We start from the raw sequence: 288,358 nt of genomic DNA on the forward strand, positions 1-288,358 counted from the left end.
CTGCGACGGCCTCCGCCTCTGAAGGCAAAGGGCCTCGACCATCGGAAGTACTGCCGGTTCCATCGGAGCCACGGCCACGATACCGAGCGGTGCATCCAAGTTGAAGGATGAGATCGAAAATCTCATCCGCCGGGGGTATCTCGGCAAATTCCGGAAGGGTCCGCCGACCCAACCGATTGCCGAACGACGCCCCCAGCCGACTGAAGAGGCGCCGACTAACCAGCCGACGGCCGGAGTCATCAACATGATCTCCAAGCGGCTGGGACGGGGACGTCTACAGGAGGGGAGCCGACGAAAAAGCCGCGCCGGACAACGTAATCACCTTCACAGAAGACGACGTTCGGGACATCCAGACTCCCCACGACGACGCTGTTGTTGTGTCGGCGACAATAGCCAATTATGATGTAAAACGAATTTTTGTTGATAATGGAAGTTCGACAAATGTTTTGTTTTACTCGACCTTCTCCCGAATGCGACTGTCAACTGACCGACTTAGGAGGATCCCTGTGCCCCTGATCGGCTTTGCCGGAGACACCGTCACGACAGAGGGAGAAATTACCCTGCCGTGACGGTCGGCACCGAACCACGGCAAAGCCGGTCTCCCTCACTTTCGCGGTCGCCAAGTTCCTTCGGCCTACAACGCCATACTCGGACGACCGGACTGAACGCCCTCAAGGCGATCGTCTCGACGTACCATCTCCTTGTTCGATTCCCGACCAAAAATGGAGTCGGGGAGATGCGCGGAGATCAACAGCTCGCTCGACGATGCTTCCAAATCTCCGCTCAAAGCGACGGACGAAGGATCCTCTGACAATCGACAACTGGACCAAAGGGAGGAGGAAGAACGGGGTTTGCCCGCCGAGCAGCTCGAGGCAATCCGATTGGAGAAAATCCCGACAGGAAAGTTTGGGTCGGGTCTCAATTGCCCGACACCGAACGACGCCGACTGGCGGAGCTGCTGATGGCCAACGCCGACATATTTGCTTGGTCGGCAGCGGATATGTCGGGCATCCCTCCAGAAACAATTACTCACCGACTCAACATCGACCCGACGAGGAAGCCGGTGAGGCAGAAGAAAAGGTCCTTCGCCCCAGAGAGGCAGAGGGCCATCGACGAAGAAGTGGACAAGCTACTCGAAGCAGGCTTCATTCGGAAATCACGTATCCCGACTGGCTCGCCAATGTCGTCATGGTCAAGAAAGCCAACGGGAAGTGGAGGATCTGCATCGACTATACCGACCTCAACGAGCCTGCCCGAAGGATAGCTTCCCACTTCCGAAGATCGACCAGCTGGTGGATGCGACGTCCGAATTTCGACTGCTCAGCTTCATGGACGCCTTTGTCGGGTACAACCAGATCCGGATGGTACCTGAAGACGAGGAGCACACCGCGTTCGTAACTCCCAAGGGCCTCTACTGTTATCGGGTGATGCCCTTCGGATTGAAGAACGCCGGCGCCACCTACCAGCGACTCGTCAATAAGGTCTTCAAAGACCAGATCGGGCGTAACATGGAGGTGTACGTGGACGACATGCTGGTAAAGAGCGCGCAGATCCCGGACCATGTTCAGGATCTCGAGGAGACCTTCCGCACCCTTCGACGACACCGAATGAAGCTCAACCCGACCAAATGTGCTTTCGGGGTGACCTCAGGGAAGTTCCTCGGATTCCTCATTTCTCAGAGAGGGATCGAGGCCAACCCTGAGAAGATAAAGGCAATCCTCGACTTGCGTCATCCGAACACCAAGAAGGAGGTCCAACAGCTGAACGGAAGAATCGTCGCTCTTAGCCGATTCATTTCCCGGTCGGCTGAAAGGTGCCTCCCATTCTTCAAGACTCTGCGTCAGGCGAACGGCTTCTCTTGGTCGGATGAGTGCGAACAGGCCTTCGAAGACCTGAAGAGGTACTTGGCTTCCCCGTCGCTGCTCGTAAAGCCGCAAGTCGGGGAGACCTTGTATCTCTACTTGGCCACATCTTCCGAGGCGATCAGTTCGGTGCTTGTTCGGGAAAACGAGTGCCGAACTCATCAGTCCATCTACTACACCAGCAAAGTGCTCCACGGTGCCGAAGCCAGATACTCGGAGACTGAAAAGATGATTTTCGCCCTGACCGTCTCCGCGCAACGGCTTCGACCATACTTCAGGCCCACGCCATCGTGGTACTCACCAACCAGCCCCTGAGGGCCATACTGCGCCGACCCGACACATCCGGATGACTCGCTAAGTGGGCGATGAAGCTTAGCGAGTTCGACATTCAGTACCGACCAAGGCCTGCCTTGAAGGCCCAGGTCTTGGCCGACTTCATCGCCGAATGCCCGACGACCGACCAAGGGTCGGGAGCTGAAGGCCGGGATGAGATTCGGTCTCTGAGCCAGACCCGATCTCCACCTGGGTACTCCACATCGACGGAGCCTCCAACGCTCAGGGAAGCGGGGCCGGACTCCTGCTTACGAATTCGGATGGGGTAGTCACCGAATACGCCCTCCGGTTCGATTTCAAGGCCTCCAACAATCAAGCCGAATACGAGGAACTCCTCACGGGCTTGAGGATGGCGAAGGAGCTGGGCATCGACGGCCTCCGGGCATTCTCCGACTCTCAGCTGATCGTGGGGCAGGTCAAGGGCGACTTCGAGGTGCGAGATCCGACCATGGTCAAGTACCTTCAGAAAGTGAAGGACCTCGTGGCGCACCTCGAGTATTTCGAGATCTCCCACATCCCCAGGTCGGAGAACGCCCGTGCCGACGCACTCTCCAGATTGGCGACGTCGGCCTACGACTCTTTGGGTCAGACGTTCGTCGAAAATCTCCAGCAGCCGAGCATCGATCGGGTCGAAGAAGTGCAGCCGCTAACGTCCGAACCAAGTTGGATGGACCCGATCGTCCAGTACCTGACCGACGGGACCAGTCCCGAAGATCCCGCGGAAGCCAAGCGACTCCGATGGGCAGCGTCGCAGTATGTGATCATGGACGGCCGACTCTACAAGAGGTCGTTCTCCCTCCCTCTGCTCAGGTGCTTGGGGCCGACCGACGCCGACTACGCTCTCCGAGAGATTCACGAAGAAATTTGTGGGAACCACTTGGGGGGCAAGTCCTTAGCCTTCAAGGTCTTGCGACAAGGCTACTACTGGCCGACCATGAAGAGGGATGCGGCAGAGTTGGTCCGGAGGTGCGAGCCATGCCAAAAGTATGCCAATATTCAGCACCAACCGACCAGCCAAATCGCTCCCATTATCGCTCCGTGGCCCTTCGCTCAGTGGGGAGTCGATATTCTCGGCCCATTCCCACCGGCGTCGGGCCAGAGGAAGTTTATCATTGTCGCCATCGACTACTTCATGAAGTGGGTCGAGGCCGAACCCTTGGCGCAGATCACCGAGCGGAAGATGGAGGACTTCATCCAAAAGTCCATCATCTTCAGGTTCGGATTGCCGCACACCATCATCACCGACAACGGACGGCAATTCGACAACCAAGACTTCAAAGACTTCTGCGTCAGGTTCCACATCCGTCATCGACTAACTTCAGTCGGGCACCCACAGTCCAACGGTGAGGTTGAGGTGACTAAACGAACCTTGCTCCATGGACTCAAGACCTGACTGAACGAAGCCAAAGGTCTCTGGATCGACGAGCTGGGCTCCGTTCTGTGGGCTTACCGAACGACCCCCGCGTCCCGACCGGGGAGTCGCCGTTCAGTTTGGCCTACGGGACAGAAGCTATGATCCCGCTCGAGATCGGCCTGCCATCTTCAAGGGTCGAACAGTACCAGGAGCCGGACAACTCCGAGGGTCGGAGGGCCGACCTGGACCTTCTCCCCGAACTGCGAGATGAGGCTCAAATCCGAATGGCTTCATACCGATAGAGGGTCGCCCGGTACTACAACGCCAAGGTCAGACCAAAGCTCTTCAGGCCTGACGACCTAGTCTTGCGGAAGGCAGAAGTGTCGAAGCCCTTGGACCAAGGGAAGCTGGCTCCCAACTGGGAAGGACCCTACAAGGTTGCTGACACCTTCGGGCCAAGAGCCTATCGGCTGGAGACCCTTGAGGGAAAACCCATTCCCCGAACTTGGAACGCCGACAACTTGAAGCTGTACTACCAGTGAATTTTGTAATTCCATAATCGGAATACAAGTTCAGTTTGAAAAATCGGAGTTCTAACTCTTCGACTAGCAATCGACGCTCAGCCCCGACGTATCGACGTGGGCCTGTCACCGACGACACATCAGGCCCTTACACGGACCGATGCATCTACAATGACGGGAGTCGACACTCCTTCGATGACTCGTCGGACCTTCACAAGGGCCGACGGACTTACAAACGGGAGTCGACACTCCTTCGACGACTCGTCGGACCTTCACAAGGGCCGACGGACTCTTATGAACGGGAGTTACACTCCTTCGACTTTCGGCAACACATCCGCCCAAAGGCCGATGCAGCTGTTGCGACGGGAGTTCATACTCCTTCTACGGTCGAATTTTCGGGCAAAATCCATCGGCCGACAGGCCGATCGGTCCCCGACCGAAGAAAGGCTAAAAGCCCACGCGACTATTGTCGCGACTTCCGACCAGGCTACGGCCGGTCGAGGGATATTCGGCTTACCATCGTCTATCACACGACGCGACCTTAGTCGCACCCACGACTCGCCGACCGACCTACGGCCGGCTGAACGACATTCGGCTTGCCACCGTCTGTCAAAAGATATGGAACCCGACGCAAGAGCATGGGGACCCGACTTACTATCGTGCCCCCGACACTGCGCCGGACGACGATCGACTAAGTGCATCTACGGAAGTCTGGCTACCGAACCTTTGCCAGGTTCGGTCGACTCCCGACTCAATAGATGCACCCGACTGACGGCTTCGACTATTGGAAGCCGACCTAAAGTCAGGACCCATTCCACTTTCAGGGCTGCGCAAGTTGCCGGAGTCCTACCGACTCATGTGAGTTAGTGGCTTACTTAAGTTAGCGACTAAAGTTCGACATCACAGTTATAGTCGGCATTACAAACAAGAAGAGAAAGAAAGAAGTTTCATTCGTTGATAAAGAGAAATTACAGAGTCGGGTCGAAGCCCGATTACATGTATTTTCAAAAAGACAAAAAGTAAAGATGGTCGGCAGGGCCGATCATCCGTCCTAGTCGATCTCTTCGACCGACGGAGGATCGGGGATGATCGGCGTCTCGGCCATAAGCGGCGCTGGGTCGGCCGTCGAGGGGTGGGCTTCGGTCGGCAAAGGAACTTCGGTCGGCACCTGCTCCGGGACGGTCTCCTCCACCACGATGACGCCTCCCGACGGCTGGTCGGCCATCTCCTCCGTTCCTTCTCCTTCGGCTCCTTCCTCCTCGGCTAGCGGCGGGACGACGCGGCTGACATCCAACTCCGGGTACAAGGCGTGGACGGCATCCCGACCGTCCTCGAACCCGACCCGGTATGAGGCGAAGCCCGATTCGAGCATCTCCTCCCGGTATCGGTCGGAGGACCGGAAGTCCTCCACCGCCCGATCGGCCGACTCCCTCGCCGACATTGCCTCGTCCTCAACTCGGGCGAGCTCCTGCCTCGCCGACTCCGCCTCGACCTTCGCCATTTCGGCGTCGACCTGGGCGATGGACAGCTCCTCTTCGGCTTCCGTGAGCTTCTCCAGGCTGACCCGAAGTTGCTCGCGTTCCCCTTGAAGTTCGGCAGTTGCGCCATCCCGTTCGCGTCGAAGACGACGCACGGCCCGACCTTTGTGCCTGGCCTCCTTCTTGGCCGACTGTAGTTCGGACCCAAGCCGGGAGACCTCGTCGACTAACTTGGCCTCTCGGTCGGCCGACTGCAGGAGTTGTTCGACCAACATCGCCCTTTCAGCTTCGACCGCCGCCGACTTCTCCTTGAAGGCTGCCCGAACATTGCCGAACCTTCGGTACCCGGCCTCAAGTTCGGACATTGTGAAGATCAGCTGCCGATCAAAAGGCCTCATCAGAATCGCATGACAAGAAAAATTTCTAAGTCAAAAGAAGGGTGACGCGAAGCTTACCTCAACCATCATCGGGTAGAACCGCGACAGCATCTCGGCCACCTGCCGAGACCGCAGCGATTCTACGTCGGCTGGGAGGAGGATCCCTTGGCACAACCTCCTTGCAAGGTTGTGGTCGGCCAACGCCGACGCACCCTCGGGGTAGTATGCGCTGGGAGGCATAGAACGACTCCCCGACCTATCCTCCTCCGCGGGCTCCATCGGGGCTTTCCCCCGATCAGCTGCCCCGACCGACGGGACTGGCAGCGACGGCACGCTGGAGTTCGACCCGGCGCCCCCCGTTGCGCCAACGGACGCCGCCGGATGATGTTCGGTTTCCCGAACGTCATCCGGCTCCACCCGCACCGACGAAACCGCCGATATTTCTTCGGCCGCCTCCTCAGTCGGCCTCTCCTCAGCTGGGACCATCGGAGCCACGAGGGCTATGACCGGCTCCGACTGATCGGTCGCCGACGCCTCGACGGTTGGCGGAGCTGGGGTTGGTTTCTTTGCAGAGCGCGAAGGGCCGGCCCCCGACGCTGGCCTCTTCCTCGTGGCGAACTGCCGAATTTCGGCATCAGTCGGCCTCATCCTCGGTGGTGTCCCTGCAATACCGACAAGAGAGTTAGAGGCTGGGCCAAAAGCCGACCAAAAGATGAACAAAAAGAAAAGCCGGAGGATCGGGCGATACCTATTCGGGGGACCAGACTCAAGCCGGCGTCATAGAGAGCTTGCTCGGTAACAAGCTCCCTCTGCTTCGGTATCGACATGTCCTTCAGTCGGTGGAAGTCCTCCCGGTCGTCCGCATCCACCCGACTGTTGTCATTGGCCTCGGTTCGGGGTATACCCCAACGAGAAGGAAAGCCCCAAGAAGAAGAGGAGGAAACAAAGAAAAACTGGTTCTTCCATCCATGAATGGACGACGGAAGACCAGTTATGAAAGCGAGACCCTTCCGGGGGTTGAAGAGCCACCACCCTCGGGCTTTAGGGTGGGGTCGGAGCACAAAGAAGGCCCGGAAGAGTGAAACGCGGGGGTTGGTCGGCAAGAGCTGACACAACAGCGCGAAAGAAATGATTAACCGAACAGAGTTCGGCGCCAGTTGCGCCGGACAGAGTCCGTAGTAATCAAGTAGATTCCGGACGAACTCCGGAATCGAAAGTCGAAGACCCGCGCGAAGGTCTTCAACGTACAGCGCCAGATCGCCAGGCGGAGGGTTGTTGACCCGACCGTCGGCCCCTGGAGCGGAGAGCCGAAACTGCTCCGGGATGCGATAGTGCTCCCGAAGCCGATCGACATTCGGCCCCGAAAGCGAGGAGGCCTCATCTTCCGGAGCCGATCGGGAGTCGTCGGTCGGGTTCCCCGACCGAGCCCCCTGAGTCGGTTTCCTGGTCATTATGCAGGGACCGAAAGAGAAGAAAGGAAGGAAGGAGGAGAAGGGGGGGACCACGAACCGGATGGACCCTCCGCAAGCGAAGAAGAGCTCTGCCCGCGACGACTGAAAAATCGCCCGGACAGAGTTTCCCCAGCGAAATGTTGCAAATGTGGGTCAGGGTCCGGGAGGTCCTATATATATAGGGTCGACCGACGGCCGAGATCCTTCCGCGCCGACCGAAGACCTGCAGATGCGCGACGCGTGGCGCCCACCGATTGGCGGAGGATTCGGCGCGCCCCGCCCCGGGACGGCAACACCGCCCGCATTAAATGCCGGAGGGGGCGCCGGCCAACCACCTTGACACGCGGCACGCGGGGCGCGGACCTGCATTCACGCGCCCGCGCCGGTTCGCGTTCCTGATGGGACGCCTGACAGCGGCCCTCTCTCCCGCGATCGGCGCCGAATATCCGATCGACTGACGCCGTATCGTCCGGCGCCCGATCTTTTGACACCGACGTAACGACTGACGACGACAAGACAGGGCATCTGACACCTGACGCCGACGTGACTTCTGACATCGACTGGACGTCCGGATCGCTGGGCATTCATGAGGCGTCTGACATCGGATCATCCGGCAGTACGGTCGGATCTACACGTGCGACAAATCCACTCCCAGTCGTCCGGGATTGCTGCCCGAATGGAAGCATCGGCCTGCTCACCACCCGACTTGGGAGTGGAGGGGGGCAACTGTTGGGGGATACCCGCCGACCGACTACCGGAGGGCCCGACCGACCGATGGCCCGACCGACTACCGGGGGGGGGCCGACCGATCGGAGGGCCCGACCGACTGCCGGAGGGCCCGACCGCCGGCCGTCCAACGGCCCATCGCCGACCGATCGGAGGGCCCGACCGACTGCCTGAGGGCCCGATCGCCCGCCCGCCCGACTGTCGGAGGGCCCGACCGCCCGACCGACTGACGGATGCCATCAGCGGCTAACCGCCGTCCGTCCAACGGCCCATCGCCGACTGGGGGTATATCGGGCGTATCCATCCCGACCGACTGAACCCCGAGGTTCTATGGCCGACTTACATGATGCTCGCCGACCGATGGAGGAGCCCGACACCACTTAGCTGGCTACCGACTTTGGGTCGGTCGGCTCCTCCAACCACCGTACAGCCGCCAGACGTTGTCAGCTCTGACACGGACATGCGGCACAGTTACCTAGGGGCATTGTCCCGTCGAGAGCCGGGTCAACCCTGGTGATTAGACGGCCACACGGCGACATGACGTTTTCACGGCGGCTCTGACAGCCTACGGTGAGTTGACAGTTCCTCACTTGTCCGCGCCATTAATGACGGCGCCATACCTAGCTCCACTATATATACCGGGGAAGGCAACAGTGCAAAGGGGGGATCCGCCCGTCTCTCCCATATACGCAGGCTCGCTCCTCTCCCTCTCTCTCTCTCTCTTTCTCAGAGCTCTCCGTCTGCATTTCACTGTTGCCCAGTCACCTCTCTGACTTGACCGTCGGAGGGTCCCTGCCGGAGCCGCCTCCGGTCAGTGCGGACTTCCTTTTGCAGGTGCACGCTTCCCGGCGATCGGGCGACGAGACGATTGGCCGCAACAATAGATTATAAGAATGCATCGACACAAAGTAAGATCAATCATTTTTTATTATTTTTCATATATATTTTTAGTCCATACAAATCCAAGAAAGCAACCTTTTTTTCATTTCCTTTTCTTTAGGGAAATGGGCAAGGCCCAAATTCAAAAATAACTGTAACCATGTTTAACTGTAATGTAAAACTAACAATAATGAAGGGGTTCGTGCCGGACATCACCTCTCACGTCCTTCTTCCTCTCATGGATTCGACGTGAATTCTGGTGCTCGGGTCTCGACGGGCATCATGGACAATCTGTAAACGTCACCAATTGTTCGATGCCACGTAAGCCATGTGAACTGGTCGGAAACCCCCGGTCGAAAACCCTTGACCGAAATCTTACCTTAAATAAATCTTGATTTTTTACCGAAAAAAAAAAAAAAAAACTTGGTTAGACCGGATCCAGCTGCCCGCGTTATCGTGAAACACATCTAAGTCAACACCGCCCTTCATCGCTGTCCAAGCAGCGGCAAGCTGATCTTTTTACAGTTTTAACAGTCCGGGCGACCAATGCATCACCGTATCCGCAATTTGGCTCGCAATTCGAGACAGGCCAGACATAATCCGATCGGCCGACACGTGTACCCAAAATGGCTAAGTCCGAGAACCGGTCGCCAATTTTTTTTTTTTTTTGGGCACATCGTCGCTCCTCTTGTTCTGCGTCTCGGCTCCAGAACAAAAGACGCGGCCCCACGCGGAGGAGGATACCTTCCACCGCTGGCTTCTTCTTCTTCTTCCTCCGATTCCAAGCCTTGCGTCGCACGAAATCCGACCGCGCTCCCATCCTTTCCCATAAAGCTCTCCCTTTGGAACGAAATCGAGAAGCAGCCGAATCTCTCTGACCTCGGTGTTCTCGAGGTAAGCATGCTGATCCCGTTCTTGACTTCGATATTTCTCTTATAATCCTCGATTTTGGTCTGACATCTCTTGATTGTTGGGGTTTATTGGGGAGTTTTTTCTCTGTTTCGTGGGGTTTTTAGCTGGTTATTATAGAGAATAATTAGTGGTCACCGTGCCGATTTTGGGTGTTCGCATGGTTTTTTGTTACTCTTTACAATCATGATGATATTGTTTTAAGTCATGATTATTTGGTGATGTTTTTTGCTGGTTATTCTCTGTTTTTTGACCGCAAGATAGCTGCTTTTTTAATAATAGGTTATAGATTCGGAAGGGGAATCCCGACCTTACACATATGAATGATCCTGTAATTAACTTAGAAAAGGATGATCTTTAAATATCCCAAACTTTTTGGGGATTATCAGATCTTGAGCTACTTTCAATTGTGAAAGCATGCAAATGGCTTGCCACAAGACTAGTGGGGCATCAGAGATAGGGAACAACATGGTTCTAGAGGATGCAAGTATTAGATTAATAACTGCAGCAATATTATTTATGCGGTGATAGCACTTTGATGTCATTTCCAGATGAAAGATTTGACCTAGATTCTGTTCAGGAGCGTATGTTGTTTATCTTCTCGGCATCCTAATTTGAATTCTTTCATTTATATATGCATTCCATGGGTGATTTTTTACTTGATATATGTAGTCTCTATAGTCAATACCCAACTAATCCACTAGTAAGATGCTTGGCACTGAAGGTGTACTTAGTAGTCAGGATCTTCTACCTAGGGTAAGGCATCTACGTTGGAGTCCCCCCGCAATCTTGAACCCACACCTGCTTCTTAAAAATTTTCTTAAGTGCTTCTAAAAATATCGAGTTCGCTGCACCGGCTCCTGGTTTTGGCAACTAAGGAGGTAAGTGCGTTTAATTGAAATCTCTGATCCCTTGCAAGGATAGGGGTTTGGGCTCCATGCTTCATGCTTGCCACTTTGGAAAAAAGGTGAAAGCTGGAACTGTCTTGTCAAACGAAATCAGCAAATTGGTAAAAAATATGTCCCACATCTGGGAAACTAGAAATGTTTAGAAATGGAATTAGGTAACTTGTGTGAAATGTATGAAAGCTATGCGGAAATCACTATGTACTTGGCTATCAACTAGTCCACTGCGAGTTCATCTTATATACCCAATCAGGAGTGGCCATTCGAAGATCTTGGATCTCCCAGAAACAAATCAGGGTGAGGATGTAGTTAAGAAACAATATGCTGGAGTGACAATCTGAAGTGGTGTGACACAGTAGGTATATAGCTCCAGGAAATATGAATTTTGCATATGTGACAAATGTTTCCTTATGGTTTTATGGCCCTTTACATATGTTTTGTATTATTGGGGAGAGCAACTTGAGTTTGTTTCCCGAATGATATACTCAATAATCGTTTGATTCTTGGATACCATACTTCCCACTTGCTCTGGCATAGTGAAAACAAAGTTTGGTCTAGTATATAGATGCTTGTTATTTCTGACATGGTCTTCTGTCATAGTCCTGTATTAGCTGCAGTTCCTTCTCATTATAAATCCTTTCATGTATCTTGTCACATTTCAAGTTACATATGCCAATATGTGAACCTTGTTTCTACTTTGGGCATTTATGAAGTCCATTGTATCAAAGTTAGAGTACTCCAGAAATTGAAGAAATGAAATATGAATATGATCGTGCTATTAATCTAGTGTTTATTGACGATCTGAATAAGGAGCATGGAAGTTATACTATGGTTTATATGAGGACTTGTGTGGGTGTGTATTTAGTCCCACAGCAATTGTGTGCTTAGGAGATATTGGGTACTAATGCATTTTTTGTTGATGAATCGCATCTATCTCCTTCATTTGTTCTCTCCTCAAACAGAAAGTCCAGAACGTCTTTCTTTGTTTAGTTCAAAAAGGAGTGGAATTGCAATCACAACTTTTGGCTCGTCTTTTTTAGCTGAGCTTGTGGGTTGTTGCAAATGATATTAGAGCAGATCTCATGGCCCATGTGGACTAGGGGGCACTGCTGCATGGGCTTTTTTGAGGCAAACCACAAGCCAGTTGTGGTGTTTGTGGTTGTTTTTGAGATTGGGTTCTTAGCCCTGTGAGAAGACCAAGGTTTTAGCGATGAGAGTATGTGATGACCTGTGTAGGTGTATGCTAAGTCTTTGATTGATTATGCACTGCAAAGATAGTGGGTACTTATGTAGTGCCAAGGAACCCAAACTACAACTTTTGGCTGGTCTTTTTTAGGGTGAGGTCTTGGGTCATTACAATTTTGCTTTTCTGTTGAAGATATAGTGAAGACCATTACGAAGTAAATTGTACACCATTTTCTAATATCATTCATCTATCATTTTGATGCAGTGATGGTAGTATGATTGTCATATGCTCATGATGATTAATATAAACATGATGGATGTTTCATTTTTGCATTTTGATTGGGAGTGAGGGATCTTCTTATTTTGTTCCATGCATCAGATTTATTAGTTTTAGATTGTACTTCGAAGTTATGCCACCAAGGAAGTTAAAATCAAGGAGACTGGTAATGTATTAGCAATCACAGTGTTGATATAATCATTTCAAATTGTAGTTATACAACTCTACAGTTAACCCATTCATATATTCTGACACTTCCAGTCAATCTCAAATGAATTTTTTGTATGGTGGCAAGCATTGCCACATAATGCCATGCAAGGGGCATGCAGCCTTATCAACTTAGATATTGCTTGGAAAATCCAAAGTTTACAAATTTGTAGGTCCTTTTCAGTTAAAAAGTTGTATATTTAATCCCCATGCTTGCTCTTCTAAACAAATCCTATATCCTAAATAACTTTCGAATTGTTATAAATTGAAAGTTAATGCATCATTTGAATTCAAGAAGGGTGTAACAATTGCATACCTGAACCTGACAACGGATAGAAACCAGGCTCCACTTTGAATTCACATAGATAGATGCATCCTTGTAACTTAACCATCTTACCTTGTCTACTACATTGGTTTCTTGGGGTAAATTCTTTATTTTATCTATTTGGTGTAAGGGTAGCAATCCACTTTTGGAGGCTACGTAACCATAGAAGTTGCAAGTTTTCTAAGCAAATCTTTTCAGGTATAAATTGAAACTTTGATGTCTCCATAGAACTTGTTTAAGAGTTGTGAACCAAGACATGATGGAAGCAAGGTTGCAGAACATTTGTTTGTGCTGATTTAACAAGAAAGAAAATGTTAATATCAAAGCATTGTGCACTCTTGTTCATGCAAGTTAAGGCAGCAATTTTTGAATTATAATTGGCTCTCCCTATTTGTGCTTGGGTGTACTTTGGTTAATAATATAGGTACAGAGTAATGATTTGCGAAACCATCCTGAACTAGACGGTTCCAAGCATTCCGAGCGGTATCAGCCACAAATCAGGATGGTTCGGCCTTCGAATCAGAACACCGGATGAAGAAGACAGAAAGAAAGGAAGAGAGAGGAGGGGAGGAAAAGAGGGAATGACACCATCGGAGAGCTGGTGGTGGCTTGTCAAGGTCGCCAAAGGGCTGTAGAGGCCTCCGCGGCTCTGTGTCGTCCGATAGGATGTTTAATCGAGAAAGACAGAGAGAGGGGGGAAGCGTGGGTACCGAAAGAAGGTGCAACCGGTGGAGAGGTCGTCATATGGCTGCCGTGGTTACTAGATGGCGGAAAAAGTATGGGCGGAGTCGCGATTGTGGAATAGGAGCGACCACTCCTATTCATCACATTTTTTTTAAAACAAAGATGAATAGTGAAGCTAGCAAATTCATTTCCGGCTTCATTGTGGTCGGACTTTTCTAAAAAACATCGGTGAAATAGGGGCGATCGCTCCCGTTTCACATCCGTGGAGCCGTAGGTTGCTATTTTGTCGTCCGACGGCCATGACGGCCAGTCGGAGGCCCTCCAATGGTCTCTCTGTCGGTTTCTCCTTCCTCCTTTTTTTTCCCTCGCCCCTCTTTCTATATCTCTTTCACTCTTTCTTGGCTACGATTTAGCAAAGAAAACAAAGACCTTGATGGCCGTCCGAGTGCACTCGTTGCCTGTTTGTGACCACCACCGGCGTCTCCTTAGGCCACTCTCTCCCTCCCTCCTCTTTTTCCCTTCCCCTCCCTCCTCTCCTCTTTCTCTCATTCCTCAGTTCCTTTATTCACTTTTGTGTCGTCTCGCACTAGTTTGATCCGGTACGGATCCGCATTGACTCGTACTGCCGGCCGGCTGGCACGGGTCTAGTATCGGCTCCGTGGATCTTGGTACAGATAGCTGGCAAAGCCCCTTGCATCAGTTGGTAACAAAATAGAAGCAAAAATATTGGCACAAATTATTGCTCAAAGAAATATTGGAGAAAATTTTGGCTTATAGATATGAGGTTAGATCAATTTACATCTGGTTCTAGATTGCACCCCATCCTGCATCACTCGTCATGTTTGATGTTGAGGTCAGTTCCTAAGTTTGTATTTTGTTTATCAAGTTTAAGGACCTTTTTGGTTGCTGGTTATATGAAAACTAATTTTGTGAAATCTGATTTTGATAAGAGCAGGTTCTTAAATAGTGATAGTAGCATGGTTAAATTATTTAGTATATTGTTGGGTGGTAGAAGGGTTTAGGTGGTGTCAAAAAATATAGATAATAATGGAGTTTATTATTTTGATGCAGGAAGTGCAAAAAGGATGGGCATAGAATAGGGCTATTTGGGGAGAGAAGAGGAGGTATGGAGATTGAAAAGATGGGCAGAGTATAGGATGAGGGTAGTTTGGATGAAGGAGATGATAAGAAGAAAGGTGAAACATAAAGAAGAAGTGGAAATTGTGATGGATGCTGGAGGAAGGGAGGGAAGGAAGATGAGAGTAGGGTGATGGAAGAGGGGAAGAAGGGAGTTCCCATGATAAGAGGATATGGTTGGGTATCATGGTTCGTTCATTAGGAAGGTGGGATTTCAGATCATATATGAGCAAGTTCTGCAAAAAATCATGGGCTACTACATATCCCATAAAACCTAATGTTTTGGGGTTTTGTGAGATGTACATATATGTATGTATGTATGTATGCATGCATCTGTGTGTGTCTGTGTGTGTGTGTCTTGCATTATAGCTCACATTTTTGTTCTTTTGTATATAATTGTTCTCTGCTCTTCTGTTAGCTGTCAAGGGGATAATCAGAAGTTAAAATCAGATTATTCGATATATCTTATAATATTGTAATACACTTTGTCTATTAACAAGGAAAAATCATGAATTATAACACGTTCATCTAAAATACGTCCAAATGATTGTTGAGTCTGTTTATAAGGTTTTAAGGTTTTCTGATCTTAGAATGCTCACTTCTAGAATCGAGCTCTTTTTGATCGTATCCCACAGTTAGAATACGTCCAAATGATTATTGAGCCTTTTTATAAGGTTATAAAGTTTTCTGATCTTAGGATGCATGCTTTAGAATTGAGCTTTTTTTTTGTTTTAATCACATTCCACAATTTTAAGCTAGAACTTTGTGGTTCTTAGTTTGTTATCTTTACCCTTTAAAACTAATTCAAGCTTTGTTCTTTTTTGCTGGTAGCTCCAATGCACTTATACGGTACAACTTGACATTGCTTCATAAATATTTTCTTTAGTTTATTAGAACATTGAATCAAACTAAAGTGTGAAATCAGATAAATTATTAAACTTGCCTAAAAAGGGCAACCAAATATATTAGTTTCTGCAATTTCATAAAAAATCATGTTGAATTCAATAATTCAATGTTGTACTTATAACCTATGACCTTCATTTCTATATCTATGTCCTCATAACTTATAAAATGCATATCTAAATGCTAATACCAACAAAAACCAAAAGAATTAACATGTTGTAGCTATCTGAAACTCCCATGTGCCTTCACCTGAAAGCGATCTCTTGCCATTAGCAATTAATTAACCCAGCGGTGCTTTTTATTGTTGATAATTGTGTTTGGTCTAGTGATTTGGAAGTCTGACAAGGTCTATACACATGGTAGATGTCATGTATTACTTGTGTCTGAAAGTTTGACTAAAATGATGCAGGATATAGTCAAATAACCTTGTGGCTTATGTACCTCAATCAATTTGTCAGAAGCTCTCTTTCAATAAAACAATCACATCCTTAACTCAAATTCATTGTCAAATCTGTCCTATTCTTACCATTGGCCCATCTTGGTCACATTTTCTTTGCCATGTTCATCTTCCACGATATATTATGTAATGCCAAGTATAACCAATCTAGGTTGTCAGCTTTTAAGGGTACTTCTGCTTGCATTTAGACTTGTGCATCATCTGGTGCAGGATTAAGCAAGGGATCAAGGGTCCACGTCCTAAGCCCTCTCTGGCTGAAATTCGGGCCTAAAATATTCAGCCTGAGCCCAGCCCAGCCATTGAGACTTGGCCTAGCCAATCTAGCCTGATCCAATCACCTAGGGCATGAATCACGATTAAGAAAGAGGAGAGTGGAACAGAACAGTGCAGTCATGGTGGTAGCGGCAAGGGGTGTTTCGGTCTTGTTTTTGCTTTAAGTGCAGATTCACTTGTAATTACAGTTGATAGATTCTTCAGAGGCTGCAAAACAAACTTCTTTCTGTTTAGACATAAGAATTAGTGTTGCTAGTTTCTAACTAGTATTAAAATGTCATAGCTTAGGAAACTCTGGTTAGAAGTAATCCTGATTTAGATATTGCTAACCTGTATAACGAGTTGTGGTAAGTTTCCGCTGCAACCTTGGCCTCACAAACTGCAAATAATTTTCAATTAGTGAAACTCATGTAGGCAGTTTTGCTTGAGCTTAACACTTCACCTTTGCTTCTGTAATGGTGGGCATCTTTTTCTGTTTCAATGAAGCTCAAGAAAGCCATAGATTTATAATGCTAGGCTGGCCATGTGGAATATTTGTGCTAATTGAATTGACCATTTCATTCTGTTGCTTCAAATAGTTGTGATTGGTTTTTTTCCGTCAGAGAGGGCATTGATGTGATTCTATCTAATCTTAACATATCATGGTTATCAACTTAACATATTTTGGTGTCTTCAAAGGCACTGCTACACTGATATGGCATTTTTCTCCTGATGAATTTTGTTGAAAAGAACCATTGCGAGCATTTGATAATGGTAATGCAGGTTTCTTTCTTGAAGGTACTATAGTTTAACACTACAATGGCAGCTTTACCGTTGGCCACTGCTGAGGTTTGTGATGCAAACGCACACCTAATCCAAAATGGTGAGCTTCGAGCACTTCAACCGATCTTCCAGATCTATGGCCGGCGGCAGGTTTTTGCTGGTCCCATTGTCACTCTCAAGGTTTTTGAGGACAACGTTCTTGTGAGGGAATTCCTTGAGGAGAAAGGTAATGGTAGAGTTTTGGTTGTGGACGGTGGCGGAAGCATGCGCTGTGCTATATTGGGTGGCAACCCTGTTCAACAAGCTCAGAACAATGGATGGGCTGGTATAGTGGTCAATGGCTGCATAAGGGATGTTGATGAGATCAATGGTTGCGATATTGGGGTAAGAGCTTTAGCTTCGCATCCGATGAAAGCCAACAAGAAGGGATTCGGAGAAAAGCATGTGCCGGTGAATATTGCTGGAACGAGGATATGTGATGGTGAGTGGCTTTATGCAGATAGTGATGGAATTCTTGTTTCTAGGATGGAGTTGACTGTTTAAACTTCCAAGTATAACAATGTGTCATGTCTCTGTATCAGCTTTTGTTGCCTTCTACCAATTCTGCCCCATATATCTACCACTTGCTGCATATCTGAACTTTATTTCATATTTATATCGAAATGCAAAGACCTTCTATTGATAATAATTGATGAGTGTATCACTGGGAGTGTGTTTTTTCTCAGATGTAATATGAAAAACCTGTCACAGAAAACACTGAGTGCTTAGGTTTTTCTTCCTGGGGGTCTAGTGATGATGTAGATCTATTTTAGCTGGAGATCCTATATGATCTGTTACCTTTGTTTTTTTTTTTGGGGGGGGGTGTGGGGGGGGTGTGGCGGGGGGGCGGGGAGGGATAGAAAAGTTCCTACTGGGGCCTGGAAAGCATGTTGAATGATAGTTTGGTATCTTGTTTGCAGAATTTAGTAAGTTTTAGTTTGATTTGAATCACCAAAAATAGTTGATAATTACATAAGACTATTGCAGACCATAAGAAATGCACTCAGATTTGGAGTCCATCATTTTTGTGGATTGGGCTTTTGTAAAAACGTGACCATGGCCAGTTGAGGCAAGCAACTGGCCTTAGTATGTAAAGAAAACGTAATTTGTTCATTTAAGATGTGGTCAATCAATCGCCTATAACTGTGCGGCAGCGAAGGCCCTTCAGCGGCCAGCTGTATGTTGCTCTCTGGACGATATTCCAGCTGATGTGGGTTTGATGTTTTGTATAGGCAGATATGATGTACCTTATCTCAGACTCTAACACTCGCCCCTTGGCCACTGACTTTGTACACACGCAAAAAGAAAAGAAAAAGAAAAGAAAAGGAACGACACCTATCATACGATAATGTTATAGATTACCATTGAGCCAACAGAGCGTGGATCCTCTATGGTTCATCATATGGTACGGTGGATCGCATATGATCATATGTGGATGCAAATTATATGATGCACGTTGCGTGTGGCCGTATGTAATCATCTATTATGTGATGGATGGTGCGTGTGATGCAATGTATTGTGTGATGCATTACGAGTATTACCAGGGATTTGTATCTTGAACTTTAACTTGGTGCTGGCACGATAAGTTATAGGCTATCGTTGAAGCACAGCCAGTGTTCCCCGTCGAAAGCACTTGATGCTTAATGATCTCTCTCTCTCTCTCCCCCCCCCCCCCCCCCCCCCAGCACACGTGTTCTAGGGTTGTGGCTAACACGAGTAGAGAAGGATGGGCAAGAAATAGTTGGATCCAATTAAAAGTTAAATACTTCCACATGATCGAGTTGATCCCAATGCTCACACCTTTCTCGGTCTTTTTCTTCTTTTTCCCTCTTAGGTTGCATTTAGTAGCTACAATTTATTCAAATTGCTAGAAATTTAAAGTGGGCATACCAGATTACTATATTTGATATGCTTTTTGGATGACAATCCAGATTAAATCCAGATTACCTTGATAATCTAGATTATTTCTCAAGAGATAATCTGAATTGCTTTGAGGAGAAGTAGCTATCCAGATTATCACTTGTTTGGCAATGTTGTAAAAATTTTTTTGGATCAAATTATATCTCAAAAAAAAATTACACAAAATTCATCCCGCTACCCCTCTTCCCCCGACGACTCTCACCTTCCCCTTATTATATATAATAATATAATATAATATACTATTATAATAATATTATTATATTTTTATAGTAATTAGATTATATTACAATAATATATAATATATATAATATAAATCCTATTATATATAACAATAAATTATATTATATTATTATTATAATATATTATAATAATATCTTTTATATAACATAGTATATAATATAATATTATTATATATAATAATATATTATATTATAATATAATAATTTATTATTATATTATCATATAATATTATATATTATATTAATATATTGTAATATATATTATACAAATATTATTTTATATAACAATATATTAATTATATTGTTATACTATTATATTATAATAATATCTTTTATTAATATAATATAATATATAATATAATATTATATGATAATATAGTATAATATTAAAATATATTATATTATATTCTAATAATTACATAAATATCATAATTTATAATATAATGTAATATATTATTATTATTATAAGGTTAAGGGGGTATTTTAGGAATTTGATTTCATATTATCGATAATCTGATTATCATACCATACATTCCAAATTAAGATTTTTAGTAAATTTACTGCAATATTACCTATATATACCAAACATAATAATTAATATTACTGATAATTTAATGATAGCAATCTATCTTAAAGATAATTCAGATTATTTTTTAAAATTATCTGACGGTGCACCAAATGCAACCATAATCTCTCTTACTCTCTCATCACCAAAAAGAAGAAGAAGAAGAAGGAGGAAGGAAGGCTAGTCTAGTTCAATTATGCCTTGGTGTGATTCGGTCATGGTTTGGTGCAGATATTGTCATGGTTGACTATATTTTACCTCTGGTTCGTTATATGAAAACTGAAGTATATATTAAGGCCGGCCTTGGATTTGTTTAATTACTTGGAGAGATATTAAAACGTGAAACCAAGATAAGAGATTGCATGGCACTTTCGTAAGCAGAAAGAACGCCTTTCGAAGTTGTTTCCTTTAGTTTTCAGCCTATTCTGGGGCATGTGCATTGCAGAGGACTAATCCAAGGACCAGCTAAATTAATCAAGTCAACCATGGAGACAAAAAGGATTTGGAACATTTACCAAAAGAAAAAAAAGATTTGGAATGACGCATTGTGTTCAGTTGACTGGTCAAGTTGCAGGCAGATCCAGTTAGCCTGCCATGCAAAAAATAATATAATAATAAAAAGAAAAACTTGGCTGAAAAAGGTGACAGGGCGCCCATGTTACATAGCGTGGTTCGCTATTCTATTTTCCAAGTCAAAACCCAGATAGTGGAATGTAGCCCTCATCAGCTTACAAAGTCAACAAGGAAACTTCCCATGACAGTGATCCTTGGCCAAATGAAGCTTACAAATGTGCTCTATCCGAAATCTTAGTGGGTTTTGTAAATAAATACATTATTAAATACAAAGAAAAGTTTGAATTGCTCTTGTTATTTATATATAATAAGCTGACCCATAGCAAGTCTTTCTCCATTGGATTAGCTCTGCTGAATTGGAAGGTATGAAGGCATGGAACATGCCTCCTGCAAATTAAAGGTCAACTAGTTCAAGTGGTGGATCCAATCCAGCATTTGGCCATCTCACAGCCTGACATATATGTGCACTCATACCATGATAATCAAATAATAACCCTAGATTAGGGTCTTTTTTATTTTTTATTTTAAGTCCTATTGCTTCTTTACAGCAGGCACTCCATTTCGACATCCGAGACTCAAACCTGAAACCTGCTAATCTAAACTTTGATTTTATTTCAAAAAATGTAACATATGGAACTGTCACCACAGAGGTTGTTGGTATTATTTTCTTTAGTTTTTAATGAAATTCTAGCAATGACGTGGCTCGATGAAATCCCCTATTTAGGTAGTCACTTTCTAAGTTTGAAAATTAGAACATCTCACATATATAAAAAGAGAGAAATGCCAAACGGGATGAGATAATATAGTTGACCTCGTTCATTGGGATAACAAATGAAATGCTTACTGTAATTTGCTAACAAGCATAAAAAACCTTTTAATAATTGGCCTGCACCACACGCTGACGACTAATGTGTGTCCCAGCTCAACTGGATCCATTTGTCATTGATCATATTTGGTAGATGGGACGATCACAAGTCATGTTTGGTAGATGGGACCATCAGCTACGCCAAGTTCTTTTTTTTTTTTTCGTTTTTTCAATCTAGCTCGGGGACAAGTGATCAGGTGTGGGTTATATATATCCAGGATAGTCTTAGGATCCATTATCGTTTTTAAATAACTTGCATAAATAATACGTTATAGATTGCGATTGCCAAACGTCTTGCATAGTTGCTATGTGCTGCAACACAGGAAAAATTAAGTACGAGGATCTTACACTGTGAGCACTTTAGATCCAGATATATCATGCATGGGTGGTGGCATAACATGAACTGCCACGTCTCGCATTCTCCCCTACCATAAGGTTGGAGATGAGCACAAGGATGTGATACCACGACCTCAGAGACCGGAAATATATATGCTTGTCAACCACCATAGGTTTTAAAAAGTGTCCACAAAAGCACTAGGAGTCGTCCAAGGGGACTCAGAGATCCAGGGTGATGATTAAGTTGATGAAATGGCAGACATACCTATGAGTGATATTCCATAATATACACACTATTAAGTTCGCTTAATAGTTTACAGCTCCACTTAATGACAGTTTGATACGCCATCTATAAAGGTTTTAGAGGAATCCTTGTCACTAAAAGTTGTCATTGTGAGGCACTGCTGATAGATGCACGACTTTATTAAATCAAAGCCACTTCATCTTTATTTCTAGGAGGGCATTAGCTTCCCACTCACATAAAAATTAGGAAGATGGGGTGTAGCCTTTTATTTGTGTCCCTACCAAGTGGATGCCACCACCCACCTCCCTCTCTCTCTCGAACAATTTTTTTGGTTCGCTAATGGCTGCGTTGACATGCTTTTGATCCACTTCCACCCACTAAATTCCTCCCACTGGAATAAACAAAGGCATAATCCCACCACCACCACCAATCCGGCCATGCGTAGCCATTGATCTCAGCTCCGGTAGGACGCAGTAAGTTGGCCAACTCCAATAAGATTTGTTAATCATATCACCTTTTTTTTGTGCCAATTCACATCTCACCTTTCGGCACCCGTCACTATGGATCCACAAACAAACTACAATAAATTGAAGCATCTATCGGTAACCTAGCAATGAAAAAGAAGCTTTGATCCTTAATAATTAGGCTTTCTAATGCATTTGACGTAGTCTAGTTTAGATGATCATTGATCGATCAAAGGGTATGGCTCTCCGTGTTTGTGTGAAGCCAACTAGTTGATTAATTGAACGACCAACCATTGCCAATTAATTAACTAAGAGTGGAGAACAACTTTCTTTTTTTTTAAAAAAGAAATATATCTTTAGGAAAAACTATTGAAATAATGTAAATAATTGAACACTTAATGATGTCATGATATGGTGTCCTATATTGGCAAGAGAGAGAGGAAAAAAAAAGGAGAAGTATTGTATGACTAGGTTTGATGATACACTCCATCCGATCAAATTAGATGGTTAATTTGCATCATTCACAAGTTATATATGAGTATCCATGAGAATATGTGATAAATCTCATATTGGCTATGCACTATATAGATTTTGAATACTTATAAAAAAATAAAGAATCCAAATAATATGTTTTGACTAATTTTTTTGAATGAAATTTTGAGTTATTACAAATGATATAAACACAGATCTGACTCAGAGCCTATATTGGACTAGGGGATATTATAGTATAAATCCATTGAGGTTGATTATGAGTCAATCATGATGCATATAGTTTGATTTGAATAGATTTAATCTTTAGTCTGGTGAGGATGTGAGGACTTAAACGAAAAGAATATGTGATGATTCATATGAACATATATTTAGTCTTACGCCAGCAATGCACTAGGTTGATCATGGTTACATATACCATTGTAGGTTGTTGATTATGGATTCTAGTCCAATACTCATGGACATAAGGATAAGAAATGAGATGAGCTCAGGATTTCTTATACTTGAATTTAAGTTCAGAGTTGTTACCTTATCGACAAAACAAAAGAAAGTGAGAGACCCGGAGTTGTTAGATTTGTGCAAGTCCATGCTAAATGCACAATCGTAGGCATCTTGGTCAAGGATTCTTGGGCCGCTTGAATTGGTCTAAATATATTTTTTTGTGCGTGCTAGAGAATTGGTCTAAAAATGGACGAAGACTAGGTGAAACCACAACGAAGCCGTGAGTCCAAAGTCTAGGTATAGATGACGCCTAGCATGAAGTCCCCCTCCCCCCCCCCACAAACTTACCGTTGCTTATCGTATGTATAGATCTCGTATAGAAGTGATGGGAGACGTTTTGTTACAAATGGACGCATCTTTTCCAGGCCAAAAGGAAAACGAAAAGAAAGAAAAAGCTACTGCTACTTAATTGGACCTCCTCCCAAAAAAACGATTTTTTGAGAGTATGGTTAAAATTTTTCAAATGTGGAATTGCTGGACCTGGGAATGGTTACGTTTTTTTTTATAAATGGGGATAACTTGTTATATTATATTAAATTGATAAAAAAAAATTGAGATAAACAAAATTATTACATTCAACTATCTTTCCTGTGATCTCACTTACATCCTTGTCATAGGCAGGTTGAAATTGAATGCCCTTAATGTTCAGCGGTGTCCAATTTGGTGAAGCCGAGCAATGTTTAGCAATGACCTGATCGTTGGCAAGATCATGTCATTTTCATCTGCTCTTTTTTCTAATTCACGTCAGCCCAGTTCACCCGTGGTTCTAGCATAAGAGAAATTCTTTGTGTATCATAGATGGTAAAAAAAATTCGATATAGAGTACACCATCTTATTTGATTGATCCATATAGTTACTGTTTTCCAACGTGCATTTAACGTCTGCAAGTCGGTCTTTTCGTTTAAAAATTTTGTACGATGAAAATACTTCCATCTTTTAGAAAAAATTATGATATTCTGTGGCATAATATAGCTTAAAATGTCATAATATGGTCTAAAATATCATAATAATATTACATATTTTTGTCCAACCACTTTTCAATACACATCTAATGTCTGCGGTTTTATTTTTTTGTTTGAAAATTTTGAATGATGAAAATAACTCTATTCTTTGAAAAAAATTACGATATTCTGTGCATGTTATGACATTCTACATTATATTATGATATTCTATGACCAAAAATTTTAATTTTTTGAATGCATGATATTATATTTTTTTTAAAAAAAATATTTTTATTATTTAAAATTTTTAAATAAATAAAAAATTAATTTATAAATATTAAATATATATTAAAAAATAAAAATTATATGAATTAATCAAATAAAATGTGCTTATATTTTTTTTGCCGTCTGCGATCCACAAAGAATTTCGCTCTAGCACAACACGGAGAGAGTAAGCTCTACCTATAAGGTGTAATCAATATTTTTTTAAAAAAATTAAAATTTGGAAGTAGACAGAGGCCTCCCATCATAGCAATTTTATTAAAAAATAAAAAAATAGTACAGAATCTGTGCACAGTCCATATTAATGGCTGCTTCTGCCACAGATATACCATGGAGTTAAATACCCATTGTTTTACCTTTTCTCTTTTTTTTTTTTTTACAAACACACACGTGCACCCACGCACGTGCGTGCATATATGTATGTATTTGTTTGAAGAGCAAGATATTCTAACAAAATCTTGTCACATTGTTGGTGTATAATTATCTGAATACTTCTATTTCTATATACTTTAAGAAGTTAGACAAACATGATGTAATAAAAAAAAACCTATATACGAGCTATGTAATTTTTATATGTGAGATTTTGATATAATTTATCATAATTCAAGATCTCATCTAAAAAACTCGTCAAAATATATTATTTAAATTATCTTATCCTATATTGATATCAAGATCTATCCAATGCATAATCTATATTAAATTTAATGATTCTCGCATGAATCTTCACTTAGTTTCTCTATTTAAAATTTGGGCAATCTAAATAAACTTATACTATAATATCCCTTGATTCACATGAGCTATAGTTCAGGTCCACTTTAATATTATTTGTAACAACTCAATATTTCATTCCAAAAAAATTAACTATAAAATATTATTTAAATTTTTTTATACTGTATAAATATTCAAAATCTATCTAATATATAATCAATATCGGATAAAATATATACTCGTATGGATCCTCATATAATTTCTATGCTAGCCAGCATTATTGTTCATTTACATGATCACAGTATCAATATTAACCCACACAAGATTAGGATATCAAATATGAAATGTGAATATGATGTTGAATATTAGCTCAAATTTGTGGGATCCTAAGTGGGTCTATTTCAGAGTTTTCCCAAAGACAAGCTTATGAAAGTGACAACCCTTTTGCTGAAGTGTCCCTAATCCAATCTCGACACCTGAACCACTGTATTATTTGGCAAGTATCACCTCCCAATCGGCCTCATCACATGCCAATAACAACCGCTTGTTCTTATGATAGTGCATTAAGATAAATGCCTCGTGAATAGAACTTATAGAAACAAGCAACCATAATTAGCGATATATATGGCCATATGGTGTATGCCACATAGAATATGATTTCTCCCTCCCTCACTCCTGTAAGCTTTAATATTCATCAATTAAACACTCATCTTGGTATACCACTATAGAAACAAGTGGCTATGATTAATGGTGTGTATAGCTATGTTGTACATGTCACATAGGATATAATTTCTTTTCATCGCAGGATTATACTTTTCTATTCTGCTATTGTTATCAATCATTCATGATATATGGGAATACATTGAACAACAACTTAATGATGATTTTCATCAAAAAAAAAAAAAAACTTATTGATGGCGGACCCTTAATTCCTCTATCAGCATAAGATTATGATGATAAGTATAGTCTATGATGTCCTACTTCCGGCATCGAGGCAAAATTCAAAGTCCATTGGGTTGCCGCCTTTCTGCTTAGGAGAAAATTTTCCACCAGCAGGGATGCATCGCAAGTTGAAGGTGCCTTTGATCCCAAGAAAGAGGCACTATCTCATGTAATCAAACATTTTCCCTACAGGCATAAGCTATACACCTTCCGGTATTACACAAATATCTCCACTGATGGAGAGGGCTTGAAGGTACTCCAAAGTTTGTAGCCTTCATAGTTTTAATGTTCCCCAAAATCTAAAAAAGAAAAGAGAGTCTGCCCATGTTTTTCATGCACATCTCTCTTTCAAGAAGAAAAAAAAAGCCAGGTCTCCTTCATGCATTTATAATCCCTAGAAAAACGAAAGCATTGCATGTGTTAGAGATGCACATAAAAATGAAAAATTATTGTGCGTATAATTTAAAAAAAAAAAAGGAACTTAGGGAAGGTTAATCTTTGACTAAAAGCCAACCTTTAATACACACAAAGGCTCGTAATTATGGTGGTGTAACTTCAAGTTTAAGCTTAATAACAGGTGACAAATACTAATTAAGTAATGCAATCTCTGTAAAGTAAACTTCCCCTGATGTTCTGGCTTTTTAAATGATACGCATCTCAATTGGATACTTGGATGAGATCCATGTTCACTTAACCTATGAAGTAGGAATCATGTCATGGGTCTCACAAGACTTCGGATCAATCATAGCGTATATAATATGTGAATGGAGTTGTTGGCTGAATATGAAATAAAGTCAAAGATAGGGGACTACGAAAATGAATGTTTACTCAAATCCTTCTTGCTAATCCAGTTTCCCCCTGCATAAGAGCTTGGGATTATCTACATAAGAAGACATACTTGGCATACTTTATACCAGAAGACCAGCAACTAACTAATGTACTCTAGATCAGTGGATCTTGTACTCTGGCTCTAACTAATACTTCTTATTTTATAGATAAAAATAAAAATAGTGGACTGTTAATAGTTCTAACTGAAAAAAAAAAAAATATAAACTACCTTAACAACACCATCCCAACGTCTCCCTATCTTCTACGCAAAAGATTCAAAGCTTGTGACTTCTGGTATCGTTTCCATAAATGTGATGGAAGGAAGAGATCTATCCTTTTCTGTAAGGGTACTATTGCTCGAAAAGGCAAATGCCAAGACGACACAAATTTAATACAGCAACTGCCTGTAACTCCCTCATTGCTCCCGGCAGCCTGTGTTGTGTAACATGGTAGTTGTTGGTGTACATTGGGTAAACATGACAACCGATCGGATATGAGATGAATAAGCTATCATCCGCATCAGTCCCATATTTATCTCGAGACATGATCGAATGCACAAATGGGTTGAGTTGAATGGATCGGATCTAATAATATTATAAAAATCATTTTTTTACATATAAATATATTTTTAATTTTAGAAAGAGAATTTGTGAAAAATTATATATCTGTACTAAATTCGAGATAGATTTTACCACTAACTCTATCTATCTCAAATTTGGTATGGATCATATAAAATCCATCCTATTAGGATCGGATCAGCTTCGATATCCGAGCAGCGGAGTAACTTATCAACCTAACTAGCATCCAATGAGGCAATCATCCATCACTTGTGTTACAAATTCGTGTTACCATAACACTGCTCTATGATAAAATGGTTCCGCAAAAGGAGAGCCACCAGCTTCTGTCCAAAGCTGCGATCCATTTCAAAATTTGTAGGCAAAGTTTCTTGTGAAAGCTACAACTTAAAGTCCCCAGGCACAGCCTTTTGACTAGAACACAACCGTTTTTAAGGGTCACACGAGGAAAAGGGGTGGCTTTTGCTCAATTTGGGAGGTACCTCATCCTTTTGGTCTAATTTTGAGCTCGGACTGAAAAGCTGTAATAACAGTTGATCAACGCCGTGTTTGCAAGTGAAAAACTCTTTTGACATGAAGGCACCGTGTTGCCCACGATACATAGGATATGCCTTCTTTTTGGAAAAAAAATTCCTTTTTTATTTATAAATCCTTGACAAATTAGGCATCAAAAGTTTTGGTTGAACTCGGTGGTTGGAAAACATTGATACAGAAGCATCATTTCCTGGAACATAGAGTTCAGAAGGGAAACTATGGTGCTCGAATTTGAAGCCGCCTACATGGGAAGTAGGGTTGACCAACTTAGCTTATGCTCTATTGGCAAAAGTTTGTGTGAAACTAGCAGGGTTTTCCTATTTCCACAAAACACATGCATCAAGAAAACGTATTACATATATGATGAAGTTTGGCTAAATTCTATGTGTTGGTTTAAATATACAATCTAACATTATCTATGATTTTTTTATTTATTGGTCAAATATACTTTGGATTATTCTTAGATAAGCAAAGATTTAATGTCATATTCCATGCTTGAAAAATTTTATGAATAATAACAAAAAAGTGATGGTGGTATTTGCTTCATTCAATGTTTATAAATAAAATTTTCTTCAACTAATAGGGAGTTTGAATATATAAAAATAAAAATATATTTCAACAATATAATTTTCACAGCTCTCATATGTAGATAAAAATAAAATGACGAGCAAATCACATGCTACCTCTCTCAAGTCTTGACCAATAGGTTACAATTTTGTCCAGTTAGCAAGTATAGATAAAATGTGCATATCTATCTACATCCAACATTATGTAAGGCCTTCAAAATGATTATAAAAATCATTATAAAAGTCATTATTTCAAAGTTTGCTCTTTTTTTTTTTTCCTTTTAGGTTACATCAAAGTTTGCTTTTTTGACCAGTGATGCATCACTTGGTCATTTGATGCAGGCTAGCATCAAAGAAGAACGGCGTATGTACATAAAAACAACAAAAATCACAGTAAGAACAACCGTTTGTAGCTGACCGCTACAAGATGATACGTTGCTTTCATCTGCATGAATTTATTCACCCTGTCCGTGAAGTCATCTTCACCAAACGCGGAGAAAAATCCAACAAACCCGCTGCCCTCGTCGGCGCGCCGTCTCTCTGTTATTAAAGTACCGTTCCCATTTCTTCTCCCCTACCCTTAAGCTACGCTCTCTCTCTCTCTCCAAAACTTTGACCTTCTCCCAGTCGCCATCGACGCCCACCGTACCCCTCCCACCGCTTATCGCCGGTCAACCCAACGGCCATCTGGCCCTCCTCCTCTGACCTTCGAGCCCCTAAAAACTTTCACCCTATTACCCTCAAATCAAAAAAGTCCAATATAAAACGTCATTAACCGGTTAATTAATCAAATAATAAATCCCATCATTAATTAAATACCAGCAACGCAACGAGAAGGATCGCCAAAGGAAAGCAGAGAGAGGAGTCAAAACCAATCTCTCTCTCTCTCTTTCTCGCCGTCTGGTCTTTTTCACCTTTGATAGTTCTGTGCTGTATTTCTCTTCTTCTTCTTCTCTTACACCACGGACTCCTCTTTTCCTTTATATCTGCTCTTCACATGCTCTGCTTTGATGGTAGAATCCCAAAACTCCAAAAGTGGTAAGAATCTCCCAAAAATCTCTAATGGATTTTCCCAGTTATAGATTTTAACCCGGAAAAGACCCTCCTTGGCCCCGTTCATCCCCTCCACTGGCTCCGGGCACTGGCTGAAATGGGAAACAGGGGAGGCTACTCGGCGCCGCTGTTGATGTCGACATGGTGGTCCTGCTGTTTGGTCTTCTTGTTCCAAGCTCTACTCGGTTATTCTCAGAACCAGAGCTGCCAGATTAAGGATTTGAATGCCTTGCGGGGCTTCTTAAAGGGCTTGGATTTTGGTATCCCGGGGTGGAGCCTCAATGAGTCTTCTTCCAATTGCTGCAATTGGTCTGGCGTCCGCTGTGATTCGAGTAGCAGCGGGAGAGTGATCGGGTTGGATCTTCATAACAGGAGCTTGAAAGGTTCCATCTCCGATTCTTTGGCCGGCTTGGATCGGCTGAAAAGTTTGAATCTTTCGAGCAATCTGCTGCAAGGATCGGTTCCTCAGAATTTGTTCCAGCTTCCTCTTTTGGAGTCTCTTGATCTCAGCTTGAACAACCTCTCCGGATCGATTCTTTCTAATTTGAGCCTCCCATCGATTCGGGTTTTCAACATTTCCGGCAATTCCTTCAAAGACAGCCACCCGATCCTGGCCGGGTCGAGAAATCTCATCAAGTTTGACGTCAGCACGAATGATTTCTCCGGTGCCATCAATCCAGGTATCTGTAATTACTCAGCCCGAGTTCAAGTCCTTTGCTTTTCAATGAATAAGTTCTCCGGCGACTTCCCGGTGGGCTTCGGCAATTGCCGCTCTCTTGTCGAGCTTTCGCTTGCTATGAATTGGATCACCGGAACTTTGCCTGATGATTTGTTCACACTGTCATCTTTGACCCAATTATACCTTCAAGAGAACTTGTTATCCGGCCCTGTGGGCTCGAAGCTTGGTAATCTTAGCAACCTTGTTCGGTTGGATCTTTCATCGAACAGCTTTTTGGGGAGCATTCCTGATATCTTTGATAGGCTTACAAAACTGGAGTGTTTTTCTGGTTCTAGCAACAATTTTTCTGGTAGATTACCAGCTTCCTTGTCTAATTCTTCAGTGCTTAGGGTGCTTAATTTGAGGAACAACTCTCTCACTGGAGAGATCCATCTCAATTTCACTTCATTGGTTAGGCTCAACGCTCTTGATCTCGGTTCCAATTTGTTTTCTGGCCGTATCCCTTATGATCTCCCTCAGTGTGTTGAATTGAAAACCATAAACCTTGCAAGAAACCATCTTATTGGTGAAATCCCCCACAGCTTCCAGAACTTTGTTGCACTATCTTATCTCTCACTCACTGGAAATCACTTCTCTAATATATCGTCAGCACTGCAAATCCTACAGAGTTGCCCCAACCTCACTAGTTTGGTCCTTACCAAGAATTTCCAAGATGGTGAAATGATGCCTTCTGCTGGGATTGAAGGATTTGAGAAGATGGAGGTTCTTGTGATTGCAAATTGTCTTCTCTCCGGTTCGATTCCACCCTGGTTGGCAAATTTGACCAGGTTGAATGTCTTGGACATATCATGGAACCACTTGAGTGGGAACATCCCTTCATGGTTAGGAAATCTGGAGTATCTTTTTTACTTGGATATTTCAAATAACTCACTCACTGGACAGATTCCTGATAGCTTGACAAAAATGAAGAGCCTTACATCTAGCAACATAACGCAGCAAGGGCCCTCGATGCAGGATTTTCCATTCTACATCAAACGGAATTCGACAGGAAAGGGATTGCAGTATAATCAGGTCAGCAGCTTTCCACCATCATTGATTCTGTGTCATAACAAGCTTGTTGGACCAATCTTGCCAGGCTTTGGGGACCTTGTGAAGCTGCATGCGTTGGACCTAGGCTGGAACAATCTCTCAGGAACCATACCTGAGGAGTTGTCAGGCATGTTGAGCTTAGAGTTCTTAGATTTGTCACATAATAATCTCAGTGGAAGCATACCGTCCTCTTTGGCCAAGCTGAGTTTTCTGTCGAGTTTCAACGTAGCTTACAATGATTTGGTTGGACAGATCCCGACAGGAGGCCAGTTCTTGACCTTCTCGAGTGATGATTTCATAGGGAACCCAGGTCTCTGTGGCATTCACTCATCCCCTTGCTCTACCGGCACTCCTTCAGAATCTGTGAGCAGACGAAGGAAGAATAAAGGTGTCGTTGTAAGCATGGCACTTGGAATTGGATTAGGGACTGTTTTTATTCTCGCTTTTATCTACTTTGCTGTGTCAAGGACTAATTCTAGAAGACAAGAGGACAATGCCAAGGTGGTGGCAGATGCCGACGAAAACTTAGAATCTGCTGGGTCTAGTTTGGTGCTTCTGTTTCAAAACAAGGACAACAAGGGGCTTAGCATCAATGATATCATAAAAGCTACCAACAACTTTGATCAGACATATATTATAGGATGTGGAGGATTTGGTCTAGTCTACAAGGCAACTCTACCCAATGGGAGGAAGGTTGCTATCAAACGGCTTTCCGGTGACTATTTTCAGATGGAGAGAGAATTTCAAGCTGAGGTGCAAGCCCTGTCTAAAGCTCAACATAGGAATCTTGTTTTGCTTCAAGGATACTGCAAGATTGGCAGTGATAGACTCTTGATCTACTCTTACATGGAGAATGGGAGCTTAGACTATTGGCTCCATGAGAAGTCTGATGGGGGTGCTATGCTGGATTGGAAAACAAGACTCCGTATAGCTCAAGGAGCAGCAAGGGGATTGGCGTACTTGCACCAATCATGTGATCCCCATATACTGCACCGTGATATCAAGTCAAGCAATATCCTTCTAGATGAAAATTTTGACGCTCATTTGGCGGATTTTGGCCTTGCGAGGCTTGTTCTGCCTTCTGACACCCATGTGACGACAGATCTTGTCGGGACTTTGGGCTACATTCCTCCTGAATATGGACAGTCTTCTGTTGCCACTTTTAAAGGTGATGTGTATAGTTTCGGAGTTGTTCTGCTGGAGCTACTTACGGGTAGGAGGCCTGTGGACATGTGCAAACCAAAAGGCAGCAGGGATGTTGTGTCGTGGGCGCTTCAGATGAAGAAGGAGAAGAGGGAAGCTGAGGTGTTTGATCCACACATACATGATAAGGAGCATAACAGCCAGTTAATTAAGATGCTTGAGATTGCAAGCCTTTGTGTAAGCGAGTCTCCTAAACTGAGGCCTCTAACACAACAATTAGTTGCATGGCTTGATAACATTGGCATCGATGGCCAACTGACAAAATGAGGTGCAAACTTGCAGTGTTGAGTAGCTTTACATGTCCTGCCTCCATTCATCTTTAGCAGTTCAACAGAAATGAAGTTGAGACCTTTGGCGACTCATATGTTTCTCGGTCATGTGCTTGACCTGGCATCATGAAAGCTGGATGTATATAATATTTGCACATCCTTGATTCTGAGGTTTTCTTTCTTTTATTTTCTCTTTCTCCAAGCAATTTCTTATATTTCTATAGTGGAGCTGAGATCACCACAGACAACAATACACACATGTAGAGCTGTAAGTTAACTTTCCATAAACAAAACTTAGTTTTACTCCAAACTTGGAAAGATATGTATATTTTCTTTTCATTATAAGAGCATTTTGGATGCATATTTTTTTTCTCACAGTTAAATGCAATTACTATGTCATTACACATAATTTCTGAAAATTTATCTTCATTTATTTATTCAATAGAGAATATGTGCTTGCAGAATTGAGGTTCATTCTCACATGTCATAACATAACCCATAGCTTGTAAATCATCAAATTTTTCACATGATTTACTTCGTGTCCTTCCATTTTTAATTCATCTTGTTCAAAATGTAGAAGGCTGTTAAGATTTTTAAATGATTTCTGCAAATGCTTTGACTGTTAAAATTGCATATAATTAGGCAAGAAGGAAACTATGCATTTGGTAAGCTGAAGGAAGTTTGTTTACCTGACTTACGTATTGATGAGAGTTATATGCAAATCAATATATACTTGTCAACTTTGAAGGGATAGTGAGCAAGACCGAATCAGTTGACCTCACATGCCCTTCAATTTCTACTCTCTTTATCCTTTATTATTTTTTGGAAAAAGTTGGGGAGACCCTAACACTTTAATTAGAATAATAAAGGTTTCATTTAGATGATGAATTTTTCTAGTCCATAGTTCCATATATATTTGTTCTCACAAAATTATTAGTTAGTAATGAGTGCAGTCATATATAAATTTTATGAGTGCCATGAAAAGTCTCTGTCGCTCTCTCTGTCTCTCTCTCTCACACACAATGACAGTCTCTGTCGAGAATTAAGTTCATCCATTTTGTACACACACTATAACAGTCTCTGAATAGAATTAACTTCATCCATTTGGTGTGATATGCAATTTCAGTTAACAGGAATTGCATACCGCACATGATGAAGTATAGCTTTATATAATCATTGATACTTCATTGCATCAGCTAACCTCTTTGACTCCAGCATGAGAATCTATAGTTTGTTAATGTGGAGGAAAGGAAAAATTGGAAAACTTGATTGACAATCCACCATGGAAAGGTAAACTTCTTCCCATTCTATTAGAATGACCTTGTATGTTTAGAAAATATAGGTTAGTGTCAAAGACCATGCCATTATTGACCAAGTGTGAAATACTGAGGACTACCTCTCAGAGACTAAATAATCAGAGAGAACCACTCAGCTTTTCAGTTGAAGATGATACTTAAAAGGATGCCTTGAAAACTGAATTCAGTCCTTGAAGAAATACAGAGACATTGCATCTTAGAAGGGGTCTTAGAAATTTCATTTCCATGATCAATTCCCCTGAAGCTTGGTTACTCGTTGCAAGGAAGAAGATGCTATTGCAGTTTATCTTTTGCTTATGTATCGAATCAAGCTTTTACCCTGCCTGTCAGGGCAGGAAGGAAAAGGAAGGGTAAGGATGAGCTAGCAATTCATATGCACCACATAAGTTATGAAGTCAGCTGTGTGTCAGTGAGAAGAATGATTTGTACCTTTTTCCATCTACTGAATAGTATTTGGCCTTATCTTCTATATTGTAAGTCATATTTTTATGCAGCTTTGTTTTCATCATTTTATTTGGAAGTCTGAAGGATATTATGTGTTATGTGACACCAGCTCGGCATTATCTTTTTGGTTTTCTGATTGCTAGAATTCATACTTAGTTTAATCATACTAACACAAAAATGAGTTCCTCTAAAATGAATTTTTTTACTTTTGAGTTCCATGCAAAGGCTATCTCCTCAGAGCTGATTTGCTTCTCTTTTTATTCCTCTTCCTATTTAAGACTTCATCTCTTTCAGTGCATTAGTATTAGTTAAACTTTCTATTCAGTGCATAAGTTTTTCTTTTGTATCAAATGCCAGCCGCTCATATTGTATTGGTGCAAAATCTTCCTTGGATGTTTGAAAATGCTGGCAAAGAGATTGTGAGGGCTGAAAGTCCCTAGAGAGATGGTTTCAGCATGTCCTTTTTATTTGATGAATTGTCCTACCCAGTTAATTGTGTTTGTATCCCCAGATGGATGCTGTTATCAAACTCAACATCTTCCTGTTGTCAAATAGTTTTTTTTCTTTTCTTTCTTTCTTTCTTTCTTTCTTTCTTTTTTTTTTGTTGTGGGGTTTTGGGGGGGGCGCGAGGCGGTAAACACAAGGAACAACCTGTATGGCCATGGCAGCATAATGGATGAGATGGTTTGGAAAGTAGATATCAACTAACATAATCAGCAACTATCACTTGGAAAGAAAATTGAAACCAACATTTCTCTGATTCTTGTGGTACACAAGGAACAACCTGAATGGCCAGCTTGAGAGATGGTAAACACAAGGAACAACTTTACCCTTGTGGTTTGCAAAGGCTATCTGTGCAGCTTGAGAGATGGTAAACACAAGGAACAACCTGAATGGCCATGGCAGCATAATGGATGACCTGAATGGCCATGGCAGCATAATGGATGAGATGGTTTAGAAAGTTGATATCAACTAACATAATCAGCTACTATCACTTGGAAAGAAAATTGAAACCAACATTTCTCTGATTCTTGTGGTACATTCTGAGAACTAATATGTTCCTACATGAAATGAGTACTCAATGCTATTTCTTATGTCATACCTGAAACTCTATATATAAATTAAATATTTGGGCTTCTCCCCACAAACTGATTTCCTGTATCATTTCCTTTCAAGAGTTGCATCTTTAACAAAAATGTGAAAGTTTGGATTTTAACATCTTGTGGCCTGATACGCCTTCAGACAGAATTGAAAGCTAGCATAGGTGAAACAGTTGAGTCAACGTCCGTGTCAGGCAACATGTGGTACTGACCTAAACAATATCTGTGGTTAAAACTGCAAAGGGAAAACTTTCTTGTCATTCCCTATTGAAGCACGAGAAGCCCATTAAAACCCCGACTAGATTTTTTAGCATTACAATTATGAATCTATTTTTGGATTCGGTCCATTTCCTCCTTTAAAAAAAAAATAAAAGAAGAAGAAGAAGAAGAAGGAGAATAGCATTATTAAGTTCGACGTCTGACATTGGTAACATCTGGTGTTTGGTATTCATAATAAGAATAGATCTTCACTGATAAGCACCAATATTAGCAAGTCAGCAGTCATCTTGCTTGGAAGCAACCTCATTTTCACATTCTGAAATTCTGCAGTCCAGCAGGAGAAATCCGAAATTGCCAGAATATCCCTTGAAAACTGCAAAAACCTGATAAGGTGGATACTGAGATAAAGGCAGCCAGAAAAGCTTGGCAGTCCATGGTAGTAACTGTTTCCCTGAGGTTGGATAATAGCAGCCTTTACTGAGAAGTAAGAGCAACAGAAATCTTCCAGGGCGGTAAACCATACGGGGCATGTGGAATGAACAATATCAGTAGAATTTTATGACAATCTGCTCCTCAACTAGGAATTTGATTCTGAACAATCCCCTGTTAATCAATATATGACCTACTGAGTTAAAGGTAATTACATTTTGAGAGAACAGCAAGTCATATATAATTGAATTAGAAGTTCTGTATCTATCAATCAGCAGTTTAAGCATCATAAGTGTCAAACAGTGCATATTGGTGTTTAAGCAATCATGTGGTAAACGCCAACAAGACCTGGTTCCACAACTTCCCTGGAGAACCTGATACCACAAGTCAAGCATAGTCTAAACCAATCTGCAAAGAACAAGCTCACATGAACAACTGCAACTGGATTCAAAGTAATGCATAAGAGAAGAATAATTCATGGCACACAAAAGACTAGGAGTTGCGGAGATGCCTCACTCCCCAGCAATTACCCTGTACTATGTCATGGAGCTGTGGTTGGTAATTGATTATGAGAATATAAATCAAAGTCCCCATCCATAGCAATCCCTGCCACACAGTCAGCAGCCCAGATATCTTCACGAGATGTATAAACAATAGTGCAATTTTGAGAGCCTTTTAACCATTGTTGAAGCTCACTTAATATAGGAAACTGCTTAGGTTGCCTACCGTTCACTGAGTTCACCCAATTTACAATTGTATTAGAATCACCTTGTAGATGTATGTTCTGTATCTGAAATTCAAAGTGAGCAATATTGACATCGAGCCATGCTGCAATTAGTTCAGCATATGGCATAGTAAGAAGGGGTAAGAGCTTACCACCTGCTTGAGTAAAGAACCAGCTGCTGCCTTCGATTTTTCAACTGAAGAATCAAAGTTTGCTAAGATATCTCCAATGGGAGGGGGTTGCCAAGAAACCATAGGATAATTGTCAAATGAAAGAGGATAAAGATAGTCACCCCAGTGTCATAATGGAGCTATATTGGATGTAATCGAAGACAATAACACAGTATCGAAGATCACCTTTCTTACCAATTGCTGAGGAGTACATTGAGCCTTTGTATGGGGAAAAACGCTTTTCCACTAGGTAGCAGTCCAATCATTAGTTAATTAACATATTCAACATTTTACATTTCAATAATTATACTAGTTTAAAAAATGATATTTTAGGCTTTAACGGTGGCATTATAACATACATGTGTTAGTTTCCGAGTGGTCAATAGTAGTTTTATAGCAACCGCAGTTTTATTCCCTGGAGCAAAGTTGAATTGGCAAGGTCCTATTTCCTTTCTATGGAGAATTAGGCAAAAAGCAGTATTGGATGGGGAGTGGAGACATGGTCACTACTAAAAATTGGAACATTGGTATCATCAACAAGATTGAACACAGGCCACTTATGTAGTTACAAGGCTTGTCATTCTAGCAATTGTCCCTAAAAAATGTAACAGCTTAAGACTCAATCATTACGATAGATTGGACAAAGATGGTTGAGAGTTGATATGAGAATCTGTATGGCCGTATATTTAGTCTCACATTGATTATTCACAGAGAAAATTTTAGATATTTATACAGGACCAAGAAACCTAAATAATACCTTTTGACTAGTCTTTTTGGATGAAATCTTATGTTGTTACTAATGTTATCAGAGCCAACTCAACCCATAGCCTATGTAGACTAAGAGATACTGCGGTACGAATTCATTGGCTCGATCACGATCAATCGTAATATTTATGAATGGATGTATGGATCTAAGCCCTTAGCTTGATGAGTATGAACATGTATGTAGTTCCATATCGGTTATCATACACAAGCGATGCATTAGAACTAGTAATATTCCATGTACACTGCACCAATGCACTCCAACTCCTATCTTAATATGGTCCATCTAATTAATATGGCTTCAAAAGCTGACATTGTGTTCTACCCAGAGCATGACACCCTCTCCCGAGTTTATTGTTGTCTGAGGTAAAACAGTTGCCTTTTCGGCCTTTATTCAAAAATAAACAAAATAAAAAATAAAAAAGAAAAGAAAAAAACATACCAACATTCTTATGAAACTTGCTTACACATATATATTCATGTTTTACCCAATCAATTGCAGTAAACTACAAACCTTAAAAGCACGGAAAAAAACACACGAGTTGAATCTTATGAAACATACCTACATATATATTTGTGGATTAATTTCACAATTTAGTAGATGTGTCAGTGGTAAGGTTGCCCATCCATGCTGGCGGCACCATTCCAGTCTGTTCCTGCACTGTCTTGAACAATGGTGGTAGCATACGATACACCCCTGCCACCTCCTTCATCGCCCCTCCATCAGATGCCTCTTTATCGTTTGTCCATATACTGATCTTTGGCTGCAGACCACGCACAGCATCAGCATTGGTTTTGGCAATTTCCTGGTACATTCCACCATTGATCATCAGATAGTCCCTTAAAGCAGCATAATTCCCTCCCAAGGCGTCTAACAATGTGCGCAGGTAAATGCCCTGGGCTTCTGCGAGTGTGATCAAGCCTTCGGCCTCCTTTTTCTTTGCATAGAGCTCCCCCTCAGCCTCCTGCCGGCGAGCAAAAAATGCAGCTTCTGCTGCGGCCTTACGAGCTTCAGCTGCCCTCTCTTGCTCATACAACTGGGCTTCAGCTTCTTTCTGTTTCTTATAGAGCTCCCAGTTTGCCTCTTGGACCTGTAATAAATGTCCATCAACTATTTAATGTACTTGGTTTTTATTTATAGTAGAGACATCCTTGAATGCAAATTATGTCATAGTAGAGACACAGAAAGATGATATGATGCAATAATTCATGAAAAGAGACTTTGTTCCAAGTGTTTTTTTTTTTTTGGTTCCAAGTGCTAATTCAACCCAGCTATAACTTATGCCCAGACCATTATAGCAATTTTATGTCGCTAAAATTTTGTCTAATTCTTAGTTAGGCGAAACTTTCAGTGCTTATATTTTAACAAGGTTTGCTTCATGAAAATTTTGATGATGATGACTATGAGAACCAACAAAATTAGTGCTTCTTATAATCTTTGTCATCTTACCTTCATCTCGTAATCAACTACGGCATGGCTGAGTTTCTCTGCCTTGAGCTTTTCGGTCTCCCGCATCGCGTTCCTCCGTTCCACCTCCATCTGCAGCTCCGCCTCTCGTATCGCCACCGCCTTCTCCGCCTCCACCTCCGCCACCCGCGCTCCCCTCGCCCACTCTGCCTTCCTCTTGGCCAACTCCGCATCCGCCTCCGCCACCTCGGCCTCCCTATTGTTTTCAAAAATCTTCACCTCCGTCCGCACCCGCACCTCCTCCTTCCTTCCCTCCCCCTCCCTCTGCTTCGAATACACCCTCGTCTCCGCATCGATCTTCGCCGCGTTCTGCAGCGTCCTCCCCTCCCTCTGCTTCGCTCCGATCTCCCCCTTCATCCTCGCCTCCGCCACGTCCACCTTCGCCTGGTTCGCCGCCTCCTGCTGCGTCTTCTGCCCGAGGTAGCTAAAATACTCGTGGCCTCTCACGTCCACCAATTGCTTGACGTTGGCATTATAGATCAAGAGCCCAAACTGGTTGAGCTCCAGCTGGACTTTCTCGAACACTTCTTGCTTGAAGGACTTGGTGCCTCTGAAGATCTCCTCCATGGTCATGGAGGCAGCGAGGACTCGTGTCTCCCCCTCGATGACGCCCTGAACGAGCTCCTTGACGTGGTTGGAGAGCTTGTCGTGGGGGGAGATGAGCTTGGCGTACTTCATGAGGCTGTCGGGGTCATCGACACGAGGGCCGATGGTGAAGACGGCAGGGAGGACGAAGGGGAGCTTCTCGGCGCTCATCGCCTGTACCTCGAAGGTGTAGTTGACGGGGGAGACGTCGAAGACGGTGCATGACTGGCCTGGCATGATCCATCCCTTCTTGGCGAGCTTCACGTCTTGGATGCCATAGCCCGTGATGGCCAAGTACTCGGAGGCATTGGCCACCTTGTAGGAGAAACCCATTTTTCTGGAGGTGGTATGAGGCTAGGAGAAAGAATTAGAGGTATGGAGCTTAGGATTTGTGGTTAGGTGGGGAGGAAACGATCTGGGCTGGGTGGTATACATAGTGGAAATGGTGACTCCAGACGCTGGTTGGAATGTTGGAGACGACTCGGTAGAAACAGAATTCTCAAGCAGTTTGATTGGATCAACATTGGAATGTTGCCGAGCAATTTCATGAATATATGGCCCATGCCCATAAAAAAGGAAATTGTAATTCCTTAAAATTTCTTTCAAACAAAAATGTAGTCAGTCTTTGATACGCAATTGTTTGACTTTGGGAAGGTCGGATTGCACAGCCGTGATTTTTGATATTTGTGTTTTATCCCTCCTTGTACGGCTCCTTTGGAAAATTTAAAATGAATAGATTTTATGGAAATGATAGTGCGGTTACATTTTAGTAAATTTTTTTTTTATAAAAAAGTAAATCGATGAATTTGGAAAATGGGCATTGTTAAAAACTAACCTTCTTTGTTCTTTTTCCCCCTTTTTTTTTTTTTTTTCTTTTTTTTTGTGTAGAGCATGATTTAAGAAGTGGATTTCATTAAGAAACCTTGTAGATAAACAGTAGCTTTAAAAAATACCTAAAATAGCTGTATTTGTTAAGTTTGAAGGAGTAGTTGGTGCCGGTAAATTGGGTTGCATCCTCGCACGAAGGAATGATTATTATTTTTTTTTTTTTACATAACCATCATACCTATATAGATCTTAAAATGCTTCAAACTCTCTGTTTTATTTATTTGCAAAGGTCAAGCGGTTCTCTGTCAGTTAATTTCTATTGGATAAATCTTATTTCAATACGAATATAAAAAATATAAATCATTCCTTCCCACAAAACCAACAACCCAGATCTGATAAAATTTGCATTATGTTTGAATACAAAAGTATAAAAAGATTGGATTCTTGAATGCGTCATCCTTTACTTTAAATTTTTCTTTTTAAATAAAAAATTTTGCTAAAGATCTAAAGATTTTATCCAAAATAATATCTAAGATGTTACCAAAAGAAACCAGCCACTATTCAAGTATTCAAGATTTATCCAGTATCCTCGTGCGTTCTACTTAGGGTAATCGATTTAGTTCCCCATCCAAAACAACCCGATGCGTCCGAATCTTTCTTATCACTTGCCGGGAATTCTAGCGGGTCCTGTTCAACTTATATCCACCAAAAATTGCCGTCGGAAATTCTGAATACCATTTTGACGAAGTAGGAAGCATTGTCCATATAAATAAATGTGATGTGTCATGAAATATCTGGATAAGTTTGAAATGATTAAAAAAATGACAAACTTGCCTTCTTGTTGGCTCGTATGATAGCCTCTAAGTCATCCATTTGGAGGATTGGAAGAAGCCACGGCAGGTCCATTTCTTGGGCATTGATCAATTTACCCAGCTGGGCACCCACACCCCAAAATAATGTGAGATAATAAAATCTTGGAGCAATCATATGGCCCATGCAAACACTAGGGTGGTGACAGTAAATCTTCATTTTTGGGTCTACGTCATCTAAAGACAACCATATTATTTTAAGCATTCTTGTTCGGCAAATTTGGATGTTTTCACTAACGATATAAATTTGAAAATAAATATCTTCCATTAGAAACAAGTGATATGTTTTTAAATAGTAAGATCAACGTAGGTAGCAAGCTGGTTTATGCTTGGACTTTTCAAGACTCTCTTGCTTGGCTAAACAAGGGCAAAATATTTTAGATATTTCTATTTGTTTTAATCTCTTGAATAAGCTCAAGCTCTTCTCTTAACTGGTGCTATTATTATTGACCTACCGTGCTTATGCAAACACCAGAACCATAAAAAAAAAAAAAAAAAAACTAAGGCCCTATAAGATAATATAGAATTCGGCGCGGAAGACATGTTCGATTTTCTATTTCTTTTTCTTCTTTTGTTTCTTTTTTTCAGCCAATTGTATTATTCTAAGCATTCTTGTTCAACAAAATTGGATGTTTTCACTAAAAATATAAATTTAAAATAGATACCTTCTATTAAGAGCAAATGGTGTATTTTTAAATAGTATGATTAATGTAGTCAGCAAGCTACTTTATGCTGGGTCTTTTTCAAGCCTATCTTGCTTGGCTAATCAAGGGCAAAATATTCTGAATTTTTCCATTTGTTTTGATCTCTTGAACAGGCTCAAGCTCTTGTCCTAATTGATGCTATTGTTATTGACCTAGCATGCTCATGCAAACACGGGCATCAAAAAAAACTAAAGCCTTTTATTTAAAGAAAAAAAAAAATAGAACCCGATGCAGAAGACATGTTTGGTTATTCTATTTCTTTTTGTTATTCTATTTCTTTGTCTTCAGCTAACTATATTATTCTAAGCATTCTTGTTAAACAAAACTGGATGTTTCACTAAAAATATAATTTAAAAATAATTATCTTCTATTAGGAACAAATGATATGTTTTTAAACAGTAAGATCAATGTTGTTAGCAAGCTAATTTATGTTAGGTCTTCTTCGAAGTTATCTTGCTAGGCTAATCAAGTGGTAGAATGGTTTAAAATTTTTTATTTGTTTTCATCTGTCAAACGGCTCAATCTCTTGTCCTAACTCTTTAACTGGTGTTATTGCTGACCTACCATATTAATGAAAATACTTAGATATTTTTTCCAATGCAAAAAATATGTTTGATTATCTTTTTTTTTTTAAAATAACTTTCATTATTTCTAGAAGTAAAAAATTTTTACTTTCATTTTTCTTGAAAGTAGATTTTTACTCCTCTGTCATCCTCTCGGTCCAACCCCTCAATCTCGACACAGCCCTTCCACCTTATATAATATAATATATATGATATAATAAATTATAATAAATATTATATAATATGTAGTTAAAAGTCAATTACTTAGTTGCCACATGGATGCTAGTGTCTTTTGGATTGGTCAAATATGAGAGGAACAACATCGCTTCTTGCAGAGGGCCTCTGCAATACCCCCAACTTACATGATATATAATAACTATATATTATATTATATTATTACTATTATAATAATTATATAATAATATAAGTAATTTTATAATAATATGTAATATAATATAATACAGCAATAATATAATTATTATATGATAATAATAAATTAAAATATCGAATAAAATAATTATATAATATATAATTGTAATAATTAATGTTAATATTAAATTTTATTATTATATGTAATATTATACCTTATTAAAATAATAATAATCATATAACAGTAATTATAATAATATTTAAAAAACCTTAATGAAATATTTTCTTTATTCAAATTATAATATATAATTATTATAATAATTTTAGATAGATTTTTCTAGCTATATAATATATAATATCATATAGTAATATAATAATTATAACAATATTTACCACCAAGGTGTAGACCCTTATTATTAAAAAAAAAAGAGAGGAAAGAAAACATATTTTCTATTGTAGGAAATCTGAAAAAATAAAAACAAATTTTCTAGTTCTATTTTTTTTAAAAAATAGAAATGATACCAAATGTAGCCTAAATCTTTTTTTTCCTGTCCAGATCATCTTAAGCCAGCTTTATTTTCCAAACATTTTTTAACAAAATTGACTGTTTTCATTAAATATTTAATTTAAAAATAAATACTTTTCTATTGAAAGCAAATGATATATTTTCGTATAATCAAATCAACGTACTTAATAAGCTAGTTTTTTGTTGGATCTTCTTCAAACTTATCTTGTTGGGCTAATTAATCAAGGGGCAGAAAAAATTAGACTTTCTATTTGTTTGATCACTTGATGGGCCCAAGCTGTTATCCTAATTGGTGCTGTTGTTATCGGCTTATCATTTGCGTAGCCTATTTTCATGCTAAACAGGTTCAATGATTAAAAATAAATAAATAACCATTATGCTAGATCCCCTTGAAACTGTTATTAGCTATTATAACCGTTATAATAGTTAATAACAGTTATAACAGCCATTATTTATCTCAAACAAGCAATTTTTAAATTTTAATATTCAAATAATCATCATAATAATGGCTATTATAACAGTTTTTTTTCACTTTTTATTAGATAAAAATAATATCTCTATTGACCTTGCGGTCGATCACGGAGAAAATCTTCTTAGCAAAAAAATAAATTATGAAAATATTTTATTTAAAAAATGTACTGGTAAAAAAACATAATTGCTGTATATGTGAAGGAAAAAAAAAAACTATTTATCATGTGATGATTACTTTAACATAATGGTTATTACACAAATTTTTTTATTATTTATTTATCTAAGTCAATATTTTTCAAATTCACATATCATATGCTATGTGTGTATTTGTTTGTAAAGAGTAAAGAAAGATGATGGGAGGGAAAGAAGCCGTGAGAATATCTTGTATCTTATACTTCTTATTTTTATAGACTACATAAACCTCAATGGATGGGGTCCATGCCCATTCACCACCTATTTTTATAGACTTTATTCTGACATGCATTTTCACTATTTTTTTTAAATAAATACATCTCTTCACATATACTCTATTAAATAGAAATGCCACATTAAATTAGGAACATATTTATCAAATGTATTTCTTGTAAAGTGATAAAATGCATGCACTGCACTTATCAACCACCGGTCTATATTTAATAATAAAAACCAAGCATAAAATGGACGCATGCCCCTAAGTTTGCACCGCCTCTACCTTTGAGCATGATCAATTTCGCTGTTTAACAAGATGTTGTTCCTTACCAAAGAACCACTTGGATCATTGATCGTCCAAGCCACCTCTTAGATGTACAATTTTTTTATTAGTTAATCTTCAAAAAAATCAAGACTCTATATTGGAGCATTTGTTAAGGTTTCAATCTTTTTTTATTTTCCAACTAACAACCATGTGCATTATATATACCATATAGTACCATATAAAACAAATATTTAAAAATTGGCTAGTCATTCGCCTATATAATTCTTACATAACAACTATGAAAAATGAAATCGGAGTTTAGATACATAATTACATCTACGGAATATGCAGTGATGGCATATGTGGAACATATGGTGGCGGCGTATATCTCATATCTGGCGCATCGGCTGCTCCATACCAAGGCGCACAGCTATATGGATCAACATCAATTGCCATCAATATTTCGAAACTTATTCTCTCTATCTCATGCAGTATCCGAATCCGTTCGTCCTCATCAGTCGTAGATAAAACATGACGAGCATCCAACACAAAATCCGACATAGAATCAGTCTACAAAATAAAAATAAAACAGTCAATATACTATAAAATATAAAATAAAAATATAACACAAACAACATAAACTAATTTTCGTAGTCTTACCAAAAGACGCACAGCAGAACTCTCGCCGTCGTATCCGAAAATTGCATACCGAGGCTGTCCAATGACTCGCACTGTAATGCTAAAAAATCAAGCCATGTAGTCATCAATATATGAACGGCCTCTCAAAATGAGATCACTAAGAACAATGTGATCTCGACGTGCATCTCAAATATCGATGTATTTTGCATGTCTGATATACCAGTCAATACGAGCTCTCCCTCGTCGATCAATACGATGAAGTCCTTGGCTGGTATCAAACTATTTTGAGATGCCCTAAATCTGACCAAACTGCCGCAGGACACGATCGGAAAGATGCCACTCTACTATATCAAAACAAATAAGTGGTACCCTAGCAGTCCATATGTCATATCCAACTGTACACATCTGCGGCAATATAGCCAATATCTCATCTGTATATGGCTCCCACAAAAACTGATAGAGTTAAAATAAAAAAAATTAGTAAGCTAAAATTTTAATAGATTATGAATACTGTAAAATAATATTTATAAAAAATTTAAAATTTATCCGTCTATATGTATCAACTAATGTATCCAACTGGCACCTATAAATCCATGCCACTCTCGTCGATACGTGATGAATGTTGAATGCAACGTTCCATTTGTTTCACAATCTACTCATATTAAATAACGTGTGAACATAGATATTTGTACATGTTCCACTTTTCACAAGAATATTTTCTTTCGGCTAAAGTAACAGTATGAAAATTTTCTCCACCTCATAACCCTGTGCTTGCTCTCCTCATAAGCACTTCATATATACCTCTTAGAATATTGAATACTGTTACTCGGTGCTGGTTAGCTTTAACTTGATCTTCAGCAATCTTAATTGCAATATGAGAAGTAAAAAGATTATTTGAATTCTCCTCTACATATCTTAAGACTTGGGCATGCCTCATATTGAAGTATTTCACAAGACGATAAAATGTCATTTGAACACAAGCTATAATTGGCACATTTCTAACTCCTCGTAAAATACTGTTAAAAATCTTCAACAAATTTATAGTTAAGACACCATAGCGCAGGCCATCATCATGTACCAACGTCCACTTCTCCTTTTCTATCTCGGACAACCAGCTTCAAGCTTCTTCATTCACTGTTCTGATCCTACCCATAATAAAGTTGAACTTGAGAACTTGATGATTGCTTCCTGCTTGCCATACTATTTTTTTCAGTTGCATATTTTTAAAATGAGTGTTGAAATTACTGCAGATATGTCTTAAGCAGTATCGATAATAGGCACATGGTGGACTCCATCCAATAGACTCATCTGCGATGATATTTAATAAACCTAGTGTGCCAATCATCCTTTCACTGACATATTTGTGGTCTTAACACAACCCCGTAAACAAACAAGTGTGAAGACCCTCATATTTTATGATTTAAAAATATCTATATTTTTTCAATAATATAGCACGAAACTTTCATTTACAATTTTGAACATTATCTGATGATGCGCATCGTACGGACCATAATTTCGAATGCGACTGAACTACATTGTATGTCCGATGCTTTATAATGTGATAAAGATCAACAGCTCTCCTTACATAATTTTTACTCTCAAACATTAGACCTTTAGAAAATTCAGTCATCAAGGAATCCCAAAACTGATAGTCAGAATTCAATCTTCGACCAGCACTAATACAACCACCATCATCTAAATTTATATCGTTAAAAAGTTATGGGGGTTCGTGCAAATGAGATTGAGGTTCTCCCACATTAATATTAGCCTGAACATCTTCATCAGTATTCTCATCTTCACCATCATCATCATTACTGCTACTGTCCTCATCCATCCAATAGTCTTCATCTCCGCTTTCATCTGACTCAAAACCTAGATTATCAGAATGTATTCCACCGACTACTCAGTCATCATTCCCTATATGAGTGTCGTCTCCCGCACTTACCACTACTTCTAGCAAAGGAGAAGTCACCATAGCAGAAGACATAGGAGAAGTCACCATAGGATTCTGAATAATTGGACAACTAGGGCCAGTAGTAGTGAAATGTTGTTCTGCAAATACGACCTCAACACTATCGATTTGCACCATAGGAGTTACGAAAGGTGAGGAAGGTCGAACATATAGTATCCAAAGCTTGGTACATTTTTTTTTTCAATATATAATTCTAAAAATCGATATTCTGAATATTTCAAAGGAAATGTCAGTATTTCTTCGACATCTTCATCATCATCAATTAGAACTAAGATATAATTACTCTGCATTAACTGTCCCGACAGATTAGGAGATTTTCATTTCAATTTCATTTCATATTTTTTTTTATCTACAGAAATACTGCTGTATAAATGGTCCAATAATTCTTGACATGATAATGATGAAGATACTCTAATCATCTGATTTGCAGGATGACATACTGCATACCAGTTTCATCATTCTGTATCATATCATCATAATACAATAGTACACGAACTTGAGTACTGATCATTTTCTCAGAGAAACCTATGACAAAATCAAAATCAAAATATTTAGTATTACTAATTATTTTATCGTTTCAAAAATTTTACATGATAAATGCATCATATCATCAACAAATAGGTACAGATAGATCCTATCCCATTCGAGAATTACATTAATTCTATAAGTTAATTATATTAATCAAACGATATGCAAAAGGCCGAAAAAAATTTCGACAGTATTTTCTCTTAATTCTCCCCACACGATTGAAAATGTGTGAAGAGAACTAAAGAAAAATACTATCCGAAATTTTTTCTGAACTCTTCGCATATCATTCGAATAATGTAATTACCTATACAATTAAATACAATTCCCAAACTGTCCAAACTGGACAATCAATTGACCAATGTATATATTTTACGGTATCCGTATAAAAATATATAATCAAATATATATTTTATATGGATATCGTAGAATATCCTACATTGATCAACTGACAGGTCTACGTTTTCATGAAATATAATATATTTTTAAAATTTTAAATTAGGATCAAATCGAATTTTAAAATAAATCTGAATCTAATGAGATAAAAATAAAAAATAAAAAATAATAAGATAAAAATAAAAAATAAAAAGATCGAAATAGAAGGATGCCGCAGGGCCGCACGGGACCACCATCGGAGGGCCGTCGCTGAGGACCTGCCGCTGGGGGGCCACTGCGGGGATCGCCGCCGGGGGCCCGTCATGGGGCCGCCGTCGGGTCACCGCGGGGCCATCGTCGGGGCCCGCCGCCGTCCGTCGCAGGGATCCGAAATCTTTATTCAAATTAAAGTTAATTTTTTTTTAAAATTTATAATTATAATTTTTATTTTTTTATCATTTTTTTTCCTTTTATTCACTTCTTTTATAGCATTTTTTTTATTTTTTGGAATTAAAATTTTTATAATTTAAAATTATAATTTTAATTTTCTCTCATTTTTATCCTTTTTGACATTTTTTTAGGTATTTTTTTCCTTTGTTTGAAATATTTTTTAAAAAATTAAATTTAAATTAATTTAGTAATTTGAAATGATTTTTTTTATTTGAATTATAATTATAATTTTTATTTTTTTAAATTCAAAATTATAATTTTTATTTTTGAATTAGAATTAGAATTTTTATTTTTTTTAATTCAATTTTTTCCCCTTTTTTCTTTTTTTATGGTGTTTTTTATTTTTTTACATCAATTTTTTCTTTTTTTCAGATATTTTTTTAAAAAAATAATTTAAAATGGTTAAAGTAATTTGAAATGATATTTTTTATTTGAATTAAAGTTAAAATTTTTATTTTTTTTATAATTTTAATTTACAAAATTTATTTTTTTCATATTTTTTCCTTTTTTTCACTTTTTTATGGCATTTTTTTCTTTTATTTTTTTTGAATTCAAATTAAATTTTTAATTTTTTATAATTTAAAATTATTATTTTAAATTTTTCTCATTTTTACCATTTTTTTCTGTTTTTATGAAAATTCTTTTATGTATTTTTTTCATTTGTTTAGAATTTTTTTAAATAAATTAATTTGAAATGTAAAAAATAATTTGAAATGATGTTTTTTATTTTAATTAAAATTAAAAATTTTATTTTTTTTAAAATTAAAATTTATAATTTTTATTTTTTTTCATTTCTTTCTCATTTCTTTCTTTTATATGTTAATTTTTATTTTTTAAATTTTTAAATATTTTTTTAAAAAATTAATTTTAGATGGAGAAAATAATTTAAAATTATTTTTATTATTTGAATTAAAATTAAAATTTTTTTAAATTCATTCAAAATTATAATTTTTCTTTTTTTTTCTTTTTTTATGATATTTTTTTAAAAAAATTAATTTGAAAAGTAGATTGTAATTTGAAATAATAATTTTTATTTGAATTAAAATTAAAATTTTTATTTTTTTAAAATTTAAAATTATAATTTCTATTTCTTTTCAATTTTTTTATGGTATTTTTAATTTTTTTTACACCAATTTTTTTTAAATATTTTTTAAAAAAAATAATTTGAAATAGAGATACTAATTTTAAATGATAATTTTTATTTTTATCAAAATTAAAATTTTTATTTTTTTATAAATTTAAAATTTTTATTTTTATTTTTTATTATTTTTAAAAAAATTAAAATTACTAAATAATATGGTATTTTTAAAAACATCATTTAGAATGACGTTTTTAAAACGTCATTTCAAATGATATTTTTAAAAATATCTTATTATTTGATGATTTTATTTTATTTTATTTTTTTGACATTGTTTAGATGGAAAATGGAGGTCACGTAAAGATGATAAAATATCATTCAAAGTAATTTTTTATTATTTTTATATTAATCTGATAAATAAATTAAAAATTAAATTATTTATGTAAATAATTTTTTTTTTATATTAATTAGGAAAGAGCTCTGGATTTTATGGTACAGCGGTGACCTCTAATCTCTCAAACCGTCGGGAAGACGACGGAATGTGAGTTGGGCTCTCGAGACAATCATTATTTTGACGAAGTTGGATTTTTTTTTTTTTTTTGGCGTCTTCACCCTTCGCCGGAATCATTTCTGGGATAATAATCCTTCGTTGTCACATGCAATGCACGCGCCAACATCAAGTCGGCGCTCCTGCAACCTTAGTTACACCCATTGCCATCGCAACAATCCCGTTCCTCTTAGCGGCCGCGTGGAGACTCCACCGCGTGGGCTGATCTGGTCCGCTCACGTATCTTTTCAACCAAATCCATCCGTTCTAGGTAGGATCGACAGGCTGGTTTGGTTCGTCGTTTGGGCCGCGTAGTGTTTTCCGTTCTTGCTATCGAAAGCAATCTATTCCCCCTTCCCCCTTTCTTCCTCTTTTTTTTTTTTGATTTTTTTATTTTTTAGCCCTCTTGAGTTCACGAATCTCCGGCGCCTGCGATCGCCGAGATCATTCTCCGGTCACCGGAAAGTTTGAAAATTCCGGGGAGGCATTCCATGGGGAGCGCGATGGACTCGTCGGTTCCTGCGTACGCGCTGAAGAACGCGTGGGATTGGTGGGACGAGGTGAATAACTCGACCTTGTGGCAGGATCGGATCTTCCAAACCCTCGCTGGGCTATTCGGATTCGTTTCAGCCGTCGCTCTCGTAATCTCTCTCTCCCCCCCCCCCCCTCTCCCCCTCCATCCTCTCCAAAATCAATTCCATAGATCAGTTTGAATCGATTTTTTTTTCTTTTTCTTCAAAGTTTGGTAGCTGTTGCTGTTTGCTAGGGTTTCGATTCTGCGATGCAGGGTTGTTACAATCCGTAGGGTTGGGGTTTATTAGTTCCCTCATTACAAGTAATCTCGCTGTCAGAACCGACGGTATGAAAGATTTAAAGCATAAAGATAAATAATGCGATTGTAATTATTTATTATTGATCTTAGGAGCTTTATTTGGTCTTGAGCACTCGCTTTTTGTGAATGATGTGCTTTGTTTGATGGATTGTGCTCCAAAAAAGGGAAAAAAAAAAAAAGGCACTAAGGGTCGCATTTGGTAGGTTATAATCATCATTTGGTATTGAATTTCTATCTTGCAGATCCAATTGGTGAGAATTGAATGTAGAGTTCCGGAGTATGGTTGGACGACACAAAAGGTCTTTCATTTCTTGAACTTTCTGGTCAATGGGGGTTAGTATCCATGTTTACTAGTTCAATATAAATATGCTAAAGTCCCCTTCTTATGGTGAATGTGTGGTTCTTTCCATTTGCAGTTCGATCAGTTGTCTTCGTATTTCGCCGTAGTGTGCAACAATTAAAGCCCGAGGTTTGCTTCATTCTTTCTCCTGTCCACATCCGAGCGTATTTTATTTTAAAGTGGATTTAGGTTATAACTTTTATTGGTTTTCCTTTCTAGATCATCCAACACATTCTTCTCGATCTGCCGGGTCTTGCATTCTTCACTACCTATGCGCTTTTGGTATTGTTTTGGGCCGAAATATATTATCAGGTTGGCTTTCAACTTTGGCTCTTTTTTAGTCATTGGTCTGGATCCTTGCCTAGTTTCCTTTATATTTAATTTCTCAAAATGCAATTTATGGCAGGCACGAGCAGTATCTACTGATGGGCTTAGGCCGACGTTCTATACGATTAATGCAGTGGTTTATGTTGCTCAAGTAAGAACATAGTTGATGCTCTGCATGATGAACAATGAAACTCCAAAAGAGATGGGTGGTTTCTTTATTGCAATGCTATAAGTAAAAATGGAGTCATGATTCTGTGCGTTGCATTGTTGGCTGTCAACTCCTTTCTTTAAGGGTTGATTATTGGAAATCTATAATTATTTTTATCATAGTAGCTGAATTAAAATCTAAAAACAGAAAATACTCTTGTAGAATATTTTCCATTTTCAGAATTCTGTATTCATGCAATTAATGTGCATCTAAAAGAGCTTCTTGATATTGTCAATTGGTGATTGAACTGTATCCAAGAGTTAACATCTTAATAACTTGTGGGTGAATAGGCATTGATAATAAGTAATTTATGGAGAGTAGACAAATCTTCACTCAACTAATATGTGAAGCCAGTGTTGGAATTGCAAGAAGCATGCTTGAAAACTTATGACTAGCTTTGACAGCATAAATAAAATGACATGTGTCCATTTGCTATTATTACGATTAAATGGGCAAATCAAGATACCATGATCTTTAAATGAAGGAATTTTCCCTTCTATTATGAATCTTTCCCCTTTTGTACTCTCTCTTTCACATGCAAGACTTCTCAGAGAGCCACATCATGATGAGTGAATGTTTTAAGAGGCAGATGCAGTATGCTAGAGGTCAAGGGACCACATAGCACATATGTGTTGTGCGGGTCATGCATGCAGGTGCACAAGTTGTTAATATTTTAAATATTTAAAAAGATAAAATGTATTATATATCATAATAATCATCGCAATAATGTTTTATGAATAAATAGCCACTGTAATAACCATAAGATCCAGCAATTAATAGTTATTATCAGGTACTTGATTCTTAGTAGCAATAGTTAGCAATATTAACATTGTTAATATTCATGTAGCTGGTTAGACCTTTAGCTTGAACATTGCCTTATCTGCCTTGGAAAGACTGACGATATATGTCATCACAGAACGTTAAAAGGTCTAGATATGCGAGTTATAATTAGGTTGCATATGCATCAAAACTAGTTAGTGCCCACAAAGTTCTAAGTAACCATCTTTTTGTCCCATATGTGGCCCGTTTCATCTACTAATTGCATATAAAGGCCTACACATATACAGCCATATATGTGGCCTTACGCACTGTATTTTGAAACAGAATGTTGGATCAAGGTGTTTCAATTGTGCACTTAGGAGTGGTATGACCATCTTTTTTTCCTTCATCAGATATTAACACTCTAAATATGTTTAACAAGAAAGGTGTTCTAGATTCTCTTATTAATGGACATAATATGTTCAAAGATAGATTGATGGACTAATGTGATTGGATTTGCATGGAGGCTTTAGGTTTTGCACATGCGACCAGAGTCTATTATGCAGTTTTTAAGTAGTCCGACTGGTCCACATACAGGACTCTTGGAGAGTTTTAAGTAGTCTAGTTGGCCAGTAACTGTATATTATTTACTGCCCAATCACTCCATATGGTGTTTGAAAATTTGGCATGTGCAAGCAATTCGACTTGTGACCCACTAGCCTTAGTGGGCTAGGTTGGATGAGAACCTGAACATCCGAAAACCCATACCACTGATCATTTGTGTGATTCAACTACTCAATTTGGCTTTGATTCATCCAAGTCACTTGCTACTCGGGCAAAAATCATATCTATAGTTTTTGTTTCCCCTCTCTTCCTCTAAAGTGAAGAGATAAGAAAGAATAAGGGCAATAATGGTAGTTGTGTGCGTCGGTGGCTTGTCATGGTGAGTTGTCAGGGTAGTGGATGGGAGGAAGGGGGCAGGAGGATTTGAGGCAATAGAGAGATGAAATTTCTGTTTGAGTCTTTGTAGCTAGATTTCATGGTAACATATGTGGCATAGGCAGAAAAGGTGGGATTGGAGGCATCACAACCAGATCCGGTAAGAATAGAGGCTACATGGCCATTCTCTTGGAAGAAGGTGACTTCTTGTTCTTCAGCTGCTTAGTGTGGCTGGTGCAACATGATTTGAGGAATTTTAAAAAGAGGGGGGATGTATAGATAGATGGATAGATAGATAGAGAGAGAGAGAGAGGGAGAGAAGGAGGGAGGGAGGGAGGGGGCGCCAGCCTGATGGTTATGGCTGGTGCAACCTGATTTGAGGAATTTTAAAAAGAGGGGGGGGGATTATATAGATGGATAGAGAGGGAGGGAGGGAGGGTGCAACCTGATTTGAGGAATTTTAAAAAGAGTGGGGGATAGATGGATGGATAGATAGATAGAGGAGGGAGGGAGGGAGGGAGGGAGGAGGCACGATGGACTTACAGTTGTTATATATCATGTATTTCTTGTATTATTTTATTCCAAAAAATTCCTAGATGCTTTTGTTTCATAAATGCTCTTGGTCTTCCCTCTTCTGACCTAGTTAACTAAGGGTCATATCAATGTGAGGTATTATAATTATTCGATGAACAAAATTAAAGAGAAAGGGGGCACCCATCTATCTAGTTTTTCTTTGGTTCTTCTGTCAATTTGTTTGTCATTTTGTACAGGCTATCAACAATAAACTCCAGCTGATCTGTTTTTGGATTTGATCAGAAGGGTAATTCAAACGTTAATAATCCTATTCCAGTAACCTTGCACCTTTTCTTTTTGACCTATAGATCTTAGAACTTGTTTTTCCTAATAGTTTAGATTATATGTGATAGAATGTATGATTTAGTACTAGATATATCATCATCGAGTTTTGTCAATAAAGCATGTAAATGACCATTAGTCTTCTCCTTTCATTACATAGGACCTTTTGTGAAGTGGAAAATGGGATTCAGCGAATTCTGTAATTGGATAAAACTTGTTATTGCATTCTACTTTTATATTATACAATTACACAATATTCAAGTACTATGATTTCAATTTTTGTTCAAATATAAAAATGGCCTTGCTCTTTCCCTCATAAACTACTCGAGGAGGGCGGTATTTGGTCATTGTAAAAGTGAAAAGTGTGCAATAGACTGGTATGGCTGAGTTATGGTAGACGTAGAAAGTTGTACTCTTGGGAATAGCAATCTTTGACTATTATAGAGAGTATTGCTTATCCAATGACACAAATTAACTTTTTGTCCAAGCTCTTAACAGGGTCCTATTGATTTACCAAAATAAGCATATGTTTTCATGACACCTTAACGCACATTTAGAAGCCACTTTGTTTGACTTTTTCCCTTTACTGACATCCTCAGAGCAACATGTTAAAACTCTATTCCAAAGAGATCACTTCATGGATCATTTCTCTCAACCCTTGGAGCATTACCATGTTGCAAGCAATGTTGAAGTTGATGGGCATGAAAATTGCAAGGAACGTTGTACATGTTCATCACTTTGGCTTTAATAACGTACTTGGGGAACATTGGGTAGAATTTGAGGCAGATGATAGTGAGGATGATGAGTAGTGGATACCAATGATTCATAGGAGGTCAATATATTGGCAGTTCTGAGTTCATATGCCCTAACCATCATAAATAGGCATTTTCCAACTGGAAGATGCTGTAATCTTTTGTATTGGTTATTGGAATTCTCTTCCTTTTCTGTTCACTCTGGTCTGCCTTACTTTTTGATTGATGTAATCACTTGAATTGTGCTTCACAACTGCCATTGTTTCCCTCCTCTGACAAACTGCCTTGCCCTAGTTGAAACTGGTCGAATTAATTTGATCGCTGAATGATTTGCCTCTATTGCCGGTTAAAGGGCCACTCCTTGCTGCAATTTGTTTAAGGCTTAAACAGGTTTGCAGAGGAGAGGTTTGGAGGGAACAATTGTGTGCATGAGTTCAGTTTGGGCATGAAGAAGTTTATGGTGAATCAAACTTGGTGAATCTATTATGCTTTGGGCCTAGTTTGGCATATATTGGGACTCAGGAATGGCCCAACCAACCTCACACATTGAAACCATGCTTATTAGCAAACTAAGTAGAAATGGATTTTTAATCAGTCTGAAAACTTTGCTATTATCATTAGTTTCAATGTGACAATTGGCATCATTTTTCAATTTTTCTGTTTTTTCAAAAATAAAAGTGACACCTGTTCCTTCCATCTCATTTTGAGATTTCTAAAAACAAATGCTCAGTTGGCAAAATACTGTTTTTTCTCTTTTTTAAAAAGAAAAAGAAAAAACATCTCTGGGTGATTCTGTGGATGAGGGTACTTTAGCGCGTTGGCCAGTTACAAAAGTTATTTTCTGAACCCATGTTAAAGTGATTATTATGTACACAGGCTTCTTCAATTAAACCTCCTTGCTTTAACATGCTAATATCTCACCTGGATAAAAGGTTGAGGCAGCTGGCTGATACATGCCATGCTTATTTGTCATTAAAATCTTAGCATCTACTAATGTCCTTATTTTGATGAGTTGTTTGAATTATTAAGAAATATGGCCTCTAGTGGTCAGTATATTTCATCTCTATTATTCTTTTGCACGTACTAAGATGACTACTACGGTATCAATGTAGAATAGCATTTGTGATATCTTCTTTTGCAAGGTCTGATGTGTCCCCATTTTGGCATCTTTACTATAATGCAAACCATTCTTTTTGTCAAATCTTTTATTGATTGAGTGAAACCATTTCTTGAAAGTTATTGAGGACCAACTTCTTTTTTGGTGCCTAATAGTTTCTTTTTGGTATATAATTCTGGGATTCTGCTCTTTGAAGTTCAAAATCCTTGTAAAATTTTTCTAGCATAGCTCTGTCATGAGATGCTTGGATAATTTCCCATTTTAATTGTTCACAGATTGCATTGTGGTTGCTAATATGGTGGAAGCCTGTCCAACCTTTGATCATCCTATCCAAGATATTCTTTGCAGGTGCTTGGTTTTTCTATAAATTATTGTATATTGCTGGAATATGGTTTGTTTTACTCATTACAAAAAAAGTTTTATTCTTGTAAACCTCTAACAATTTGAGAGTATCTATAATTGCAGGTGTTTCATTGTTTGCCGCCCTTGGCTTTCTTCTGTATGGAGGGAGGTGAGACATACTGTTTTTATGTGTTATTTGCAATTTTCTGCTTTTCCTACAAAAACCGGTTTCTTATCTCTATCGCATTCAATGTTCATGAGACAGTAGTTGTTTGTGAAATATAGTATGAAATTGGTTCTAAAAGTCCAGGCAAGGCATTTCTTAAGATAAATACAATGCATTTCTTAAGATAAATACCTGATGTAGACATCTTGATGCAACCGTCATAGCCTTTCTATGATTCAAGTAGTATAAATATGCCACAGTTATTGCCATTACATATTGGCATGAGCTATGGGCCTCAGTCGATGATACTATTGTTTTTGTGTTCTTTCTGCTGAGTGCACCATGCTCTGATTCTGCAATTCCTCGTATTGAGCTAAACTCCCAGGTATAGAGACATTTGTATGCATTTAGAAATTTCAAGGATAAACATAAACCTGCATTATATTATCCTTTGGTTATAACGTGCATGCTAAAAGATTTATGTGCATATGTGCTAGATACATCAGAAGAGGATAATCCACTAGGTCGATAATATGGATCCTCCTACTTTGCAGCAGATCAGGTGTTTGCTGATCTGTCTAAATCCTACAAAGTGCTAAAGAAAGCTGTATCAATTAGGAAAGCAGGTGCTATACTTAGTTTCACATGGGCAACGCTAATTTTTGAGATAATCAGCATGTTCTCTAGGATAGTAGGATGCATGAGACAACTTGGAGATGTTAACAGATGTGCGGTCCATATGAAACTCCTTCAGTTTTGATTTCTGTAATCATATTTTTCCTATTGACAGGCTCTTCCTAATGTTGCGACGCTTCCCTGTTGAGTCCAAAGGGCGACGCAAAAAGTTGGAGGAGGTGTGTTTAGACTGTCTTCTTTTCTTTTCTCTTCTTTTCTTTTCTTTCTTTCTTTTTCTTTTCTTTTCTTTTTTCCTTTCTTTTTTTCTTTTTCTTTTTTTTTTTTGCTTTTGTATTTGGTAACTGAGCTTTTGTAAGGACCTTTGGCTTATTATTAATTATTTGTCTCCATTTTTGTATACAGGTTGGCTATGTTACAACTATATGTTTCTCCTGTTTTATGGTGAGGTGTATCATGGTAGGTGTGAATACTATACCTCATTGACTAATCTATAACAATCTAAATCTTATGTGCTGACAGTTATCTTTTCTAATTTAATTTATTCCGCAGATGAGCTTCAATGCTTTTGATAAGGCTGCAGATCTTGATGTTCTAAACCATCCGATTTTGAACTTTTTATACTACCTGGTATGTGCTTGAGCCATGTTCATACATCGAAACTTTATGGCACCTTAGTAGGCAAGCAACTGGAACCATGGTTTCAAATTCCAGTGGACCATCCTGCTGGACACCAGCATGGGGTACCATCCCAAGTGTTAGGATAGGATCATACCGCCATCATTCCAGCAACGTGATCGATGTGTCCTACTAAATCTCCTATCTCAGGTGTTGGGACAAGGCGGGATGGTAAGCATCCCTTTCTGTGGAAAAATCGGGATGGCACCATCCTCAGGATTTAAAACCTTGACTGGAACATGGAGGTTAACATTGATCCTACATGACCATGTTTCATGTATCTAGGTGTTTTGGTAGGGTAATATCCATGTGGGACGGTAGAGATGTTCCAATTGGCTTGGATTTTTTGTTTGTTGGTTGTCATTTCTTAATCTCTGAATATTCTGGAGCAAAAATTCTGTGCTTGCTTATTGGCAGCCTGTTGCTTGGGACTGAGAATCTGTGTAACTAAGCATCAGCTAGAGATCTGTCAGATATTTGTGAACAGTTCACACATTTTCTAACATTGAATTTTTGAGAAAAATTAGCAAACGATCTTTAAAACTAAATAAATATATTGAAATAACCCATGCTTGAATTATTGGTTAGGTCAGCATCACATACGTGTTGAATTAAATTCAGATGTACCATATGCATGCTCATAGTTCCGGCCAGATGAGATTGTCATTCTTGATTTTTGTAGTTTCTTTTGTTTTATAAGATCATATTATTACTTTTCTTTGAGCAAGTTTACAAAGTTGTCATTTAAGAGACGTTGAGAATAGTTGAAATATAGACTTTTGGCAGAAAATGTATGATTTTGCAGTTCATGGAAGTCTGCAAGGAAAATTTTCTTTTTTCTGGCTAACTGGCTTTTATCAGAAAAGAAATGGTTTCGGTTTTTGCAGTTGAGATGATGGTTCATGGAGGCATTACTATAATCGAAGATAACTTTACACTAAAAATGTTTAACCTTAAAAATTGACACATATCCTTCTGTGGCAATGGGTAATGGTAGCATCATTAGTTTCATTTTTCAATGAGATGATGGCTGATATGTCTTATTGTTCTTTATGAGCTGAACTCTCCTTTCACTAAGCCAACTGTCTAAAGAAATCAGTCTGGGCTTGATCTAAGTCTAGCTTGTCCTGTAATTGACCCTGTTAAATCGTGGGGTGAAACTTTTAACTGATTATCCTGCTTATGGGCTGAGTTAGGATTAGGTCTATATGACAGATGAGTAAATTTTTTGTGGTTCTGTAAAGCTTGATCGGTTATAATTAATTCTGAAGTAATCATCAACGGTTTGGCCTCAATTAGCAGTCATATGACATATGGTTCTTACCCCAGCTAAATTTAGTATTCTGTTATGTTGTTTGGATTTAGCTGACATTATCTGAGAGGGTGAAGAGTTTTATGTATGCACAACTGATGGTTATTTTTGCAAATCTTTGCAGCTTGTTGAAATTCTTCCTTCGTCTCTAGTCCTATTCATACTGAGGAAGTTGCCACCAAAGCGTGGAATCACACAGTATCACCCCATTCACTGATTCTGGGAATACATGCTAATTTGCCCTGGTTAAGCCTCATTGCCAGAACAACTCGAGCTTTTGACAGCTGATGCTCCTCCATACAGAAGTTTGCAGGAAAGAGAACAGCAAAAATGGCATCCTACCATAGCTGTAATGTTGGTCAAAGGTTTTATTTGCTTGTAGGGAGCATGTGAAAAGTGGGAACAATGTTGTGCAAGGTCTGTATGGTATTCCTTTTTGTCATAACAATGCGTTTTGTTGGTTTGACTTCTAGTCCATCTTATAAGTATTTGCACTTTTTGGTGCTCTATCGCTGAAGTGGATTCTAGTGTGACCGTTCTTGGATCATCTTAGCATTAGTTCGGTTTTATGCATGACTTAAGCTTTCTGTAACCTTCGTTTTTTTCTATATCATTATCACTTTTGTTTCAAGTCATTTATCTTACTGTGAATGTTTATGGGTTCACTCTTTTCACAGCTTGCCATTTAAGTCTCAAATCACTCCGTGAATATTCAGTATTCAGTTGGTGTACTTGTCTGAATACCGTTGAAGTATATTTGAAGGTGAACATGACGAAGTTCTGTTTCCAGTAAATAGGTTATAATTGGCAGTTTGGGGTGGAGTTTCATTGAATTCCTCCTTTCATTTCAACTTTTGATAGGGGCTTTATTTGTATGGAACGAAGATATCTCTCATGCTGGCAAAATCAGATTAATGTTCATGGATGCACATCCTATGAAGATTTTGAATATTTGCAATCATTTTATGCATCATCTAGCATGTATTAGTTTCTGAATGAGACATATTTCAGCCAATTTTAGCCAACTTATCAGTTACAAAAATATAGTAGAGAGCAGCATGATTAACAATGAGATGTTGGATAGAGATTCACATACCATTTAGCAGTGGAACTTTTAACGCAAGGATTCTGAGATCGCAGCTGATCGGTGGCGGTGTCGAAAGCATTGGAAGCTTGTGTTGAATATCTGATTTCTAAGGGCACTGAATGGATCATGGGAACTACCAGTCTTATATTGGCATTCTCATGTCTAAGGCTTTGAAAGTTAGGTTCGCAGGTAACCGAATTTGAATTTTCCCCTCTTCCGGGGAAGAAAATTTGTTTTAAGCTTGTTATATGGGATTTGGGGCTCAACATGATACAAAGGCGCCCAGCAAGTTCTGTGAATAGTAAAAGAGAAATGCTTTAGGGGAAAAGAAAATTTGTTTTAAGCTTGATATATGGGATTTGGGGCTCAACATGATACAAAGGCGCCCAGCATGTTCTGTGAATAGTAAAAGAGAAATGCTTTGTGCAGTAGAAAATTTGACGTGGGTATCTTGCTTTACATGATTGGTCTATATAGTCATCATTTTTTAATATACATTTAATACGTGCAGTTTTTTTTTTCATTTAAAAAATTGAATGATGAAAATATTCTTGTTCTTTGAAAAAAATTATGATATTTTGTAGTATATAGTCCAGGTAATTATGACATTCTGTATGCAAGATGTCATAATATGGTCTAAGATGTCATGATATAGAAGAGATATTTTTATCCAATTATTTTTTAACACATATGTAATGTGTGCAATTTGATTTTTTTCGTTTAAAAAGTTTAAATAACGAAAATACATCTATTCTTTGAAAAAAATTATGATATTCTATGGCATATTATGATATCCTGTGTCAAAATTATGACTTTCTGCACACAGGATGTCATAATATGCACATAAAAAATTTTACTAGGATACTCTTTTATAATATTTTATTATAAAAGGTATTGTTGGGGTGATTCAGTCGATCCCTCGTTTTCGACTTATGATCGGCCTGATAAGTACGACTTGCCGACTATCAATCAGTTAGCCGACTGACAATCGGCTATCTGCAAATTTGATGGGCTCCAACTATAACGACTCGACTCATTTGAGATTGATGACTGTCGGTATATCAAAGTTATCGATCGATGGTCATTTGGATTTCTACAACTACCGACATATGATCGATATATCTTGATTACCGACGTATAGTCGGCTTATCTGAAATTGCCAGCGTAGAAAGTGCATAATGGCCAGAACATGATCAGTGGCTAGTATAACCACCCATCCCATGAGCATATAATATCGGAACGAGCGGGACCTACATATCTAACCGTTACAGATGGTTACCAACTACTCATCTATAAAAGAAGGTAAATGAATAGCATTTGATAAGATAATTCTGGACTAATACTCTGCCACTTTGAATATTCTATCTGCTGTTCACCACTCCTCATTGACTTAAGCATCGGAGGATCTCTGCTGAACACAATTTCGGTCAATGTGGACTTCTTTTGCAGGTGCTCTACTCCGACGACGGACGCAACAGGAGAATGGCCGCAACAGATTGGCACGCTAGATAGGGACAAAATACGAGCAACTATGGCTAAGATCAGAGCTCAGCATTCAACAGGATCCGTGAGGCAATCTTCCCACCGGGAAGATATTCCTCCTCTTCTCCTATTAGCAGAGCCCAACTCTTCATGTCCTGTAGTCACTATGGACGCACAAATTGCTGCCTTGATGCAGCAAATGAAGATGTTAACGGAGGTGGTTCACAGCCTCCAACAGCAACAAACACAATAGCAGCAGCAACTGCCGATGGAGGAGCCGGTGGCTCATTCAGTGCCGTCTAAGCACAGCCACCATCCTCCACGGTGTTCACTCTCTTCATCTCTAGAACGACGGCCATCTCGATATTCTCATCGAGTCGAACAACTACATTCTCGGTATTCTCGCCACACCCCCCATCCTTCACGGCGATCTCTTTCTCCTTCCCATGTACATAGTATCAAGAAGGGAAAAAGGCTGTGCGAACCTTCTCCTTCTCCATCCTCAAATTTTTCAAGGGACTCTACCCCTAGATTATCTCAGCAACGACTGCTCGATGACTACGAGTGCAAGTTCAAGGAGATCGACTGCCAACTTATCCAACTTCAGATGGAAGATCAAAAATCTTCCAGTGACTGTAACTGCCATATTGTCCAACCTCTCTCTCAGCGCATCCTGAACGAGCCGATTTTGTCTCGATTCAAGATGCCGCAGATGGAGCCATATGATGGCTCCATCAACCTAATTGATCACCTGAAGAGCTACAAGGCTCTCATGATGATCCAGGGGGCAACCGACGCCCTCCTATGCATTGGCTTCCTGGTGACTATTTGGAAGACTGCTCGAGCATAGTATTCTGGATTGTAGTCGGGATGCATAAACTCCTTCGAGCAGCTCAAGCATTTTTTCGTGACTTATTTCAGCACTATTCGAAAGGTGCCACGGACATCAGACAGTCTCTTCTCAATTAAGCAAGGCGAAACAGAGAAATTGAAGAATTTCGTGGCTCGCTTCAACACAACCACACTTAAGGTCGGAGACCTCAATGAAGATATGGCCATATCGATCATGAGGAGAAATCTGAGGAGATCCAAATTCTCCTATTCTTTGGATAAAACTCTTCCTCGGACCTATGCTGAATTCTTGAAACGCGCATACAAGGATATTCATGCAGATAAAGGTGCTTCTGACCGGCATCAGACAGAAAAAAAAGATCAGAAAAAGAAGCAGAAAAAAGTAAAGTCTCGATCGAACCAAATCGATCAACTACCAGTAAGTGAGCTTCACCTCGACAACGGAGTCCAAGGCTGAATAATTATGACAGGTATGACTCCTATACTCCTCTTTTTGCTCTCCATACGCAGATCTTAATGGAGATCGAAGGAGATGAGTACCTATGACATCTCCCACTGATGAAAGTGCCATCAAGGAGTCATGATAGAAAGAAGTACTGTCAGTTTCATCGTGATCACGATCATGATACCGAACAGTACATTCAACTTAGGGATGAAATAAAGGCCCTGATTCGACGTGACTATCTCGAAAAATTTTAACAAGATCGCCTGACTCAACCTCCCATCGACCAATAGCCTCAGCCACAAGCTAAAGAAACAATCAACAATCAACCAACAGCGGGAGTAATCAATGTGATCTCTGGATGACCAGACTGTGAGGCAACTTCCGAAGAAGAGTCAGTAAATAAACAATGACTCGACAATGTAATTTTTTTTTCAAAAGATGATGTCAGGAGAATACAAACTCCCTATGATAATGCTGTCGTCGTTTTGATGATGATAGCAAACTATGATGTAAAAAAAATTTAGTTGATAATGGAAGTTCAACTGATGTTCTTTTTTACTTGACTTTCTCCCGAATGCGACTACCGACTGACCGACTCAGAAGAGTCTCGATGCCATTAATCGATTTTACTGGAGATGCAATTATCATGGAAGAAAAAATTACTCTTCCTTTAACCGCAAGAACAGATCCACAATAAAGTACTATTCTCCTAATATTAACAATCGTCCGAGTTTCATCGGCTTACAATACCATACTTGGACGATCTAGACTTAATATCCTGAGAGCAGCAGTTTCAACATACATTCTACTGGTCTGATTCTCAATAAGAAATGGAGTCGGAGAAATGTGTAGAGATCAACAACTTGCTCGATGTTGCTTTCTGATCTCTACAAAAAATAATCAATCTGAAGACTTTATCTATTGATAAATTGGACCAAAGAGAAAATGAAAAAAGGGATGAACTAGCCGAGCAATTGATTTTTATCCTGTTAAGAGAAGAAGATCCTGAAAAGATGGTCCAAATTGGATTGCAATTATCTGATCCGAAGCGACAACAACTGGTGAATTTACTAAGAGCAAATATCGAAATTTTTGTCTGATCGACAACTGATATGCCAGAAATTCCTCCGAAAGTAATAATCTACCGACTGAACATTGATCCTAAAGTTAGATCGATGAGACAAAAGAAAAGACCTTTTGCTCCTGAAAGGTAGAAGATCATCGACGAAGAGATCGATAAATTTCTCACGGCTGGCTTCATCAGGGAAGTCAATTATTCCGATTGGCTCGTCAATATAGTGATAGTGAGAAAAGCCATTGAAAAATAGAGAATCTACATCAACTATACGAATCTAAATGAAGCTTGTCCAAAGGATAGTTTTTCTTTACCAAAGATCGACCAACTAGTTGATGCGACTTTGGGATACCGACTCTTAAGCTTTATGGATGCTTTTGCGGACTATAATCAGATTTGGATGGCACTCGAAGATGAGGAGCACACTGCCTTCATAACCGACAAAGGTATCTACTGTTCCAAAGTAATGCCATTCGGTTTAAAGAATACCGGAGCTACTTATCAACAACTGGTCAATAAACTATTCAAGATGCAAATCGGATGAAATATAAAAATCTACATTGATGATATGCTGGTGAAAAGCTTCCAAACTTCTGATCATGTTCGAAATTTGGAAGAAGCCTTTAGCACACTTCGACGACATCAAATAAAATTGAATCCGACTAAGTATGCATTCGGAGTAACTTCTAAAAAATTTGTTAGATTTTTTATGTCATAACGAGGAATTGAAGTCAATCTCGAGAAAATAAAGGCTATCATCAATATGAAGCATCCAAGCTTCAAGAAAGAGATACAACAATTTAATGGAAAGATCACCGCACTTAGTCGATTCATCTCAAGATCGGCAGAAAGATATTTATCCTTTTTCAAGACCTTGAGACAAGTAAAAAATTTTTTATGATCGAACAAGTACCGACAATCTTTCGAAGATCTAAAAAGATATCTGACATCTCCACCATTGCTTACAAAACTAAGGGTTGGAGAAATTTTGTATCTTTATTTGGCGACTTCGACAGAAGCAGTTAGTTCGATTCTTGTCCAAGAGGATGAAAATCGAATTCAACGGCCAATTTACTAAACTAGCAAGGTACTTCATAATACTGAAATAAGATATTCAAGAGCGAAGAAGATGATCTATGCCCTAATCATATCATCACAGCGACTTCGTCTTTACTTCCAATCATATTCCATAGTCGTCTTGACAGATCAACCGCTAAAGATAATTTTATACTGACCTGATACTTCAGGTCGAATGGCAAAGTGGACAATAAAATTTAGTGAGTTTGATATTAATATCGTCTGCGACCATCGATGAAGGTACAAGTTTTGACCGACTTCATCATCGAGTGTACTATATCTGACAATAACTCTAAAGATGAACCCAATAATAAATTATAGCAAGTTGAAACTCCTGAGGCCGACTTAACATCGGTGTGGGTGCTACATATTGATGGAGCATCCAATGCACAGGACAGTTGAGCCGGTCTCATCCTCACCAATTTTGAAGGGATTGTAACCGAATATGTCCTTCGATTTAATTTTAAAGCTTCAAATAATCAAACCAAGTATGAAGCTCTCTTAGCCGGCTTGAAGATTGCCAAAGAGCTTAATATTGACAACCTGAAGGTCTTCGCCGACTCACAGTTGATTATCGGACAAATTAAAGATGAGTTTGAAGTCTGAGACCCCATTATGATGAAGTATCTTCAAAAAATAAAAGATCTTACATCAACTCTAAAATATTTTGAGATCTCTCATATTCCAAGAATGGAGAATACTCGAGCTGATGTACTTTTTCGACTTGCAACTACTTCATTCAACTCGCTGGATCGGACATTCATCGAATGTCTCGAACAATCGAGTATTGATAAAGTCAAAAAAGTGCTACAAATTAATGACGAGCTATGCTGGATGGACCTGATTATCCAGTACTTGACTGATGGAATTCTATTTGTAGATCCTTCGAAAGTCAAACGACTAAGGTGGATGGCCTCACAATATATCTTGATAAATGGATAACTTTATAAAAGATCATTATCTCTTCCTTTACTAAAGTATTTGAGACCAGCGGATGCCGACTATACACTCCAAGAAGTTTATGAAGAGATTTGTGAAAATTACTTGGAGGATAAATCTTTAGCTTATGAAGTCTTACGACAAAGATATTATTGGCCCACTATGAAGAAAGATGCAGCTAAACTTGTCTGAAGATGTGAACCATGTCAGAAGTATGCTAACATACAACATCAATTGGCCAGCCAGCTGACGTCAATCATTGCACCATGGCTCTTCGCACAATAGAGAATCGACATACTTGGTCATTTCTCTCCGACATCCGATCAGAGAAAATTCATTGTAATTGCCATCGATTACTTCATCAAATAGGTAGAAACCGAACCTTTAGCATAGATCACTGAAAGTAAGATCGAAGACTTAGTTCAGAAATAGATCATATGTAGAATCGGTCTACCGCACACCATCATCACTGATAATGGTTGACAATTCGATAATCAGAACTTCAAAGAATTTTGTGTAAAATTTTATATTATGCATAAACTCACATCAGTCGGCCATCTACAATCCAACGGTAAAGTAGAGGTAACAAACCGAACAATCCTACATGATCTCAAGATCAGACTGAATGAAGCTAAAGACCTCTGGATGGAAGAATTATATCCAATCTTATAGACTCGCATACCGATGGGAGAATCACCATTCAATTTAGCCTATAGGATAGAGGTGATGATTCCACTTGAGATCGGATTACTATTGACAAGAGTGGAACAGTATGATGAGTCGAGCAACTTTGAATATCGGAGAGCCGACCTAGATTTACTTTCAGAAATCCGACAACAAGCTCAAGTTCGGATGGCAGCATACCAGCAAAGAATAGCCTAGTATTATAATGCAAAAGTTAAGTCAAAGATCTTTCATCCGAAAGATCTGGTTCTAAGAAAAGCCGAAGTCTCAAAGCTTCTAGACCAGAAAAATTATCTCCGAATTGGAAAGGACCTTACAGAATAATTGAAACACTTCGATCGGGAGCATATCAGCTAGAAGCCCTTGATAGGATGGCTATTCCTCAAAATTGAAATGCCGATAATTTGAAGATGTACTATCAATAAAGTTGTTCACATGTATGACATTCGAAATGAAATGTTGGGATTAAGAATTATGAAAGCTTCGTCAACCATGATTTATCTATAAAATGGTATGATAAATCAACAAACAACCGGTCAGCTTGTACTGACTATATTTTGATTTTCTATTGTAAAAATTGATTTAAGTTGAAGGACTACTCATGCTGACTTAGCTTTAGCTAAGTAGAATATTACGCCGACTCGATCCTGATCGAGTGAGAAATATATCGATTTGACTACGATCAATCGAAGGATATTCGACTTACCACCGTCTATCAAATATCTAGAAAATATATATACTAAGTCGGCTAACACCTAACTAGTGGACAAACTCTACTACGACTATCGATCGACATTCAACTGACTGATGGATGATCAGAAATTCGACTGTACGATATTGAAAATATAAATAAAAATAGATTCCATAAAATTTTTTTTTCATTCTTCGAAGAAAAGATTACAAAATTGGACCCAAGTCCCGATTACAAAATTGAACTATCTGATTACAAAAAGAAAAAAAAAATATTACATCGATCACCAGTCGGCTTCTTCATCACCTTACTCCGACACAGCCTCCATAGTTGGAGCAGCTTCTGGTGCAACCGATGCATCTTCTTCAGTCAGCACGGCAGTCTCCTCAACAACATCTTCTCCTGAATTAGGGAGGACGACGCTGCTAAGGTCCAAGTCCGAATACAATCTCCCGACGGCATCTCTACCGTCCTCGTATCCGACGCAGTAGGAGGCAAATCCACCCTTGAGAATTTCATCCTTGAATTTTTATGAATCTCTGAAATTCTCGATGGCCAGACTTAGAGTACCTCTCGCCGACTCATCTTCTTTCTTCACAAAGGCTGACTCTGCATCAGCTAGTGCCAACCTCTCTATGATGGCCCGATGCCTCCCGTGCTTCACTTCTAGCTCCTCTATACATCATCTCTCTCCCTCCGAAGTCGATTGATGGAATGCTTCTTGCTCTTAACTCAAAATTCGAGAGACGTGATGCTCTGATGAGCCGACTCAAGTTCGACTGTAGAGGACTATAGGTCAGCTGTCATATGGGAGATCTTTTTTTGGAGCATTTTCTTCTATTCAGTTGCCGTCACCTTGTCCATCCATACCTAATGAAGATCGGTGATTTTTCGATATCCACTCTTTAGAGCATACATATCGTGCACCACTGAAAGGAAAAGACAAGTCAAGTCAGATAAAAAAAAAAGAGGAGAGGAATGTTGGAAACTTATCCCAAGCATCGTCGGATAAAATGAAGAAAATATTTCAGACACCGTTTGATTTCTCCTGTTCTCCCCACCAGTCGAGAGAAGTGCAATTTCGATGAGTCATCTGGCCAATGATGGATTGGCCAAGACCGACTCACCAGCAGAGATACAAATGTTGAAAAGGATGGGGAGGCCCACAGATGACCCATCATCGACAGAAGTAGCCGGTGCCTTTCCTGGGTCTCCAGTCGGCGGTCGTGCACTGGAGATCGCCACGAAATCAGTACTTGACTGCACTTGAGACCGCTCCGCTGAGGAACAACTGGCACAGCAGCAGATTGTTCGGGTTCACCCGCGACTTCTGACTCGATCCAAACCCCCATTGATGGAGTTGCTGATGGTTCTGTCATGGCATCTTCATCTCTAGCCATCCTAACTCCAGCAGACAGTACTTCAGTCGGAGGAAGCATTGTCGGAGCCGACAATGCAATAACCGACTCGAAAACTATTACCAACGAAACATCAAATTTCCTTATCGGTACTAACTGGAAATCAACCCTACTTTTTCTCGATGGTCGGAAGGATCCAGCATCGGTCGCTACCCTCTTTTTGGCACCATGCAAGCAGATGTCAGTAGCTGAAACATGTGCCCTCATCCGCATAGCTATAATCAAAAGACAAAGTTTAGTATAAAATTCAGAAATAAACAAAGTAAAAAGTGATGTGACCGACTATGCCATACCTAAAGAAGTTACCGAGCTAAGTTCGGTATCATAGAGAGCCTACTTGGTCATCAGCTCTCGTTGAGGTGAAACTTCCATATCTTTTAGTCGGAGGAAGTCTTATCGATCGATGGCACCAACCCAACTATGCTCGTTGGGGCCAATTCTCAGAGCACCCCATCATGAAGGAAAGCCCCAAGGAGATGAAGAAGAAATGAAGAAAAATTGATTCTTCCATCCATAAATAGACGATGGAAGACTGGAGATGAAAGAAAGATCCTTCCTCGGATTGAAAAACCACCAACCCTTGGCCTTGAGATAGGGATGAAGAATAAAAAAATTCAAAAAAGAGAAGGACGAGGGTTGGTCGGGATAAGACGATACAATAAAGTGAAGCTGATAATCAGCCGGATAGAATTCAGAGCCAACTAAGCCAGACAAAGTTGATAATAATCAAAAAAAATTTGGATAAATTTCAGAATAAAAAATTGAAGATCGGCCCGAAGGTCCTCGACATAGAATGCAACCTAGTCCGGAGGAGGAGAGTTGATCCGACCATCCAGACCAGAAGCAGAAAGTTGATATTACTTCAGGATATAATACTATTTTCGAAGTCATTCGATATTGGATCCAAACAAAGAAGAGACTTTCGTCTCCAGATCCAAAAGAGAATTATCGATCGGATTCTCCGACCGACTATCATGAGAAAATGAAGCTTTCATTTTCCTACTTGCCATTAAAAATTAAAAAAAAAAACAAACAAAAACCTAAGGAGGAGTGAAAACTCAATCTGAAACTATGGATGACGTGAAGAACAGAGAAACTTGGAAAGCTCCTATCACTGGAAAGCTCCTAACACTGGGGCAGAACCTTCTGCTGCAGAGGAGAATGACGAATGCAAAAGCAGAAAATCCAAATAAAAGTGACTTCATATCGGACCCCACAATGATCTGAATGAAATCATTTAAATCAAGATTTCCTCATATATCGACATGTGGTTATATCAAAATCGATCATTGATCGGACGGTTCAACGTACCTACTCTCAGATCATGCCATTTCATCATTATCCGTGTGAACAGCACAGAGCCAATGACATCTAGACAAGTGGCCAAAATCTACTAGTCAGAATTAAATCATCCAGATTCTTCAGACGTCAAATTATCTTCCTGAAACGACATCCCAATGATGATCTCACATATATCGAAACAACAAAATGACTAGAGACCTTTCGTATTTCAAAAAATCATTAATGCCTACAGCCGAATCGAGACTCGAAACAACATGTGACAACTCTCTTCATCCAACGTGACAAACCACATGACAACACACATATCAGACTACTTTGGACTTAGGAGTAGGAGATAACTATTGGGGCGATTCAGCCAACCCTCCGATTTCGACTTACAATCGACCTGATAAGCACGACTTGCCGACTATCAATCGGTTAGCCAACTGACAGTCGGCTATCTGCAAATTTGATGGGGTCCAACTATAACAACTTGAATCATTTCAGATCGATAACTATTGACATATCAGAGTTACCGATCGATGGTCATTTGGACTTCTACAACTATCGACATACGATCGACATATCTTGATTATCGATGTATAGTCAGTTTATTTGAAACTGCCAGCACAGAAAGTGCATAATGGACAAAACATGATCAGTAACTGATATAACCATTCATTCTACAATCATATAATGTTGAAACAAGCGGGATCCATATGTCTAACCGTTACAGATAGTTACTAACTACTTGTCTATAAAAGGAGGTAAATAAACAGTATTTGGTAAGATAATTCTGGGTTGATACTTTGCTACTTTGAATATTCTATCTGATGTTCACCACTCTTCACTGACTTAAGCATCGGAGGGTCTCTGTCGGACATAATTTCGATCAGTGTGGACTTCTTTTGTAGGTACTCTTATCTGACGACGGGCACAGCAGGAGATTAGCAGCAATAGGTACCTTAGGTATTTTACTTTTTTTGTTCTCTTCTTCCACCTGCCCCACCCCCCATGCCGCTTCCCCCCTTCCCCTCCCTGGTGGTGTTCCCCCCACGCTCGTGCCACACCCCTCCTGCTCATACTGTGCCCGCCCCCCCACCTCCAATCGACGTCGCTTCCCTGCTCGTGCCGCAGCACCCCCCCATCTTCTTTGTTCTTCTTTGCCTCAACACCCCCCTAGTGGTGGTCTTCTTTCTTCTTCTCCATCATAGCCACCCCACCCCTTGCACAGTCTTCTCTCCCCTCTCTCCCACCCGCTCCACCGATTGGCGCTCGTGCCCCATCGACCCGCCCCCTAGTCCCCACGTGCTCGTGCCACGACTGTGCCTCCTTGCTCATGCCGCGCCCCCCACCCCCCTCTCACTCGATCGATGCTTCTCCCGTCCGTGCGGCTCTGCCACCGTGCCTCCCTCCCTTGTCCATGACACCCCCGACACCTCCAACGGGTCCTCTACCTATCAGTGCTCCATCCTTCACTCACGAGGGCCTCAATGCACCTTTGCCCGCTAGATCTTCTACCTCCGCCGCCGCCTCTTCCAGCTCCTCCATCTTCTGGAGTGGCAGTTAAGAAAAAAACATACAACATTAAAACAATCGTGGTTTTTGAAATATTTACGGTACCAGCCATACACATGACCCCTCATCTGATTAAAATATATATGATCTATATTTAATCCAATGGTCAGAAATAAATAAAAAATAAAAAAAATAGAATACCCTTGGAGCACTATAGCAAAATCTGGACATAAGATGTCATAATTTTTTTCAAAGAGCAGGAGTATTTTCATCATTCAAAATTTTCAAACAAAAGAATAGAACTGCAGGTGTTAAATGCACATTGAAAAATGATGGATATATGAACTAATCACATAAAATAGTGCACTCCACATCAGATTTTCTACACCACCTGTGGTGCACAAAATTTTTCATAGAAAAAAAAAGAGACCGTCCTGTGTAATTATCCAGGTTTAAATGTTTGGGGATATATCATCCGAGATCTGAATCGATGACCGCAAGGGCCGTGATCACTACAGCAATGCTTTGTTGCATATTAATATTGTTTAAATAAAAATTATAATTATAACTAACCTTCTATTAGAGAAAGAAGTTGAAATGATGTTACGGCACAAATAAAGGAGATCAAAACTATACTCTCTTTTGCCGGATAATGGGGAAGGAAATGCTAGACTTATGGACAAAATTATGCGGATAATGCTGAGGAAAAGTGACAAAACTTGAATCATCTTATTGTTATAACTCTTCGGATTTGGGAATGCCTCTCCATGTCGTAGTTCATTTCAGCATCGGCCATTGGTCCCAGCCTCTTTTGGTTCCATTCTCTTTTTCGAAAAATGCTTTGTAAATCATGGTGGGTGCGTACTGCATGCATCGTTTGCGATGATTGGCTCAAGCACGGAGCCGTGATGTAGCATCCAAAATTTTTTTTTTTTCTTTTTAACCTCATGGGCCAAACATCTTAAATAGTGTGTGAGGTGCTGCACCACCTATGATGTACAAAAATATTTTCTCTTTTTTTTCACTCCTTTTTATCTCTATCTTTATGGTAGGACTAAGTCCTTTCCGTTTAAGAGATTGGCATCTCTCTTCCACTTTGTGTGGGCCCATACATGATGAGATTCTAGCATTTTCTCCTAGCCTTGCTAATATGCCATTGCCCAATGAGGTGATTTTGGTGAGGACATCCGCTCTAATTAAATATGGAGGTAACTTTGTGATTACAATGTCACTGCTATTTCATCGAAGAAATTGGAAGATATATCTCGACCTAGATATCAAGAAGTGGAAAACATCAAGAAGAAGAAATGCCAAAGATACTTTGGCTTCATGATTGTTATAATTGTACTGATCCAGATGGATACATGGAGGCCTCGCTACTCAAAATACTCATTCCAACTGAGATGGCGTATTGTCGTCTACCAATCTTCCACTAAATTCGTAATGATCTCCATTACATGGATGCAGATGTATCGATCACCTCCTGCCGGTCACACCGCTGGCATTTCCTTGTCTTCATTAGCCATTAAATCTATTCCAATCTGGAATATTTTATCGTTGTCTACCACCCTCTCCCTGAAGACAAAACCAACCCAAGTCGACGTCTCGGTCCCGACCGGCCTCCCATCATTCCTAGTGCACTCCGTCCACCAACCGCTCTCGGTGAACCCGGCGCGGCTCTCATCGCGTTTTCAGGACCCAGAAAGGAGACCCTCGAAACAGACCCGATACAGATGTTCCACCTCTGGCTCTTCCAGCTTGGCTCCTGTGTGGGACGATGGGTGCAACTCTGGTGCTTCGACGGAACGACCTTCGGGAGTTGATGACGTGTAAGTACGGACCGCATGAATGATTAGGTGGAGGGGGTGGTAGCTATCCGTTGGGATGGTGCCGCGTGTCAAGGTAGAGGACAACCGTCTCGTGGGGGGGACAGCCGGCTGACGGCGAGGGGACCAGCTTTGACCAGCCACGGAGGTCGTCTTTGCGGCAATCATTTTAATACCACCCTCCAGCCTTGGAAAATTTCGTAACTACCCCTGCATGGTGTCTCGTGCGAGGTTACGAAATAACGGCCACCGTTATAAGAACGGCCTCCCCCATACATTATAAAATGTATAATAACAGAAAATAATATAACCATAATTATAAAATAATATGTTATTTAGTATTATTACAGCATGACTTTAACTTGTACTTTTATTTAGAAAACGTTATCTTTTAAAATTTAATATTTTTATCAAAATTCTCTTAAAAAAATGATTGTAAGTTTACAGGACACAAATATTCCTATTCAATAAAAAATAAAAAAAAAATACTGCTATTATTTCTGTATTATTTGCTATCTATTATTTTTATTATAATGTTATTATGGTAGCCATTATAACGAACAATACCGATTTCACATAACAAAGTAACTTGTTATTTGAAACAATTATGGATATAAAAAAATTATAAAATTCTAACATGAGAAAAGTGATAAAATCATATTTTATATTTGAAGAGTTATAATAGAATTATAATAATTTTTTTTATTTTTTAGAGATTTATACAAACTAAATTTGGGATATGTTGATGAAACATGTTTGAGTAACATAATATTTTTATAACATATCAACATATAATTTTTATTTTATTTTTTAATTGACAATTTTTATAATATTATTGTCTGTGAAAAAAAATAGTAAAATATTTATGAATCAACTATTTTTTTATAAAAATAAATTATAATAACTTTTTTTAGTACAAAAGATAGAGTGAAAAGAACGTCCCGCATAGCAATTCCTTCTGGATGTAATCATGAGGATCTTCACTCTGTGGAGTGAATGTAACCATGAGGATCCTCACTCTGCGGAGTGAATGTTCGATGTGAGAGCACTAAGCACGTATTCTCTTCATATTATGTTTGAGTATAGCCAAAATCGATTTTGAATCAGATGAATATATCATTCTCCATCCCACATTAGTATATAATGGATCAGATACCGTACTTCATTCACACCTACATAGATTAAAAAAAATAAATCTTTCTTGCTTAATCGAATCTCATAGATTCAAACCTCCATCGCGTGGGATGGATGCCATGGCCCGCTCCATTGGGCTCCCACTACGAGTATGATAACTATGTTCTTTATGGTTTGGCCCTCTCGATCATATTTCTATATCATTCTCCATGGAACTAATTTCCTTAGCAAAATATACAATTTCAAATATCATATATCAAATTTTATTATATCATGTATTTGATTTTGGATTTGACGCTCCATATCTCATCTCATATCCATCTTAGCACGACCTCTTGCTTATACGAAACCCTCGTCCAAATTTCTACCTGCAATTTTATTTCAAACACCTGTACCAATTTCTTTATCAAAAAAAAAAAAACACCTGTCCAACTTTACCAAAAAAAAAAAAAAAACACAGGTACCCAAAAACAAAAACCGCATTCAAAGTACATCATCACCCACGCACACTTGCACGTTCGCACCACCTCTCCTTGCTCGCATCTCACGTTCCCCGGTACGCAATGGAAACCCAGTAGCCATCTCACCCTCAAATTTGACAAGTAGACGGAATCGGTGAAGCCAAACAACGCCGTGTGGCGATGCTATCGAGGCCGGCTTTTTTTTTAAAAAAAAGAAAAATAGTGGCAAACTGGCAATACAGGAATTTTCTTGGAACACCAGGTTCCTTTGTTTTGGTTTTGAATTCCGTTAAAAGGGGATCCACCTTCGAAGGCCCTCTTCGAAATTTTAAGGGGTGGGAGCAACTGTCTCAAACGGCGGCACCGCCGGGCCCACTACTCCATCCGCTAGCCGTCACCGCCTCCTCCGCCAGTTCCCGGAGCTCGAAAACGAACCCAAAACCACCTTCGCTATGGATTACGAACGAATCGAAAAGCCTTCTCCTCCAGTACTCTCTCTCTCTATCTCTCTCAGATTTTATGTCACTCCGAATCTGGAGTTGGGTTATCGCTTTTTTGTGTGTTTGAATTCGATTCTCTGCATTCTTTGTCGGATTTTTTTGACTATGGTGGTTAGATTCTGTGCGTTTGTGAAGATTGACGTGGTGGAAGAGAGGGATATGGAGTGGGTTGAGTTTGGGAGTCAGTGTGGGATCTGATGAAGAATGCGGAGAGATTTGTGTCTTTTGGAATGGGTTTTGGTATGATTGTTCGAATTTGATGAGTTTTTTTTCTTTTTTTTTTGGTGTGTTTTAGGGCGGTGGGTTTTCTCCCAGTAAGCTTCGAGCTATTCTGTTGGGAGTGGAGAAGAGGAGGAAAGAGGATGAGATGGAGTCCAAGTTCTCGCTGAAATCTGAAGAAACTGGCGCTGAGATTGATGACACACGTAGGATTCTTTGTAAAAATCTCATCTTTGAATGAAATTTATTTGAAAAATCTAAGCTTTGGATTCAGAGTTGATCGAGCTGCCGTGAATGTGGGTAGGTGGTAGTGTTCCCGATGAGTACAAGGATGTAGACATGGTGAGCTCCCTCCCTGGATACTCTACGTCGTTGGATACAATGAGTGGTTATGGATTTACAGATCAAAGCCTATCGAGTTCGAGAATTAGATCTCAAGAGGAAGATTCTTTTGATTCGGAGGGCGTGTCGTCCACCTTCGAATTCCACAAGGCTGAGCGTGCCTTGCATCGGTCGGCTCTCGTGCCGCCATTCTCGAAGCCGGCGCCTTCGAAATGGGATGATGCACAGAAATGGATTGCAAACCCCAACTTGAACCGGCCTTATAAAGCTAGTGGAGGTCAGCCGAAGAAGATGGAGAAGTTTGGTTATGGTAGCAGACAGTCTTCGATGAAGGTTGTTCTGGAGCTTGCAGAGGACGCAGAGACTAAGAGGATTGATCCGAGCCAGGAAAAGAGGGAATTTGGTGGGCAGAAGGCTGGGAATTGGGTGCCCGACCTATATCCGGTGGTGGATTCCTGTGCCAAGCCTGCAATTAATGTTGAGAACTCAGTTGCAGATCCAACAAGTAAGCAAAATGTTTTTTTCTAAGTTAAAATATTTGCGTAGTGCAGTGAGTAATGTCTGTTATTTTTCACCGTTAATGAATGGATGAATGATGCTGGCAGGTCGAATAAGTATAGAATTCAAATCCAGACTGCGTTTTAGTCATTTCAAATGTCTTGTGGATTATAATTGCAGAGCAGTTTAAGGAGCTCCTGAAAAACAGATTTCCAAATTTACTTGAATTATGTACAAAGAAGTAATTCAGTTGATTATGTTTTATCAAAAAAAAAAAAAAAAGAAGAGTTGATCAGGAAAAAGCATTTTTAACAGTCTTTTAAACTATTCCAATTGCATGTTCCATAGAGTTAAAAATCATGTTGCATTTTATGTTCATCAAATTTTAAATAAACTTCTGATTGGATTATGTTTATGTAAAACTAAGCCGAGAAAAACAGATGTCATTCTTTGGTCAATTCAGAATAAAAAATTTAAAATTTTATCTCTTCTTCCTTTTCTGTTCTTTTTCTCGGGGTGGGAGGGAAGGGAGGCGAGAAGAAGACGCTGGGGGAGGGGGGAGAGAGATGGATTTTATTGGAATTTTTGTCAAGGTTAGAGCATTTGAAGAGATCTTTTAATGTGCAATCTTTTGCAGTTTCTCTTAGTCGTCATGATTCATCTGCAGTACCTCAGAATGCTCCCACCTTTATTACTCCTCCATCAACTGTCAGGTCTGTATCTATGAGAGATATGGGCACAGAAATGACTCCCATTGCTAGCCAAGAGCCCTCTCGGACAGGAACTCCTGTGAGAGCCTCAACACCAACACGGAGCCCTACTTCTTCTCGATCAACAACTCCACAGAGAGATGCACCAAATTCAAACATTGTTGCAAACATTATTGGTTCATCGGACAGCCATGGGGATAATAACAAGGAGTTGAGTGAAAAAGAATTGCAAATGAAAGCTAGAAGAGAGATAATGATTCTCGGCACACAACTAGGTAAGATGAACATTGCTGCATGGGCTAGCAAAGAAGAAGAAGAAAAGGATTCATCCGTTTCTCTCAAGACCGTGCCAGTTGACCAATCAAAAAGTGTTACTGAGATGCGTGCAGCAGCCTGGGAGGAGGCAGAAAAGGCCAAGTATCAGGCCAGGTAATTACACAATTAGACTTTCTTCTAATTCCTGTCTGTTTTTTATTCTTTTGCAAATTGTATGTTTTAACTCACTCATTTCAAATCATATTTGAATATTTGATTCTTGAGCATCAATCATAGGTTTTTGGTATGTTGGCTATTGGTAGATTTTAATTCATGATGATACTGAATTTTCAGGTTTAAACAGGAAGAAATCAAAATCCAAGCGTGGGAAACTCATCAGAAAGCAAAAACTGAAGCTGAAATGAGGAAAATTGAGGTACAATTTATTATTATATAACAGTGAGTAAGGGTTGTTGTTCCATATGTAGTTGTATTCTGTTGCATGGATCTACATAGACATACTGAAGGGACATTGCATAAAGCTCAACTGAAGGATAGTTTGGTTATTTGCTCATAGTAAAAAGAACTTCAGTTATTTCATTACTCTTAGTATGTGCCTTGAAATATTATTGATTATTGGAATAGAAAATTAAGCTCTTAATTTCAGAGATTTATGAAGAGTGCATGGAGTCAAAACCTTGATGTGTTAGAATTTATCTTATCATGACCGACATGTATTTCAATATTGTAATTTTGATCGGCTTTCACTGTATTTGTCATTTTAATTGGTTGCCATATATAAGGACCATTCTTGTTTATTGGTATATATTCATAAAAGAACTATAGCAAATTTCCTTCTTTTTTTTTTCCAACTCGGAGAGGTGGTAGGAGATCTATTGACCAAATAAAAGACAAGCAAGCCTTTCCCATTATTATGGTGATAGGATGAAAGCATTTTCAGCTAGAGATAGCATGTGAAGAGATTAAAATGGGCTTCTTTAAGGAAAATTGAAGAAATAAGAAGATATTAAATGATTCTATTTTATAGAAGCTATAGTTGCCACTTTTGGAAAAATTTACTTTTAATATTTGAATGCCATCCAAGTTCGCTGTCTGGTACCGGACTTGCGATGGTACCATCCTATTGTAGTGTTAGTACACTTGGTATGGGGGCCGTTTTGGCATTCGGTATTAGTATGGTATGGTACAGTTGGTACACACCGATACCAACTGATATGTCAAACCTTGATGCCATCCACAACATGAGTACCATTGTGGAAGTTCTTTGTTGCATCCATATCTAAATCTCCCATCGGATTGCATGAGCATGGGATAGTGCATGGAATATTATGATGTGGTCCACAGGCTGGGCGCTGCAAGATGAAGAACCATTGGAGAGGGTATGTTAATTTTGGTGAACTAGCTTGTTTGATAAGATTTTGCAAACAAGGGGGCTTATAAATGATTGGAGATGTGAAGCGGTATGTTGGTCACCTTAGGTGCAGGTTAGAGGAGCGGAGCACATGTTCGGAGGGAAAGAAAGCTCAAAATGGAGGGTTATAAATGATTGGAGAGGCTATGTTAATTTTGGTGAACTAGCTTGTTTAATCAGATCTTGCAAACAAGGAGGGTTATAAATGATTGGAGATGTGATGCAGTATGTCAGTCACCTTAGTCAGGTGCAGGTTAGAGGAGCAGAGCACATGTTTGGAGGGAGAGAAAGCTCAAAATGTGGGTGTAGGAGTTTGAATCTAGATAATTTTGGAGCAGGTTTTTATTTAGAGAGCTCAAGATGTAGGTGTAGGAGTTTTGACTTTAGGTAATTTGGAGCAGGTGCACACCCTGCCTCGAAGATTCCAGCTGCTAATAAAGGCACATGTTTATAAGAATATATGTGATAAGCAATGCTGCTATCTATCTCCAAATTAAAACATTTGAACCAAAATTAGTAAGAAAATAAGATAACAAACGTTATGTTTATTCACCATTTTGGCCTTATGCTAGGAAAGTCAACTATTTGAGGACATCCAGAAATGAGAAAGAATGGACACTTTTTTGCTTCTTCTTCATCACCACCTTCTTTTCTCAGAAAGCATAAGATATAGCACCCAGATAAATAAATTGATAGGTTCAAGACAGGTTGAATGCTAAAACTAATTGCAGTAATATAAGTAAGTAATCATCACTCTATATCTATATCGAGTAGGCAGGATGTACGAGTACTTGTGGTCTTTCGAATACAGTAGTTGAGACAATTTAGAACAAGGATAAAGAAGGTTAAGGATCCAGGGCCAAATGAATACCATTTTCAGTTTGCAAAATCATGAGAGCAACATGTTAATATGCTATGATTCTTTTGCATGACTTGTGATGTCTGGATGTGAATATTTATGACCTGACTGCAGATGATTTTAAGCTAAACCTGTAGATGTTTCACATGTCTTCCCTTTTGTAGTAATGTAATTTAGGCTTTACTGTGTTGGGTGTTGGTGCTCATTTTTCACAGGTTGAGGTGGAGAGCATGAGAGCTCATGCACATGATAAGCTTATGAACAAGCTAGCAGCTGCAAAGCATAAAGCTGGGCAAAAGCGGGCATTAGCAGAGGCCACAAAAGACCAACAAGCTGCAAGGACAGCTCAACAAGCAGAGTACATAAGAAGAACTGGCCATATTCCTTCCTCATTTTCTTGCTGGAATTGGTGCTCTTAATTCTGTTTCGCTGAAGCAGCTGCTACCGCTATGTCTAAATATTCCAGCATTCTTGTTGATTTAGTTGGTTCGTAATCCTTATTCTGCAAGATATTTGTAGTGCACAAATTTGTTCCGGTGCCATTTGGTCTACCTAAGGATATAAGAATATGTCCATTTTGTGTTAGTGAATTGTTAGTTTTTATTTTACCAACTGCCAAATTATAAGTACATGTTTTCATCCCAGTATAGATCTGTTCCTAAATATATGTATTGAACTCTTGAAGCACATTGAGATTTAATAGCTGTGAAAAGCTTATGTGTGCATCAACAAGGAAAAAGAAAATTGTCTCAACCATAGCTTAGAAAATCGGAATCGAATCTTCTTCACAGATATCCACATCCACTTTAACTTGTAACCTTCTGGTGAATGGAGCTTATGACTATGAATGTGTGTGTGTATGTGTGTATATACATGTGGGACCATCATGGTCCTGAAGGTTCTCCTTTGGAAATGAAGGTAACAAAGGGAAGGAAGTTTTGGGTTCTCTTCTGCAGATGGATATTGTTTGTCAAGCATGGTAACTTCTTGAGTTAGATGTTCAACACTACTCTCTGAGCCTGTTTAAGCAAATGTTTGGTAGAGGCAACAGATTTTCATCTAAAGTCATGTAAATTAGAGTAAGACTGGATGGACTTTGTCATGGAGTCTGGCCGGGGATCCTCACCAGTCACGCAGATTCTTTGAATCATGACCAATTTGCAAGTGTTTGTATGAATTTATCTCTATCTGCCTGTTGCATTTCTTTTAGGCCTTGAGTAAGGATGCTTGTGTTCATTGGAGGAGGATTAAAAAGAGCTTTTTACTTCTTTTCTTAGCTAAGAGGGTTGCCACTCTTTCACTTAGTTCAGCATTTGTTTTTTCTGTTTTCCTTTTATAGGTATGACTTTTGCTTGTGATTTAGATTCTTTCAAATGCTGTGGCATGAAGGTGTTCTCTTCTTGCCTATATCAAAGGTCTTTGGGCTTGTGAAGTTGTGATGTGAAGAGGAGATATTTGCTCTTCCTTTCGTATTTTTTTTTGGGTAAGACGACTCCTTTCATTAATGGTATATGCTAAACAAAGAATTCAAGTCCAACCAAGATAAGGTCTTCATATAAAAGTCGAAATCCAATTCAATTTAAAAGCCCAAGTCGGAATATTTTCTACCTGTATCAGTCTATCATTCACTAATTATTTCATATGGGACTAGATCTCATATGTGATTCTTAACAAAGTGTGCCAGCAATTTATAAGTGGATCGATTGATTAAAGGTGGATAACCATGCCGGCTTTAGGATTGAAATTTTTCTCAATCTCGTTGAACTTCTTAGTGTTGAAATATCTCATTAAGAGGATGACAAACTGGGCCACAGCCCATAACTCTTGCCTCATGCCCCGACTCGTATTTCCCCAAATTGTTGGGCCTAAATATAAATTGTTTTATTAAAAGAATTCAGGAAACGATGCTTAATAAAAAAAAAAGGAAAAGTTCAGGAAAAGACGTTTGTTAGGGACTATAAACAAACAATAACTTGGGAAAGAGCATTGAGGCCGTCAACAAAAGCTCGGTCCAGAAACAACTTTCAAATGGTGCTGCGCTTTCTTAATGTCAGAAAAACCGCAATCTTTGACTTCCTTCAGGTGAAACCTTGTGTGCCGGTTATGGCCATCCATGTTCTCCTACATGCATGCACGTTAGGTATACTGGTGCGTGGTGCCAGCATTTTAAAAACAATTCATGGGCATCACTGATGAGGCCAAAGGTTGGCAGTGCACAAGAGTCATATTTTGTCACCTGAGTTGTTGGAGAGTCCGAGAAAAACAAGCATGGCTAGTTTAGATTAATGCCTTCAAAAGATGTTCTTGTGGTCCAACGATTTGACTCAATGAGTCCACGAAGGAACATCTCAGTCTCAAACAACCACCATCTATCAGTCTATGCGGACATTTAGACTTTGTAGGGAATTAAGGTGACCCTAGCTATAAGCTTTTATCTGGCAGGATTTAAGCATTCGTTTCTTTGGCCCACCAGTAAAATGGACAAAAGGGCTCGAGCCGAGCTGATACGCCATTGGTAAAAGCTACCTTAGACATTGTCTGAAGGTGAGGTGATAGTATTATTGCTCGAGCAATTCATTATATCAACAAATCCTAGAACTGTGCAAATAGATGAGCTACGTGTTCTCCCATATGCTTGACGTGGATCATTTTTCCACCATTCCTATGAGATGGTTGGCGGTGCTCGCACCACTGCTCTAAAGAAACACACACTAAGAGATGACAGATGGTGACACATCACTGCTTTCTTCCTCGTAGTCACTTGCATTCAAGTGTAGTCCTCAAGTGCCTCTCATTGTATGCAGAGTGGGACAAGCACATCAGATAGAAGAAGAAAAGTCCATTGCATGCGATTATAATGCTGGTACCTGGCTGCATAAAGCTAGCACTTCTTTAATGGAGATGACAAGACGGCTAGCTAATTGCAACGGGAGGCTCATTCCTGTGCCCTGCGACTCCACAGTTTTGCATCAAACAAGATACAAGCATACCAAGTTAACGTGTCAAAAGCTTGCAGAGTACATGCATGGCTCCACCTGACATGTTACAACATTCAACACATTAAAAAAAAAAAAAAAGAAAAAGAAAAAAGGTTCAGAGTACATGCATGGCTCCACCTGACCTGGCCTAGAAATCTCACCATATCTATCAGTGGTGATCTGTCTCGTTAGCTTAAACAAATTTTTATGTCACAGAGGACACTGAGCCACCCCTGTACTTGAAAAGTAGCATCCCTTTCTCGCTCCATGCATTGTATAAAAAATTGGGATATATCTGGTTGCAGGGCAAGGTGGCTCTCGGTTACATGTCCTTGGAGATCTGGCATTCATGTGTGTGTCGGCTCCCATTTGAAGCTACTACCACCCAGCTAGCTATCCCATGCTCTCATAGTGGAATTTTCAAGAAGGATCCCATTTTGGTATTGCGAGTCCACCTGACGCATTAAGCTAAAGGAATGTCCTTATCTTGCTCCTCATGTGGAACACTGGTTCCAATTTATAGTCTGCAATAATAACAAAAGTTGAAGTGACTCCTTTGTCAAAGATTTTCTCTTCTGATGTATCTCATCCAACAAAAAAGAAAGAGCTAATAAAAGCATGCTCCTTCTTTGGTTCTCTTTTCTCTAAAGAAGGAACCAGGCTATCAAGCCTCGTATCTAAACCTACTTATGAGCACATCTGCGAATTTCTAAAGGTATCATAGGCCTCCAAATGCTGATGTAACTAAATTTAACTTGCCACGAGTGCACGCCTGATCCTGAAATTAATTATCATCTCTAAGTTGGGCAACGAATTTGGAATTTATTCATTCTCCTGTTGGAATCCAATGCATAGTTATATGACTTTATTTTTCCCCTCGGTAGTAGAAGCCATGGGACTTTTCAATGAGCAAGTCCTCGTTATCTTCTTGCACAGAGTGCTAAAATTTATTTGTAATCTTCTGGAGCCAGAGGAGCTCATTGTACTCCAATCTTCCCATGAGAGATCAGGAAGCCTTTAAAGGCCTTTGTTTTTAACGATCCTCCCCATTCAGTGAAGCCCAACATGTCCCATTGCTTCACATTAACACCCCACAAGTCCTCCCAGCTTTTGTCTCTCCCCACATCCATTTTCCCCTTGTCACACTTTTGGTGGGGGCCCATCCACATAACATCAAACTTGAAAAGGGGCCCAAGCTTTAAGTTAAAGCCATTACAAGCAGGTGGGAATCATGGTGAAATGATTTAGTGAGGAGGTGATAGAGAGAAAGAGAGGGAGGTATCGAACTTGGATTGGGGGGACCATGGGCATGGCTTTAAACAAGATATGGGTGTGCTAATTGAGATCATGTGAGCCAATATTCCAAGGACCATATGATTGAGTCCTGGTTGCTTTCTTTGACCTGAGGGCATGATGGCATGTCTTTCTCTCTCATTCACATGATGCTCTCTATGCTCACTGTTAACACTGTACGAACGTCACCCATGCCCCGACTAAATCATCTCTATTGCTTCAGTGGTCTCTTCTTTGTGGGCCAAAGAGGACTGTCACGGTCGCACGGCTGTCGTCCTGATGGACACCAGCACAATTGATATCAACTTTTAGTGCATCGAGTGGGCCAACGGGTAGACGAGGGTGAAGGAGATTTTGAATACCAGAGCAGTGTCAAACTAGGCTCATTCCACAATACAGTAATTCCTAACCATCAGAGTTAGCACTTCATACTTTTATTAAAGGTTGTTAGCCTGGATTCATGTGGATATTGGCATTTTTTAAATAGTTGACAAACAATAAAACCTGAGCTGAACTTGTGCTTGGCCTGTGAACTTTTTATAGGCGGATCTTTCTTGGAACAAGGAAAATGGGAAAGTAGATGTGGCAGCAGTTGATGGAGCAGTGCAGTATGCTTGCTTTTGGAAAATTGTAGCAGATGATGGTTTTGAAGTACCTTATGGTGGGTCTGAGATAAGTTCATGGAGCAAATATGAGTTGGATGGGTGGGGTTCACCATGGATAAGTATGCAAAGAAAGCTGAATTGTGGTCCTTGGTCCCTGCAGTTGAGAAGTGTTAAGGGACAGCTCTCCATAAAAGTAGTCGAACATGCAGGGATCCTGCTTTGAGTTGTAAAGGGTTATCTTATTACTTATATGAACTTGTCTTTCCAAATGCATCCAACTATAAAGCCCTCTCCAAAAGATGGGTTCCTAAACTATCAGTCATGGGCAAAAGCTCCAAGCTCATAGCCAGTGGTTCAATAAGAGTAAGTGCAACCATTTGATGGCTCATATCATTCTCTGTTTACTATAAGGAGAATGGGCAAATGTTTTAAAAAAGTGGAAAAATTAAACAGGTAAGGAGCAAGGCAGTTATCGTTCTTTAGACTGACTGATTTAAGATGATTACATGGTTGCAGAGATCTTTTCGGGAGAGAGAAGTTAATACTGTGCGAGAAACAGGAAGGCCAAACTTCGACCAGCCAAGAGGAATAATTCTGCATCAAAAACTTTGGTCCAGAACAGCTACAAACACCCTGAGTAAGCAAAATCACGTAATTATGTGCATTGCTTACGCAATAAAACCTCATCAAAAGTGTTATTAAATCGCTTATAATAGAAACAGAGAATTGAACACCCCTGATCAACTGGAATGGTGATATACTGATATCCAGGGGAGACTTGAAAGAGGCTGCAAAGCATATGAAGCAGAAAGGGTTTTGATTCATCTATTTATGTCGCAGTGCTGCTATTTTGATATGTTAAAATCTTAATAATTTTATTCTGGTGTATTGATTTGCTGTAGAAGCATTGGTGCCCACTAAAAGGCAACTGCAATCGGGACTAGTAGCAGAACAAATCACTCTCACTGCATGCCGTCGGTGGAATGAAACACCATGTGTTTAGAGCTTAGGCTGTTGGCTATCACATCATTGCCCTGAAGAGGGGAAGTAGGTTAGCTATTTTATTTTGGATAGAAGCATTATTTTAAGCCAACGTGTTAATTCTTGGCTAACCTATGAAGCTAGTGAGCTACTTTGCCATGCAAATAGACCATGTCATTGCAGAAATGTTGAGTGCATACCCTGTTTGATGTGACTGGTGAACTAATGAAAGCCTTGGAACATTGAAAATATCAGCCTCATGCAGGAGGAAATAATAGATTTGTTTTGCTTGGAAGGTAGCAATAGTGGAGGATGGTTAACATTTCACATGGTTTGCTACCTCCTCCCATGTTGTAGTGTTTAAACAAAATTAGATGGTGTTGCACATAACATAAGCCACACTAGGTAACCCTTTGTGCTTGTGGTTTGGAATTTGATTAGCGCAAATCTAGTTGGTTGGAAAGAGCTAGAATAAATGCATGTGCTATGACTACAAATATGGAATCATCATGCTAATTACATTCACATATGGAATGAAGTACAGGGTTTTAGAAATGGAAGAGAGATTAGCTTAGCTATCTTATGTCGGATAGAATACATCATTTTGAGCAAATATGTCGAGTTCCGACCTACTAGATTGATTCCTTTGCCATGTGAAATAGACCATAGTACTAGACGAGTTAAAAAGTTCATGGCCCTCCTTGATGTGACTCATGGATCATGGAAAGCCTCCAAGATTATCTTAATTGATTTGGTTTGTTTGGAAGGTACCTAGCTAGAGCAGGGAATGGCCACCACTTGCCTCACTCCTAACCCTTCCCCCTATGTATGTCATGCGACTTTAACCCAAAATTTACATGATCAATCGTGTAGTCTGTACATGGTTGGAAACACAATCCCATATACCTAACTCCCAAGTTCTTGAAATCTTAATGCAGCAAGACTTTGATCCATATACTTGTGTGTCATTTATTGAACTTTACGACTTGTCAACGCCAGTTGCTCCACAAAGAGACCGTAGTTGATGTTGCCAGCTGCCGACCGTCGTGTACTTAAGCTATCAAGGAAGCCGCATTAGTCCTCAAAGTTTGTTTGAAATCCTCTGGACCGAACGTCCTAAAACTTAGAATTCTTTAATAAAATAAAGATATTTGGAGAGAAAAAGTTAAAACCTAATTTGGCGGAGATCTCTCTCCCCCGCGTCTCTCTCTCTCTCCTCGCAATCATTCACATATCGTACAGAGAGAAAGAGAGAGCTCGGAAGTCGGAAGCAGTCTCCCATGGCGATCTCCAACACCGAGAGCTTCTCCGAGCTCGGATAGCGCCTATTTCCCTTAAGAATTCCCTCCCAGTTCTCTAGGCTGAGTTCGGTTTGAGCGTTTGAGTTTCGATTGCCCTTCAAAAACCCTAGTTCGCTTCCAGCTGAAGTCTTGCAACTGATGAGCTCTGTTTCTTGGATTTTCTCCAGAATGCTGATGTTTTGAGAAGGGGGAGTGCTTCAAAACCGCTGATTTCTTTAGAAACTAGTGTGAAGATTGGAGCTTTCTTTGAATTGGGAAAGGAGATGGAGCTGCAGAAGTGGGTTGGATTGCAAGAAGTGAGCTTGAGTTCTTCTTGGGAGCTGTTGTGAGGGCTAGGGTTTAGAGATGAAGCTCTCCACCGCCGGCCTGGGGCAGCAGGCGCAAGAAGGTATCTTTTTCATGTTGCTTCTTTTGTTTCTTGCAATGAGGAGACTAATTATTTGGTTTGTGCTTTCTGGTAGGAGGAGAGAAGAGATGTTTGAACTCGGAGCTGTGGCATGCGTGCGCCGGCCCGCTTGTTTGCCTACCGACGGTCGGCACTCGAGTTGTCTACTTCCCACAGGGTCACAGCGAGCAGGTGGAATTTATTCGAGCTTAAAGAAACGATTTTTCTAAATTTAGAAGGAGTTTTTTTTTTTTTTTTTTGGATGTTTTTGTGGAATCTTGGTTTTTGGAATTAAGGTTGCTGCGTCGACAAACAAGGAGGTTGAGGGCCAAATCCCTAATTATCCAAACTTGCCTCCACAATTGATATGCCAACTCCATGATGTTACAATGCATGTGAGTTCTTGGGGTTATCTTTGTGCTGTCTAGGAAATGTAGGTTAGAGAGTGCTGATTGGTGTTGAAATTTCAGGCAGATGTGGAAACAGATGAGGTCTATGCTCAGATGACCTTGCAGCCTTTAAACCCGGTACACCTGATTTCCAAGTTCGATAGTTTTCTTTCCTAGGGTTCATTTCTTGATAAAGATTGTTACTTTTGCAGCAAGAACTGAATGATGCTTACCTCCCTGCTGAGATGGGTATTATAAGCAAGCAGCCGACGAACTATTTCTGCAAGATTTTGACTGCGAGTGATACCAGTACTCATGGAGGGTTTTCTGTTCCTCGTCGAGCGGCTGAGAAAGTTTTTCCTCCTCTGGTGTGATAACTATGATGACACCATGCTGTTCTGATAGCATTCTATTGGCGACAGTATAAAATAGAACTAATGGGATAATGCTGTTTGTTTGTCTGTAGGATTTCTCGCAGCAGCCACCAGCTCAGGAGCTTGTCGCTAGGGATCTGCATGATGTTGAATGGAAGTTCAGGCATATTTTCCGAGGTAAGTTAAAGGCTATCTACTTGGCAGTTCGCACTTGAAAATCCTTTCGTAGGGCATGTACAATTAGATCTTGATGCGGTCAGAATCACCTAAAATGCTGAATGAAAAGATAACTCTAATGAAGCATGTGCTGATACTCAAGCATTGGATTTATAATAATTCATACTTGTTGGAAAAAGCTCACGGAGACTTGGACTGCTACATCAAGGCCTTTTTTCAATTCCATTGATATGTGGTATATAAGTGGTTGAATATTCCAGGATAATTAAGGGATAGAATTCGCCTGACTATCACTTGCATTCTTGTTAGGTATATTAGATTGTAGGTTTTCTGCTGTAAGGGGATTCCAACTAAGTAGTTACATAGTTTTGGTAGAGGTTCGTCAAAGATTTTATTTTATTGACAATCTATATATACATGTTTGCAAGCATTAGTACTTTCATAGTGAAATGGAATTTTAAATTGCAGTGGATGTGAAGCTAAGACATAGTCCATGGATCATAAAAGATTGCCCAATACATAGTGTCTCCAAATACCTGTCTCCATGAATTTAAGTCAGTTATAGCAGAGTTGAAGCTAAAAATAGTACATGGATCAATATAGTTCTTCTCATCCATCAGTATCAACAACTAAAGATCAACTGAGCTCATTATACAAATTGTGAGCAGTCTCTAGGTAAGGCTGTGTTGAGTTGGGAATGATGATCAGCTAGCCCCTATTCCAGCAAACATCATTTCTGAATACTCAAATTAAAGTGTTCTGCAAGAGGGATGGAATTGTATATTCTTGAGAGTGGGGGATATTTGTTCCTCCCCCACCATTTTGATTTAGACCTAATCTGTCTCAGGGAATCCAAATATGAATAGAAATTCTTGAGAATAAGAGTATATATCCCAGGCTTCACTATCTGCAAACCAAAGGGCTCTAGATGTTCACTCCATGGTTCAAAAGGTGAAGCCTTTTGCCCTTATCGTTTTCCAAAGATGAAGTCAAAAATGTTCTCCTGTGGATTACGTGAGCTTGTTGACAGCCACCTACCTTTTGAAAGTCGATTATTTTTATTTCAAGATTATAAAGATCCTTAGAAGGAGGATGCTGAGGATGTAAAACATACATCGACTACAATCGTGCAACTCTACTTGATTAGTAGAAGAGAAAAGGGGAAATAGGATTGGAACATTGGACTGATCACGCATCTATACTCGATAATAGAAGATGCAAATGATATATTGGTGCTTGTGTTTAGGCATCATCAAGGTGTAGATTTTCTGACAGAGAAATAACAAGGAGATTATTAAAGCCCAACAAGCTGACAGCATAAGGGAAAGCTGTTCGAGATCTTGTATGGACAAACATAGCCACATAGTGAAAATTTACCAAAAGATGGGTAGAAGACCATGATCATTGAATTTCAGTTAGATTTAACATTTTGCCAAGTTTTAGTGAGTATTACGCTACAATTTCTGTGACTGTCATTGTGACCATATTATATTTTGATTTTTTTCTCCTATGAAGAATCTTAAGTCAAACCAAGCAAATAGTAATTGAGATACATTCAGGTTCAAGTTACAATGCAATTTCCGAAACCTTTTACAGATATGATTTGTGTTCATAAATGGTGTTTTCAGTGGTTTTTAAAGAGTGCTCCAAGAGTATATGTATATGGATATATTTGCTGCCTTTAATTAGGAGAATTCAAATGCATGCACTAAACATGTGGTTGGTAGATTGCATGAAATAGGATGTTACACAGGCATTGCTACTTTTCTTTTCATCTGATTTTATCACATTCTTAGAAGTAGTAATTTGTTGTTCTGGATAAATTTTTACCAAAGTTCAGGTCCTTGGGCCATTTGATAGCTGTTTATTTTATTCTGATTTGCTTATGTTGAGATTTCTGTCTACAGAGAATAATTAAGGTGAAACATGTAATCAAACAATCAGTCAATTCTTTGGTTCAGCTCATGAGTGGCGAAATATTTGCACTTGTATTTACTGCTGAATATCATATGAACATTTTATGGATGTTCTACCAGTAATTATCAGCTTTTATGAACATTAGATGTGTGTCGTATCCTAAAGAATTCTGCTGTCCTGCTGGATGTGCATTGTCATAATTTTAATTTTAAACAGATGAGAAACTTATAGTAGCTCACCTAAACCATGACCAGTATCTTATACTGCATTGTTGCTAGTATGGTTGTGGAGTGTGGTACTTATTATCATTCCCGTGTGTTGATTTTGTAGTACAATGAAGATGAAGAAGAAAATATATTTCCCTTTTTGGGTCATGATTCAAGAAAATTGATTTGGATCATCAGAATATGTTCATCAGTACATCTAAAATTATCATGCTACATAATAACATAATAACAAAATCTTCTTTAAACAAAATATGCTGTGCATTAATGCACTGCTACATTTTTCTTATTGCAGGCCAACCCAAAAGGCATCTTCTTACTACAGGTTGGAGTGTGTTTGTCAGTGCCAAGAGACTTCTTGCTGGAGACTCAGTTCTTTTTATATGGTTGGCTTTAATCTTTTGATCTTCTTGTTCTACGTAGTGTGCGGTACTGGAGAGTTAATTACACTGTATTTTACACATTAGGAATGAAAAGAATCAGCTTTTGTTGGGTATCAGACGAGCTAGTCGACCACAAACTGTAATGCCTTCATCTGTTCTCTCAAGTGATAGCATGCATATAGGACTGCTTGCTGCAGCAGCTCATGCTGCTGCTACGAATAGTCGGTTCACCATTTTTTATAATCCAAGGTAGCCAAATACTCTGAATATTCTTTCCATGGTCATACTTCTGTTCTAGTGGGCAGTGTTATACTTGTTCAATTTTTGTAGGGCAAGTCCATCTGAGTTTGTGATACCACTTTCAAAATATGTTAAGGCTGTGTTTCACACTCGTATTTCGGTTGGGATGCGTTTTCGTATGCTGTTTGAGACTGAGGAGTCGAGCGTCCGTAGGTAAGGTAGCGGTGTTTTGCCATAATTGTTTTTGACAAGTTCTTTCCTTTTTACAATTACTTTTAGAGTATTCATGTCTGCAATGTACCGCACATACTAATTGCCATGCAGTCTTTTTTTTTTTTGGTAATCATTTAATTTCTGATTAAACCTATATTTTTTGTGGGTTTAGCTTGTTCTTTTGGTCCCTAAAATTTGCTGATGGATTTCAAAGAAATTTTGATGTGAATGCAATGAATCTAGGTACATGGGAACAATAACAGAAATAAGTGATTTGGACCCTGTACGTTGGCCACATTCTCACTGGAGATCAGTCAAGGTAAAGAGTTTTATTGGAGCTCCATTGCTTTGTATATGTCACATTGATTAAAGTATGCCCTTGAGATAATTATGATATGCTAGTTATGATGAAGAACCTAAGCATTGATTTGAACAAAGTGATATATCTGATGGTGAAGGTTTTTATCAAGTGTAATAAGAATTCTTATTTACAGTTATCATACATATGCCTATGACTGTGAGATAGTATATAACTTCATATTCTCTTGTGTACTGTTAGTTTTCATGCCTATTGTAGTAACATTGCAATTTTTTATATTGCCCCTGGTAGTAGCTATCATCTATATCATTTTGATTGATTTAATTCCTTTTTCTCTTTTTGTTCATTACGTTGAATTTAATGCATCATGATTGGTGTGATAAAACAAATATAATGTGCTTGTACATGTTTCATCAAGCAACTGTTCAAAGACCTAAAATTACAGAAACAAATATGAAGCAAGTCATATATTATCACATTGTATTCTTCTTTCACATAACTATTAGAGCTGAGTAGGTAAAACCATAATCATAACTATTAAGCATTGTCCCGGCTATTTGAGGTCAGATTTTTAGATCATCGTTCCCCCAACTTTCCCATTTATAGCTTCCTCTAATTTTATCTAAACTTCACTAGTTATCTACATCAAATATCATGAATGAGGAAGCATCTCCTGTTACACATTTAATCAGCTTCAAGATCTTATTCATAGTTACTTTGGTGCATGTTTAGAAGTTAAATTAACTGTTCTGTTACTTCCATTGATGTTATTTTACTCAATGGATTTCTAAAATTCTATGTTGTAAAGGCTATGAAAAGAATGACTTTACTGTAATTTCCTTTTGATGATTCTACCATAACTTCCTTTGATGTCTTTATTACTCAATATGATGCAAATTCAGCTAGTTCCTTTACTGCTCATTTACATTCAAAAGCTTCAATGTGTCTTTATTTGTTTCAGCACTTTATTTTATGTTTTTTTTTTTTTTTTTTGCTTTTCTTAATCCAAATCTGGAAATTTAACCAATTCTTAATTTTTGAATTTATGTGTCATTTTAATAACCACAGGTTGGTTGGGATGAATCGACAGCAGGTGAGAGACCACCTAGAGTTTCATTATGGGAAATCGAACCTTTAACAACCTTTCCCATGTATCCATCTCTGTTTCCACTCAGGCTTAAACGCCCTTGGTATCCTGGAATTCCCTCTTTTCATGGTAATATGATCTCAGTTTTGATGCTTGGTTCTGTTTGTTCAATAGATTTAACCTTCAATTTGCATTCATTAGATAGTTTCTTTTGCCACCTGTTATCTAATTTACTTGAGTAACTAGAACTTAGTAGTTTAATTAGTAACATTATTTATTTTGTAAACTATATATATTGAGAAAAATTTTCAAACTATTTTAAATAGAGAGATGGAAAAATTGCATGTTATGCATCTCCACTGTTGGGAAAATTGGGCTAGTATGTTTAGATGATACAATACCGGATGCAGTTACCATGTGCTAGGAGTTAAAAAGTACCAGGAACAAAGAAAATTGTTTCTACCGTCAATATAGAATGGTAACAATGCAATGGCACCGTCAAAGTCCCGTTGAATCATGCATAAAGAAATTGTTCAGGGGTTAAGAGGAGAGTTTCATGCGGTAAGGGCTTTGTGAAGTGGTTGGCAAGATGTAAATCAGTGGAATGTTATTTTAGGCAAAAATTCCAGCAAAGATAATAATGACAATTGAATGCCAGTTGGCATTATTGGTATTCTTGTGGAACATTAGGTAGCTAGCAAGCTGAGTCACACACTTGTTATGCTTCTCATTGTTGGCAATTTTCTGTACATGTCCTTCCATGACTGTTACTGGTAGCGAAAGCTGTCAGGACTGTAATCTTTTGAGTTCTTCCATGTTCAATATTGACATCTTCTCTGTTCACATTAGAAAGCGATTCAACTAATTTAGCACAAAGAACTGTTAATTTCGTTGATAAAAAATCCAATCAGCATGGTTTTCTCATGTTGTCGTTCTTTCTTTCTTATTACAAAAAAGATGACGGCAATGCTTTGATGTGGTTGAGAGGAGGTGCTGCTGACCGAGGCCTTCAGTCTTTAAACTTTCAGTCACCTGGTATGGGCCCATGGGTTCAACAGAGAATGGAATCTACGCTGCTGGGACATGATCATGATCAATATTCAGCAATGGCTGCTCCAGCTTTGCCAGATACAAGAGGTAGCGATTATCTAAAGCAACAATTTTTACACCTCCAGCAGCCTTATCAATTACCTCAGCAGTTCTGCAGTACCGGCCCATTATTGCAGCAGCAAATTATCCAGCAAGCATGTGAACAACAGATAATCAGTCCTCAGTCACAAAATATTTCAGGTAATCTGACACATAATGTTCTACATCAGCAACTGCAGCAATCACTCAATAACCAGAAGCAGGTTCAGCCTGCACAAACATACCCAGAGTCATATCAGATACCTGGAACTAATGTGCAACAACAGCAGGCACCTCTACCATCTCAGTTGTGTGAAAAATTAGAATTTTCTGATTCAAGTGTGAACTTCTCAACAATCATGACATCTAGCTCTGTCCAGGGTATGCTAGGCGCAGCTTACCCGGAAGGAAGTTCAAATGTTCTGGACTTTGCAAGACTTGGTCAATCAATGATGAGCGAGCAGAATCAGCAGACATGGGAACCAAAATTTACGATGTCACAGTCCACTACTTTTGGCAATGCAGTTTTGCTTCCATCATTCCATGGGAAGGATGGTTCTGTGGGAACTGAAAATGGTTCTGCAGATATGCAGAATCACACCCTGTTTGGTGTTAATATAGATTCTTCCTCCCTCCTCTCTCATGCAGTGCCTAGTCTACGTGCAAATTCAATTGATGATAATATATCCACAATGCCATATGCTTCCTCAAGTCTTCAAAATTCTATTTATGGGAGCCTGGAAGAGTCATCTGGTGTGCTGCAAAATGCAGGAGAGGCTGATCCAACGACCAAAACATTTGTGAAGGTAAGAGGAACAAGAAAGATCCTCAATGATGCTACAGTCTAAATCTTTCAGACTAAAATTTTTGGTCACATATATGCAGGTATACAAGTCAGGATCGGTAGGGAGATCACTGGACATCACCCGGTTCAACAACTATGATGAACTACGTGAGGAGCTGGGTCAGATGTTTGGTATTAAGGGTCAATTGGAAGACCCTCTGAGATCAGGCTGGCAGCTTGTATTTGTCGACAGGGAGAATGATGTGCTTCTCCTTGGAGACGACCCATGGGAGTAAGAATACTTGAAAACAGTTACAGTTATATTAAGTTAGAAAGTTACTTTTTTAGATATTTGATTGAACCTGAATAATATGCTTTGTGGTTGCTTCTAGTCTATCTACTATTTGTCTTTTATAGCAGTCGACGTATTCTTTCCTTTTATTCGTTGTTCTTTCTTCGAAGAAAATTCATCTCGTAGGTTATGCAGTTCAGTGTAACCATTGTCATAGTGCTTACCTAGTGAACCTGCTTGCTGTCCTTGAGCATCCAGCAACTGATTATCTAGAAATGTGAAGCATATTCAAATAAACTAGCAGTATGGATAGTTTTTTCAACTCAACACACCATCACTGGTTAAAACGTTTGGCTTCTGGATTTACTTTTTGTCAAGGAAGATGGACAAAAGCTGGGGGAGATTCAAGAAAAGGTGGGGGATTGAAAGATGAAAAAGAGAAAAATATTGAAAATGATATGAAACATGTGGATGAAGGAAAAATTTTGCAGGCCTTGATTTTCAATTAAGTAATTGGAGCTGGCAAGAAATATTTCTTTTTCTTATTTTGCAATAAAATCTGTGGAAGAACTTTTGAAGCTAAGAATATCTTAATAATTCGGAGAAATGTGGGCAGATGGTAACGAAGAACTAATGGTAAGGTTTTAAGTGGAGGTACTTTTTTTTGTTCAGTGGGTACTGTCACATAATCATCTAGGAGCCAGGTAGTCTTTGAGCATTCTTTCAACCGAGGCTAGGTCAACGTTACAAGAAAGTAACAATGTCTACTTTAAGCCTCAAGGTTATCTATGGGCAGAAAACCAATGAATTGCCATAAGATAAGGGTTGACACTCATAGAAAGTGGTTTTGGAGGCTAGCCTTAAGGAAACCCTTTTCGAGCTTATGCTGCCAATGGGCCCAACGTGATTTCAGACTGGCCTTAGCAAAGTGGAATCCAGACTCACATTAAAAGAAATACATCAAATTGATTGATGCGGGACCATCCTAAAAAGAAAATCAATTCTAATAATCAAGCTCTCTTCTGTTCATCAACAACAAATCACGTCCGGTCAGGGGCTCATTATTCCCAGGACAGACAGTATAGTTGCCTATACTCTGCTCAGGAGGCGTGATTGATTGATACGAGACTAAAGCGAGATCAATCTAAATGATACAGACGAATGCCATTCGAGAGATCAGTAAACAATTAGTAATAGAAAATTTTATAAACAGATAGCAGAAATTAAACATGCTCACGAGTAAATGCAAAAAAAAGAAATAAGAATGGAACGAGAGAAAATAAAACATTAAACCCGTGAGAAAATTCAAAAAGATGATAAGAATCCGGATCGTGGTAGTTAAGAAACTACTCTGATTAGGGCTCTTAATCTTTTAACCAAACAGATCCATCGATAAAGAACTAGGTCTTTACCAACATCGGATTAAAAAAAAATCAAAGATCAACTGTTAAGGAACGAAGGTCCTTGACAGCATATGATCTGTAGAATAAGAAATCACTCCTTCTCTCAGCACGACAGATGAAAATTCTGAAGGAGACAGATCTTCTCTTGACGGAATAGGCTTGCGTGGGTAGATGGTGAAGTCGATCAAAGTCGTAGGAACACTGAATCTTAAGTAGAAGGAATAGGATAGAAAGTGGGCCTCACACCCTCCCCTTGTGGGGCGATTTTGGGTCTCACACCTTCTCCCTCTCGGAGCAATTGACACAAGTATTTGTGGAGTTTGTAAAATCATTCATTGTCTTTTTTCATGAAAGATACAAGGATTTATATAGGACTCTAAGGGTCCTGTTTGTTTAGGAATCTTTTTATCTTTACAAGGAAGAAATCAACCCTCCACAAAAAAGTAAAGCATTATAATCTACCATAGGAAAGAAATCAGCCTTCAACAAAATAAGTAAGTAGCCAAGAACTCTTAAGGAATTCTAAGGAAGAAATGGAACTCCATATGGATGCTTGATGCTTGACACAACTTGGCATGAGCACGGCACATGCTGGCATGCATATTTCTTCTCTTGGCATGTGGAGAGTGGTGGCTCCAAAGGTGACGTGGACAAATCCAAGTATGGCCCTATGGACCCAAAGTCAAATGCATTAAAATTTATTGACTGAAAATAAATAACTGAAGTAGAATCAATTTAATGAGGCTTCTTCGATCCAAATCGAACTTAAATCATGTTGCCGATTTTTGATGGCTCTGGTGTCCGCACCAATTCTCCCGGGGTGGGAAAAACTCGACCCTGTCGAGTGTGGGTCGATTCCGCTCTGGTGACGCTCAAGTAGATCGGGATCAATGTGTTGCAGCTCTTCTCGAGTGATCCAGGTATCTTCAGACTTCGGTCGACCTCGCCATCTGACCAGATACCGCTGATAGCCTCGACTCCGGGTGGAAAGGATCTGCTCATCCAAAATTCTCTCAATCTGATCGTGTTTTGCTGACATTTTGGCTGGTCGACACTCAGGGATAGGTTCGCTCTCAAAGGTTGGTTCAGGCTCAAATGGCTCACTAGGTATCCGAGTTGGTTTTTTATAGGCAACAAGATCTGTAATGTTAAAAGTAGAGCTAATTCCAAAATCAGAAGGTAGGTCCACAACATACGCATTTGATCCGATTTTCTTTATGATCTTAAACGGACCTGCTCCTCGGGCATGTAATTTCTTCACGGTTCCGGGGGGAAACCGTTCAGGCCTCAATCGAACCATCACATAGTCTCCCTCTGCAAACTTTTGAACACGTCGATGAGAATCTGCATTCTGTTTATAAACTTTATTACTCATACTAATTTTTTTACTGATCTCTTTATGCAGACTCTTGACATGCTGTGCAAATGACTTCGCAGATTCGGAAATCCTAGCATGCATGGGTAGTGGGATGAGGTCTATTGATTTTCTAGGTTGATATCCATGAATTACTTCAAAAGGACTCATGCCAATGGACCTATTAACAGAGCTATTATATGCAAATTCGGCTCGGGGCAGCAAAAGATCCCAGTTACCCATATGTTCCCCAATCAAGCAACGCAAAAGATTTTCAAGACTTCTATTAACCACTTCGGTCTGATCGTCTGTTTGCGGATGATAGGCAGAAGAAAATTTTAGTTTTGTGCTTAAAAGATGCCATAGGGTTTTCCAAAAGTAGCTCATAAATCTAACATCCCTATCAGAAACAATGGTTTTAGGCAATCCATGTAGTCTAACAATCTCATCAAAGTATATCCTTGCAACTTTCGACGCATCAGACGTTTGGCAACAGGGCAAGAAATGGGTCATTTTTGAAAATCTATCTACAACCACTAGAATAGAATCATGCTTCCTAGCTGTCCTAGGTAATCCCAAAACAAAATCCATACTAACGTCTTGCCAAGGACAGTCTGGTATAGGTAAGGGTGTATATAAGCCGGTGTTTTGTTTTCTCTGCTTGGCCACGGCACATGTTCTACATTGGGCAACAATTCGGGCGACATCTCTTTTCAAGCTTGGCCAAAAGAACTGGGCTTCTACCAACTCTATAGTTTTATTCCTACCAAAGTGTCCAGCTAATCCTCCAGCATGTAATTCCCAAACTAAAAAATCTCTTAAAGATGTACAGGGGATACACAGTCTAGTTTCTCTAAATAGGTAACCATCCTGAAGGGTATATTCACTACGTTCTCTAGATGGCTCCTTACGTAAAGCGGTAAGTATGTCACCAAAATCTGGACACTCCTCATAATTTTCTTTAACCTTATCAAAACCAACAACTTCTATACTAACGGTGGACAGCAAAGTATGACGACGACTCAGGGCATCAGCAGCACGATTTTCTACACCTGCACGGTGTTTCAAAACAAAAGTATAGGCTTGCAAAAACTCGACCCACCTACCGTGTCTATGATTCAATTTCTTTTGAGAATTCAGGAATCTAAGGGCCTCATGATCAGAGTACAAAATAAATTCTTGCGGTAGTAGGTAATGCCTCCAATATCTTAAAGCTTGAATTACTGCATAAAACTCCTTATCATAGGTAGAATACTTGAGTTTAGAATCGTTAAGTTTCTCGCTAAAGTATGCTACTGGATGACCTTCTTGACTAAGGACACCATCAATCCCAACTCCAGACGCATCGCACGCTACTTCAAAAACCTTAGAAAAATCAGGGAGACGTAAGATTGGGGCATGAGTCATCTTGTCCTTAATGTCTAGAAAGGCTCTATTGGCTGCCCTAGTCCATTCGAAATTTTTCTTTCTAATGCAGTCAGTGATGGGAGCGACTATGGTGCTAAACCCTTTTATGAACCTACGATAAAAGGTTGCTAATCCATGAAAACTCCGCACGTCATGCACACTCTTGGGCACCGGCCACTCAACTATTGCTCTAATCTTTTCAGGATCAGCAGATACACCATTGGGGGTAACAACAAAACCTAAAAAGATGATATTGTCTGTCATAAAAGCGCACTTCTTAGGATTAGCATACAAGCTTTCTGCTTTAAGAACTTGACACACTCTTTGGAGGTGATCTAAATGGTCTTCCCTAGTTCGACTATAGATCAAAATGTCATCAAAATATACGACTACAAATACTCCTATAAATGGTCGTAGTACTTGGGTCATCAACCTCATGAAGGTACTAGGGGCATTAGATAATCCAAATGGCATCACCATCCACTCATATAAACCATTTTTTGTCTTGAAAGCAGTTTTTCACTCATCTTCCGATCTAATCCTTACTTGATGGTAACCACTCTTAAGATCGATCTTAGAAAAGATAGTGGATCCGGCCATCATATCTAACATGTCATCTAACCTAGGGATGGAAAAGCGGTACTTAATAGTGATCTTATTAATGGCACGGCTATCTATGCACATCCTCCATGTACCATCCTTCTTTGGAGTCAGTAGTGCAGGAACTGCGCAAGGACTCAGACTCTCCCTCACAAATCCTTTTTTTATCAGCTCTCCAACTTGTCTTTGTAGCTCGGCATGCTCATTAGGGTTCAACCTATAGTGGGGCAAGTTGGGTAGGGTAGATCCAGGAACTAAATCAATGGCATGTTGAATGTTTCTCATAGGCGGTAAGTAATCTGGAAGATCCTCAGGAAAGACATCATGAAACTCAGTAAGAAGGCTAGCTACTTCTTTAGGATAATCCACCTTAGAATCCTCACGAACTTCTCTAGCAACAAGCATCCAAACTGGTGATCCTTCACTCATGATCGTCTCTAATTCTTTAGCACCTATCAGATTGAGGCTTTTCTTCTTAAGATTTTCTTTTGGTCCATCGCCTATCTTTCTATTAGTAGCCTTAGGTGGGGAAGGATTAATCGTGATCTTCTTATCCTGATGAGTAAAGCTGCAGGAGTTGGTACGGCCATAAATCGTAACATCATTGTCGAATAGCCAAGGCCGACCTAATATGATACTTCCGACTTCCATGGGTAAGATATCGCACCACACATGATCCTGATAGGAATGAAGCTGGATGGGCACACGGCATCTAAATTTGATGGGAATAGAGGAGGAATCAATCCAAGACACACGGTATGGACTAGGATGATCTACAGGAGTTAATTCTAATCGCTTAACCGTGTCGGTGGAGATGGCGTTGATACAGCTACCGCTATCAATGATCACCTTACAAATTTTATCGCCAAATTTTATGAAGGTATGGAAAATAGAGGTCCTACGCCAGTCTTCACTTTCCTTAGTTTGGGCTAGGACATACCTAACGACTCCAAGCCTAAGGTCTGACTCAGGTGTGGCATAACTTAGGATGTCCTCAGTACTCTCAAATTGCTCGGCTAAATCTGGATCAGCTTCATAAACTTCCTCCTCAATATTTTCTAGAGTTTCTCCTTCTAATTCTTCTACGAATAATGATCGGTTGGGGCATTGTGCAGCAAAGTGACCATAACCATGGCACTTGAAGCAATGAGATCGAGAACTACTTCCTTTTGATAACTCTCCTATAGCTCCTTTTTCTTTATCTTCTTTTCTCCCAATAGGATTTGTAAGTGGAGGTCTGTTACTAGGAGTTTGATTAATATTAGGTCTCGATCCAGAAGGGGTTACTCGGTTGGGTTCAGGACGACGGGGAGTCGAATATCTAGAAAATCTTTCAAAATCTAAGGCAAGTTGATAAGCTTGTTCCAACGTGGTTACCTCTCGCAGAAAGAGCTCACGCTGAATATCCTCTCGTAATCCAGCTCTAAATCTAGATAAGGTAACAACTCTATCTTCGGCTACTCCACATCTCATGAGGTATTCATCAAATCTCGTGATATACTCGGTGATTGATCTATTCCCTTGAGTAAGCCTCTGCCATTGATCTAAAAGTCTTTGTTGGTAAGAGGTGGGGAGGTACTTCTCTCTGAGTTTTTCTTTCATCTCATCCCAGGTTTCTATCGGATCTTGTCTTCTCTGATTGAGAAGACGCTCAACACTTTCCCAATAAAGTCGGACTTGCCTCACCAATTTCATCCTAGCAAACCTAACTCTCTTTGCTTCAGACATTTCGTACCATCCAAAATAGTGGTCCATACCTGATTCCCAATCTAGGTACTTTCTCGGATCTAGACAACCATCAAAATTTGGGGCTTCGACTTTCACATTCCTAAGAATATGCTCATCTTGATCGAACTGGTTATGATGCGGGCGTGCCCCTATAGGTCGATCAAGTTCTAGATTCCTATCTCTTTGTCCTATAGGTAGTCGGGGAGACTCAGGTTCAGGTTGTTTCTGCCTAGCTTCTTCTAATACCACTATTCTCTCATCCATGGCTTTCATAAAATTTTTCATGTCATCAAACTTTTCAGTCAGAGCATTAATGATGGCTGCTATATTGGGATCCATATTGGTATTGGGTGGGGAAGTAGGATGTTGGTACCAGGTACCTGATCTAGTGGTCATGCAACTCTAAGATGCAGAAATAAGGTGCAATAAAAATTAAAATGCTTGAAAGTAAAGTACGAAATTTAGAGTGCGAAAATTTAACTTGCGAAAATTTAAATTGCTGAATTTAAACTAAAGCCCTAATCAACCTGCTCTGATACCATATTGATGCGGGACAATCCTAAAAAGAAAATCAATCCTAATAATCAAGCTCTCTTCTGTTCATCAACAACAAATCACGTCTGGTCAGGGGCTCATTATTCCCAGGACAGACAGTATAGTTGCCTATACTCTGCTCAGGAGGCGTGATTGATTGATACGAGACTAAAGCGAGATCAATCTAAATGATACAGACGAATGCCATTCAAGAGATCAGTAAACAATTAGTAATAGAAAATTTCATAAACAGATAGCAGAAATTAAACATGCTCACGAGTAAATGCAAAAAAAAGAAATAAGAATGGAACGAAAGAAAATAAAACATTAAATCCGTGAGAAAATTCAAAAAGATGATAAGAATCCGGATCGTGGTAGTTAAGAAACTACTCTGATTAGGGCTCTTAATCTTTTAACCAAACAGATCCATCGATAAAGAACTAGGTCTTTACCAACATCGGATTAAAAAAAATCAAAGATCAACTGTTAAGGAACGAAGGTTTTTGATAGCATATGATCTGTAGAATAAGAAATCACTCCTTCTCTCAGCACGACAGATGAAAATTCTGGAGGAGACAGATCTTTTCTTGACGGAATAGGCTTGCGTGGGTAGATGGTGAAGTCGATCAAAGTCGTAGGAACACTGAATCTTAAGTAGAAGGAATAGGATAGAAAGTGGGCCTCACACCCTCCCCTTGTGGGGCGATTTTGGGTCTCACACCCTCTCCCTCTCGGAGCGATTGACACAAGTATTTGTGGAGTTTGTAAAATCATTCATTGTCTTTTTTCATGAAAGATACAAGGATTTATATAGGACTCTAAGGGTCCTGTTTGTTTAGGAATCTCTTATCTTTACAAGGAAGAAATCAATCCTCCACAAAAAAGTAAAGCATTATAATCTACCATAGGAAAGAAATCAGTCTTCAACAAAATAAGTAAGTAGCCAAGAACTCTTAAAGAATTCTAAGGAAGAAATGGAACTCCATGTGGATGCTTGATGCTTGACACAACTTGGCATGAGCACGGCATATGCTGGCATGCATATTTCTTCTCTTGGTATGTGGAGAGTGGTGGCTCCAAAGGTGACGTGGACAAATCCAAGTATGGCCCTATGGACCTAAAGCCAAATGCATTAAAATTTATTGACTGAAAATAAATAACTGAAGTAGAATCAATTTAATGAGGCTTCTTCGATCCAAATCGAACTTAAATCATGTTGCCAATTTTTGATGGCTCTGGTGTCCGCACCATTGATGGACATGACGGAAAAGGAAAGGCACATTCTATCAAAGACCCCACCATGAAGCAACTGCCAATTGGTAGTTACATTGTTTTGAGAATCTTTAGTTGGAAAGATCGGCACTTTGAAACTACAATCACTGTTATGGTTTGGAGGCTGCATCATCAGCAGACTATCTAAGTGGACAGCCAGTATCGAATTGAAGAAGCTTATTTTTTAGTTGTGAAATTTCCCATCCTAATGTATTTAAGTCCTTAAAGAAGTCTTAAAATACGAAGGAGAAGGGAAGAGGTGGTTAGTCACTTATGAGGACTGCACTTATCGGTATGGCTCTTAGATGCTTCCTCTCAAGCATGTGAACAGAAGGGGAAAGAGAATAAAAGGGAAAAGAGAAGGTTGGCTACCATTGTGCACCCCAACTCAGAAAAGGAAATTTAAAAGAGAATTCTTTGAATATACAGTCAAAAGGATTAGAATAAGGAGAGATTGGTTACTCTATTGGAGTCCCAATATTGAAGGACCATCGAAGAGGAAAAGGAGTCCAATATTGTTATTAGTTTAGAGGAAAAAGAGACAAGGGTGTTGATACAAAGTCTTCCCAGCAAAGAATCTGAATTAGCAAACAATAGTCCCTAGCAATATGACCCACTACTCTAGTGGGATCCTCCCTTCGTGCAGCATGCCATAAGGAACAACTATGGTCTTTTCCCCCCCTTTTCTAGATTTTGCTAGTCTTTTTAAAAGGATCATCCTTTGGGAATTTTAGTGAGGTTTAGTTTTAGCTAGATAAGCATGGTTATAAAGGATAATGCACCTTTTTTCAATTAAATTCATGATAAGACAGGTGTTCATTTAAAAAAAAGATAAATTATAGAAACATCCTCTCAATTTTAGCTCAATTTCACTTACATCTCTTCGACTTAAAAAAGTATCAAACTAGTCCTTCAAGTTTTTCAAATGTTCTAAGTGATTTGTCGTTCATTTATCAAGAAATGGTATTAGCTTTTTATTTCAATGGACGAAAATGTCACTTGTTTATATAAGAGGGATTGTCGATGAGGAAGGGATGGAGGTGGAGGGAGCCACCATTGGAAGGGGAGGGTGGGGTTGCAAGGTCAACATAGAGGGGGAGGGCGGCATTGAAGGCCTTATGGGTGGGATTGGAGGAGGATGAGGAGAGGAAGGAGAAGGGGTGAGGAGGAAGGAAAGGGGGAAGGAGGGGTCATCGGAAAGGAAGAGGTGGAGGTGGGTGGAGTTGCTGTAAAGGGGGAGGGCTCATGGGTGGACTTGAAGGAGGAGGATGATAGGGAGAAGAAATGGGTGAGGAAGAGAGAGGATCATCGGCAAGAAAGGGACGGAGGTGGAGGAAGCCGCTATGGAGAGGGAGGGCTCATGGATGGGCTTAGAGGAGGAGAAGTGGGTGGAGAGAAAGGGGAGAGGGAAGAGGGGTCATTGGCGAGGAATGGCAGAGGTGGAGGGGGAGGGCTCATGGGTGGGCTTGAAAAAAGAGAAGAATGCGGAGAAGTGGATGAGAAGGAAGGAGAGCAGGAGAAGGAAGGATTACTGGCAAGTAAGGGGTGGAAGTGGAGGGAGCTGCCATGGAGATAAAAGGCTTAAGGGCGGGCTTGGAGGAGTGGATGAGGAGGAAGGGAAGGAGTGGGAAAGAGGGGTCATTGGCGAGGAGGAAGGAGAGGAGGGGAAAGGAGGGAGGAGGGGAAAGGAGGAAGAAGATGACGGAAAAAGAGGAAGGAGAAGGAACGTGGGCGATGGAGGTGGAGGAGAGCAATTGGAGAAGAGGGAGGAGGGAGATGTGAACAAGGGGATTTTGGTCATCTTATAAAATGAAAGTATTATGTGATGGTCACGTGACATCATTCCATTAATGGAGATAGACGGTAAGACCATTTTGGAACATCTCGAAAACTTAGGGTTAGTTTGACATTTTTTAAAATCGAAGGGATATAAGTGAATTTGGATTGAAGTTGAGGGGTGTTTATATAATTTACCCTAAAAAAAATAAGCTTAATAAAAAATTTATAAGAGATGTGTGATAATGTTTTATACTGCAGCAATCTAAAGCAGGTAATGCTGCTATTCAAGGCACCAACTCTAACATGAATTATAATGGAATGAAACAGTAACTATAGATAACAATTAATAAAAGTAATTATAAAAGATATTTATGAATAAAGTATTAAGTGCGAAGTATCAAAAGTACATTTTGTTCTCATATATACAAATAACTAAAGTATAAGCTCACTATGCTGAAGGAAGTTTTAAGTGAACATAAATATAAAGAAGAGTATTGGTCTGAGTTTTCCAATATAATTCTTGTATTAAAACAAAAGGATAAAGAGGAGAGCAAAGTTCAAATACGGTGATTAAATTGTTAGGTTGTTAGGTTATCTACCTATTAATCTGTTTTCTATGAGAACCAGGTTATCACGATCTTCGATCTGCTCAAGCATTTTTTTTATGCTAAGAACTACCTTTAAAACACTGGGCTCCATCTCCTGTAATGCTAGAATTTCGTATTCTCAATAGTTTCAAGATTTAATACTTAAATGTTTACATATTTAGTGTGGCTTATAGCGACTTCTGTATTTGTGCAGCAGGGGTGCTTGCTTATATATTCTCTGATACAACAAATTTATTTGGCCCTTAACACAGGTCATTTGTTAATAATGTCTGGTATATCAAGATACTTTCACCTGAGGATGTGCACAAAATGGGAAAGCGGGCAATTGAGCCCTGTTAATCATCTCAGTCTGAAAGAAAACAAAGATGGCATGTTGTACGTGCGCGTTTATGTGAGTACAGTAATTCTTTGTTATCTTGCATCAAACATTCTTTTAGACTTGCTGTTTGTAATGTATAATGTTCTATTCTATTAGGCATGAGATTCATTATAATACCATCTACATTCTACAACCATACTCCTATTCAAAACCTTATATTAGGACAACTGAATGGAATCTATTATCATGTGGATGTGTTTCTTTCACGCTAAACAGATATTTGATTTAACCTGTCAATATATGTTGCATATCAATACTGATCTACATTTTCAGAGGGGGTGAAGTTGAACAGAAATTGTCGAGGCAAACTCATTCACAAGGAGTGATGAGGAGCGTAAGATTCCATTTGTGGTTTCCCAGTAGCCTGATACAGATATAAAAATTAAAAATTGTTTTTCCAGTGAGCTGAAAAACTTTTCCATATCAGAATCTCAATTTTGGTGTCACTTTCTGTAACCAAAAGAATAAGGGCCACCTTGGAAATATTCTGATAACTAAGAAATATCATTTATCGGGGAATTGGCTATTATAGAATAGGTGGATATGAGCTCCCAAATTGTGATATACATGCTTTGGAAGTCTTCAGCTCTTTAGTGGTGCCAAATCCCTTAGTAGGTGAAGCATTTAATATTGGGTTGGGTTGCCATTAAAGTAGATTGAAACTACTATTAACATTGTGAACAGATCACTGGGAAATCTTCATGAATCAACTAAATTAATGATTCCTGTAGTTTACCACCTTTTATGGGAATCTTTTGTTGCAAATTGATGGTACAGTATCTAATCTGGAAAAGTTTCATCATTATATTTTGTTATGCTGGTTGTTGTGAGGCTTGACATATTTCAAACATTCTTAAAGCTGACTATTTATAGAATTTAACTGAGAGGCTAACATCTTAAATCATTCAAACTTATCTGTGTTATTTAACTAAGTACATGATTCTCATTACTATTATCTGATGATTAGGCATAAGAATGGTAATACGTAAACACAATCCAGATCACATTAATGTATGCTTTATCGCATTTATTCTGATTGGCCTTGTGAATGATAATTGGAAACGAAATTGTATCCAAGCCCAAATCCTCTAAATTAACTAGTCTTCAACTCACTTCTTCCCATTGTCTTTGTCCTTTGGACCATGTATATGAAACTCTCACCAAGAACATCTCCAGCTTACATGTTGAAAATCAGAAAATTCTTTTAGGTGAATTCCTTGCTGTATCCTTCGTGGTTTCTGCTGCTAAGATTTGTCAAGCATTCCTGTATCTAATCTATCCACCATGTCCTAGATTAGCCTAGCAGCTATTTCTTTCACAAAATTACTTACAATATTAATGTTCATGATAGCAGTGCAACATAAAATTGGTCGAGTCCTAACCAGTGTTCATATTTGATGAGTGCCTTAGATTATCTGCTATATTCTTGATGAACAATCTGGATTTTATATGGCTATCAAGGTGAGTTCCAGGATCTAATCAATATTGTGGTATTTGTATATGCTGAACCATTTTGCATGAGATATAATAGTGTTTCTAGTTTGCAGCTGTTAAGTGTTTGCAGTAAATTGTAGAACTTCCTATGTTCTGTGACTGACATGATATAGGAGAATATGGTGCCGGTTCTTTGGGATTTAAACATTCAAAAGATGACAGTTCTTGATGGTAGAACATTTATTTTTCTGCAAATAAGAAAGCTCATGTTCTGTTTAAATATGGCTTTGTATGTTGTATTGCATTGGCCATGGCAAGGTCCATCATGTTTGGACTGGTACATGTATACCATACATGATTGAAGCTAGCAATCAACATTATGCTCCAATGACTTTGTAGGAATCTTGAGAACTAAAGACCAATCCATGGAATTATACAGTTGGGTTATTAATTCCCTCATTCAATATATTGACTTTTTTACTCTCGTTGAAAATATATTGACTTGGTGCAACTTCTTTTTCCTGCACATAATGGTGGGCATGCCACCATCCAAAGTTGAATCCAGGACCTCTCTGATAAGGAGTGGGGTGCCGACCGGCTAGGTCCAGCTAGCTTAACTAATTTTAATTCTGAAAATCCTTCTATAATCTCTTTCTAATGTTGATTTGCATCAGCATTGATCTTAATCTACCAATGTTGGAGGACATTTATGCTCATCCTTAGGCTGAAATTTTAGATGAGTGATCATGATCAAACATGCAAAAGTCAGAAAAAGAAAAAAGAATAATATATCATGCTACATTCATGCCTGATAATTTCAGTAACATCTTCCTAGATTGGTTTTAACCTTTGCAGGTTCACCTTGATATGTTCTCCGAGCATGCTCTCAACAACACAAGTCTTGCATGCCAGCGAGTAGAGGACGGTTGGTAGAATCTTAGAATAGTTTTGTAATATATGGATACAATGCGGTACACGCTGTTAGAACTCTGTTCTACTATTGTAATCAGTTGTTACAGTTTGTCTTTGAGTAGTTTTGGTCCTTAATTTTGCTCAGTGACCATTAATATTATTGACTCATTGGTATTAACTGCTTATAATCAGTAATGAGCTTGTAGGTTCTAGTTTTTAGATATTCTGTTGTTTTCTGTGTTTCCAATGTCTTAGGCATTTTATAGCAAGTTTATTGTGCATCCAATATCATTATCGTTTTGTTTGTTTTATGTTGGCAAATTTCTCGTCGGTCTTAATAAAATTCATTCTTTCATATACTTGATGATCATGAGATTATTACATGTGCTTAGGCGAGCATGAACAGAGATTCAGGGTACAGTCAACTATAATTCGAGATCACAGATTGTATTTTTGGCTCGTAAATTGCTTGTTCCCTGTACCCCACCTCTCTCTCTCTCTCTCTCTCTCTCTCTCTCGCACAGCTAAATTGGAGATGAGATCCATGCCATTGCTTGGCCAATAGTCAGTCAGTCAGCATTAACAGAGACCCATGGAAGTATTGTGCTGTTTCTTGATTGAATTTTGTTAACTATGAAAGGTCATCAAGTTATATTTACTGTTTTCTGCTCGTCAATTCATCACCAACTTGCTTTCTGTTACCCACACAGTTGGGATCAAGATTGTGTTTGTCGCCTAAACCACCGTCCATGAAGTATATTATTGCAGGGGGTTGTCCAAAGTGGTATTGTCTTCAATGTTTATTCCTACCTTATATATTTCTGTTTCTTGAATGCTTATTGTGAAATCCTTTTTACATTTTTATGATTATTTTATCTATCATGTGCAATTACTTAAATACTCCAGAACCTATTTTGAGATCTTTTGGTTACAATTCAATTTGGCGACTCCCCAAGGAAGTCAGTGTATTTATGGAAACTATATAGTAGCTGTATTCTGTTTGAAATCCAATTTTATCGTAAGATGTCAGTGAACTTAATGATGTCAGCTCTTGTTGAGGTTGGGCTAGCGCAGGCGTAGACCAAGTTGGTCTGTCCTTCAGGAGGTGTGTCTTAATAGTGGACAGGGACGAGCAAAAATCAAATTTGAACTAATTAAATTGGTGAAATTGAATTAAACCATAGGTTTGGCTTGGTTTAAAATTTTATTTGATATGGTTTAGTTGGTTTTTGACATATAAAGAAATAGATTGGGATTGGTTCAGGTTTATTAGTAAATAAAATTATTTTCAAATCACATCAAATCGATTTTAATAAAATAATATTATTTTAATTCAAATGTAGTTCATATTGAAATATTAATATATTAAAAAAAAATTTTAAAATTATGATATTATTTATTAATTTAATTTTATGTTGATTAATCTTAAATCTTAGTGATTTATTTACTAAATTATTTTTTTTAATATATTGAAGGTTTTTATTTTAATCTTTAATGATGGTATTTTTTTAAAAATTTTATTTTATTAAGCAATAATATCTTATGTCAATTTAAGTTATTTTATTTGATAAATTGTTTTGATGGTATTCTTGTATAAAAAGGAAATAAATTTTCATGAATCATAAAAAAAATTTGATAAATCAAATCAAATCACATCATTTAAATCTTATTGATTTGATTTGATTTGATTTTAATTTTTTATTAGTCCGATTTGATTTTGAAAAATATCAAATTATTTAGGGCTGGTTTGATTTAGATTTGAAGTGAAATCGATCCAATATGGATCGTGCTCACCTCTAATAGTGGACCCCTAATAGTGGATATGTAAAATGCTGCTGTACTTCTAGTGGTCTATGGATGCTGTGTCTAAGATCATTCATCGAGAACTCTGATACATGACCGCCATATGCCTAATAATAGAACACCAGTGTATTAGTCATTTTCGGCTTAAAAAGGACAAAGTGGAGCCCTAGAATTAAGTCACTACTTCGTTCTGTCCATTACGACACAAATCAATGTAAGTGGGAGAATGTTCAACTCAAAAAACTAGGTAAATCGGTTGTAGTTGAGATACCATGGCATAACGCATTCTTTTAGGTCGTTAACATATTTGTATCATATATGAGCAACATTTCATGGTTGCACTCAACCACCCATACTGAGGATTTTCCTGGAAACCTGTCTCATGTGGGAAGTCCCCACTCTCCAGCATTTGATCGGATTCTGTGTAACTTAGCTCTTTCTGTCGTGCTTAAGGGAACTATAACTGTATATCTGTTTTTCCTTTGTTAAACTGTCTTTGGCAATTTGGTATTCCCCTTTAGGAAACAAAAAATAATTTCCATTCAGTATATTGTTGATTTGTGTATGTACCATGTGATATGGGGAGGAAAATTTTGTCTCATTTGAGGCTGATGTGTAGGTGATCTCAATCCAGACTAATCTGAGATATCTTCGAGATTGAGCTAAGCTGATATTTCGTGAGGGTAATATATTTGATGTTGTTGTCTGATTTACGTTAGTTAGAGAAATCTCAGAATCCACGTGACAATTCATTGTGAGTAAATAAGAAAGAAGATAACAAGTATATCTTGTCAGATGAAGCAGAAGATAATGAACATATCACGCTCAATGATGTAAGGAATAATGATTTGATTCTTCTTTCTCCTCATGGCACCTCGGGCTTTGTCTATAAGTAAAGGCTCACAGAAGATTTTCAAGATATACAATCATTTTTCTCTCAATAACACACTCTCTCTATTCTTTAATTTTCTGACTTGAGTGTTGGATGGTCTCAATTAGAACCAACTTCGATAAGGGATTTATTTTGCAGGTTAAATTGTTGCTTCCAAGTGTCAGCCTATATCTCTTCTCCAACCGATTTGGCATCAGTCAAAAGATCAACGGCAATAGATTGGTACTAGAAAAAGGGTCCATCCATTCATAAAAAGGAGCAAGCATCCTATCAATATGACACTGTGCAAAGGAATTTTGTCGCCGCCACTCCTATGCCACTACCTCAAGGCCGATCCAGATTCTTGCAAATGCTCGATCACCGACCACCTCTAAATCAACCAGATGTCAATTGGATCTAATCATCTTTTGATCGACCATATGCCGATCAGATCTGATCATCTTCAGATAGTCGATACCGATCAGATCGGATCATCTTTAGATCGATCAGATGCTGACCAAATCTGATTATCTCTAGATCGATCGATGTTGATCAGATCCGACCATCTTTAGATCATCCCAGATGCCCATCAGAATAGAATCTATAGCCCTCCAAGGAAGATATGTGCTCCATCTTCCATCACCATGAGTCAAGCAGATTGATTAATGCCCTCTAGGCTATCCTAATTGGGCTCGAAACTAAGGGGCATATGATATCGATCCAAATAAGAAAGGAGATAGCAACATATTATGATCCAAATGAAAAAAAAAAAAAGAGATTATGAGGATTCCTAAATTTTTACCCTCAAATCATGATAAATCCATGCTTCCTCGTTTATATTTCAAAATTTGAATTTTTGGTAGAATCCAAATAAAAAAGAAAATCATAGTAGATTAGAATTCAGATAAGGAAGGAGATTACATGAATCTCTCAATTTCCATCCCCAAATCATGATAGATACTATAATCTTTTTCTTGGCAAAATCTCCTTCTCAATTTTTTGGTAGAAATTGAGAGATTCCTATAATCTCCTTCCTTATTTGGATTCTAATATACTGCGATTTTTTTTCTTACTTTGATTCTATCGAGAATTCAAATTTTGAAATATAGACAAGGAAGTATGGATCTGTCATGATTTAGAAATAAAAATTAAGAAATTTTCATGATCTCCTTCCTTATCTGGATTCTAATCTATTGTGATTTCCTTTCTTACTTGGATCTATATCATTTGCCCTCAATTTCAAGCCCAATTAAGATAGCCTAGAGGACATTAATCAATCAACTTGAATCATGGCAGTGGAAGATGGAGCATAGATCTTCCTTGGAGGATTGTGAATTCTATTCTGGTTGGTGTCTAGGATGATCTAGAGATGATCGGATCTGATTAGCGGTAGCCGATCTGGAGATGATCAGATCTGTTGGTGTCGGCCAATCTAAAGATGATCAATCTGGTTGGCATTTGGCTGATATACAGATGATCGGATCTGATCGATATCTGACTGATACGCAGGTGGGGTGGAAATCTTGATCGGCCTTGCGGTAGTGGCATAGGAGCGGCGCGATGAAGTTCCTTTATGTGGTACTATATTGATAGGGTACTTGCTCTTTCCCGTGAATAGACTTGATCCTTCTTCTAATGTCAATATGTTGCTGCTGATCTTTTGGCTAATATCGGATCGGCTAGAGAAGAGATGTAGGCCAATGGTGATGGCGGTTTGATTTGCAAAATAAGTCTTGGATCAGAGTTGGCTCCGGTGGGGATCTTTTGACACTTAAGTTAGAAAATTAGAGAATAATAGAAAGGAGTGTGTTGTTGATAGAGAAGTGATTGCGTATCTTAAGGATCTTCTGTAAATTTCTATTTATAGATAGAGGATAAGGTTCTGTGAAGAAAAAGGAGAATTAGGCTGTTACTCCTTTAACTTATTAGGTGTGATACATTCATTATCTTTTATCTTATGTAATGAGATATGTTTGTTATTTTTTTCTTTATCCGCTCACAGCGGATTGTCACATGAATTCTACGATTTCTTCAACCAGCATAAATTGGTAAACATCAAATATAATACCTCTTAAAATGTCAGTTTGGATCGGTCTCGAAGATACTTTGGGTCGGTTAGGACTAGGATTGGTTCGGACCAAGGTTATCTGCACGTCAACTTCAAATGGGGCAATATTTTTTTCCTCATGTCACTGGTTGTTCACCCCGTTGAATGAGATGCTGCATGGATGATGATAGCGGGTAGCTAAGTACCGAGGAGCCCCCTATTTATAAACAAATTGGAAGACTTCTGCAACATTCTTTGCCGTCTAACAATAATTACTAGAATGCTCAGCTTTGTTGGCACTCTGTAAACCCCAACCTTCCGGTGGTCTGTCAGCAGCTTGAGTTGCCACATGAATAAGAGCGTTTTTGTTCAAATTCTTGATTTTTTTTATTTTTTACAAGGAGGAGTATTCATACAAACGTTTGAATCCTTTGGGGACCAGCTAGGCACTCTCTAACGGTAAAATCTATTTCCAGTTTAGAACTTATAGTTTTCGTAACAGAAGGATTGGACTTGTGCTTCATCCGCTGCTGGATGAGGTCGTTGTGCACCCCGTGGAAGGATCCGAATCCGACTCCGGAAAAAAAAAAGAAAAAGAAAAAAAGGAACCCAACCAAATCCAAACCCAAATCCGAATCACCGGTCACGTGACTCCCGCATCGCACGACAAGCTGACTCCAACCTCATCTTGGTGGCGGATTCGCTTAGATCCGGTAGTAGGGCGGGAACACCTCATCCCCAACCCCATACCACTAAGCCCCCCAATCAACCACTTAATAACAAAACTACACTCCTCGTCTTTTCCCCATACAGTTCAAAATCCATTACTCGGAGTGGCATAAGGGTAATAATTAGATATAGCAAGGCTGTTCCCGGAGAATGTAAAGCCCCCAAGCCAGCCCCCGGCGATGAGGAGGTAAAAGGGGACCAAACGCGAGGTTTCTTTTCGAGGAACAAGGGCTCACGCGAGCCCAGCTAGAAAAGCTCGAAAACCCTCATAAGGATTAATGACTTCTTCTATAAATTAAAAGCCTTCTACCTTCGATTTTTTATCCCCAATCTCTTCTCCCACCCTCTTCTCCCATATGTCGATCTAGTCGTTGGATCATTTCCTCTTTTCGTTTCTCGTTGTCTGCCCTAATCTGTGAATTTTTACGCCTCGATCTCTGTCTTTGATCGCCTCAGGAAGCTCGATCTTTGGTCCTATAGTTTGTTTGTTTTGTGGGAGGTGATTAGAGGGGAGGGGATGGAGAGCGGCGGGGGGCGGGAGGGGATCCGTCCGTTGACGGACGAAGAGGAAGCGCTGAAGAGGAATACCGACTGCGTGTACTTCCTGGCGTCGCCATTGACCTGCAAGAAGGTGCGTTTATTATTTAATCTCTTGGTTTTTGTTATGTTAGAGTTCGATTGATCTTTTCTTTATAGTGTTCTTTTAGTTCTACCTTGATTCTTCTGGCTTGAGCTCAGATCGATTGATTTGGGTTGAATTTGATTTTTTCTGTTTTTTAGTTATTCGGATTCTTGTGCATGAATCTTAGGAAGTGATGCCCTAGATTGGATTTTGGAGTGTATGATTGGCTTAAGTGATCGCTTGAGGAAAGTCAGAACAGCCTTTGCGACATGTCTTTGGTTATTCTTATCTTTTGTTTTCAAAATTTGATTGTTCGAACTGATTTTAATACCATATTGTTTCCCCTGTAATCTGCTCGATTAATTCTCCTTCTGAGCTTGCTTCTGTGGAGAGTATAGAGTCATGTTTTGCAAACGTTACTTGATGATAATTTTCATGGTTACTTTGTTGGCAAGGTTCTTAAAGTTCGCAATTTGGAAAAACTTATCATCATCTATTGCACATAGTCTTGTTTGGGTAGTTATCCTATGGACATGTCTGTTCTTAAAGTATTGGATTCTGACCCATTATTAATCAGAAATTGGACATTGTTTGTATCCCTGTTGATGCTTGCAAGAACATGTATCGCATGTATTCATGCAATATCTTGATTATTGGAAATTTATGTTCTCATATTTTTGAATTATTGTGTTAAGCGCAAATATTGTACATGTGATGACAAAGTATGTCTTTTTTATGGGCATATCATGGAAAACGTTATGCTTGCAGAGCATGATTTGGATCTGTTTATTTGTTTAATCTACCTAAGCCTTATTCGCTATTTTTATTATTTGGATCGACTCCTCATGTGGGAGACCTGTGTGGACGTGGATTTGAGGCTGCAGGGACACGAATTTGAGGGTTGTATCTAAATATGTGTCCAATTCTTTAGTTTGGAATGAGGATAGTGAGGAGAAATAGGAGCATGGAGGAGATAAAAGTTCAAAACAGTTATTGTTTTCGTTCGTTTAAAATCTCAAAAAAATATAAATATGAAGAGATGTTATTTTGTTAAAGTTTCCAAGGTTTTCCATCTTGTATGTAAAAATTTGGAAAGTGTTTCTTCGCCGAGTGCTAACCAGTTGGTGATTCATGATATCACTTGATTTCAAACATGTGATTTGCTTCTTTGTAGGTTATTAGAAGCTAGACACAAGAGTCTAGGTGTAACCTTGTTAGCAGGAAGCTTCTAACTAGGGTAAAATACCTGCTTCACAGTCTATCTTGAAACTCATGTATGCACTTGCTTGTGAAGCACTTTGGTCAACTGTATCTGAAGTATCTGCTTCCCTGCACTTGCATCTGTATTTTCTCTCATACCCTGGAAACTAAGGGTGACACAATATATGGCAAACAAAACAAGTCAAATCCATTGTTAATGCCCTTGACAATTTCAACTATTGCATCATGATTACTTGCTATGTTTGGTAGTTTTCTGTGTGCTATTTCATATGTATTCTAATTTTTCCTATTTTGTGAGCAAATTAACCTTCTGTTGATTTCGTCCTTTGAAGTTTCTTATGTTAAAGTGTCCGTGTCATTAATTGCCTTCAATATCTTTCATCAATTTCCGCTAGCAGTGTTTATGCATTAATGTCTTGAAATGCATTAACATTTAGAAGACTTGTCTGAGGCATAAGGTTTTGGTGGAGCTCTCCCACCCTCTCGTTCTCTCTGTCTCCCTCACACACACTTTCTTGCTCTCTCTCTCACACACTTGCACAAGGTTAGGTAGAACCGATCTCTTCTCAAGTTCTCTCTCTCTCTCTCTCTCTCTCTCTATCTCATGTCATCTTTTACTAGAAAAGAAAATGTGGTATTTGTTTCTCTATTGGTTTTGGGTTGGTTGCTTCTAAGTATTCAACATTCTATTTTAAGATTCTGGTTTATTTATTCAGGGCATATTTTTTTGGTACAATTTTAGTAATAGTTGGTCTTTCACTGCTCTATTGGAGCAAGACCATGGCAACATGGCGTAATATTACTTGAGAACATCCTTGATTGTTATGTCTTAGGACTCTTAAAGGATGATGACTCTTCTTTAAACTTGTATGGTATTGAACTTTGTTGGCAGTATATGAATTCTCACAACTTTTTTGTGAATAGGTGATGCGAAGTCAAATATATATTATCTGATTTGTGCATTAGAATATGTTCTGGCTTTTCCTGACAAATCAAAATTATGTGATCTATTCTTCAAACTAATTCTTATAAATGAATGTCTTGACACGACTAGTTCAGCCTATCTTCCTCAAGTTGTTTTTCTGTTAATCTTTTTGTGATTAATTCTCTGCAAACACCGTACCTTAATCTAATTTAGACTTGAGATCTTTAACAAAAACTGTACCGACTCTTCTTAGCCCCTACATATAGCCTGCTTTTCGTTTTGATATTTTTTACTATAATTGGAAACTTCCTAAATTTGGTATGATTGTGCAGATCCTCATTTATTGTAAATCATCATTTAATGTAAAATTATAAAAAACATGTTCTTCTATGGCAAAAGACATGACTTTCATTGCTCTTGAAAAACTTAATCCAGCTTTTTTTGTCGTTCTTATCCGTTAGGTGCTTATTGCTGCCTTATAGCTCAAAAGACATGACTTTAATTGCTCTTGTAAAACTTCATCCAGCTTTCTTTGTCATTCTGATCCATTAGGTGCTTATTGCTGCCTTATAGCTCATTTTTTTGTTCTAAGGAAAGTGCACACATTTTTAGTAAGAAATGAATGCTTTAAAAAAAATGGGACGTCTGTTCAATGTGATGTTTGATGCTGTCGCTGGAGTTTTTGTGTAGTTACGTTATCCTGATGCTTATCCATGACAATAGGGTTGAAAATGGGTTGGATAAAATCCGACCATATCCATTTTTGTTCTTGATTCAGATCGGATTTGGGTGGAAATTTGGGATATGAATTTGGATAACTTTTTATAAATCTTGCTAGATGTGGATCCCAATGTTGATTTTAAATATTTTTTTGGATTCGGATCTAGATATCTAATGAAATAATTGTCTAGATACACAGTTACACCCAGAATTTGAACCATTGACCATTAACTTGGATGACAAGTACTCCACTACCAAGCTACAATGTATTCCTATTCTGTATAGGTAGTTATTTTACTTATTCATATGCATTCAGGTCATTAAATAATATTTGATGTGTATTGTGATATTTCATATTCTAATCATTATTCTTTATAAAAATAAATCCTTTTCTCTTTGATAAAATGAAAAATAAATGTAGTTTATTTTATTTTTATGATATTTTCAAATATTTATTGTTATAATATTTAAAAATACTAATGGCCTCAATGTATTCCTACATTTGTATGTAATTTTTCTTGCTACTCTCAATAGAAGAGTAATTCACAATTATTTTTTTTTATTTATGCTGTAATTAAAGAGTAATGATGGTATGCGATGAAAAATATATTTAATCATATTTTTATGTTAAATAATTTTGATTTTAATATTTTTAATATAAACCTGGTTGGACTAATGACTTGGACAATTGACCAGATTGCTTGCCATGCTGATTTGAGAACTATACCTTAGATCATTAGTCACATGTTTGTCGCGTGTAGTCTACATAGTGTATTCTATTTCCCATCCTTTATGATTAGGTAATTAATGTTAGTTTTCATGATTGAATCCTACTAAACGGCCGATTTATAACAAAGTAATATCCAATTTATATCCATATTTGGATAGAAAATAATGGATACAATTAAATATTGGGCTTATATCCATATCTGTTCAGAACAAATCGAGATATTCTTAATATCTGATTTGTATTTGTAGCAATTTAGAGTAAATATAGATATTAATCTTATATCCTTTTAACATCTGATAGAAAAATTTGAAAATTGAAGGAATAGCATCTCTTGCCTTGCATTTGTGCCTTCATGAACTTAGGGTTGTTATTGTTGGAGGTTTCCATAGTGTCATATGATTTCGTTCACTATGGTTGTTAAAATCTTCATTGATGCCTTCTGCAATTCTTAATCATTTTAAATGAATAAATAAATAAATATATTGCCATAATTTTTGGGGTGTTACAGGATTGCAAAGTTTGTATTAATCATTTGCTTGGTCTCCTAAGTCACTTGGCGTCTGTTTGGCCAAGCTGTGAAAATCAGCTTATTTTGAAATGACTTATTTTCAAATGGAGTTTCAGAAGAAGTGCTGTGAGAGAGAAGCAGTTTGTGTTTGGTAAAATTATTTAATAAGCGCTTTTATCGGTATTTGAGAAGCAATTTGTATTTGGCAAATCTTTCAAAAAAAGTGCTTTTGACTATCAAATTATGAAAAAGGGCATATATAGATTTGCTTTACAATTCATATTATTTAAATAGATAAATGATTTTAAATATTCATTATGGTTAATTTTAATTAAGTTTTTTATTTTTATTTAATTAAAATATAAAAAATAAAATAACAAAAAATATATTAAAAAATTTAATCAATATAAATTCAATTGCATAAAAGATAATACATATCGAATAGAATAATGGGAGGGTTACGTGAAAATAAATAGTGGTAGTTCTGGTAAATAATGATTTTGAGTAAGGATATTTTTATCTTGAAAAAATTAATTTTTTTCTTCTGCTTCTGTTTTCAAGAAGAAGCTCTAATTTTCTGCTTCCTCACCGTAGCAGAAAAACTACTTCTGCTACCACTCAAAAGCAGATTATTTTTTTAACATAAGCTTGGCCAAACATCCTGCTTTTTCAAAATAAGTACTTTTTTGAAAAAATAAGCAGCTTTTTCCTTCCCAAAAGCTTAGCCAAACAGGCCATTAGTGTAATTTATTAGTCGCATGTACCATGTTACCATACGTGAGTCGAGTTCTTGTAAGTGCATGATGTAATAAATTTATTTTGATTTGTGAGAGATAATGAAAAGACATGTTACTTGATATGTTTTTCATGAAAATGCTGCAATGCACCCTTCCCCTCCCTGCAATTTAACAGTGCCTTTTATGAACTCTTTGTTGATAATCATTAGGAAGTTTCCATTATGTAACTGTTAGGTACTTCTATTTGCATTTCTCTAGCCATTTTTTAGAAAGTTATAGGCTTCCCTACTACTATATTGTTGCCCTTATATCATCTATATAGGGATCTCTATGCTTAAGCCGTGAAGCAGCTAGTTTTATTCATTTATCAACTATCAAGGAGGTGCAATTATTGAAGGGGTACTAGCTAGGAATGCAAGATGACCGTAATGATCCAGCCTTTCCCAACTATTTTAGGTCAGCATCTGGGTATGCAAGATCAAATTGAAAAAATCAATTGTGATGAGCCATCAAGTTTTAGTTGTGTGGGGCAATTTATTCCATTTCATTCCTTGGATGTCACGGGTTCAAAAAATCCAGGTCACGTCCATCTTGGGGGAGTGGAATCCAACTAGAAATTCTAGAAAACAACTGTTTAAGTGGGTAGTTATTTCTTGGAGATTATAATTGATTCTCACCAGGTGTCTGCAGATTGTGGTACAAAAGAAAGAGCCTAACAGAGGATCAATCAGGGAGAAAGAGTCTCAGAGTGAGGATATTGGAATTAGCTTCAGGGGAGGTTTAAATGGTCAACAGAGGCCATTGTTACTTGATTGTAAATTCAAGATACTACTAATATGGATTTTCCCAATCAAGTTACTACACTAGGTCTATATTCAGGGTTATGGAATCAAGCCCACTAGTTTGCATTAGTTTCAATGCAAATCCAAATGGACTACACAACCTCTCAGAGTACGACTATGGCCAAACTATCTCAGTTTGCTGGTTGACAATTTAAGATCTGTATGTGCAGGGTGTAGCTCAGGTAACCAGGACCGTGTGCTGGTCTGGTCACATAGGTCAACTTCGGATACTGTGGACTCTGGTTTGGAGGTCAAACCAAACCTTGTAGTTGGATCAATTCAGACCAGTTTGTTGATGTGATCTCAGCCCTGCTCCATGATGAGGGAGCTCCAAAAATTTCTTGTACAATGGTTTGGTTAGAGCAGATCACTTGGTTGACTTGAATCTGGCACTAAGGCCTATGGTTCAAATTTCTGTAGCTTTTAGTTGCAACGACCTGATTTCTGAAGAGGTGTTAGATCCATATCATTGTGTTTTAATCACATGACATTCCAGCTAATGACATTTGGAAGAGGAGTCTTCTAATTTGATTTTCTATGTGATGTGTAAGTGATGTTTTGTTAGGAGGGAGGGAAGGGGCAGAGTACTGAAAGGTGAATAATGAGGTTGTGTAAATCGATGACATCTTAGAGGACCATTGTGATGCTGATTTATCTTGAGGATTGACTTGAAACTTCATCCTTCATTTTTCGGGGAGCTGAGGTGAAACTGACTGCTATCAAATCAGCTCCACAAGAAGCCTGGTAAGCCATGAGGTTAATGATTTTTGGGAGTGCTAGACTTGCGTGCAGGAATTTTCCATCTTGGCTGAGAGCAGCATGGTGACCGGTTCTGAACTAAGCTAAATTGGACTGTTTTATCGCCAAACCTATCTTTATAAATGCTCATAGTTTTCTGATTCATTATTAGTAGGAGTATTCACTTTTGATTTTCCTTGTCCGTGTAAGTGCTGGTACTCGTCTTGTCGATGGTAGACTTCACTATGCACTTGTTTTATGTTCATAGTATGTTATCAGATATTTTTTTTGTTTAAGTTTCAATAATAATTAATGTAATGTTTTTCTTTTTCAGGGAAATGAATGTGAGTATCGGCATAGTGAGGGTGCCAGAATAAACCCCAGGGATTGTTGGTACTGGTTGAATGGTAATTGCCTGAATCCAAAATGTTTGTTCAGGCATCCGGTAAGTCTCTACTCTTTCCATTTGCATAAATACTTTGTTCGCACCTATGCACACACATGATTACAGACATTTAGAGACATTTCAATGCAAATCTTACATGTCATCCATGTGGGAACAATGAAAGCTATTTTTGTTGTTTCATGTGGAAGTGGCTGTGTGTGTGAATGTGCTCTTTTGGATTGTAAGTTTAGATTGCTGCATGTTTAGCTTTGCATATGTAAATATTTTTGCGTTTGAATGAAGAACTTATTTTCGCTGTTCTTTCTTCAGCCACTTGATGGTCTGTTGGGGACTCCAGGGCCTTCTTCAGGGCCAGCCCAACCTCCATCACAAACTGTTGCAGCAACACAAATTCCCAAATGGCATGCTCCTTATGCTGGGAATAAGCAAAATGTGCCGTGCTATTATTTTCAAAAGGGACACTGTTTAAAAGGTGAAAAGTGCCCTTTCATGCATGGACCGCAGACATCTGGTAATCCTGTTTCACAGCAGGTGGCAAAGGTTTCTATCACTCCTACTGAACCACCAGAGGATTCATGGGCTATCAAGGACTGCACTGCACAGCAGAACATCCCTAGTCAACAGAATGTCCCTGCTCAACAGTATGTCCCCAAAGTAGGTGTTCACAAGCCAAAAGTCAGTGTTAATAAGCCAGTTCAAGTACCACCTGCCTCAGTAAAACCTGTTACTAAAGCTGAGAGTGGACCTAGTAATGTTCCAACAACAAAGAAAAGTTTGCCACCTCATTCAACAGATGATGAGCTCTATGGAATGCAGCAGAACCAATTTCCTGTCAGCAGTGGCTATGCTGTAAGCAGGCCTCGAGATCAGCAGATTCAGCCGTCAGGTGATCGACCTCAGAATGGTAGGGAGGCTGATGAGTTCTTGGGGGAATCTTCTCCTGGTTTTGATGTTCTTGTTGATGACGATATTGAAGAGTCTGATTACTTCCACAATGAAGACAACTTTGGAAGAGCATCTGTTCAAGGTGGAAGGAACCAGAATCCTATGGATGAATATGACTACCACCATGATGATTATGAATCTCGAAACACATTTGAAAGAGATCGATATAATGGGGTGAGCGAGTATGACCGGTATGGAGAGGTTCATGATGCCTATGGCTGGGAGCCATGCAGGGCTTCTTCTGAGAGGATTTCGGAAAGATCATTGTTTGAAGGGAGTGTTTCACGGAGGGAGGCCAATTATGATGATAGGGATGGATCAGATTTGCGTCATCGACTATTGAAGCAAAGAAGACTTGATGGTTCAAGATCAGCTGTGAGCCCTGATGGCTATAGCGAGCCCTACCGGAGTGATGATCATTATATTGAGGAGAGAGATCGCGGTCATCATTCCCATAGAAGTCAACGACCGATTCCTCGGGAAAGCTCCATAAGCACTCGCCTGCGAGGAAGAATAACACTCCCTGGGAGATCTTCACCTGACATTGCAACTGATTTGCGATCTGAGAATGACAGACACAGGGGAAGACCTCGAGGCAGATTGTCACCACCCAGGCCAATAAATTATCAGGGGAGGCATCATGAAAGAGTAAGACGGAGATCATATGAGGAGTTCGCTGCAGATGCAAGGAGTACTGGAGTAAAGCCAACTAGAAGAGATGATGTAAACTTCCTAGATTTTGCTGGTCCAAAGAGTCTTGCAGAGCTGAAAGGTGCAAAGGTTATGGAGAATTCTCAAGAACCATCAACCAAGAGTACAAGTGCTACTGCTTCTCTGGATCTGAATAAGATGAAGTCTACCAAAGTAGCAACAGAAAATTTTCTCTCATTTGAAGGTCCAAAGCCACTGAGTGTCATTCTTAAGAGAAAAAGAGAGGCAGCTTCTGGGAATGGTGGAATTTCCAGTGGTGGAGATGACAATAATCGAAGAGATGTAGAAGTTGCAAAAGATGGTTCTGTTTCAGCTGCTTTGTCAGATGTGCAGTCCATTCCTCCAGTAGAAGCTAAGAAAGATGGCAGTGACACCTTCACCAGACTTGAAGAACACCAGGATAGAAGAGCTGAGGAGGAAGCAGAAGAAGAAGAAGAAGAGGGTCTATGCCGTAGAGAAGAGGAGGAGTCAATCCATGACAGTCGTTCTTCAGCTAAAGAAGATGTGCTGGAAGAAGATCATATGGAAGTGGATGCTATGGAAGATCAAGAGCTGGAAAACTATGACCAAAGATATGGAGAGTCTGATTATGAGGCGGATGAGGGTGGGAACTTGAAAACTGATGATGATGAGAATGTATACCAGGAGGATGAGGACGAGTTGGATGATGAGGATGACTTTGCCAAGAAGGTTGGTGTCATGTTTTCTTGAGAGTGCTAGTCGAGACTGGTTTTGCTTGTTTTGCTGTGCTTGAGGAGGCCCTAGTCCTTTAATTTTTGAATCTCTTGGAGATTGATGGTGGCGCTTGATGTTTTTCAGGAGAAAAAAAAGTGTCGACGCCTTTTTTTTTTTTCTGTCAGGTTGGTACAGCAGCAGTCGGAGATGAAAGATGGTAGTGATAGTCTAAGGTTGACCCAAAAAAATTTGAGAAACTTGTTGGTTTTGCAGTCTTTTGATCTGGCGTATTTAGAACCTTATGTTGTATTAGTTGCCTAACAGTTTACAGATATTTATTTTGTTTCTCAATGAATCAAATGGATAATGTAATGAAACACCCAATCTGGGTATTTTCCAGCTTCTCAAAGTCTAATTTCTGTTGCTTATATGGGAGCTTCGCTACGCTTCTGTTGGAGTTGCAATTGGATGTTATCTTGGAAAAATGGCAGGAGGGGGCAAAAAATCAGATGAGGTTATTTTATGGTTAAACAAATATATTGTTCCATATTAGCAATAAAAATAATAACAGAATAGACATCCTCCTTTTAATACTTTTTTTTTCTTTTTCTTTTTTTTTTACATTTTTCTATATCTTTTTTTGGTATTTCAGTGTTCATGATGTAGCAATCTGGGTATTTAAAACAATTTTTTACAAGATGGTCCAGTGTGGCAAAAAAACAACGGGTTTTGGTCTGGACCTAACACATTTTGGATTTGGTTGCTGAACGCTGCCCAAACTCGAGCTGCTGCCTCCTCTTATAACGTCCGAAGACTTTACCTGGCAACTTCATCAATCATGAATGTTTCGGCCTGATAATCTTAAGAGACTATTAACTTCAAACAATCCAGTGACACTTCCTAACAGCTGACTCACAAATTTCATTTCTAGCAGTACACAAGATAATATTAAAACCAATTGTCATTTCTAACCTTTTAATCTCAACCAAGACCCGTGCCTCAAAAAAAAAAAAAAAAAAAAAAAAAAAAAAAAAAAAAAGAAAGAAAAAAGAAAACTTGGCAGTGTATTGTAGCTTGCAATTATACAATCACACTAAATAATCTGAGACTTTTTGTGGAGGAAAAAATTCTCTAAACTCCATCTTCTGTTCAAATCATATCAGATGAACCGTTGTACTGCTATAAGAACATTATCTAAACAACATTTTGCCAATTTACGGTTCTATTTTAACACAAAATACGGTGCCTTTTCCATTTTTGATCCATGCAAATGTGGACAAAAACCTCGGCAATCTAAGGAAAAAAAAAGAGTGGGAAGAAAAAGCACATGCATGCACTGCATGCGAAACAAATGAACTCACTCGCAGCATCAAGATTGAACCATTGATAAATTTAAATTATCTCAATAACCATTTTACCAAAGAAAAAAAACAGGAACAAACTGGAAGACATAATCATGCACTTGAGTAATAAAAGCCATAGCACCCAACCAAATGAGAACATGACCTAATTCAAATTAGTAGAATCTGAAGTATGATCATCCTCTAAGGCTGTAAAGTCTGCATGGTCGCCGCCGCAGCACATCAACACGAAGCCGGTAGTAAGCATAATACATACTCTCAGCATTCATGAACTCAAAATCTTGGTTCCCAAGCATTATTTGCCTCAGGAACAGATCTGCTGCTGGAGTCCATGCCACCACCGATGCCACCTGCTCGATCCGATCGCATGCATCCCTGTCGACGGGATGCTGTGGCAAGACCACATTTTCCTTTTCTTCTAGCTCTTCTATGCCCATCTGATATCTTTTTACTGATCTATAGCAGTTGTAAAACAAGAGAAAAATAAAGAATGGAACAAAGATATGCGAAATGAATACCAAAAGCAGTTGCTAAAAAGCTAGTCAGGAGAAAGGTGATGGAGGAACTTAAGGGAGACCGGAAATAATGGGAACAGAGTTGAAGGGTTGACGATACAAGGTGTCGTCCCAAAGAGGGTATGGTTCTCCATTTTCACGAGGACTCCGCTGCTGTTGGCGATAAGTAAAACCGAAAGGTGATGGAAGATGGGATTTATTGTTGAATTAAGTAACAAGCTATGCAAGGTTCTGACTTGGTGCCATAAAACAGTGACATAAATAAATGAATATTGATAGCACGGTTCTTTTGAGACGCAAGCTTTTTTGAATTCATGACATGGACTAATTCATGTATGTGCGTGGATACGAATTTATAGGAGGAAAGACCTACGCAATAGGATTTTTTTTTTTTTTTCCATTTGATCATGTTGTATTAATTGGGGTTTTCTTCAGTCTTCAGCATTTACATGTGACTAGCTTTTGAGCAGGCTTCTCGTGGCATTGGAGTACCGGTCAACGTTCCTGACCATTGACCAGGACCATTCCCACTATTACTGCTAAAATTAAAGCATTATTTCTATCATTTTACGTTGTACGATTAAGATTGTAGATAAAATCTAGACAATGTTGAGTGTAATTATCATACTTAATTCACTTGTAATCCGTGTTACATGGACATTCATAGGTGGCTCAAGAATACATATTCGGTATCCAAGTCACACTTGGATGGTTCGCTTCTTTTTTCCTGCTTTTATAGATAGATGGAGAATTTCACTCTTTCAACGGTACGTTTAACCTAACTAACATTGAAAGTGACTTTCTTGGGTAAGGATGTAGACATTCAAATATTTTGCAAAATATTCATTTCCCTGCATCTCTCAACAAGCTACGAAGTTTGAAAAACAGATAGTGAAAAACTTTAACAAATATAATATGTTGCAGCATTTTTTTATATACAAATTAAAATTAAACATAAAATTTAATTATAAATATTTTTTTTTGGGTAAAATATTTTTCCATGTATACCTATATCTCTTTTTCCCCCTTCTTGTCAAGTTAAATATTTGGATTGCTATCCGAATCCGATTCATGTGTCAGCATCAATGCAACATTGCCTCCAACTTTTTTAATTTTCTTTCCTTCTACTTCTCCTTTCTTCAAGCACTTTGTGCCCAATGCTTTTGAAAAGGAAAAAGATAGAACAAATGCTACTAGGGATGGCAACGGATAGGGCACCCATTAAATTTGCCCTACCCATACCCAAACCTACTTAAACTCTTATCATCCGAACCCATCCCAAACCCAATCACGGAATTAACCAAAAATCCCAAATCGGCACCATTAAAATTGGTATTACCTGCCAGGTCATCTATTAACCCTTATTCCATATTCATATTATCATGAAAACAGGTCTCTTAAATTGAAAACTTTGCAGCCAAAGAAGAAAGTATTCGATTAAAAATCCCCAAAACCCTAAAAGATATCATGCTTCTACCAAAGATTAAGCTCTCAAAACCTTAACGGACCAAGTCATACCGCCACTACTCCCACAAAATCGCATAGACCGAGAAAAAACCCCAACCAGAACCTAGAAAACCCCTGATTTCCCTCAGGTGCTCTCCTTTCCCAAAAATCTCTGAGAAAAGAGAATGAAATGAAAAGAAAAAAAAGTGAAAAGAAAAGAAAGATGACCGATCTACATGGGAAAAGTCCTTACCTTTCAATTTTTTTTTTCTGTTTTCCCTTGGTTTTCCTTGATTTTTCATATGTTTCCCCCTGCTTTTTCCTCTGTTTTTTCCATCCTCAGTCTCAATCTGGTGGGAGGCTTGGAGCAGCCGTATAGGGAAGCCTAGATGATGGCTTCGGTTTTGTGTTAGATGTTTATATACAAGCATTTCCCTCAAAAAAAATAAGAAAAAAAAAAAAGTAGCTGGTTCGGATAATGGGTACCCAAAGGAGAAATCTCAAACCTATCCCAAATCCATCCAGATTTTAATGTTAAATCCTAAACTCTTTCCAAACCTTACAAGGCTTTTCAAACTCCACACGACATGCTAAATAGATCTTATTAGGGTTTGGAATGGGTCAGATACCCGGAAATACCGTTTGACTGCCATCCCTAAATGTTACACCAAAAAAGGTTATATTTTGTTTGATGTCTTCGTAAGATACTATACTAAAATATGGTTCTCTTCATCATACATATGCACTTGGGTATCCTATTCAAATTACCTAGTGACCTTTAACTCAGATTTCTTTCAACCTCTAAAACATCCGCATATTCATACTTAATTCTCTTTTTGGATTCAAGATGGATTTTGCTGACCACAAGACAATACGAATTTCTAAAAATTATACTCAACTATAGCATAATAGCATATAGTAGAACCTATGAACTACAGATTTTTGACAAAGGACCCAAACCTTATTTTGCAAATTCCCATCACTAATATAGAATTGCAAACACCCAAGGGTGTATCCAAAGATTTTAGTAAGTTTATACTGACATAGAATTATGCAAATCATTGAGCCCTGTTATTTCCTTTTTATAATATTTTAAGCTTGAAACCTAAACCAAAAGCAATGAGAAATGAATGTAGGTACAAGAAAATATTTTAGGAGATTCCCATCACTATGAATTGCTTCAGGTACATATAGTCTACTCACCTCAGATGCTAGATATATGACAAAACTGCTCCCAGAGAGTACCATTAGCAACATAACAGTTATCCTTGCTGCATTTGCTTTTTCAAGCCCTTGAGAGGTCCATATTCTCTGCCCTTGTCCTGCACAACTTCTTTGCAATTGCATTTTCTCTTATTAAGATTTGTGCCACATTTGAGACAGAGACCTTTGCAATTTGCATCACATATTGCATTTATTGTTATCTCTACATGCACAATGTCCCTTATGTGTTTGGATAAATCAATTTCTTCTTTTTCAGCAGGAAAGTAGAGCCGGTCATCCAAGTCTATCTGTTTCTCATCATCTTCTTCTTCATTGTGGCTGCTTTCAGTAGAGGTTTTGGCTTTGTCTTCTCCATATATTACTCCCATGTTGATGACATCAGGTTCCTCGATAGGATCCTCAGTCAGCAAAAGTGTGAAATTTGAGAATACACACTCAGCTGCTGGTTCAGCACACCTGGAAAAGGAGGATAAAAACCAAGCATGCATCATATATTGCAAGAAGACCAATTGTAGGCATTTAGGGTCTGAAATAAGAAAGATTATTCGAATAATTTTTTATGAGAGAAGCAGCAAACAGAACAAGATTCAAAGAAGAGACAAATGCCCCTTAGTCCTCTATTTCAAAAACCAACATTGGCAATGATGTGCTTTTAGCTTTTTTGTGATGGAAAACTCAGCAATGAAAATGTCAAGCAGTAGTTTATCTCATCAAAAAATTGGCCAAAATACTAGATGAATTTGAAGCAAATTCCTCAAATTTTCAACAAACCGGTAGACTGATTTACTCCTATGGATTGTAGCTTGCAGGTCCAAAGAAGTGAAAACTATGTGGCATATCACCCCATTCAAATTTCAAGTGATGTTCTCCAAGTAATTATGTAAAACAGGTTGTTCTATTTCACCCTCCACCGATTGACTCTAAAAAAAATGATTCCCAAATCAGGTTATTATTTTTGAGTTTGCATATATCATGATGAAATGCGCTTAAATTGTGAAACTCCCTTGAGATGATCTTCACATACTCTGTCTCAATGTCATAGTTAATCAACAAAGAGGAGGGAGAGGGGCAGGAACTTGATGAATAGTGATACAAGACATGCGTTGACACCACAAAGATTGCAAAAATTGTAGAACCATTCATAATTCTTTTAAATTAGGAATCTGTTTCTACAACAAAGAATCATGGAATCCTAAAAATGGTACCTTTTTTCCGAACCTCAACTAATTCCAACCTAGTGGATTATTTAAAAGAATAATTATGTCAGAAAACATAGTTAAAAAATTTACCATTTCTACTAGCAGAAGCTCTCACCTATTGCAACCAAGGGTGATGACCGTCCTCACGATCCCATCCAGCTTCAGCCTCCGCTTCCTCCTCGTGACGTCAACGGAGATGAGCACGGGCGTCTCTCCATCGCCAAAAGGCGCCTCCTTTCCCCTCCTGGCCGGCAGCCGAATCCCCATCGCTGACGCCCGGGACCGGGAGAGCCCAGAAGAGAGCTTGCCGAGGCCGAGCCGCTCGAGGGTGGTGGAGTACTCCAGATGGGTCACTGAGGCATCTCGCCGGTACACCACCGCCCCCTCCCACGGCGAACTGGCGAGGTCCTCGTCCTCGTCGCCGACGCCGTCGGCGGTGGTGGCGAAGTCGGTGGCCTCGGAGAAGGTGAAAGACGACGCTTTTAAGAGAAATGAGGGGTTTTTGAGGTGAATTTGGGAAGGAAACATTAGGGATTTTAAGGTGAGAGAAAGGAAGGGGGGTTTAGGGTTAAGAATGGAGCAGAAGAGAGTGGATTTGGGAGCGTGGGGATTGGTTCTGATGGTTTGTAGAAGAGGGGAACGAAAAAGAGAAGAAGAAGGGAAGAGGAGGGCCATGGGGGTCTGTTTCTTTGTTATTTGAGTGAGAAAGGTTGGTTACTTATTAGGGTTTAGTCAGGGCTTGTGGCCTAGGGACTGGAGGAGTTGGCGGGTGGAAGGGGATAGGGTTGGTGGTGGGTTGGGTTTGAGGTGCTAGCCACACAGCAAAAAGCCATTTAACTGGCAAACCCAAACATTGGTTTTGAGGTCATTTTGGTTACTAAGTCAAGATTAATCAACAAAAAGCTCAGCTTGATTAGACTTGGCAACAGTTTCAAAATTCAGTAAAATAATCCCGTTGAAATTTATCAAAATAAATCACTACAAGAGTAAGTTCCAAACGATAATTAAAGCCACAAAATCTTTAGAAAAATTTTAATAATATGGAGCTTGTGCTGTTCTTGTGGTCACCAATTCCATTGGTAGAATAAATCCAATAATCTAGCATAATACAGATGCTAAGATGAAGTTATTCAACAGACCTGGTTCAGTTCATGAACTAGTTCCATTTACGCAAATTGCAAAACATAGCCAAACTAGGCTGTAATATTTTAACTAAGCTCAGCTCAAGCTAGAACATAGCAAGAACAAGATCAATCATCAAAGTTGAAGTCAAGCTTGAACTATCGAATCTTCTATTATCTCAAATTGTTTGTACCATAGACCTTGGATCAAGTCCCACCATCATCAACATTGGAGGATCCACAGGCAAAAGAGGGGGCTGCCTTTTATTGTAGTGTGCAAGAATTACTTAACAAACTACAATGCTCTATCTTTATTTTGCACCTACAATAAAAACATATCTACAAGAAGGTGCCCACTATCAAGTTGGTAAAATCCTTGATTGTTGGACCAAATAATCTAGGACCGAATCCTACCTTTCACCAGAGATTTGAGAGTTAAAGATATTTGAAAGTGAGCTACCCCATGTTATGTAGCTCATTGCCCAAATACCCCTCAAACCCCTGCCATTCCAGTGAAGGAAAGATTGAAGCATAAATCTTCAAATACAACAACCAAGAGACCTGAACATCAGGCTAAGCTAGCACCTTCAGCAAGCTTGAGTTTGATGCTGGTCAATACAAAATATAAAAGGCTTTCATCATGTTTTTTTATGAAAGCATAAACAGACAACAAAAGGAATAGTAAACAGGCTCTAAAGCATTAAACAGCTCCTGTTCTGCGACTGTACAGTTGCAGTCTTGATTGGGGAGAAATAGGAGAGTCACTACAGCCATGTAGCTTTTTAAGTGAGGTTTGCATATAACTTAGGCATTCCTTCATATTTTGTGTAGCTTTTTAAGTGAGGTTTGCATATAACTAAGGCATTCCTTCATATTTTGTGTATATGCCAGCTCAAACATGAATCCAGGTACAAAGTAAAATTCAAATAAACATCCAAAAATTAAGAGCCACCAACTTTGTGCTTGTACGCGTCTTATAGCAATTAACTGAAAGCAGAATTTGGTTGATACTGGTTTAACAATAGAGCATGACCTGTATCTAATAAATATCTATATTCATTCAACATCCATCCAAAATCTTCCGAATGAACCATTCAATCTACAGACCAGTAGTAATCATATACAGATTGATACCTACATAACCTTTGAATGTATATGGCAATATGAGATCATTGCATAAGAGTTAAAGATGTCTATGATATTGTTGTGACCAGAGCTGTTCTGATACCGATTGTTATCATAGTATCACTTACTCTGGTACCACTTCTTGGGAAGATTTTGCATGCAAAATACGAATCTCCCAAGTTCAGGATCGGTTCTCAAATCTAGAATCGAAACGCCGGTGATGATGTTGATATAATAAAGAAAAAGAAATAAAATATGAAAGACAATCAAATACGTGTATTAAGCTAAGACTTATCTCCACGGGGCATGCAAGCTTCACTATGAGAAAAGAAAAAATTTACAGGAGGAGATCACACCCTCAACTCTCTTACACCAATCTTTCTCTCTCAACAAGAAGTACTTTCTCACAAAATTCTCTCTCTAGAAGACCCCCTGTAGCATTGACCACTGCTTACTGCCTGACAGTCTGTCTGAAGCCCCTGCTTCTGCTTTCTGTCGGCTCTTCTCCAGGATTTGCTGCTTGCCCATAGATCTTTGTCGAACTTCCTCGCTACCACATAGCCTCTGTCTACCTATGGAGCCTTTCAAAGGCCTCAAACCCAGTCCAAATCGGAGTCTTGACTCCGATTAGAACTCAAATATCCTCCAAGCCGTTGGATCAAAGCCTGAAATGCCCTTGGACCGTTGGATCGTGCAATGCCGCTTGATATTGTGCTCGTGCAACACACGTAGATTGCCTCTATCATGAAGCACGCTGAATCCCTGCACGCCACGCCATCCCGCCTGCTGAATTCCCGCCATGCACCACGTGAAAATGCGGTGCACCTCTAAAGGGTCAAGGGAGTGTAGACCGTGTGAAAAAATCCATGTGGCTCCATAGACCGCATGTGGATCGCTAAGAGGTCCACACACCTCCTCCTGGACTGGCTCGGGCGTTCGGTCCATGGTGGACCACGGTGTATGGGCCTCTCTGTGTGCGTTGGCCTGCGTGTGCTCGCTTTGGGCCGTGCGAGTCCGCTAGGCTGTGTGCTCACACGCGTTCGCTGGGGCGTACGAGCGCGCTCGCTTTGGGCTGCGCACGTTCGTCGGGCTATGTGCTCGCGCGCGTTCGTCGGGCTACACCCAGCTATGAGCCAACCCCCTCCAACAAGTTGTTCTTCATGTGGGCTCCTTCCCTGCACTTCTCCTTACTATGGACTTCGCTGTGGGCTCCTTGTGCATCAAATTTGAGATGTTTTTCTCAACAATTCTCCACCTCGACTAAATATTCGGCCTCCACCTAAATTTGAGAGCTTTCTGGATGATCTCGCCTCACCCCCAAGCCCTGGGACATATATCTGCTGATCATGGATGGACAAACATGAGAGTTGAGTCAGGCTGCTCAATCCCATCTCCGTCGTCTGCTATGCTCCATCTGATCTGAGACCTACTCGGGATAGTCTCCTGCAGTAATAGAAACTTCATCATGTGATATCATCATCATCCTTCCGAGTCTCTCGTCTCATGCCCGATCTATCTGCACCTGGAGCTCCACCTCGCACTGGATTTTTACTGGCTTCTGAAGCTCCACCTCGCGCTAAGCTCTCTGCCAATAGGTAATGTCTTTCCCTCATCATACTCCTACTATTGTGCAAGACTTTTAGGATTCCTCTATCAACTCTCTACCTATAGGCGGTCGAATCCAATCTGCTCAATGAGATCAGATTCCTTCTGATATTGGGTATATGTCAGATCTCACTCAATTTTTTGACTGTTCTATCATATACTTTCATGCCGACTATCCCAGTATCTTTGATCGTACAGCTCGATCTATCCGATAAACGAACAATGCTCTCACTACTCTTCAAGAAGTCAAACAGCTTCTCTCTACAGTACACATGATGCGAACATGCAGAATTCATAATCTACTGATGGAAAGAAGTAGATACCATATCTGAGACTATTATCACATCATCGGTTTCATCACTGTCGCTATCTTGGACCACCATCATTGTAGTCTTTGTCCGATCCCTGAGAATATCTCAACTCGTCGCATCGATAACATCTAATCTTGCTCAAATCTCTCATCTTGGATTTGGACCGTCCATCTTGCGATCTCCTGCCGCTCCATCTTCTGCCACCATCACCTTCAGATACCGTCATAGCCGAGTCACCATCAAAACTTAAGGCTCGGTTCTCCTTCCTGAGAATTTCGTTCTAGAGTAAAGGAAAGGTAACATTTTTCATCTTGATGGTACTCTTTCTCATTAGAAGAGCAGTCATCAAAGACTGAAAAGAGGGAGAAAGCGGTGAAAGCATGACCAATATCCTGATCTTCTCCTCAATTTTTTCACCAACGCTAAGGAGGTCAGTAAAGATCTTCTGAAAGTTGCTGAGATGCTCCTGCACGCTCTATCCCTCACTCATCCGCAGCTGGTAGAATTGCTTCCAGAGGAAGAGAGCATTGGTTAGCGACTTTGCCATGTACATCTCCTTGAGCTTCGACCATATCGTCGTCGAAGAAGTCTCACCAAGTACATGGATTACCACGTCATCTGCTAAGTACAAGTAGATCGTACTCACCGTCTGTATTTGGAGCCGTCTTCAATCCTGCACCTCTATGGTAGTCAATTTTTTCTTGCACAAGAGAACATCGATTAACCATTGCTGGATGAGCACATCCTTCACCTTCGCTTGTTATAAGAAAAAATTATTTTTTTCATCATACCAATTAATCTCTACCTTAATTAAGCCTGTCTTCTCCATCTTCTTCGATTTGGATCAACACCACCGCAATCTGGTGCTCTCCTACGATCTGGCTCTATTTGATAATCGGGCTTTGATACCAATTATTGTGACTAGAGGTGCTTCGATATTGATTGTTGTCACGATGTCACTTGCTTTGGTACCACCTCTTAAAGAGATCTCTCATGCAAAATACGGATCTCTCAAGTCTAGGATCAGTTTCCAAGTCCAGGAACAAAACGTCGGTGATAATGTCGATACAATAGATAGAAAAAAAATAAAACAAAAAATGCAATCAAATACATAAATTAAGCCAAGACTTATCTTTACGAGGCATGTAAGTTTCATTATGAGAAAAGAAAAAATTTACAAGAGAAGATCATGCCTTCAACCCTCGTACTCCAATTTCTCTCTCTCAATAAGAAGCACTCCCTTATAAAGCTCTCTCTAGAAGACCATCTGTAGCACTGATCACTGCTTGCTGCCTGACAATCTGCTTGAAGTCCCTGTTTCTATTTTCTGTCGGCTCCTCTCCAGGATTTGCTGCTTGCCCACAAGTCTCTGTCGAATGTTTTCGCTACCACACAATCTCTGTCTGCCACAAGACCTTTTAAAGGCCTCAAATCCAGCCCAGATCAGAGTCTTGACTCTGATTAGAACTCAAATATCCTCCAGGCCATTGGATCAAATAAGCCTAAAACGTCCTTGGACCGTTGGAACATGCAATGATGCCTAATACTGTGCCCGTGCACCATGCGTAGACTGCCTCTCTCATGAACCACACTGAATCCCCATGCACCACGCCATCCCGCCTGCTGAATTTCCACCATGGACCACGTGAAAACGTGGTGCGCCTCTAAAGGATCTACAGGGAGCGTAGACCGCATGAAAAAATCCATGTGGCTCCGTAGACCGCATGTAGACCGTTAAGAGGTCCACGTGCCTCCTCCTGGACCGGCTCAGGCATTTGGTCCATGGTGGACCGCAATGTCTAGGCCTCTCTGCATGCACTGGCCCGCATGCACTCGTTCTGGGCCACTCGGATCCGCTGGGCTATGCCCAGCTGTGGGCCAGCCCCCTCCAACGGGTTGTTCTTCATATGGGCTCTTTTCTTGGGTTTCTCCTTGCTGTGAACTTTGCTGTGGACTCTTTGCGGGTCAAATTCGAAGTATTTTTCTCAACAGATATGGCTGCTCTATTCAAATTTCTCTATCTGAGAGAGATCATATACCATCTTGATGTATCCATCCTTTGCTGTGCAAAATAAAACAAGAGAAAATAATGGACTCTTTAACTCTCTAAGTTTCAAAAAGAGTCAATATTTGCAAACGAGTTCCTCTGTCCGATTTTTATCCAGTGGGAAGAGCATATGAAAAACCAGCAAGGATATATTACCTGAAGTACATCAGACAGAGAAGTACACGAGCGTGGAACTATGTTTAAATAGGCGACAAAAGCAAGACTTCTAGTAAATCAAGTCAATGAAGGAAGAGATATTAAGGCTTTCACCATTAGATAATACATGGACATAGAGCAATGGTGCCATGAAAAGAATAGGCAGGGAAACATATGTTTCTCTCCAACAGAGAAGATTTTAAACTTGTCAAGCAGGGTTTATGCAAGCCTGCTGGATTAAGGAATCGGAGACATGTTTCTCTCCAACAGGGAAGATTTTAAACTTGTCAAGTAGGGTTTATGCAAGCCTGCTGGATTAAGGAATCGGAACTACAAAAACTAATGCATCATGATGGAAGTGAAGATCATTTTGTAAAGGTTTTAACGAGTGAGAGAACAATAATAGGAATAAGATATCATTCAAAGATATTGAGAAATGGGAAACGTAACATGTCACAACTAGGTTGAAATAAAAGAGGAACAAATAATATAAAAAATGCTACCCAGCTGAGTGGAATTCATATTACTATTACCTTAATTGATGGGACCATAGCAATAGCTTCCTCCATTATTTCGGGGCAAAGGTTGCATAGCACACAACGCTGCAAATCCCAAATAAAAGAATGTGATCAGTGTAGCCTTCATTTAGATTATCTTGGCATCTAAACTGTACAATAATTCAAGGCAACCATACCTCAAATTCAGCCGATTGGTACCTACTTAGGTTTATGATAAACGAATTAAGAATTTGCAATCCTGTTAAAAGCCAATTTTAGGTCGAGTAGAAATTTTAAAATTACTCTTCATAGCCCTTTGTTTTTTGACTTCTGAAAATTTCAAGGATACTCTTTAACTTGTCACACAGCACCTTGGTTTTTTTAGTGACTAAAGTGCTTCACATATTGCAGTGCCTTCTCGAACACTTTAAATAGAAAGGCAAAACTTAATTAAATCCTCAAAAGCAACCATGAGAGCACGCCTATATAGAAGAAGGTAGAATGAATTTAAAACTGCTCAAGACCCGCTGTGATATTTGTTTTATAGGATCATCAGTCATCTGCAGAAGCTACTCATATTTATGATCAAGAATAAGTGCAACTTCATAATTCATTAGATACTTTGCCTCCAAAAACTCTGGAGATCACAATGACAGATATATTAATTGTTTCACTAAGCATCAAAACAATATAATAACAATAGGGATTAGATGACATACAAAATGCATACGGAACGGAAACATAAAATGAAGTATTTTCTTTATACTACATACTCCTCTGCGCAGGTTATGCTACTGGTACTAGGTGCTTGCTTTATTACTGTCCTATATTGTGGCTGAGCTATCCTTTGTTTTGGGTAGACCTTCTCATGTTAGACCCCATTATCTATAATTTGACCCTACCTCCTACCTTTTTATCCACTGTATTATAGTGGCTTGGATGGGAGACAATGATGAAGATAACAATATTGTGATCTTCATGAGATCCAACTTGTTGCAACTTTTTGAACAGATGCTACTTGCTGAGTCTCTCCTTTTTGGTTTTTGATATTACTCTTTAGATTTCATACTTCACTAAAACAATTAATAGGTCTCTTTTTGAAATTTTTCTATTGTAAAGTCTGTTGATGTTATCTTTTGGCTAAGTAGAAATCTCAACATTGCAATTTCTATCTATAATTTTCTCAATTTTTTCTACGGATAAAATGGGTGAGTAGTGGATTCTTCCCACTACTCTTCACATTTTTTTCAAAAAAAAAAAAAAAAAAAACAAAGGCATCGCACCATCGTAATTGCGCTCTTTATCCAAAGATAAATATTAGATTTTTTCTATCTAACAAGACAATCATCATTAAAAACCAAATGGAGCACCTAGTGTGGACAGGTTTCAAATTACCCTAGAAGAATAATTTTTTAGAAGTTGAAAAACAAAGGGCTGAGAAGAATAATTTTGAAGCTAAGAGTTGTTTGGCAATATATTACATATATACATCTACCTATGGAGAGTTCCAGGCTCTCCAGAGGAGAAGAAAAAGAAAGAAACTAAGGCTAATTAGAAAAAGAGAATATTTTTTTTTTCTCTCTCTCTTTTGATAAAATTGAAGAATTACCATTGTCGGCCAGTATATCATTTTAGTGTAGCAAGCCTATCTCCTCTTCTATGTCTATATTTGGGGGCACGAAATGCTTCATGCATTTTTGTGAGTGCATAAAGCAATGCACCCAGCATGAGCAGGCAAAATATGCCATCTAAAATTAAGAATATTGTTTTATTATAGATACCCCCTCCAATAATAGGTAAATAATCTTTTTCACTTGGTTGCACCAAAATGGACGATAACCATGATCTATGATAAGCTGGTTGTAAGAATAGTCATCAATCTAGCAACTCAAATTGGTTAAACATCTATTCTATAAGATGTCACATCTTCCTCGGCTACTCTAAATGAATGGATTGTTAGTGAGGAGAATTTCGGGCAAAGCTGGTGCTTGGGCCTCCCCAAAAATAGCTCCAGCATCAGGTGGGCCATGGTGCAGACCGATCTCAAATAATATAAAGAAATGACCATAATGAAATGTGGCTACTCAAGTCTAGCTGGTGCTCAAATGGAAGGATAATTTGATAATAGATCTGTTCATATCCTGGGCGGCCCGATTAGCTTGCACGAGCCCGTCATGTTTAAAACGGGCTTGGGCGTTGTTTTAATATTGATCACGTCTCAATATTAAAAGCCCAACCCTGGCACGGTCATCTGGGGCCTCGATGGCGACTTCATTTCGTGTTGGTGGGCAACTAATTGGTGGTAAAAATTGCAAGGGCTGGCGAAGCGTTCTTTCAATGTGGAAGGATGAGATTGCAGCATTTAATTGCATGAACATCGCAGAATTTTCAACCATCAACAAGGAGAAGCTTCGTTGTCACATTTCAAAGTCCTTTAGATCATGCACCGAATTCTCTAGAATGATATAGCATTCAAGGCAACAAATAAAGTGATCCACTTTAACTCCGAGTTCTTTTCCAGAATAAAATAAAAAAAAAACTTAAATATCAAAATATATCAAAACGAAACTTATTTACCAAACTAATGCAAAAGGAAAAAACGTCATTTTGAATGGCGTTTTTTCTCCTTCCACGTCACCCCCCATTTCCACGGTGGCATCGTCCCAAAAAAAAAAAAAAAAAAAAAAGGAAAAAACGCCAGTTGGGATGGCGTCTTTAAAAACGCCATTTTGAATGGCGTTTTTAAAAACGCCATTCAAAATGGCGTTTTCAAAAATTTTTTACAAAAAAAAAAGGAAAAAAATCATGAAAAAATGAGAAAATTAGTTTTTTAAAATTTAAAATTAATCAATAAATTAAAATTGTAATTTTGATTGAAATTAAAAATATAAAGATTTGAATTTGTAATTCATTAAAAAAATTAATTTAGATTTTTTATTTAAAATATTTTTTAAAAGATGTCAAAAAAAATCTTAAGAAATAAAAAAAAAAATTATCATAGAAAATAAAAAAAAGAGAAAGAAATATGAAAGAAATAAAAATTTGAAATTTAATTGAAAAACATCATTCGAAATACTTGTAATGAATTTTTTTTAAAAAAAATTTAAATAATAAAAAAAAAGAATTATAATTTAAAATTTATAAAAAAATTAAAATTTTAGAGATTAATTGAAATAAAAATATTATTTCAAATTACTTTGTCAAATTAAAATTAATTTATTTTAAAAATATTCAAAAAAATTTGAAAAATAGGCTAAAAAATTTTTATAAAAACATAAAGAATTAAAAAAAATAGAAATTATAATTGTAATTGAAGAACAAAGTTTATAATTTTTAATTTTAAGAAATAAAAATTATAATTTTAACTGAAATTAAAAATTACTTTTTAAATAACTAAATTAATTGAAATATAAAATTTTCAGAAATATTTTAAATAAAAGAAAAAAAATACGTAATAGAATATCAAAAAGATAAAAATGGAAGAAAACTAAAATTAAAATTTAAAATTATAAAAATTATAAATTAGATTAGAAAAAATATATCATAAAAGAATAAAATTAAATTAAATTAAATACAATTTCATTTTTAGGGTATTTTATAAATGTGACTTAAAAAAATTAAATTTGAATTAAATTTTGATAAAAAAAGAAATACATTAATAAGTTAAAAATTAATGAAAAGTTAAAAAGTTAAAAAGTTAAAATTTTTAAAAAGTCATAAAAAATAAGAATTATAAATTTAAATTTTTAAAAAAATAAAATTTTAAAGATTAAATGAAATAGAAATATTTTTAAAATTAATTTCTCAAATTAAAATTAATTTAATTAAAAAAATTACTAAATAAAATATAAAAATCGCCTAAAAAAATTTCATAAAAAGATAAAGAATTGAAAAAAAAATAAAAATTCTAATTGTAATTGAAGAACAAAGTTTATAATTTTTAATTTTAAGAAATAAGAATTATAATTATAATTGAAATTAAAATAATATTTTAAATAAGTAAATTAATTTAAATATTAATATTTAAAAATATTTTAAATAAAGAAAAAATACGTAATAGAATGTCAAAAAGATAAAAGTGGAAGAAAATTAAAAATTAAAATTAAAATTTTAAAAATTATAAAAAAAATATTTCATAAAAGAATAAAATGTAATTAAATTAATTTCAATTTATTTTTTCGGATATTTTATAAATATGATTCAAAAAATTTTAATTTGAATTAAATTTTGATCAAAAAATAAATACATTAAAAAGTTAAAAAATGAAGAAAAAAATCATAATTTTATAGAGACCGGCATGAGAAAAAGAGAGAGAGGGGAAGAGGGAGAGAGAAAGAGGAAGAGGGAGAGAGAGGGGGGAAGAGCTCACCGCCGTCGAGACCTCGCCGCCGTGCCGCCGTGCCGCCGGAGAGACGCCGGAGAAGATCGAGAAGGAGAAGAGAGAAGGGAGAAGGAGAAGAGGGAGAAGGGAGAAGGAGGGGAGAAGGAAGAAGAGGGGAGAAAGGGTGTGGGGAGGGGAAAACGCCATTCTCTATGGCGTTTTCTCCTTTTTTTTTTTAAAATTTCTTTAATTATGTATTTATAATCTTTTAATAAATAAATTAAATTAAATAAAGAAAATAATAATTTAAATTATAATTTTTAATTTAAATTAAAATTAAATTTCTTTAAAATTAATAATTATAATTCTTATTTTATTATTATTTTATTATTTTTTTATGATACTTTTTTTTATTTATTTTAAAATAGTTATCATTTGAAATTATAATTTCAGTTTTCTTCTATTTTTTTTTTAGCATTCTATTACGTATTCTTTTCCTTTAATTAAAAAAATATTATTTTTTCTAAAGTTCAATTTACAAAATTTTTTTCCACATTTTTCCTCATTTTTTAACTTTACACTGTATTTATTTTTTGATCAAAATTTAATTCAAATTAAATTTTAAATTTTTCTCCCATTTTTTTTTCTTTATTTAAAATATTTTTTAAATAATAATGTTTAAATTAATTTAGTTATTTAAAATATTATTTTAAATTTCAATTATAATTATAATTCTTATTTCTTAAAATTAAAAATTATAAACTTTGTTCTTCAATTACAATTACAATTTCTATTTTTTTTCAATTCTTTATCTTTTTATGAAATTTTTTTGAGATATTTTTAAATTTTATTTGAAAATTTTTTTAATTAAATAAATTTTAATTTTATAAATTACATTTAAAAAATATTTTTATTTCAATTAAACTTTAAATTTTTTTTTAATTTTTAATTTATAATCCTTATTTTTTGTGACTTTTTAAAAATTTTCACTTTTTAACTTTTTAACTTTTCCTCATTTTTTTAAACTTTTTAATGTATTTCTTTTTTTATCAAAATTTAATTCAAATTTAATTTTTTTAAGTCACATTTATAAAATACCCTAAAAAAAAATTATAATTAATTTAATTTAATTTTATTCTTTTATGATATATTTTTTCTAATCTAATTTATAATTTTTATAATTTTAAATTTTAATTTTAGTTTTTTTTCATTTTTATCTTTTTGATATTCTATTACGTATTTTTTTCTTTTATTTATAATATTTTTTAAAAATTTATATTTAAATTAATTTAGTTATTTAAAATATAATTTTTAATTTCATTTATAATTATAATTCTTATTTCTTAAAATTAAAAATTATAAAATTTGTTATTCAATTACAATTATAATTTCTATTTTTTTTCAATTCTTTATATTTTTATAAAATTTTTTTAGCCTATTTCTCAAATTTTTTTGAATCTTTTTTAAATTAATTATTTTTAATTTGAGAAAGTAATTTGAAATAATATTTTAATTTCAATTAATCTTTAAAATTTTATTTTTTTTAATTTTTACATTATAATTCTTTTTTTTTAATTTTTTAAAAATTTTAAAATTTATAATTTTTTTTTAAATTTTTAGGACAAGTATTTCAAATGATGTTTTTCAATTAAATTTCAAATTTTTATTTCTTTCATATTTCTTTCTCTTTTTTTTATTTTCTATGATAATTTTTTTTTATTTCTTAAGATTTTTTTTGACATCTTTTAAAAAATATTTTAAATAAAAAATCTAAATTAATTTTTTTAATGAATTACAAATTCAAATCTTTATATTTTAAATTTCATTCAAAATTATAATTTTAATTTATTAATTAATTTGAAATTTTAAAAAATTAATTTTCTCATTTTTTTATGATTTTTTCCTTTTTATTTTTGTGGGAAATTTTGAAAACGCCATTCAAAATGGCGTTTTTAAAGACGCCATCCCAAATGGCGTTTCTTTCTTTTTCTTTTTTTTTTTTTGGGGACGATGCCACCGTGGAAATGAGGGGTGACGTGGAAGGGAAAAAAATGCCATTCAAAATGACGTTTTTTTTTTTTGCATTAGTTTGATAAATAAGTTTCATTTTGATATATTTTGGTATTTAAATTTTTTTTTTATTTTATTCTAAAAAAGAGCTCCTTTAACTCCTCAGAGATGTCTTTACTAAATATATATATATATATATATATATATATATATATATATATATATATATATATATATATTCTCAAGGACGGGCACTTTGTCTTTATTCTAGCTTTCAAATCGATCCTATATCAGTATTGTACTTTATCTTTATTCCAACCTTCAAATCGATCCTATATTTATTCCAACCTTCGATCCTATGCCAATGTTACACTTTGTCCTTATTCTAACCTTCTAATCGATCTTGTATCAGTATTGCATTTGTCTTTATTCCAGCCTTCAAAATGATTTTACGTCGGTGTTGCTTCTGTCTTTATTCCAGCCTTCAAATCAATCCTATGCCACTATTGTATTTTGTCTTTATTCAGCCCCCCTCGCTCCACCGGCTAGCAGAAGGAACGTTAATTAGGACACACTCTACCAGCCAGCGACCCAAATAAATTGATTAAACTCAATCAATATAAAATTTAATCTGAATAAAGTGATCCAAATTAATTCATATAAAATTCATTGAATAAAATAATCTGAATAAAGCGATGCAAATTTATCTCGAAGGACGATGCTGATTGCCACCTACACGCTATCAACTGCCTATCGAGAATCTTTGGCATGCACTCCATGTGGCAGAGGAAATAAAGAAAAAGTAGTACTCGTTGGAATGGTCACGTCGAAGATGTACGTAAGTTTGAAATTTCGAATTTTTTTTCAAAATAATTTAAAAAAAAATTTAAATACCAAAATATATCAAAATCAAACTTATTTACCAAACTAATACAAAAGGGAAAAACGCCATTTTGAATGGCATTTTTTCCCCTTCCACGTCACCCCCCTTTTTTCACGATGTCATCGTCCAAAAAAAAAAAAAAAAAAAAAAAGAAACGCCATGTGGAATGGCGTTTTCAAATTTTCCCACAAAAAAAAGGAAAAAAATCGTTAAAAAATAGGAAAATTGGTTTTTTAAAATTTGAAATTAATTAATAAATTATAATTATAATTTTGATTGAAATTAAAAATATAAAAATTTGAATTTGTAATTCATTAAAAAAATTAATTTAGAATTTTTATTAAAAATACTTTTTAAAAGATGTCAAAAAAAATTTTAAGAAATAAAAAGAAAATTATCATAGAAAATAAAAAAAAGAGAAAGAAATATGAAAGAAATAAAAATATGAAATTTAATTGAAAAACATCATTCGAAATACTTGTCCTAAAAATTTTTAAAAAAAATTATAAATTTTAAAATTTTTAAAAAATAAAAAAAAAAGAATTATAATGTAAAAATTTTTAAAAATAAAATTTTAAAGATTAATTGAAATTAAAATATTATTTCAAATTACTTTCTCAAATTAAAAATAATTAATTTAAAAAAGATTCAAAAAAATTTGAAAAATAGGCTAAAAATTTTTTATAAAAATATAAAGATTTGAAAAAAAATAGAAATTATAATTGTAATTGAATAACAAATTTTATAATTTTTAATTTTAAGAAATAAGAATTATAATTGTAAATGAAATTAAAAATTATATTTTAAATAACTAAATTAATTTAAATATAAATTTTTAAAAAATATTATAAATAAAAAAAATACGTAATAGAATATCAAAAAGATAAAAATGGAAAAAAACTAAAATTAAAATTTAAAATTATAAAAATTATAAATTAGATTAGAAAAAATATATCATAAAAGAATAAAATTAAATTAAATTAATTACAATTTCTTTTTTAGGGTATTTTATAAATGTGACTTAAAAAAATTAAATTTGAATTAAATTTTGATAAAAAAAGAAATACATTAAAAAGTTTAAAAGAATAAGGAAAAGTTAAAAAGTGAAAATTTTTAAAAAGTCACAAAAAATAAGGATTATAAATTAAAAATTAAAAAAAAATTTAAAGTTTAATTGAAATAAAAATATTTTTTAAATATAATTTATAAAATTAAAATTTATTTAATTATAAAAAATTTTAAATAAAATTTAAAAATATCTTAAAAAAATTTCATAAAAAGATAAAGAATTAAAAAAAATAGAAATTGTAATTGTAATTGAAGAACAAAGTTTATAATTTTTAATTTTAAGAAATAAGAATTAAAATTGTAATTGAAATTTAAAATAATATTTTAAATAACTAAATTAATTTAAACATTATCATTTAAAAAATATTTTAAATAAAGAAAAAAAATGGGAGGAAAATTTAAAATTTAATTTGAATTAAATTTTGATCAAAAAATAAATACAGTGTAAAGTTAAAAAATGAGGAAAAATATGGAAAAAAATTTTGTAAATTGAACTTTAGAAAAAATAATATTTTTTTAATTAAAGAAAAAGAATACGTAATAGAATGCTAAAAAAAAAATAGAAGAAAACTGAAATTATAATTTCAAATGATAACTATTTTAAAATAAATAAATAAAAAGTATCATAAAAAAAATAATAAAATAATAATAAATTAGGAATTGTAATTATTAATTTTAAAGAATTTTAATTTTAATTTAAATTAAAAATTACCATTAAATTTATTATTTTTTTTATTTAATTTAATTTATTTATTAAAAGATTACAAATATATAATTAAAAAAATTAAAAAAAAAAAAAAGAGAAAACGCCATAGAGAATGGCGTTTTCCCCTCCCCACCTTTTTCCCCTCTTCTTCCTTCTCCCCTCCTCCCTTCTCCCTCTTCTCCTTCTCCCTTCTCTCTTCTCCTTCTCGATCTTCTCCGACGTCTCTCCGGCGGCACGGCGGCGAGGTCTCGGCGGCGGTGAGCTCTTCCCCCTCTCTCTCCCTCTTCCTCTTTCTCTCTCCCTCTTCCCCTCTCTCTCTTTTTCTCATGCCGGCGGTGGGCCGCGCGTCCCGACGGCGGGTCCCGCGTCCCGGCGGTGGCCCCCGGTCCCCTCCTCTCTCTCTTCCCTCTCTCTCTCTCTTCCTCTCTCCCTCCCTTCTCCGTGGCCGCCGGCCACAGACCGCCGGCGGCGGGTCCCGCGTCTCGACGGTGGTCCCCGGCCCCCTCCTCTCTCTTCCTCTCTCTCTCTCTCTTCCTCTCTCTCTCTCCCTTCTTCTTGGCCGCCGGCCACAGACTGCCGACGGCGGGTCCCGCATCCCGGCGGCGGGCCGCGCGTCCCGGCGGTGGGTCCCGCGTCCCGACGGTGGCCCCCGACCCCCTCCTCTCTCTCTTCCTCTCTTCCTCTCTCTCTCCCTTCTCCTTGGCCGCCGGCCACAGACGGCCGGCGGCGGGTCCCGCGTCCTGGCGGCGGGTCCCGCATCCCGGCGGTGGCCCCCGGCCCCCTCCTCTCTCTCTTCCTCTCTCTCTCTCTCTCTTCCTCTCTCTCTCCCTTCTCCTTGGCCGCCGCCCACAGTCGGCCGGCGGCGGGCCGCGCGTCCCGGCGGCGGGCCGCGCATCCCGACGGCGGGCAGCGCGTCCCGACGGCGGGCCGCGCCGGTCGGCGGCGGGCCGCGCGTCCCGGCGGTGGCCCTCGGCCCCCTCCTCTCTCTCTCTTCCTCTCTCCCTCTCTTCTCCTTGGCCGCCGGCCGTCTGGGCCGCGCGTCCCGGCGGTGGCCCCCGACCCCCTCCTCTCTCTCTTCCTCTCTCTCTCTCTCTTCCTCTCTCTCTCCCTTCTCCTTGGCCGCCGGCCGTCTGTGGCCGGCGGCGGGCCGCGCGTCCCGGCGGCGGGCCGCGGCCCCCTCCTCTCTCTCTTTCTTTCTCTCTCTCTCTTCCTCTCTCTCTCCCTTCTCCTTGGCCGCTGGCCACAGACTGCCGGCGGCGGGCCACGCGCCCCGGCGGCGGGTCCCGCGTCCCGTCCTTGGCCCCCGGCCCCCTCCTCTCTCTCTTCCTCTCTCTCTCTTCCTCTCTCTCTCCCTTCTCCTTGGCCACCGGCCGTCTGTGGCCGGCGGCGGGCCGCGCGTCCCGGCGGCGGGCCGAGGCCCCCTCCTCTCTCTCTTCCTCTCTCTCTCCCTTCTTTTTGGCCGTCGGCCATAGACGGTCGGCGGTGGGCCGCGCTTCCCGACGGTGGGCCCGCATCTCGGCGGTGGGCCCAGACGGTTGGTGGGGCCGCATGCCCTGACGGTGGGCCCCGCGTGGCGATGGCTTCGATGCGATGGGCTGCGATGACGGTGGGGCCCACGGGTTCCGACGCTCGTTTTTTTTTATCTCATTAATTTATTTTTATTTTTATCTTTATCTAATTAGATCCAGTTGTATTTTAAATTTTTAAATATATTGCATTTCATGAAAACGTAGACCCGTCAATTGATCAATGTATAATATTCTACGTTATCCGTATAAAATATATATGAAATATATATTTTTATATGGATATCGTAAAATACATACATTGGTCAATTGATTGTCCAGTTTGGATAGTTTAATATTGTCTTTTTTTTTAATACATCTGTGATAATATTGCTTGAGACAGCGTATTATGGCTTACGATCCACGATATTCCGGTCCCCGAGACAGCAGCATTCTTACATTGCAGGAGCACCATCGATCACAGACTATTTTAGATGGCGGCGTAAGCATTACAATCTTATTTACTTTTTAAATTTTTATTTTAAAAATTATGTACGTTATCTAATTATTATATTTTATTGCAGGAGTCCAGACATCTTCGTCTACGACGATCCGATGCAGATTTCTGGAGGACAGAGGACATCCCAGATAGAGTGTTAGATTATTTACGATATCTGAGATTTTATGGAGTATATCAGATCGGTCGTATACAGATGGACGTTGGTCTTATTACTGCTTTGCTTGAGAGATGGCGTCCAGAGACACACACATTTCATCTTCCATTTGGTGAGGCGACCATCAGTTTACAGGATGTCAGCATCCTTACTGGACTACCAGTTGATGGAGATCCAGTTACCGGAGTTGATCCCACACTTACCATTCCGGAGTGGCAGGCTTTGTACTTGCGATTGTTAGGGTTTGAGCCCGACGTACATTTTTTTGATCATTCACGACTCAGGATTGAGTGTTTGGATGATCGTTATCGTCATTTTCATATTGCGGATGATGCACCAGAGGAGATGGTGCAGCAGTATGTTAGGGGTCAGGTGCTGCGATTGTTAGGTGGTGTCCTGTTACCTGATACTTCATCGAATAAGATGAAGTTGATGTTTTTGCCATTATTAGAGGATTTAGACTTCGCTCGTCGACTCAGTTGGGGCAGTGCAGTACTAGCTTGTCTATACCGAGCTATGTGTCGGGGTTCCTATACTGATCAGAACGAGATTGGCGGTTATCTTGTATTATTACAGGTACGTGAATTAAAATTTTTAATTTTTAATATTTAATTATATTTTACATTCGATATATCATTTATTTAATTTTTAAATTTTACAGATTTGGGTATGGGAGCGTATGCCGACTATCAGTCCATTACGACGACAGTTGCTCGAGATGCCATCAGAGCAGCAGGATCCTGATGTTCCATTCAGACTAGACGGACCATTAGGATACAGGTATCGAAATATTTTTTTTTATTTAAATTTTATTATTTTAAATTTATTTAATATTAGTACATTGTGAAACAGATGGAACGTTGCATTCAACGTTCATCACGTATCGACAAGAGTGGCACGGGTTTATAGGTGCCAGTTGGATACATTAGTTGATACATCTAGATGGGTAAATTTTGAATTTTTTACAAATATCAATTTACAGTATTCATAATCTATTATAATTTTATATTAATTTTTTTTATTTTAACTATATTATATTAGTTTTTGTGGGAGCCATATACAGATGGGATATTGGCTATACTGCCGCAGATGTGTACAGTTGGACACGACATATGGACTGCTAGGGTGCCACTTATTTGTTTTGATGTGGTAGAGTGGCATCTTCCCGATCGTGTCCTGCGGCAGTTTGGTCAGACTCAGGGCATTCCAGAGCAGTTTGATACCAGCCAGGGACTTCATCGTATTGATCGACGAGGGAGAGCTCGTATCGACTGGCGTATCAGACATGCACAGTACATCGATATTTGGGATGCACGTCGAGATCACATTGTTCATGGTGATCCTATTTTGAGAGGCCGTTCATATACTGATGACTACATGGCTTGGTTTTTTAGCATTACGGTGCGAGTCATTGGACAGTCTCAGTATGCAGTTTCTGGATACGAGGGCGAGAGTTCTACTGTACGTCTTTTGGTAAGATTACGAAAATTACTTCATGTTATTTGTGTTATATTTTTATTTTATATTGTACACTATACTGATTGTTTTATAATAACGTTCTATTTTTATTTTATAGACTGATTCTGTGTTGGATCTTGTGTTGGACACTCGTCGTGCTTTATCTACGACTGATGAGGACGAGCGGATTCAGATACTGCGGGAGATGGAGAGAACAGGTTCCGGAATATTGGTGGCGATTGGTGTTGATCCACATACCTGTGCGCCTTGGTATGGAGCAGTTCGGGCGCCAGATATGAGTTATACGCCGTTACCATATGCTTCACATATGCCATCACCGCATATTCCGCATATGTCATCATTTGATGCTGCACAGATGTCACCGTCTTTTCATCCACAGATGGCAGCATCTTCTTTTTCCTACATCCCCCAGATGCCATCACCGGGTACCAGTTGGCCACATGAGTATGATACTTTTTTTTCAGGTCCATCCGTGTATCCAGATGAGAGAGTTGAACGGGTCTCTCAGTCCGTAGATGATCCGACAGCATCAGTTATTCCTGAGCAGCATGATCAGCAGATCTCCTCCACTGATATAGGAGATGAGCCATCACAGCAGGAGCAGCCGGCGAGGACCTTCCTGAGAAGGTCCAAGCGACCACGGGCGCCGCGACGTCCTTGTGGGACTTAGTCTTTGTTGTATTTATATTTAGTATTTTTATATTTTTATTGTACTATTTTTTTTTGTACGTTTGACATTTTTATTCTATTGAATAATATTAAATGTTGATTTCATTTTATATTATTTAATTTTAAATGATTGGATATTATGATCGGTGCATATGGATATACATACTCGAACGTGTCTCAGAACATTAGGAGAGAAAATATTATGCTGAAAGGACTATAAAAATTATAACGTAAATAATAATATATCAAATGTTGCTTTTTGAATTGAACTTTAGAAAAAATAAATATTTTTTTAAGTAAAGGAAAGGAATACGTAATAGAATGCTAAAAAGATAAAAATGGAAGAAAACTGAAATTATAATTTTAAATGATAAAATTTTTAAAATATATTTTAAAAAAGTATCATAAAAAAATAATAAAATAATAATAAAATAGGAATTATAATTATAAATTTTAAAAAAAAATAATTTTAATTTAAATTAAAAATTATCATAAAAAAATTATTTTTATTATTTAATTAAATTTATTTATTAAAAGATTACAAATAGATAAGTAAAGAAATTTAAAAAAAATAAATAAATAAAAAGAGAAAATGCCATTCTCTCCCCTCCCTAAACCCCTTTTTTCCCTCCTTCTCCCTTCTCCTTCTCCCTTCTCCCTTCTCGATCTTCTCCTTCTTCCTTTACAAATTTAAGTAAAGAAAAAGAATACGTAATATATCATAAAAATAAAAAAAAACTAAAATTATATTTTTAAATTATAAAAATTATAAATTAAATTAAAAAAATATATCATAAAAATAGTAAATAAAAGAAAAAAAATGGTAATAAAATAAAAATTATAATTTAAAATAAAAAATTAACTTTAATTTAAATTAAAAATTATCATTCAAATTACTATCCTCATTAAAAAATTTAATAAATTAAAAAAAAAATTAAACAAATTATGAAAAAAATTTAAAAAAAATTTAAAAAAAGAAAAAGAATAAAAAAAATATCGAAGGGAACGGCGTTTTCTACTTTCCTCCCTTCTTCTCTCCTTCTCCTTCTTCTCCTTTCTCCCTCTTCTCCCTTCTCCGGCATCTCTCCTACAGCACGGCGGTGAGCTGCCTCCTCTCTCCCTCTTCCTCTCTTCCTCTTTTTAAAAAATTTAAAAAATAAAAATTATCAGAAAGAAAGTCAAGGGGTCGACTCACAGAGTGTGGCAGCCAAAAATTTGGCGTGCCGTTAAACTCTTTTAGCCATGAGTCGATTCATGGGGTCGACTAAAAAATATAAATCTATTTTTTTAGAAAATATGCTTCCAAAAATATTAAAATTGCCTCTAATAGATTACACATCTTTTGTTCTTACTTTTGAGACTTCAGAATCATATCTGATAAAATTATGATTTTTTTTCTTCATTTTTTAACTTTTTAATGTATTTATTTTTTGATCAAAATTTAATTCAAATTAAAATTTTTTAAATCACATTTATAAAATACCCGAAAAAACAAATTATAATTAATTTAATTACATTTTATTCTTTTATGAAATATTTTATTTTATAATTTTTATAATTTTAATTTTAATTTTAATTTTTAATTTTCTTCCACTTTTATTTTTTTGACATTCTATTACGTATTTTTTTCTTTATTTAAAATATTTTTTAAATATTAATATTTAAATTAATTTAGTTATTTAAAATATTATTTTTAATTTCAATTATAATTTTAATTCTTATTTCTTAAAATTAAAAATTATAAACTTTGTTCTTCAATTACAATTAGAATTTCTATTTTTTTTAATTCTTTATCTTTTTATGAAATTTTTTTAGACGATTTTTATATTTTATTTAAAATTTTTTTTAATTAAATTAATTTTAATTTGAGAAATTAATTTTAAAAAATATTTTTATTTCACTTAATATTTAAAATTTTATTTTTTTAAAAATTTAAATTTAGAATTCTTATTTTTTATGACTTTTTAAAAATTTTAACTTTTTAACTTTTCATCATTTTTTAACTTATTAATGTATTTTTTTAATCAAAATTTAATTCAAATTTAATTTTTTTAAGTCACATTTATAAAATACCCTAAAAAAGAAATTATAATTAATTTAATTTAATTTTATTCTTTTATGATATATTTTTTCTAATCTAATTTATAATTTTTATAAATTTAAATTTAAATTTTAGTTTTTTTTCATTTTTATCTTTCTGATATTCTATTACGTATTTTTTTTCTTTTATTTATAATATTTTTTAAAAATTTATATTTAAATTAATTTTGTTATTTAAAATATAATTTTTAATTTCATTTACATTTATAATTCTTATTTCTTAAAATTAAAAATTATAAAGTTTGTTATTCAATTACAATTATAATTTCTATTTTTTTTCAATTCTTTATATTTTTATAAAAATTTTTTAGTCTATTTTTCAAATTTTTTTGAATCTTTTTTAAATTAATTATTTTTAATTTAAGAAAGTAATTTGAAATAATATTTTAATTTTAATTAATCTTTAAAATTTTATTTTTTTTAATTTTTACATTATAATTTTTTTTTTAATTTTAAATTTTATAATTTTTTTAAAAATTTTTAGGACAAGTATTTCGAATGATATTTTTCAATTAAATTTCATATTTTTATTTCTTTCATATTTCTTTCTCTTTTTTTTATTTTCTATGATAATTTTTTTTTATTTCTTAAGATTTTTTTTACATCTTTTAAAAAATATTTTTAATAAAAATTCTAAATTAATTTTTTTAATGAATTACAAATTCAAATCTTTATATTTTTAATGTCAATCAAAATTATAATTATAATTTATTAATTAATTTCAAATTTTAAAAAACCAAATTTCCTATTTTTTCATGATTTTTTCTCTTTTTTTTTGTGGAAAAATTTGAAAACGCCATTTTGAATGGCGTTTTTAAAGACGCCATTCCAAATGGCGTTTCTTTTTTTTTTTTTTTTTTTTGGGATGATGCCACCGTGAAAAAGGGGGGTGACGTGGAAGGGGAAAAAACGTCATTCAAAATGGCGTTTTTCTCTTTTGCATTAGTTTGGTAAATAAATTTCGTTTTGATATATTTTGATATTTAAGTTTTTTTTTTGAATTATTTTGAAAAAGAGCTCTGAAATTTCTGCCATATCGGTGGATGATTGCAGCGGAGATAAATCGAGATGTAGATGTACCCGAGATGAGATGATAACTAGAGAAAAGTGTGAAAAGATAAAAAAGTGGAATAAGATTTTCACCTAAAGTGTCCTACGTAATTGGGTGAGACCCAGGACCAAGTCTACTCGACTTCAACCCACATTATCCATCCTTTATATATTATTATTATTAATCTTTTTTTTTTTTTGGGTGAAGTAACGTTTATATGTTATTGAAATATATGCTTAAGAAATTTTTAAACTATATATAAGACGATGTAATTTATTGTTCTTTAACCGTTAGATTATAGATTTGAGAGCTGTGTGCAATCCAATGGTCGCTTAGTAGTGCGGATTGACAGAAGGCTAATCCTTGTAGTATATGCCATGGAACTAGCCAGTGGCTGCCCATAATATATCAGCAGCATGCAGGAAACAACGAGAACATTTAAAGCAATGTTTGTCGGCAGAAAGTAACCAAAATCTCACTTCGCTACAGGCCTATATCTCTTAATGCGTTGGTGTGTTTTGTACGATGAGAAGAATATCTCCTACGCAAGTTCTTCGTTGCTTTGCTTTTAAGTCTCTCCTAGATGCTCTAAGGACTTGAGCCAGTACCATAAATGGTGGATGACTCGGAATTAGAAGAGTTAACTTGACCTCTTGAGTGGTGTGAGATCCTCCATCCTTTGCTGGTCTCAGAAAATGGCAATGATTTTAGATGCCTTTGTAGGAAGATACATTGGCAAGCTTTCTGAAGTTATAGAGGGAGAGATATCCACGATCCTAGGCGTGAAGGGCGAGCTCACGAGGCTTTCGGAAATAATGAAGAGTATAAAAGACTATCTTGAAGCTGCAGAGAAGAGGAGGCATACGGACGAGACTATCGGTATTTGGGTGAAGAAGTTGAAAGATGTCATGTATGATGCGGACGATATCATCGACCTTTGTATCATCAAGGGCGGGAGATTGTTGGAAGATCATCCGTCCGAATCAGCGGTACGCCATCACTTTTCTTTATGTTCTTGCTTTAGCTGCATCAAGTTCCGCTATGAAATTGGTGGCAAAATTAGAAAACTTAATAATAGGCTGAACATGACTCTAGAGGATCAATCAAAATTGTCTTCGCTAGAACGTATTAGGCATGATGATGTTCGAGTGGGTGGAGTAAATCATCGGCAAACTTCTCCTGATGTGGTCACGAAGTCCAGGATTGTGGGGGCACAAATTGAAGAGGATACCAAGAGTCTTGTGAGTCATTAATTAAAGAAGACAATAAAAAATATCAAGTTCTGGGGATTGTTGGGATGGGTGGAATCGGCAAGACCACCCTTGCTTCTAACATATACAACCATGAAAGTATCAAAAATAACTTTTCCATACGAGCATGGGTGTGTATTTCTCAAGATTTTTTTTCAGAAACAAATTTGCTGAAAAATATAATTCGGGGTGCGAAGGGAGAATATAAGGAAGATGAAACTAAGGCAGAGCTCCTATCCCGTCTTTCCCCCTTACTTTCCAAAAGATTCTTTATTGTATTGGATGATGTATGGAACGCAGATTTATGGGAGGATTTGCTTAGAAATTCTTTTGAACGTGCAACTGCTAGTGGCAGGATTGTGGTTACCACTCGTCATACGAATGTGGTTGGAAGTATGAGAGGAGATGGAAATACGGAAGCAGATATCCATCATGTTAAAAAAATGGATAATGAGAGTGGCTGGGAAATGCTACGTAAAAGAATTTTTGGAGATGATGTTGTTGAGGAGGTGATCTCTGATTTAAAAGAAGTTGGAGTTAAAATTATTGAAAAATGTGACGGTCTTCCTCTTGCGATCAAGACTATCGCAGGGGTTTTGAGTTCGAAGGAGAAAACCAACACGGAGTGGAGCAAGGTTCTCAAAGGTGATGCATGGTCTATGAACCAACTTGACAAAGAGCTCCCAGGAGCTTTATTTTTGAGTTATGATGATTTATCTTCCGATCTCAAACAGTGCTTTCTTTATTGCTCCTTATTTCCTGAGGATTGTACGATGGATCCGGATGATCTCATTCGTTACTGGGTGGCCGAAGGTTTTGTGAAAACAGCAGAAGGAGATGATCTTATGGAAGATGTAGCAGAGGATTACTATAGGGAGTTAATTACGAGGAACCTTTTACAGCCATGTGACATTTTTGGTGAATTGAGTGACCTAGCTGGCAATTACTGCAGGATGCATGATCTGCTACGTTCCCTTGCTCTCTTTTTCACACGGGATGAAAGCATTTGTATTGACAAGGAGCAACCACGTAACATAAACCCCTCGACTAAAATTCGTCGCTTGTCGATAGTGAACATTGGGGAGAAAGTGGAAGTTCCTAATATAATAATACAGCAAAAGTGCTTGCGGACTCTTATTATGTGGGGGAACTGGAAGAGTTTTTTATTTTTTGATTCTGAAAGTTACTGGAGGAGTGATAAAACAACGATGGTCGAGAATGAACTTTTTAAAAAATTGAGGTTTCTGCGAGTCATGGACCTAAGCAAAACAGAACTTGAGAGCCTCCCAGACTCCGTAGGAGATCTTTTGCACCTGAGATATCTAGATTTTGATCGGACGAAAATCAAGAAATTGCCCGAGTCCATCGGATGCCTCGTAAATCTACAGACATTGAACCTGTCAGGTTGTGAACTCTTGCATACTCTCCCCAAGGCCATCACAAAATTGTGCAATCTAAGATGCCTTCGTCTTGAAGGAACATCATTAACTCATGTGCCAAAGGGAGTAGGCGAATTAAAACACCTGAACCATCTTCAAGGATTGGTGATGGGCCATGATGATAGAAGAGATGATGAGGGGTGTGATTTGAAGGAGCTACAATCTCTATGCCAGCTGAGATTCCTGGAGATAAACAGATTGGAGAGGACAGAACCAGCGGGAGCTCCGGTACTTGGAAACAGCCGCTTTCTGAGGACACTGATTTTGAATTGCAAAGAACAGGAAGATGACGCAGAAGCAACCGCAATCCAGAAAATTGACACCATTTACAATGACCTGTCTCCTCAATCCACCCACCTACGCAGACTTGAGATCAATGACTTCTTTGGTAGTAGATTTCCCAGCTGGATGATGTCAACTTCCTTGCATGTCTCTTTTCCTAACCTGACGAAAATAAGACTCTCTGATTGTAAATCATGTCCGCAACTTCCTCCACTGGGCCTGTTGCCCCAGCTGAAATCCCTTTACATTTATAAAGCAAATGCAATCAAAACCATCAGACATGAATTTCTTGGCCCCCGTGCATCGTTAGCAGCGGCTTCATTTCCCAAGCTTGAAAAGCTGGAATTTACATGGATGCATAATTGGGAAGAATGGTCGTTTGGTGTGGTGGAGGGGGTTGGTGAAGAAAGAAGAGGAGCCCCCAAGTTGCTGCCTCATCTCATGAAATTGAAGCTTAGTATATGTCCCAAGCTGAGAGCTCTTCCTCCACTAGGCCTGTTGCCCGAGCTGAAATCTCTTCATATTAGTACAGCAGGTGCAATCAATACCATCGGACCTGAATTTCTTGGCCCCCGTGAATCGTCAGCAGCGACTTCATTTCCCAACCTTGAAGAGCTGCGATTTGAAGAGATGTCCAACTGGGAAGAATGGTCGTTTGGTATGGTGGAGGGGGTTGGTGAAGAAAGAAGAGGAGCCCCCAAGTTGCTGCCTCATCTCATGAAATTGGAGCTTTTTTATTGTCCCAAGCTGAGAGCTCTTCCAGAAGGCCTACGGCATGCCACCAATTTACAGGAACTGTACATCAGGGGCGCCGACAACCTAAAAGAAGTCAACAACCTTCCCTCACTGAAATATCTGGTAGTATGGGTGTGTCCGATGTTGGAGCACGTCGAGAATCTTGATAAGTTGCAAAAAATATATGTAACATTAGAGACATCCACCACCGATGCTGATGGACAGACAGAGCGCCTCCCACAGTGGTTATTGGAGCTACTCCAAAATGCTCCGACTGCTATGCAGAGTCTTAAAGAATTTAAACTAAGATGCAGCTTACCACTCCTTAAGACCTTCCTCAAGGACGGCCCCAACTGGCCCATCATTCAGCCGATCCCCCAGGTCGAGATCCATGACTATGACACCTTCTCATCATATATTTGGTATACAAAGGATCCACCCACTTTCGAAGCCAACATCGCGGAATCAGAAGAGTCAGTGGACTGATAAAGCAAGGGTCCACGAACATCCTCTTGTCATTGAGGTGATTTCTCCTTCCATTACATTTTTGTTTCCATTTTTGATTTCTCTAGCACCTTTAAATTGGTTGTTATATCGCTAATCTTATAGGAACCTTTTCTTTACTCAGATAGCAATGCTCGTGCTTCTTTCTCAAGGACAGAGGATCATTGGGTGCTCAGCATTTTCCCTATCTTTCACTTGGTGGTTTTTCCCCGTCCTTTCATGGTTCCATCGTTTGCTTTAAACCTTTCAGTTAGATTTTATTTTGCCTTCTGTAATTTCTGTTTCCTAGAGTTCTGATACATTTGTAATTTCCTTTTCCTGTTGTTTTGATAATGTCATCATTTGCTGGTGTGTAACTTCCAGAAATTTGTATGCAATAAATCAGTAGTTTTTTTCTCACCCTCTCTGTCTCTGATGTTTCTTTCTCCTTAATCTTGAACGCCAACTTGAATTTCTGAATTTTGATACGAGTGTTCCAGCGCAAACAACTTATGATTGTTTTGTGATTGAAGATGGGTTGCATTTGAAAGAGCCTGCCAGTGTTACGGCAGACAGGGATTTTTTTTTTTTTTTTTTGAATAAAGGAAGTTACAAAAAAAAAACAAAGCAAAGAAGGTACCCTGGGAAAGAAAGGAATGATTACAGGATAATAGAACAACAACAAACTTATAAAAGATACATGCTGGTTTCATGGAGTGGCTGTGTTGAACTAGTGGGAGTGATATCCAAGCAGAGGCCTCGAGGCGAAGAAACACCACTTGATGGCTATCTTTTCCGCTGCCAGTGGAGAGATGTCCCCGGAGAATGGAAGAATCAATGGTTTTGTGCAGCACCCCATTAATTGAGGATGCTTTGTGGAAATCCTCCTATTCCTCTCTATCCAAATTCAACCATTCCTGAGACCCCTCTCAATCTTCTTACTTCTCCAGGTTGACCAAAAGTGGATCAAGTCTTTAAGTAATCAGATTACATAATAGATGGTATCAGAGCCAATACTAGATTTCATGTATTAGATATTTTGCAAGGCCATTAACGGTGGTGGTTCATTACACCAGATAGGCGAGGAAACCATAGAGAAGTGATGCCATGGCACGATGATTTAGATGGTGGATGGGAATGCGTTAGAAGCAAATATACGAGGACGGATGGGCATGCAAACTTTGTGTTCACGCCCGTTCTTTGATTGTGTGGGAATGGATAAACAAGCGAAAGCCTGAAGTAGATTATTTAAAAAGCTACTTGAAGAAGATTTGCAAACAAGCTAACGTCATGCACGGTTTTTTTGACCTTAACCATTTAAAAATCATGGAGAAAATTCCTACTCAGAAGAGGTCTTCTATTTGCATCGTGTTTTTGGAATTTCCGTCTTAAAATGACTACGTCTGTACCTTTGGTTTAACTCCTTGGAAAAAATATGAGAATCAAACTTATTTATCTGTCATGAACTATTGATTCATGAAATCGAAAGATTTGCAGTTGCTTCTTTCACGGATAAAAGTGTTATGTTCTAAAAACATATTAAAAAAGAAGCGCGTGAGGAGGAAAGACAAACAAAGAAGAGAAGCCCAAGAAGCCGTTAGGCTGGATAAGATATTCAACACTAAGACAAAATTAACAAATACACCCTAACTCCAATTTTCTTCAGAGTTTTCAGCACCCTCCCAGCATCTTATATTGATTGCAAAACTCCAGATGGACAGGAGAAAATCTTAGAGCACCCACCACCGTCTTGGTTCGGCACTGAAAATTCTCTCTAACACTTTCCAATCAAATGGCCCAACTGACAACTACAGTGATGAGAATCCATCGTTTTTGCTACATCCTGGATCCGCAGAGGTCAGATGGAGAGGTTGGCAGTCCTCTAATCTTCACCTTGTGAAAGAAGTTTCGCCATAAGGAGGAAGTAAAACCACAAAGAAAGAAGAGATGATTGGCCGTTTAAAACATTCTTCCACATAGATGGCACCTGATATGATGATTCCAGCCACGTTCGAAGAGATCGTCCTCGGTCGGTAGCCTATTTCCCAGGAGGAACCAAAAGAACAGCTTTATCTGAACCAGCGTTCCCCTTTGCAGTTGCCATTTAGGTCTCTAAAATTTAATAATAGATACTGAAGACCGTAAATTCTAATGGTACTTGACTGGGAAGTTGATGCAAAAACCCCAGCCATGCTAAATTAGACCAAGTGATCTGGTGTCACCTAAGAAGAAGCAACTGCTTACTTTCCTCCAGTGATCTCATTTAATTTGCAGCCAATGGCGCTCCTAAGGGGCAATGGTGTTTGCCACCCACATCCATGATTATAGAAACACAGCAATTGGCTACCAGCAAGCATCAGCAAACATCATTCATTAAAGCTGTCAAATATACAGTGATCATACGTTCACTTAAAAGCACATCTTTGACAATGCTTTTAGAGCTGCACTATAGTGTTTTTCCTGCACCATATAGGTCATGTGACAACTACCGCCAGATTTCTTGGCGGTTTCTTTTGATATTTGATGCATCACAACATCATTTCTTATTATTGCATTCGTATTGAGATCTAGAACCATATGTTAGAGAGTCCCTATTGTTGGTAGATCTTATTAGATGAATTGGCTGCCTTCCCTGGAATTGCAAGACACCATAAGAAACCATCAGGTCCTTGCTAGCGTTTCTGATTACTTAATTTTGTGGTCATTCATTTACTTTCAGGGATTTGAGAATAAACAGATGTAGAAAACCAGAACTTCAGCATACTGGATGCACAAAACAAAATCTGAAGAATGAGCATTTGGTAGGTAGTTTAATCATATAATCGAATGAATTGATTGGACAGAGACATAAAAAGATGAATAAGGCGAGAAAAATTTGACTATAAGTAAGACTTGAAAGTAGTTAAGGCCTGCTTTATGAGGCGAAAAAAATTTGACCATAAATAAGAGTAAAAAGTAGTTAAGGCCTGCCTTATCTCAAGCAAAGCAGGGTAGTGATAACCCATCACGGACAAAAATATGTAGCATCGCAGCTGGTAGACTCTTCCCTAAGCCAGGTATTTCATATGTTTTGGAAACGGAAGCACAACAGAATACCAGATCATACGATGGATTAACTCAAAATACACAACAGAATACCAGATCATATGATGGATTTACTCAAAATACACAATCAATAAAACAAGGCAAATGGATGAAAAAAAAAACATTAAGTAGACAAAAAAATGGACATGTTAAACCTTATCTGAAAAATTGGGTAGCTTGATTCCTGCATTATCATGAAGCAAACAAATAAAACTAATCAATTGAACTTGAGTAGGTGAAGGGGTCTTTTAAGCGGTCTTGCCGCACGGAAGGGAGAGAACGCTACACCTGATGGGCAAGCAGCTTCACCTTGAATCTTTGATATGCAGGAATTCTAAAACAATGCATTGACTTCTCAAAAATAATATGCCATTAAGTTACAACAAAAGAAAAAGAACTGCTTAAAATTTGCTATTATGCCTTAACATGTTAAAACTGAAAGCCACATATCATGTTAACATCCACATGCATCCCATGATAGAACTTTGTCTATCTGAGAGCCTTTGACACTCCTTTGACAACAGATATCCCCATAACTGATGCTTTGTGGAACAGATCAAAATACAGCAATTAATTTTTGGATTTTTGCTTGTGCTCGCTTCTCTTCAGGTCTATCAAAATCTCCAATATTATCATGTTCCTAAAATATGAGGTAGTTGCTGCTGACAACCATATAAATGCAAAGCACAGCTATTTATGAGAAGCTGATAGATTAGAAATTTGACAAGTTCTTCTAGAGAAAAGGAAAGATAATATATTCTTTTTTGATACAAAAGATTGACATTTTGAAGAAGCTCCTAGCTCTGATCAACCACACAGTCAAGCTGTAGCTTTTGCCTTCATGAAATTCAGTTTATAGGAAGCAGCTTGTACTTTAGTATCATTTCAAATTTATTTAGCCAAAACACTTAAATTTAAAAAATTATTTTTCACTTAAATTTAAAAAATTATTTTCCTGCTTCAACCTAATTAATGGCTATACAAGCACAGCTCATGCAAAAGAGAGACATCAGAATGGAATCTTGAGCGACAGGATCACAATCATCCATAAAATATTCCTCATATTTTGATCACATGCACCACTTGTGCCACATGCTATTCACACCCCATATGCAAATATGGGGGCCTATATCCACCCCAAGTGTGGGGTTACATATTATTAGTTACTCCCACTCTCAACCAGTAGACTACATTCCAATGCTCATGCAGGCCAGCAAACTCACAAGAATAAGGGGTGGAAGGGAATAAAAGTTTATCCATCCTCTGAAAAATGAATAGATTCTCAAGCTCCAGTCTACGAGAATGGTGGGGGCTAGTAATTCCCCTCCTTGAGACATCAACCATCTATTAAAAAAGAATCAAAGCAAAGGTATCTCACTACTACATCCTTCACCAATGATTCACATCTCGACAGTATCAACATCTCTCACAAGCACCATATAGTTTTGTTGAGAATAATATCTGGGACACATCCGCAACACCAATCCCCTCTCCTCTTGAACTAGAATATCCAATTTGGTACTGATCAAGATGGACCAGGATGGTTGGCTCCCGGCATTTGAGATGGCTTGGCATCCTGGGATGCAATTTTTTTTGTTATTTTTTTCTTTTTGTTCGGATTCTTAATGACCATGTCAGTCCATCAAAACCATCTGGACCCATCCCAATATCATACCAAACCAACACCAAACTAGAATGGGAGTTTGCACCAACAATTAAACCCTGGCTTAATAATAACAAAAGAAACACATTTAACCTTACAGTGAGCAGAGATGGCAATGGGTCAGGTATTGGTCAAGTTGACCAATACCCATACCTTCCCTATGAGAAAAAAACCCATACCCATACCCGTGCTGTATCCGTCTCGAGTCGGGTCGGGTCGGGCTACATGGACAGGTCGGATCGGGTATATCTGAAATCCTCTTCCTCTTCCAATCAAAAATCTCAAGCCCCTCCAATCTCCAATCAAGTGAAAAGCAAAAAAAAAATAATAATCAATCCATGTGGGAAAAAGGCTTACCTTAATTAGAAGGGAGGCCGGAGGCTTGGAGCGGCCGAATAGGGAAGCTTAGACAATGGCTAGGGTTGCGTGACTTTGTCATAGCCATGGACACCACTGGCCACCCTCCTCCCCTCCGCTGCCCAACTAGCGATCCTCCAGGCCCCCAGACCAATACCCCCAGTCGATGAAGACGATGCTTGACCTAGCAAAGTAGTGAATGGAACCCGATGCCGCTCTCTCCACCACTGGCACCCTTCTTGTCTGCCACCAAACCCCCATCGGTACCAGCAAGCTCTCGTCGCAGCATTGCTTCCTCTCCACCACCAACACCCTCCTCATCCACCACCAAGCCCCTACCAGGCCACCGCTATGATTTGAATGTCGGAGTGGGGGGATAGAGTGGGGACCACCGGGCTACCGCAAGGGTAGGGGAGTGGGGACCCGCCAGGCCGCTATAGTGCCGTTAGGGTTTGGCTGGTTGGCCAACAAGTGTCAGGGTGGGGGGGAGTGGGGACCCGACCGGACTATGTTTGGTTTCAAACGAGAGAGAGAGAGAGAGAGAGAGAGAGAGAGAGAGAGAGAGATGTTAAATTTATTTAAACGAGAGAGAGATATTATATTGGGGCAGGTCATACCATTACCAATACTAGATCCGAACCCGCTTCGGATATTTTTTTTTTCCAAAACCCATATCCACCCGCCTTTTAATTGGGTCGGCTTAGGTCAGATACCTGGTAGGCCGGGAAAAAATACCATCCCTAATAGTGAATCGCAAATTATTCAAAGTTCTCAAATAGCAACCAATGGTTCTATACATTTCACTCAAATAATACAAAATAAAGCTGAAGAAGTTCAATCAAGCATTAAGAGTCCTCACTTCAGAAAACAAATCAACGATGTTAGTTTGTCCTAAAGGATTGAGATACAAGAACCAATTTAGTTCCATTATTGCAACATGACTAGAAAAGAAAAAATCTTTCTTAAGAATGCATACCTTAAGTATATCCTTCACATCCTTGTCAACTTTTGTTGTCTAAGTAGTAGTTCTATTCTAGGCCTCATCGCGGGTGCATACATAACAACAATCTAAAATCAAAAATCAAGGCCATTGATTCAGAATCGATTAATTAAACAGAAGTTCCTTGAGCTCTACTTAGAACACCAGTGATGGCCCAGAATAAGTGCAATCAACTGGAAATCCCCAAAAAAAAAAGGCTCAGTAAATGGAAAAAAGTGAATTGAATATAAGTGAGTGAAATCCTGGAGACAAATAATGACATTACACTATCATAACATAGTGCTTGCTTGAAGAGTGAAGAGCCCAGCTTCCAGTTTTCAATTATAATGCTTCTTGTCATCCATTTATGAAAATAAGATGATCAGACGTTAGGCTTAACCTTAAACAATAAGCTGAAGCAAACGCTATATTGAGATAAGGTAGTGACCTCCAAGCATCCAATTCAAGTCTATTAAGTTTGTTCAGCTTGGGCTTTAACTCCTATCAGAATACCAACAAATTACAACAGTTGAACATATGTCAAAAGCAACAAGTTATAACATCAATAGCAAGAAATCAAACTCAAGCAATGAAGATTCTACAAAGAAACCAGCAAGATATCAGAATTTTACTGCATAAAGAGTTCAAGCGGTTGGTCTATATTTCACATTCATTTTCTACAAATTTATTTAACAATCTCATCCTTCTTGAACCTCTCATAATGCACCTGATGGAAAATTACCAAATACCAGGACATAAGATAAAGTGGAAAAATAAAAATGGTGAAATTAAAAAATAAGGTGATGACCAGATTTAATCAAATTTCAATAGATCTCACAGCTAATAAGTCAGAGAATTTAAAAGCAGATCAAGCTACTCATTAACTGATTCAGTTCCTCTTGGTTGACTAGCAAAGAAAGAAGACAAGCATACAAACTGTTACTTTTTTATCAACTCACACTTTGTCCCCCTGCCAGGCTACACAGATGAACTGCTATCCTAGAAGAGGTAGCTAAAGGTATGAGCAGGTAAAGTGCAGGAATACAAAACACTGGTCCTAGAAAATAGTAGGAAATTAACCCCAACATTTAAATAACTCAGTACTAAGTTGATTCAACAGAACGACTAATCTGATTCATTCAACAAGGTAAGAAAACAAGAGGCAGCCGAGAGTGATTGAAATTAGCAATTTAGATGATATCATGTATGATAGCTACTAGCATAAGCACCAAAAGGCCTGGGAGTGGAAATTGGCAAATGGGTAGCACCGAGGTGGAAATTCCCTAAAACAAGGGGATAGAACAAAAGGCAGCCTAGTGCACGAGGCTCCTACTATTGTGGGGTCTGCAAAGGGTTAGATGTACATAGCCTTGCCCTCGAAAGCAAAAAGATTGTTTCTATATTTCGAATCTGTGACAGCCAGATCACAATTGAGCAATCTTACCATTGTGCCCAGGTTTATCCTCAAACAAGGCGATAGAATGCTGCTTGTTTAAAAAAAGAAAAGAGGTGTAACAGACAAATAACATCAGTAGGTACCTTATCCCAGCCCTACATGTTAGGTTTATCGGCCACAATATGATAAACCAAAGCTCGAGAGTGTACTATAATGGGCACTTAGCCTACATCAAACACCTATAAACAAATATTTCAATCACATCCGGAGCAATCGTGTGTTCTTTCTGAAGATTCAATACACAATGAGGAGAATCCTCCAACATGAAATAAAAACACTTGACTATAAGAATATATATGCATGTATATTTGTGTGCATGTATGTGTGTCTAAATAAATAAATTATATATATATATATATATATATATATATATATATATATATATATATAAAACATTAAGTACATTCCAATATGTCAAGATAGAGTTTGCACGAGACTTACCAACATGAGAATTTTTTCTTTTTCCCAATAATCACGAAAACCTTTGTTCAGGAGCATTTCCACACATGATTACATATGGGATCTCTGAACATTCAAATATCATTGGATGCTCAGTTCTTTCCACCATGTATAGTTTTGAATGATATTATCTCATCATCGAACAAATAATAGAGAAAACGGAAGATTTGACACAAAAATATAGAAGGAAGCTTGTGAATTGAGGGAATTGCAAACATTACATCCCAAGAACATGTGCAGCAACATAAAAATAACAAAAGTTCAAAAGGGATGAAAGGGGATAAAGAAAGAAAGAATCATAAAGGGTCATGTAGGGACTTAGAAGTTAGAACTACTAACACCCCAGAAGCTTCCTATGAGGCTTCATTCCTTGATGATTGGTTAGCTTCAAATAAATGGTTAGATTTAGAACGGGAATCAGGCCTAGCAGATCCTAAGTGTGAGGCAAAAACTTCCTAATGATGCATAACAAGGTAACTTCCTGATTCCCAAGTTTATAAGATGTCTCAAAAGCATGTTATTCATGCTTAAACTCATTTACTTCTCTTGTTAAGAGACAATAACAAACTAAGAGGATAGTACATTTGGCAACAAGGGCAGGGATATTAGAGTCCAAGAGTCTCTGTAGATGATCAAGACATTTGTGTAGATTAATTTAAAGAAACCAGCAAATCATTTAGAGTGAAATACATATCAAACACCTGGTTCATCATAAAATTGCATGTGGGTTTCATATGTTCTATCTACACTTATTCTTTTCAACAAGTGCGTAACTGAACTTAACAAACCATGAATATACACCATATTGGTGTATATGTGATAACCATATGACACATTCATGAAATAAACATGATAAAACAATGGGCCCATAAGAACATATAGGATCTACAAGCTATTACATCAACAAAATCAGAGTACAACCTCCAGCAAATATGACATTCTTTTTCAAAAACATGCTAATTTTGCTATAAAAATGTTTCTTGTGATATCAGGTTACCAATAATATCAACATAATGTAAAAAGACAACAAGGTCACTAAGGATAAATCAATAATGACCAACATTTCCAAACAAAAAAAAATTGAATTGCAATGACAAGCCTATCACTTTAATTAAAATAAATTATTTATTAATATATAAAAAACTTTTTCTAAATGGAAACTATCAGAAATATCCGTCCCTCAACCAAAGAAAAGGGCATGGTAGTGGCTTCTTTGTCAAAAAAATGAATCTAGATAAATATTTTGTCCACTCAAAAATTTGGGTCGGATCTAGGATTATGAATGTGGAGAAATCAAGTCTGGGCACTCTAATAAATGTTCAATTTGGTGTCTTGACTAAGTTGTAACACATTCACCAAAATCTACTATTTCTCAAATCATAAAATTAGCCAACGCCTCTTTTCCTGATCTCTCGACTCTTTCATTCTCTCCCCACCTCATGCTTGATGGGAAAAAACCCTAGGTCTAACTTGTCCCCATTCACAACTGATACAAAGCCTTGTACCATGGATCCACCACCCGACTCCAATGTTTCTGTGGCAATTTTCCCAAAAACTAACTACTGCTTGACCTTGATTCTCCTCTTTTCCTGTCTCCATGCTTCATTGACATCTCCCTAATATTTCAATTGATGATCGGCCATCTCTATGCCTAAACACTTCTTCTGTCCATGTCAGCCACCCTTGGCAGTTGACCATCCTGCAATAGGCATGCCTCATCCCCCTCCATTCCCACTCTTTTCCCCCTAAAAGAATCCCAACATCCTCCACTCTCCCCCTCCCCTCCATTCTCTCATCAACTTGGTAACCGACCTCACCCAAAAGGACTAAACCCCCCCTCCCTCTCCTCTCACATGTTCAAAACATTAACTGAATCATGGTTTTCAAAACTAGACTGAACCGTCTGGTTTAGGACGTATCGAACCGGATCGACACTGAACCGGATCGGTTCGGCCCTGATTTTCGACACCGACCAAAAAAAAGAGAATCGCCTGGTTCAGCCCTAAACCAAATGGCTTTGGTGTGAAGCGAGCGTACACAGCTTTACCAAGCCGAACCATCTGATTGGGCCTTCTTTCACTATAATTTGAGATAGAGAAGAGATCTTTCGACTTCTCTGTTTCTCAATCTCTCTCTCCGTTTCTTACTCCCTAACATCGAGAGGTATAGAAAGACTCAAGGAATATGTAGATTAAAGTTTTTTAAGATATGTTTCTCAAAACCATACTCTCTTTCCTCTCTTCCTCTCTTTTTTTAAAAAACATTCGTAAAAAAAGGAAAAACAAGGAGAAACCATGTCAAAAATAATTATTTTTACATGATTTTAATATATGTTATGGATATATGGATGATCTACACAATGATATTAAAATCATTAATTTTTGTTAAATATATAATTTTTAAATTAAAAATATATTTTTAGAATAAAAATATATTTTTAGAATAAAAATTTTAAAAAATAAATTTTAAAAATAACTGTAAAATCATATTATTATTTAAGACTTGCAAACTATTTTTGACATAAATTTGGTGCCCATTTATCGATGTTTTAACGTATCTTACGTATTGACCTAGGCCAAAATTTAAAAAAAAACAGCATTTCATGCATATCCACCATCTAAAAAAATTATATGTAATATCCATGATAAGATTCTACATAAATCCATACACATTTTCTAGTAGAGATTTCAAGCAACAAAGGATTGATACTATATTGAAGAAAGATAAGAAGAAGAAAATGTGATGAGCTATTGGATCTTGATTTCACTACAGTCACATCCCAACGAATGTAGCAGACAATTCATATTATCGTTTTGCCATTTCATCTATACAGAATGCCGGTCCAGATGTAGATCCTTCAAGATCAAGGGATATCCATGGTGAGCTTCTTGATCAAAATAAAAAAGATCTTGAAGAATGAATTGCCTCATATTAGAGCAAGTGGCCGGGATATGGGTTGACTGTGATGTGTGATGGTTGGACTGATCCTACCAAACGAAGCATCATCAACTTCTTGACATATTGTGATGGAAGAATATTTTTTTACAAGTCTGTTGATGCTTTAATTGAGGTGCACGATGCTAGTTACATCCTCAGATTGATGGAGGTGATTGATCAAATAGGAGAGCAGAATATCATGCAGGTTATTACAAATAATGGACCATAGTATAAGACTACAGCGGAGATATTGATGGAGCAGCAACCGCATATTTTTTGGACCCCGTGTGCTGCATATTATATCAATCTGATGTTGATGGATATTAAAAAGATTCATAAGGTGCAGAAGATAGCGGAGTCAGCATAGAGCATCACTAGATTCATCTACAACCATATATGGATCCTATCATTAATGCGGCAGTTTGCTAAGGGTGATATATTAAGATCAGTGTCACAATTTGCTACTAATTATATAGCACTTGATAGTCTGATTGAAAAGAAAAGAGATGACTACTAAGCACAGAGATAAGAAAAGAAAAGGCAGATGTAGCTTTAATAAAGAGTGAGCATTTAGTTCACTCAAATTCAAACACCAGACAGAGCAATGATAATAGTTCTTCAGCTACTCATAGATCTGATGATCATGAAGGGACCGAAAGATAGGAGACATCCGATTAATGATATTCTATTCACTGATGAGTCTCAGTTTACGCATATCATACAAGATAGAGACCACGGTGTACGAGCTGGTAGAGTATGTAATGATACGATTTCATACAGATGATGAACTTCACGAGATCATTCAGGATATGATGCAGCTACAGATGATCTCGCATGTGGAGTAGGAGACATAGATGTATCAGATTCGTCTTTGTATTCTGGATCCTCTTACCTGCAGCCACAGATAGCCTATGATCATTATGGATATGGATGTGGATAGGATACATTGGAGACATCATCTTCTAGTGGCTACCATCCTGTATAGTTTGGAGCATGTTAAAAATTGAAATTTATTGCTGGTATATTTGGACAAACCCCTTCACAATCAAGCTATCAATCCGACGATAGCTCTTGGAGCCAGGATCTCAATAAGAGATCGAGGATAAGTTATGATCCATTGTGCCTATCTTATGGACACGGAGGATTATAATGTTGTGACTAGAGGGATGGACTGATGTTTCTCTTGACTATATAGATGATCCTGTTATTTATGGACATCGACGATCAATCAGATTTCGATGATCGATATGTATTGAATATTTTTAAATTTTTTTAATTGATTTAAGCATTTTAGAATCCAATGATATCTTGTTCATATATTGATTATTTAGAATGCTAAATAACATAATATCATGCTTAGATTCATATCACACACGATTAAAGATATATCAGAGTGATATGAACATTAATGAATATCACTAAATATCATTTTAAATTTTAAATTATTTAATTATCCATAAAAATTTGATCGGACACCTTCCACCCAAAAAAAAACAAAAAAAATTGACGTGCCGACCAAATCAGCATGCCATCGTATCGTGTGTCAGTATGGTACCGAAATCAATGATCACATCGTCGTACTATGTGTTGGTACAGCACCGAAACCATCTCGATCATCGATACTGATTTTCAAAATCTTAAATTGAATCATAACCCATGGGCCCATCACTATACTCGATCATTGCGAGTATTGGCCAAATTGAGCAATGTTACATGCTCTCATCGGGGATGTTGGCCAAATTGAGCCATGTTATATTCATTCATCGGGTTTGAGATAGATCACGAATGAATACCTATGTCTATAACCAGCAGTTGTCAAACCTAGATCTAATTTGGCCTGACCTTTAGCCACCCCTACATGTATAATATATCTATGTATGTATGTATGAGTGTATGTATATACAAATAATATCTCCTTCATCGATAAAGTCGACCCACATCAATGTGATGAGGCATGCTAGAACCAGAAATTAGTAAACAACAGCAAACAAAATCAAAGATAAAACAAAGCTGAAAAGAACATACCAATGCATCAAGATTTCATGGATATAAGATAGGATTCCCAGGTATCCCAAAAGCCAAATTCTTAATTTAAGGAAAAAAAGCAAAGCTAAGGGCCCATTTGTCAATGCTTTTGTTTTCTGTTTTCTGATTTTTTGGAAAACAGAAAAGCAAAAGGGACAACCTAACAAATGGTTGGTGAATCTTTTTGTTGTTCCATAAATCTAAGAGTAAAAACATCTAACCAAACTTTTCATCTTATTTCTATTTGTAGAGCTACCACAACCCTTCACAGCCTCACCAGCACTACCACCGCCATAGCCAAACTGACAGAAATGAAATCAAATAATTACAAACTATACAATAATCAAGATTACATCAAAAAAACCATTAGCTTTGGCAAACAATCAATAGGAAGATGTGGTATTTATATATAAACCATTCATATGCATAGTCATTTTTATAACCATGTAATGAAACCAGCTACTTCATTCTAAGTTCAGATTTTGATGTTTTCCACTTATAAATCTGCTTTTCCACTTTGTGAAACAAGCCCTTTTCTTCATGTACTACCTTCATAACACAGCAAACAATTTAACAAGATTTTTCCAGCAAATATATAGAAACTTCATTTTATTTTGCATTGAATGCAACAACTTAGCTAAATCATGTATTCTAATTAATCAGGACCAGGGTTTCCCATACCGACCTGAACCGGTCGGTATGGGCCGCACCAGGGGGGACCGATGCAGTTCACCCCCCCTTTTTCAGCAAATTACAAAAACTGCACCGAACCGAGCTGGTTCGGTGCGGTTCGCCGGCGAATCCAGAGAAACCGACTGATTTCTCTCGATTTGGGTCGGTATGACTCGGAACCGAGCCGTATCGACAGGCCATGTCGGGGGTGGGGGGGGGAGGGGGTTGGTGATGGTTTGCCTTTGTCTCCTTTGATTCTAAGAGTCTGAGACTCTAAAAAACCCGAAAGCCTCTCTCGAGAGCGAATGATGGAGCGACGGCCTTCTAAAAAAAAAATTCAAAAAAAATTCCATAACTCCTTTGACGGGGCAAAAAATTTTGGCCGAAAGTAAGGTATCCTTTATTCTGTCACTAAATATTTTATTTTTCATATTTTTTAGCCATAACCGTTAAAAAATTGAAAATAAAAAAATCATGTCAAAATTTATGATTTTGGTATGATTTCATTATACGTTGTAGATCATTAGATTATCTACATGATCATATTAAAATTGTTAGTTTTCGTTAAATATATTTTTTAATATATATTTATATATTTTAAAAAAAATATTAAAAAAATTAAATTCAAAAAATATAATATCAAAAAAATTATTAAATTATCATATTTTGTTAAACTTGCAGAAATGAGTGAGAAGGATGCAGAGCGTGACATTGGCTGGGAGCATGGTGAGATGCTCTCAGTTTGGCACTATTGGAGATGTAAATAGTGTGGCATAAAATTCGAAGGAGGAGAGATGACTAGGTTGAAGCAACATTTGGCTGGTAGTTATTGGGATATGGTCATGTGTCAGAAATGCCCACAGGAGATCTGACAACTTACAAAGAAGTACTTCGCTAATCAGAAAGCATTGAAGGAGAAAGCAAAGGAGAAGAAGGCAAAGGTGGACCGTCGAGCTGGAGAGCTACTTCCTATCATTCCAAAGAGTCAAAAGAGGCCTCTGCTCCATATGACAAGGAGATAGAGATTGAGGTTGCTATTCAGACAAGTCTAGATGAGCAGTACAGGCTGAAGAAGATGGCCAGATATAAAGAGTGATTTGGATCATCATTTTATGAGTCGGGATCCGACTCTCTGACTGCTAAAGAGAGTCTGAGTTCAGAAGGACCACCGCTGTCAGGGAGCCAGTCAGTAGAGGGAGGAGTATTTCATGTTGGGGGCTTTTGATAGTAGGAGATCCGACAGAGATATTCTAGTAGAGGCCATCATTCATGATTTGGATCTACATACTTTTCCTAACAAAGATTCAAAATAGCAGAAAATTGATTTCATGGTTTCATTTTAGCCACATTCCAGCAAATACAGCAGACAATACTTACTATCGGTCTACCATTTCAGCAATACAGGCTGTCGGCCCTGGTGTAGATCCTCTAGCACCCAAGTATTTCCATGGTCGACTTCTTGACAGCAATAAACAAGAGTTGGAGAGATGGATCGCTTCTTACAAGAATAAATAATCCATATACAGACTGATGGTGATGTGTGATGATTGGACTGATTTTACTAGACAGAGTATCATAAATTTTTTGACATATTTTGATGAAAAAATATTTTTTCACAAATCAATTGATGCTTCAGATAGGATGCATGATGTCGCATACATTCTTGGACTGATGGAGGAGGTGATTGATTCAGTTGGACAACAAAATATCGTGCAGGTCATCATAGATAATGAGCCGCAATATAAGGCCGCTAGCAAATGGCTAATGGAGCGGCGATCGCATATTTACTGGACATCACGTGCTGCACATTGCATTGACCTGATGTTGATAGATATTGGAAAGCTTCGTAGAGTACAATAGGCAGTGGATACAACCCAATCTATTACTAAATTTATCTACAATCATATATGGGTGCTGTCATTGATGCAAAAATATATTGAGGAAAGATTTTAAGATTAAGTGTCATACGGTTTGCTACAAACTATATAGCACTTGATAGCTTTCTACAGAAGAAAGCAGTCTTGCGTTAGATATTTGTCAATGCCGAGTGACAGAAGAATAATAATGCGAGGACCGGCATTGTGAGAAGTCATATGGAGAACTTAATGACCAGTCAGTCATTCTAGCAACGGATTGATAAAATAGTGAAGGTTATCTAGTCATTATATGAGGTGCTTCACACCGTGGACAGCGAGAGATAAACCCAGATAGGCTTCATATATCACATTATGGAGAGGATAAAGCAACAGATCAGGGAGATAGATCTCAAACAAGCCTGAGAATACATCAATATCATCGATCATCATTGAGACTATCAGATAGATAGAGATTTGCATCTAGCGAGCAAGCATGAATTCAAGAATGATCTGAATTTTTTTTTTTAATTTTTTCTTTTTTTGACACTAAAAGTATACTTAATCACTATGGCATTTATTTTCAGCTTACTATTTGAATCCAAAGTTTCAGTACAGCATACCCGAGATAGATATGGATAATGAGCTTCTCACTACTCTCCATAATATTATATATAAGATGATGTCCGATCTCAAATCGCATCTATGTGTCTGCAAGAGATACGTTAGGTCAATTAAGATGCGGCCATTTAACTTAATAATATATTTGTTATTAAAATAAATATATTTTTCACAGACGAAACAGTTTAGAAAAGGGACAAACAGCTTTGGAGTCTCATCGACTATCGTAAGCAAAAAGAAGATGAATCCAAATAAATTACATATCAATAGTGAGGACTTTGTTCAAATTACATGCCTATTAATATCATAAAATATTATATGTAATTTTATTTAATTTTTTGACAGCCGAATGGTGGATCTATTTTGGACAGTCTGCACCAAATTTAAAAAGTATGACCATCTATATTCTTTTCCATATGGTCTCTGCTAGTGGGTGTGAGCATAATTGATCAACTTTCATTCTTATCCATAGCAAACAGAAAAACCATCTGACACAAAAATGCCTTAACGATCTTATTTATGTGCACTATAATTTGAGATTGAGGCTAAAACGTGTACAAGATGAAGTACAGTTGAAGTATACGAATCCAATGATAGATGATTATACCATTGATGATGAGGATCCGATGATTGGATGGCTTGCAGGCCAGCAACAGGAGCCGAAACTTTATGAGCCGGGATCCCCTCTACGACCAGCCAGTGTGGTAGCTAGAGAGATCAGGGTGGATCCAGGACAGTGGACAGAAAGAAATATTTCACATAGAGTTCTAACTGATCAGCCATAGCCTGAGGGATCACAGGAATGTCATTCATCATATGACTCCATGTTCGAGACAGAATCAGATGTTTGAGCGAGAAATGCTGAGATGAAGCTGGTCACAGAGGGACACTGAGAGAGCTCAAAAAGGCAAAGTAAAAGGAACAACAGTTACAGCACCCTCGAGAGTGCAGGAGTCAGTTGACTCAGATTTAGAGATCAGTGAAAGTGAGAGTGATGATAGCAGTCATGAATCTGATGATCAGAAAGAAATTGGAGGATCTGATTATCAGAGAGGGACTGGAGGATACGAGACCATTATTCATGAGACAGTCGTAGGATGGTACTCGATTCATCAATGAGTCTCAATTTACACATACCACACAAGATAAGAACCACAAATGACCTAATAGACCCTGTAAGGAGACGATCTCATATAGACGACAGCCTTTCAGAGATTGTCCAGCGCACAATACAGCTGCAGATGACCTTATACGTGGAGTAGGATCTATAAATGTATCTAGATCATCTTCGTACTATGGATCCTATCATCTGCAGACAGCTTATGATCCATATAGATATGATGTATCCGAGACATCGACTTCTAGTGGCTAATATCCTATGTAGTCCGGAGCACCTTATGGATCGGATTTTGCTACTGACATATTTAGATAGACCCATCCACAGTCATACCATCATCCCAAGGATACCTCTCAGAGCCAGATGAGCGAGAGATCTGATATGTCTTATAATTCAGAGAGGATATCTTATGGGATGAATATTCAGGATTACAGTGATACTTGGTTAGAAAGATAGACTGATGTTCCTCCGAAATATGCAGATGATCGGATGTCTACAAGCGACATAGATATTCGACGAGATATTAGATCAGCAGAGATCCTGAGGTTAGCATATTATTCTTTGTAATTTATACTTTAGATATATTTATTACATTGTTTTAGACTTCTTTTATTTTTTTTGGAGGGTAAAATTGTTGTATGACTTAAATAAATATTAATTTGGATATAAAATAGTTTAAAAAGTAATAAAAAAAAATTTGAAATCAAACTCAACTAAAAAATAAAAAAAATTTGGTGGATATCAGTATCGAATCGATACGCCACGCCATACCGACACAAGGTGCGGTATGGTACACGGTATCATACCGTACTGTGCAGGAATCCATACGGGGCTCATACCGATTCTGAAATCCTTGATCAGGGCCAACCAATTGCATACAATTACTCAATCCAACTTCACCTAGATCGTTATCAACAATATGGTGTAGCACACACTTGCCTCCAATAGTTCATTACACAGCCATAAACAAATTAACTTACAGACTAACAAACACATGGCATGCAAGATACAAAAGAAGAGCAATTTTGAAGTTCCAGGATCCACCTGCCTTCTTACCAAATAATAGTGCAACCAGTGAAATTAGACGCTCTTCCAACTCTTTTTGGTAGCCCTTTTTCTTATTTTGCTTGCTCAGAAGAATCTAAATACTATAAAAAATTACAACAAAGATGCATGAATGAACAATGCCTGCAAACAATGGATACAAAATATAATATGCAGAAAGAAGAAAGGCTTGATAAATTTATAAAGCACCACGAATGCATCCTTGATTAAGTTAAACACAAACATCAGAACAAGGGGCACAGTCAAAAAAAGGCAATATGAAAACAGCCCTCAAGATCATCCTGCTAAAAGGAAATAAAATACTCACATGGAACATAAATTTTAAACATTAACATACACATGGCATTTGTATGAAAGGGATCGCAGTCATATCATTTTTCCAACCAAACGAAACCACACACCTCTAAATGCAAACAATACTACAATCTGTCCATTCAATGATGAACAAATGAATTCAATTAATATATCTCAGCATATATTTGCACCACTTTAGATGCAAGTCAAAATCATTATGAAAATTGCTAATTTATATGCATTACCTCTCAGCAAAATAATGACCTCCAAGATTACCAATGTATTTGGTAGCCTCCTCAATTTAAACAATTATTATCATCATGAGAAACATCAATGTTAGAGGCTAACTTTTCAAATCCATGACTGTGCTGATCTTTAATTTTGTTGCTTTTCTACAATCTGAAGCCTTTCCACATATCATACTCTCCTATGCTCCGTGGTTAATTATATGTTCCTTTTGGCATTGAAGCTGCAATACAAGATACATTGTCTTACAGTCATTATTCTCTTCTCCATCTTCATTTTTATCTCATTAATGCAATTGCTTTCCCATGACAGTAAAAATAGATCTGTTCTGAAGAAAGACACATTTTAAATCTACATTTTGATAACCCCATTATCCTTCTAACAAAACCTTACTTTCAAAGACATTAAGTTTCATCAACAAGAGAGAAACTAATACAATAATGTCCTCTCTTTTGCACTGGAATATTAATCCTACTGTTGAATTAGTTCTATATACAAATTTCATAGAAAAGCCCTGAATCCTTAACACCGAAGCATTGCGCTATGATTACATCAGACTGATACTAAAGTAATTCAATACATTAATCATGTGTTTGTCAAATTTTCACATGCAACAATGAAGTGGCATTAAATATCACACGTATGCACTTGTAGGACCGCGAAGAAGCTGCAAGGTGAAGATATGTAATTGAAATGGCGAGACAAGAAAAATAAATAAACCCTTTAGAGGACCTTGAGGAGGATTGGAATCACAACAAGGGCTGGTTTGGAAAGGGTAGGATTGGCCCAAATCCTATAGGATTTGGAAATCCTATGGATTAAAATCCTATTTTCTTTCCTAGCCACTGTTTGGGGGAATGAATTATGGGATAGAAAATCAATAGGAAGTGGCTAATCCAATAGGAAAAAAAATAACAACCTCCAGAGATCATTATCTTTTTTCTTACGATAATCAAGCTTCCCGCCCCCATCATATCGATGTGCGATCTCCTCCCCCTCCCCCACCCTCCCCCTCATCCACCTCCTCCCCTTTCCAACCGCCCCTCTCCTTCCTCGCCTCCTCCTCTCCCTGCCCCACACCCTCCACCTCCTCCCCTCAGCACCCCTACCTCAACCTTCTTGTCACCGTCCTCTATCGCTCATACCACCACATCTTGCACATAGTCCCATATGCTTGAGAAAAAACCCCAATCGAAACCTAAGAAACCCTCCGATCTCCCTTATGTTCTCTCCTTCCCCATAGATCTCCAAAAAAGAGAATGAAATGAAAAGAAAGGATGTGAAAAAAATGATCAATATTTGTGAGAAAAAGTCTTAGCTTTTAATTTTTTCGTTTGTCCTTTGTTTTCATTGATTTTCCTATGATTTAGATGATGGCTAGGGTTTTGTCGGGTGTTTATATGTAAGAGTTTAAACAATATAAATATAATATCGATCAATTTAAACATATACAATTGTGGCTTATTGGTGAAGGTGGCCGTTAGGCCATCTCAAAATTTGGGGTTCAAAACCTCATATCCTCCTATCCTACAAAGTACTCCCTAAGCAAATTAGGGATGACAATGGATTAGATATGGATCAAATTCAGGAAGGAGCATATCATTATCCGTACCCCATCTAAATCCAATTCGAGATTTTATCTAGAACCCATACCCGCCACAGGTTTTAATCGGATCAGGTAAAATTCAACTCATTTGGGTCGGATCGGGTTGGATGCCAAGTGAATCAGCTACAATCGCCATCCCTAAAATGGGTCCTAATGTAGGACATATATCCAACCCAATAGAAGATTGGATCTAATCCGATTGGATCAAGTCCACCATCAAGATTTTTATAAAAATTTATAAAATATATATATAATTAGATTCGAATACCAAATAGCTAAGGAGCAAATTTCAAATCTGTCCCAAACCTGAATGAGTTTTAATTTTAAATTTTAAAAAAACACAAAGATATGTTAGCTTTTTTTATATGAATTATTTTATAATTATAATGATTAATATAATATTTTGATAATGATAAGTTTATCATTATGGTAAAAGAAGGGATTGAGAGAGAAGGAGAAACGGAAGAACAGAGAAAATCCTAATTTATCATACAAACATAGGATACGATTAGTATATATAGGATTTTTCTCCTAATAGGATTTTAGGTAAAATCCTATAGGATCAAATTCTATATTCTATTATGAATTTTATCCTAAGTTTATAAATCTTAGATATCAAACAAACCCTAAGAAAGAATAATTACTCTTACAATTCAACACCTGAAGGAGCAACAACAACCAGCCAAAGTGTTATTGGTCAGCTTCTTTTTGTATAGCTAACTTACTTAAAAAAATATACTTGTGACGATGCTTGCATAGCAAGAAGTAACTATGGATCTTTACCAATGACAATATAATAATGTGGAATTTTCAAGGGCATCATGGTCTTGGATCTGAAAATTTTGTATGATAACATGTCCATTTTAAAAACACCATACGCAGGTTACCAATATAACATAAGCACTTTACAATGGGTTATCTCAAACCACTTTAACATCTATACCCAACTAAGTATCAATTCTTAGAGGAAAAGACAGTGGGATCAGATGTATGCACGGTCATGTAAAGATAAACCCACCATGCATTACTAGTTATCCAGCTATGAGGCTTTTCCATATGACAAAAATTAACCAAGAAAATTGAAAATCCTCCTAATGATGATTAAGTTAAAATTTTCTGATATTCTTTAGATGTGAAAGCGACAAGTCTATAAGACATCCTATTCGGAACAGTTGCTTGTACAGTTTCACTTCATCATCACTTTTCCCCAAAGGGTTACTCGCAACTATGTTCCCCCACTTTCATAAAAAGTAGTTCAATGATGACTCAACTACCAAATGTCAAATTAAATTTTTTTTTAAAAAAATGTGGTTTTGAGATTCAACCTAAACACCAAAACAGAAACTGAAACACTTAGGTTTCAGCCACAAACAATCTGAAATCTAAAGAATGCCTTAAATTTTCAGCCAAGACTAACTATAGGGGCAAAATTTGTCATATATATGACCAAGCTAGGCAAACACTTGCTATTTCTTCTTTCTTGCAGATAGAAAGAAGCATTTAGCAAGACTAAACTCAAATTTGTATCTTGCAAAGATTAAAACTGTCACATTAGATTTCCCCAAAAAAATATAGCAAAAGCAAATTTTTGACATAAGCTTGATACTCTTGATGCTCAATCTCATGGACAGGCATACATTAGGCGGCCATCAAACAGTAAAACAATTCATTACATTTTTAAATCATAAATCAAGTTTCACCTTAGCTTTTCATCTGAAAAGATTATATGTTTCAAAATATTTTAGCATGAAAAAATTTCTGGAACAACCCATCAAAACAGTTCCAAATCGAATTTGGACGATGCCTATTTAACTTACCGACCTTTTCCCTTTATAGTTTCTGCACGTTTTCTACTTTTTACTAACATCTGATTCTGTTTAAAATTTTTGGATGTAACTGCTAAAATTAGAGGCAATACCACTGAAACCATCAAATTTGCCAGATGAAATTCACTCGCTGAGGATTCATGCCTATAGCATTGCGTCTCAGATGCAAAGGGATGGACAGCCGAGCTCACTCTAGAAAGGGCCAATATATAAAAAAATGCATATAATCATCCTTCAGAAATCTAGAAACAGAAAAGCATAATAGAAGAAGGTAGCAGGAGATGACTTGCCCTGCCCATGAAGGCGGCGAATGCTGTCTTCAACCCCAACACATCCACAAACCGCTCGCGGACCCCTATGCAGACTTCTAATGCTTCAATATGATGATCATCAGATCCACTCCCTCTGACTTCAACAACCTCTCTTTGTTATCTATCGGCATAAACAGGTTACCGAGCATCTCCTCGTCGGATCTCTTCAGGTACCTCGGCTTGTACACTGTCGCAGCCTGCAGCACCGCGGCAACCCCGCTCATCCGCCCTAGCCTCTTCTGGTTCGCTATGCTGTTCTGCAGCAGGATCGCGAGAATCTCCGAGGCATACTGCTTGTTGGCATCAAACTCCCGACCTTGATCCTCCCCAGGAGCCCCTACAGGAGCTTGATCCGCTCGCAGACGAGCTCCAAGACCGCTGGCTTGACCTCAGTCATGTATTCGATGGTGCCAAAGGTGTTGTGGATGACGGGGACCTTGTCAGGGTCGGCCTCAGAAGGCGGCCGAGGTTCCGGAGTAGGAACACGAGGGAATTATTCTCCGTGAGGGCGTCCACGAGGAAGTGGGCGGGCTCGTCGTTGTCCTCGAGGACGTCCTCTCGCCAGTGAGTTCCATGAGGAGGCCGACGACATCGACGGAGACGTCGATGTTGTCGTGGCCGAGAAGGCCTACGATGTAGGGGACGATGTTGAGGGCGATGAGGTCCTGGTAGAGCTCCGGGCCACCGGAGAGGATCTTGAGGTGCTCGATCTCGTCGTGGACTCGACCTCGGAGTCAGCGAACTTCTCCGGCTCATCGGGATACTTCATGCGGGTCTTCTGCTTGTCGAAGAGAGCACCAGCTTCTTGAGGGCGCAGAGGTCGAGTACCTCCACCCGCCTTTCTACGACTTCTCCACCACCTCCAGGAGGGAGAAGTCAATTTCGCCGCCGCCATTGGCAGCAGCCGGAGGGATCACCGGAGCTTCGTCGCGCTTCCACTTGTGATAGTTGCCCATGGTTAAGAGGCGAAGAAAGTGGTTACCAGGATCGTGAGCACCAATGAGCCCCGTTTCCCATTTCACCGTCCACGGTCCTCCTAGAAGTTCGCAGTTTCGCATAGAAATATTATGCGCGCGTCCGCTTGTTACCTCCGTAAACCAGCCCACCAGCCCTTCTACTTTTCCGAATGCACGGACCTACAAGATGCGTTTAAGCCATTAAAAAAAAAAGAAAAAGAAAAAGGTGTTTAAGAACAACGGCAGATGGCGGATCACGCGTAACATATAACTTTTTGTAAAGATAGTTGTATTAACTGCCATGCTGGATGCGTCAGGTAGACCGCATGAGATGACAGGTATTTCTTAAAATAAATAAATAATTAATTTTCACACCGTAGACTTGGCGAGGTACGAGCTTCAAATCAGATGACTACAGCCGTCTGTCCTTAAAAAAAAAAATCAAAGGAGAACTAAATCTGCCAAATGATATTTCGATTATTTTAGTCCACCCTGTCAGATTATTTTAGTTATCCATTGCAGTGAAAAATGCACGGATTTCTTTAAATAATATTTTTTTATTATTTATTTTTCAAAATACAACGGATCAAAATTTATTTCAGATTTTACCGAGGTCGACCACATTTTGGGCGTGGCCGATCACAATTTTTTTATTTTTTATTTATTTTTTTATTTTTGATCTCGGGTTGCTAAGCATTCATGTCTTCGCTAGCAACAGTTCTCTCTGTTAAAACCTTAAATTCATAAACTCTATACTCTAAACCTGGTATATGAAACCCTAAAACTTGAATCCTAATTCTAAATTTTAAATCTTATAATTTGATACATCAAGCCCTAAACCCTACGTCCTAAAACCTAAACTTCTGATTTGAACTGAATTATGCACATGCAAGAGTGATGATTGCATGAATAATATACAAATATATAAAAATAATGATGTTAATTGTAGCATAATAGTTTATAAAAAATTGAAAGTTCAAGATAAAACTAGTCAAAATACACGGTTTCATTTGACAAGCATATATGCACTCAAAGAAAAGAAAAAAAAAATACTTACAACAAATCAAATTACATTACTCTAAAAATAAATTAGAAAGATGCATCATTAAATAGAGTCTCAAATAGTGCAATCAGAAGTCGGAGCCTAATCATCCACTGTAAAATTTTATGGAGATGGAGAAAACTAACGATAAAAATGTGCTACGAATTGATCAAATTGTCAAATCCCTCGTTCAGTCGTGCATCAATATATGTAAATCCTACTTTGATAGATATTTTTAGTAAATCTATCCGAATAGACAATGCATATAGATTGAAAGATTATTGATCAGACTGTAAGATATGTACGTAGAGCAGGATATCTAGATTGATTTCCATCGACAGGCCGACTTTCTCCTTTACCATCACGTTCTTTTTATGTATCTTAGATATATACCTCCACACTCCATCAATAAATGCATACCCATACACCTCAAAGATAAGTGATTGTAGGTATCAGTGGGTTTGAGCTTAATAATTATATCCTCATTAATGATAGAGATATTAAAAATCTCGAAGATGGCGATCATAACAGCTTCATGGAGTAAACCTATTTTTGGACTTTAGAAACATTTATTCATATAATATATTATTATATATGGCAAATTAACCATATCATCTGAAAGCATTATTTTGAAAAGATAAATATCTTTTACCCAAAAATAAAGATAAATATTTAGATGTGATACATTATCTCGGTGACCTTCTCTAGATAGAAAAAATATAAAATGTGATGAATTAGCCTATCTTCAAGTGATAATAGATGTACATTATGTTTAGATGTTTGAACTAAATTATCATTTTCAAAAATAGTTATAATATAGATAAGATAATCAAACATCGATGACTCCAATAAATATTATTGAAATATTTATCATCATTTATTAGAATATTCAAGATTTGATCTATAACATTGCAGTCAAATTTGATCATTTTTTTTTCACATATGATGTAATGAACAAGCTGAACTATTAAAACTAAAATTACTATAAAAATATTTAACTAGACTAAGATATGTTGATTTGTTCAGTGTAATCATAAATAGTCAATCAATATTTTCAAATAAAAATCCAACTCAAAATTATTAAAACTATTTAAATCTACTATTATCCTCTTTATAACTTTTCTTCAAAAAAAATTAGATTCAAAATTTTCACTATACCCGTTATTTAGAAATAAATCTTCTACACATCTACGTGAAGATTGTTTCATTTTTTTGCTCAAGCCCTCTTTTCTTTCGACATATCTTCATCTTTTCTTCAGGTCACTAGATTAATTTTAAGACGAGGATGAGGGTTAGGGATTGGGAGGATACTTTAGAATTGGAGAGTATTTTTGGATAGATCGATAGCAAGGAAGACAGGTTGACGTTTTAAAATAAATTCAAACATTAAGTGATATTATGAGTTTAACCCATGGTTTTAAAGTGCTAGATTATCAAGCCAAAATTATGGGTTGAACCTATTATTCCACACATAGCACGTGGCATGAAGAACTCGTTTGGTTGACGGGATGTGAAAGAGAGAAGACATACTTCTTGAAAAGTGAAAAAAAACTTCTTATTTGATTGAAATTTTAAGAGAGAGAGTGAAAAAAATATTTTTATAGAAAGTCACTTTTCATATTTCATAGGAAGTCACTTCCAATAAGAAAGATGGATTTTGGTACTACTCGTGATATAAAAAATAATAATATTTTTTTTTTCCTAAAATATCTTTTAAGATGTATAGTTAAAATTTAATAAAATATTAATGGATGGTTAGGATGAAATAATGAATAGTATAATATTATCATAATATTTATATAAATATAATATAAATATTTATTATATTTTAATATTATTATATTAATATAATATTTTTATTAATAGTAATATAATTTTTATATTAATACAATATTATATTTATATTTATATTAATCAATAAATTATATTAAAATATTTATATTATATTAATATAATATTAATATAATAGTATTATATTAATATAATAAATTATTATGATATAATGTTATATTATATTATATTAATATTATATTTATATTAATATAAATATAATATTTATATTTATATAAAATTTATGAGTAAAAATATACGATTTTATATTTATTAAGATTATAATAGATATTTTATATAATTTTTTTTAAAAAATATATGTCCATCTAAATATAAGTTATTTTATAACAAATTATTATTTTATGATTAATCAAACGTATCAAAATTTTATTTTTAAAAAATAATTTTAAAATTTTTTTTTTGGAAAAACAAGTTCTTCAAGTGAGCCAAACAAATCTGAAAATAATTTAAAAATAAAATATTAAAATAATAATATTTAAAAAAAATCCAAAATGTATGCCGCGGAGGATCCAAACTTGCTTATCTCATATGTCATCCAGCTGCCACGTGGTACTCTTGTGCATACTCTCCAGACACTTCTACTCGGTGCCACCATGCGATAATGTTGAAGCAACGAATCCGAAGGATCAGCTTCTCTCCCCTCCCTGCCCAAAATCGTACTGAGCCACTGGAAGCCCGAAACCTACCAAGTCTCCACTGAGACCCACAGAAAATTAATCTCTCGGTCGCCTTCGTTTCTTGGAGGAGATCAGGGCCTCCTCTTCCAGTATAAATAGGGTGGACTGCTTATTCTTGCGCTTCTCCGAGTGGCACCTCTTGTTCTTGGGGTTGAGGAAGCAGAGGAGAAAAATGGCAGCTCAGAAGAGGGTTCTTTTATTCTGTGGCGACTATGTAGAAGACTACGAGGTATTCCTGATCGCCGGTTGGGACAAGAGTTATTATGCATCGGTTATTCCAGTGTTATTTCCGTGGTTTCTTTTATCGGATTCCCTTCTCTGCGCATCAAACTATGGATGTTTATTCCAGGAATTGATTTATGTGAGGGTTCGCAGGTGATGGTGCCGTTCCAAGCGCTGCAAGCGTTTGGAATCGCCGTGGATGCCGTTTGCCCTGGAAAGAAAGCCGGCGAGATTTGCCGCACCGCCGTTCATCAGGGTACCGGCCATCAGGTAACTGGGGACATGTTTTTGTCTTCTTATTATACTTAGAAATAATAGGAAAAACCCTAATAAGAAACAGCTACAGAATTAGAGGGAATATTTAATTTCCTTGCTTGATTTGCATTAATTATTCCTGGTTTTCAGACATTTTCGGAATCAAGAGGTCATAACTTCACGCTTAATGCAACATTTGATGAGATCGATGTGAGCAAATATGATGGGTTGGTAATACCAGGAGGCCGGGCGCCGGAGTATCTTGCGATGAATGAATCGGTTGTGGATGTTGTATCGAAGTTTTCTGACACTGGAAAAGCAATTGCTTCGATTTGCCACGGACAGCTGATTTTGGCGGCTGCTGGATTGGTGAAAGGCCGGAAGTGCACCGCTTATCCCCCTGTAAAGCCGGTTCTCATTGCTGCCGGCTGTGACTGGGTGGAGCCGGAGACGATGGCGACATGCATCGCTGATGGTAAACTTATAACAGGAGCAACATATGAAGGACATTCTGAATTTATCAGCCTTTTTGTCAAAGCACTGGGAGGCACCATAACAGGCGCAGATAAAAAGATTCTGCTCCTCTGTGGGGTACGCAAACAACATGATTTCTTGTAAACTTGCATCATCTGTGATAAAAAAAAAAGAATGTTTCTTTTGTTCCATAGAATTCTTTTTCTGTTTTTAGATGGCTGTTCACCAGACTATGTTATGGACATTTGTCGAACCTTTAAATGTTTTGTCAATGTAGTTTTAATATGACTTGATTAATTAGTTGTTTATTCCAAGAAGCAGCGTATATCTAAGTAGAAATGACAAAATTAGACCTGCTTATTTTGTGATGATTAGCTATACTGGCATGACTGATCTACCTGTCAGTGCATAATTTGTTCCACTACATTCTTTTTTTCCTTGTTCTTAAAATTTTGTAGTAGGACAATTATTTATATGTAGATTTGTTGCAAATTAAAGATTGTTACATAGAATACTGTTAGATAATTAGATCCAGAGATGATGAGATCCGGATAAAAAATGTTGACATGGTGTTTGAGTCTGTAATCAGCATACTAAAGTTTTGATTTCCTCTGAATTATTTATCTTGATCCTCTTGCCATCCTTCAGTTTCGGAGTTACATATTTACATTTTGCTGTCAAGTTAGTTGAATGCCATTTGTTCAAATATTTCTATCATTTATAAAAATATCTAACTTTATAGAGTCATGCAGCCTCTTGAGTGGAGGTCCTTGCTGAAATAATTACCAAGAAGATGACCAAGAAGTTGTTCTGTTTGTCAATGTAGATAGGTCAATTTGTTAGGACATCATTTTACAAACTTAATGGGTTAACTGAAGTTCTCCAACTTGTATACAAACCTGGGCCTTTCTAAGACCTGTCAACCCAAAATAGCATTTGATGACTTCAAACATTACTAGTGTCCAACTTTTCATTGGAATGCATAGCATTTTTGAATTATAGTGAATTATGGGAAAATAACATCAGAATTCTAAACCGTTTTACTTAAAGTGAACATGCTGCTTTCTCACCAGACTATGTTTGCCATGATATCCACAATCGAACAAAAGAATATGTTGATAGTTTGCTGGTTCAGTCTTGATCATCTTTTCATTGCTGGAAACTTTTTTCTTTACCATACATCTTTTAGATACAAAAGCTAGAATATTTTCAACCTATTATGCTGATGCATCTCATTGTACTTCATATCATATATTATCACTTGCATGCATGTCTATGATTTTAGCCCCATCATCGAAGGAACTTGCCTTTCTTTGTTTGAATAGTGTTTGCTTCATCCGATCATCCTATTGGAAACCTTATTTTGGTCTTTTGGCTTGTGTATGTGGTCAAGAATTTTGTTGTTGAGACTTGAGAGATCATTTAGAGTTCTAGTTATTACTCATCTGGAGTTCATGTTAGGCCCCTATAGTTTCAAACTAGCTATTCACAATCTTCATCATTATTATGGGATCCTCCTTATTTGTTATGAAGTTTAATCTTTTGGATATGCAATTCATAGTTTGGTAGTATATCCAAATTCCTATGGAGCAGTTAGATTTAGACTTAGAGCTGTTAAAATGGGCCAGGGTCCATGGGCCAACCCATTTGGCCCTAAAATAGGTCGGGCCGGGCTAAAAAATTATGGCCCATTTGTGCAAGTGGGTTTTTTGGCCCGGCCCTTGTAGTCCATGGGCTGAATCGAGTTAGGGCCGGGTCAGCCCCGGCACCCCTCCCCGCTCCCCTCCCTCCTCTCGGTGATCCCTGACACTCCTTCCTCCCGGCGGTCCTCGGAGGAGAGAAGCAAAGGCGTTGGGCGATGATAGGTGGTGTGCGGCACCGGGTTGTGACAACCGACAGCGACAGGGGAGCGGTCTGACTTTCGAGTGAACTCTGATCTTAGGAAAAAAAGAAAAGAAAAAAAAAAAATGGGCTGGTCCGACCCTAACCCACAGCCCATGTGGGCTAGGGCCGGGCTGGATTTTTTTGGCCTTCTTTTAACAAGTGGGCTGAGCCCAGCCTTGCCCCCATAATCACAGCCCGCGTGAGTTAGGGCCGGGCCGGTTCATTTTGACAGCTCTATTTAGACTTACGATAGTGTATATTTTCTTTTGCAATTGTATTGCCAAATTTATAAATCAATCTTCATTCTCATGTTCTAGTCCTCAATTTTGCTCGCTTTCCACATTAAGGGGACTCATTGGAGTAACAGTGTGACTTTATCATCAGGTTTACATTAGTGCAATTGGTTGGGAGAGCCCATCTGGTAGGTTGAGGCTTAAGGCTATTAACTAGGGGGTCGGTTGTAGGACAAGTGGAAAAGTCAGTGGAATCACAATTCTACCCTTGGATTTATACAATTATAGTAGCTTTAAATTTCCCGATGGGTCCAAAAAATGAAAGATATAATTTATTTATCATTTGACAAAGTGTATCAGCATTCTTGTAGAGATGGAAAACTTTATGTAGCTCCATACTTGTAGAACACATTGGAACCAGTAAATAAGATGAGTACTGATTTTTATGAACTTTTAAATGACTAAAAAACTTGTATGAACACTTGGCTTTGTCATCCCTTTGTTCATTTGAGCTTTTCATGTTTTTTTAAGCTACTTTTGCTTATAGAGGCATTTCTTATATGAAATGTGGCAGGATTACATGGAGGATTATGAGGTAATGGTTCCATTTCAATCACTCCAATCTCTTGGTTGCGTGGTTGATGCAGTCTGCCCCAACAAAGGCACAGGTGAAAAGTGTCCAACAGCCATCCATGACTTTGAGGGTGACCAGACTTACAGCGAAAAGCCAGGCCATGACTTCACCCTTACAGCATCTTTTGAAGGCTTGGATGCTTCGAGCTATGATGCACTAGTGATACCTGGAGGGCGTGCCCCAGAGTATCTTGCATTAAATGATAAAGTCATTGCTTTGGTGAAGGAGTTTATGGGTAATGGAAAGCCAGTTGCATCCATTTGCCACGGACAGCAGATCTTATCAGCTGCTGGAGTTCTTGAGGTGAATGTTAAGTAATTCCATGATTGATACTTTTATCGTGTAGTGCTTCTCTAGATACTTTCATTTATCTTGATGATTAAAATCATGGCCAAGAGCAAAGTACGCTAATTGTGACAATGAAAAAGAGAAGATAGCAATAAGCTCCCCAAGAGCCTAGGTAGACGTATGCTTAAGGCCCTACTGGCCCAAAGTGATTTAGAAAAATTTTTCTTTCTCAATGGTGATCAATCATGGTATCCACAGCATTGCATCTTTTTTGGCCAAATCCTGATTTCATTTTGCTTCTCCCAATTGTCAAGCCTAATTGTCTTGACTCTTTTCCCTGCCGCCTGGCCTCTCACCTCATTTCACTCTTCTTCTGTAACACCAGATCAGCCGGACTTCATTTTAAAGGGCTTGTTACATTATTTTATACTTTATCATAATTCATATGCATCACTATATGAGAAATTCTGTTCGCTTGGTCTTGCAATAGTTAAATACCAAAGTCCCTTTAAACATTAAACAATTAAATCCCCTACTTTCAGAACTTGTCTAGTTTAGGTACCATATTGACACTTAAATAGACTCTTAATTAAACTTGAGAATCGAGGAACCAAAGCAAATCAATTAGAAGTAAATTTGCACCTTATTGGTTTCTTTTCACTTCATGGATAGCATTATAGAGTTGCATTGATTTGCTGAACATGTCAATTTGTATTTCCTAGAGGGGAAACCTTCACTTTTACCTTTCTTCTAATTAAATGGTCTCCTTAAGTCGGTGATTGGTGGGTGATATTTTCTCAGCTGCCTTGTCTAAATATTCTTTCTTCCGGATTCATTGGTAAGGCAATTAGAGTACCCGAAAGGTGACACCTCATTGCTGTTTATTTTTGGGAAATCCCCAATTGTGATCATTCATCTACCTAATATTTTTTTTCTATCATCCTGCACATGATGGTGAATCCTGTGTTCTTAATAAATGTTGTCTTTAGAACTTATATTTCTTTAGCTGAAATAAGAGAATATGGGGTGGATGTTTTTACTATTTTTTAATGGTTCTTTATAAATGACGTTTTAAGTCAAAGATCTTAGAATTCAGTTTACAGATAATCTTATATCATCCATATTAGGATTAAGGTTTGCACACACAAGCATCAGCTTCTTTAACTCAGATCTTAACTTTCATGGTTGACAATTCATGAATGGTTGTTAGTTTGCCATTTAGGTAAGTTCTTAATCATGGACAAGTCCAATGATGATACTTGAGATTCTATCTAGGTCATTCTTGTACAAGTCATTTGCAAGTAAGCCCCAGATAACTGGGAAATGATTTCTAGCTGAGTTGGACTCTGAAAATCACTGCATGTTGTGGTGTGTCACTAGATCTATCATACAATCTAAATGTTGTTGGTCCATTATGCTTTGAACAGGAACTTGTTTAACTGTGCATTTCAAGTATAATAAACCTGACATCCATTGCATACTTTCATTTGTCGGTTTTGTGGTGTCTCCATCTCTGCAAAGAATCCTCTCCAATGAGATGCATTCACCGTCTTGAGAAGCAATGGTTGCATTCCCCTTCATGAGATAAATATATTATCTACATGTAGATCTATGCAAAGATTTTTGTCCCTTCTGTTGTTTTCGTGCTAATCCATGCCAAACATCACACTCATGCTTTGGACAAATGGGAACACATATGCTCTTCTGTTTATTGAAAAAGATTATAATAGTCGTTGTACCTACGTTGTTGCAGGGGAGAAAATGCACAGCATACCCTGCTGTGAAGCTTAATGTGGTGCTGGCGGGAGCCACATGGTTGGAGCCCGAGCCCATAGATCGTTGCTTTACCGATGGCAATTTAGTGACCGGCGCAGCTTGGCCTGGGCACCCGGAGTTCATATCTCAGCTCATGGCTTTGCTTGGTATCAAGGTTACATTCTAATGCGCGACCCTGTTTATCTATCTGTACAAATGAGACTTGTATCCCGTTTGAGTGACTTCTAGAAGTAATGTCCATGTATCTACGTAACTCTGCAAGCAGTGAGTGATCTTGCTTTCGTTTCCAGGGTGTTCAGAATGTAGTACTATTCTGTGATTAGTAGTAGTTGCCTCTGTCAGGCTAATGTCCATCTATGCCAATGTAATGCCTGTTTTGACTGTTGTTCTGTTTTGTGCTTCTCATGCCATTTAATATATTAGTCTTTTGTAAAATTACGAGCACCAATTAAACAGTTGGACATATTCATGCATATAACTGCGGAATCAAGAATCATTTTTTGATTAAACCATTTATTACCTTTTTTTTAATTTGTAATTGTCTCTAATAAGGTAAAAAATGTTTATTCTTAATCATCGGGTTTTTCTTTATTATTGTTTTTTTTTTCATAAGAAGCTGTTGTTTGGTCGATCATCATTATCTTCCATCAACAGACTTGAAAAACCAACCTATCAACCATATTTTATTCAGACTACTCGTCTTCTACGTCTGAGAACCGAAACACGGGTTTACGTTGCAAGGCTGAGTAATGAGTCAGTAGGACTAAACTTTTTAAACTAGAAGGATCGAGGTAGCTTTTTTTCTAATTTAAATAAATAAATAAAAACAGTGGGATGTAGTCTGGAAGGTTGAGTTGATCTAGGCCAGGCCCACCGACGAACTAGAGCCCAGGATCTGGTTGGGCCGTTCCCGAACAGGCCCTTAGCGCTTTTTAGTGTTTCTAGTAGCTTAAATTGTATTATTTCTTTTTTTTAGATGGGGTCATGTTCACAAAAATGTTAGATATAGACATTTTTAGACTAGTTTTACCAGTCAAATCATTACATCCAGTTATATCATTCACATGCAGGTCATTTTCAGATTCGTGGAGGGGTTTTTGCCCTCCTTTTAGTTTGGAAATGACAACGATAGTGCATCCATGTAACTTTATATTCCTCATCCTAGCTAGGTTGTGAGTTTGGATCCTCTGGTTCGGAGGTCCAGTTATCAATCACGCGCCATCTATGTGTTGCAGTATGGCACATGTAATCGAAGCATATGACCAACATGTGAATCTCTCCAGACATACATACTAGCTTCTTTTGTATATTAGGTTGTTTAGAGCTTGCTTTGGTAATAGAGATGATAGAAAAGCATCCTATATCATGGACTCGAGAAATTCCACCTAAAGTTGCAACCTCGGGCATATCACCCCGCTTGCTTCAAAATTTAACAAAATTTTAACTAGCTATAACAAAGTCATAACTGGCTATTAAAATTCAGGGCATATTGGGTATTACATTTGTTTCTTATTTTTTTAAACAATATAGAAATCATAATAAAAAAATATATCTGATATGATTATTTTTATTTAAATTCAGATCTTTTACCATCACTATGGATAACACCTTCCCCATTGACATTGCTGCTACTATTATGATAATTGTGTCTATCTTGAACATCACCTGCCACCATATCTACCGCCAATATCATTATTACCATCATCTTTTTCACTATCACCATCTTCGTTACATTTGTCGTCATCTCTACCGTGTCTATCTTCAATGTTACTATCATCGCTATCTCACCATAGCTAACACTTACTATTATTGTCATGACCATCATTATTATGACCTCTATCATATCTGCCATCCTTACCATCACCATAGTCACTATCATATTTATATTTTAAAAATAAATTTTTATTTTATTTTTAAAAATAGCAAAAATAAATTGATACTCATGGCACCTTATACTTTTGCCTTATTTGCCGTTGCAAGCCCAATAAAATCTGGACAATTTTATGTATTAGTTAATTAGAAAACACTGTGCTGGTGACATTTATTAAAATATATTGAACAACTTTTGTTATATCGCAACAGAATTAGATCGTTAGGCCTCCTAGGCACTAAAACCAAAAGCATGATTAGTTTCTAATCTCTATCCTTCACTTGAAACACCTTCAAGCAAACAAAAGGGTATGGCTAGAAAAAGTTGATAGATTTCTGTGGAGGGATGGGGGACCTACTCCTTGTACTCGCTGAAAATGATGGACCCCTTGAAACCTTTTTTGTGATGGTTTTGGAAGACCCATTGGGAGAAACTGAATTCTGGCTGTCCAAGCCCTCCGCCCAAAACCCTTGGGTAGCCACACCTTTTTCTGTACGGCCTCTCAGGCTTGGCAGGATCCTCCAAGCTCTTCGCATTGGATGAAGTTGTGAATGACTGAGATTTCCGACTGTAAAACTTTGACAGCCCTCTCCTAAAATTGAGGGGGAAAAAAATCCATAAGATTGATTAGGTAAATTAAACAACAATTTTTCGAGGAAAATAAATAACGAAACCTGGAATACATCAAGTGATATACTAGTGTTAAGAGTTGATTATGCAGGGCATCCTCCATGGCATTAGCATGTTTATGCCATGAAGATTTAATAGTTGATTTGAAATGGAAGAGGCCTTAATTGCTATGATTAAGAATCATCTATTTGATGCAATTTGTGCTATAGCCCACAAAAGAATCATATGAGTAAGTCTGTATCATGTCATAGGATCCAATAAAGCAAGTATTATTAGCTTATGGCACTCATGAAAATTGTTCCTCAATCCACAAAATATAATCAATCATATAAGTTCCTGGCTAAAATATCAAAAGATTGATGTGTATTTATGTTATCAAAGGGTAGGCAAGGGAGAGAAGGATGGAACCTACTTGAAGGAAAGTTGGGCTATGAGGGAAGACATCTCATACAGAGGCCCCTCTTCAAATTGACCATACTTGTTTGACAGTGATGAGGAACAAGTAGAAGAGGTTGCATCATCCATAGAGTCTGACAACACTGACAAGTTCTCTGAGGAAGAAGACATGGTCCCCAAGTTCTTCCTCTTCAACCGTGGTCCTATGGTTGTTTTGTGGGATCAAAGAAGCATCCATTCTCATTGAGACGTCCTCTCAATTCCCAAGATTTATGTCTATAGCCCAGCCTCCAACCAACCATACGCCTAAGTCTCCAAACTACCCCAACCTTTTGGGTTCAAAGAGGTTCTAAGGTGAAAAACGAACGAACGGTAATGCTATAGCTTCATATGGTTCCCACATATAACATTGTTGGATGGATGTCTGGCCAGGACACCACCTCCCAAGATCCTTTCAGTACCACGCGATGCAGCAGGAAGAAAGAAGAAACAAAACAAAAAGAAAAACAATCAAAATACGTGGATCAGCCACAAAAGGGCTCGCCTCCACGGGACATGCAAACTTCACTATAAAAAAAAAATTTTACAAGAGGAGACCTCACTCTCAACCCTTGTACACCCAATTCTCTCTCACCTGAAGTTCCCCTCACAAAAGCTCTCTTTCTCTTAGAGACCCCCTGAACCCCTGAAGAGCCTGGCGACCGCTGTCCAGGAGCCTCCTGCTCCTTCTCTCACAGCGCTCTCGCCTCTCTCTCTCTTCTCGGATTCGTACGGCGCAAGAAACCAACCCCCTAACCTCTCTGTTCATCACAAGAGCTTTTATAGACCTTAATCACTACTTAGATAATGATTAGGACTCCTTAATCAACCCAAATCACGTCCCAAACCATCGGATCAAGACCGGGAGCCATCTAGGCCGTCGGATCGCGCTCCGGTCCACGGAATAGTGCTGTGAACCGCGAGAAACGCGTGGAAAACGCCCACACGGTCCACAGGCCCCGCTGTGGACCGCCCGGTCCACGGTGGACGGGGGCAAAGGGGCCGCGGGCCTTGGTCGCGCGTCCCGCGCGGGACTGGGTCACGCGTCCCGCGTGGACCTGGGTCGCGTGTCCCGCGTGCCGCCGCCCGCCGCCGGTTGCCGGTGGTCCTCCACCGCCTCGATTCTCGTGCCGACTTCAAAAGCTCATATCTCCTCCATCCGAGCTCCGATTCAGGTGATCTTGATCTCGTTGGACTCCATTTTTTGCCGCGAACCTCGCTGTGGGCTCAATATGGGCTGAATCTCGAGGCGTCAAATCCTAACAATCTCTACCTCGACTCGATATTCGGCCTCCTCCAAACTCCAAGAGCTTTTGGATCTCCTTGCCCCCATGCCCTGGGGCAATCACCTGCTGATCATGGATGGGCAAACATGGGAGTTGAGCCAGGCTGCTCGATCCCATCTCCGTCGTATGCTGTGCTCCTCCTGACCTGAGACCTGCTCGGGGCATCATCCTATGGCAATAGGAATTTCACCTTGCAACGTCGCCTCTCGTCCTCCCGAGTCTCCTGTCTCGTGCCCGATCCACCTCTTGGAGCTCCACCTCGCTCTGGGCTCCGCCTGGCTCCCGATGCTCCACCTCGCACTGGGCTCCCTGCTAGGTAATAATGTCCTCTGCTCCCCTTCTTCCCCTCCAGCACAATTCTATCGCCGCGTAGCACCCTCAGGATTCCTCCACCGGCTACCGTCCTGTAGCCTCTCGAATCCAGTCTGCTAAGTGAGATAAGATTCTGCCTGAAATCGGGTATGTATCGGACCTCCCCCAATCTCCTCACTGCACCATCATGTGTCCTCCAGCTGACCGTTCCAATGCCTCTGATCGCACAGCTCGATCCGTCCGGCAGATATACAGTGCCCTCACTGTTCTCCAGGGAGTCAAACTGCTCCTCTCTGCAACACACATGATAGGGGCATGCAGAATCTAATATTCACTGCTGGGAAGAAGTAGATACCTCGTCAGATATCTCCAGGACATCTCCATCTGAATCGCTGCCGGCCGTCGCTACAGCAGCCACCGTCCGATTTTTCAGTTGAGGGCAATCTCTGGCTAGATGCCCCAACTCCTCACACCGGTAACATCTGGTTTTGCTCAAGTCCCTCCTGGACTTAGACCGCCCTCGTTGCGATCTCCTGTCGCTCCGTCTACCGCCTCCTGCTCCTCCAGAAGCCACCAAAGCTGAGCTATCGACACTTGAGCTCGAAGCTGGGTTCTTCCTCCTGAGAACCTCGTTCTGGAGTATCGCCGCGGTGACCTCGTCCATCTTGATAGTGCTCTTCCCCACTAGAAGAGCAGTCACCAAGGACTCGTACGAAGAGGGAAGCGACGCCAGTAAAACCAGCGCCCTGGTCTTCTCCTCAATGTTCTCGCCAACGCTGAGAAGGTCGGTGAGGATCTTCTGAAAGTGGCTCAGATGCTCCTGCACGCTCTGTCCCTCAGTCATCCGCAGTTTGTAAAACTGCCTCCAGAGGAAAAGAGTGTTGGTGAGAGACTTCGCCATGTACAACTCCTCGAGCTTCGACCACAGCACCGTCGGAGAAGTCTCGCTCAGCACATGGATCACCACTTCATCCGCCAGGTACATGCGGATGGTACTCACCGCCTGCATCTATAGCCGTTTCCAATCCTGCACCTCCATGGTGGTCGGCTTCTCATCGCACAAGAGAGCATCGATCAACCCCTGTTGGATGAGCATGTCCTTCACCCTTGCCTGCCACAAGGAGAAATTGCTCTTACCATCGAACTTGTTGATCTCCATCTTGATTGTTCCTATTTTCTCCATCTTCAGTCTTGCTCACCACTGCTGCAATCTGCGTCCTTGTACCGCCTTGCTCTGATACCACTTGTTGGGTGGATGTCTGGCCAGGACACCACCTCCCAAGATCCTTTCAGTACCACGCGATGCAGCAGGAAGAAAGAAGAAATAAAATAAAAGGAAAAACAATCAAAATACGTGGATCAGCCACAAAAGGGCTCGCCTCCACGGGGCATGCAAACTTCATTATGAAAAAGAAATTTTACAAGAGGAGACCTCACCCTCAACCCTTGTACACCCAATTCTCTCTCACCTGAAGTTTTCCTCACAAAAGCTCTCTCTCTCTTGGAGACCCCCTGAAGAGCCTGGCGACCGCTGTCCAGGAGCCTCATACTCCTTCTCTCACAGTGCTCTCGCCTCTCTCTCTTCTCGGATTCGTACTGCGCGAGAAACCAACCCCCTAACCTCTCTGTTCGTCACAGGAGCTTTTATAGATCTTAATCACTACTTAGATCATGATTAAGACTCCTTAATCAACCCAAATCACGTCCCAAACCGTCGGATCAAGATCGGGAACCACCTGGGCCGTCGGATCGCGCTCCGGTCCATGAAATAGTATCGTGAACCGTGAGAAACGCGTGGGAAATGCCCACGCGGTCCACAGGCCCCGCTATGGACCATCCGGTCCACGGTGGACCGGGGCAAAGGGGCCGCGGGCCTGGGTCGCGCATCCCGCGTGGGCCTGGGTCGCGCGTCCCGCGCGCCGCCGCCTGCGGCCGTGCCGCTGCCGCCCGCCACCGGTCGCCGGCGGTCCTCCGCCGCCTCGATTCTCGTGCCGACTTCAAAAGCTCGTATCTCCTCCATCCGAGCTCCGATTTAGGTAATCTTGGTCTCGTTGGACTCCGTTTTTTGCCGTGAACCTCGCTGTGGGCTCAATGTGGGCTAAATCTCGAGGCGTCAAATTCTAACAAACATGCATGTGGAGAGAAGATTGTTTTGGAGGCACACGCAAAAGGAATGGAATGTTGAGGTAAAGAAGGGAAGGCTATAAAGGAGAAGGCTGGAGAGGATAAGCATTGGTGTGTTTGCTTGAAGGCATTATCCACATCACGTGCTTTTCTCCATTCCCCAGTTTGGTACTTAGGGGAATAGGGACAGTGGACAAGGATCACTTCAATGCATGCTGTGACACCTTGTATGCCATCCCATCCTTACTTGGAAAAAAAAAGTATTTTAAGAATACATCGCACGCATGATATACTTTTCAATGCTTTTTTTCTTTGCATATAATTGTGATATATTTTTTTGAATAAAAATACTTCAGGGTGCTAAAATGAAAAGCTTCTCAGCGCATTCACAATTTTAATATTCAATCACCCCGACGTAGTTTGCTGATCTTTACGAGTCATTCATATCCCCTTGCCACCACTTATCGGAATGGTTCTTTACTTGCACAAAACTGAAAAACTTTTATTCAAGGTTTAAAATAGAATAATTTCTTGGAACCCAAACTGGCACTAATTTCATTGTGCCACAGTGCAGAGCTAAGTTTCGGTGATGTTTTACACCTATAGAATTTTTCTCCATAGTAATGGTAGTTATAATATTATGTTTATTATTATAACAATTTCTAATGCTTTAACTATAATCCTGATACAACAATCATTACATAATGGGATTAATAGTTGTCATTTGATGTGACTCTTTGTTTGGTTCATCCTAATAAGATTGCATAATTTAAATTCAAAGTATAATGGTACTTGAAAATTATTGGAGCAACGCGCACCGGATTGGATCGATCTGGGCTTGTGATCTAATATCTAATTTCTTTGAGACAATTCACTAAACACATTGCAGGCATAAATAAACAAAGACAAAGATCAAGATTTACGTGGTTCGGCACAAAAGGCCTACATCCACGGGGAGGAGGAGCAATTCTACTATAAATCCGTCCCAAAAATAGGTACAATATAAGGTATAAAATATCTTTTTCCGAATCCCACAAGAAGGCAACAATATATCGAATAGAAGGCAACCAAAATCCAAAAGGATCAACCAATCTCAGCCTCGGCAATAGATCAAGATAAAAAACAATACCTGATGAAGATACCTTCCTCAACCCTCGGCAAAAAATCAAGATGATACCTCCTTACCAGCCGTAGCAGCACAAAGTATCTGTGAAACCAAGAAGAAGAAGACAGGTAGATCACCACCCGAAGGCCAACAGAAAGAAGCCAGAAAACACCTGCACACGAGACACAGCCGAGAGATCGGCCAGAAAACAGAACCCGCGCACAAGGCACAGCCGAGAGATCGGTCAGAGAACAGGCCAGCACCGAAGAACAAGCAAGAGAGATCGGCCAGAGATCAGAGCACGCGCACACGAGAAGACACAGGCCAGAGAACAGATCCCGCGCACAAGAGGCACAGGTGAGAGGTCGACTCACAGGTGAGAGGTCGACCCGAGAACAAAGCCTGCGGACACGAGAAAGCAAGGAAAAATCTCCCGCAAGAAGCCCTAGAAATTTCTCCGCGCGCTCTTGCCTCTATTCTCCAAGAAAGGATGCCAGGGGCCTCTTTATAAAGGAAGAAAACCTTCTCAAAAAATAGAGTTTCAATCGGTGTAGAATTCCTTGATATCACGAGAAACGGAAAAGGAAATAAGATTTGGAGCCAAATATAACAATCCTCCTCCTTGCGACAAATATTGTACCTTTATATCATATGAAAAAAAAATTTATAGCCTCCTCCTCACCACAAGCCCCTCAGGGCATTACCAAATATTTATTCCAATCAAGTTCAGGGAATTCCTGAACTTAATTGCAGGGATTGGTTTAGTGAACATGTCAGCTGGATTATGGGCAGTGTATATTTTCTGAAGTCTGACATCACCTTTCTCTACTAGGTCTCTGATGAAGTGATATCTGACATCTACATGTTTTGTTCGTTCATGATACATCTGGTCTCTGGCAAGGTGCAAAGCACTCTGACTGTCACAATGAATGTCTAAACAATCCTGTTTGAGACCCAAATTCTGTACTAACCCTTTTAACCAAATAGCTTCCTTTGCTGCCTCTGTCAATGCCATATATTCTGCTTCAGTGGTAGATAAAGCAACTGTAGACTGCAAAGTAGCCTTCCAACTGACTGCACATCCAGAAAGAGTAAACACATATCCTGTCAAAGATCTTCTCCTGTCCAAGTCACAAGCATAATCTGAATCACAAAATCCTGTAGCTATGCAATTACTCTGTGTAGAAAATATCAATCCCAATTTAGAAGTGCCTTTCAGATATCTAAGTATCCATTTCACAGCTGACCAGTGAGCCTTTCCAGGTTTATCCATATATCTGCTTACTACGCTTACTGCCTGTGAAATATCAGGTCGAGTGCAGACCATCGCGTACATGATGCTGCCAACTGCGCTCGCATATGGCACTCTAGACATATATCTCTCCTCATCCTCAGTCTGAGGAGAGTCTCTGGCAGAAAGTCTAAAATGACTGGCAAAGGGGGTAGTGACAGGCTTGACTGTAGACATACCAAATCTGTCCAAGACTTTTTCAATATAACTATGCTGAGTAAGGAAGAGTCTACCTGACTGTCTGTCACGAATAATCTCCATCCCAAGTATCTTCTTTGCCGGTCCAAGGTCCTTCATATCAAATGCAGTACTGAGCTCGGCTTTCAGTTTCTGGATGATTATCATGTCTTTGGCTGCAATTAGCATATCATCCACATATAATAACAAATAACAAAAGGACCCATCTGAAAGCTGCTGGTGATACACACAACTGTCATATGGAGATCTACTGTATCCATGGTCAACCATAAATCTGTCAAATTTGCGGTACCACTGTCTTGGAGACTGCTTGAGACCATATAATGATCTCTTGAGTAGGCATACATGATCTTCTTTATTTGGAACCTCAAAACCAGGTGGTTGTTGCATATAGATCTGTTCCTCTAAATCACCGTGAAGAAAGGCTGTCTTAACATCTAGTTGTTCCAGCTCCAGATTTTGAGAAACTACAAAAGCAAGTAACACCCGGATAGATGAGTGTTTGACTACAGGAGAAAATACCTCCTTGTAATCAATACCCTCTCGTTGACTGTATCCCTTTGCTACCAACCTGGCCTTATATTTTAAGTCTTGGGGAGTGGCTCCTTCTTTTCTTTTAAAGATCCATTTGCAGCCAATTGCCTTTTCACCCTTTGGTAATTTGATTAATTCCCAAGTCTGATTCTTTTCTTGAGACTGAAGTTCTTCAACCATAGCCATGGTCCATTCATCAGCTCGTGAACTACTAATGGCCTCCTGAAATATGGTCGGCTCATCACCAATGGTGTCTGCAACACTCAGAGCATAATAGACTAACTCAGCACAAGCAGAATCCTCAAAACCATACCTTTGAGGTGCTCTGATCTGACGCTTTGGTCTGTGAGTGGCAATACTCTCAATCTGATCCTGATCTTGTAATGTCACCTCCTCCTGAGTCTGAATCTGTGCATCTGTCTGTTGTTGTTGTGATTTAATAGTCTGATCAATGTCTACAACCTTCCTATCCTGCTGACCCCGATCCTGATCACTTTGAGAAGAATTAGGCTGTAGCTGCCTTGAATCAATGGCTGTCTCATGGAATGTCACATCTCTGCTGACTAGAAATCCTTGAGATCCAGGTTCTGTGCACCATAATCTGTAGCCTTTTATCCCATATGCATATCCAATAAATATGCACTTTTTAGCCCGAGGGTTCAACTTCCCATCTTTTACATATGCATAAGCAGGGCACCCAAAGATTCTGAGTTTTGAATAATCTGCAGGTCTTTCTGTCCACATCTCTTCGGGAGTCTTCATACTTAATGCTGATGCTGGAGATCGGTTTATAACATAGCAGGCTGTGTGAGCGGCCTCTGCCCAAAAATCTCTACTTAACCCTGAACTAGATAGCATAGATCTGACTCTCTCTAATAGTGTCCGGTTCATGCGTTCTGCCACACCATTCTGTTGAGGTGTACCCACTGTTGTTCTATGTCTGAGAATGCCTTCTGTCTTGCAAAAGTCATCAAATTCTGTAGAACAAAATTCTAAACCATTATCAGTCCGAAAAGTTTTCACCTTCCTTTCAGTTTGCCTCTCGACCATAGACTTCCACCATTTGAATGTTTCAAATACATCACTCTTATTTTTAATGGTGTATATCCAGACTTTTCGGGAGTAATCATCAATAAAAGTGAGTATATATCTTGATCCACCCTTTGATATAATTGGGGCAGGTACCCATAGGTCAGAATGAATATAGTCTAATATACCAGTTGTCCTGTGCACGCCTGTAGTGAAGCTGACTCTGTGTTGTTTTCCAAATATGCAGTGCTCACAGAATCCAAGTGCACCAATCTTCTGACCTCTCAGCAGACCACGTCTGCTCAGCTCCTGTAGACCTCTGTCTGAAATGTGTCCTAGTCTCTGGTGCCATAAGTGTGTCAACTGCTCAAGAGAAGATTGTACTGCTGATGCCTGACCCACAACTGTACTGCCATCCAAGTAATAAAGGGTTCCACTTAATTTACCTTTTAATAAAGTTAATACCCCTTTATTGATAGTAATAGATCCTCTACCCCATCTGCCCTCATATCCTGCTCTGTCAAAGGCATGTATTGAGAGAAGGTTCTTTTTTAATTTAGGAACATATCTAACATCATCCAATATCACCATGGTATTTGAATTTGATTTAATTTGAATTGTTCTAATACCTTCTATATTACAGATACCATCATCTCCAAGAAGAACAGTACCACCTTCACAAGATCTAAATGAAGAGAACCATTCCTTGTGAGGTGTCATGTGGAAAGATGCTCCAGAGTCCACTATCCAAGTGTCAGTATGACTAACACTGCAGGCAGCTGTGAATACTGCATCATCTGATATACTGCTATGACTTCCTGAAGAAACTGCAATTGATGCTGTATCAGATATTGTTCCTTTATCCTTTTGTTCCTTTTCCCTTTTAGATTGTAGAAGTCTACACTCAGATTTCCAGTGACCTGGCTTTTTGCAGTAGTGACAAATACCTGGTCTTTTAGGCCTAGACTTTGATCTATTTTTGGACTTACTCCTACCTTGTCCACTCTTTTTCTGTTCATCTCTACCTCTAACAACAAGACCTTGAGCTGAAGTCTGAGCCTGATGCTGAAGCTGTACTTTTAATCTAAGTTCATTGGATAACAAAGTAGCTTCTACTTCTTCAAGACTTATTGTTTCTCTTCCATAAAGTATGGTAGTGGTAATATGCTCAAATGACTTGAGCAAAGAGTAAATTAGAATCAAAGCCTTATCTTCTTCATCTACATCGACACCAACATTTACTAAATCTAGCAGGAGCTTATTATATTCATCCAAGTGATCTTTAAGTGAAGTTCCTTCTGTCATACGAAATGTGTGTAATTTTTCTCTCAAATATAATCTATTGGTCAGAGATTTTGCCATGTATAAACTGTCTAATTTTTCCCATACACTTTTGGCTGTGTCTAGTTCCACAACATTACGAAGGACTTTATCACTTAAATCTGAAAACAAGGTTCCTAGGGCTCTCTCGTTAATCTCTTCTTTAACTGCTTCATTATCTCCCGGAATTGAATCTATACCCTTAAGGGCTTTTGCAACACCTTCTTTAACTAATAGATATTTCATCCTTACCTTCCATAGTGAAAAATCTCCCGTGCCATCAAAGACGGTCACTTCATGCCTGACGGTGGTGGAGTGTGAGACAGACACCGGATCATTAGCCATTGAGAAACTTGGTTTCTTGTCACCAGCCATCCAGATGCTCTGATACCAATTGTTGGAGCAACGCGCACCGGATTGGATCGATCTGGGCTTGTGATCTAATATCTAATTTCTTTGAGACAATTCACCAAACACATTGCAGGCATAAATAAACAAAGACAAAGATCAAGATTTACATGGTTCGGCACAAAAGGCCTACATCCACGGGGAGGAGGAGCAATTTCACTATAAATCCGTCTCAAAAATAGGTACAATATAAGGTATAAAATACCTTTTTCCGAATCCCACAAGAAGGCAACAATATATCGAATAGAAGGCAACCAAGATCCAAAAGGATCAACCAATCTCAGCCTCGGCAATAGATCAAGATAAAAAACAATACTTGATGAAGATACCTTCCTCAACCCTCGGCAAAAAATCAAGATGATACCTCCTTACCAGCCGTAGCAGCACAAAGTATCTGTAAACCAAGAAGAAGAAGACAGGTAGATCACCACCCGAAGGCCAACAGAAAGAAGCCAGAAAACACCTGCACACGAGACACAGCCGAGAGATCGGCCAGAAAACAGAACCCGCGCACAAGGCACAGCCGAGAGATCGGCCAGAGAACAGGCCAGCACCGAAGAACAAGCAAGAGAGATCGGCCAGAGATCAGAGCACGCGCACACGAGAAGACACAGGCCAGAGAACAGATCCCGCGCACAAGAGGCACAGGTGAGAGGTCGACTCACAGGTGAGAGGTCGACTCGAGAACAAAGCCTGCGGACACGAGAAAGCAAGGAAAAATCTCCCGCAAGAAGCCCTAGAAATTTCTCCGCGCGCTCTTGCCTCTATTCTCCAAGAAAGGATGCCAGGGGCCTCTTTATAAAGGAAGAAAACTTTCTCAAAAAATAGAGTTTCAATCGGTGTAGAATTCCTTGATATCACGGGAAACGGAAAAGGAAATAAGATTTGGAGCCAAATATAACAAAAATATTGTTTGATAAATCATAAATCATGACACAATATATTATATTTCGTTATATTTTCAATATTATTGTTCATTACAATGACAAATAGTGCCCATTACAACAGTCACCAATTTGTTGTCTGACAAATCCAGTCAAAAACTGGACAAAGACATATAGTTATTTATCTATTTCTGTTATAAATTATGAGGAAAGAATGATGTAGGCAGGTTTGGTTGTTAGAAGATTTTGGTTTATAGTTCACTTCAGCTTGAAATTTTCATCCATTTTGCCACTATTTTGCATGTAGACAATGAGATCATGTAATTAATTGCCTTTATGTATTGTTATTTGACTAATCCATTTTTCACTATCTCTTGTCATCCCAAGCCCCTTGTAGATGGGTCATAGCCACAAGGAGCTTGTATGAAATATTCTAAGACTTATCTTATTCCCTTTACCTAATGCGGCTCCATTGTGTGGTAGGATTGGGATAAGCTTCAATTGGCTCATCTCTTCCTACTCTACAATGGCATTGAAATAGAAAGATCTTATCCAGAAATCTCTTTGGCTAGTTTTAGAGAGGCTATGATTGCCAGCTCTTTCTATTATACCTTCATTTAGACACTTCACCATGTTTTAATTATGTGGATAGAAACTGTGAAAGGTACAGTAAGAGACTAATCAATCAATAAATTAAACAAAAAACATGAAGCAACAAAAGGAAAAACATCGAATTCTCTGTAATCTTGCGTAGCAGCTTATCAACACTATGCATTGAATCATGTTTTAATTACGTAGATAGAAATTATGAAAAGTACAGCAAGACACTAATAAATTAACAAAATAGAAAAACATCAACCAAGATAAAAGAAAAAACATCAAGCTCTATAGTCTCGAATGACAGCTTACCAGCATTATGCGTTGAATCATTCTTTTCATACATATCAATCCACTTGATAGTGAGAACATTTTATGAGACTGAACATAACATTCTCTAGCATTTCTTAGCCATTGTAAGAGTAGTCATTTAATTATTTACTTATCCCTTAAACATAGTAGTAATTTCTGGAGCATAGCATACAAAATTTATAGAAACTGCTTGAGTTGTCATAATGGGTATTTGTGAAAAACATATAATTTTAGTTATATAATGGAATAGATGATGGATGATTTATCATATAAATATTTCATGAACATTATGAACCAAGTAGGGCATCATGGGATTTAGCAAGTAGACAAATTATCGTCTAGCATCTTATTCTGGAGTAGCCACATCAACACGTAAGGAGGGACAAAAGTGAAAAAAAAAAAAAATCATATTCTTGTAAGCTATGTGAGCAGGGAAGTTGTGCAACATGATTCAAATGGTGGTAAGAATCCAAATACATTTGTTCCATTCTGATTCTGATACTGCACGCAAGAATCCAACCCGATAAGAACGTGCAGTCCATTTGTGCCGCCACAAAACTTTTAATCCTCACTACACACTTGTCCACCACCGCATCCTTTAGCTTTCCAAAGATGGAAGGGTTTCGAGTTATGAATGGAAAAGAACTGGGAAATGGAATCAAGTTCCAGAGGATTTGTGGTCACACGCGTGCCACCACATTGGAAAGACACCAGCAGTATTTTGGACACCCAGGTATCATTCCTCACTTTTTTTTAAAAAAAATTTTATTTGGGGGCTTAAGCAACCAGAATTTTTATTCCTGAAAAAACCACAGGAGGGATAGGTCCAAATTTTTGAGGGATAGCACCATAACTCCTATACTCTCCTTTAGATGCCAATATGCAAGAGAATATATCACAAAGCTAATTACATAAATAAATAATATTTTTATTGAATTTTAAAATTACTATTACTATAAAAATATGCATATGTAAATGTATATATTTACATATATGTATGTATGTATATGTATATGCATATGTATATGTATATTTATGTATGCACATAACATTCTACAATAGTGAGTTTGACTCCTCTTAAATCACTAGAGAGATTTAGTGAAACCATCTATTATTCTGTATTGTAGATGTCCATGATACATGAATTATGAGATTTAAGTTGACCATTTTTAGATTCAAAATAAAATTCTTGAAAAAAAAAAATCTAGGCAGATTCGTTTATCCAATTATCATATTTTATTAATCACTAAGCATTCATCCATGCATGTTGATATCTCTATCAGGCCTTTCTTATACTGCTGTATTGGTAGCAACTTATCTCCAAATTTTCCCAATCGAGCCAATGTGTATTAGTTGTCCATGATTATCTTAAAAACAATTTGATAGTTAAATCTCTTGTTTGATGATTGCTGGAACATTAATGAACCCTAAGATCTCCATCTATAGTCTCGAAACATCTCTAAATTTTCCCAGACAAAGCCAATTTGCATGATGCTGTCCACAACCATCTTAACAACATTTTGATGGTTAAATATTTCATCTAGATGATTACTTAAGGCATCAATGGACCCTAAGATCTTTCCCCATAATCCTGAAACATTATCTTGTTGCCTACCTAGAAAATCATTTTTCTGAGAAATTCATTTGCAGCAGTAACAATTTTTTATACAAGAAGTCTCACCTACATCCTCCTTGATCAAAGGTAGCCACCATTTCATCTTTTTGAATCATCCACGTTTCATGCCCAAACAATGATTGATAAACAAATCATGTTGCAACATTTGAGCTAACATGAGCTGCAGCTCAAATGACATGTCAAGATTTCTGACAGAAAGGAATGTTGGCTCCAAGAATTAATGCATGGAATCGGTTCGAGCAACGAAGGATTTGTCCCATGGAGGCAGTTCAATGTCATAATGGATAGGTCCAGTTTGACGAAATCATAGGAGTTCATGTATTGCACAATAGCAGGTGTACAATATGGACATTGTGTGTTCCATAGAAAGCCTGCTGCATGACCTTGTAGAAAGCCTATACACAAACAACCATGGTTATCACAAATGGTTCTGCCTCTTCTACCCAGTTCTAAATAATTTGCTCAGGCTGGTGATCTTATCAAGTATCAATTTCAATGGGTGGTTGGTTCTAGCACTGTAATTAATGTCTACAAGGACCCTTGGATAACTACAATTCCAATTATGGTCTGGCCTACATATATTAATATGAACAATTTAGATTTTGATATACACGTTTCTGATCTTATACAAACTAACAGAAAATGGAACATTCATTATCTTGCTCTTCTTTTTTTAACGGATCTTTTGAATCTTATTTGTACAATACCATTATCGCAAGGTGAGTGGTCTGATCAGTTGGTACGGGGATCTTCAAAATTATTATATATTTCTTTGAGTGATATAAAGAGGTTATCTTTTACTAGTCATGTTCAAAATGTGCAGGTTGATTCTGCTTGGATTTGGTCTTTACGGGTGCCTTTGCACGTTAAAACTTTTTGGTGAAAATTGGTATAGAATCGGTTGCCTTGTAAAGATGTCCTCAGCCACTGCAACATAATTCTTATGACTGAAAAATATTGTGATGTATGTTCTAATCAGGTGGAGGATTGTGAGCATCCTATTATTCAATGTAAAAATGCACAGATGTTTTGGAATCAACTAAGAAGTATGTACCGATTGACCTTTTCTTGTACCTCGTTGCTGGTGTTGATAGGTCACCACCAGAGGTCAATTTTGGCATATACTGCTTGGGTACTTTGATGGGCTAGAAATGAGCGTATTTTTAATAATAACTAAATAATGATTGCACAACTCATGCACAAGCTGATGGTTTTTGTTAAAAATTTTGATTTTCTTTAACTTCAATACCCACAAACCCCGTGTCAGTACTGGGATAGCCAACTACGAAGAACTCCTTTGCATCAACCCTATTCCATGTTTTGGCTACCCCCTTCCGTTGGGGTGTTAAAAATCAATTTTGATGCATTTGTTGTGCATAACAAAGCGGCTGCAGTTTATGTCATTAGGGATCATGATGCCTTCATGCTCCAAGCTGGAGGTAAACTACTCCCTCATTTGTTCGTTCCTTATGCTGAACTAACGGCTGCGTGGCTTGGTGTCAGAGTTGCTGTAGAGGAACTTCACACTACCCAAATCTGGTTGGAGGGGGATTTTGCTACTGTGGTATCTTGGTTAAAGGATTCTTCATTACATTTGCTCAAATATATTTCTTGTATTAGAGATTTTCAGTGGTGGAATACAAGTGGTAATATTTATAAAGTTTCTTATACTTTTAAAGAGGCGAATCAGGTGGCAGATTTCATGGCCAATAAGGCATTACAAGGGGATTTCATGTGGGCTTATGATGAAATTTTGGATCACCATGCTATATATCTACTTCAAGCAGATGCGCATGGGATTTCCTACAGTCATTAAATAAGGCTTTACTCAGCATGATGTGCATATGATTTTCTTATCTTTACATGTTATTGACTGCTACAGAATAACTGTCCATTTGTTATTGCAGGCGTGGGCAACATGGTGATGCTATCCCAAACTGAATACTGCTTATAAATTGTTCCTAAGTATTATGGGCAGTGGTATGGTAGGAAGCTTGGTGCTTATTCATGGGATCGCTCAAGAAAACAATCATCAAGTTTCCATTAAAGGAGTGATGAATCAAATCCAAATATTTGCCTGCTTAAATCATAATTTTTCATGTGTTGAGATATCCATCTTCTCAAAATTGGATGTGTGCTCTAGAAGTCAATTATTGGCTAACACATTATGTGATTCTAGAGTATATCTTTGTACTTATAATATATTTATTATTAATAAAGGATAATTTTTTTCTAATCATATTTGTGTATATGATTTGTTCTAAAAATTAACAAAGATGATTTTATAATTTTATATATTCTCAAAGTATTGACAATTTGAGATATATATTATTAGTGGTTAGTTTCTAAATGCTCCCGATCGAAGAATCATCATGGAGGATAGTGATCAATCCATTTGAGATCGGTACATGGATCACCTTCCTTTTGGACAGATGAGTCTTGGATCTGTAGTGTAGGAACACTGAGGTGAGAGTGCCGGTGGTTGTTAGAAAACAACTTGCACTGAGCATGATCAACACGAAAAATCATTTGGATGTCACTCACTGATCAGTGATTTTCTCGATACTGTAGTGGTGTGAGTGGTCCTTTGACTTGCGATGCATCAACTATTCGCAGTGAGATTACTGTATTTTGACTGCAAGTTCATGTGGTCCCTAGTCATTTGAATCCTTGCTGTATATGTTGGCTATTGTGGGTTCAAGTTTCCTGTTAGGAGTAGGATATACCTAAATAAAATCTATCAACTTTGATAGAAAAGGAGAAGTCCTATACGATTCGCGAGACTGAGTTCAGAAAGTCTTTGACCAAAGCAAGTGTGAATACTGAAAAAGAGTTTCTACGAGATTCACAAGTAAACTCGAGTCGAGCTAATCTGGCATATGACCGACAATAAAATTTGATGAGTTCTTCATGACCTCCATCAAGTCAAGACTCATGATAAAAGGATCGAATCATATAGTAACTGCACCTACATATTCATATTTTCATTTTGCTGAGTTGCTACTATATACTGCTAGATGTCACTAGTGGATTATGGGATTTATTGAGAATCATCTTGATGATCGATGATCCTCGAAGGGTAGAGTTAGAATGGTTTCAATCCATCGAAAGAAGTTTCGATGATATTATGATGGAGATATAGAGGAACTTCATGCTACACGGATCTGATTGGAGGGAAACTTTGCTATTGTGGTATCTTGGTTAAAGGATTCTTCATTACATTTGCTCAAACATATTCCTTGTATTAGAGATTTTCGGCAATGGAATGCAAGTGGTAATATTTATAAAGTTTCTCATACTTTTAGAGAGGCAAATCGAGGGGCAGATTGCATGGCCAATGAGGCATTACAAAGGGATTTCATGTGGGCTTATGATGACATTTTGGATCATCATGCTATATATGGGATTTCCTACAATCATTAAACGAGGCTTTACTCAGCATGACGTGCATATGATTTTCTTATCTTTGCATGTTATTGACTGCTATGGAATAATTGTCTATTTGTTATGGTAGGAGTGGGCAATATGGTGGTGCTATCCCAAACTGAAAATTATTTTCGAAATATTTATCCTAGCACAAGATTGATCTATTTTAAAATTAATTTTGAAAAATTTAAATCAATATTTTAGATATGAAAATAGATGTATGTGATATGTCTTTAATCATTTTAGATCTAAAATTAGAATAATTAAAAATTTACATCATACTGGTATAAGGTTGTCCTGATATAGGGTTTATCCCCTATATTGAAAAAATTATCCTAGTTTGATGCGAATCAATTTTTAAAAAATATCTTCAATATATTTTAATCATTATTTTAGATCTAATTTTGTACGTATCAGATATATGTAATTTTAATTTTAGATATAAAAATTATATATATGATATATGTTTTATTGTTTAGATCTAAAACTGCATATATAAGATATATGACTTTAAATTTAGATCTGAAACTGATTCATGATCATAAGCTATTAATGCATGCAATGAAACATAATCTAAAAAATATTTTTAGAATCTAAAAATTATGTTATTACACATAGGTATGGGTTGAACAAATTAGGTCTAGTGATCAAACTACAGTTAGGATCGATTGATTCGATCAAGTTAGAATCCATTATTGATTTTAAACAGTTGATCGAACCTAATCAATGATTGGTTAAGATTAGGTCAAAAAAGCTCAAAATTGAGTTTAGTTGTAGTTGATCGCATTGATTCATATTTTGATGTAAATTGATTGACTCAAGATCGAATTTGGCTCAGTGATTCAGGCTCGGGCTCAATAGGCTAATCTAATCGATTCTAATTGACCAATTTGGTATCTAAGATAAATACCTAGATGGTGATTATTTAATTAGTTCCATTGTCTGACCTAACCAATTTGTTGGTGTCTAAGAAAAGCAATGAGAGGACTCTCACTCAACTTAACTTATCTGGCCATTTTGGAAGATTATATTTTTATTACGTTACTTGTTAACTTGAGTTTACCCATACTGACTAGGTTAGTCAGATATGAGACTGTGTTGACCTGAATCTGATCAGTCAGACATTAGATGTACTGATTTAGATGAGATCTGAATTTAAATCTTCTCACTAAATATTAAGTCTAGCAATCTTCCATCATTGTAGAGATATAGATACCTTCCTGGCATTGATCATTCTCAGCTGGTTACAGTAGTTCGGTTGCATCAAAAAAATACAATCACTCTATTGACATTTGATATCTCGAGCTAAAGATAGGGTTGGGCCCAATAACTATTAGGTGAGGGACCCAATGACGGCTTTGTGCTCGCTAGTGAATGGTGGGTCTGACTTAACTAAAAAAATATGTCAATAATAGTTAGGTGAGGCAACAGGACTTAGAGACTGAATCCGTTGTATCTTACTTAATGAAGCAATGGATAAGATGTTATCCACACATACGTCTGTGCTTACCAATAACTATTAGGTGAAGTGTATATAGATCAATGAGACTGCAGTATCCATTAGAAATCTATCGCATATAAGTTTTTATTTTTCCATCCGAGGAGTATGAGAGACTCAAGAAAATAGTGGGAGCCTTGTTTATTTTTAAAGTCTCTAGAACAAACATTTAACAAATTTAAACATCTAATTAGAAACTATTCTTTCTATAGATTATCATGTCGAGTTCAAATCCTTTAGCCCGTATCTTTAACACTAATAGGTTGATCGGGATAAACTACAAAGACGGGCTCAGAAACTTGAGAATCATTTTCAGTTCTGAAAAGTTAACCCATGTCTTAGATCAGGATGCACCTGCATTGCTAGCTCATCCATCCCCTGATCAATGGGCTATACTTGAGAAGTGGATGGATGAAGATAATAGGATGAAGTACTATATTCTTACGTCTATGTCCAATGATTTTCAGTGTTAGCATGAAGACATGCAAACTATCAAAAACATGCTGACTCACCTACAAGAGTTGTATGGTGAGTAGAGTCGCATAGCTCGCTTTGAGATCTTTCTTAAATTTTTTAGAATAAAGATGTATGATGGGCAGTCCGTCAATGATCATTGTTTGATAATGATCAAGGACATTGAAGAGTTTCAGAAGCTCGGGATGATGATGGACAAGAAATTATAGGTGCATTTGATCCTCTAATCTCTTTCTGATTTATTTGAGCAATTCATCATGAACTACCATATGAATAAAATTAATTACACTTTGTCCGAATTATTGAATATGTTGGTAACAGTCGAGGGCATCTTAAAAGATTTAAAAGGTACAGTTCTGACTGTAGAATAGGCTTCCTTCAAGAAAAAGTCTACTTAAAAGAAGAACAAGAAGCTTGCGAAGAAGCAAAAGAACAAGAGCAAGCCCAAGAAGGAGGTGCCCAAGAAGGCCGACAATAAGAGAAAGTATTTTCATTGCAATATCGAAGGCCATTGGAGAAAAAACTATCCGACCTACCCGACGAGCGTCAAGAACATGAAGAAGGACGGGCCTTCTGAAAGTACATCTAATTTGCTCGTAATTGAAGCTAATCTAATGATTTTTCTTCTTCTAGTTGGGTTCTAAATTTTAGTTCAAGTGCTCACTTATGTACTTTTATGCAGGGTCTGAAAAAAGTTAGAAGGCTGAGGAAAGGTGAGATCATTCTTCGAGTCGACAATGGAGTAAGAGTTGCTACTATAGCTATCGGGATCTATCCTTTGTGACTATCGTTAGGATTTAGTTTAATTTTGAAAGACTGTTATTTTGTACCTGTAGCCAGTAGAAATATGATTTCTGTATCCATGCTAGCACAGCATAACTATAATTTTTATTTTAATAAAGATATGTATATAATTTATTTTGAAAATAAAATTGTTCCATGTGCTTTCTTGATTGACGGTCTTTATTATTTACATGTGGATGTAAGTGTTAACTTTAACGAGCAGACTATGAATATCGTAGGACCTAAGAGACTTAGAGATAGGATTAGCCAGAAATATCTGTGGTACTTTAGACTGGACCATATAAGAGAGGATAGACTTAACAAACTAGAGAAAGATGGTCTTCTCAGATCATTGACTTTCGACTCTTATCTGATTTATGAGTCCTATCTTCAAGAAAAGATGGCTAAGCTATCTTTTGTGGGACATAAAAAAAGGATCATTGAGATATTAGTCCTGGTATATACTGACGTGTGTGGTCTATTCAATGTATAGGTCAAGGATGGTTATGTCTACTTCATAACCTTTACCGATGATTACTTACGGTATGAATTTGTGTATTTGATGCATCATAAGTCTGAAGCTTTTGAAAAATTCAAAGAGTTCAGACATAAAATAGAGAAGCAGACTGAAAAATTCATAAAGATTTTTTGATCAGATCGAAGAGGAGAATATCTTAATAAGACATTTTGGACCTATCTCAAGGATTGTTGGGTAGATGTCTGGCCAGGACACCACCTCCCAAGATCCTTTCAGTACCACGTGATGCAGCAGGAAAAAAGAAGAAACAAAACAAAAGAAAAAATAATCAAAATACGTGGATCAGCCACAAAAGGGCTCGCCTCCACAGGGCATGCAAACTTCACTATGAAAAGAAAATTTTACAAGAGGAGACCTCACCCTCAACCCTTGTACACCCAATTCTCTCTCACTAGAAGTTTTCCTCACAAAAGCTCTCTCTCTCTTGGAGACCCCCCTGAACCCCTGAAGAGCCTAGCGACCGCTGTCCAGGAGCCTCCTGCTCCTTCTCTCATAGCAACGCTTCCGCCTCTCTCTCTCTTCTCGGGTTCGTACGGCGCTGTACGGCGAGAAACCCGAACCACTCACCCTGTTCTCTGTGTACAGGGCTTTTTATAACCTTAATCACGACTTAGATCATGATTAGGACTCCTTAATCAACCCAAATCACGTTCCAGACCGTCGGATCAAGACCGGGAGCCTCCTGGGCAGTCGGATAGCGCTCCGGTCCACAGAATAGTGCCGTGGACCGCGAGAAATGCATGAGAAACGCCCACACGGTCTACAGGCCCCTCCGTGGACCGCCCGGTCCACGGTGGACCGGGGTAAAGGGTCGCGGGCCTGGGTCGTGCGTCCCACGCGGGCCTGGGTCATGCGTCCCGCGCGGGCCTGGGTCGCGCGTCCCGCGTGGGCCTGGGCTTGGGTCGCGCATCCCGCGCGGGCCTGGGTCGCACGTCCCGCATGGGCCTGGGCCTGGGTCGCACATCCCGCGCGCCGCTGCCGCCCGCCGCCGGTCGCCGGCGGTCCTCCACCGCCTCGATTCTTGTGCCGACTTCAAAAGCTCGTATCTCCTCCATCCGAGCTTCGTTTCAGGTGATCTTGGTCTCGTTGGACTCCATTTTTCGTCGCGAACCTCGCTGTGGGCTCAATATGGACTGAATCTCGAGGTATCAAATCCTAACAATCTCCATCTCGACTCGATATTCGGTCTCCTCCAAACTCCGAGAGCTTCTGGATCTCCTCGCCCCCATGCCCTGGGGCAATCGCCTGCTGATCATGGATGGGCAAACATGGGAGTCGAGCCAGGCTGCTCGATTTTATCTTCGTCGTATGCTGTGCTCTTCCTGACCTGAGACTTGCTCGGGGCATCATCTTGCGGCAATAGGAATCTCACTTTGCGACGTCACCTCTCGTCCTCCCGAGTCTCCTGTCTCGTGCCCGATCCGCCTCCTGGAGCTCCACCTCGCTCTGGGTTCCACCTGGCTCTCGAAGCTCCACCTCGCACTGGGCTCCCTGCCAGGTAATAATGTCCTCTGCTCCCCTTCTTTCCCTCCAGCACAATCCTATCGCCGTGTAGCACCCTCAGGATTCCTCCATCAGCTATCATCCTGTAGCCTCTCGAATCAAGTCTGCTAAGTGAGATAAGATTCTGCCTGAAATCGGATATGTATCGGACCTCCCCCAATCTCCTCACTGTACCGTCATGTGTCCTCCAGCTGACCGTCCCAATGCCTCTGATCGCACAGCTCGATCCATCCGGCAGATATATAGTGCTCTCACTGTTCTCCAGGGAGTCAAACTGCTCCTCTCTGCAACACACATGATAGGGGCATGTAGAATCTAATATCCACTGCTGGGAAGAAGTAGATATCTCGTCAGATATCTCCAGGACATCTCCATCTGAATCGCTGCCGGCCGTCGCTACAGCAGCCACCGTCCGATTTTTCAGTTGAGGGCAATCTCTGGCTAGATACCCCAACTCCTCACACCGGTAACACCTGATTTTACTCAAGTCCCTCCTGGACTTAGACCGCCCTCGATGCGATCTCCTGTCGCTCCGTCTACCGCCTCCTGCTCCTCCAGAAGCCACCAAAGCTGAGCTACCGCCACCTGAGCTCGAAGCTGGGTTCTCCCTCCTGAGAACCTCGTTCTGGTGTATCGCCGCGGTGACCTCATCCATCTTGATAGTGCTCTTCCCCACTAGAAGAGCAGTCACCAAAGACTCGTACGAAGGGGAAAGCGACGCCAGCAAAACCAGCGCCCTGCTCTTCTCCTCAACGTTCTCGCCAACGCTGAGAAGGTCGGTGAGGATCTTCTGGAAGTGGCTCAGATGCTCCTGCACGCTCTGTCCCTCAGTCATCCACAGTTGGTAAAACTGTCTCCAGAGGAAAAGAGTGTTGGTGAGAGACTTCGTCATGTACAACTCCTCGAGCTTCGACCATAGCACCGTCGGAGAAGTCTCGCTCAGCACATGGATCACCACCTCATCCGCCAGGTACATACGGATGATACTCACCGCCTGCATCTGTAGCCATTTCCAATCCCGTACCTCTATGGTGGTCGGCTTCTCATCGCACAAGAGAGCATCGATCAACCCCTGTTGGATGAGCACGTCCTTCACCCTTGCCTGCCACAAGGAGAAATTACTCTTACCATCAAACTTGTTGATCTCCATCTTGATTGTTCCTGTTTTCTCCATTTTCAGTCTTGCTCACCACCACTGCAATCTGCGTCCTTGTACCGCCTTGCTCTGATACCACTTGTTGGGTGGATGTCTGGCCAGGACACCATCTCCCAAGATCCTTTCAATACCACGCGATGCAGCAGGAAAAAAGAAGAAACAAAACAAAAGAAAAAATAATCAAAATACATGGATCAGCCACAAAAGGGCTTGCCTCCACGGGGCATGCAAACTTCACTATGAAAAAAAAATTTTACAAGAGAAGACCTCACCCTCAACCCTTGTACACCCAATTCTCTCTCACTAGAAGTTCCCCTCACAAAAGCTCTCTCTCTCTTGGAGACCCCCCTGAACTCTTGAAGAGCCTAGCGACCGCTGTCCAGGAGCCTCCTGCTCCTTCTCTCACAGCAACGCTTCCGCCTCTCTCTCTCTCTCTTCTCGGGTTCGTACGGTGCTGTACGGCGAGAAACCCGAACCACTCACCCTGTTCTCTGTGTATAGGGCCTTTTATAACCTTAATCATGACTTAGATCGTGATTAGGACTCCTTAATCAACCCAAATCACGTCCCAGACCGTCGTATCAAGACCGGGAGCCTCTTGGACCGTCGGATCGCACTCCGGTCTACGGAATAGTGCCGTGGACTGCGAGAAATGCGTGGGAAACGCCCATGCGGTCCACAGGCCCCTCCGTGGACCGCCCGGTCCATGGTGGACCGGGGCAAAGGGTCGCGGGCCTGGGTCGCGCGTCCCGCGTGGGCCTGGGTCGCGCGGGACGCGCGGGCCTGGGTCGCGCGTCCCGCGCGGGCCTGGGTCGCGCGTCCCGCGCGGGCCTGGGTCGCGCATCCCGCGTGGGCCTGGGCTTGGGTCGCGTGTCCCGCGCGGGCCTGGGTCGTGCGTCCCGCGCGGGTCTGGATTGCGCGTCCTGCGCGCCGCCGCCTGCGGCCGCGCCGCTGCCACCCGCCGTCGGTCGCCGGCGATCCTCCACCACCTCGATTCTCGTGCCAACTTCAAAAGCTCGTATCTCCTCCATCCGAGCTCCGTTTCAGGTGATCTTGATCTCGTTGGACTCCATTTTTCGCCGCGAACCTCACTGTGGGCTCAATGTGGGCTGAATCTTGAGGCATCAAATCTTAACAAGGATAACGATATAGTCTCACAGTGGACACCTCTAGGGACACCTTAGCTTAATGGAGTATCCAAAAGGAGGAATCAGACTCTATTAGATATGGTCTGATCTATGATAAGCTTCATAGATCTTTCTATCTTTTTTTGGAGACATGTGTTGCTTTCAGCTATTTATGTTTTAAATAGAATTTTTTCTAAATCTGTTCCTATCATACCTTACGAGTTATGGCATGATAAGAAGCCAACTCTTAGTTATCTCATGATTTGGGGATGTCTGACCCATATCAAGTGACAATAGGTGGACAAGTTAGAGGCTAGATCATTTAGGGCTCATTTTATAGGATATCCTAAGAAATTTAAGAGATACTATTTCTATCTTCCTGAGGATCACAATGTGATTATGAGCCGCTATGCCGTCTTCTTGAAAAAAGAATTTATCCAAGATAGAGGTAGTGAGAGGAAGATTGAGCTCGAAGAGAAGGTCTTTGAAGAGCATCGAGTCTAAGAATCTGAATCCAGTACTGAGCCAGTAGATATAGTATCTCCTCTACCTCGTAGATCAAATAAGATCTTCCGTCCTCTTGAAAGATACTTAAGTATTCTTACAGAGGATCTAAAGGAAGCATTTCTTGTGGGAGATAGGGACATTAGAAATGATCCCAAGACCTACGATGAGGCGATGTTAGATGTAGACTCCGAATAATGGAAGGAAGCGATGAAGTCAGAAACTGACTCCATACATTCCAATCAGGTTTGGACCTTAGTAGATCCACCTGAAGGTATTATACTTATGAGGTGTAAATAGATCTATAAAAAATAAATCGATTCGGATGGTCAGGTGGAGATCTATAAGGCAAGACTGGTTGCAAAAAATTATAGTCAATGAGAAGACATTGACAATTAGAAAATTTTTTCATCCGTGATTATGCTAAAATTCATCTGGACTCTTTTTACAGTTGCGACTTTTCATGATTATGAAATATGACGGATGGATGTGAAAACTATTTTTCTAAATAGATATCTTAAGAAAGATATCTATATAAAGTAGTCTTTAGATTTCACATCCAGCAATAGTGATCACAAGGTCTGTAGGCTACAAAGGTCCATATATAGACTTAAGCAAGTGTCTCAGAGTTGGAATACTCACTTTAATGATGTGATCAAAATATTTGATTTCATCAAAATGAGGAGCAGCCGTGTGTACAAAAAAATCTGTGGGAGCATTGTCATATTTCTCATATTGTATGTGGTGACATCCTCCTGATTGGGAATGATATTTATATGCTGACATCGGTCAAAGTATGGTTGTCAAAAGAGTTCGCCATGAAAGATCTAGAAGACGTTTCCTATATTTTTGGTATAAAGATCTATAGAGATAGATCTAAGAGAATGATAGGACTCACAACGAATATACATAGAGAAGGTATTGAAGAGGTTTAGCATGAAAAATTTCAAGAGGAGTCTCTTGTCCCTTAGGAATGGCATTTATCTCTCCAAGAAGATGTATCCTAATACACCTGAGGAGATCCAGCACATGAGCAAGATCTTTTATGCTTTGATAATAGGGAGCCTCATGCATGTCATGTTGTGTACATGATCTGATATAACCCTTGCCGTGAGTGCCACGAATAGATATTAGGCAAATCCAGATAAAGAGTGCTAGATTGCTATGAAGAATATCCTTAAGTACTTGAGAAGGACTAAAGATTTGTTCTTGATCTTTGATAGAGGATCGGAGCTAAAAATGAAGAGATACACCGATTCAGACTTTATGTCTGATGTCGATGATAAAAGTCTACATCGGGATGTTTCAAACAGTCAGTCATTATTGATTCGACCATAGAAGCTGAGTACATCATCACCTCTGAAGCTACTAAAGAAGCATTCTGGTTCAAGAAGTTTGTTGTGGAGCTGGGTGTGATGCCATCGGATACCATTGCATTGCCTGTGACAACAACATGCCATAGCCCTTGCTAAGGAGCTCAGGTCTCACTAGAAGTCTAAGCATATAGAGCGACAGTTCCACATCATACGTGAATATCTCGAGAAGAAGTTCGTCGAGATGTAGAGAGTCGACTCCATGCAAAACGTGGCGAACCTGTTGACCAATCCTCTTAGCCAACAGAAGACTGAAGCTCATCTTGAGAAGATGGATCTTAGGTATATAGCCAATTGACTTTAATCAAGTAGGAGTTTGTTAGATGTGTATTCTAGAAGCCAATTATTGGCTAATACATTATGTAATTTCAGGGCATAACTTTATACTTGTGATACATTTATTATTAATAAAAGATAATTTTATGCCATCATATTTATATACCCACGATTTATCTTAAAAATTAATAAAGATGATTTTGTATATTCTCAAGGTGTTGAAAATTTGAGACACATATTATTAATAGTTAGTTTCTAAATACTTTTGATCGAAGGATCATTACGGAGGATAGTGATCAATTTATTTGAGATTGGTGCACGGATTATCTCTTTTTTAAGTAGATGAGTCTCGGATCTACGGTATGGAGATATTGGAGTAAGAGTGCAAGTGGTTATTAGAGAACAACTTGCACTGAGTATGATCAACATAAGAAACTACTTGGATATCGACTCACTCGTCAGTTATCTTTTCACTGCTGCAGTGGTGTCAGTAGTCTTTTAACCTATGGTCCATCAACTATTCGCAGTGAGGCTACTGTAGTTTGACTATATATTCATTTGGTCCCTAGTTATTTGGATCCTTGCTGTGTATGTTGGCTATAGTAGATTTAGATTTGCTGTTAGGAGTAGGATGTACTAATAGAATCTATCGACTTTGATAGAAAAGAAGAAATCTTATGCGATTCGCGAGACTGAATTTAGAAATCTTTGACTAAGGTAAGTGTGAATATTGAAAATTTTTTTTTACGAAACTCACAAGTGAACTCGAGTTCAGCCAACCTGGCATATGACTGACGATGAGATTTAACGAGTTCTTCATGACCTCCATCAAGTCGAAACTCACGATAGAAGGATTGAATCATACGGTAACTGAACCTAGAGATTCATATTTTTATTTTACTAGGTTACCACTATATACTGCTAGGTGTTACTAGTGGATTGTGGGACTCGTCAAGCATCGTCTTGATGATCGATGATCCTCAAAGAGCAGAGTTAAAATTGTTCCAACTTATCGAAAGGAGTTTCAATGATATTGTGATGAAGATCATAATATATCTCACTATTAGATAGAATAAAATCTATAAGGTCACATACAAAAGAGGTTCTTATCTGATCAGGTGGTTGATTAACAATTATGATTCGTTGAAGGGTATAATCATCAATATAATTGATGATTAATCTCATACAAATATTATAATTATGTAATTCACTAAGTGTTAGTAAATTATAGGAGGATTAATTAGCAATTGAATTGCTAATTGGCTCAATTTGATGGAGCAATGAGGTTCCGATCAAGTCTAATTGAATTGGATTCAGTTTAGATTTGATTGGATTAAGTCTAATTGTGAGGAAAAATAATTTCTAATTTGATTAGGACTTTGATTCAGTTAATTTTTAATTAAATTAAAATTTGATTGAGGAGATTGGGTTCCTAATTTGATTAGGTTCTATTCTCTCTCCTTCGGTCAAACCAAATCTGATTTGGTTTAAACCAAAATAGGAAACACCCAAAGTCCCAAATCCCTAGGACTTTTCCTTTGTGCATGCCCTAAGATTCCACGTGAAAAACATCTCACACTAAAGGAGTTGGTGTGAGGTTTTTCTACATGAAATAGAGGGGCACAGATAAGAGAGGAGGGCACAAAAATGGTAGGCGATTTCTTGACGAGTCATGATTCTTATCTCCTACTTAATTTGAATTTGATTCAAATCAAGGTGAGAGGATAAGAAGAAAACAAATCAAAGGGATTATGGAAACCATTGTGGTGCCAATTATTCTTGCATTAAGGAAGAAGTGTGCGTGAGAAAGAATCAGATTTCTTTCTCATCCCACTCCTTTTGGTGTTAATTTTTGGACGCCCAATATGGTGTCATGGGTATGGCACCCCTCCTAAACCCTAATCCAATGCCTCCTTATAAATAGGCTCCAATAGTTAGATGCCAGGCATGAGAAAAATTTGAAAGAAAAAATTCTGCTCAAAACCCGAGCCTCCTTCCTCCTCTTCTTCCTCCCCGCTCTTCTTAGTTCTTAAGAGAATTTGTGAGATCTGAGAGGAAGTTAGGCCAGCCATTAAAGAGAAGATCTTTACAAAGAAACTAGCACCTCGGAAAGATCATCTTACCTTTGATCGAAACAAGTCCTCATGTGGATACCTGTGAAGGTCGGACACGTGTGCAGCTAGAGGAACCGCTCAGATCCACGATCATTGGCTACGTTGTATTTCGCCCCACATAAGGTATTGAGATCCGATTTTAATATTTTATTCTTATTTTTAGATTATATGTATGTGTTAAATCTGGACACGGATTGTTAATAGATATGATCTATTGTATGTAGGGTCAAAGGGTTTAACCGAGATTTACTTTCACTGCCGTTTCAAAATCGATTTTGAAATCTATGCATGCTAACCTACCTTCTTTTTAACAAGAGGAACTTCATGCTACCCGTATTTGGTTGGAGGGGCATTTTGGTACTGAGGTATCTTGGTTAAAGGATTCTTCATTACATTTGCTCAAATATATTCCTTTGTATTAGAGATTTTCAGCAGTGGAATGTAAGTAGTAATATTTATAAAGTTTCTCATACTTTTAGAGAGGCGAACCAGGTGGCAGATTTCATGGCCAATAATGCATTACAAGGGGATTTCATGTGGGCTTATGATGAAATTTTGGATCACCATGCTATATATCTACTTCAAGCATATGCGCATGGAATTTCCTGCAATCGTTAAATGAGGCTTTACTTAGCATGATGTGCATATGATTTTCTAATCTTCGCATGTTATTGGCTGCGACGGAATAACTGTCTATTTGTTATTGCAGGAGTGGGCAACATGGTGGTGCTATCCCAAACTGAACACCGCTTATAAATTGTTCCTAAGTATTATGGGCAGTGGCATGGTAGGAAGCTGGGTGCTTATTCATGGGATCGCTCAAGAAAACAATCATCGAGTTTCGATTAAAGGAGTGATGAATCAAATCCAAATATCTGCCTGCTTAAATCATAATTTTCCATGTGCTAAGATATCCACCTTCTCAAAATTGGATCTATCCTCTAGGCGGATACAAGGTGGTACAGGTTTCTCTCAAGGAAGGTTACTGATGGAAAGATGTAGAAAAGAAACAGGGGAAGGAAGAATATGGAAAAAATTGAGCTTATTCAAGAGAATGATGTATAGAGGTAAAAAAATTGAGAGTTGATAAAATATCTGAGGGGAAAAAAGGAAAAATAAGAAAGCATGGAAAAAAGGATGGCAAATTAAACCAAAAAAACAAAAGAACGAAAGGAATTTGTAACTTTGCTTGATTTATGTGTGCAGGTATCACAGTATGTTTCTAATAATATGTGCATAAGTATATGTGCTGTTGAATGGTCAATCCACCGTACCAAAAGAAGGTTGCTAGCTGATCCTCAATGCTCTATTTTCATGCTTTATCATATAATAAGGGAGATGATTCATGTTTATAGCATCAAATTTGGTGATGCAAGGCCGCGAAGGGTTATGTTCATAGACTGCATACATGCAGATCATCTTTCGGGTCCTTCGACACATGGGATTATAGCTGCTTATAGAATATCTTCATATTTCTGGTGGCTTCTGAGATATGTATTTCTTCATCAGTTTGGGTGCCTCCATCAAGGTTTCTATTATATTAGCTTTGGAATGTACAGGCTATCAATATGTGAACTGTGCAGATTCATTTTGTTTGTTCTGGATCCTGCTCTTCTGTGGGAACTGACACTTGTTTCTGGATCCTGCTCTTCATTGGGAACCAACACTTTGTATTCTGGTATATCATACACCTGTGCAGAGGAAAAAACAACAAAAAGAGAGAAGAAAGATGAAAAAAGAAAAAAGGAAAAAAGAAAAAGAAAAAAAAAGAAAGATGAAATACAAAAGGAACAAAAAAAACAAACAAACAAAAACTTATTACTAACAATTTTTTGGATGTTCTTGCAGGTTTCATGGCTCTGTGGTATAAGATAGATATACTTTATTAATTTGTCTGGTTCACTTTGTCACTTGGTCATTGCCTTTAAGGATCCCTTCTGTTGCTGTAGGCTTCTCCTGTTTGATCTTCGGGAGTTCAGTATTCCTCAGCATATATCCTCACTGCAGCTGTTGGGCGGTTGGTACAAGTTTTCTCAGTCCCTATACTTCATTGTATGTATGCTTCCAGAGGGCCTTTCTATGCTTAAAGGTGAATGTTGGTTTCAAGCCTGCTTGGAAGGTGTGCCATGTGGCAGTTCTGGGCACAACTCTGAGATTATGCAAATACCTCTGCTGGGTTGCTGTTACTCTTTATCTGTTGCAGGCTCATCTCCAGTTACTTAGAAGGGAATTACATTTCACTGGTTTAGTGTGTTCCTGGATTCAACTTCACGAGTTTCATTCCTTTAAGCCATTCTCTACACAGCTACTTACTGTTTCTGAATCCTATGTACTGGAAAACCTTTTACCACAGGCTCATATTCTTTTTGGATTCTCACCAGGTCATACTTGTATACTGTTACGTCATATACCATTGCAAAGCAAAAAAGAACAAAAAGAGCAAAGAAAGATGAAAAAAGGAAAAGGAAAAAAAAGAAAAAGGAAAAAAGAAAGATGACATACAAATGAAACAGAAAAAATATACAAACAAAACTGTTTTTATTACTAACGTTTTTTTGGGGTTTCTTGCAGGCCAGTTTCAGTGATCTATGGTCTAAGATATTTTTTTACTAATATGCTTGTTTCAGTATGTCACTTATTGTGCATTATGCTGCTGCTGTTTGATTTTCGGGTGTTCAACTTTCTCCAGCATATGTGCTCAGTGCAGCTGTTGGGCAGTTCGAAGAAATTTCCTTGGTCTGTATACTGCACTGCATGCATGCCTTCACATGGTCTTCATATGCTTCAACGTGAATGTAGGTTTCAAGCTTGCTGGGGAGTAGGGCTATGTGGTAGTTGTGGGCACATGTCTGACACTCTGCAACTGCTTCTGCTGGATTGTACTCCTGGGTTTATCTGCAAGAGCTTCATATTTTTGCTGGGATGGATTTTATTGCTGCTCTATTCCCACTAAGGTGGTTTGGATTCTCCTTGGTTCACAGATGTTTTACTGTAAACTGTCATATACTAACAGTTTTTCCACATATGTACTAAGATCCTATCATGTAATCTGCTGTGTTGGTTATTTGGCTTGCAATTTCTTCCTAATTGGTAGGCCCTTTTGTATCTGCATTTGTACACTCTTTGCACTGAATGAATAGTTTCACACCTTTCTACCAAAAAAAGAAATAATAGTAATAATTTGATGACATTCCATGCTATACTCCTTTTAATAGACAAAGGCCGAGGTGCAATGAAATTTGATAATACTGCAGTACCTCAATATAATCCTTGTAATTCTTGCAAATATTCATGGGAGATAATAGGAGTCTCTATAGAATCAAAGCTGATATACATAAGGCAAAATCAAATTGAATCTATACAATTATATTAAAAGAAAAGCTAGTGCTTTCCTAGTGTGATAAGTGTTGCACATCCAACATTCCATGTGTCATCTAGTTTAACCGCCATGTGTTATCATCCATTGGCTCATATATTTATATTTATGATGCATTACATTTAGGAATAAAAAAAAATCTATTAAATCCATGTGCTTAAAATCCACTTGCTGGGTGACAAAATCCACTTGCTAGATGACATGGACCATCATTTAAGAGGGAAGGTAGGATCTTACTTTAAATATGGTGATTCCCAGATGTATCTGATGATTTTTCCTGAGTTATATGTCTAGATTTCTAGATAATATGTGGTTGGAGAGAGCATTTAATGGATTTTCAAAAAAATAATTTTTCTGAAAATCTTTATTTTGCTAGATAGCATTTTCTAGAAAATATTTAGATAGAAAAATAATTTATCAATATTTTTTATGTATTGAAAATCTATATTTTTTTACATTACTACTTCCCATGGTAAGTTGCTAGCATCTACCCATATTTTTTATAATACCTTTTATTATATAAATATCATATATAATATAATATTTTATATTATAATGATAAGTTATCTTATAATAATAGATTATATTATAATGAAATATTAATATATCATATTGGAATAATAATTTTGTATACTATAATATAATATAATTTATATTATATTCTCTATATTATATAGTAATATAACATATTATATTATTATAATAATATAGTATTGTATGTCAATAAAAAATTTTATTATAATGTATGAAATTAGATTATATATAATATAATATAGATATTATATTGTGTATCCTTGTTATATTGTTATACTATTATATGATTAGAGGTATTTCAGAAACAAAATAAAAAAAAGTTTATTTTTTTGATTGATAGAAAAATGACTTACTCATTTTTTTAGGTGAATAGATTTTCCTCTATTTTATGGATAAACTGGCATAAAACCCGCATAATGCGTAGGACATCTTTTTTTTTTAAAATATTATTTTTTATCAATTGCATAATTATGTAGAAAATAGTATATTTTTATGAATATATAATAAGTTCTTTTATTAAGTTTCATAAAAAGTAGACTTATATTTTATTATTTTATTGATATAAAAGGAATGATTGGTATCATTAAACTTAAACAAAAAAGAATGGCTTTAATATTTTAAAATTTTTATTGTAGTATTTATGAGTCAATATATCAATTATGTGTTTGTCAAATTTTCACAAGCCACTATGAAGTGGCATTAAATATCATGTGTATGCACTTGCGGGGCCATCAAGAAGCAGCAAGGTGAAGATATGTAATTGAAAAAGCAAGATAAGAAAAATAAGTAACCCCTTTAGAGGGCCTTGAGGAGGATTAGAATCACAATAAGAAAGAATAATTAATAATAATTATTTTTACAATTCACGACCTGAAGGAGCCGTAGAAAACAAGGGAAAGTGTTATTGGTCAACTTTTTTTTATATGGCTAATTTACTTTAAAATATACCCATAATATTGCTTACATAGCCGGGAGTAACTATAGAACTTCACAAATGGCAACGTGATTAAGGCTGCAGATGGATCGGGTTGATCCATGATCCGATCCGACCTGACCCGATTAGATCCGACCCGAATCCATTTAAAAGACCCATGGAGTCGGGTCGGGTTCAAAAATTAGACCCGTTCATCTTTCTGGGTCGGATCTGGATTTTCTGAATTTGGATCCGACCCGACCCGTGGAGACTTTTGGATTAATTTGGATCTCAAGATATATGATCTAATCCGATCCGATCCGAACCGGATCCAAATATAAGATCCGAACTCAGTTAGAATGACTCATTCAAATAAGAATTTGGGTTTGGGCTAAAAGAGTGACTCACCCAAATTCTTTCTTAAATCTCTTATTAAAATCTTTAATACTGTCACACTATTAGAAGATCATTAATGCACTGCACAAGAAATGCCATTCTTACAGCTAATCTCAGAACTTTTCTAAAAGTCCTTTCACAAACACAAAGTAAACTGGGGACATACCAACAGTTGTTCATAATTGAAATATCCAGTTACTTGTTTACTGTTGTATATTACTATTGCCTTAGAGATGGTATACAATATCCACTATCAATGGTGAAGTGAGAAGACGTGGGAAAAGAGGAGAGGAGAGAATATCTATATAAAAAGATAGATATGGTCATGCTATTTTGCTGTCGATGTGACATTTAATTCTACTTTATGTAGATTTTTAAACCCATGATCCGATCCGATCCGAATTAGATCCGTATTTCATGATTTGGGATTGGGTTATATATGGACTCGATCCGACCCGAATGATCCAATGGGTCAATAAATTCGATCATGGATCCGATCTGACCCGATCCAATTTTTTATTGGGATGGATATGGGTTCAATATCAAGACCCGATCAAGAAATCGGATCGGGTCGGGATCACTCAAAACCCGGTCCAAACCGACCCATTTGCAGGCTTAAATGTGATCAAGTGGAATTTTGGAGGGCATCATGGTATTGGATCTGAAAATTTTGCATGATAACATAATCCTTTTGAAAACACCATACACGGGTCACCAACATAACATAAGCTGTTTACAATGGGTTATCTCAAACAACTTTAACATCTAACCCAACTAAATATCAATTTTAAGAGGAAAAGACAGTGGGATCAGATGTATGCACTGCCATGTAAAGATAAACCCAAAAGCCATGCAGTACTAGTTATCAGGCTATGAGACTTTTCCATTTGATGAAAATTAAACAAGAAAATTGACAGTCCACCTTATTCTAATTTTAGTTAAAATTTTCTAATGTTCTTTGGAGCTGAAAGCGACAAGTCTATAGGACATCCTATTGTGAACAGTTGCCTGTTGGTCACCACTTTTCTCCAAAGGGTTATTTGCAACAATGTTTTCCCTAGTTTCATAAGCAGTAGTTCAATGATGACTCAACTACCAAAAGCAAATAAAATGAAAAATGTGGTTTTGGGATTCAACCTAAACACCAAAACAGAAATTGAAACATTTCAGTTTCAGCCACAAACAATCTAAAATCTAAAGAATGTCTTAAATTTTCAGCCAAGGCTAACTATAGGGGCAAAAATTTGTCATATATATATATGCACAATCTAGGCAAACACTTGCTATTTCTTCTTTCTTGTGGATAAAAAGAAGCTTTTAGCAAGACTAAACGCAAATTTGTATCTTGCAAAGGTTAAAACCTGTGGCATTAGATTTTCCTAAAAAGAATGCAATATAACAAAAGCAAATTTTTGACATAAACCTGATAATCTTGATGCTCAATCTGATGAACCGGCATACATTAGACTACCATCAAACAGTAAAATGATACATTACATTTTTAAATCATAAATCAAATTTCATGTTAGCTTTTCATTTGAAAAGATCATACATTTCAAATTATTTGAGCATGAAAAAATTTCCGGAATAACACATCAAAACAGTTCCAAATTGAATCTGGATGGTGCCTATTTAATTTACTGACCTTTTCCCTTTATAATTTCTATATGTTTTCTACTTGTTACTAACGTTTGATTCTGTTTAAAATTTTTGGATGGAACCGGTAAAATTAGAGGCAAGACCACTGAAACCATCAAATTTGCCAGATGAAATTCACTTGCCCATGAGGATTTATGGCCATGGCATTGCATCTCGGAGGCAAAGGGATGGACAGTTGAGCTCATTTTAGAAAAAGCCAATAAATAAAATATGCATATAATTATCCTTGAAATCTAGAAAAAGAAAACCATTGCGTAGGAAGGTAGTAAGAGATGACTTGCTCCAATTGTGACATCATGACAGTTTTTGGTAATATATTATGTATAAACATCTACCTATAGAGAGTCACTCGATAAAAGCTTTTATATTTTCTAGAGGAGAAGAAAAAAAAAAATTATGGACAATGTCAGGAGGAAAAAAAAATTTTCTCTGTTTTTTTTTTCTTTTTTGATTAAATTGAAGAATTGCCATTGTAGGCCACCATATCATTTTAGCATAGCAAGTCTATCTCCTCTTCTATGTCTATAAGTTTAAGCATGAAATATTTCACGTATTTTTGTGAGTACATAAAGCAATACACCCAGCATGAGTAGGTAAAATATGTCAATTGAAACTAAGAAAATTATTTTATTATAGATACTGGCATCAATAAATAATCTTCTTGTTTGGTTACACTAAAACGGACCATAACCATGGCCTGTGATGGCCTGGTTGCGAAAATAGCCATCAATCTGGCAAGTCAAATCAGTTAAACATCTATTCTATCAGATGTCTGATCTCCTTCAACCATTCAAACTTAATAGATTGTTGAAATATCCCGACTTAAACATCCGCTCCACGAGATGTTTTCAACCCATTTTGTGATGGCCCGGCCGATAACAAATCCCAGCCCATGTAACAAAGCTCCAAAAAAAAAAAAAAAAAAATAGAAAAACATGGCTCGTCGGCTCCCAATCGGAGTCAGAGACGAGCTCCCTCCAGCCCTATTTAAGGAGGAGAACCCTCCTCTCTCCTCTCATCGAGAAATCTCGGGGCAAAACGGCGGTAATCACCGAAAATTTCTCACGGAGACCTGTCACTGTGCCGTCCAATTTCTCGCCGAAAAAGCTTCGCCGGCGACGGAGGTAAGCCTCCTCTCCTTCCTCTCTTCTCCCCCTTCCTTCCCGTGCCGATGTGCACGCTCGCCGGCGATCGGAGTCGCCGGATTTTGTTGCAGAAGTAACCTTCATTTTTTGCCGTTTCTCTTTGATTCCGACGCCGGTGGTCACCGCCGACCACCGGTTTGGCCTCCTCTTGCCGCCGGATCGCCTCCCCTCCTGCCGATGGCCGCCCCATGCCGGCTGTGCCGCCGGTCGGCCAGCCAACGAGGGGACCTCACGGTCCCTTGTTTCGGCCCAAAAGAAACCCATGGGAAAAGAGAAGAAGAAAAGAAGAAGAAGAAGGAAAAGAAAAGAAAAAGAAGAAAAAGAAAAGAAAAAGAAAAAAAAAGGAGAAAAAGAAAAAAATAATATAATAATAATATAATAAATAAGATTTTCTCCTCTCTCTCTTCCGTGAAAAAAAAGAAAAGAAGAAGAACGAAAAAAAGAAAGAAAAATAAAATAAAAAAAAATTATTAAATAAATAATGATATAAATAATAAAATATGAAAAAGAGAGTTTCTCTCTCTTTCCTCTCTCTCTTCAGCCTGAACTAGTATTTTCTATCTCTAGAATTGGTTTTTCTCTCTCTAGAATTCTCTCTCCTAAGATTTCTAGAATTTTGAGAAGAATGATGATGAATTTAAACGATCCTCATGATGGATTTTTGATCTGTGATCGTCGGACGGTACACCGACATTCAATTTGATCAGATTAGGTATTTTTAGATTTTATTTCTCATGATCTTATTGAATTGTCCACATGATAATCTTAGCATGATTTGATCTGATCGATCAGAATTTGTTGAATCATATTGTCTGAAGAATTCAAGATGAGTTTTCTCTCTCTAGAATTTTCTCTCTCTAAAATTTTTTCTCTTTAAAATATTCTCTCTCTTGATTGATTCTCTCTCTAAAAAGGTTAGTGAATGAAAAAATTTTTTTTAATAGTCCTGATCTGATTCTAATGAAGAATCCTGATCCATGATTGTCAGACAACGTACTGGCACCCACCTTAATCAGACCATGAATCTTTAGATTTGATTATCCATGATTTCGATCTAGCCATGACTTGATTTGATCATGTTGATTTCACCAATTGAGATATTGGACCAATCATAATGTTGGATTGTGTCACCTGATCAATTCGAATTGTACCTCATGAATTCTCTCTCCTCTGATTTTCTCTCTTCACTTGATTTTATGAAATCGATGAAGAAACCTTGGTCCTATCACTTCGAATCTGATTTGATCTGATAGTCAAACTTTAGATCGTTTAGGTCCTAATTAGATTTTGATTAGATGAAATTAGATGATCGGACCCAATCTAAACCGTTGAAATATGGTATTCGTATTCTTTCTAATTATTGAAATTGATTCTGTATAGGATTGTAGATGTTTGATTATGGGATATTGCGATATGATCTACGAATAGAATTTTTGGAAGAAAATTTATAGAATTATATGGATTTATTGGAATGCGTTCGAGGTAAGTAATGTTTCACTTTTTCTAGATTTATCGGTAAATTATAATATATTTTTCTGACATGATTTGTGAAACGATGTATAAATTAGATGAATGATATTTTGTTATGAAAATATCTTATTTGAAATATTATGATGAAGCATGATTGAACATATTGATTCCATGATGCATTATATTGATTGATTTCGATATTACATGATTATATGTTTTATTTTCGAAATTAGAATATGAAATATGATTTATGAAGAATTATGATATAAGAAACATTATGAATTGACAACCTGACTATGTAAAGGATCCCGCCAATGGAGGCATATACGTTGGCAATTGATTGTCCTGAGAGTTTATGTCGCCAGCGAGACCAGCGATATGTCGTCAGAGAGACCAGCGACAAACCGCCAGTAAGACCAGCGGTTCCAAAGGACATGTCTGGACATGGTTGCCAGATGATTCGCAGCCTACCGCAAGCAGATATGCGGTATTATGATCCTGCCATAGAAAAAATGTGGTCATAGCTCATGGTTGACGAAAAAAATTTAAGAACGAAAGAAATTGAAATTTGGAAAGAAACTTAAATTTTTGAAAAAGAAATGAATTTGGCATGAATTATGTTACATAATTGAAATTGATTTCGAATTGATGAACTCTATATGCTTATTTTCTATAAATGATGATTTACTTAAATGCCTAATGAAATCTGTTGAAAAGTGATCATTGCTTACTGGGCTGTCTAGCTCATTACCTCCTATTTTACTGTTTTTACAGATATTGAGGAATTAAGATGATACAAGATATGAATGGAAGAGTGATCAGAAGCAGAATCTCCATATTTTTATTTTAGGTTAAAGGCTTATTGAACTTGATGTAAAGTCTATGAATCGTTGTTGAATTTATTGAGATATTAAAAAAAAAAATTTAGATCGTTATGTTTTAGATTTTAAATTATTGTTTAATTTTTCCGCTGTTGTTTTAGATAATATGATAAGATGCCTTGCATGCTTATGGGAAGAGTTTTCTATGAATATGCGGTGGTTGCCATGACACTCGATTCACAATCTCGAATCGGGGACGTGACACATTTTGTCCAAACTCCACATATAGCAACTCAAATTGATCTCTCCCCAAGTTGCTCTCCTTATATATCCCATCAGCTCCTTCCCTCCCTCTAACAAATTCTCTCTCCTTCTTCTACCCCTAGTAACTCAAATCAAACCCCTAACAAGATGGTAAAAAATGCCTCTAGTAAAAGATGAAACCTTAGGAGCTCAGAAGCCCCTAGCTGCTATTAACTTCATTGATAATAGTTAGCCTGAAAGGAGTGAATTGGAAAGCAAACATAAGTTCATTTCCGACACTGGTGTGTGGGTGTTAGGAAGCGATGCTAGATGGCCTTGGGCGAGATGATGAATCTTCTCATCATAGTTCAGGTCTTCCAAGATGCAGCTTAGGAAAGAACGATTACTTAGGAAAGGATGCGGTTAGCTCCTCTGCATGGTAGAAACTCAAAGTTTCCACTTCATTGCTGCCTTCCATGCATGTGAACTTTTAGATTTGGAAGCCCCATTGCTTATTCAATGGTAGAATAGAAAATTAGTAGGAGCTCTTCCGGATCTCGATGTCTGTCATACGTGGCAAGAAGTGGATATAAGCCTCACTCATGGCTACATTCCGTGATTGAATTCTTGTGATTTATGTCTAGATCTTACAATCCAAATCAAAGCGGCTCAAAATGATTTGGATCCTATCCTTGGACCTGGATTATTGTGGGATCCCAGGATTTAGATTCATATATGATGGACACTCCGTTCGTTTGGATCATGAGATCCAAGATGATCATGCTAATTACGTAGCAAATAATAAGTGGGTCCACTATACATAATTTATGTGATTATGGGGTTTTTAAATTATTTCCTACGAACTAGTCTAGAGTAATAAAATAAACAAGTCTGTCATTGGAGCTCATAGAGTTCGCAACTTTATTTAAAGTTTGTACTTTTACAACCATGTTCAAATCTTGTCCTTGTTTTCTTCCAAAATATTCTACTTGAGAAAGATAATTGAATTGCAAGATGATATATTAAATTTTCTAATAAATAGGTCCATATAGTGAAAATGAGTTCTTATATCTTCATTCTTTTACTTTATATTTGACTCGTATTTCAATTTTTTCATTTACTTTTATATTCAAAAAATTCTAGAAGTCCGACGATTTACAATTTGATACGGAGTCCAATCTGATTAATTAGTCCCTCTGTGATTTACGACTCAATCATGGTCTTAACAATATTGGTTTAATTAAATCTTATATAAAAAGAATAATCTACATAAAGTGTTGCTTCGTGAGGAACCAAATCAGACATTGATGAGCAGTTATTTAGCGTAATAGCTTTCTTAATAAAGTTTATCATAAAGGAATCTTAGCTTCTGAAAATGCCAGCTTGGTTCCTCCAAGAACATGCTAGAAATCAAATAACGAATGGAGCGAGCCTTTTCTTATTTCTATTGGCAACATGGGCTGAGGATGGGTTTGGTCGACCCACTGCCCAACTAGGTCCTAACTTGATTGGACCTAGTTTTGAATACCTGTAGTTTACGTTGGCATTGAACGCCAAAACCAAATTGGGTATGGCCTTTGTAATTTCTGACCTAAGCTAGTCTAGCAGAATTGATCAAGTTCTATAAATGTGGGTCGATCCAAAATATATTGATTTCTCTTTAACTCAAATGGATCAAACCCGAAAAACCTGAACCATATCGAACCCTGCTTGGCCTCTGCTTTCCCCCAAACACCTTTCTCGTCCTGAGTGAATCCTTGCCTAAATTAATACTCCACTCATCCAAGCAATCCCCACCTCCTCCCATCTTCTCTCACTAAGCTTTGTTTACATTCATTGAAACATTCAACACATGTCCATTTTCAATGTTTTTAAATTTATCGGTTATCCACCCTTTAAAATCTATTTTCTAAGATTGTACATTAATATGTTCACTTTCTTGGATTATGTTAAAAAAGTTTTATTTGAATGAAAACTCACGTCTAAGTTAGCCTTTTATTTTTCAATTTTATTTGAAAATTCTTAATACTTTTATATTGATTACTAATTATTATATATTTAGTTATAAAATACTTGCTAAAATGCTTGATCCAAATCGTAAAGCCAACTTGATCCGGTCCTAACTCGGGTCTGGAATGTTTGACCTTGACTTAGCCTGCACGGCAGGTTGGATTCTATTTTTTATTTTTTTTTAATGCACCCAACCCAACCAACCCAATTCAACCGGTCAATGGATCAGACATAGGTCCAAAACTATGCGTCAAAACATAACTAAGGCACGTCTCCCATGATCAACACTCAATGCATTTAGAGCCCTAATAATGCCTGCATTCCCATAGGCGTATCCATGGACTAGCTAAGATGTACAGATATTAGAAGAAACAAACACCGATAGATCATCTTCCAGAGAAGGCCCTCTAAACTTGATGAAGTCGAAGCCTAGAGGCGAGCTGTTTCCGATATCAAGTATGATCCTGCAGTAGTTCAATTCAATTCAAGCATGGTTGGTGTATTCTACGTAACTAGCCGATGGCTACTCACAATAGATAAGAGGCACGCAGGAAACAGTAGAAACATTTTTTACCTTTACTTTTACTATCTAGTATGGATATGCTCATGGTGTAATCTGAATTATTTAGCAATAAGAAGATTATTGGATTCTTAATCTCAATCATAGACATGATTTCATCTTATTCCAACCGGGATCTGGATATTTTGGATGAGATATAGATCATGATTGACCTCTGGATGGCTTGAATGGCAATTTTGAATTTTTGTCAGTCTACCCAATCTAATCTGATCAGGTAATGGATTAGGTATGGTCCGCATCATGTCATAAGATGTGACTTGATCAGGTCTCGTTCAAATATGCCCAGGCCTGACCCAGCATATTTGGGGCGTTGAGAATGACTCCATTTGGTGTTGTTGGGCTATTGATCAGTGATAAAAATTGCAAGGGCTGGCAAGGAGTTCTCTCGATATTGAAGGGTAAGGATGCTGCATCTGATTGCATGAATATTGTAGCATTTTCAACTATCAACATAAAGAAGCTTATAATCCATAGACCATGCATCAAATTCTCTAAAATGATATACAATCCGAAGCAACGAATAAAGTGATCCGCAGAAACTTCTCGGGCACGATCGCTTTGTCTTTATCCCAGCCTTCAAACGAGACCCATGCACTTTGTCTTTATTCCAGCCTTCAAATTAATGCTATGTTAATATTGCACTTTGTCTTTATTCTGACCTTCAGATCAGCCCTATGCTAGAACTACTCTTTGTCTTTATTCCAGCCTTCAAATCAACTCCATGCACTTTGTCCTTATTCCAGCCTTAAACCAGCACGATGCCAGTATTGCACTTTGTCTTTATTCCTGCCTTCAAACCAACGCTAACGTGAAATTTCTTCCAGCTCGGTAGGTGGTCATAACGGAGATAAATTGAGATCCGGGGATATATCCGAGACGAGACGATAAGTTAGATAAAATAGGATAAGATTTTCTCCGAGCATTGCAAAAGTGCTAACTCACAATGTTATCCTCACTCGGCCATGATCATTATTGACCATTATAACTACTCTGGCAACCCCATGCAGGGCATCGTAAAGGTACGGCTTTAGTTTCCGTCTGTCAGCCTTTATCCCAAGGTCCACATCTTTTCCCTCGTTGTAAGCAGCACCCTTGCACAATCCATGACCAGACTTTAATAATAACAATGTGGAAGACCCATCTCCTTCATTTTTTTTTTAAATATTTATCTCAAAATACATTTTTTAAGCATTTTAAATATAAAAATAATTATTGAAATAACAATAATTATAACAATGTTATAAGTAATGACATAAAAAATGATTTTTCCTTCACATTTTATTAGATAATTAAAATGGTATTATTTTTTTCAATCCATGTAATTATTTTTGGAGGAGACTTTGAGAGAAATAATTTTGAATTTTCAAAAGATAATATCTTATTTAAAAAAGGTACAATTGAAAATAACAATTAGTATGGATATTATAATATTTTATTATAATAAAAAATAATAAAAAATTAAAAAAAATATAACATCCATTATAATGTATCATGTTATTTACCTCGATAACATAATGATAATGGTCGAATTTGTTATGATGACCATTATAATAGTTGTATCACCATTATTTAAGATCATTAGCATCACTGAACATTAGGAATTGAAATATCAAGATATTCATATGAATAGCAAAGTTTAATAACCATTACCGGCAATCAAATACATCTCATGCATATTAAAATATGATCTTTATTTTTTTAAAAAAAAAAAAAAAAGAGTGTATATATTCATAAATAAAATAAGAGACGAGGTCTAAAAATTTTAAGAACAAAGAATTGATAAAATAAAATGATATAAAAGACAAAATTAATACAATTTAAAATAATACAAATTTATAATTCAAAAATAATAAAGTTTTGATTTTATGGCCATATTGTTGTGCTTATAATCTACTTTGCACCAAAAATTTTCAGGTTTGTAATTGTCTGTTACTTATTTAAGATCCAAACCAGCAGGTTACTATCTTACGTATCCTCTTAAAAAAAACAATTCGATAGATTAGGGGATCACATTGTATCCACCATTTTTGGTGTTTTTCAAATTGTAAAGAAGAAAATCTAGTTGCTACCTAGTTTGAGGGTGGACTATTTAGGAAACAAAGGTTGAGACTTTTTGCTTCCAAATGGAAAAAATTATTTTCAAAATGAAAAGATAATTTATATTTAACTAAATGATGTAATTTATATTTAACAAAATGATATTTTAGCTAGAAAGTCGACATAAAAATTCTACATCAAGTATATTACATAAAAAAGTCCACTCAATCACAAAATTATCAGCATGTATTGGATACTCAATATGTGTGCATCAGATGTTTGGTAAATATTCATCGAAAATTTATGGAATGTATATTATACATATTGTACTTAGATGCAAGAGTAGAATCATATGGAAATTCCCAGTGTGCATCATTTTGTATTTAAAAAAAAAAAGAAAATTAATCTAGCCATTTCTTGCAACACTTTTTTTTTGTGTAAAATTTACAAATTCAAAACTATTATTTTATAATTAAATATAGGTAAGATGAGATTCCACCAAAGATGAAACGTATAGATATCAAAAACTTCATTGCTAACGTCTAGAAGAATGCTTAAATAGACATTAATTCAGATTTTTATTAGCAAATAGTCATTGACTGCAATTTTCAAAAGTTTTAATGTATTGCACCCGATTCTATCAGAAACTAGGCACATAATGTCCCTGGATTGGGAGTTTGGTTGTCCAAATAAGATAAAAAATTATATTTATTTTGTGGACAATAAATTTAAGCATTTTATTTTTCACTATTATTCATTACTTTTTGTTACAGATACTAACGATAGATATCATAGAAATTACCAGTAGTTGAAGATAATGACAAACTTTCCAAGAAAGCATTGTTACAAAAATGAAAAGTTGATTAGAGCGAGGCTGCTTTAACAAGAAACAGATGTTCTGTTGCAAAAAAGAAAAGTTGATAAGAGTGAGGCTGCTTTAACAAGAAACAGATGTTCTATGCTGTTTCTTTTTGGGCCAGGCTTCCAACAGATGGTAGAGATATCGATTGGTTGGGTTATCACCCGAATCCAGTTTAATCAAAGCCAAACTTGGTTTGCACTTTGATCCTTAACCCGAGACTAAATCAGATTAATTACCCTACATGATTGGGTTACGTCCAAGACCAAGTCCACTCGACCTCAACACATATCATCCAATGTTTATATCTTATACATATTGAAATATATGCATAAGAAATTTTTAAACTATAGGTACGTAAGATGATGTAATATTTTATTGTTTTTTAACTGTTAGATTATTGATTTGAGAGCCGGGCCAAACCAAGTAGTTGCTAGTAACGTTGTGAGATCGATCAGGTGTGGATTGACAAAAGGCTAAAGTATGTACCATGTAACCAGCCAATGGCTACTCATAATGGATCAGCGGCATACAGGAAACAACGAGAACATGTCAAGTATCTCGCCAGAGGGTAACCAAAATCTCAATTCGCTCTAGGCTTCTATCTCTTACTCTTCCTTTTTCGTGCTTTGATGTGATTTGTATCACGAGAAGAATAGCTTCTACGTACGTACGAGCAAGAGCCAACAGCAGTTGTTGCTTCGCTTTTAAGTAAAGGACTTGAGGCAGTGCTATAGAAGACGGAAGACATGGAATTTGAGAGCCAACTTGTTTTCTTGAGCGGTGTGAGATCCTCCAGCCTTCACTGCTCTCAGAAAATGGCAATGATTTTAGATGCCTTCATAGAAGCATGCATTGACAAACTTGTGGAAGTTGCAAAGGAAGAGATATCCATGTTGCTAGGCGTTGAGAACGAGCTCAAGAAGCTTCAGAGAAGAATGGAAAGGATAGCAGGCTATCTCGAATCTGCGGAGCAGAAGAGGTATACAGACCGAAATATCAATACATGGGTGATGTTGAAAGATATCGCGTATGATGCTGAAGATATCGTTGAACGTTGTAAGATCGAGGGCAGAAAATTGTTGGAAGATCGTCCACCCAAATCAGCGGTACGCCATTACGGTATATCTTTATTTTCTTACTTTAGCTGCTTGAAGTTCCGCCATATAATTGGTAATGAAATTAGAACGCTTAATGATAGGTGGAATGAGATTGAAAAAGATAGATCAAATGTATTATCTACACTAGAATACACTAGGCAAGGTGATCAAGTGAGGGGGGTAAATAATCGTCAGACTTTTTCTATGGAGATATTGTAGGGACACAAATTGAAGAGGCTACCCGGAGTCTCGTGGAGTCAGGGCCGGTCATGATATTTTTTAGACCTAGGGTTAAATAAAAAAAATAAGATCTTCTCTATTAAAAATTAACATACTTTAAATATTAATTATCATTGAAAAATTAATCTACGTACAATAATTTTCTATAGATATATTCGTTAAACAGTGTATAAAATCCATCATTAACCTATTTAATTATTTTTCTTGTTATAATATTGTAGAAAACCATCCTTGCACCCTATTGAAACATCAATACAAGGTCTAGGTCTGGGGCCTGGGGCGGTCGTTCAGTTTGACCTGTCCCAGGGCCGGCCCTGTGTGGAGTCATTGACTAAGGAAGATAATAGAAAATGCCAAGTTTTTGGGATTGTTGGTATGGGTGGAATTGGCAAGGCCACACTTGCTTCTCACATATTTAATGACGAAAGGATAAAAGAGAACTTTCCTAGACAAGTATGGGTGTGTGTTTCTCAGGAATTTTCAGAAATAAAATTGCTGAAAGATATAATTAGGGGTGCAGGTGGAAATTATAGGGAGGCTGAAACTAAGCAGGAACTCATATATACACCATCTTTGCTCTACACTTTCACAAAGATTCTTTATTGTGTTAGATGATGTATGGGAGAAAGATGTATGGGAGCATTTGCTTAGATATGCCGTTGAAAATGCAACAGCTAGTGGTAGGATTCTGATTACTACTCAAAGTACGAACGTTGCTAGAGATATTGGAGCAGAGATTCGCCATGTTAATAAAATAGATATTGACAGTGGTTGGGAATTGCTCTGCAAGATAGTCTTTAGAGATGATGATGAGGAGGAGGAGATCTCTGGCTTAAAAGAAATCGGGGTTCAAATTGTTGAAAAATGTGACGGCCTTCCTCTTGCTATCAAGGTCATTGCAAGGGTTTTAAGGTCGAAGGAGAGAAGCAACCTAGAATGGAACAAGGTTCTCAAAAGCGAAGTATGCTCTATGAGCCAACTTCAAAAAAAACTCCCAAGAGCTCTATTTTTAAGCTATGAATATTTACCATCGGGTTGCAAACAGTGTTTTCTTTATTGTTCGTTGTTTCCGGAGGACTATAGGATGCATCGCGATGAGCTTATTCGTTGCTGGGTGGCTGAAGGCTTTGTAAGAAGAACACAGGGAGATACAATTATGGAAGATTTAGCAGAGGATTTCTATAGGGAGTTAATCGGGAGGAACCTTTTACAGCCATATGATCAGTTTGGTCGCTTGAGTGACGTAGCTGGCAATTACTGCAAGATGCATGATCTGCTACGTTCCCTTGCTCATTTTTTGATACGTGATGAGAGCATTTTTCTTGGTGATCACGAGCAATCACCTAACACAAATCCTTTGAGTAAACTCCGTCGTTTGTCGATGGTTAACACAGGGGAGAGACTAGAAGTTCCTGATGAAATAAAACAGCAAAAATGCCTAAGAAGTTTTCTTGTTTGGAACAGTTATGAGACAAAGATGGTCGAGAATGAACTTTTTAAAAAATTGAGGTTTCTGCGAGTCATGGACCTAGGCGGTACTCGACTTGAGAACCTCCCAGACTCCGCAGGAGATCTTTTGCACCTGAGATATTTAAATGTTTCTAAGACGGAGATCAAGGAGTTGCCAGAGTCCATCGGATGCCTCGTAAACCTACAGATATTGAACTTCGCACATTGTAGATCCTTGCATACTCTCCCTAAGGCCATCACAAAATTGTGCAATCTAAGATGCCTGTCTCCAAGGAATTCCATTAACTCATGTGCCAAAGGGAATAGGCAAATTAAAACATCTGAACCATCTTCAAGGATTTGTGATTGGCCATGATGATAGAAGAGATGATGAGGGGTGTGATTTGAAGGAGCTACAATCTTTGTCCCAGCTGAGATTCCTGGAGATACCGAGTTTGGAGAGGGCACAACCAAGCGGCGCTTTGGTACTCGCAAACAGCAGCTCTCTGAGGACGCTATGTTTGAGTTGTGAACGATCTATGTATACGGAAGAAGCGATCCAGAGAAATGACAAGATTTATGATGAGCTCTCTCCTCAATCCACCCACCTACAGAATCTTATGATTAGAAACTTCGTTGGTACTGGATTTTACAGGTGGCTGATGTTTCCCAACCCGACATTCATAACACTGGATAATTGTATATCATTCCCACAGCTTCCTCCACTGGGCCTGTTGCCCCAGTTGAAATATCTTTATATTAGGGGAGCACGTGCAATTAAAACCATCGGACCTGAATTTCTTGGCCTCCATGCATCGTCAGCAACGACTTCATTTCCCAAGCTCGAAGAGCTGGAATTTACAAGGATGTCCAACTGGGAAGAATGGTCGTTTGGTATGGTGGAGGGGGTTGGTGAAGAAACAACAGGAGCCCCCAAGTTGCTGCCTCGTCTCACGAAGTTGAAACTTGAATATTGTCCCGCGCTGAGAGCTCTTCCTCCACTAGGCCTGTTGCCCCAGCTGAAATATCTTATAATAATAAGAGTTGATGCAATCAAAATAATCGGATCTGAATTTCTTGGCCCACGTGCATCATCAGCAGCGACTCATTTCGAGCTGAAGCTTTCACACTTGTTGTTGAAAAAATGTCGAAAAAATGTCTGGCCAAAACACCATCTCTCAAAAATTTTTTGATACCACACGATGTAGCAGGAAGAAAAAAAAATAAAATAAAAAATAATCAATTATGTGCATCAGTCAAAAAAGAACTCGTCTCTACGGGACATGCAAACTTCACTACGAGAAAAAAAATATTACAAGAGGATATCTCACTTTCAACCCTCGTACATCCTATTTCTCCCTTACAGAAAATTTTTCCTCACAAAATTTTTCTCTAACAAGACCCCATAAATCCCTGAAGCGACCGCTGTTCGCTGTCCATGAGCCTCCCTACTCCTTCTCTCAGCATCACAAATTTCTCTCTCTCTTCGCGTGGGCTCTCGATTTTTCTGCATTCTTCTCAGAACAGCGCCGTACCAAGTCACGAGACCACCAAGCCACCACCAGCTACTGTTCATCAAACAGTGCCTTATATAAGCTTAAACCCATGTTAGATGGTGATTAGGACTTCTAATCAAACCCAAATAACTCTCCAAACCGTTGGATCGAGATCGGGATCAACCCATACCGTTGGATCGTGTATCAATTCACGGAACAGTGCCATAGACCATGAGAAATGCATGGGAACACCCACATGGTCCACGGACCTCCCTGTGCACCGTTCGGTCCACGGTGGATCAGGCAACGGGCTCCCAAGGGCGTGCGTGGGCCTGGGCCGCTCCCCGCATGCCCGGGCCTGGGCCGGCCTGCGTGCCCCGTACGCCCGGGCCCGGGCCGGCCCGTGCGCCTGAGCCTGGGTTAGGCACCGTGCCCTGCCACGCCCAGCCGTGCACTGCCGCACCTAGGCCGCGGCCCACCGCTGCCACTTCGTCGGCCCACCGATGGTCTTCCATCGCTCCAGATTCTGTGCCGACTTCTCTCACATATATCTCCTCCTTTCGAGCTCCGTTTGAGGTAATCTTAATCTCATTGGACTCTATTTTTCATTACGGATCTCGCTGTGGGCTCAATGTGGATCGAATCTCAAGACATTAAATCCTAATATTTGTATGACTAAGAAAAATGATCGTTTGATATGGTGGAGGGGGTTGGTGAAGAAAGAAGCGGAGTTCCCGAGTCGCTGCCTCCTCTAACGAAGTTGGAACTTGAAAGGTGTCCAAGCTGAGAGCTCTTCCTCCACTAGGCCTGTTGCCCCAGCTGAAATCCCTTCGAATTTATAGGGCAGATGCAATCAAAACCATCGGACCTGAATTTCTTGGCCCCCGTGCATCGTCAGCAGCGACTTCATTTCCCAACCTTGAACAACTGGCATTTTACCATATGTACAACTGGGAAGAATGGCCGTTTGGTACAGTGGAGGGGTTTGGTGAAGAAAGGAGAGGATCCCGCCTTATCTCACGAAATTGGATCTTTTTTATTGTCCCAAGCTGAGAGCTCTTCCAGAAGGCCTACGGGCATGCCACCAATTTACAGGAACTGAATATCGGGGGCGCCGACAACTTAAAAGAAATCAACAACCTTCCCTTACTGAAATCTCTGGAAATATGGAAGTGCCCGAGGTTGGAGCACGTGGAGAATCTTGATAAGTTGCAATTCCTGAGAGTAAATTTATCTCGTTCCATAGAGATATTCCCCAAGGATGCTGATGGACAGACAGAGCGCCTCCCCCAGCGCTTCCCACAGTGGTTATTGGAGCTACTCCAAAATGCTCCGGCTGCTCTGCCCAATCTAAAACTATTTGGGCTAGAGTGCAGGTTGCCACTGCTTAAGACCTTCCTCAAGGACGGCCCCCACTGGCCCATTATTCAGCCGATCCCCCAGGTCGAGATCGAAGAGTGTCGGCGTCCAAGAGGCAGGTCATCATATATTCGGCATGCCAAGGACCCTCCCTCTTTCGATGCCACCGTGATGGAATCAGAAGAATCAGTGGGTTGATAAAGCAAGGGTCTGGAAGCAGCCTCTCTTGAACACGGTGATTTCTCCTTCCATTACATTTTTTTTTTCCATTTTTAATTTCTCTAGCAGCTTTAACTTGGTTGTTATACCGCTAATCTTATTGTAATCTTCTCTTTACCCAGATACCAATGCTCCTGTTTCTTTCTCGAAGATAAAGGATCACTGGGTGCTCAAGATTTTTTCAATCTTTCGCTTGATGCTTTTTTCCCCTCCTTTCATTGGTTCCGTTGTTTGATTTAAACCTCTCTGTTGGATTTCATGTTGTTCTGTAATTTCTATTTCTTGGACTTCTGATCCGTTTGTAATTTCCTTTTCCTGTTGGTTTGATGACATTATCATTTGCTGGTGTGCCACTTTTAGAAATTTGTATGCAATAAATCAGCAGTTTTTCTCCCACACTCTGTCTCTGATGTTTTTTTCTCCTTAATCTTGGAGGCCAACTTGAATTCCTGAATTTTGATACGAGTATTCCAGCACGAATAACTTATGATTCTTTTGTGATGGAAGATTGGTCAGATTTGAAACAGCCTGTCAGTGTTACAACAGGCGGAGATTCAAGTAATCACATTATCTCATCGATTGTATTAGATTTTGTAACTGGTAGTTACATTTTAAAATCAAAGATACTTTTCTTTTTTTTGCTTCATCTAAAGAAACATATGAAGTGTGCAAGTCATCTTTCTTTTTTTTTCTTAAAAACAATGGATTACTTTGTAAACAGGAGACACTATAGTTTTACTATAGTCATTAGAGCATCTGAGCTTAAACCAACTTGCACGCTGCCAAGTATCTTAATGGGATTGCTAGGCATGTCTTCATTGACTATTGATGTTTTTAACATACTACTTGCTGGTAAAACTTCACAGCTGGTGAAATATAATTGAGTTTTTTTCGATACTTTTGTCCACTTTCTTTTCCTGTACTATTTGGATTCTACTATCTAAGAAGATTTTACGTATGAACAAGGCTTCTTCTGGTACCTTGTCTTTACTCTCTGAGCTACAGCAGATAACAAAGTTCTAGTAGTTGTGTGAGAGGATACTTTTCTCTTTCTTTTTTTCTTAAGTGACTACCTGCATAAAAGTAACCTCATGGCATGTCGAAGAAATATTCCATTGTAACTCTAAATCTTTCTGCACAATTGGTATATCATTTATGGGTTGAATTTGCACCTTGTCATCTAGCCTCCTCAATATCTCCTACGAAAAAAAAAAAATTGAATCCATATAGATCTTAATTATTCATAGTGCAAAAATCGTTTCAACACATGTATATTATAATTTTTCATATCAAAAGTTTTATGATACTTGAAACTTTTCTTGCATTAGTGAGATCCCTTGATCAACTTTGCTCTCTAAACGATGTTATTGTTGCTCCAAAGATAACAAACATCGTGAAAAGAGAAGAATTATTTCCTGCCAATATAATTAGTATTGGTATTTCTCATCCCATCTATTAATAAAGATCACAGTAAGAGATAAAATCAATTGTTAGTACCTCTGAAAATTGATTGTGGCCTTGCACCTGAGCTTTCTCCATACTCTCACAAATTTCAGAAGGAGCTTTCTCCACACCTTTACAATTTTCAGAAGGCCCCTCCTTACTAGTGGCTCGATACTTTAAATCTTGTGGTGACTCATTTAATCCAAACATTATATGCTTCTTCTGCTATATAAAATAATATTAGCTTGACATACATAATAAATGTACAAACTCATAAAAGTTTATTTTGATATTACTTGGGGATCCATAACATTCGCCATCATATTTTTCGATCTCCTCCCTAGACACAGAGGCTCTTCTCTCTTAAGAAGACTCAATAGCATTATCACCTCCCCATTGCCCCATCCATGCTCCATCTCATACTCCTCTCTATGTCTACAATGCTCCTCTATCTAGTAACCCATGAGAGGATGTGCACGAGAAACAATAACAGATCGAGGTAGAGAAACCCAAATATGCTCATAGTACCAGAACTACATATAGAACATTTCAGGCCTAATAATTAAATAAAATAAATTACAAATAAGAACAAGATTACTTGAATATTATATAAAAGTTCCAACCTAAAGAAATGCAAGGTATCCTTGTAGATGTTTTGCCTTCCCAGACTGCACCTTTGAAATATTTGAAAAGAGAAAATCTAAGGTGAATTTTGCCCAATTATATGTATGAATATGGTTGACATCTTCAACAATATTTAAGTAGGAAATAGGAATATCAGCCCTTATGCATGGGGCAACAAAAACTCCTATTAGTAAAAGAATGAATCTTCTTTTAAAATATTCATCTCCATCATCACTATTCTTGATACACGAAATCAAGTAATTTATAGTGATCTGTCTTATGCCCCCTATAGCATAGATGTCCAATAAAACTTGATTGGGTTTGTGCTTTTGACTCAATATCTCCTCTCCTTTATCACTCAACCCTATTATGCAATGTAAATCCCATTCTGTAATATAGATATCTATGTTGTTAATCAAGATCGATCTTTTAATGGGATCACATCTTTTCAACAACCAAGCTAAAAAAACTTGATGGAGATTGATCGCTGGTAAATATAATATACTGCCAAATCCCATCTCTTTCACCACATCCTTCTGTGCATTATTTAAATTATCAATTACACTAGCCAATCGTCTCGGAGAGCACCTTATATCTATTGCCAAATCAATAGCTTGCATTGAAGTTGTATCTTGCATGGAACTCATTTTCTACATAGTTCATAAATAAAGATTAATTTACTTTATACCATGATTCTATCGTGCAACCATGTATGGATAGGAATTTTAACCTACAAACACCAAATTTTTATGTATAAAAGAATATGAATAAATTATTTTTTTATCTGCATAGTTTCTAAAAAATATTTATCTAGATAAATATAAATTTTTAGAAAATTTTTTTCTGTAAAAGAATGGGCCGATAGAGATTCAAAAGATATACATGTACATACATCACGAAATGAAAATAATGGCCATCTTTTAGTTAGTCAGATATGTTTCTGGCATGAAGCACTGGCCTTATAATGGGAAGTGACGGTAGATAACAGTAAAATAAATATGTGCTCAACTGACATAAAGAAATTCGAATTTCAAATATACTGTTCATGAAGTCAGTGACAGAATGGTAAATAGATAGATTTATCTCTACCATCTAATAACCACCATTTGAATACCGAATATGCATTACCCCAACACCATGTATCATTTTTCTTTTTTTTGGATTCCAACAGAATTCGCTTTACACGAGAACTTCAAAACTTTTCTTTTCTTATAAGATAAATTAAACCAACCAAATGAATGAAAGGTTTCATAACAGACAACTTACTGTTTGATGAAAGAACTGAAGAAAATTGTTGGTCGGAAGGTGGTTCGGAATTTCGTCGAACAGTTGGTCTGCGGGAAGTAAAAGAGGGTATTCCTTGAATAAATGATCGACCGGAACACTGATCGAACGTGGTAAAAGACACCCTCTAGTAGAGAAGACCAATACGGGAACGATCCACGACATTATGGCAGCCGCCGCACGCCATCGAAAAATACCAATGAGACGAAGACATATCATCCACAACCGCCGACGAGCACCAATCGTCGCTTCACATGATCTTCTACTTGATCGCCAATAGGAGATGGATACCATGGATCGAGAAATAAGGAAGAACACAAGTTTGAAAACGATTGAGAATGAGGAAGAAGATGACTTCCAAAATGCCGCTCAACAATTACCGTACAACCGAAGTCACATTTTGTAAACGCCCCTGACTTTTGAACAAATTACACGCACCTGCCACGTGACTGGCTACTGGAAGTTTCCGATAAAAACTTTTTTTGCCGTTCCTTATTAATCGGACGGCCAGAATTTATTTAAATGAAGGATGCCATAAATGGCCTTGGGAGCACCGTCGCAAATGCCTATCATTAAACACTGATATCCCTCGCGCGAAAGAAAAACGCACCTTCCTTCCTTGCCTGGCGACCGCTGGATCATCCACTGCACAGCTATCAAAGCACCTTAAAATACCGTCAATCATCGAGGTCAAGGTATTTGGGATCTTTACATATAGACTTAAAAGGATCAATAATGCCTCACGACCTGCTCTTCTCTTTGAGTGGTGAGAGATCCATCCTCCTCTGCCAGTCTGAAAAAATGGCCATGATCTTAGAAGCCTTTGTGGGAAAATTGCTTGACAAGCTCTCAGAATTTATCTGGGGAGAGATTTTCATTATGCGAGATGTGCAGGACGAGCTCAAGCAGCTTCAAAGAAGAATAGAGAGGCTAAGCGGATATCTTGAATCAGCAGAGCACAAGAGGCATGAAGACCGGACCATCAATAACTGGGTGGTGGAGTTGAAAGATGTGATGTATGATGCGGAGGATATCATCGAGCGTTGTATGATCGAGGGCAGAATATTGTTGGAAAATCATCCCTCCACATTAGCGGTACGCGACACCTCATCTTCATTTTATTCCCCTGGCTTCCTCCAGTTCAAGCATGAAATTGGTAAAAAAATTAAAGAACTTAATGATAGGCTAAAAGAGATTAACAAGGATAGATCAAAATTGCCTGCACTAAAATACACTAGGCAAAGTGCTCTAGAGGGTAGAGTAAATACCCGTCAAACTTTTCCCAATGTGATTAAGTCTGATATTGTAGGGCCAAAAATTGAAGAGGCTACCCAAAGTCTCGTGGAGTTATTAATTAAGGACGATAATAAAAAATACCGAGTTTTGGGGATCGTTGGGATGGGTGGAATCGGCAAGACCACTCTTGCTTCTAACATATACAATAACAAAATAATAAAAGAGAACTTTCCTATACGAGTATGGGTGTGTATTTCTCAAGATTTTTCAGAAACAAAAATGCTAAAAGAGATAATTAGGGGTGGGGGTGGAAATTATGGGAAGGCTGAAACCAAGGCAGAGCTTGTAACCTGTCTTTCCTTGGTTCTTTCAAAAAGATTCTTTATTGTATTAGATGATGTATGGGAAAAAGATGTATGGGAGGATTTGCTTAGATATGCCATTGAAAATGCAACATCTACCGGCAAGATTGTAATTACCACTCGAGATAGGAACGTGGCTGGAAGTATTGTAACAGAGGGAGCAGAGATCCATCATGTTGATAAAATGGATGACCACAGTGGTTGGAAATTGCTCTGCAAGATAGTCTTTGGAGATAATGATGATGAGGAGGAGGAGATCTCTAGCTTACAAGAAATTGGGGTTAAAATTGTTAAAAAATGCGGCGGTCTTCCTCTTGCAATCAAAACCATTGGAGGGGTTTTAAGGTCGAAGGAGAGAAGCAACGTGGAATGGAATAAAATTCTCAAAAGTGATGCCTGGTCTATGAGCCAACTTCAAGAACAACTCCCAAGAGCTCTATTTTTAAGCTATGAATATTTACCATCTGATCTCAAACAGTGTTTTCTATACTGTTCGTTGTTTCCTGAGGATTTTACCATGGATCGCGATGAGCTTATTCGTTATTGGGTGGCTGAAGGCTTTGTAAGAAGAGCAGAGGGAGATACAATTATGGAAGATTTAGCAGAGGATTTCTATAGGGAGTTAATCGGGAGGAATCTTTTACAGCCATGTGATAAGTATGGTCGCTTGAGTGACGTAGCTGGCAATTACTGCAAGATGCATGATCTGCTACGTTCCCTTGCTCATTTTTTGATGCGTGATGAGAGCATTTTTCTTGGTGATCACGAACAATCACCTAACGCAAATCCTTTGAGTAAACTACGTCGTTTGTCAATGGTTAACACAGGGGAGATACTAGAAGTTCCTGATGTAATGAAACAGCAAAAATGCCTAAGAACTCTTCTTGTTTGGAGGAGTTTAAAGTTGCCGATGGTCGAGAATGAACTTTTTGAAAGTTCGACGTTTCTACGAGTCATGAACCTGAGCGGTACGAGACTTGAGAGCCTCCACTCCATCGGAGATCTTTTGCATCTGAGATATTTAAATGTTTCTGGGACGGATATCGAAGAGTTGCCAGAGTCCATCGGATGCCTGGTAAACCTAGAGGTATTGAACCTATCAGGTTGTGGATACTTGCATACTCTCCCTAAGGCCATCACCAAATTGTGCAATCTAAGATGCCTTTGTATTGAAGAAACTCCATTAACTCATGTGCCAAAGGGAATAGGCAAATTAAAACATTTGAACCATCTTCAAGGATTTGTGATCGGCCATGATGATAGAAGAGATGATGAGGGGTGTGATTTGAAGGAGCTACAATCTCTGTCCCGGCTGAGATTCCTGGAGATAAACAATTTGAAGAGGGCACAACCAAGCGGAGCTTTGGTACTCGCAAACAGCCGCTCTCTGAGGACATTAATTTTGATGGGGGAAGCAATGGAAAGCCCGAGTAATGACGAGGAAGAAGCAATGGCAATCCAGAGTAATGAAGAGGAAGAAGCAATTTCAATCCAGAGAAATGACAAGATTTATAATGAGCTCTCTCCTCAATCCACCCACCTACAGAAACTCAAGATTTATGACTTCATCGGTACTGGATTTTTGGGCTGGATGATGTCCTCTCCTTTGAGTGCCTCTTTTCCTAACCTGACATCCATAAAATTATGTAATTGTATATCATTCCCACAACTTCCTCCACTGGGCCTGTTGCCCCAGCTGAAATCCCTTTGCATTTGGAGAATGCGTGCAATCAAAACCATCGGACCTGAATTTCTTGGCCCCCGTGCATCGTCAGCAGCGACTTCATTTCCCAAGCTTGAACAGCTGAAATTTGAAGAGATGTCCAACTGGGAAGAATGGTCGTTTGGTATGGTGGAGGGGGTTGGTGAAGAAAGAAGAGGAGCCCCCAAGTTGCTACCTTGTCTAACGAAGTTGGAACTATTTAATTGTCCCAAGCTGAGAGCTCTTCCTCCACTGGGCCTGTTGCCCCAGCTGACATTCCTTGCGATTGGAGCAGGTGCAATCAAAACCATCGGACCTGAATTTCTTGGCCCCCGTGCATCGTCAGCAGCGACTTCGTTTCCCAACCTTGAAGGGCTGTATTTTAAGGAGATGTCCAACTGGGAAGAATGGTCGTTTGGTATGGTGGAGGAGTTTGGTGAAGAAAGAAGAGGAGCCCCCAAGTTGCTACCTCGTCTAACGAAGTTGGGACTATTTAATTGTCCCAAGCTGAGAGCTCTTCCAGAAGGCCTACGGCATACCACCAATTTACAGGAATTGAATATCTATGGAGCCGACAACGTAAAAGAAATCAACAACCTTCCCTCACTGAAATCTCTGAGAATAGCGAAGCGCCCAAGGTTGGAGCACGTGGAGAATCTTGATAAGTTGCAATACCTGAGAGTAGATCTACATTCTTATTTCATAGAGACATCCACCACCGATGCTGATGGACGGACAGAGCACCTCCCACAGTGGTTATTGGAGCTACTCCAAAATGCATCCACCACCGATGCTGATGGACGGACAGAGCACCTCCCACAGTGGTTATTGGAGCTACTCCAAAATGCTCCGGCTGCTATGCAGAATCTCAAAGAATTTAAACTAACATGCAGCTTACCACTTCTTAAGACCTTCCTCAAGGACGGCCCCAACTGGCCCATCATTCAGCCGATCCCCCAGGTCAAGATCAATGGCACCTTCTCATCATATATTCGGTGTACCAAGGACCCTCCCTCTTTCGAAACCAACGTGGTGGAATCAGAAGAATCAATGGACCGATAAAGCAAGGGTCCACATGCATGCAAGCATCCTCTTTTCATTGAGGTGATTTCTCCTTCCATTACATTTTTGTTTCCATTTTTGATTTCTCTAGCACCTTTAAATTGGTTGTTATGTCGCTAATCTTATAGTAATCTTCTCTTTACCCAGATACCAAGAGGATCACCGGCTGCTCAGGATTTTCCTCATCTTTCGCTTGATGCTTTTTCCCCCTCCTTTCATGGTTCCGTTGTTTGATTTGAATCTTTCTGTTTGATTTTATTTTGCCTTCTGTAATTTCTATTTCCTGGAGTTCTAATACATTTGTAATTTTTCTTTTCCTGTTGTTTTGATGACATTATCATTTGCTGGTGTGTAACTTTTAGAAATTTGTATGCAATAAATCAGTAGTTTTTCTCCCACTCCCCGTCTCTGATGTTTCTTTCTCCTTAATCTTGGAGGCCAACTTGAATTCCTTAATTTTTATATGAGTATTCCAGCACGAACAACTTATGATTCAAGCAATCAGATTATCTCATCGATGGTATTAGAACCAATAACAAATTTCATGCATCAGATCTTTTGGTACGCCATCAACGGTGGTTTGTTACGTCAAAAAAACCATAGAGAACTGATGCCATTGCACAATGCTGTAGATGGTGTATGGGAGTGCATTAGACGCAAATACATGAGGAAGGATGGACGCACAAACTTTTGGGTTCATCCCTGTCCTTTGATTGTCTGTGAATGGATAAACAACCGAAAGCGCACAGTTTTCGTGACCTTAATTGTTTAGAAATCATAAAGAAAATCCCAACTCAGAAGTGGACTTCTGTTTTGTCCTGTTTTTAGAATTCCCGTCTTGCAATTACTAGTTCTGCGCCAGCATGCTGTACCATTGGTTGGACTCCTTGGAAAAAAAAAAAATTAGTATGAGAACCGAACATATTTACCCAACACGAAACATTGATTCATGAAATCGAAAGATTTGCAGTTGCTTCTTCAGAGGGTTGTAGTGCGCTATGCACTGAAAATTTATTAAAACCAGAAAAAGATACAAAGCAACAGTAAGAGTAGATAGACAAAGGAGAGGTGGACAAAAAGCAGTTAGGCTGAATAAGATATGAAGCACCAGAAGTAAGACAAAATTAACAAATACAACTGAATTCCAATTTTCTATTAGAGTTTTCTTTACCCTCCCAGCATCTTATCTTGGTTGCAAAACTCCAGCTGGACAGGAGAAAATCTAAGAGTGCCTACCGCCGTCTCGGTTTGAGCACCGAAAATTCCATCATTCCTTTCTAACCAGATAGCCCAAGTGATAGCAACGGTGATGAGAATCCATCCATTTACATCCTTTTTGGGAATGGTTTGCCGCATCCAGGTCCCGCAGAGGTCCGATAGAGAGGTTGGCAGTCCTCTAATCTTCAGCTTGTGAAAGAAGTTTCCCCATAAGGAGGAAGTAAAACCACACAGAAAGAAGAGATGATTGGCTGTTTCAAACATTCTTCTACATAGACCGCACCTGAGATGATGATTCCAGCCACGTTGAAGAGAGTGTCCTCCGTCAGTAGCTTGTTTCTCAGGAGGAGCCGCCAAAAGAATAGTTTTATCTGAACCGGTTTTCTGCTTTGCAGTTGCTATTTAGGTCTCTAAAATTTAATAACGGATACTGAAGATCGTATATTTTTAATGGTACTGGACTGAGAAGTTCATGCAAAATCCCCAGCCATGCTAAATTAGACTGAGGTGATCTGGTGTCACCTAGGAAGAAGCAACTGCTTATTTTCCTCAACTGATCTCACTTTATTTGTAGATTAAGGGGCTCCTAACTTGCAATGGTGTTTTCCAACCATATCCATGATTATGGAAACACAGCAAGCATCACTGCATCAGCAAACATCATTCATTAAAGCTACCAAAGATACAGTAGTCAAACGTTCATTTAAACAAACATATTGACAATGCTTTCGTAGATGCACCATAGTGTTTGTCCCGCACTACAATTTCATTTATTTTCACCGCATTCGTAGTTTGATATTTGGAAAAAAATCTTGAACCATCTGTTAGAGAGTCCCTATCATTGATAGATCTCACTAGATGAATTGGTCGTCTTCCCCGGAATTCTAAGACAATATAAGAAGCCATCAGGTCCTTGCTAAGATTTTTGATTACTTAATATTTTCCATAGGTGGTAATTCATTTTCTTTCATGGATTTGAGAGTAAACAGACGCGGCAAACCAAAACTTCGGCACACTGGATGCACAAAATAAAATCTGAAGAATGAGCACTTCGTACGTAATTTAATCCTATAATTGAATGAATTGATTGGACAGAAACATGAAAAGATGAATTAGGCGAGAAAGATTTGACCACAAATAAGAGTTGAAAGTGGTTAAGGCCTGCCTCTTCTCACGCAAAGGAGGGTAGTGATAACAAATCACGGGCAAAAACTAAGGATGCCAACTTTCAACACGACATGTGAACATGACCCACGACGCCTAACTTTCATGTTAGTGATGGACTTATACAGGTTCATGTCGACTTGTTTATGACACAAAAAATTTCGTGTCGTATCGCATGTTAACCTATAAATCCATTTATGACATGTTTAATTTATATACAAAAAAATATAATTTTTATTTTTTTTATGAGAAACCCTAAAACAAAACTAAACAAGCATATAAATCCCCACACATAACCACCAAACTCAACTCTCTCTTTCGTTTCAAATGCACCGCCACCATCATGTATTTATATGATATTAGTGTGAGTTATAATTTACTTGATTGTTGTTTATATATATATATATATATATATGTATGAAATATATTGTTTAAACAGATTAGAGAAAATTTATTTATTAAAATATATATTTTACATAAAATAGATTATTCATATTAAACATATAGTATAAATATGTTAACCCATGACGACACGTTTAATAATCATGTTAAATAAATAATATATTTAATAAATAGATTCATATATGTGTTGGAGAATTTTGATATAGTTATTAATCATGTCATATTCATATTTTTCATAATTATATTCATGTTGAAATCATGTCGACACGATCATAATGCATGAATACGAAATGCACCTCTAGCAAAAACTAGTAGCACCGCTGCTAGCAGACTCTTTCCTAAGCCAGGTATTCATATGTCATTATATGATGGATTTACTCAAAATACACAATCAATAGAACAAGAAAAATGGATGAAAAATAACATTAAGTAGACAACAAAACGGACATGTTAAACCTTATTTGAAAAATTGGGTAGCTTGATCCCTGCATCATCATGAAGCAAACAAATAATGCTAATCAGGCGAACTTGAGTAGGTGAAGGGGTCTTTTAAGCGGTCTTCCTGTATAGAAGGAAGAGGATGCTACACCTGATGAGCAAGCAGCTACACTATGAATCTTTGAAATGTAAGAATTCTAAGACAATGCGTTGACTTCTCAAAAATAAATATGCCACTAAAAGACTATTTGGTTGGGGAGAGTGGGGTCTGAAATCGAAATGAATGAGCCATTTGGTTGAAAGGAGTCTCGTTCCGATTTTGATTCCAGAATGGAATGAGAATGGCTCAATCTATACAGAACGCTTTTTTAGAAGATTTAGCCATTCCGATTTCGATTCCAAGCTATTCTGATTCTCATTCCCATTCCAATTTCAGTTACGAACCAAACACCCCCAAATTACAACAAAAGAAAAAGAACTATTTAAAATTTACTATTGTGCCTTAACATGTTAAAGGTCAAAGCCATATATCATGTTAACATCCATATGCATCCCATGATAGAGCTTTGTCATTCCGACAGCCTTCAACACTCCTTTGACAACAGATGTTCCCATCATTGGTGCTTTGTGGAACAGATATCAAAATACAGCAATTAATTTTTGGATTTTTGCTTGTGCTCGCTCCTTCTCTTCAGATCTATCCAGAACTCCAATATTATCATGTTCCTGCAATATGAGGTAGTTGCTGCTAACAACCATATAAAGGCAAAGCACAGTTATTTATGACAAGCTGATAGATTAGAAATTTGACAAGTTCTTCTAGAGAAGAGGAAAGATAATACATTCTTTTTTGATAATATTGACATTTTGAAGAAGCTCCTAGCTCTGATCAAGCACATTGTTCCATATAAAAGTGATACCATGGTCATACAGTCAAAGTTGTATCTTTTGCCTCCATGAAATTCAGTTTACAGGAAGCAGCTCGTACTTTAGTACCATTTCAAATTTATTTAGCCAAAACACTTAAATTTTTGTTTTCCTGCTTCAACCTAATTTAATGGCTGCACAAGCACAGTTATGCAAAAGCGAGACATCAGAATGGAATCTTGAGTGACAGGATCACAATCATCCATCACATACTTCTCATATTTTGATCACACGCACCACCTGTGCCCACATGCTATTCACACCCCATATGCAAATATGGGGGCCTATCTCCACCCCAAGTATGGGGTTACATACTTGCTCCCACTCTTACCTAACCAGTAGACTACCATCCAATGCTCATGCAGGCCAGCACACTCATAAAAAGGAGGGGTGGAAGGAAATAAAAGTTTATACATCCTCTGAGAAGAATAGATTCTCCAACTTCAGTCTATGAGAATGGTGGGGGCTAGTAATTCCCCTCCTTGAGCCATCAACCATCTATTGAGAAAGAATCAAAGCAAAGGCATTTCACTACTACATCCTTCAGTGAATCATATCAACATCTCCCGCAAGCACCAGATCGTTTTGTTGAGAATAATACCTGGGACACATCTGGGACACCAATCCCCTCTCATGTCAAACTAGAATATCCTATTTTGTACTGATCAAGATGGACCAGGATGGTTGGATCCCAGCATTTGAGATGGCTTGGCATCCCAGGATGCATTTTTTTTTTATTTTTTTTTTTTCTTTTCATTCGGGTTGTTAATGACTGTGTCAGTCCATCAGAACCATCTGGATCCACCCCAATATCAAATACCGAACCAACACCAAACTGGAATAGGAGTTTGTACCAACATTTAAACCCGAGCTCAATAATAACAAAAGAAACACATCTAACACTACAGTGAGTTGCAAATTATTCCATTAGGTTCTCAAATAGCAACCTACAGTTCTATACATTTCACTCAAATAATACAAAGTAAAGCTGAAGTTCAATCAGGCACCAAGAGTCCTCACTTCAGAAAACAAATTGACACTGTTATAGTCCTAAAGGATTGAGATATAAGAACCAGTTTAGTTCTGATAGTGCAACATGACTGGGAGAAAAAAAGAAAAACGTTTCTTAATAATGCATACCTTAAGTATATCCTTCACAGTTCCCATCTTTCCTCATCAACTTCTGTTGTCTAAGTAATAGTTCTATTCTAGGCCTCATCCGTGGCCCGTGGGTGCATACATAACGACCATCTAAAATCAAAACTCAAGGCCATTGATTTAGAATCAATTAATTAAACAGAAGTTGCTTGAGCTCTACTTAGAACACCATAACAACCATCTAAAATCAAAAGTCAAGGCCATTGATTCAGAATCGATTAATTAAACAGAAGTTAATTGAGCTCTAGCTAGAACACCAGTGATGGCCAAGAATAAATGCAATCAACTGGAAATTAAAAAAAAAAAGAGGCTCACTCAATAATAAAATAGAAAAAATGTGAAATGTAAAGTGAATGAAATCTTGGAGAAAAATAACAACATTACACTATCACAACATAGTGCTTGCCTGAAGAGTGAAGAGCCCAGCTTCTTTTTTTCAATTATAATGCTCCTCTTCATCCATCTATGAACATAAGATGACCAGATGTCAAGCTTAACCTTAAACAATAAGCTGAAGCAAACTCTAGATTGAGATGAGGTAGTGGCCTCCAAGTCATCCTATTCAAGTCTATTAAGTTGTTCAGCCTTAGCTTTAACTCCCATCAGAATACCTACAAATTACAGCAATTGATCATATGTCAGAAGCAACAAGTTATAACATCGATAGCAAGAAATCAAACTCAAGCAATAAAGATTCTATAGAGAAGGCAGCAAGATATCAGAATTTTACCCCATATAGAGTTCAAGCCAAGGTATGCTGAGCCGGTACCGTCGGTCGTATCACCGGCTGGCGGTACGGTTTCGTTACTTTCGTACCATACTGAACCGAGGAGAACTGACGAAGGCAAGCAGACCCGAACCGGAAGAAGAAAAAGAGAAAAAAGAGAAATAAAGAGGAGGAAAAACAAAAGGAAGGGGAAGGAGCCGGCGGGGCTGCCGGATGGCCTCCGACTGGCCACCGAAGGACGCAGTCCACGTATGCAATGCCGCAGGCGTGAAACAGGGGAGACACCCCTGTTTCGCAAGTTTTTTAAAAAAAATGTAGTTTTAAGTGAAGCCTGCAAATAGTTTGCCGACTTCACGATTTTTGAATTTTTTAGAAAAAATCTCTGAAGTCGGCAACTGGGTTGCCGACTTCATCAGTTTAAAACCAAAAAAAAAAAAGAAAACAGACGACGGCCTGTTTCGAAAAAGAAGAAAGGGCAGAGCCGCGAAGGGGCTCCGGCTTCGCGGCTCCGCCCGCTCGACCGCCCTCAGGCCGTCAGTGTTGGCTCGCCGGCCATTGAGGACAGAGGCGCCGTCCATCCGGTAGGTCCTCCCCCAAGCGCTCTCTCTTGCTCTCTTGAAAGTCCTATCGGGTGATACAGGGCTCGGAAGCTCTCCGACAGTCACAGCTGGCCACCATCGGCCTCCGACGGCTCCCACCTCCCTCTCTCCTCTCTCTCTCACTTTTTCTCTTTTTTCCCTCCGTACCGTCGGTGCACCGAATTTATCGACCGAATCATGCTGGTTTTCCGCCAGTCCGGTACGATACAGGGTGTATCAGCCGATTCGGCACGGTATGAAAAATCTTGGTTCAAGCGGTTGGTCTATATTCACATTTATTTTCTACAAATTTATTTAACAATCTCACCCTTCTTGAACCTCTCACAATGGCACCTGATGGAAAATTACCAAATATCAGGACATAAGATAAAGTGGATAAATGAAAAATGGTGAAATTTCAAAAATAAGGTGATGACCAAATTTAATCAAATTTCTAAATGCTAATCAATAAATCTCTCGCAGCTAGTAAGTCAAAGAATTTAAAAGCAGATCAAGCTACTCATTAACTCACACTTCGTCTCCCTGCCATGCTACACAGATGAGCTGCTATCCCAGAAGAGGTAGCTGAAGGTATGAGCAAGTAGAGATACAGAAATACAGAACATTGGTCCTAGAAAATAGTAGACAGTTAACCCAAGCATTTAAATAACTCAGTACTAAGTTGATGCAACAGAACAACTAATTTGATTCATTCAACAAGGTAAGAAAACAAGAAGCGACCTAGAGTGATTGAAATTAGCAATTTAGATGATGTCATATACGATAGCCACTAGCATAAACACCAGAAGAGTGGAAATTGGCAAATAGGCAGCATTGAGGTGGAAAGTCCCTAAAACAAGGGGATAGAACACAAGGCAGCCTAGTGTGCGAGGCTCCTATCACTACGAGGTCTGGAGAGGGTCAAATGTACATAGCCTTGCCCTCACAAGCAAAGAGGTTGTTTTTGTATTTTGAAATCTATGACAACCAGGTCACCATTGTGCCAAGGCTTACCCTCAAACAAGGCAATAAAATGCTGCTTGTTAAAAGAAAAAAAAAGGGAAGAAGTGTAACGGACAAGTAACTTCAGCAGATACTTTATCCCAGCCCTACAAGTTAGGTTTATCAACCACAATACGATCAACCAAAGCTCGAGAGTGTATTATAATTGGCACTTAGCCTGCACCAAATACCTATAAATCAGTATTTGCATCACATCCAAAGCAATCATGTGATCTTTCTGAAGATTCAACATACAATGAGCAGAATCCCCCAACATGAAACAAAAACACTTAACTACAAGAATATATATGCATATCTATGTGTGTCCATGCACACACACACACACACGCACATATATATATATATATATATATATATATATATATATATATATATATATATATATATATATATATATATATATATATATATATATGGGTATATATATATATGTATATCTATATATATGTATATCTATATGTGTATATATATATGTATATCTATATATATATCTCTATATATGTATATCTATATGTGTGTGTGTGTATATATATATACATATATATATGTGTGTGTGTGTGTGTGTATATACATATATATGTGTGTGTGTGTGTGTGTGTGTGTATACCTATATATACATCTACATATATATATATATATACATATACATATACATATATATATATATCTACATATCTATATATATCCACGCACGCATGCACGCATATATATATATGTATACATACATATAGATACATACATACATACATATACATATATATATATATATACATGTACGTACGTACATGTATGTATGTATGTATGTATATGTATATATATATATATATATATAAACATTGAGTTGGACTCCTCCACTATCCACACCCAAACTCATGTTCCAAATGCACTTCTCAATTATACACACACACACACATATATACAAACATACATATATATGTATAAACATTGAGTTGGACGACTCCACTATCCACCTCCAAACTCATGTTCCAAATGCACTTCTCACTTATGTTAAGATAGAGTCTGCACGAGACTTACCAACATGAGGATTTTTCCTTTTTCCCAACAATCATGAGAACCTTTGTTCCGGGAGCCTTTCCACAGATGATTACAACTGGGATCTCTGAACATTCAAATATCATTGGATGCTCAATTTTTTCCACCGTGCGTAGATTTAAATGATAATATCTCATCATCGAACAAATAATAGAGAAAACGGAAGATTTGACACAAAATATAAATGGAAGGTTGTGAATTGAGTGAATTGCAAACATTACAACTCAAGAACATGCTCAACAACGTAAAAATAACAAAAATTCATAAGGGATGGAAGGGAATAAAGAAAGAAAGAATCATCAAGGGTCATGTAAGGACTTGAGAAGTTAGAACCACTAACGCCCTAGAAGCTTTCTATTAGGCTTCATTCCTTGATGATTGGCTAGCATCAAGGAAATGCTTAGATTCAAAAGAGAAACCAGGCCTGGCAGATCCTAAGTGTGAGGCAAAAACTTCCTAATGATGCATAACAAGGCAACTTCCCAATTCCCAAGTTTATATGATGTCTCAAAAGCATGTTATTCATGCTTAAACTCATTTGCTTATCTTTCTAAGAGACTATAACAAATTAAGAGGATAGTGCATTTGGCAACAAGGGCGAGCATATTAGAGCCCAAGAGTCCCCCTAGATGATCAAGACATTTGTGTAGACTAATTTAAAGAAACCAGCAATCATGTAGAGTGAAATACAAATCAAACACCTGGTTCATCATAAAATTGCATATGGCTTTCATATGTTCTATCTGCATTTACTTTGTTTCAATAAGTACGTAACTGAACACAACAAACCATGAATATACAACATATTGGTTTATATGTGATAACCAGATGACACATTCATGAAATAAACATGATAAAACAGTGGGTTCATAAGAACATATAGGATGGATCACATGAATTAGCATCTACAAGCTATTACATCAACAAAATCAAAGTACAACCTCCAGCAAATATGACATTCTTTTTCCACAAAAAAAAAGGCTAATTTTGCTATAAAAATGTTTCTTGTGATATCAGGTTACCAATAATATCAATTATAGATGTACAAAGACAACAAGGTCACTAAGGATAAATCAATAACGACCAACATTTCCAAAGAAAAGAATTTGAATGGCAATGATAAGCCAATCACTTTAATTAAAATAAGTTATTTATTTATTAATTAGAAACTTTATCTTAATGGAAGTTGTCAGAAAGATCCCTCCCTCAACCAAAGAAAAGGGCATGGTAGTGGCTTCTTTGTCAGAAAAATGAATCTACATAAAATATTTTGTCCACTTTAAAATTTGGATCAAATCTAGAATTATGAATGTAGAGAAACCAAGTCTGGGCACCCTAACAGATATTCAATTTGGTATCTTGACTAACTTGCAACACATGTACCAAAATCTACTATTTCTCAAATCATAAAATTAGCCAACACCTCTTTTCTTGATCTCTCAACTATTTCATTCTCTCCCCACCTCATGATTGATGGAAAGAAACCCTAGGTCTAACTTATCCCCATTCACAACTAATAGAAAGTCTTGTATCATGGACCCACCACCCTGCTCCAATGTTCTTGTGGTAATTTTTCTGAAAGCTGACTACTGCCTGGCCTTGATTCTCCTCTCTTCCTGTCTCCATGCTCCATTGACATCTCCCCAACATTTCAATTGATGGTCAACCACCACTATGCCTTAATGCTTCTTCCATACTAACACACTCCTTGGCGGTCGACCATCCACCAACAGGAATGCCTCGTCCCCCTCCCTCCCCACCCTTCTCTCCCTAAAAAAATCCCAACATCCTCCACTCTCACTCCCCTCCATTCTCTCATCAAATTGGTGACTGATCTCACCCAAAGGGACTAAACCGCCCCACCCCACCTCCTCCCCTCCCCAATGTTCAAAACACTAACTGCACCATACCCCATGGGCCCATCACTATACTCAACCATTGGGGATATTGGCCAAATTGAGCAATATTTTATTCTCTCATTGGGGTGTTGGCCATCTTGAGCAATGTTATATTCCTTCACCATGTTTGAGATAGATCACCGATGAATAACCATAAGTCTATAACCCCAGGTTGTCAAACTTAGCTCTGATTTGGCCTGATCTTTAGCCACCACCACATGTATAATATATCTATGTATGTATGTATGCGTGTATGTATGTACAAGTAATATCTCCTTCATCGATAAAGTCAACCCATGTCAATGGGATGAGACTTGCTAATACCAGAAATAGGTAAACAAGAGCAGACAACATCAAAGATAAAAGAAAGCTAAAAAGAACATACCAATTCATCAAGATTTCAAGGATATAAGATAGAACTTCCAGGTATTCCAAAAGCCAAATTCTTGACTTAAGGAAAAAAAGAAAAAAAGCAGAGCTAAGGGCCTATTTGTCAATGCATTTGTTTTCTTTTTTCTGTTTTTTTGAAAATAGAAAAGCAAAAGGGACAACCTAACAAATGGTTGGTGAATCTTTTCATTGTTCCATAAATTTAAGAGTAAAAACATTTAACCAAACTTTTCATCTTATTTCTATTTGTAGAACTACCACAACGTTTACAGCGTCACCAGCACTGACACCACCATAGCTAAACCGACAGAAACAAAATCAAATAATTACAAACAATACAGTAATCAAGATTACACCAAAAAATCCATTAGCTTTAGCCAACAATCAATAGGAAGATGTGGTGTTTATATATAAACCATTCATATGCGTAGTCATTTTTATAACCGTATAATGAAACCAGCTACTTCATTCTAAGTTCAGATTTTGATGTTTTCCACTTATAAGTCTGCTTTTCCACTTTGTGAAACAAGCCCTTTTGTTCATGTACTACTGTAGTAACACTGGCAAGCAATTTAACAAGAGTTTCCAGCAAATATATAGAAACTTTATTTATTTTGCATTGAATGTAACAACTTTGCTAAATCATATTCTCTAATTAATCAGGGCCAACTACGTGCATACAATTACCCAGTCCAACTTCACCTAGATCCTTATCAACAATATGGTGGAGCACACACTTGCTTCCAAAAGTTGATTACGCAGTCATAAACAAATTAACTTACAGACTAAGAAACACAGCATGCAAGATACAAGAGAACAGTAATTTTAAAGTTCCAGGATCCACTTGCCTTCTTACCAAACAATAGTGCAACCAGTTAAATCAGATGCTCTTCCAACTCCTCTTGGTAGCCCTTTTCTTATTTTGCTTGCTCAGAAAAATCTAAATATTATACAAAATTACAAAAAAGATGCATAAATTATAATACAAAAAAGATGCAAACAATGGATACAAAATATAATATGCAAAAAGTAGAAAGGCTTGATAAATTTAAAAAGCACTATGAATGCATCACTGATTAAGTTGAATACAAACATCAGAACAAGGGGCACAGTCAAAAAAAGGCAATATGAAAACAACCCTCAAGATCATCCTTCAAAAAGGAAATAAAATACTCACATGGAACATAAATTTTAAATATTAAGATACAGATGGCATATGAATGAAGGGAATAGAAGTCATATCATTTTTCCAACCAACAAAAGCACACACCTCTAAATGCAAACAATGCTACAATCTGTCCATTCAATGCTGAACAAATTAATCCAATTAATACATCTCAGTGTATATTTGCACCACTCTATATGCAAGTCAAAATCATTAAAAAAATTGCTAATTTGTATGCATTACCTCTCAGCAAAATAATGACCTCCAAGATTACCAATGTATTTGGTAACCTCCTGAATTTAAACAATTATTCTCATCATGAAAAACATCAACGTAAGAGGCTAACTTTTCAAATCCATGGCCGTGCTGATCTTTATTTTATTGCTTTTTTACAATCTGAAGCCTTTCCACATATCATACCCTCCTATGGTCTGTGGTTAATTATATGTTCCTTTTGGCATTGCAGCTGCAATACAAGACACGATGTCTTACAGTCATTATTTTCTTCTCCATCTTCATTTTTATCTCGTTAATGCAATTGCTTTCCCATGACAGTTAAAATAGATCTGTTCTGAAAAAAGACACATTTTAAATCTACATTTTGATAACCCCATTATCCTTCAAACAAAACCTTACTTTCAAAGACATTAAGTTTCATAAACAAGAGAGAAGCAAATACAATAATGTCCTCTCTTTTGCATTGAAATATTAGTCCTACTGTTGGATTAGTTCTATATACAAATTTCATAGCAGAGCCCTGAATCCTTAACACTGAAGCATTGCACCATGATTACATCAAACTGATACTAAAGTAATTCAATATATCAATCATGTGTTTGTCAAATTTTCACATGCAACAATGAAGTGGCATTAAACATCACATGTATGCATTTGTGGGACTGCCAAGAAGCTGCAAGGTGAAGATATGTAATTGAAATGATGAGACAAGGAAAATAAATAAACCCTTTAGAGAACATTGAGGAGGATCGGAATCACAACAAGGACCTGTTTAGAAAGGATAGGATTGGCCCAAATCCTATAGGATTTGGAAATCATATGAATTAAAATCCCATTTTCTTTCCTAGCCACTGTTTGGGGTATTGAATTATGGGATAAAAAATCAATAGGAAGTGGCTAATCCTATAGGAAAAAAATAATGACGTCGAGATGTCATTATATTTTTCCTATGATAATCAGGCTTCCTACCCCCATCATATTGATGCGTGATCTCCTCCCCCTCCCCCACCCTCCCCCTCATCTGCCTCTTCCCCTTTCCAACTGCCCCTCTCCTTCCTCACCTTCTCCGCCTCCTCTCCCTCCCCCACGCCCTCCAGTTCCTCACTGCCTTTGCTGAACGCCTTGAGGTTCCCCCGGTGCCCCTGCCCTCAACCTTCTCATCGCTGTCCTCTGCAGCTCACACCGCCACATCTTCCACGTTGGCTCATATGCTTGAGAAAAAACCCCATCGGAACTTAAGAAACCCTCTAATCTCCCTTAAGTTCTCTCCTTCCCCACAAATCTCCAAAAAAGAGAATGAAATGAAAATAAAAGGACGTAAAAAGAAAAAAATGATCAATCTTCGTGAGAAAAGGACTTACCTTTTAATTTTTTTCCATTTTTCCTTTGTTTTCATTGATTTTCCCAATGATTTCCCCAGTTTTTTCCTATTTTTTATGTCCTCAAAAGTCTCAATTAGGTGGGAAGCTTGGCGCAGCTACATAGGGAAGCTTAGATGATGGCTAGGGTTTTGTGTTGGGTGTTTATATGTAAGAGTCTAGACAATATAAATATATTATCAATCAATTTAAAAATAGACAATTGTGGCTTATTGGTTAAGGTGGTGGTTAGGCCATCTAAAAATTTGGGGTTCAAATCCTCATATCGTCCTATGGATGGCAATGGATTGGGTATGAGTCGAGTCGGCCAATATCCATACCCGTCCTGAATTAAAAATGTCATACCCATATATTAAATTTATATCGGGTCAGATTCAAGGTGAAGCATACCATTACCCATACCCCACCTGAACCCGCTTCAAGATTTTATTTAGAACCCATACCTGCCTTAGATCTTAATTGGATCAGATAAAATCCACCTCATTCGGATCAGATCAGGTCGGATATCCAGTGGGTCAACTACAATCGCCATCCCTTAAATGGGTCCTAATGTAGGATCTGGATCCAACCCAATAGAAGATCAGATCAAGTTAGATAGGGTCAGATCCACAATCAAAATTTTTATAAAAATTTATAGTATATATATATAATTGGATTCGAATAGCAGATACATGAGGGGCAAATTTCAAATCCATCCTAAATCCAAACAAGTTTTAATTTTAAATTCCAAAGATACACAAAGATATGTCAGCTTTTCTTGATATGAATTATTTTGTAATTACAATGATTAATATAATATTTTGATAATGATAAGTTTATTATTTTGATAAAAGAAGGGATAGAGAGATAAAAGGAAGAGGAAGAAGAAGAAGAGAGCAGAAGAAAATCCTAATTCGTAATCCAAACATAGGATAGGATTAGTTTACATAGGATTTTTCTCCTAATAGGATTTTATGTATAATCCTATTGGATCAAATCCTACATTCTATCATGAATCTTATCCTAAGTTTATAAATCTTAGATATCCAAATAGACCCTAAGAAAGAATAATTACTCTTACAATTCAACACCTGAAAGAGCAATAGAAACCAGCCAAAGTGTAATTGGTCAACTTCTTTTTATATAGCCAACTTACTTAAAATAATATACCAATGATGATGCTTATATAGCCAAGAGTAACTATGGATATTTATGAAAGACAACATAATAATGTGGAATTTTCGAGGGCATCATGGTCTTCATCTGAAAATTTTGTATGATAACATGTCCCTTTTAAAAACACCATACACAGGTTACCAATATAACATAAGCACTTTACAATGGGTTATCTCAAACCACTTTAACATCTATACCCAACTAATTATCAATTCTAAGAGGAAGAGACAATGGGATCACATGTATACATGGCCATGTAAAGATAAACCCACCATGCATTACTCATTATCCAGCCGTAAGGCTTTTCCATTTGATGAAAATTAACCAAGAAAATTGAAAATCCACCTTGTGATAATTAAGTTAAAATTTTCTGATATTCTTTGGATCTAAAAGCGACAACTCTATAAGACGTCCTATTCGAAACAGTTGCTTGTTTAGTTTCACTTCATCACCACTTTTCTCCAAAGGGTTATTGCAACTATGTTTTCCCTCGTTTCATAAGCAGTAGTTCGATGACATTTTTAACCCCATTATCTTTCTAACAAAACCTTACTTTCAAAGAAATTAAGTTTCATAAACAAGAGAGATGCTAATACAATAATGCCCACTCTTTTGCATTGGAATATTAGTCCTACTATTGAATTAGTTCTACATACAAATTTCATAGCAGAGCCCTAAATCCTTAACACTGAAGCATTGTGCCATGATTACATCAAACTGATACTAAAGTAATTCAATATATCAATAATGTGTTGGTCAAATTTTTACATGCAACAATGAAGTGGCATTAAATATCACATGTATGCACTTGTGGGACCGCCAAGAAGCTGCAAGGTGAAGATATGTAATTGAAATGGTAAGACAAGAAAAAGAAATAACCCCTTCAGAGGACCTTGAGGAGGATTGGAATCACAATAAGGGCCTGTTTGGAAAGCATAGGACTGGCCCAAATCCTATAGGATTTGGAAATCCTATGGATGAAAATCCTATTTTTTTTTCTAGACACTATTTGGGGGATTGAATTATGGAATAAAAAATCAATTGGAAGCGACAAATCCTATAGAAAAAAAATAATGACCTCTGGTCATTATTTTTTTCCTACGATAATAGGGCTTCCACCCCCGTCGTATTGATGCATTATCTCCCCCTCCCCCACCCTCCCCTTCGTCCGCCTCCTCCCCCTTTCCGACTGCCCCTTTCCTTCCATGCCCCCTCCTCTCCCTCCCCCACGCCCTCCACCTCCTCGCTGTCTTCGCCGGCCGCCACAAAGGTCCCCTCGACACCGCTACCCTCAACCTTCTCGTCGCTGTCCTCTACCGCTTACACCTCCACATCTTGCACATTGTCCCACATGCTTGAGAAAAAACTCGAGTCAAAACCTAAGAAACCCTCCAATCTCCCTTAAGTTCTCTCCTTCCCCACAAATCTCCAAAAAGGAGAATGAAATGAAAAGAAAATGATACGAAAAGAAAAAAAAAATGATCAATCTTTGTGAGAAAAGTCTTACCTTTTAATTTTTCCATTTTTTTCTTTGTTTTCATTGATTTTTCCTATGATTTCCCTGGCATTTTCCTCCATTTTTTAGGTCCTTAGAAGTCTCAATAGGGTGGGCGGCTTGGAGCAGCCGAATAAAGAAGCTTGGATGATGGCTGGGGTTGTGTGTCAGCTGTTTATGCATAAGAGTTTAAACAATATAAATACATTATCAATCAATTTAACAATAGACAATTATGGCTTATTGGTTAAGGTGGTGGTTAGGCTATCTCAAAATTTGTGAATCAAATCCTCATATTCTTTAATTTTAAATCCCAAACTCTTTCCAAATCCTATAGAGTGTTGCTAAACGAGTTACGAATGGCAATAGATTGGGTATGGGTCGGGTCAACCAATATCCATATCCATCCTGCAATTAAAAATTTCATATCCATATCCAACTAGTACCCACCTCAGGTTGGATCGTCTAGATAAGAGGGGTCGAATTGGATCAAATTGGGTTGGGTAGAGAACTCATCAAGCGAATACTATAAAATAATTATAATTTTGAAAGGATGGATTTGGATTAAATTTATATCGGACTAGGTTCATGGCAGAGCATATCATACCCATACCCCAACCGAATCCACTTCAAGATATTATCCAGAACCCATACCCACCTCGAGCTTTAATCAGATCAAATAAAATCTACCTCATTCGGATCGGATTGAATCGAGTCGGATACCCAGTGGCTCAGCTATGATCGCCATGCCTAAAATGGATCCTAATGTAGGACCTAGATCCAACCTAATAGAAGATCGGATTAAATCAGATCGCATTGGACCTACGGTCAAAATTTTTACCAAAACTTATAAAATATATATATATAATTGGGTTCGAATAGCGGGTACCTGAGGGACAAATTCCAAATTTATAGGGGCACATTTCAAATCCATCCCAAACTTGAACGAGTTTTAATTTTAAATTCCAAAGATACGCAAAGATATATTAGCTTTTTGTATATGAATTATTTTATAATTAAAATGATTGATATGATATTTTGATAATGATAAGTTTATTATTTTGGTAAAAGAAGGGATAGAGAGAGAAGGGAAAGAGGAAGAAGGGAGAGGGAGGAAATCCTAATTCATCATCCAAACATATGATAAGATTAGTTTACGTAAGATTTTTCTCCTAGTAGGATTGTATGCATAATCCTATACGATCAAATTCTACATTCTATCACGAATTTTATCCTAAGTTTATAAATTTTAGATATCCAAACAAACCCTAAGAAAGAATAATTACTCTTGCAATTCAACACCTGAAGGTGCAACAGAAACTAGCCAAAGTGTTATTGGTCAACTTCTTTTTGTATAGCTAACTTAATAATGTGAAATTTTCCAGGGCATCATGGCCTTGGATCTAAAAAATTTGTATGATAACATGTCCCTTTTAATAACACCATACACGGTTTACCAATATAACATAAGCACTTTACAATGAGTTATCTCAAACCACTTTAATATTTGTAGCCTACTAATTATCAATTCTAAGAGGAAAAGACAGTGGGATCAAATGTATGCATGGTCATATAAAGATAAATCTGCCATGCATTACTAGTAATCCAGCTATGTGGCTTTTCCATTTGACGAAAATTAACCAAGAAAATTGAAAATCCACCTTATGATAATTAAGTTAAAATTTTCTGATATTCTTTAGATCTGAAAAAGACAAGTATATAAGACATCCTATTCTGAACAGTCGCTTGTTTAGATTCACTTCATCACCACTTTTCCCCAAAGGGTTACTTGCAATTATGTTTTCCCTCGTTTCATAAGCAGTAGTTCAATGATGACTCAACTACCCAAAGTCAAATTAAAAAAAAATGTGGTTTTGAGATTCCACTAAACACCAAACCAGAAATTGAAATACTTCAGTTTCAGCCACAAACAATCTAGAATCTGAAGAATGCCTCAAAATTTTCAGCCAAGACTACCTATAGAGGCAAAAATTGTCATAGATATGCCCAATCTAGGCAAACACTTGCTATTTCTTCTTTATTGCAGATAGAAAGAAGCATTTAGCAAGACTAAACTCAAATTTTCATCTTGCGAAGATTAACATCTGTGGCATTAGATTTCCCCAAAAAAAAACATTATAGCAAAAGCAATGTTTTGACATAAGCTTGATAATCTTGATGCTCAATCTGATGGACAGGCACACATTAGGCTGCCATCAAACAGTAAAACAATGCATTACATTTTTAAATCATAAATCAATTTCAACTTAGCTTTTCATTTCAAAAGATCATCAAATTATTTAAGCCTGAAAAAATTTCTGGAACAACACATCAAAACAGTCCCAAATCAAATTTGGACGATGTCTATTTTACTTACTGACCATTTGCCTTTATAGTTTCTGCACGTTTTCTACTTTTTACTAAGTTCTGATTCCGTTTAAAATTTTTGGATGGAACAGGTAAAATTAGAGGCAATACCACTGAAACCATTTCAAAATTGCCAGATGAAATTCACTTGTTGAGGATTTATGGCTATAGCATTGCATCTCAGATGCAAAGGGATGGACAGCCAAGCTCATCCTAGAAAGGGCCAATAAATAAAAAATGCATATAACCATCCTTAAGAAATCTAGAAACAGAAAAGCATAATAGAAGAAGGTAGCAAGAGAGGACTTGCCCTACCCATGAAAGTGGGGAATGCTGTCTTCAGCCCCAATACATCCACAAACCGCTCGCGGACCCATATGCAGACTTCTAATGCTTCATTATGATGATCATCAGATCCACTCCCTCCGACTTCAACAACCTCTCTTTGTTCTCTATCGGCACAAACAGGTTACCGAGCATCTCCTCGTCGGAGCTCCTCAGGTCCCTCGGCTTGTACATTGCCACAGCACGCAGCACAGCAGCAACCCCGTTCATCTGCCCTAGCCTCTTCTGGTTCGCCATGCTGTTTAGCAGCAGGATCGCGAGAATCTCCGAGGCATACTGCTTGTTGGCATCAAACTCCCGACCTTGATCCTCCCCAGGAGCCACCACAGGAGCTTGATCCGCTCGCAGACGAGCTCCGCGACCGCTAGCTTGACCTCAGTCATGTTTTCGATGGTGGCGAAGGTGTTGTGGATGGCGGCGACCTCGTCAGGGTCGGCCTCAGCAGACGGCCGAGGTTCTGGAGTAGGAGCTCGAGTGCATTATTCTCCGCGAAGGCGTCGACGGGGAAGGGGGCGGGCTCGTCGTTGTCCTCGAGGACGTCCTCTCGCCAGTGAGGTCCATGAGTAGGCCAAGGACATCGACGGAGACGTCGATGTTGTCGTGGCCGAGAAGGCCTACGTTGTAGGGGACGACGTTGAGGGCGACGAGGTCCTGGTAGAGCTCCGGATAACCGGAGAGGATCTTGAGGCGCTCGATCTCCTCTTGGACTCGACCTCGGAGTCAGCGAACTTCTCCAGCTTGCCAATATCCAAACTTAAGAAATTTGATTTACTCTGATACATCCTAAAATTTTTTTTAACTTGCTCTGATACATGATAAAATTTAATCTGATACAGTTTCTCAGATATATTATAACATTTGCTCTGATACAGTGTGAAATTTTCTCTGATATTTGCTCTAATACAGTGTGAAATTTTCTCTGATATATTATAAAATTTTCTTGCTCTGATACATTATAAAATCTTTTCTAATATCATTATAAAAATTATTTTTCTTGCTCTGATACATTGCAAAATTTATTTCTCTTCTCTTGCTCTGATATATCTTAAACTCAAAATGATCTAATACCCTTTTCAAATCTTTAAGAAAATGGACAAACTATTTTTGCATTTATATTACATGCCAAAAGAATCATACTCTTTTCAAGCATATACACCTATAATGGATTCTTTTAAAATTAATGCATTAACATAAATATTTTTATTCAAATATTTTGTCATCATCAAAAAGGGGGAGATTGTTGCTCCTAGATTGATTTTGATGATTACAAAGCAGATTGAAGGGATACAAATAATTTTAAAATGAAAAAGTCCTTATGCTCTTCAAGGATAAAATCGTAATTTCACTAAAATCCTGATTTGATAGTACCATTTGGTAGAACAAATGATTTGAAATCTATTGGTGAAAATTTCATTGTGTTTGGACTTATATTTTTGAAGTTATGAAGGTTTGAAGTGCATGAGTCGACTCATGAGTCAACTCATGGCACTGTGAGCTGATTGGCACGCAAAAATTCTCCTTGCCACGCTAGTTTTCTGGCTTGGCACGACCTGTGAGTCGACCCATGAGTCGACCCACAAGGCATGAGTCGACTCATGAGTCGACCCCTGCTAATTTGAGCCAAGAATTTCCAGAAACGCATTCTCTGGTTTTTGCAACAGAGGTCGACTCATGAGTCGACCCCTGAAGCATGAGTCGACTCATGAGTCGACCCCTGCGACGGGAAATGTCAGCAACGGCTATTTTTTTGCCCATTTTAATTGCCATTTATGCTTCCTAAAAATCCTCTAACGGCTCTTTATCTACCTAAAATATTTTCTCTTGCTTCTAATGCTACAAAATGCTTTAAATGGTGAAAGAAATTGCAGATTAAATAGCGGATCAAACGTGAAATCAAAAAAATGAGAAGAACAGAAGAAAAGATCCGAAATTTGCAAAAAAAAGCCTGAGATCAACGAAAAATCCAAAAAAAAAAAGAGAGAGGATCCACAATATACCAGAGAGATTGTGAAAGAGAAAAGCAAGATCTTTCAAGGAGAGAATTCTTCACGCCTATTGTTTCAACCTTGATCTAGAGATCGTTCAAAGCTTTCAAGAGATCTTCAATCAACAATCAACCTCTTCTCAAGCATTCAAGCGTTCATCCACTTTGAGAAAATCCGAAAAAGGGGTTCTTCATTTGAGTAAAGCTTTTATTGTTATATTCGCTCATTTAAGGAGCTGTTATTGTATTAATCTGTGCTCTAAATTTTCTAAATCTTTGTGAGTTTTTGTTCTTGTTTTTGGAGGATTTCCAAAACAAGGAAAGGTTGATCCGAACCTGAAATCGGAGTGTTTTGGGTTTACTTGTACCCGAGAAACAAGTGATCTAGCTTGAGATAGCTAGTGTCGGAGTTTCCGACGTTTTGTATTCGGGTTGAATACAAAGGATAGTGGATTGAAATTCTCAAGTAGGATCTTGGGGAGTGGATGTAGGTGCAAGGTTAGCACCGAACCACTATAAATCTTTGTGTTTGTGGTGTGCTTTATCTCTTCACTTTATTTCTTTATTATATTCTTGCATTCCTGCCTTAGGGAATTAATATTGAATTAAAGTCTTTGTTTTGTTCTTCATAAGTAATCTGTTGGACTTAAAATTTTTTAGAAACCCAATTCACCCCCCCTCTTGGGTTGCATAGCTGGGCAACAAGTGGTATCAGAGCTGGTGCTCTAGCCCTTCTTTGATCTAACAATCAAAGAGTCAAAGATCTATGGCAACCCATGTTGGTACTTCTCTAGCCGAGGGGCAATCAACAAACCGACCTCCACTTTTCAATGGGTCTAATTACACCTATTGGAAAGCTCGGATGAAGATTTTCATACAAGCACTCGACTATGATATGTGGAGTATCATAGTGAATGGTCCTCACACACCCACCAAGATTATAGATGGTGAGGAGTCAACCAAACCCGAGAAAGAATGGGATGAGGTTGACAAGAAATTGGCACAATTAAATGCCAAAGCCATGAATGTTCTTTATTGTGCACTAGATGCTAGTAAATTCAATCGCATTTCTACTTGTGCATCTGCTAAAAAAATATGGGATAGGTTAGAAGTCACCCATGAGGGAACAAATCAAGTAAAAGAGTCTAAAATAAACATGCTTGCATTCCTGCCTTAGGGAATTAATATTGAATTAAAGTCTTTGTTTTGTTCTTCATAAGTAATCTGTTGGACTTAAAATTTTTTAGAAACCCAATTCACCCCCCCTCTTGGGTTGCATAGCTGGGCAACAAGGAGGCTCCTGGACAGCGGTCGTCAGGCACTTCAGGGGTTTAGGGGGTCTTCCAAGAGAGAGAGCACTTTTGTGAGGAAAACTTCTAGTGAGAGAGAATTGGATATACAAGGGTTGAGGATGAGGTCTCCTCTTGTAAAATTTGCTTTTTCATAGTGAAGTTTGCATGCCCTGTGGAGGCGAGTCCTTTTGTGGCTGATCTACGTATTTTAATTATTTTATTTTGTTTCTTCTTTCTTTCTACTACATCGTGTGGTACTAAAAGGATCTTAGGAGGTGGTGTCCTGGCCAAACATCCATCCAACATATCCAATCCAACCAACCCAATTCAATCGGTCAATGGATCGGGCATCCGTCCAAAATCATGAGCCAAAACATAACTATGGCACATCTCCATAAAGCATGCCATGATCAACACCCAACACATTTAGAGCCGTAATAATGCCTACGTTCACATGGGCGCATCCATGGACTAGTTAAGACTTGCAAATATTGGAAAAATACGCATCGATAGATGATGTGCGAGATTAAGCCAACTTGTAGAAGTGACCAGTCACCTTCCAAAGACGGTGGTTGCCAAGGCCCTCTAAATCTAATGAAGTCATGGGAAAAAACAGAGAAGCCCAGAGGCAAGCTATTTTCGATGTCAAGTATGATCCCGCACTAGTTCAATTCAATTCAAGCAAGGTCAGTATATTCTATGTAACTAGCTGGTGGCTACTCATAATAGATAAGAAGCATGCAGGAAACAGTAGAAACATTTTCTTCCTTTACTTTTACTATCTAGTATGGATATGTTCATGGTGCAATCTGAATTATTTAGCAAAAAGAGGATTATTAGATTCCTAATCTAAATCATAGACATGATTTCATCTTATTCCAACCTAGACCTAGATATTTTGGGTTAGATATAGATCATGCTTTGACACTACATGGCTGGAATGGCGAATTGGATTTTTTTGTTAATCTACCTATTGCTGCAAGGAAAAAAAGCGAAGTCAGTGCAGAATCGAGCTAGAGAGCCATAAAGGATCAACTTGATGTAGACCACGAGGCTTTATGTAGAACCAAGCTGGAGACTCTCCAATGCTTAAATCAGCTGGGACCTTGAGAACAGATAATGGAAATGGAGAAATAAAAGATACAAAAAGAAATTTTGAATGGAAAGAGCGAGAGCTTTGATTCCTTTCAGTGGGGAAGAGCTAAAATAAATCCAGTAGAGTCTCGGCTTTATGAGTTATGACTTATCTTGTGAAGGACATCCTGCCCTTCTTTATATAGAGGGAGCTTGCTTAGGCCGTTAAGCTATTAAAAAAATTTGTTAGGTCGTTAAAAATTTGTTAGACTGATAGTTTGTTATAATAGAATGGCCAGTTATATGGAGATCATGGATTGTTTACTCATGTGGACATTAGTTATAACATAATTGAAAAACAACTGTTGCATGACTGAAAGATGGCTATAATGGAGTTGTAGAATAATCATCTATTCTGGATCAGATCGGTTACTGACCGACGTCCCTTTGGCAGATTAGTAGAAAGCCGAACTGATCATGGTGTGCTCACTGAAGGTCGAACCAGATCGAATTATAATCAAATTGTAGTTTAACCAGATCGGCATATTATCGACTTGACTAAAAAGATGACTTGATCAATTGTAGTTTTTGAATGATTCTTTTTGATATTGCCATGTGGCCAGAGGTCGATTAGCTGCACCAATATATGCCCCCTACTTTCTAGATATGAAGTGAGTTTTTCACATCGGGAGTGGAAAGTAAGCCGAAATATCTAATCCAACCTCTGCCGTCAATAATAAATACGTCATACGGTGGATAGTTGATAGCATTAATTTTTTTAAACATTGGAAGTGGAAAGTAAGTCGAAACATCTCATCCGACCTCTGCCACCAATAATAAATATGATGTATGGTGCGCAGTTGATAGCATTAATTTTTTAATCATTCGAAGCAACATGCTGCTTTTTGAAAATGACTCATCGGAGCCGTCATGATTTTGTCCTTTAAAAGATGTCTCACATGAAGAGAGGACGAAATATTTTCTATGAGGACGAGTCCTTCTTGACTCACAATCAATGTGAGACTATTAGTACCCTTCATATTATTAGAACTACAATAAAGCCTCTTCATTAAGAGAGACCCTAATGTATACAATCCAAGGAGCCCCATAGTCAACTGAGGCAAACCTCGACCCCTTCCTGACAAATCATTATTATCGACAAGGGCTTGGTCCGACATGAGCTATTGTCCGCTTTAGCCCAAAAGCCTCATAGTTTTGTCCTTTAAAAGATGACTCATATGGAAATAGGACTGACCATTTTCTCTAGAGGTGAGTCTCCCTTGACTTACAATCAATATGGGACTATTAGTGCCCTCCATATTATTAGAACCACAATATTACCCAACCTTTATAGATGTCCCAAACTGACAGCTCTTCCTCAACTGGGCCTCTTGCCCCAACTGAAATCCCTTGAGATTAGAGGAGCACATGCAATCAAAACCATCGGACCCGAATTTTTTGGCCCCCGTGCATCGTCAACAGTGACTTCATTTCCCAAGCCTGAACAGTTGATATTTGAAGATATGTCCAAATGGGGAGAATGGTCATTTGGTATAGTGAAGGGGGTTGAACCTCCTCTCACTGGAGCCCATTCTAGTTTGAGAAGTTTTAGCTCTTTTATTCCAGATCTTGAGAAATTGTTAAGGAGGTTTAGAGATTACCGATTCAGAGCAATGCCAGATATCAAATGACCAAGAGGTTGTAGTTGATGAGGAGGCATCTACTGAGGTGGAATAGGATTGAGATGGGTGACATCTTCAAAAGACTTGAAGTTGTTGAGGCCTCTACCTCAGAGCTCCAGGAGTGTGAGAATCTTGAGGGTAGGCTTTCAGAGATGGAGTCGGTTGACCTTTGGATTTACTATCCACAAATCATTCCCTTTTGTGGTAGTAGGAGACTCTTTAAAGGCAGAAGTCTAGGATGTAGTGGATTAAGGAGGAAGATTGGAGTATGAGATTTTTTTCATCAGTCTATCATCATCACATGACATAAGAACCGAATCAGGATGATGAGGGATACTGTGGGGCACTAACTAACCGCAAATGAGGAGATTGGACAAGAGATCATGCAATTTTTTAGATCGAATTTGATGATGCCACTAGGAGAGGACTGGATCGCTCCCCCCTTCCAGATGAGGTGGTCATGGATGAGGAGAATAGAGATCTAATAGAGGCTGTGTCTGAGAAGGAGGTGTAGAGAGCCCTCTGGACTGTGTTTGAAAATAAAGCTCTGGGACCTGATAGTTTTCCCCCACTTTTCTATAGGAGATACTAGCCCCTCATTTGGTTTGAGGTTGTCATGGTAGTATATAAGGTTTTTGCTACCAACCAGATGCTTGGAGTATGGAAGTAGATCTTCATTACCGTAATCTCAAAGAGACAGAATGCATTGGAGCCTGGGCACTTCATATCGATTAGTTTATGCACCATCCTTTATAAGATTGTGCTAAACCAATGGTGTGCAGAATGAAGCCCATTCTTCCTCGATTGATTTGCCTGGAGCATGGGTATTTGTTGGAGGGCGAAGCATCTCTGATAATGTTCTCATTTTGATCAATATGACATCATCAGACTTCTTCTACTTCATAGTTGGGTTGCATCAAGATTGTACCCTATCCCCATATCTCTTCATTATCTATATTGTTGCTCTCTTGCGAGCCATTCATGTTGCAGCCCAAGGGTCGACCTTAGACCCCTATATGTCGACTCCAAATGCCCAATCGATCTTGCATATTCTCTTTATAGATGACTGTTTGCCGATAGGTCGGGCATTTTCCTGAAATATGGCTAGTTTCTGGAGGATTTTGGAGGAGTATCATATTGCTTCAAATAAAAAGGTGAACCTCCTCAAATCTGTGTTTGTGTTCAATTTGAGGATGCCAGACCAGCTGCAGCTTGCGATCAAGGACATGCTCGAGATTGGGTAGCATAGTGGGAGTTTGTAGTATTTGGGAGTTCCTATCACTAACTGTAGGCTAAGGAAAGCTGAATACATGGATATAGAGCAGACAATTGGAGACTGGCTAGAGGGCTGGCATGCCCGTACACTATCTATGATGGGGTGGGTCATCCTAGTGAGGTTTTTTCTCAGTTCCATGCCTGTTTATGTGCTCTCAAATATGGTATTCCCTAGATCTCTAGTGATGAAACTGGAGCAGCACTTTCAGAGTTTTTTATGGGGTCTCGCCTGGGAGGTGGTGGTGGTATCCATTTATTGGCATGGGACATGGTATGTCAACCTCTAAGGGATGGCGATTTAGGCATCCAACCTTTAGCTAGAAGAAGAAAGGCCCTGATTGCTAGGTATGCTGCCTCAATTTTACTTAGCCATGATTCTTTATGGAGTACGATTATGATAGCTAGGTATGGGCCATGACCTGCCAGTGGAGAGATCCGATCTAGCCATAGTGCCTTCTCCCTGTGAAAGAAGATCTATGCCCGTACCTAGGGGTGGCAATCAGATTGGGTCAGATATAAATAGATCGGATCAAATATGGGTTGAATCAGAAAAATCCAAATTTGAACCTAACCTACCTATTAAATATGTCAGATTTTGAAATTTGAACCCCTCCTGTTTAATAAATAGGTTATCCAACCTGACCCATTTAACCTGTTTATTCGAGTCCATCCAGTTCAAAAAAAAAAGAGATCGAAAAGGGGTCTTCTGCTCCACTCTAGCGACCTGCATCATTGCCAAGCCTCTTCAGCAGTCTTGACCTTGCTCGACCGCATCTCCATTCTCAAACTTGCTCTCAGGCAATCCGACTTGTCCACCTCTCCACCCTTGGCCGTTCTCCACCCTTGCTGAGCTTTGGCTATGACTCCACTCTCAACCATGATGGAGATAAAGCCACAATAGAAGAGGCATGGGCCCCAGGTGATGGCGATGACGATGTAGTAGGAGACGGTGATGATGAAGGCGACAAGAAGGATCATGAAGTAGCCGATGACCTTTAGACCAAAGTAGAGGCGAAAGAGTTTGGCATCACGGTAGCACATCTGGTCCCCACCCCCCATTCTTTATGATGGATCTATGGGAACTAGTTAAAGAGAGCTAGCAATGGGGATCTAGAAGCGGCTCAACTGAGTGTGAGGCGGTTGAGGGCAGCGATTGGCGTAGACCTAGAGCTTTTGGTGGACATTAGTAGGGAAATTCCAAAGCCACCACCATGGGCACATGGGGTCGAGGGCGAGGATGCAAGGTGGCAGCCGAGGGTAGGGACCTTTCTTACTGACCTCTCTACCACATTGACGTCGCTCTCACCGCCTCTCCGCTCTCTACCCATGCTGTTCTTGGCATCGCCTCTCGCACCCTCTTGTCCTCGGCCTCCCCTAATGGAAAATAGAAAAAAATAAGAGAAAGACTCAAATTGAAAGATGAAAGAGGAGAAGGGGAGAGAGTGTGTGAGACAGAAGTGGAGGGATGTGGAGAACAAGAGAGAGATGAAGTGGAGAATATGGAATCCAAAAAAAAACTACGTGCTGGCTGTGGGATGTTAGTGGTCAACTAAAGGCATATTAGTTCATGCATAATTTTAAATTTTAAATACATTTCGGATGGGACCGATTTAGATGGATTTTAAATGGATATCTAATAAAATTTTTTGTCTAACCTATTTAATAAATAGATTAAACAGATTAAATAGGTCAAAAAATAAAAATCCAAATCCAATTCAAATAATTAAACATGTTAAATAGGTTAATCCATTTATGATCCAAATCTATTTAGATCAAATCTGAACCTATTTCAGACAGATCGAATGCGGATCGGATTGACTGATCGGATCATATTTTATCAGTCCTATCTGCACCCTCGATGTCATCCCCTAGATGAGATGGCTGGTAGGGGATGGCTACTCTATGAGCATTTTGCATGATCTATGAATTTGGAGACCTACCCTTGAGCTGGTGGTTGACTTTCATTAGTTCTGAGGTGACTAACTCCATAAGAATTGCTGATCTTCTTCTTGTGGATTGCGAGGGTGGAATTGGAGAGCTGTGTCCCATCTATTTGGGGAGAAGCTAGAGGAGTGGGTATCATCACTTGCGATTCCCATTCACAGCAGATCAGATATCAAGGTTTGGAGACATTCTTGCACTTTTAGAGTTATGACAACTGATCTCTACTAGTGCTACGGGAGGGAGTCCACTAGGCATAGAGATGTTGGGTGGATCTGGAGGAGCGGGGTGCACCCAATGATGAGCCTATTCCTTTGAAAGATGGCTTAGGTTTGGCTCTCGACCAAATCTCTTCTGCGAGCTCGAGATATAAATATTCAGTTGGCTTGTCCTTATTACAACTTAAAGGAGGAGACCCTGAAGCATATTCTATTCTGATGTCTAAGGGTAAGACATATTTAGTCCTTGGCAGGGATGCACCTGCAGATAGTTCAGGTAGAGAACCTGACCCAGGCTTTTCTGGAGTTCTTGATGCACAGTACTGGAGGTGGCACTCCCAGGACGGTGGGCATCTATGCGATTTATATGTCCCTCTATATTTGGCTAACTAGAAACAGCTTAGTGTTTGAATCCAGACAATGTTCGGCGTGATTTATTCTGGAAAGAGCCTTGACTATGGCAATGGAGTTGACTAATGTGACGTCCAAGCCTCTGGAGATCTAGAGCTCCTATTCTACTCATGCAGCAGCTCATCGAATGTTCATTACCTAGGAGCCCTCCTCGTCCATTGTACCTGAAGATCAATTTTGATGGTGGTGTTAGAGACAGGTATAATGGGACAAGTTTTGTGATCCGTGCATCTAATTCCAGGCTAGTGGTAGCTGGGGGGAGTCATTTATTTGAGCCCATGTTATTTGGGCAGGGATTGTGTTTGTCAGGCGGGTCCTGGAGGTGGGCCAGCTTATTATTGAGGGTGACTCCATCATGGTGATGATCTGATTACAGAGCCGCATTCGAAGAGCTACTCACCCTCTATTGCATGATGTCTTGATTTTACTAGAGGGATGCACTGCACTAGTTATTAGGTATATATTCCAAGAGGTGAATAGTATAGCAGACTAGATAGTCTATATAGCTAAGCATGTAGGAAAAGTTTTTTGGATTGGACGGGGATCGTTTTTAGGTCATTTTGAGATCTTTTATTTTATAATTTTTTTATAAAAATTATTTAAATGCACCGTCACATGGAAAAAGATATTTTTATCAAATACAAATTACCACCATTTAAAAATATATCAAATATTAATTTTTTTATGATATATATTTTATCTTCTCTTCTAAAAAATAAAAAATTTATTATTTTTTAATTTTTTATATTAAATATAATAATATAATATAAAAATTATTTTTTCATACCAAATTCATCCGATTCAAATGGGCCTCAGCAGAAGCCGAGAGAATTTTACAAAAGCAACATGCTGGGAGCGCTGTTAAAATAAAACAAAAGTAATAACTGCGTGCTTGGGAACCGCGCGGGATGTACGTTGTCTGCGGCTGCCTCTGGAACCTGAAGGCTGCGTTCCTGCACCTGTAGGCAATTGAGGGAACTGGCGCAGGGAGTGGGTTTTTTATTATTTTCTTGCCATCTTCGTGTCAAGTTCGAAGATGAAATAACTGCTAACGTTCGTAAAATATGCCAGAGCAGTCATAAATCTGGATTTGTTTATTTTTACAAAATAATGATATTTTTTGTTTTAACAAAAGTAACGTGTATTATCTATCATCCAGCTGAATTACGGGTTAAATTACGCTGAACAAAACGAAAGGAGATCGGCTGAGCTGCACATAACTATATAAAATGTCAAGTGATTCCACCGTAAACGAATATAACCATATAAATTATTTTTGTGGACGTGCTAGGTAGGTAAGGCCACTAAGACCGTTGCAGCTTGCAGGGAGGCTTCCTTTTAAATATGAATATTACCATCACACATCGAATTCAATATTCAAATCGGATACGCAATGACTATACATTTTTTTAAAATAAACTCTAAAAAATATATAAAATCAAAAATAATAATTCATTACAAACTTAATATTCATAATATTTAATTTTAATAATAATTAATAAAATTTATATAATTATAATTGAAATTTTTTTATCCTCTTATCAAATATCATGACATTCTATCTATGCATTTGCTTACCCGTAAATCCATACTACAACCAATCATGAACATCCTGTAACTCTGAGAACAAAAAGAAAGATGAAGGGACATGAGCTTTTCAGTCCAGTAACAATTTTCATATCACACTAATATAATAATATAATTTAAAAATAAAAATAAGCAATAAAATATAAAATTTTATATTCAATATCCGAAATAATACAAATATTTATAATTTATCTATCTTGTCAAAAGAGATGCATCATCTTAAGTTAATAGGTGAAATACTTTTGTTCAACAATTGTGTTGGTGCAAAAATCCGCTTGCGCCGGAGAAGCTGGAGTCGAGGAAGTCGCGGTCGCCGCCGGGATCTGCAAAAGAAGTCTAAACCGGAGGTGGGGTTGCTCCGGCAAGACCCTCCGACGCTCAAGTCAGTTCTCTGCCTCAACAAGAATGGAGTGCTCGAACGGAGAATTTAGCAGAGTTTTTAGATGAAAGATGAGAGCTTATCGAATAACGTATCTGGAGCCCCCTTTTATAGGCGGAGGGGGCAGTAGCCTGATAGCGACATCTGTAACCGTCTGGCAGTGGGTTGCCCAAGGTCAGACGGAGTTTGCTGCGAAGAGTAGTGGAGTGGACCCGTGGCTATCACCGGGGTGTGCCACGTGGAGTCTGCCGAGGGAAGTGGAGCGGCGTCTGTTGTCGCGACTTGCCAGCGGATGGGAGAATCGCGCGGTATCCGTCGTAGGAAGTGGAGCAGGATCGTGGCCGTTATTGTGGCCTGCCAGGGAGTAGTGGAGCTGCGCGGAATCTGCCACAGGAAGTGGAGCAGGATCGTGGCTGTTATTGTGGCCTGCCTGGGAGTGCAGATCCGTCGGCTGAAGTTCGGCAGCGGTCGGGGCTGATGACGGAGTCTGGCTCACGTAGGAGTCCGAGCGGAGTCCTCCTTGCGGTTGGAGTTGTCGGCGGAATCCGACTCCCGTAGGAGTCCGGGCGGAATCTGTCTGCAGCCGTTGGAGTCAAGGACGAAGCCCGGCTCCCGTAGGAGTTCGGGCAGAGTCTTCCTGCAATTAAAGTCAAAGGCGAAGTCTGACTCCCATAGGAGTCCAGACAAGGCTTACCGGCAGTTGATGTTGAGGACGAAGCCCGGCTCCCGTAGGAGTCCGGGCGGAGTCCCCCTTGAGGTTGGAGCCGTGGGCGGAGCCCGGCTCCCGTAGGAGTCCGGGCGGAGCCCTCCTGGGGTTGATGTTGCGATCGGAGCCCGGTTCCCGTAGGAGTCCGGGCGGAGTCCTCCTGCAATTAAAGTCAAGTGCGGAGTCCGGCTCCCGTAGGAGCCCGGACGGATCTTACCGGCGGTTGACGTTGGCGACGAAGCCCGGCTCCCGTAGGAGTCCGGGCGGAGTCCCTCTTGAGGTTGGAGCCGTGGGCAGAGCCCGGCTCCCGTAGGAGTCCGGGCGGAGCCCTCTTGGGATTGATGTTGCGATCGAAGCCCGGTTCCCGTAGGAGTCCGGACGGAGTCCCCCTTGAGGTTGGAGCCGTGGGCGGAGCCCGGCTCCCGTAGGAGTCCGGGCGGAGCCCTCCTGGAGTTGATGTTGCGATCGGAGCCCGATTCCCGTAGGAGTCCGGGCGGAGTCCTCCTGCAATTAAAGTCAGGTGCGGAGTCCGGCTCTCGTAGGAGCCCGGACGGATCTTACCGGCGGTTGACGTTGACGATGAAGCCCGGCTCCCGTAGGAGTCCGGGCGGAGTCCCCCTTGAGGTTGGAGCCGTGGGCGGAGCCCGGCTCCCGTAGGAGTCCGGGCGGAGCCCTCCTGGGGTTGATGTTGCGATCGAAGCCCGGTTCCCGTAGGAGTCCGGGCGGAGTCCTCCTGCAATTAAAGTCAGGTGCGGAGTCCGGCTCCCGTAGGAGCCCGGACGGATCTTGCCGGCGGTTGACGTTGGCGACGAAGCCCGGCTCTCGTAGGAGTCCGGACGGAGTCCCCCTTGAGGTTGGAGCCGTGGGCGGAGCCCGGCTCTCGTAGGAGTCCGGGCGTAGCCCTCCTGGAGTTGATGTTGCGATCGGAGCCCGGTTCCCATAGGAGTCCGGTCGGAGCTGATTCTGTTGAGAACTTCGGCTGTGGGTATTTTGTACCCAACAAATTGTTTCATATTTTGTCTTTCCTTTCTCTTTTCATTATCACATAATCTTTAATCTTTTTCTTTCTGGCTTTGGACTAACCAACATTATGTCTCAATTTTCATTCGATCAAATTTTCACTCATAACCTCTCAAGGCTGTCCCAGGCATAAGCTCCCGACCGGCTGTCCAGGCATAAGCTACTGGCTGGCTGATCCACATATAAGCCGATGGGACTGTCCCAGACATAAGCTCCTGACGGACTGTCCCAGGCATAAGTTCCTAACTGACTGTCCTAGGTATAAGCTCCTGGTAAGCTGTTCCACATGACAAGACTAGTCCAAACTATATTTCTTTTTCATTTAATCATTATATATTGATTTCATCAAATTAATTTCGATTTACACTGTGATCAAATTAGATATGTTTTATCCATACAATCATGCTATCAATCATTGATACATATGTATTGACATAATATACTCATGCTCAAAAATCATATAAGCAATATAACGGTGTTTCAAGTATAGCAATTCATCGATCCCAAATCCAATGATGCAAGATCAATGATGCAAGACCAACGGTAAAATAGCATATATAATGGTGATCATGTATAAAAATTTTTACCTCTATCGATAATCGATCTAAAAGTAGAATTCGATAAACTCCTCAATCTACAAATCTGAATTAAGATATTTTGCTCCATATCTTCTTGTACAACAATTACATCTCTACATAATCAGGATTAAATATAAAAATCATATATAGAGAAATTATGGATAAACGATCATAATAACACAAATCCAGGACCTCTCACAGGATTAACCAAAATTAGGATTCGTTTAAGTATCTGGACCCTTCATTAGTTCACAAGACTTTTAGAGAGAAAAATTCCATAAAGAGAGAGAAAATTTTAGAGAGAAAAAGTAGAGAGAGAAAGTAGAGAGAGAATCTTCGTATCTTTCAAATAAGACAATCATAATCGAGATCATTAGAGGTCATATTAGGGTGACTCAATATGAATTAACTATAATCAGATGCTATGAATTTCGAATAAGAATTGGACCGGGATCCAATCTACTGTACAAATTTCGAAGTAATCTCAGGTCATATAATTTTTATCTCAAGTTTATCCTTGGATCCATGATGCAATCAGAGAGAGAGAAAGATCCTAGAGAGATAAAATTCATAAAGAGAGAGAAAGGTCTAGAGAGAGAAAATAAAGAGAGAATCTAGAGAGAGAAGATGGAGAGAGAAGGTAGAGAGAGAAAGGAGGGAGAGGAGAGAGAGAAAATTCTCTCATTCTTTTTTTTTTTTTTTCTATTTTTCTCTTTTTTTTCTTTTTTTTTTCTTTTCTTCTTCTTCTTTCTTTCTTTTTCTTTTCTTCTTTCTCTTCCCGACCGAATAGAGGATGGACCGAGGGGAGCTTGGTGGCTCAGCTCCTACGAGGGGCGGCGGCGTCTGGTCGATGGCAACAGAGCAAGGAAGTCCGGTGGTGAAGTTCGATCGGCAAGAAATCAAGAAACAATCGAAAAAATAGGGTACCACCCCTTTTTCTCTAGTTTTCTGATCATTGGCCGGTTACTTGCAGCCAAAACCTCTTGGGGAAGAGGGATAGAGAGATGAGGACCCTATCCTAGGGGTGAGACACTGCAAATGGTGGCACTGATGGTCGGAAAAGAGGAGGAAAGGGCCCGACTGAACAAAGCAAAATAGAGGTTCAGCTCTTCATGGATTTTTCGACGAGCCCGATGGCTGTTGAGGGTCTAAAGCTATGGGGAGAAATAAAAGAGGGAGAGAAAGAAAGGTCGGAGCTTTACCTGAGCTCCGGTGGCCTCTCCGACCTTCGATTTCTAACGAACACAAGAAGAGGATGCTGCGGCTTTCATGGAGAAAAGAGAAAGAATCGAGCTCAACGATCGCCGTAGAGGCTCTTGAGGGAGGGGGGAGGCTTGTTTATAGGGGGTCTTAGAGCTCCAGTGGTCCCAGGACTCTTTTCTGTCCGGGATTCATCGAGGAAGAAGACTCCCGATCTTTTTTTTTTGTATAGGCTTTGGTCTTTTATATGGGCTTGGTCCAAGGCCCAAATGGATCGGGTGTCACATTCTCCCTCCCTTCAAATAATTTCATCCTCGAAATTAAGTTATGTCGTTTGAGATACATATTTTAAAGTATACATTCTTCATGTCATTCTCAAGCTTTTAATAGTCTGCCTTACATAATACTTGTTTCTCAAGATTTTGATTTAATAAAATTATGTGAGGTCTCAAACTCATTCTCTTCATACTGATTTTTTTTTTGAAAAACAGTAACATTTTGATCTTGTATTAAAATATCCTAGTTATTTATCTAATATATTTCACTCAAAGTTCATAATTGTCTCAAACTACCTATGATGTAAAAATAAAGAAAGGTCGAACATTGGACACTCTTCACAATCATCGATTTCTTTCTTCTCTTGACCTTCTAACAAATTTTATATGTAGACTTTCATCTTAAGAAAATCTCAATCTTTTGTATCAGTTCGAGTAACAATATTAAATTTGAAAAAATATGAGATCTGTGTCAAGATATTCTAAGTTTGAACTAATAACAGAACTATCAAGCTATTAATAATAAACTTAAGATATCTAAGATTTCTTGGCATTATCTACAATGAAGTAACCTACTAACATAAATTATCTGGCTATGATCAGATTAGGTTAAAATTTATAACATCTTTTCATTATCAATAAAAATTCTTCCTGATTTGCAACTAATGTATTCCATCATAATATCTTTTGAATCAAGAAATTAATATTTTCAATCAATTTAATCCACCATGCTTTTGCTACGCACTCTGATCTTAATTTACCAAATTATATAGATTTATCGAAAGATATCCTTGTATGTTAGATCAATCAAAGATAGATCCAATCTTTAAATTTTTATATAGATTTTAGAGCAAAACTTTAAGTTTCTTTATCTTTACTATCCCTTGGGTATAGCATATCAAAATTAAATCTTTATCCACTTTCTATGTTTGAAATCATTGCATAAGTTTCATCACTCTTCAAGAATCTAAAATATCTAGAATCAATTAGGGTTAACCTTAGATTTACCTTACAATCATTTAGATAATTCTCAAATCAATCTTTTTTTTAAAAAGAATTAACTCCAATTCGAATAAACTAGAAGAACTCAAGCCAACATCTTTGTAACCAGAATCAACTTGATTATTTTTTGTAGAGCTCTCTTCATCACAACCCTTAATATTAATCGATAAATCCATACAAAATCTTATCCCTTGTATAAGTCATTCAAAATTTAACACTAGCAAGATATCTTAGTTCAATTCAGAAATTCAAACTTTGACTTGAATAATTAATACACTTCACTATCTTCAACAATCAAAAGAAAAAAATTAAAGAATCTAATCCAAAGATGGTAATACAAATTATTAAAGATTTCATCATAACGTATATATCATATTCTAACAAAATTAATTCTTCATATTTAATTTAATAATAATATCAAAATATCCTAGATCCACTTAGAAAAGCAAACTTTTGACTTGAAATTCAATGCAACTTGAAAGATCAAGAAATCAGGTCTAAATATGATACTTTGAGTAACCAAAGATTTCACTAAGATGTGTATTCCATATTCTCATAATAAAATTTAAATATATTTTTCATCTAAAATAGAGTCTCATATATGACCTCTTATAGGTTTAACGCTCAAAAATATTTTTCTCTCGTACGATGAAATTTCTTCTTAGACCACATCCTAATTAACTTTCTTTTGATAAGTCTAAAATTTATAATGCTCAGATAATTAACATCAAAATCAAGAAAGTTATCATGATCTTCAACCATATAAATTTAGCATTAAAAAATCATCGAGCATACTCAATACAACATATCAATATCTTCTTCTTCATTTCAGGGTCAACACTTCTTATATTTAGGTCAATCTTACTAATTGAAATCCAAAATATAACTCATCAATTCTATTATAGACATCATATATCACTTATGCATAATTTTTATCATAGTATCTATTGATTCAAAATTCAAATATCGATTTATTTCTTTTATGTCTATCATATTCCTCATGATTATAACCTAAGTTCAAATAGCACTAAAATCATAATTCTGAATAATTATAACCTTAATACCACTTAAGTCTTGTTCTCTAGTGATCATAACCTAAACTCTAATATCATTCTATCACATCCTTAATGATCATAATCTTAAACTCTGATGTTATCTATCACACTATTGATCATGATCCCAAAGTTTGATATCGCTTATGTCACGGTCTCTAGTGATCTTAAATTTGAGCTCTGGTACCATTTTGTCATATCCTAATCACTTGTATTATAGTCTCCAAATGATCATAACCAAGCTCTGATATCATTCTGTCACATCCTATTGATCATACATAAAGTTTTGATATCACTTCATAATCCCTAGTGATCTTAAACTTAAGCTCTAATATCATTTTGTCATATCCTAATCACTTATATCATAATCCCTAAATGATCATAATCTGAGCTCTGATACCACTCTGTCACACCCCGAACCTAACACCCGGATCAGATACGTGATAGCTGCACACTCCTTAAAGCAAGCCCTAATGAATATACAAGACCAAAAGTAATTTATTACAACCTCAACATCCATGATATCTAATTCTAATAATAATTAGTAAAACTTGTATAATTATAATTAAAATTCTTTTTATCCTCTGATTGAATATCATGACACTC

At 38.3% G+C, this 288,358-nt stretch overlaps 13 protein-coding genes, 2 long non-coding RNA genes and 3 pseudogenes across 23 annotated transcripts; 11 read left to right on the forward strand and 7 right to left on the reverse strand.

The window, feature by feature from the left end:
- The first annotated feature begins 9,632 nt into the window (after window positions 1–9,632).
- Window positions 9,633–17,693, forward strand: LOC105055369 (putative 4-hydroxy-4-methyl-2-oxoglutarate aldolase 2). Of its 2 annotated transcripts, none has more exons than XM_010937136.3 (2): window positions 9,633–9,875; window positions 17,006–17,693. In XM_010937136.3, the coding sequence occupies exon 2, from the start codon at window positions 17,042–17,044 to the stop codon at window positions 17,546–17,548; it is 507 nt and encodes a 168-aa protein (XP_010935438.1). In that variant the 5' UTR covers window positions 9,633–9,875; window positions 17,006–17,041; the 3' UTR covers window positions 17,549–17,693. The 2 variants fall into 2 exon arrangements, with proteins under 2 accessions (XP_010935438.1, XP_010935439.1); XM_010937137.3 differs by having other exon boundaries at window positions 9,659–9,875; window positions 17,021–17,693.
- Window positions 17,694–29,461: 11,768 nt separating this feature from the next.
- Window positions 29,462–35,226, forward strand: LOC105055367 (phytosulfokine receptor 1-like). Its single transcript, XM_010937134.4, has one exon. The coding sequence runs from the start codon at window positions 29,767–29,769 to the stop codon at window positions 32,905–32,907; it is 3,141 nt and encodes a 1,046-aa protein (XP_010935436.1). The 5' UTR covers window positions 29,462–29,766; the 3' UTR covers window positions 32,908–35,226.
- Window positions 35,227–36,064: 838 nt separating this feature from the next.
- LOC105055366 (flotillin-like protein 3) lies at window positions 36,065–40,623 on the reverse strand. Of its 2 annotated transcripts, XM_029267652.2 has the most exons (3): window positions 39,524–40,623; window positions 38,636–39,164; window positions 36,065–36,591 (listed from the first exon to the last, which is right to left on the reverse strand). In XM_029267652.2, exons 1-2 carry the CDS (start codon window positions 40,457–40,459, stop codon window positions 38,661–38,663), a joined length of 1,440 nt encoding a protein of 479 aa, XP_029123485.1. In that variant the 5' UTR covers window positions 40,460–40,623; the 3' UTR covers window positions 36,065–36,591; window positions 38,636–38,660. The 2 variants fall into 2 exon arrangements, with proteins under 2 accessions (XP_029123485.1, XP_010935435.1); XM_010937133.4 differs by lacking the exon at window positions 36,065–36,591 and having other exon boundaries at window positions 38,161–39,164.
- Window positions 40,624–51,049: 10,426 nt separating this feature from the next.
- LOC105055365 (tobamovirus multiplication protein 3) lies at window positions 51,050–60,492 on the forward strand. Its single transcript, XM_010937132.4, has 11 exons — window positions 51,050–51,356; window positions 51,790–51,880; window positions 51,964–52,016; window positions 52,107–52,199; window positions 52,294–52,365; window positions 57,120–57,192; window positions 57,310–57,355; window positions 58,143–58,206; window positions 58,391–58,444; window positions 58,538–58,615; window positions 60,100–60,492. Exons 1-11 carry the CDS (start codon window positions 51,207–51,209, stop codon window positions 60,190–60,192), a joined length of 867 nt encoding a protein of 288 aa, XP_010935434.1. The 5' UTR covers window positions 51,050–51,206; the 3' UTR covers window positions 60,193–60,492.
- Window positions 57,455–61,171, reverse strand: LOC114914693 (uncharacterized). Its single transcript, XR_003802274.2, has 2 exons — window positions 61,072–61,171; window positions 57,455–57,786 (listed from the first exon to the last, which is right to left on the reverse strand). It is a non-coding gene; the product is annotated as an uncharacterized lncRNA (long non-coding RNA).
- Window positions 61,172–76,274: 15,103 nt separating this feature from the next.
- Window positions 76,275–81,447, forward strand: LOC105055364 (uncharacterized). Of its 2 annotated transcripts, none has more exons than XM_073246593.1 (6): window positions 76,275–76,433; window positions 76,741–76,882; window positions 76,969–77,511; window positions 78,142–78,643; window positions 78,824–78,905; window positions 80,976–81,447. In XM_073246593.1, the coding sequence occupies exons 1-6, from the start codon at window positions 76,398–76,400 to the stop codon at window positions 81,177–81,179; spliced, it is 1,509 nt and encodes a 502-aa protein (XP_073102694.1). In that variant the 5' UTR covers window positions 76,275–76,397; the 3' UTR covers window positions 81,180–81,447. The 2 variants fall into 2 exon arrangements, with proteins under 2 accessions (XP_073102694.1, XP_010935433.1); XM_010937131.3 differs by having other exon boundaries at window positions 76,741–76,870.
- A 6,288-nt stretch (window positions 81,448–87,735) lies between these two features.
- Window positions 87,736–109,461, forward strand: LOC105055363 (auxin response factor 12). The gene is made up of 15 exons (XM_073246586.1): window positions 87,736–88,306; window positions 88,380–88,495; window positions 88,600–88,698; window positions 88,774–88,830; window positions 88,905–89,060; window positions 89,159–89,243; window positions 91,680–91,770; window positions 91,852–92,016; window positions 92,098–92,220; window positions 92,464–92,539; window positions 93,608–93,755; window positions 94,584–95,560; window positions 95,640–95,830; window positions 106,767–106,906; window positions 109,184–109,461. Exons 1-14 carry the CDS (start codon window positions 88,264–88,266, stop codon window positions 106,852–106,854), a joined length of 2,415 nt encoding a protein of 804 aa, XP_073102687.1. The 5' UTR covers window positions 87,736–88,263; the 3' UTR covers window positions 106,855–106,906; window positions 109,184–109,461.
- A 5,464-nt stretch (window positions 109,462–114,925) lies between these two features.
- On the forward strand, window positions 114,926–124,729 carry LOC105055362 (zinc finger CCCH domain-containing protein 32). The gene is made up of 3 exons (XM_010937124.4): window positions 114,926–115,321; window positions 122,068–122,178; window positions 122,449–124,729. Exons 1-3 carry the CDS (start codon window positions 115,208–115,210, stop codon window positions 124,504–124,506), a joined length of 2,283 nt encoding a protein of 760 aa, XP_010935426.1. The 5' UTR covers window positions 114,926–115,207; the 3' UTR covers window positions 124,507–124,729.
- Window positions 124,730–125,922: 1,193 nt separating this feature from the next.
- Window positions 125,923–131,001, reverse strand: LOC105055361 (large ribosomal RNA subunit accumulation protein YCED homolog 1, chloroplastic). 2 transcript variants are annotated; one of them, XR_012135917.1, is made up of 3 exons: window positions 130,331–131,001; window positions 128,996–129,472; window positions 125,923–126,287 (listed from the first exon to the last, which is right to left on the reverse strand). XR_012135917.1 is itself a non-coding variant. In XM_010937123.4 (2 exons), the coding sequence occupies exons 1-2, from the start codon at window positions 130,888–130,890 to the stop codon at window positions 129,055–129,057; spliced, it is 978 nt and encodes a 325-aa protein (XP_010935425.1). In that variant the 5' UTR covers window positions 130,891–131,000; the 3' UTR covers window positions 128,926–129,054. The 2 variants fall into 2 exon arrangements, 1 of the variants encoding a protein (XP_010935425.1); XM_010937123.4 differs by lacking the exon at window positions 125,923–126,287 and having other exon boundaries at window positions 128,926–129,472; window positions 130,331–131,000.
- A 23,237-nt stretch (window positions 131,002–154,238) lies between these two features.
- On the forward strand, window positions 154,239–154,796 carry LOC109504784 (putative disease resistance protein RGA1). Its single transcript, XM_029267483.2, has one exon. The coding sequence runs from the start codon at window positions 154,239–154,241 to the stop codon at window positions 154,794–154,796; it is 558 nt and encodes a 185-aa protein (XP_029123316.2).
- Window positions 154,539–158,140, forward strand: LOC105055515 (putative disease resistance protein RGA3). The gene is made up of 2 exons (XM_019854113.3): window positions 154,539–157,772; window positions 157,878–158,140. Exon 1 carries the CDS (start codon window positions 154,841–154,843, stop codon window positions 157,733–157,735), a length of 2,895 nt encoding a protein of 964 aa, XP_019709672.2. The 5' UTR covers window positions 154,539–154,840; the 3' UTR covers window positions 157,736–157,772; window positions 157,878–158,140.
- Window positions 158,141–179,815: 21,675 nt separating this feature from the next.
- LOC140852868 (uncharacterized) lies at window positions 179,816–181,299 on the reverse strand (annotated as a pseudogene).
- A 3,474-nt stretch (window positions 181,300–184,773) lies between these two features.
- Window positions 184,774–191,030, forward strand: LOC105055359 (protein DJ-1 homolog D). The gene is made up of 5 exons (XM_010937122.3): window positions 184,774–185,058; window positions 185,205–185,321; window positions 185,457–185,897; window positions 188,472–188,834; window positions 190,573–191,030. The coding sequence occupies exons 1-5, from the start codon at window positions 185,002–185,004 to the stop codon at window positions 190,759–190,761; spliced, it is 1,167 nt and encodes a 388-aa protein (XP_010935424.1). The 5' UTR covers window positions 184,774–185,001; the 3' UTR covers window positions 190,762–191,030.
- Window positions 191,031–192,550: 1,520 nt separating this feature from the next.
- LOC105055358 (protein OXIDATIVE STRESS 3-like) lies at window positions 192,551–193,895 on the reverse strand (annotated as a pseudogene).
- A 44,249-nt stretch (window positions 193,896–238,144) lies between these two features.
- Window positions 238,145–244,417, forward strand: LOC114914691 (putative disease resistance protein RGA3). The gene is given in 8 exon segments (XM_073246557.1): window positions 238,145–238,686; window positions 238,689–238,747; window positions 239,046–239,278; window positions 239,280–240,452; window positions 240,454–241,107; window positions 242,670–242,742; window positions 242,744–243,260; window positions 243,367–244,417. Coding segments are annotated over 7 exon segments (3,159 nt in total). The 5' UTR covers window positions 238,145–238,199; the 3' UTR covers window positions 243,224–243,260; window positions 243,367–244,417.
- A 2,738-nt stretch (window positions 244,418–247,155) lies between these two features.
- On the forward strand, window positions 247,156–251,355 carry LOC105055357 (putative disease resistance protein RGA3). 2 transcript variants are annotated; one of them, XM_073246556.1, is made up of 3 exons: window positions 247,156–250,639; window positions 250,709–250,999; window positions 251,105–251,355. In XM_073246556.1, exons 1-2 carry the CDS (start codon window positions 247,331–247,333, stop codon window positions 250,955–250,957), a joined length of 3,558 nt encoding a protein of 1,185 aa, XP_073102657.1. In that variant the 5' UTR covers window positions 247,156–247,330; the 3' UTR covers window positions 250,958–250,999; window positions 251,105–251,355. The 2 variants fall into 2 exon arrangements, with proteins under 2 accessions (XP_073102657.1, XP_029123476.2); XM_029267643.2 differs by having other exon boundaries at window positions 247,157–250,999.
- Window positions 251,356–254,637: 3,282 nt separating this feature from the next.
- LOC105037002 (uncharacterized) lies at window positions 254,638–261,409 on the reverse strand. Of its 4 annotated transcripts, XR_012135962.1 has the most exons (4): window positions 259,628–261,409; window positions 256,995–258,200; window positions 256,671–256,875; window positions 254,638–254,924 (listed from the first exon to the last, which is right to left on the reverse strand). It is a non-coding gene; the product is annotated as an uncharacterized lncRNA (long non-coding RNA). The 4 variants fall into 4 exon arrangements; XR_012135960.1 differs by lacking the exon at window positions 259,628–261,409 and having other exon boundaries at window positions 254,638–254,905; window positions 256,995–258,910; XR_012135959.1 differs by lacking the exon at window positions 259,628–261,409 and having other exon boundaries at window positions 256,995–258,910.
- An 8,584-nt stretch (window positions 261,410–269,993) lies between these two features.
- On the reverse strand, window positions 269,994–270,858 carry LOC140852809 (uncharacterized; annotated as a pseudogene).
- Window positions 270,859–288,358: the final 17,500 nt, after the last annotated feature.

Source organism: Elaeis guineensis, chromosome 12, assembly GCF_000442705.2.
Source record: "Elaeis guineensis isolate ETL-2024a chromosome 12, EG11, whole genome shotgun sequence".
In the NCBI taxonomy this organism is placed as follows: Eukaryota; Viridiplantae; Streptophyta; class Magnoliopsida; order Arecales; family Arecaceae; genus Elaeis; species Elaeis guineensis.

Bases quoted from the DNA above. Each gene is read 5' to 3' on its own strand.
- LOC105055369 (XM_010937136.3), top strand. From the start codon at position 17,042: ATGGCAGCTTTACCGTTGGCCACTGCTGAGGTTTGTGATGCAAACGCA.
- LOC105055367 (XM_010937134.4), top strand. From the start codon at position 29,767: ATGGGAAACAGGGGAGGCTACTCGGCGCCGCTGTTGATGTCGACATGG.
- LOC105055366 (XM_029267652.2), bottom strand. From the start codon at position 40,459: ATGGGTTTCTCCTACAAGGTGGCCAATGCCTCCGAGTACTTGGCCATC. The intron at 39,165-39,523 runs GTAAGATGACAA...CATTTATTACAG, and splicing joins TAGTTGATTACGAGATGAAG to GTCCAAGAGGCAAACTGGGA.
- LOC105055365 (XM_010937132.4), top strand. From the start codon at position 51,207: ATGGGGAGCGCGATGGACTCGTCGGTTCCTGCGTACGCGCTGAAGAAC. The intron at 52,366-57,119 runs GTAAGAACATAG...AATTGTTCACAG, and splicing joins CAGTGGTTTATGTTGCTCAA to ATTGCATTGTGGTTGCTAAT. The intron at 57,356-58,142 runs GTGAGACATACT...TCCTATTGACAG, and splicing joins TTTCTTCTGTATGGAGGGAG to GCTCTTCCTAATGTTGCGAC.
- LOC105055364 (XM_073246593.1), top strand. From the start codon at position 76,398: ATGGATTACGAACGAATCGAAAAGCCTTCTCCTCCA. The intron at 76,883-76,968 runs GTAAAAATCTCA...GAATGTGGGTAG, and splicing joins TGACACACGTAGGATTCTTT to GTGGTAGTGTTCCCGATGAG. The intron at 78,644-78,823 runs GTAATTACACAA...CTGAATTTTCAG, and splicing joins AAGGCCAAGTATCAGGCCAG to GTTTAAACAGGAAGAAATCA.
- LOC105055363 (XM_073246586.1), top strand. From the start codon at position 88,264: ATGAAGCTCTCCACCGCCGGCCTGGGGCAGCAGGCGCAAGAAG. The intron at 88,831-88,904 runs GTACACCTGATT...TTACTTTTGCAG, and splicing joins CCTTGCAGCCTTTAAACCCG to CAAGAACTGAATGATGCTTA. The intron at 95,831-106,766 runs GTAAGAATACTT...CCCTTAACACAG, and splicing joins CTTGGAGACGACCCATGGGA to GTCATTTGTTAATAATGTCT.
- LOC105055362 (XM_010937124.4), top strand. From the start codon at position 115,208: ATGGAGAGCGGCGGGGGGCGGGAGGGGATCCGTCCGTTGACGGACGAA. The intron at 115,322-122,067 runs GTGCGTTTATTA...TTTCTTTTTCAG, and splicing joins CGCCATTGACCTGCAAGAAG to GGAAATGAATGTGAGTATCG. The intron at 122,179-122,448 runs GTAAGTCTCTAC...TTCTTTCTTCAG, and splicing joins AATGTTTGTTCAGGCATCCG to CCACTTGATGGTCTGTTGGG.
- LOC105055361 (XM_010937123.4), bottom strand. From the start codon at position 130,890: ATGGCCCTCCTCTTCCCTTCTTCTTCTCTTTTTCGTTCCCCTCTTCTA. The intron at 129,473-130,330 runs GTGAGAGCTTCT...CTCCTTTTCCAG, and splicing joins ATCACCCTTGGTTGCAATAG to GTGTGCTGAACCAGCAGCTG.
- LOC109504784 (XM_029267483.2), top strand. From the start codon at position 154,239: ATGGCAATGATTTTAGATGCCTTTGTAGGAAGATACATTGGCAAGCTT.
- LOC105055515 (XM_019854113.3), top strand. From the start codon at position 154,841: ATGGGTGGAATCGGCAAGACCACCCTTGCTTCTAACATATACAACCAT.
- LOC105055359 (XM_010937122.3), top strand. From the start codon at position 185,002: ATGGCAGCTCAGAAGAGGGTTCTTTTATTCTGTGGCGACTATGTAGAA. The intron at 185,322-185,456 runs GTAACTGGGGAC...CCTGGTTTTCAG, and splicing joins ATCAGGGTACCGGCCATCAG to ACATTTTCGGAATCAAGAGG. The intron at 188,835-190,572 runs GTGAATGTTAAG...ACGTTGTTGCAG, and splicing joins CAGCTGCTGGAGTTCTTGAG to GGGAGAAAATGCACAGCATA.
- LOC105055357 (XM_029267643.2), top strand. From the start codon at position 247,331: ATGCCTCACGACCTGCTCTTCTCTTTGAGTGGTGAGAGATCCATCCTC.